The 288,358-nt window shown below is 38.5% G+C and overlaps 1 protein-coding gene across 1 annotated transcript; it reads left to right on the top strand.

Annotated features, from left to right (window-relative positions):
* Positions 1–10,764: 10,764 nt before the first annotated feature.
* Positions 10,765–141,619, top strand: LOC145997236 (uncharacterized). The gene is made up of 5 exons (XM_083134057.1): positions 10,765–10,860; positions 21,806–21,958; positions 41,942–42,116; positions 58,620–59,123; positions 140,270–141,619. The coding sequence occupies exons 3-5, from the start codon at positions 41,986–41,988 to the stop codon at positions 141,195–141,197; spliced, it is 1,563 nt and encodes a 520-aa protein (XP_082990183.1). The 5' UTR covers positions 10,765–10,860; positions 21,806–21,958; positions 41,942–41,985; the 3' UTR covers positions 141,198–141,619.
* Positions 141,620–288,358: the final 146,739 nt, after the last annotated feature.

Consider the following 288,358-nt stretch of genomic DNA (forward strand, 5'->3'; position numbering starts at 1 on the left):
CAAAAAAAAGTCACTTTCGTACTGTAAACAGGAGATATAACAAAATATAGTGCTAGTTGAGTTAAAAGCAAATCAAAGCGAGACGGATATCTGTATGTATTTTTAACATAATAGTGTACAATAATGACAAAAGGTGTTTGTGATTGTTTGGAAACATTTCAGCATATATCAGTCTAAAAAAAATCAACACAAGCGAAAACGTAGACATTTGAAGTGAACCATGAAATTCTTTATCACCTGTTAAATTTTAGTTTCGTACAGCAGAGAAATATTGTAATGGTGTAATGTGCAGAAAATAAAAACACGTTGTTAAGTACGAAGCAGTATTCTTGACGACTTTAATTTTATCCTTTACATATTTCTTTCGTCCTATTTTTACACTAAAATGCGTCTAAGTTTTGACCGTGTATAATAATTTGTATAGAAGGGTGGAAAATGCATTTAGATAGGTCGTGACTATTTTCACCAGGTGGTGAGAATAGTATATGAGGCTACTGTCATCAGGTTGTGAGGATGGCATGTGGAGCTATTTTCACCAGTTTCTGAGAATAACATATGGGACAGTGGAAAGTGCTGAATACCACAAATCACGTTATGATTATCAGGTATTGGAAGTATTTTTAACGTTAATAACTCTAAACCTGACCTGTCTAACCTAACAACAAAAGCATTTGGGAATGTGTTAAGTACACGTTCGTACCTACGTCAAGTGACATATTAGCAGTAGCAGTGAATGTCGGAACACCTTGTGGTAATTGTTCCAAACCCATGGTGTGCAGAAGTAGAAGTACTTGTCACCCAAACGAAAATAAATGCAAACTGACGTAAGCTTGATACATGCTAACAACTAGAGAGTGCCTGCATGCATATAACAGGCCAGGTTAGGTAGATTATGCACATGTGGAGTTTAGAAACCTGGTCACTTCATTTAGAATATTGGAAATGTGTGCAGAAGTAAGCTTCAAGTTTGGAAAAAGCAATTTGCTAATTTGTTCAGTATATGTCTGTTTAACTGATAGGCAGTTTTGGTAAAATCTGATATTCCCCGGACACCTATAACTTCTTCGTTTTGTCAATTTTTGACATTTGTACTTACCTATCTGCTTCGCGGAACATTCTTTAAGGTGTATATATGTTTTTCGTCCCGGAATCGGTGGGAAATTTAATCTAAAAAATTATTTTTGTTTGAAATTTTGGAGTCCAAATTTCCCACCGATTCCGGGCTCTGCCCCTGGGGTAATTGATGTACCGGCCCAACCACTAACGCGGCCCCGCCTCCGCTCCGGCTCCCTGGCTTTATCTATAGAGTCTCTGTTAAAGGCATGTTAGAAATTGGCCAGAGTCACCTACCCCCAAATGAGCCCCAAAACTTTTAAATTTGAAGAAATCCGTTACATCACACAAAACACCTTCCAGATGTTAGACAATGCTACAGGAACTTATTACCGTAAGTAGTTTCTTGTGTAAAAATGAAGAAATCTTTCCGGGGAATATCAGATTAGTACCATGGTTTTAGCTTCAGTTCATGCATGTGTGTGGGAAGCTTTGTTATTTAATTCTAAGTAAAAAAAAAATAAACATCACTGTTGTGTTTTGATGTGAAAAAATTGTACATGGAAAGTTCTGATACACAGTGTAGCTCACTATGTAGAAGTGTAGAATGGCTAGCCATTTGTTTGTGTTTATCTATTTTTGATGTAAGCTTGAAAACGTTCTGGGAAACCAGACGAAACATTTCAGGAAAAATAAAAACCACTAAAAAATTTATTTCTAAGTAAAACAAACATCACTGTTGTGTTTTGATGTGAAAACATTGCACATGGAAAGTTCTTCTGATACACAGTGTAGCACACTATGTAGAAGTTTAGAATGGCTAGCCATGTGTGTGTGTTTATTTAATTTTGATGTAAGCTTGAAAAAGTTCTGGGAAACCAGACGAAACATTGCAGGAAAAATGAAAACCACTAAAAAATGTTATTATATTATTATGCATAGACAATGCCCATTCATGTTGTGTGCATGTCTACAATGTGAAACACCATGAAATGGTGCAAAATAAGAGTTTTAAGTTTAATGGTGCACTACCAAATCCCATTAGGCGAGTTGTTTCTTCCACTGTGGGCTGTGAAGTCAGGAATTCTTCCTTACAATTCTCAACAAATATAAGGCATGATTGTTTCTTAATGTGTGTTCATTGCGTATTTCAGTATTTAACATTTATTGGTCACAGTCACAATACAGATAGGGAACATAAATGCATTGTAGTTTTATTTTTCTCACTTGATAATGATTTTCTGTCGCTTTTGGCTAATAGTGGTGATGAAGATGAAATGGTGATCACATGAAATAGATTAAGGAATACAAAGTAACTTCCATCTGCAGGCTAGATCTCGAGCAAGGGAAGTTTGGTAGCGAGGCTGTGATTTGACTGCTCACCATGCATAGCCACCTAGGTGGTAGGAAATATAAAGTACAAAGTATAAAATAGGATGAAGGTTTAAACAGCATTCCATTCATGTTACCATAGCCATTGCCAGATAAACTGCCACAAAGGATATATTTATTACACACATACAAGTTCTATCCATTATCTGTTTTAACAGTGTGGTATTCAAGTCTGGTTTCAATTTCTAAATTAGGCATGCTCTTAATTTTGAATATTATGGTTAAATATATCATACCAAACTAACATTAGAACAAGAATGGTATTTTGTTTACAAACGATGCCATAAATTGTGCAAATAAAAAAGCAGTCATACAATTTATTTTTAGCTAGTTACAAGATTATTATAAGTGTTACCATTGGAAAAACTAATTTATTTCCAAATATATTTATAAAAGAACTACATTTGACAGATCTCATTAAATGCAGTGAATATTTTTAAATTAACAAAGACAAGAACTTTAATAAATAAGTTCTGATTTGAACAGCAGTAGTGAACACTCCATATACCCAGGGTTAGTGTATGCTAACCTGGTGTAATGGTTTGGTGTTTAACACATTGAGTGTGAAAACAACGATAATGTGTCATAAGATGAATAGGCTTGCTCCCAGAACAGCTAGGAGTCTCTCCTGGTCTCCTTGACAAAATTTGTTATTTCTTAAAATGAGGAGATGTAGTATTATATTTTTTATTATATATTCATTATCATATTTTTAATTTCATTTAGTATGCATTTGCCGAGTGAAGAAATTTGTTATTGCAAACCAAACAATTAAACTTCACAATATGTGATAACAGGTATGAGTTTCCAGGAGTTTGTTTTTGTGTCATCCATATGTGTTTGTGATGATCCCTTCATCGCTCTCATCTTATCATCATTCATCTTCACCTTCATGATTAGCCAAAGTTGCGGATAAAAGTGACGTAAAATAAACAAAGTGAAACCAAATCAAGAAATAAAGATGAACTACAGGGGGTCATGTATGCGAAGTTCAATAAACCAGTTAAAGGGTTCCGTCTCATGTTCTTTGGGTGTGTTAATAAGGATGGTCATTTGTCAAGGGGTGGATAAAATGTTAACATTTCAGCTGCTTTGGTGATTGTGTCTATGTGTGTTAGAATTTTAGTATAAGTGTATATCTAACTTAAAATGCTTATTTTTGCCACCTTGAAATTTCTTACGTTCGCACTTTGATAAATATAACCCAATAAAATAAATAATTCCCCATACCCCTATTCCAATTCACACTACTAACAAAAATAAAAAAAAAACAACCAAAAATAAGTGCAACCTGAAGTGTGCTACTCTTGAGACTTTACTTATGCATAAAATGTACATCCACTCTTCTTAAACATTATAATATTTTTGGGGAAAAGTTTACTTGGTTCTACATCTTTTTGTTCTTTGCTTATATAGCATGTGGTCGCATCTGGTAGATTGTTACTAGCGATACATATACATTACATGTACAGTCAATGGCAAAGATAATGGTAGGCAAATTGTCCACTGCCATTTTCATTACTTCTTTATTCTACATCCTGTGTTGTTTTAAGGAATGGAACTATGTTGGTTTGAAGCAGGCATTGCTTATTGAAGTCATTATTTCAATTCATTGTCATTGTGTGTGTGTGTGTGTTCCATATAGGATGCCGAATTAGAAAATTGAATAACAATAGGGAAAATATCATGAAAATAGTTATATCTAACATATATGTAAGCAATAACATCTCCCATTTACGTATGAAAAACAACGTCAGGCATATGTCCACCCCTACTGAGTGCATATTCGCGGATCCCACTCAGTTCAGCATAGGAGGAACAATTCTTGCTTCTGATTGGTCGACATGGTGGAAGTGACCTAACACTTGTCTTCTGCTGGTATTTTGAAAGCAAGACACGTATTCTGCAGCCACACGATGTATTTGTTGAAAATGTAGCATAATGAGAATTGAAAAATGTCCGCTATTTTCTAAAAATTTAATGAAAATGCATATTTTACAAACCCTCATGAGAAGAAATCACAGGGTGTAAGATCACATGACCTTGCCGGCCATTCCTGGTCACCGTGCAAAGAGATCACTTGTTGCGGGAATTTTTCATGGAGTTCCATATCGTAACCACAACAAACGAGCCAAAACAATTGAGGCTACATTAATCTGCATAACAACAGATACCAACATTGGTAAGAACAGGTCTGCAAACCTCAAAACAAAACAATAGCACTCGATTCAAATTCGGCACTCTATACGGAACACTCTTTATTACCTTCAAATTATTGTTGTATTGTTATTTAATTTCTCTTCTTGTGTCATTTTGGCTAATCATGATGCGACTAAGTGATTATTGGATGAAATTGATGAAGACACACCCACGAAGAACATCTATGAACAGGTTGGGACTCAAACCTGGGAATTTCAGTAACACTTTTGAAATGTGATCACCTAATATATTCAGCAATCGAATCTACTATAAATTGCCGTTCATTCCCATTCATAATAATTGTAATTATAGAAACAAAGATTGATGGAAAATAAGATAGAAAATATCTTGCCACTAGTGGTCCTCCTGAGTCTCCCTATCATCAGTGCTTGAAGTGGAAATTAATAGCTGGGCTGGTGGAATGCTTGGGGATAGGAGGGTGCTTGTATGAACCAACATGGAAACAATGCAGTAGGTGGGAAGATGCCTGTGCAAATTATCCAAACTTGAGGGATGCTTTATGGAAATTTTTCCATGTTACCCGCCACTTTGAGCACTTGTAACAATTATAGACACAAGTGATCCTGGATTAAACACACCCATGCAACAGTCTTGTTAGGTTGTAAATGAAAGTAGTGCAAATGCTCATCTTTTGTATTGAGTTACAGAAACATGTGCTTTTCTTACTTAAGCATAAGGCTTCAAATTTGAAACCAATGATGGATGCGTACAAATCTAGAAAGTCCTTTACAATGCCATGTCATGAACAGGGCTTAAAGTGAGCTGGAACTCCATTCTGGTAAATCACTTTTGTGCCAGAACTCAGTTCCTGCCAGTCATCCATTTTATTTATTTACTACACTACAAAAGTCTGTCCATTGTTACATTATTTTTTGCAAGCAATAGATACTAAATTTGTCTCCCGTCAGTAAGCAGTGTGGAAATTTTGGAAAAAATATTATAAATGGGCAAGTGCTGTCTTTTATAATCCAAATGACAACTTATATTTTCTGAAATAACAGATGTGATAGTTTGTGTTTATATTTACTTTGTATGCAATAATAATAACAATACCAATCACCATTATTATTGTCATCATTAGTAGTAGTACTCATGTTGCTTCATTTGTGGTTGACATTCTGGCTATTGACTGAAACCACTTAAAGCACTGGTCATGAAGGTATGTCTACAAGCAGCACTAGAAATCAGTGCATTAAAAGAGCAAGCAGTTAAACAATACATAGGTTTGTAATTCCAGCAAATTGTATTTGGCATGCTGTTTCTTCTATTCTGCACTGTAAAACCAGGGATGCTGACTTTCAAACCTGGACAAGGCATGCATGTTTCTACTGGTTTGCAGGAGATGTAGAAAATAAATATAGATACCAACTTTCTGTGTGTGTGTGTCAACCTTGCGGGCGAGAATATTCATGACTGGGAGATGATGTGCTTTGAGATGGGCACTATGGGCTTTTAGATTACTGCCCTGTGGAAAATGGCATTCAGGATGGTGATTGTTCCTTGTGATTGAAGCTACGGACGGGTATGGGGAATTTATTTCAAAAAGGTTGTGTTTTACATCAAATATTAACACCATAAAAACAACCAACAACCAAGACAAAGTTGGTTGGGACTTTGCATTGCTTGTTTTTTTAGGGATATTTTTTACACTGAAGCAACATGTGTCCATTGAGGATGAGACAATCCAATGGTGGCTTGTGCAGTGGATCAGTGTGAATTGTTGCTATTCATTCCAAGTGACACATCATTTTAGCGTAAAGTCTCGCTTTAGTTTCCATATGTACCAATGTTTCAGAAACTGGTTCTGCTCCCGTTTTCTGGGTAGTGTACGGTATTTGCTTCCATCTTGTCCCATGTAAGAGTGAGACAGAACCAGTCTCTGAAACATAGGCACATACGAACACTAAAGTCAGTGGTTACATGTAGAAACAATTCAACATGCCACTCCTGACCACTTGACTGGAACGTTTGGTGGTGAGATCATGAGTCGACTTAACTTTGCTTCATGAAGAGGCTAAATTAAGTCATATGTAACTATATGAAGAATGTATTATGAAGTTTATTGGTCTGTACAGTTTGTTATCTTTTGAAGTTTCTTTATATAAAATCTTCTGTGCTCTCCATCCTCATGCCTTTTCTGCATGGCTTAGTATTTTCAAGATGTTCATCATTAACACACACATTATACCATCGAAAAAATGCAATTTCTTTACTATTATCTTTTTTAAACTTTAGGTGGGAGTTTTTCAGTTAATGAACAAGTGTAAAAAATAAAATATAGTGAAGACAGCAGAACCACTTGAAGTATCACATTAAAATCAATCATTTTTATCCAAGATAAGAATCATTTCTAAGTTCACATCTATGAAGCAGGATATTTGAATATTAACATTCGTTACCGTTAGCATGCTTCTTTCCATGGTATTATTTGTTCACCAAATAGATTCTGTATAAGACTCCAAATCAGTTTTTTTATTCACAAACAAAAATTTATGAAATGCGAAGGTAATAATACTCCAGTACTTGTGGACATTCTGAAATTATATAGTTGCAGTTGCAAAATAGAAATCAACAGTGGCATGTCAGACACTCTGGAGAAACCATTCTCAATCTTGGTATGTAAGGTAATGGTCACTGGTATGTTGAACAAGTAATAAAAATAAATAATTAACAAGCTATAACATGGATACATTTATACATCCACACAAATATATTAACAATACAAAGAGTCCCGTGTGATTCAAACTTATCCAACAAGTCTAATTCAATTAAATGGTTTATATCCATTTAAAATAATTTAAGGTACATAATTTACATTTGCTATTTCACATACTCAGACTTGAAATACATCTACAAACACAAGTCACAAATGTTACAAGATATAGTAACCTACCAGAAATTGTTAGTTGTATGAGAATTTCAAACTCAAATTACCTAATAAACTTAGATATCTTGCAATAATCTTTCGTCTGTCACATAGGTCATTCTGCAAAGGACACTAACAAAGTAAATGGATTGAGAGAATTCTGTTCTATTTTCTATGCATATTTTTTTCCCGCCTTCCTCGATAAAAATAAAAGATAAATGGTGAAACTTGCCCCAGGGCATTTATAAATTAGTATAAATTGAATGGGATTTGGATTAATAAAAATTACAATTTTTCACATCTGCGGTGGAAAATTCAATCAGAATTCACACATAATTTCCGGAATTCACGGAGAGTAGCCACCCTGATTTAATACATAAAGTGAGCTTATATATATATCAAGTTCTGTCTGTAACCTCTGCCACTTCTTGAACTTGCAATTTTACATATGCATAAATATATAAAGAAAAATTGAACTGTACTTTTATACCGGGACATGGTCTACTTTTAAAGGAAAAGCAGACTGAGTCCTCACATAACAATATTCAACGTAAAGAGGCAGAGATAATATTCAAGTTGTTGAAATATGACTGTTCTGTTTTAATCTATGATTTTGTGTTTTAAGTCCATTTATGCACAGTACGGCTAATTTGTACTTTAAACTACAGTTTAAAGTGGGATCCGAACCACTATGTGCCTCCATCAGGTATCAAACCCGGGATCCTTTGATTACAAGGCAACGTGGAGGCCCTGTTTTAATCAAGTTGAAATGTTAAATTTGTTTACAATTGTGTGGGAAATGCTATTTAATACATGTTTATTTATTTACTGAGAAAATTTTAGATACAGCATGGATAGCCATTTTACACTGAAATTGTGAACAATTTAAAGAACAAAATTAAGAATATCAGAAAAATTATTGACAAATTATCAAAAAATAAGTAACACTACTTGATTATTTACAAGCATGTCATGTGATGGAAGACTGAAAGGTATACCTAGTGTCGGTTTTTCTGTGTAAAATATATTTGTGATACGTCCTATGTGCATAACTTGATATTTCGGCAGGCTAAAAAGACTTTTCAAATCAATTCAATTCAATGTTGGAAACCATAATTATTTTTGTTTACATCTTCAAACAACTGATAACATGAAATAAATAATGTTTGTGTTTGCAAACATATTATGCTATGTCATACTTAGGACAAATAATACATATGTGTGGCCTCCCCGATGGCACGGTGGTAGCGTCGTTGCCTTGTAAGCAAGGGGTCCTATGTTTGATACCCGGTGGAGGCACAAGTGGTTTGGATCCCACTTTAAACTGTAGGTCCAGTCCCGATTAGGCTTACTGTGAATAAAGTGGACTTAAAACACCAAATCAATCAATCAATAAATACGTGTAGCAATCAAATGGTCTCAGGTAAGATTCCTGCCAGGTACAGGGCCTCCCTGATGGTGCAGTGGTAGGGTCGCCACCTAAAGGGGTCCCGATTTCGATACCCGGTGGAGGCACATAGTGGTTCGGATTCCACTTTAAACTGTTGGTCCAGTCCCGATCCGATTAGCCTTACTGTACATAAAGTGGACTTAAAACAACAATTCAATGTACTAGATACATTGGACACTAGTACTTAAAAGATCTAAAAAGGAATGGCAATTTCAGTGCCAATTAGCCTCTCTGAGAATAAAATCAACGTTTGAAAAGGACACTCGAGAGCTCTTAGGGCTGCTGCAAGTTTTTAATTAATACAAAGTAGTGAAAAAACACCAAATGGAAAGTGAAATCTTGAAAACATTTACGCTGAATTTTCGTATTTATTTATTTATTAGCGTTCAGCTCATATGTCTAAGAGGCTGATCTTTCTCATATATTACCAAGAAAAGATTTTAAATTAACTAGCATCTTTGAATTGCTCATTTTTTATTCATTTTGAATTTGTTGTTTTACATATATCACTTTCAAGGAGAAATATAAGTAGTCAGATGCATGTGTAAGATTTCTCCTACAAATGAAACATACAACTTATGAGTTATGCTCACATTTGCATTTGATAGTTTTTATCCATTGTGTACAAATTCTGAATAATTCACTAAATAAACTTCATTAAATTTTAGGAACATTTTTATACAAGGTTTCTATAAATATTTTGAAGCCGCTGATTTTTAAAAATGTACAAATAATTATGTACCATCTCACGATTTACATTGAAACTTGTAATCAGTTGATTTCATTTACAACGTAGGTGTCTTTGCATGGGAATTGTAAAATATTCAAATTTGCCAGAAGCAGGCATTATTCCAGTAATTTACCGTACTACTCATTGATAAAATATTCCAAGTATATTTTTGTTGCTTTCTCGCAGATAGAAAAATGAAACGCAAATGAAAGGACGTACAAGAATTATTTTGCTTACAAAGCTTCACTAAGTTGGAATATTTAAAGATTTATTTTACGATTTAAATGAATGGATTTTATTTTCTACTAGCTACAGTTACCTTCCGAGGAACGTACCATCAGAATAAAAATACGCATTTTCATTACATTTTTAGAAAACAGTCTACATTTTACAATTCTCATTACGCTACATTTTCAACAAATACATCGTGTGGCTGCAGAATACGTGTCTTGCTTTCAAAATACCAGCAGAAGACAAGTGTTAGGTCACTTCCGCCAAGTCGACCAATCAGAAGCTAGAATTGTTCCTCCTATGCTGAACTGAGTGGGATCCGCGAATATGCGCACAGCTGCCCCAAAAAGTTCGACAAGTCCGCAAGCGACCCTCCTGGACCTGCTTCAGCAATTAGCTCAACCGGACATCCTGACAGGGCTGATTACCCTCCTTCAAGGCCTGCAGCAGATTCGGCAAGCGCCGGACCGTTCGTCTCGACATCGGGTTATCTCCCAATTAGTCGACACTTTGGTGCCGTAAGGCTCCACGTATTGTCCTGTGACGTCCCTTATATGTCTGTTTGGGAACCTTTTGGGAACATTAGCACAGGTTACCTCTCGCGACAGTTGCAGAGGGAAAAATGAAAATTATGATTGTCACCCCCCTTATTGTTGTTAATAAAATACTAGCGTTACCTGTTAATGAGTCAAATGTACAAGATGCAGGTTATGTAAACTGCAGACTTTCTGGACCCACTTAGGGCCATAAAAAAAAAAAAAAAAAAAAAAAAAAAAAAAAAAAAAAAAAAGCTATGACAACGCTTTACGTTACGAAAGGGCCGTCGGTTTGGTATACGCACAGATTACAAAGGAGAGATAGGAAGTAAGCGGTCTTATTAATCTGTAACATGGTTTCCGATTCAATCAAGTAACAATGGTAAGTAATGTGATTTTTCAACTAGATATAGATAGACCTTTACATACACAATGTATCATTCATTTCACGGACCTAGGACGACATGTCATGTATAAAGGAGATGTGGCTATCTCACATTTTATGTATTCAGATGAATCTAAAAACCACCAAGGTGTAACGTCCGTTAAGTTAGCACCGAAGTGTAGGCTGTGCTTATATCATTCATAACCAAACAATTCTGTCTACCATCTGATACTTCTAATTTTACTACAGAAAGCTATGTAATATTTAGAGCTCTCACGTACGCTATCCATAGCAATTACACAAGTTTTTTTGGTAACCTTTTCGGTACTAGTTTACCATCCTTCGGACACATTTATTTATTATTACAGAAGAAACTACGGTAAATATGCGATATCGTCCGGACGGATTTCTTCAAATTTACTGGAGAAAGTACTTACTGAAATGAGTTTCTCTAGCATTCTAGACGTTCTTGGAGATATTTTCTTTCACGGAAAGTAAACACTTCGTTTCTGAATGCTACCGAACAAGAATTAATCACTTTTTACGTAAGAATTTGGCATTGCCTGCCACATTATGCCGTTGTGTCCATTGTGTGCGTGCAGATGGATAGAGCGTTGAAAGTCACGCGATCTCTGCAGTGTTTCCAAACGTGCCTTTTTCTTACGAGAATTATTTTTAACTATGCTTACCTAACCCAACCCAGCCTAACCTAACCCTGCCGGAAATGGTTTTTGGGGCCATCGTGAATGGTTTTTGGGGCTATCGTGAATGATTTTTGGGGCTATCCGTCAATGGTTTGTGGGGCTATCGTGAATGGTTTTCTGGGGCTATCCGTCAATGATTTGTGATGTCATAATAAACACGAAATTAGGTATTTTTCGGTGAAGAAGGTTGAAACACTGCATACCCACTCCAAATCGACAATACACAAGCAGGACGCGTGATGATCCGTGACAAGTGCACGCCATATTGTGTATTACAGAAGCGGAACAAGTAAGACAAATAATCAATCATAATATGAAAAGTTGACACTATTTTATGGAAAAAGGCATAACTTCACCTTAAAGGATGTCCCGCAAGGCAAAATAGGTAAGTACCAGTGGTAAAATTAAGGAAATAAATTAGTGAAAGGTGTCCGGGCGTTATCGCATGTTTACCGAAACTACTTACCGTAATAAGTTCCTGTAGCATTGTCGAACATCGGGAAAGTGTTTTGTGTGATGTGGGAATGTTTCGTAGCTGAAATTCATGTTGTTCGTTGAAAATTAATTCTCCGACGGAGAATAGCTAGCCCCACGAACCATTGGCACGTGGATAGGTTAGTTCTGTTAGGTTAGGAAACATAGTTAAAATTTGGTGTCGTGTTAGTATCAGGATCTAGAAATTGGAAATAATTGCGAACCATTGACGTTAGCCCCACGACACATTGGCGCTAGCCCCATGAACCATTGGCGCGTGGTTAGGTTAGTTCTGTTAGGTTAGGAAACAGTTCAAATTTCATCAAAACAACGTTGATACACCTTCAGGAATGTTCCGCGAAGCAGATACGTAAGTACGAATGTCAAAAATTGACGAAACGAAAAAATTAGAGGTGTCCGAAGGATAGTAAATTTTTACCACGTGGGCTACTGTTCATCATTTCTGATTATGAACTTGCGACAACATGACGTGCTCAATGTGAGGTTGATGGGGGTTATAACCCCTCCCCCTTTCGCCCAGTATCTCTAAGGCTATTTATGAATGGTTCGTGGGGATATTTATGAATGGTTCGTGGAGCTATCCGTGAATGGTTCGTGGGGCTATTTATGAATGGTTCGTGGGGCTATCCGTGAATGGTTCGTGGGGCTATTTATGAATGGTTCGTGGGGCTATCCGTGAATGGTTCCTGGGGCTATTTATGAATGGTTCGTGGGGCTATCCGTGAATGGTTCGTGGGGCTATTTATGAATGGTTCGTGGGGCTATCCGTGAATGGTTCGTGGGGCTATCCGTGAATGGTTCGTGCGGCTATCCGTGAATGGTTCGTGGGGCTATTTATGAATGGTTCATGGGGCTATCCGTGCATGGTTCGTGGGGCTATCCGTGCATGGTTCGTGGGGTTTTCGAACCCGAAAAAAATTTCTAATTTTGAAAAACAGATCTAACTATGTTTCCTAACCTAACAGAACCTAACCTAACCTTGCCGTGCATGGTTCGTGGGGCTATTTATGAATGGTTCGTGGGGCTATCCATGAATGGTTCATGGGGCTATTTATGAATGGTTCGTGTGGCTATCCGTGAATGGTTCGTGGGGCTATCCGTGAATGGTTTGTGGGGGCTATCCGTGAATGGTTTGTGGGGGCTATTTATGAATGGTTCGTGGGGCTATCCGTGAAAGGTTTGTGTGGCTATTTACGAATGGTTCGTGGGGTTTTCGAACCCGAAAAAAATTTCTAATTTTGAAAAACAAATTTAACTATGTTTTCTAACCTAACAGAACCTAACCTAACCTTGCCGTGCATGGTTCGTGGGGCTATTTATGAATGGTTCGTGGGTCTATCCGTGCATGGTTCGTGTAGTTTTCGAACCTGGAAGAAATACAAAATCAGTAACACGAAAGTAGGTATTTTTCTATGAAGAAGGGTGCAACACTGCATAACCACTGATCATAGACTACGCTAGTCAAGATTTCTCCACCATATCGCGTGTAACGCAAGCAAAAGCGAACAAAATAAAAATACTCGATATTTCGAAAATTGAGATTATTTTTCTGCAAAAAACGAAACGCGAAATAGAAGAATCCTTACGAATGCAGAACATGTAAGTATCAATGTGAAAAATACGAAAATAAGGGAATTAGAGACGTTTGGTGGTTACCGAAATGTTAATGTTGGTACCAGTTAGATAAGCCCGAGACACATTTAACTCGTTTATTTTCAAATAAAATTCATTTCTACTTACCTCATATGCATAGCGGAACATTTTTCAACTTTGGATAACTTTTTTTTTCCATGAAAAAAGCGTTATTTTTAATATTATAATTATTTATTGCTCGTTGCTAATTCGGCAGGCAAATCTTGACTCACGTTGTCTATCGTCAGCTAATATGCAGTATCGTCAGCTGATGTGAAGTGTTTCCAAACTTATGAACCGATAAATGCCACACAAACTATTCACAAAAGGTTTTTAATCGAAAATTGATCCACAAACCATTCATGGAAGGTTAGGTTAGGCAAACAGAAAATTGAATTGGAAAAAAAACGAACGCTCACACGTCATCTTGTAAAACTACCGCGTGGTTGTTACACTAACAGTTGTTAACCGAAAAATGATTGTTATTAATCCACAAACCATTCACGGAAGGTTAGGTTAGGCAAACATAGAAAATTAAATTGAAATAAAAAATCCCGCTCACACGTCATCTTGTAAAACTACCACGTGCTGGTTGCTGCACTGACAGGAGGTACGTAATCTAACGCACGGAACATTTGATTCACGTAGTCGACGGTAATGGTGGCACGAGCTATCGTGCAACAGAGATGAATGAATGACGAAAAATACCTTACTTACAGGCCAAATAAGTTGCACGATTCGAAAAAAGAATTTCAGCAGCTTCTGAAAGTCCACAAGAACTCAATTGCATAAGTACTTTCTCGTCTTTTCTCCTGTAAATTTCAAGAAATGTGTCTCCGTCTATCTAATCGTTACCATGGTTTCTCCTATCACAAAGACTAATTATCGTAGAATTTTGGAAATCATTGTCCTAATTTACTATAGTTCAGACAGAAATTATAGTTGTCCGAACTATAGTAAATTTTTACCTCGATTTGGAGTGTGCATGCAGTGTTGCAAGCTTGTTCAATTTAAAAAAAACAACATTAAAAACACTTCACAAACTTTTTTCACCAAAAAAAGTTCAATTTTTGACATAAAGAGTAAATATTAAACCATTGACGTTAGCCCCCAAAACCATCCACGGATAGCCAAAAAAAAACCATTGACGTTAGCCCAAAAATTCATGATATCCCCACGAACCATTACGGGGACAAGGTATGCCTACTAGGTTAGGTTAGGCCTGTTAGGTGGTTCCATTAGCACTTCTTTCGTTCAATTTAGCACATACGGACAACATCGGTTTTTCTCGATTAAAGAAAATACACGGAATTGTTTTAATTTTATCTTTCCATGTCCTGCATTCCACTTCTTTTTTCAAGATTCCGTGTTGAATTACAAATTCCATGGCATCTTCCATACCTGGCAACAACTTCACGACACATCATCTTATAGCGAAAACACGGCGTGGGTTGAAACACTGACTACAGTGTTTACGTATCTAACGCACGGAACATTGTACTCTCGTGCAGAAAGCAAATGGCGGCAGCAGCAATAGCACACCAGAAAGAGATTTTCGTAGAAAACCACATGCATTCACATTAAAGTGGTTCAAAACTACATTCCCAAACATCAACAACGCTACAGAAAATGATTCGCTTAAGTACTTTCTCCTCTAAATTTGAAGAAATCTGTCTCACATATAGTAAAGTGTTACCAAAAAGCGAAAAGAAAGAAGTACTCGTAATGTGAATAATTGAAATTACTTTCATGAAAAAAGTGTGAATACACCTTAAAGAATGTTCCGCGAAGCAGATAGGCAAGTACGAATGTTAAAAATGAACAAAGAAGTTACATGTGTTTGAGGAATAGTAAATTTTTACCCTTTCGGTATGCAGTGTTTCCAACCTTCTTAACCCAAAAAATACAAACATAGTTAAAATCTGTTGAACCATTGACAATAGCCCCAAGAAACATTATGTAAGGTTAGGTTAGGCAAACATAGTTAAAATTCGTGTAACTACGTAATGTTTCTTGGGGCTATCGTGAATGGTTCAATGGATTTTAACTATGTTTGTATTTTTGGTTGGAAACACTGCATACCCAATGAACATCGACAAAACACAAGCACGACACGCGATGATCTACGTAGGTGTACGTGCCAAAGGCTATTGTGCATTGGAGCATAAATTTTTAACAAAAACATGAATTTCCGCTATGATACATTCCCACGTGACAGAAAACACGTTCCAGATGTTTTACAATGCTAAAGGAACTTATTACCGTAAGTAGTTTCTTCTTTAAAAATGAAGAAATCTGTTTGTGTGATAGTAAATAGTATATTTAAATATTTACCGATAAATACATTAAGAGCAGACAGATTGAGCATCTATGCAAATTAACTTAGTACTGGTGATGCTTTATGACAATTCTCTTAACTGGGGGAAATCATAACTCTATGCTTCAACTTTCTGCCCTACGCCTGGGGGTTATATTTCCTCTACTTTAAACAATTCCCTCACCACACACACAAATCCTACGGGCAGCATTGAAAGAAAGGGTTACTGAATCCTCGACAAGAATGTTTTTCTGTTGTATAGGATCAAGTACCCTTTCTTTACTGAAATAAATCCCTTGAACAGTAAGAACCACTAACAGCAAAGCACTAAGAAAAAAAAGCAATTAAGTAATACTATGAATTCCCAATCAGTCTTCTGGTATGACGTTAGAAGATTCTCCACAAGTTGTTCAAAGTTCATTGCTCTCCTGTTCCCCAGAAAACTATGACACACTTGTCGAAATGTATTCCATGCAGTTCTCTCACCATCACCGAAAAATATCTTGCATTTTTTCTCAGGTTTTCTTAACGTCAACTACATGGAAAACTGAAATTGAAGTTAGAACATTACCATTATGCAGCAAAACTGCTTTAACCCTTTCAATTTTTTTTTTCTTTCAAAATTTGCCTAGCTCCCATCCGCTAGCGTCCATCGATCTGGGCAAACTGCCACTAGTCGCTGATTGCCCAATTAATATAAAGGCGAATACAATAGTACAAATAGTAAATTTTATAAAATAAAATAAATGGAAGAACTCAAAATGAATCCCATCTGCTAGCGCTTATCATTCTGGGCAAACCGTCGCTGATTGCCCCAAGTTATATAAAGGCAAATAAACAATAATACAAATAGTAAATTTTAAATAAAGGAAAAACTCATAATCAAGGAAAATTTTCATCACAACTGGCCGCAGAGACATCATCAGAAAGGTGCCCATTGATCAGGGGAACCCGCCAGTGGTCGCTGATTGTCCAAATTATATAAAGGCGAATACGACAGTACAACAATCAGCCTGGCGACATGACAATGACGTCAGAGTCTACCTGGCGATGAGGGGAGATGTGAGGTGGATGCTTGGAGGTTAAAGACAAAAGATTCAGTGTTTTTTTTTGTTTTTTTTTTTTACTCGGTTTCCTGTTTATTGAACATTTATTCCGAAGATATGTATTTGCCGAAATATTCATCATCCTTCCTTCGGCCACTTTTGTCATGTGGAGGCTCCGCCTCGAAAGGGTTAAGAAAGAACTTGGAGGAATCAATAAAAAGTCTCCAGTCCTCGGTGTTATGTGATATATTCATGGATGCAAAGAAGCCTTTGTCATGGCACACAGTCAGATCCCATGTTGTTTAAAAAATGGAAGGAATTCTTTCCCTGTAGGGGGTAGTACCTTCACATCATATCCTTTATTAAGTCATTTAATTTGGCCAGTGGATGGTAAGAGACCTGTAGGAAGGGCAAGAGAAAGATTCTGGCGGAGGGGGGGGGGGGGAGATGGACCTAACAGAAATTGGTAAGGATGGAAAACATTGGATTGATGTTGCCCAGGATAGGGACAGATGCAAGATTTGGCCCAAGTTCCTTTTGTTTTATTGCAATTTGTGGTGTTTGCTTATAGCGATTATCATTTTAAAAGCTCCACCACATTCTCCTTGTTGAATTCACGAGGAGTTTTGCATCAGAGTGTACCAGACGCTCGGGTCTCGTCATCGGTCAGGTAAAACTGGCAACGCTGCTTCCCCTAGCGGGAGATCATTGTAACTCAACGAGAAAGCCACGGCTGCGGGCGAGGTTTTCTTCCAAGAGAAAAAGCAGTGGCAGTTGTGGCATACATACGAAAGGAGCTCTCTTCTCCTTGTTTCGCACACTGGCGAAGGTGATCGGACGCGGGTCTACATGTGGATTTGACCGTGCCTTTTGACTGCTGGTTTCGACATGGAATATTAAGTATACTTATATAATTCATTTTGGTTTGAGTTAATGGCTGGTCTGTTTTAGTTTATTATGATTTTATGTAATAGTTTAAATAATTCATTTTCGTGCTTCGAGACTTAATTCCTATATTCCATGCAACCACAGTACAGTCTAAATTCAATAGCTTGATTTCTAGAATATCTCGGACAAAAGGATATAGGGTTTTTCGATCACCTAAACCAGTGCAAAATGCCAGAAATTTAGTTAAATATGTGCTTATCTTTGTACTGTTTTAAGGTTATGTATGGTAAATGAATTATTTATTATGCATGTGTGTTTTACTATTTTCTACGTACAGTTATATTTGTGAAGACGTATTCGTCAGTTGTTTGGGGACAGTTACGAATTGTACGGGGATTAGATTGTTATAATAAATTTGCCACAAAATTGAAGTTCTGACATTTTCTAAATGTTCTTATTTGTTGACCAATCATTCCATCTATCTGTTGTTTTGGGGGACATACGTAACTGAAGCAATAAAGAGGGAAAGGAGCTATGTTACGTACTTGATTAAGATAAAATTGTAATTATAAAGCTTCTTGTTTCTGCACATCAGCCAATGCTGATGTGAGGTGGTTGTGAGCTTAGTGGTTTAACAAAACATATTTTGTAATTTTTTTTTTTTGGCTTCCAAAATTTTACCACCTTGTTTGAAAGCCACGACCACGTCCCAGATTTCATCATGCCTGATTGCAGCGTTTTCTCAGGGTTCTATAATTTTCCAAGCTGGGTGTGCTAGGTCACCGTTCCTCACGTCATTTCTGTATTTGGTGCAAGCTCTGTTCTGCATGACCATAAGCCAACGTATGTCGTCAGTCAGGCAAGGGGGGTGGGGAGCGTGAGACTCATATCTTTATCGAATATGGTACATGAATTACATCGTTATGGGAAATCCCAGGTAGTGGAATTTGGCTGTGGCTCGTTACATGATTTTCGTTGGAGACCAGGATGATGTCAAGCCAGGAGTCTGAAGTGGCCATGTGGTGGGTTCGATTTAGGTGACAGATTGTGAGATTTAAGGCTGAGAACGTATCGCGAATTGTATAGCCTCCTCTCTGTTGGTACAAAGTTGACATTCATGTCTCTCAAAACAATTGCATGCAAATATTACGGTAGAAAAGTTGTGGTATAATTTTTGAAGTTTTCAAGGTGAGTGCTAGGTGGTCGATAGACTACGGCAAGGAGGAGTTTCTGTTGACAGACGGTGGTTTCCATAATTATATATTCGAATGATCGCTCATAGTCGCCAGGCAATTATGAAAGGATTTTCACAGGAATGTCCTCGCGTAGATAAATTGCCACTCCCCGCCCCTCTTCCTGATTCTATCTCTACTGAATAGACGTAAACCTGGAAGGTGCACCAGCTCACTCAAAATGCTCTCCTTCAGCCACGTTTCTGACACAAGCAGAGCATGCACGTGTTCGTTTATTTGACCAATGTTTTGGACATCTAGGAGATGGGCGAGAATGCTTTGTGCATTGATGTGGATGACATTCAGGCTGCCCCAGAGGAGGTCCAGCTGTGGCCCAGTAGGTGGGTCACCCGTTTGCAACACTAGGGTTGTCGTGTTTTTTATGAATTTTCAAATATATATACTAAATCAAGCCTTAACTTTGGAGATGAATATATTTCTGAAACCTCTTGTATGCAAGTATACACAATTTATAATTGGTTATTTTGCATCTGTTTTCTGCCATTCTAAGTTAAGGATATATGAGGAATCGGCAAAATACAAGAAGCAACAAGCCTTGAACTACAATCAGCATTCTAACCTAGAACGCCTGGCTTCAATGCTGCGAAGGAAGCTGCAAGAAAAACATGTTCACTCTTTCTCCACATGAGCTGATACCTTTAGATGGTCATAGTAGTCAGGATTCCTGTTTGGGACTATGTTATAATCATAGCACAAGGACAACAGGTTATAATGCATTCATAAATATAGTCCCTTCAGAGAAACATTGGTCATATTTCAGGTGGGATAAAACTGGCATGTTCCAGCAAACCTGAACAGTAACAGGGGCCCCTAAACAAGCATAATACCAGCCTTCTTAGCTCCAAACCCTTCCCTCTCTCTTGGCTTGGATTATTCTGCTTTACACCATCTCCTCTTGTTACGTCTTTAGGGTAGCTTAAACAGCCTCCTGCTTAGCTTCGCAGAAGAAATGTAAGTCTGCAATATCTACTCTATGACAACATTGTTAGTTAAAGTATTTAATAAAGTTATTTTGTTATTTTATTTGAACAACTTCTGAAATTCTTCATATTTTGCTGTTACCTGAGGTAACATCAGTTACATGTACTCTGCCTTGAAACTAAGAGATATTGATTTGTCATTTTATAATATATTTGCAAATTTAAAAGAAAAGAAAAAAATGTTAGTGCCATGCATAGTGCCAATGAGTCAGAGTGTCCACTCTATTTATTTATACATAATACATGGTGCAATGCCCATGAGGGCCAGGTCTTACCTACAAACTGTCAGCCTGACTCCAACCTATTAAGGTGCAAGATGGTCCAACCAGTTGCAGAGTGATATGTGGTGAACATGACAAATCCAGTTGTTGTTGTAGGTTTCCATGACCGAGTTATGCTACTCATTCGTAGCTCCCCAATTTCCTCATCATGGTGGGTGGCCACTGGTCCAATGCACTGGCCGAAATCTCAGGAGAGAAGTTGATATACTTCTCCCAGGAGACTTGAACCTGCGAGCGCCCCTTGACCAAAGCCCAAAACCTGATATGGCCACCGTTTGGGGCAGGCTATTAATTTAGTCCAGATTATTAAAATCCAGTCTGTTTAACTCTGAACTCCTGATTGAGATATACTTCCAGAATTTAATACCATGCTGTTGTTCCATCTTCCTTGAACCAGACTTGACTGGGCAGTCCTCCTGTTGAGGAAAAAACTAGTCACGTAATATGATTCACTGTATCTACAATTAAATATAGACTCATATTATCACATGTGGGTTATTTTTCCAGTTGTTCAAAGAAATGGTTGTTTCTCCAGAAATAAAAGTTTCTTTTCTTTACAATATGGTAAAGTGTTCATTCATCTGAAAAGAAAAAAGAAATCCATTGTTATGTGTAGGAATTGTTTAAAATAAAATTTTTGTATAATTTCTCCGTGCCATTATGACTCAAGTCATTGGTAACCGAATGTCTAAGTGGTAAAGAAGTACAGTGCTCCCCTGTGCTTTATACCGTGCCATGAAGGCATGTAGGGGATCATGGCTGAAGGTAGGGGTGATGTGATCAGCAGCATGCCCCTGGCCACCTTCACTCACCAGAGTTTTCTCCAGGTACCCACTTTTATATGATGCTTTGTGGGCACCGGAGCCGCTTGAACAGGTGGAAAATATCCTGGTTCTCCTCTGCTGAGGATCGAACCCGGGTTTCTCGTATCGTAGTCAGAAAAGTGAAAATTAAAATGTGTTATTTGAAATTCTGTGTTTCAATTAAAAAAACAAAATATGTATGTCTTTGTGTAAAACAATGGGTAGTTTTTTTATTACAGTTAAGATACCAATGTACTGCCAACTTTCAAATGCCACAATGCATGTATCCTTCTCGTCAGTTAAGAAATGTGATTTTTATGTTCACAAGCGATACGTAATGACTGGGCCTGCCTGAAGAGGTATGCTGTACCATAAAGCACAATAACAATAAATCATGTCAACATAGAAATAGTATCATGAGGTTCAGTCCTCAGAATAAAATTAGACTTAATTGGTTGTAAATGTTAATCTTGAGCGATGTCTTTTTAATCTTGGGAGTGTAAATCAAAATTTGTATGTTTTGATAATGAAGGTATTTTGCAGGTGAATGTTTAACAAATGCAGAAGTTTCAGCATAAGTTGCCTGTCCTAGTGATGGTCTTCCTGAGTGGTGCCTGTTCCTCATGTTTCAACATGACTGGGAGATGTTGCGTCAGCTCTATGGATGCGAGAGGTCGCAGACCATTTTAATATTTAGTAAGTACTTCTGTCATATATTAATTGTTTTATTTTTGAGAGCTATTTTGTGGGTTTATGTTAGTTCTTTTACTTATTTTTATGTTTTTGAATCCATCGTTTTTAAGCCTGCCCCCTTGGTGGAGTGGTTAGCTACGATGCCAGGGGTTCCAGGTTTAGAATCGCAGCCTGGGCATGGGTGTTTGTCAGTGTCCATTCATCATGTCATCACTCATCACCATCTTCACAATTAGCCAAAAGTAACAGAAAAGTGAAGTAAAATAAGCTAAATCAATCGAACATTGTTTTTAACTTCATTTTCTATATTTTATAGGCTATAGATGAAAGTCGTGCAGTACCAGACACCTTAAGTTCATTGACAATAATTAGAAAATGAGTAGGCGGAATATAAGTTGAAAATAAGAGTTTTGTACTTCAAGATCCTTTATTAAGAACAGGGAATGATTGTGTAAAAATGGAAACGAAAGTACAAATAAGATTGGAAAAAAAAGAAAGGAAAAAAGAGTAATATTTCAAGAAGAACAAAAATTGTCATCCAGTACTAGACAGGCTATGTGTTAGCATATAAATGAGTCGTAAACATAAAGTAATTATACCGAGAACCTAAAATGCAGTAGCAAGGCACTTACATACAGTTTAGCATGTTCTTGCAATGTTCACAAATAAAGTACAAAATGTTTTCCTCATGTGCACATCGGACGTACGCCCAACCATTGCTAGAGAAACATTGCACCCCATTCTTCATTGAATGCATTGCTACAAGTTATGAATTCTGTTGTTTTTTTCTGATCAAAAATGAAGTGCAGCTGTTTTGTGTTCTTCATAGGTGGTATGCAATCTTCATCCTCCTTTTCTGCCATTGTAGAAGTGCCTGATGTGTTTCCTTGTTTCGTCATTCCAACATCCTGCATGTCTTGTTCATTTCGTCTCTTCTGTGTTTTCATTTTCTTCTCTACACCCAGTTTCTATTTTGCCGCTAGTTCTTGCTTGTAAGGATTGCATGTCAAGACTTCACTTCGCTGTTTTCGTCGTCTTCTCCTTAAAACTCTCTTCTGTTGTAGGTTGGGAATGGTGTTACTGAAGTGATCATATGTGCAATCTGACTGTTCAGATGAAAGAGCTGGAGATGGAAAAGGAACAATTATGTTTTGGGGTCTTCAATCTACAAGGCACATTTCAAAAGATATGGCTGATTGATTATGTGAAACGAGAAAAGAAGTGTAGTAACACTGCTTTAGTGGTTACAAACACGTACATATCTACTTCATTTCTCAACATATTCACTATCATTTGCCGAGCACTTTTGTTACCGCAGAACAAACTTTTTACACCCTCTGTATAGAAGTTCACTACCTGGGAATTCAGCCAATCTAACATTGCCATTTTCAACACTTGAGTTTCTTCAAATCGTTGAGGTGCTGAAAGAAACGATAGTCACTAGGTACAAGGTCCTGATTATACGAGGAGTGATCAAAAAGTTCCCATTCGAATATCTCAATCGTCTGGATAGTGAGTGCAACGGTGTATGATCTAGGGTTGTCATGGATAAGAAGAGCTCCTGAGTGCAAAATTCCATGTCATTGGTTTTGTTTTGCACATCTTAGTTTTGCTTGAACTTTTTCTCATTTGCCATACTTTTCCTTCACTCATTACAACTCGGACTCTACACTTCAGACAGTTCTCGGTGAATTTCAGCAGCATTATGACCTTTTACGTTAAGAAATCGAATCACAGATGTACGTCTCAACTGGTGGAATTGTGTAATCACGCAGCAATTTTAACACTCTCTAACTCACAAGATAATCAACAATTGACAGCAAAAATATGATTGTTGGGTCACCAATGGACTAATTGATGTTACTTGGCAGGTGCGATGTAATCACTGTTGCCAGTCACTTTTTATAAATAATACCAATGTGCTTGCCTAAATCCTCCTGTATAATTGAAGGTGCTAGTTGAAAGAACACTAGCGGTAACCAATAATGTTCTCCAAGATGGTTGAATGTCCTCCTCCGTAGCCGAGCGGGTTAAGGCGTTCACTCGTCTTGAGATCGTTCGCTGCGGGACGGCGTAGGTTCGAATCCGGCTCTGGTCGGAATTTATTCGGCCTACGTATAGGACCGGTGGCAACCCACCATCGTGAGGAAATTGGGGAGCTCCGAGTGAGTGAGCGGTAATCCGGTCGAGAAGACCTACAACGGCCGGGGATACGTCGGGCTGACCCCCCGACTATTCCAATACTGGTCTAAGATCTCCACGCTACAACAGGTGATGGAGGAACAGTGTGGGAGGGAGACCGCCAGTCGGTAGGTAAGCCAAGGCCCTCACGGGCTGTAGCGCTGCGGGTTATTAAGATGGTTGAATAATGTCCAACCATGTACAATCGATCAATGGATATAAAAGTTTCTCCTGACAGAGAAAAACAGGTAAAGTATAATCCCTATTCTCTAAGTGTAGTTTGACAGATGCTTGTGCTGTAACACGTACGTATCCTTTGTTTACACCTCATAATCATAGGCTGGAATTTAGAAGCAGTATCTACTTCACATTTAACAGTACATTTATTGATTTGGAGAATTATACTGAATTGCTGCTCCAAAACATGTTGAGTAGAAGTAACCAGTGTGGAATGATGACTGAGAGTATCAGTGTTGAAATGGTTGAAGCTGAGCATAGGCAAGTCATGATCTAAACCATTATTGCAATTTGTGTTGTGTGAAGTTGAATTGGACGTTCTATTAACAGCTCTACCTTTCTGCTTCTTTCTACATCATATATTCCAATGGCCTTGTCGTTTGCAGTAGCTGCAAGTTGCGTTTCTTGCAGGACAAAGATCTTGTAGGTGATTCTTGGTGCAGTTGTTCCACTGGAAGTGAGAATTTTGCCTGGTATCTTTTGATTTCTTAGTTTCAGAGTTACTGTTCTGTCTGATTTTGCCAAAGCGTGAACTCGTCAAAGGGCCTGTGTGACGATCTGGATTGATCCGTGTCAAATTTCTTGAGTTGGTGGCAAAAGTCACAGAATCTGCATTGTACTTATTCGAGAATAATTTAGGGGTCCCGGGTTCGAATCCCAGCATGGGCATGGATGTTTGTGAGTGTGTATTCATCAATTTCATCATGTCATCACTCATCCCCATGTTCGCAAATTAGCCAAAAGTTGCACAGAAAGCGAAGTAAAACAAAGCAAATCAATCAATCAATCAAGAACAATTTAACTTCTCATTCTAATAACTCACAATGCAAAGCAATCTCTTGACATTTAGTAAACGAAAGATCACTTTCAGATAATAATCTTTTTCAAGTACTGCCTGAATGTACACCATCGAGGATTTGTTCAACAAGTGCCTCAACTAAATACTGCTTTTACACACATTTGGTTGCTTGTTGTTTGATTCTCACTGCGAATTGAGTAACTGATTCTCCTTGAGATTGAATGCATTTTTTGAAACTTGAACCTCTCTGTAAACTTGTTGGTTTTGGGCTTGAAGTGCTGAAGCATTTTGTTGAGAATGACAGCATATGATAGATTATGTGGCATTTCAGGAGCTGTAATATTGCGAAGTACTTGGAAATACTTAGGACCAATAACTGCTAATAGAATTGCAGCTTTTCTTTCATTTGCCACATTCTGGGTGAGGCAGAGTTGATCCAAATACATGAAATAATTCTCTATATCTTCATTTTCTTCAACAAATTCCCCGAATGTAATGTTGAGAGCCATGCTGTTGAAGCTTCAAATTACAGTAACTGATAGAAATTACTCAAATGTATGAAATTTACGATGTGTAACTGAAACTTGCTTTTGCTTAAGGATGAATAAAATTAGCAAACTTAAATGTTACCTGTCAGACACCATCTTGTTGATTTGCCACTTGCAATCTTACTTGTCACTATCACATGCGGATAAAGTCATAAAATCATCCTGACGATATGTTTAGAATCCTTCAAATCCTGTCCAAATTGATAGATTCGAGTGAAGGATATGGTAATGCAGGTTAGTGTAAGTTGCACAAGATAAAAACCAGACGGTGAACAAACAACATATTTAATTGAAACTGGACTTATGTCTGGAATATTCATGTACAATGAATCCTGATACAGAAAGATTATACGCAGTATGTATCTGTGTATGGTCATCGAGACGTGAAGACCAAACCTTGTAGTCATATGCTTAATACTTGGACCATATCACTGTTCTTTTGAAAAATGCTGGAAAAGTACCATATTCCATAAGCAAGGATAAAGTACATGATGACTTAACAAATCCAAGTAGCCTTCACCATTTAAGGATCCCTCGTTGAAAATGAACCAATCAATCCCATTCTACATGGACCATACCATACCATTACCAGCACCAGGAATTCGGCTGGGATCTGTATAATGTAGAATATTATAAATACGGAGAAACTAGTACTCACTTTTATCCGCGAAGCTGTTTTTCCTTCTTTTTCGATTAATTTTAGTGGCCACTGCCACCATCCTCGTTGGAACTTGCTGCGCTGTTGCTTGGTGTGCGTCTTTTGTTCGTACTTCTCTGGCTGCCGTCAGGTGCGCTGTTAGGTGCGCTGTCCGTCTTGGTGCGTCGTCTGCTATTTCCGGGCGATAACTGCTGCAGTAGTGGAATCCAAGTGTGGTGCGCTTGCCCGCTATCGATGTTTAGTTCGTGCGGGAAGTGCATTATGGCGTGCGTTTCCTTGATTTTGGTGTCTATGAGCGTGTGGACAGTGTGTTTGACTCGAACCTTTTGAATTTTATGGCTATTGTATTTGATATGTCTAGCAAGACCAGTAGTGGGTTGGGCTTTTTTCGCATCTGCTAGGTGCTGTTGGATTCTTTCATTGACAGATCTGATGGACCTGCCGATGTAATGAGCCTTGCATTCACACTCTGCATCATATACACCTGGGTTGTCAAGGGGGGAGAGGAAGTACCGTTTGTGCTTGTTCAGTTTATCAGTTAGTTTGGAGTTGGGTTTGTGCGCTACTTTGATGCCAAATGGGAGAAGGGCTTTGGCTATGCGGTTGGAAGTGGTGGGATGGTAGGGGAAGGCAAACCATTTATATTGGTTGCTGGGGGTTGGTTGTGGCTGGGCTGCTGGTGGATGGGTTGATTGTGGTAGGTTAGGGTGTCTGACCTGTATTTCCGCCTTACTGCACCAAGTGGAGAGTTGTGATTCAGTGTAGCCATGTTTCAGGGCTATTTCTGTGATGGTGGCTATCTCCTCTCGTAGATCCTCTTCTTTGCCACAGTAGGAGAAAGCTCTTCGATAAAAGTTTAGCCACACATTGGCTTTTTGCTTAGGGGGATGGCTAGAGAGAGCATGTATGTACTGGTTGCCTGCATCCGGTTTTCTGTACACAGTGGTTGTGAATTTGTTAAGTGCACGGCTGATGGTGATGTCCAGGAAGTTGATTTTACCAAGTTTTTCATGCTCTACGGTGAAGTTGAGCCTGGGGTGGATGCTATTTAGCTTGTTCACTAGGAGGTTGAGTTCTTCTGCCTTTTTGTATACAACTATTGTGTCGTCTGCATACCTTCCATATCGGATGTGTTGTAGTTCTGGAGTGTGAAGTATCTCTTTTTCAGCCAGGTGCATGACGATGTTGGCTAAAGGAGCTGATAGTGGGTTGCCCATCGCAAGGCCCTCGGATTGGTTGTAGAATTTATCTTCGAACTGAAAGTAATTGTGTTTTAGACAAACTTCCAATAGCCTGGTTATCTCTTGTACCTCTAGGGCCGGGATTCTGTTAGTTGTCAGCCATCTTTCAACTGAACGCACTGCTAGGTCTATGGGGATTGAACTGTACATATCTACTATATCAATGCTGGCTAATTTTGCACTGTCAGCTTGCACTATTGAAGTTACCAGATTTTTAGCTTCGGCACTGTTGCGGAACACGTATGTTAGTTTGTGGTTTAAATGAGATATTTTGTTTTTTAGCCAGTTTGTTAGGTGGACTGTGGGGTAATTGAAGCCAGCTATTATAAGTCGCATGGGGATTCCAGGTTTATGAGTTTTAGGAATGCCATAGGCAATGGCAGGTGAAGGCTGGGGATTGAGGAGGAATTTGTGGTCTTGTTCACTAAGTATGGCACTAGATTTCACTGCATTTTTACAATTCTATTGTACCTGTCTGTGGGGTCTTTTTTGATGACACTGTACGAGTCACTGTTTAGTTTGTCTATCACTTTCGTGGAGTAATCACCTTTGTGCATGATTACGAACTGGTTTGTTTTGTCAGACTTTAGACACCAAACATCATTGATGTTCAGCCATTTGCCAAAATCGGAGAGGACAGAAGAGATTTTTTGGTGCACTGGATTAGGTTTCCTGGTTTCACTGTTGGTCATCACTTTTTGAAAAATTCCGGCTGCTGACGTTCTGATGTTTTTCTCCATATTTATATACTACCGCGTCTCTCTTTTCCCAATTATGAATAGAATATTATGTCACATGTATTGCATATTATTCTCATTAATTTCAATGTGAACATAAAATTATCCTCGTCACTGTGAAGGACTTTTCATTTCAAACGAAGCAACCCATTGCAATTGTTTGAGACACCATTTACAATGTTCTTCTTTGTTGTTTTTTTAGTTGGTGTTTTAAGTCCACTTTTTGCAAGTGCGGCTAATCAGGACTGGACCTACAGTTGAAAGTGGGATCCGAACCACTATGAGCCTCCACCAGGTATTGATTACAAGGCGAAACATTCACAATATTAAACTCTTTGGAGAATGTGGCTCATTAAAATTGTTGCAATGGAATGTAAACTGCTCTCCCTAGATGCCAGTGTGATCTCAATGCGTTCCTAACACGTTAGAGGCATTCTAATGCTTTCTTTCAGAAAGAAGAATATGTATTCATTACTTTCTTTCTGGTAAAGATACGTTGGAGAAACCTTTGCTACTGCATTTCTCGTGAAATTCTAGCCTGATTTGATATATTACATCACCACCTTTCCATTGAAAATGCTTGAGTTGAATTCAATATAGCTGCCAACAATATGGCGGACCTCCGTTTGACATCCACAACTATGGTTCCCCCTTGGGCCAACATGTTTCTATTATAATCAGTTGTACCCAGCATAACTCCTTTACGTTTATAGGGGGTGTTAAGCGACTTTTGACTCACCCTAGTAGCTTTTAAAATTCACATAGTTTACAGCTTGATTTTTTATGTTTTAGAGTATAGCATAGTGTGCCAAATATATATTTTTTTCGCATTTTTTGGCGATGGCATGTTTTTAGATTTTCAAGGTCAAAGTCAAGGTCACGGGACAATATTTTATTCTTGTCTAATGGTAGGCTTGTTACATATGATTTGAAAGTTTCTTCCATTCCCTACACAATAAACTTTATTTGAGCTTCCTAGGCCACACAGAGTTACATCACATTTAGGATAGCTAAATGAGCTCAGAAAGTGCAATTTGTTCAAACTTTGACCTTAAATAATTTGACAAATACAAGATGCATGAGACTCAAAACTTTTCAGTTACTGAGTTCCATGCATAGTTTCAGTTCACCCAATTTCATGAAAATCTGAAATGGTTGGGTTCAAAATTGCACATATTTCTGTTGATTTCGCATGGAATGACTCTGAAGTCTTCTTTTGTTGCTAGGCGTGAATTCTTTTTCTGAAAGTGTTGAGGGAAATGAAAAGAAAAGTGACGATGAAAATTTGCATTCTGAACATGAAGAAAATACACGTGAAATAAAAGACCTTCTGAACCTTGGAAGGGTTCGGACGTGCATGAAGAGCTCTCTCTTTCAGCTTGAGTCGCCCGCTGTGAACCGCATGTAAGAGGGTCCGTCTAACCAACTCGAGCTTGCACTAAGGAGGGAATACTGCAGTCACAGTACTTACTTTCTCGTAAAAATTGTCAGTGTTAAGAGCAGTATTGCCTGGAAAATGGGAATCAGCAAAGCTGAGTGGCAGCGCATTGAAAACTCCATCTCCACAGCAATAGCGAAGGAACTGCACCAGCAGTTTGGAGACTTCGACAGACGCATCGCCCTGGCTTTTGCAAGTGATGCAGTGCTGAAAGAAATCAAACCAGTGCTGACCACCATCATCAAAACTGCCGTGGAGGATGCGATCCATGAAGTAAAAAGCGATCTCGACATGAAAATCTCCCGACTTAAACAGGTGAAGAAAGTGATGGAAAACCACGGCCGACATTGCATGCTTTGTCACCTACGCCCAGAGAGACTTGGTCTACAAAACAAAAAGAACCTCAAGGCTACAGGGACAGGCATCATCATCACTGAAAAACCTAACGAAAACAAATCTGAAATCTGGATCCTTTGCACAAGGTAAGGCTAAGTAAAATATTCGAAAGAGTGTGGACGACCGATGGGAATGTACTTGCCCTACACAACGGAAACATGGTTAGGATTAGTGACTCGGAGGACATTGCAAAGTTCAGCCGAAAATAACGCTGCCCTGCTTCGCCAAACTCCCCTCTTAACGGTGGTGTGTCTATTTTTGGAACCGCTTCCCCCATCAAGGACGTAGGGGCAGCTGTCTGTGGCTGGTCAAAGGTAGAGGGGAGGGGAGCGAAGGAGAATATTCCTTGCGGAATCTCACAAAGCAGGCAAGACTCTGCATTCCTCAACGGTGGCGAAAGAAGGGCAAGAACCTGTAACATAATAGACTGTAAAATGTAAACAACCTACAACCCTCAGCCCTCAGCTACTATTCCATTTCACGCCAGCATATATGCAAGCTCACCAATTTTTAGATCTCCCATTTTTAGTTATCAACAAATAATTTCATTTTTTTTCTTTTGTGCTAGTACTCTCATTTTATACTCTTTTTCCATTTTTATTATTTTTAATTTTTTTATTCTTTACATTTTATTTTAAATATTTTAATTTTTTTATTGTAGGTAATAAGTCACTATGAAAACTAGCACCTGTATTTTAAAATTAAGTGTTATACGTATGCACACTTCCATTGCTATTGCCTTATGTAATTCACACTCGGGACTATATATACTCCATGACCAACAGTGGAGGAAACAATAAATATAAATGATCCTACCAATGTAGTCAATGGTGCAGTAACGCCACTCCCAATCAAAATTCACTCCAGTTACTTTGAAGAGTCTCCCATTAATATCCACCACAGTAATTACAACATAAAGAAGCTGAAATAAATAAATCTGAAAATGGCTTTAAATTATGTCATCTATATATTCAAGTTTTATTAAATTCCATAGACGAATTTAGACAAATAATATCGGACTTAAACTTTCACCTGATAGCATATACAGAAAGCTGGTTAAAACCGAACATTAGTAATAATATGATAGAGATCGAAAATTACACATTAGTTCGACAAGATAGATTAAACAAATCTACAGGTGGTGTATGCCTATACATATCCAAATCGCTTAAATGGAAATTTTTAGACGGGTTTGTTAATAATGATATCGGAGTAGAGTCCCTTGTAATCGAATTAACTATCGATAGGAAAAGGTTGGAATTTTGGTAGCATATAAACCCACATATACTCACATCTGCCACGTAGCTGATATTCTCCAACACCTATACTTAAATTACGATTACTTCATTGTGTTAGGCGACTGGAATATCAACATGTTAAGAAATAACGAAAGCAGCACTCGACTCCTTCAGAAGAAATAACGAAAGCAGCACTCGACTCCTTCAGAGTATAATCAAGGAAGTTCACGGGAAGCAATTAATTACCAAACCAACCAGAGTGACAGCGAGGTCAAAGTCATTAATTGATATAATCGTTTGTTCACAAGATTTAATTGTAAAGCAAATTGGGCAGAGCGAGTTTCCTGGAATTACAGATCACCATATAACATACTCCATATTTGACATGTATGCACCAAAACAGTTTCAAAAATTTATGAAAATTAGAAATTTCAAAACCATCGACTTGGACAAGTTTCGAAAAGACGTGGAAAATGTGGAATGGTGTAAAATAAAAAAAAAAATACGACGTAGACGCAGCGGTGGAGGCCTTGAATGATAACGTTATCAGGTTAATAGGTAAGCATGCTCCCCAGCAAAAAAATCGTGTAACCAAACCTCCCGCCCCCTGGATTTCAAATCTAGTAAGGGAATTCTGGAAGTTGCGCGACTACTTTCATCTGAGGTACGTAAATACAGGATACCCAGACTCTTTCCTATCATACAATTTCTTCAGAAACAGAGCCAAAAAAGCAGTGAGAAACACAAAATTTAAGCACTATTACAAAACTGTAAATATGAATATAAAAAGTACTTAGAACTTATGGTCTAACCTCAGAAGCCAGGGACTTTTACCAAATAGAAAGATTAATGTGCTCTCCTCATATACATTTCAGCCTGATGCAGTGAACAAGTTTTTTGTTAACCCAAATGCACTCTCAGATAGCAATGCAGCAGTGATTGATGAAATTAACACTTATCTCCAGCAACCCAACAATGACCTGTTAATTTTTACCCCAGTAAGTAGCGAACAAGTATGTAAAATAATAAACAAAATTAAATCAAACGCATGCGGTTATGATGGCATAAACCTAACTGTTTTACAACATTGCATCCCCTTTTGCTTATTAATCTTTCCCTTTCCGAAGGTTGGTTCCTTCAAAAATGGAAAAATCCAACCCCACAGAAATTAAAGACCTAAGGCCCATTAGCATTCTATCTGCAATGTCCAAAATACTTGAAAAGATAATTTATGGACAAATACTTCCACATATTCAAGGTTTCCTACCACACTTTCAATCTGGTTTTAGAAAACTGCGTAGTACTTGCACTGCACTGGTAGATATCATAGACAATATAAGTAAAGGAATAGACGAAAATAAAGTTACACTGTTGGTCTTGTTGGACTATTCAAGAGCGTTCAACTCAATCAATCATGAATTGTTATTGGCCAAACTGTATCACTATGGTGTTACCGGAATCACGTTAAATTGGTTTCGTTCATGTTTAGGCAACAGAAAACAACGTGTGAAATATCAGGAACTGGAAGTTACGTACTCTAAATGGTCAGCTGTTCAACAAGGCGTCCCTCAAGGAAGTATATTAGGTCCACTACTATCTATGATTTACATAGCTGATTTCGACCGTGCTGTCCAAAATTGCCACTACCATCAGTGTGCTGACGATTCTCAAATCTATATTCAGTGTAATACAGAAAACTACGATAATGCCATGACCAAACTCCAATTCGACCTTGATGCTATAACAAATTGGTCACGGAGGAACTCCCTTCAATTAAATCCAATGAAATCTTGCTTCATGATCATAGGAACTCATGGTACACTTAAAAAACTTCACAAGAAAGCACCTTCTTCTCCAACTCTCGGCAGTATACCGCTAAGCGAAGTGGATACATGCAAAAACTTGGGGATTGTGTTCAATAGACACTTAAATTGGGAGGCACAAGTAGAATGTATTGTGAAAAGCTGTATGGGGAAACTTAAATCTTTGTATCATTTAAAACATACTCTGGACGCTAATATTAAAGATCACCTTATGCAAGCACTCATTCTATGTACACTAGACTATTGCGCTCCAGTGTACAGTAATATCTCTCAGGGCCTGAACTATAAACTTCAAAACATTCAGAACTGTTGTATACGTTTCATATTTAACCTAAAAAGAAAATAACATGTATCCCCCTACTTAAAGAAATTTTCTTGGCTAAACATTAACAATAGAAGAAAATACTTAACACTCGCCTTGATGCACAAAATACTTATTTGATATGATCTGCTCTCGTAGAACTTCGGCCGAACATAATATCCACAAGAAACACAATCTAAAAATCCCCAAACATAAAACTGCCACCTATAACAAGTCCTTCATTGTTACAGGGATAAGGGAATGGAACAAACTGCCTGCACCATTGACTAACATTATTTGCCATCAAAGTTTTAAGAAACAACTAAAGAACTTACTATTGTCCCAACAACTACGAGGGCAATTCGGAAAAAAACCTCCGTTTGCGCATGCGCGAGAAATGTCCGGGAAGAGCGACGTCAGTCCTGTGGCAGTATGTGCAGTAGTCCAGTAGACAGTGAGCAGTGGAAGGAGAAGGTTGTGTTGCAGTTCACTCGTCCGTTACAACAATTGAAAATGAACGTTCCAATAGCAAAGCCCGCCAAATGTGAAGTGCATGCCGTAATTCGATTTCTGTGTGCGAAAAATCTTTCGGCGGCTGCGATTCATCTGGACTCAACTGTGTGATGTTTACGGACCAAACGTGATGAGTGACAGTGTTGTACGTGAATGGTGTCGCATGTTTAAAGATGGACGAACTGACGTGCACGATGCAGCAAGAAGTGGTCACCCATCTGTAGTCAGCAACAAACTCATGGAGGAAATTGACAAAACTGTCTGTGAAACCCGTCGGTTCACGATATCGGAACTTTCTCTGCGCTTTCCCCAACTTTCTCGGACTGTTTTGTATGAGGTGGTGACAGAAAAGTTGGGGTACCACAAGTTCTGTGCTCGTTGGGTTCCAAAACTCCATTCGGAGGAGCACAAAAAAAAACAGAATTGGCTCTGCTTTGGACTTTCTGTTGCGTTATGCCGAAGAAGGAGAACAATTCCTTAACAGAATTGTGACTGGCGATGAGACCTGGGTGTCGTACGTGAACTCTGAAACCAAACAGCAATCAATGGAGTGGGGACATACGCACTCACCAAAGAAACCCAAAAAGGCTCGGCGAACATTGTCTGCCAGAAAGGTTATGGCAACAGTCTTCTGGGATGTGAAAGGTGTACTGTTAGTGAAGTTCATGGAGCGTGGATCGACCATCACTTCAGAAGTCTACTGTGAAACATTACGACAACTCAGACGAGCTATCCAGAACAAGCGTCGGGGCATGCTGACTTCCGGTGTGGTGTTGGTTCACGATAACGCTCGCCCGCACACTGCTGGACGTACTCAAGAACTTTTGGAGCAGTTCCACTGGGATGTTTTTGGTCATCCTCCCTATAGCCCAGATTTGGCACCGAGCGACTACCACCTCTTGAGGCACATGAAACAGTGGCTTGCATTGCACCGCTTCGACAATGACAATGTGCTTCACGATGCTGTTAGCAGGTGGCTTCATTCCCAGGCGGCAGATTTTTTTGCAGAAGGAATTTCAAACCTTGTAAAACGTTATGACAAGTGGTGATTATGTTGAAACGTAATGTCATGTTGTAAGTTTCAAATGTATATAATACAAGTTCTGTATCTACGAATGTATGTCATTGATAACCAAACGGAGGTTTTTTTCCGAATTGCCCTCATACATTAACCTTCATATGTAAACAATTGCACCTGCACTTACACATCACACAATGCATACCTAAACACCCCCCCCCCCCTGCACACACACAATGAACTACTGAAGACTTATTACTTATCTTTTATACTTATATTACTTATCTTTTATACTTATCAATTCAATGTATCATTTTATTATTGTCTAATCTTTATATTATCTTTATTGTATTATCATGAATTCATGATCAATGTGTTTTTTTCTGTTTTTGTTCATTTATTGTATCTTTGACAAGGGTTGGTTGTAAGAACGGCCCACGAGGCCGAAACATGCCTGCTTAAATAAAGACCATTCTCTTCTATTCTATTCTAAACAGTGCTGGCAAAATGCAAGGAGACGTCAAAATATGTAAGTGACTGGAAGTGGACATCCTCAAATAATGTGCCCAAAATATACTTTATAGCTGATAGTGGTGTTTCTCATGATTTGATTTGTTTTATTTTACTTTGCTTTTGTGCCACTTTTGGCTAAATGCAGAGATGGGAATGAGTGATGATATGATGAAATTAATGAATGGACACTCACAAACATCCATGCCCAGGCCGGGATTCAAACCTGGGACTCCTGGCATTGCAGCATGATGTGCTAACCACTTCACCACAAGAGCCGGCAGAAATTTCAAGATAGCGGCCCCAGTGAACTTGACATATTATTCGAATTCATGAACCCCCTCTCTTTGGCGTTTTCATGAAAGAAACAAACAGTTAAGCAACCAAGAATATAAGCAATGCAGCTTCAAAGGAACAGTGTGTCAAAATGGTTTAATGTGAATAAAGATGAAATAAAAACATTTTTTGCTATTTTACTTCATAAATACAACATTTTTACGTCAATGGAAGTATATTTATATATTTCAGTAAATGTATATATTAAAAAGAGTTCAAAAATGGCAAGCAGCGACCATTTAAATGTGGTTCCAGTGCAAATTTCAATTCCGAAAATTTGTAGGTGAATGGGTTAAGATGATCTGCATTCCTTCAGAAGTGAAAGCAAGCAGACACCGAATTGTACACTTCGCAACATCTTATTTGACCGCCCCGAAAGAATTCTAAGTCCCGAAATCGTAAACTTAGCAACATTGCACTTCAGCTCCAGGTGAGAGTAGCCAACTGTGAGTAGGTCCTTCCACTAGACGAAAATCGCTCCGGTGATAGGTTTTCAATTTAACACTTTCCATGAACTTAGAAACTATAAACCGCTATTGTAATATTCAATCAAACAGAAATAATAAATTGGAAAAAGAACCTTGAAGGATGTTTACGATTCTGCTTGATCGACTTGAAATTTGGGCCGTTTGAAACACTGAATAGAGTTTTTCTCCACATGGAGGAAATTGCCATCAAGTTTGTGCAGAAAGAAGCAAATTTGTGAGGAGTTTATGCGACATTTTATTTACAACACCTTGCATAATATCGAACAGTTCTCAAAAACATATATTTTACATGACTTGTCGAGAAAATGTGCTCGAAACACAGGAAGGTGGGAGTCTTCATATACGTCAACATGTTTTTAAGGGTATAGCGTCATTAAGTTAACTTAGAGCAGTTGGTTAGTTGCTGCTATCCTTATTTTTCATCAAGCGTGAAAGGTCGCTGGTTCAAATCCCACCCTCTCCTTTTTTTTTTTTTTTTGCTGAACAGATACCGTTGATATTAGAATATTTAAAAAAATGAATTAGATGCACACTTGAGGGATGTCCCTTCTGTGCATATTTCCCCCTAGAAGTTGAAGATTTCCAGGATTTAAAGTTAAAACTTATTTTTAGTTATTGTTCATATGTTGTGTTAACACACACATCATGATTAATTCATAAATCACATATATGTATTCAGGATGCAAAATGTAATGTTATTTAAGTTATGTATTGTTTGTTCTTCACTGACACCTAAATTATTGATTATTTGATTTTGATATACTAAAAAAAGATATACAGTTATGTTAAGTAGTGATGTAGTGCAGTGCTGTATCGAAGGAGAGCGTTTAATGAGTTCAAGTTTCTAAGATTGGTAACTTTATGTCTGTTCCTTCGTAATGACTATTATCAATCCCCTCACCACCATCTTACCATGTGTCTAAAAATAATAGTAAATCGCTAATTAACATAAATAAATTGTTATTGTAACGAAGGCCGATTCGATAAGAAACTACTAATAAGTATTTATATAGTGAGTGACAAACAAAAAATTCAAAACTTCGTAATGATCGTTAATTCCTGACTGCTTTGTATCTAAAATGTTTGTCTTCCTTGAACAGAAAGTACGAGTATCAGATATAACAAACTTTTCGCACTAACTTTGCAATATTCGATACCACCATTACTGACTTAGCTCTATGTAACTTGATTCTGTGCATTCCACGTGGCATGTGACTTCCTCCTATCATCGAAATAACTTTCTCTTACTATTTCCTTTCCTCTCGTGAAATACAGAGACCAATGTTAACTTCTTAGCACGGTGGATAAACTTTACACCCAACGATATACTCCTGTAAAAAATCCTGCTTAGGTGGAGAATCGAACCTATGACCTCCCTCGTACGAATCAAGCATGCTACCTCTTCTCCAGGTAGCTCATGTTAAAATTTGCTACCAGTTTGAAGAAACTAATTCCCCCTAATGTCATATCTATAATTGCCTCATGGCAATTTTCATGAGGAAACGAATTCAGATAAAATCGAGAAACGCCGAAAGGGAAAAATGATGAACATGTCTATTGGCATTTTGTCATATTTTGTAAATTGTGTAAAAGTTCCTTGTTTTGAACAAGCAATCCTTTAGTTTCGAAGTATTTTGTTGTTTGTTTAAAGTAGGGACAGGAGAGCGAAAAGGAGTCCCTGTTTGACAAGAAACTTCAGCTTTTTTCCAAAGACTGTATGAAAAGAGAGAGGAACGTATGAAATATAAAATATGTGTGAATTTAATACAATGGAAACCATGAAAGATAATACTAACGAACTTAAAACTATGAAAAACATATTTTCGTGGTGGAAAACTCCAAGTCATTTTCGAAATATGAACTTGATGTTTTTCTTTATTATGAAGTGGAGATATGGGACGTATTATCCCTCATCAAGAAAATTTTAAGTAAGCTACCTCCAAATTTTCAATGGCCATAATTACTAATTAGGATCTGGAAGTTGATGAAAAATGAACTTTTTTTCTGACCCTTAAAAACAATGCTATACCAGATATCATGTCCGTTTCCCTTCAGTTAGAGCCGGAAAACACTTCCTATTTTACATTTTTTTTTTTGCATTTTTCGGCCTTTTTTGACTTAGTTTATTTGTCAGTATTTTTAACAGTTTTTGTTACATTTTTACTTATTTTTGAAGTTTATTTTTCTCCTCCCCTGTTGTTTCCTGTTTCGTGCATTTTAAATGCATTTACTAGTAAAACTTACATATTTAGATTTCTTGACATGGTCCTTTTAGCAAATTCACCATGAATCGAAAATACGGTCAATGGACAAGCATAATATTATTCTTAACTGAAATGTTTGGCAATGGATTAAAATACTTTGTGTGAAGATCTACTTTGAGGTTCTTTTTCTGGACACTATTATCACTTTAATGTGTAGTTTTAAAGTAAAATTAGTTGCAATATTAAATTCAATTACACTCTGGTATACGTGAAGCAGAACTGTATTTTCGGATGCTGGCCGACTACAGTATCATAGAAGGCCCACTCTGAAAGGAGATGAATTTGGTTGATTTGGTGTTTTAAGTCAACTTTATGCATAGTAAGGCTAATCGGGACTGGACCTACAGTTTAAAGTGGGATCCGAACCGAGTGCATAAAATAACGTGAACCGTGTGGTGTAGGGGGATCGTTTGCTTATGGAATGGAAGGTCATCGGTTCAAACCTACTCCTTTGCAAAATCTTTTTCGGGAAGTAAACGGCTTTGGACGAGAATACGTATCTACGTTTCTTGGATATTTCTGTTGATATTTATGCGATTTATGTCCAGCATTTCCGGATGCAGAAAGTTGACATTCATTCATTCATTCATTGTTTTCTGCCTAATTGGCATGTTTTTCACTGCAATCTCCAGCTTTCCCTGTTCTCTGCCTTACGCTTCGTAATAGCATACGACCCATTTAATTTAATATCATCCATAAGCTGATATCTCTTTCTTCCACGGACTTTTCTTCCTTCAACCATTCCCTCCAAGGCATCTCTTAGCAGGCAGTTTCTTCTTAGACATTGTCCTAACCAGTTTCTTTTCCTCTTCTTGATGGTCTCCAGTATAGATCTTTTTTCACCAACTCTTTTCAGTACGGCTTCGTTTCTTACCTTGTCTGTCCATTTTACACGCTCCATTTTTCGCCATGTCCACATTTCAAAAGCTTCGAGTCGTTTCTCTTCATTTCTTCTCAACGTCCAGGTTTCTGCACCATATAGTGCTACACTCCACACAAAACATTTCACTAATCTCTTCCTTAGACCTATGTCCATGGGTCCACAAAAAACATTTTTTACGATTATGGAGTGTGGAGGGGCAGATGACCCAGCACTATGCTAAACATTATCTACCAAGGGAAAGAAACTGTCCTTGCCCTCCCCTCCCCCAACTTGCCCCATCAGTTTTGAAACCCAATCGCTGCCACTGAGCATGCATTGCATAAATATTTACAGTAATATCATATAATATTATATTACGTTATTAGAACACTTCGTACTCGGTAAATAAAAAGGAAAAAAATAACAAGGAAAGGTTGGGATTTGAACCTATGATGTTTCGATCTTGACGAAAACAGTAAAAAAACGAAAGTGCTGTTATCTAACCAACTACTCCAGGAGATTGCTAACAGAAAGCTCAGTAAAACATGTTAATCTCAGTTGAAGCAACATTGTGCCGGAGTTTCGAACCATTTTTCACTAAGAACCAAGGAAAAGACACACTTTGCAGAATCATTTGGTGTTGTGCAAGGTAGCTTTACTAAACATTTCGCATAAAATCATCATAAATTTGCTTTCTTGCATTCAAATGTGACCGCAATTATTTCCAGGTGGATGAGAACCTGTTCAGTGTTTCACAATGCACATACATTTTCCTATTTTCAAATTCAGAACGAAGAATCTTGAAATATTTTCAACATTCGTATTTCTACTTAACATTTTTTTGTCTACTCATATATTTGATTACTGCTTTAGGGTATCTTTACTTTATGAAATGTGAAAGAATGAAAAAACATCACGAGCGTTTTCATTCAGGAAGAGGAAATGTTTCAAAGTTGGCTACTCTTAGTTGGCTCTGAAGCGCTATGCTGCCAAATTTACGAATTCCGGACTTTGAAATTTTTCTGGGCGGTCAAATAAGATGTTGCGAAGTGCACATGTCATTCCTAGTAAAATTCAATGATGTTTAAGTTAAAATGTCCAATACTTTAATGCCAATTCAATCACATTACATACTTATTCACACAAATAAAAATCTTATTGTGTTGAATGCTGCCCACTCGTAGACAGTGATAAGTAGAGCCTGGATTTATAAGCACAATCAAACAGGAAAATAAGCAAGTTAATGAGCACAAAAAAATTAAAAAAGAAGCACCAAAATAAGCATAAACAAATACAGGAAAATCTGAAAAAATATTTGTTTATTAGATCTCTTACCTTATTCAAAGCTGTTAAAGTATGTAAGGAAGGTATGTCATCCTGAGATTTTCTTGTGTGAAGCTCCTGCATCTGTCAGTGAAGAATGGTTTGTACAGTGAAAATGTTCTTTCCACGTAGCATGACATCACAGGTGCATGTGAAAAACACCACAGTTCTTCTTCGGTGAATTCATCTTCAATATCTGTTTTTTCACCAGAAATCTTTTTATAAATTTGGCACAGTGTTTTGTAACCGGGATTTTTCAGTAATTCCTGACTCAGCTTGTCGGACACAATTTTACCAACACCGTGAGTTTCTGAAGACAACGTTACTGAAATTTCATCAATAAGAGAAAGTGAATGTTGCAATCTATTATTATTTCGAGCTTTCAACTGTGTTATTATATCAGGTAATTTGGAAAAATGATTATGGATGCACTGTATCTTTTGTAGGATGCCGTTTCTCTCGCATGGCTATTTAGAAGCATTGATCTCGTCATCCCAATGCCGTAGTGTGATTGAAATAGGATTGAAATATGACAGATTTAGTAAAATATGCTATTTTAAACCAAAATCATAAAATAAGCAAGCATAACCATTTCCTGCAGAAATAAGCATTTATAAGCACTTTCAACTTTAGTTAAATAGCTCATCAAGGTATGTAATATGAAGTATAACCTTTCTTCTTACCATTACAAGTCTGGAAAAGAATATGCATTTCACTTATAAATCCGGACTGTAGTGATAAGTAAATTATTTCACAACACAATACGCATGCCTCTACCAATGATGGCAAGACATCAAGTGCGAGGCATACAGATACGCAGATTGTTATTTTAACTAAATGGTACAAATTTGCATTCACCCAAATTCCAAATTCTTTGAGAAAAGAGAACAACTGGCTAGAGTAAATAATTTCGTTTTTTTTTTCTTATTTCTTTTTTCAGCACTGCTCATTCAAAACTTGGCTGTTAAGGGTTAAACCCTCTGATTAACTGAAATGAGACTAATAAGAAAATGTTGTATGAATAATACTTAAATCCATTTTTAATTTTATGCATTTATTTCTTTGTTCTTGACAGATATTTGCATGCATTGAAGATACAACTGTAAATTGTGAACAAAAATGGATGATTACCAGAATCTTACAGATGTGGAAATATTGGAGACATTTGAGAGTTTGAAAAAGGAGCTAATGGCAGAGCTTTCTAAATTGCCTGAATCAATTCAAAATGAAGCTGTTCATTCGAATATAAGGTGAGTTGCATTGCTAAATGTATTTGAAATTTCACACTGCAATTTTTAGTATATACTTCTTTGATCTCTTCCACTGCACTTATTACATTCTTAGAGTCTGATCATTGTAATTAGATTGTTGATGAAAGTGTTCTTACAAATTTATTCATGTCACCGTACAAGGCAAATATTATTAAATATTATTTTTCATTTGAATACTGTGTTTGTGTGCAGGCTCTCCTTTCAATACTGCTAGAATCTGAACCAGATCTAGTGAGCAAGACACATATGTAAATCATCTAAATGCACAGCCATGAAAAGAGGTTGCCTGGCAGAATTGCGCTGGTGCCACATGTGGGAAAAGCAATAAAAGAGTAGCACAAAACTCACTGGTTCGCACTCACTGTGTGGCAACATCCATGGGGCTGCATTGCCTAGTTTGAGTGTCAGACTGACCTCTGTTTTGGGCATACAGTCATCATCCCTGATGTTTCGAGCAAATACTGTCAGTTTGTATCACTAGGATTAAAAAAAACCTCTACCATGAGACCTTTCATTCTCTTAAACCTCCAAATACATGGGGTTGTGCTCTGCATGAACTTCTGTCACCTACCTAATTTCATGACCATGTGTTTAGGTGCCTTCATATATTGAATAATGTACTTATGATCTTTCATGTTTCGTTTGGGGTATAAATATTTAAATTTGAGGCCTGTTCTTTGTACACCCATGTCCTATAATTAAAATATGAGAAAACAGGTCATTTCTAAAAGGTCAGAATGGCACACACTTGAAAATCTCCTACTGCTATGGATTGAACCGTCTGATTAACTGAAGTGCCATTTCTGTAAAATTGAAACTGGTATACATCAAAGTATGAGTGCTTGGGCATAAATCATGACAACTGTTTTTTTTTTCAAGAATGCAGGACTGGCACAATTATTCCAAATAAAGCAGGACACTGTATAAACAATGCAAATCATTTGTACCAAGGGTTGGTGGAGATATGCCATAAAAAATAAGAGAAAATGTGTTTTACCCACAAGGTTACACAGGCAGTATAAAAGCAAATGTACACAAATTGCTCTATGAATGCTCAAATTAGTTACACTAGTTCCCCAGAGTGTTCACAACATGCTGCCAATGCTGTGGGAGGCATCAAATACCAATACCAGGCGCGGAGCGTCCATGTAAGCCGTGTAAGCCGGGCTTACACTTTATTAATTCTAGTAAAATGTATGTAATTATATGGCAAAATTCGTAAATTCATCTCGGCCTGATACCAGTCTTCGAGATCCTGTTTGTTAGATTGCAACACTTCACACCAGATGGCACATGAGAACTCCCGCCTTTTGCTTGGGGAAAGTTGTAAGCCGTCTGAATGTTGCCTTACAAATTTCTGACCGCGAAGGAGCAGTGCCTACCGTCGCCCACCGTATCTGGAAGGAGAAGAACAGGGAATATAGGGAGAAGAGCGCGTCGAAACCCTAGGTGTGTAAACCTACGGGCAGAGGCTTACAGCAGCGTTGCAAACCTCATGTTTAGAAAAAGTGTTGTTCATGGACGTCCGCAGTATTTCTTTCCACCAGGGAGGATTAAGCAAAGTATTTTTTTCAGGGGTTGGGGTAAACTAGGTATATTTCCCTTCTCAAAATATACTAATTCAATTTGAAGTTAACATTTTTCTGCAACGCCCTTACAATAATTAACAATTTGATGTGACTGAAATGAAATTATATGTGTGAAAATGGTTGACATTCATTTTTCAGGAAGTGCCTCCTCCCCTTGCCCCTTCTGGACATCCATGGTGTCGTTTAAACTCCGAAATTATGCTACATACTACTAAATTGTTCTGGGATTTTCATATTATAAATATTAATTTATAACAAAAACAAATATAAATTTGAATGGTTCAACCAACGACATGGGTTCCACGTTATGTGAAAAGTTTGAGAAAATTCAACCACAACGAAAAGCGGCCCTGTTGTTTTATTTATATCTCCAACTTACAAACGACTTTTTAAACTTGTGCGAGATTTAGCACCATTATGCTTGGGTTGGCTTCACTGAATACGCGGCAGCGAGACACAGGTCCTGCAAGAGGAGGGGCTCCAGCGTTGTCGGGTATGAATGGTTGACGGCAAAGGAAATTTGAGCCGGTGGTGCTTCAAGGAGTTTTTTTTTCCAGGAACAGGGAATTCTGAAGCAAAAAACTAACAGGAAGGGGAAAAAGGAGAAACCTAGAAATGAGCGGGATACGTAAAAACGAGATACACATTGATGTGTATTTTTTTTTTATTTACATTTTCCTTGTGCGAGCTGTACGCTGTACGCACTACATTAATTTTACATTACACACACTTTCTCTTCCCTCAAAGTCGTGTATTAATATTATACCTTCTTTACGTTAGTATACAAATAGCTCTTAGCCGTTGATCAGATACAAAAGAAAAAATTAAACATAATTAGTATATTTTAACAATCGAAATATTGCACATGCAAATAAAGTTGTGTGTCCGGTTCATTCGGCCTCCTGAATTTGAATTTCTTTGTTGAATAATGTGAAAAACAAAACAGAACAGAACAAAACAAAACACATATACATTGCACACTGCTAGACCCACAGTACACGTATTACACGCTCGGTTCACTTTGTGCGGTTTCTTCGTTCTTATCGCTGACCGCTAACGCCTTTCCTCGTCGCTCCCTCACTTCCCACAAATATCTCCCCACTCGTTGCACTATCTCACTTATGATTCCTCTTCTGTCTTCTACCACTTCCATTATTTCCCTCTCTGTTACGTTCTCAAGCCACTTGTCTCGTAAATCACGCGTAGAGGGGCAGGCAGAGAGCAGATGCTCGCCCGTCTCTCCCTCCCCGCACAAAGAGCATATAGTTTCCCCTGCTTCATTCTTAATTTTTACTTGTTTCCAACCCCCCAGTCTGAACCATGCTATCCCTCCCCTTTCTTTTTTGCCTACCAAGTTTATGTATCTTGCTTTCCCCCAATCCCTTGATTTCAAATGATCTCTTAGTGAAGTCTTCGTCTGACAGTCGGCTAGTATTTCTTGCCTGTCTATGTCCATAAGTCTCCCTCTAATTTGATTTTCAACTGATGTATCTACCCTCCCTCCTGCTTCCCAAACCCACCCCATCCCAATAGAGTTCAACGTGTTTTTTATATCCCTCGCCCAGTTCCGTGTATTTTCTTCTCTTACTTGCATTATCAGACATTGACCCTTAAGTGTCGTGTTACCCTCCCTTGCTAGCTGAAGCCAATACTTTAAAGTTCTCATCCTAGCTTGTACTGTCTCTTTGCTTAGACCTAATTCTTTAAGTACCCCACAATTGGCAGTACTTCTACTTACACACAACACTTTTTTGTAGTATTCTGTTTGAATGCTTGCGACTGTGCTCCCTCCTCTTGCCCCCCACAGTTCAACCCCATAGATCAAAGTTCCTGTTATTATTGACTTGTACAAACCCTGAATCACTGAGAACGGCATTTGCGGTACTTTACTTATGGTACGTATTACTTGGTCTATTGCGAGCTTTGCTTTGCTTTTTCGTGTCTGTATATGTTGCGTCCAACTTCCAGTCATAGATAATGTTACTCCTAAGTACGTGAAACGCTTGACAGGCTCAATTACTTCCCCCCCGTAATTCCATTTTTCTTGTTTGCTGAAAGTATACCCATTTTTGAAAGCCATGATTTTAGTTTTTTTTAATGTTAACTGTCATTTTGTATTTTTGGCACCCCTCGTATATGCTATTTACTAAATTCTTGTTGTTTCTGTTTTTCGCTTGTAGGAGAGCATAAACATTAGACATATTAAGACTCTGTTTTCCGTTTATGTATGAACTCAGCTGGTAATAATTGAGCTAAAAAGTGAAATAAATAAGTAAATAAATAAATAAATGTTAATGAAAACTGAAGATTGAACCAATTTTACAAATTTCATGTCAAATGTGAACCAAATATTATTAATTACATAGTCCGTGATTGAAACACTCTTCGAACAACGTACGAAAAGCCTGTTTCTGATCTTTTAGGTGCTAGATTTGCTTTTACACTATCCTAAGAAAACACTTACATGTCCTTTGATAGAAATTTCTGGATATATCCCTACAATTTGTGAGCATTTCTTTTATATTTTATATTGTATTTTTTTTTTTTTTACTAAATATAAGGAATTTTAAGGCAAGAGAGGGAATTTATTTATATCCGAAAGGGATATTCCCCTCACAGTCCGAAAGATCACTGCTTTGAGCAGTGACCGATTTTGGATCTGGTTTCTTTTTGTTTTCCCCTTCTTGCTGCGTGTTTGTTAAAGTCTCGAGATATTGCTTTTGCGAATTCCATCTATTGAAAAGCGGACTGTCGTCCCTGTGCTGTGGTGTAATACAGTAGTGAAGTGCATTATGGAATAAAATGAGTGTGATTGTGCGGTGGGGTGGAGAACTTGTTGAAGATGCCGTTGTCCAGCAAGGATTTTGCTGCCAAGAAGAAACTTGTGGATATAGGTAGGCCCACCCCTTCCTTCTCTAGCAGACATAGTAACAGAAACGAAAAATAAAGTGCGCCGATTTTGCGATTAATGATACGGAGCTGATACTTGGTTATGCGGTTGTGAAAAGTATTCAGCACTTTTCTGTTTCCTTCTGTTTTCGTTTTTTTATTATTATTATTATTATTATTAATTTTATCTAACTTTGCATATTTTTTATCGTTACGTTACTCATTGTGATAGGAATAACACTGACTTAATTATCAGATATCCAGAATTTTTAATTTGGTGAAAAATTCCAGGGAAGTGTTCTGAAAAATTGGGGGGGGGGGGGGGGGCGGGGGTCGATGTGTGTGGATAAATCACTAACCATGTCAGCCTAAAAATAAGCACAACGGGAAATAGCCTTCGTCATGCTAGGCTTACACTGTTGGAAAGGTCACGCTCCGCCACTGACCAATACCATCCTCATGTGAGTCAGGACATCTCACTTTTCATGTAGATGAGAATGTCATTTTGAATCCAAAGCAGTCTCCTGCATAGTTGTTACTTTGGGTAAAAAAAAGGTAAAGGTAAAGTGCTCCCCTGTGATTAGCACCACGCCATGAATGCGTATAGGGGGTGTGGGGGTAATGCCCCACACTTCCTTGATCGGGTCGTGAGTGGGGGTGATGTGATCAGCATCATGCCCCTGACTGCCTTTACCCCCCCGAGGGTTTCCCCCAGATACCCATGTCATTCGACGCTGGGTGGGCACCGGAGCCACTTCCAACGTTAGAAAAGTTCCCAGATTTGAACCGGCGAGGGATCGAACCCGAGACCTTGAGCATGGTAGTCAGATGCGTTACCGACTGAGCCACCGTGGCCACACTGTTCTTTGTGAGGAAAGGGACAGAGCTGCCTGCAGAACTTTTGAATTACCTCATAGAGACCATGCTATTAAAGTTTCAATTACTTTGGGTATGAGGTGGAAATCACCCAGGGACACATCTGGTGAGTGTGATCGGTACTCTGGTATCTCCCATCCCCATTGGTCAGATAGCTCCTGTGGATATGCTGCTTTATGTGGTGTTGAGTTGTCTTGATGAATGATGGCATGTTCCAGATGTTAATCTATAATGGCTTCCACCAACTCCTGTGGCTTTCTCTGACAGTTCGCTTGTGGAGAACGGCTATTTTCACATAAGAAAGCTGTTCACTCGGAGTAATTTCCATCCTGAATGAAAGTTGAATCAACACTTACGTTCTCATACCCTATGTGCGATAACCATACTTCACACTGTCATCTAGTGATGAAATGTTCTACTACAGGGGATGCAAGATCTTACTTGTATTGTAGTTACTTTCGTTTTTGTACTGTCTGTAGCCTTGTGTCTACTACACACATGTAGAACAATACTTTTTCTTCATGATTTTTGTGGCACTTCCCTTCCAACCTCTGGTAGATATGGCCTGCATTGTCCTTACAGTGTCCTCTTCCATTTGTTTATTTGAAAATTTTATGCTGTATACACAGTGAGCTTTACCTTTGCCATTACTTATACCCCAACCTTCATAAGGAAACAACTATATGTTTATGCCAAAGACACATTGAAGAAATGAACAAAGGCAGTGTGTGGGTTCCACAACAGGTCAGTTAATTTGGAGTGTGGTGACCCTAATGGCCACACATGCGTTGCAGCAACATGATATGCTCTCTACGAGGTAATTCAAAAGTTCTGCAGGCAGCTTGGTCCCTTTCCTCACAAAGAACAGTGTGGAGTTCTGGAAGTGCCTTTGGTGGCAGCTGATGGGCTGCAACTTGTCTTTCTAATGCTTATCAGGCATGCATAATAGGGTTCATTCATATTTGTTGACCTCGCTGGCCTGTCAAGAAAATCATCCACCAGGTTGGCTCAATCCGGACATGCATTGTTGTCTATGAATGTGAAGTCTGGACCAGCTACAATTCTGAAAAGTTGCAAATGCTGTTAGAGAACCTCACCTCAGTACTTGTGGACATTAAGGAAATCATCAGCATAAACATGCAGCTTAATCCCCCTCCCCTGAACAGCATGTTAGCCTCAACCAGCATGCAACCAAGCTGGTCTGATTTCACAATGTTCCTGAGATTGCACCGGCTGCATATTTTTTCCAAACCGTTGTCCTTAGGGAATCAGTTTATGAACTGAATCATGACTCATCTGTAACGAGCACAGCCCTCCTTTCATGCAGGGTTCAAATTTGATGGTGCTGGCTTCACTGTAAACGGGCCCATATTACCCTGGAGAGAGTGAGACACCCTCTACAGAACAGCCTCTGGTATAAAGTTTGCAGAGAAACCATAACTTTTGAGTTGGTTGCATCCTTGGCTCACAGTTGCCATGCAGGCTTCTTCTGTTGTCATACTGTAAAGGATTTGTAAGGAAATGTATTACATATTTATAACCATATAGGGTTCATTTAGTTAGTGTAAAGTTTGGATGAAGACTATAAATAACAACAAATTTGTGGGATATATATATTTTCGCCCCTCCATGTAGGACTGCCTTGACGAGGCAAGGGGGCTTAGTAGGGAGGCTATTATCATCTCATCATATCTCACATTTTCACCATTCCATCACATCATTCATCTCCATCCTGTTGACCTCCCTATAACTAAGGGTCCTTCTAGAAGAGACAACCTCGAAAGAAAAACCCTATCCCAAGGTGTTGGTTGCACATGCCGATGGGACAGTGTTGGCTGCAGGGGTAGTTGCAGTCGCGAACGTGGTCTCAGGGATTTATGCTTGGTCCTTGAGTAGCCTTCAGTTTTGTGCGTAGGCCTTCCTCGGCATAGAGGGCATGTCAAGGCGACAATTTATGGACCCTCCTTTAAAAATATTACTTTATAAGGGTAGAAAATTACCTTCAAAAACGTGCGAGGCCCCAGAGCCAGCCTAGTATGATGGAAAAGACAAGTAAGGTCACCTAATGTCCGTCCGTACATACCGTACCCTATGTGATGCTTTTACTTTGGTCACACACAAATATCTTGCAAGGCCACATCTGCTGTCTGTGGCAAATGCAGTTAGCCTAATCGTGGCCCAGAGCCATGTCCTTCAGGGCCAAAGTGCATTAATTGCAATGGAGATCATCCTGTTTGGCATCGAGACTGTCCCACCTACCAGGAGGAGAAAGAAGTACGAGAGTTGGTCGTGGCCGAAAAGATCTTCGTTGGAGAAGCTAAATGTCGCCTCCGAGATAGCATTCACACACCACTTACTGTGCCTTTCGCTGCTGCTGCTCTCACCCGTCGCAGTGTAGGTGTCCGAACCAACAACACTTCAACACAAACAATGCCGCTTCCCAAAGTGGCTTGCCCCGCTTCGAGGAAGCCAACAACCACTACTCGCTCCACAGATAAGAAGTTCAAACAGGTTTGTACCAAAGAATACTTTCTCAAGTCCACTATAAGTTTCAGGGTGGTGGATGCCACCCTAACTAGAGAGCTAGTGAAAGCCACCCAGCTGCCGCTGAAAGTGCCCGTCACCACTCCCCTAACCCCATCCCCTTTGCACTCTGTGTCCCTACCTGATGACATGATAGAGGACGATGCTGCGTATGAGGAATTTACCACGGTGACAGGGATATCAAATAGAGTACACCTTAGAAGGCCACGCTAGACCTTACACCATGGTATCTTGTCTCCAGTGGAACCTTAACGGTTTCCACATGGATCTCGAGGAACTGCAAATTTTAATATCCAAATTTGACCCTGCCATCATTTGTCTCCAAGAGAGACATTTTCGCCCAAATGAATCAGTCATTCTCAACGGATACAAACTTTACCGCACCGGCAAGCTTCCTGAGGGTCGTCATGTACGCGGTGTTGTAGAAATTGGTGTTCGAGATTCCATCCACTCGATGTCACTCTTTCTCACCACCCCCACCCCCACCCCCACCCCCCTCCTCCAAGCTATCGCCAGTTAAGTTCATCTACCACAGTCAATATCTGTGTGTTGTGTATGTATCACAAGGAAAGAGCGATTCTCTCTTGAGGACCTTCTTTATGTATTCAAACAACTTCCGTCTCCTGTAGTTCTTTGGGCGATTTTAATTCTTCCCACCTATTGTGGGGCTCCATTCGTACAGATCTCCAGGGTCAAATTGTAGATCAATTCCATGAGGCATCAGGTTTAACGTTGCTGAATGATGGAACTTCCACATATTTCAGTCCATCCTCAGGCACATCCTCTGCATTGGACTTGTCCTTTTGCACTCCCACCCTTGTTCCTACCACCTCTTGGTCCTCCCATTTGGTGCAGTGGTAGCATTGTCGCCTTGTAATCAAGAGGTCCTGGGTTCGATACCCAGTGGAGGCACATGACACAGTGGTTCGGATCCCACTTTAAATGTAGGTCCAGTCCTGATTAGCCTTACTGTGCATCAAGTGGACTTAAAACACCAACTCAAACCAAACCAAACCTGCCACCTCTTGGAGCTTTCAAACTGATCTCTGTGGTAGTGATCCCTTCCCACTCCTTCTCACTTTCAAACATCTTCAGCAGTCACGTAAAGAACCCCCTCACTGTCATCTCAGTCGGGCTGACTGGGGTTCGTTCGAGCATGCAATGGATTTTCAAATCAATCTTGCATTGACTTTGTCAGCAATCGATGCACTAAATATCTTTCTGTCACGAGTCCTTGATGCTGCACACGCCTCGATTCCACATCCCAGTGGACCTGCGTAGCGACGCCCAGTCCCATGGTGGACTTCGGAGATCATTGCAGCCATCAAGGACTGCAATCATCCAATAGATCGATTCAACAGCAACCACACTGCTGCAAACCTCGAGCAGTTCCACATTAAGTGTACTCGTGCCTGCCAGCTCATTCGAGCCAGTAAGAAGGTGTGCTGGGTCCAATATGTGTCTTCTCTGATGAAGCAGGCTTCGTCGAAAGCCGTTTGGACAAAAGTATGACACATTCAGGGGAATGTAGAGTGCAGTAGAGCGCTACTGGACATGGTACAGCAAATATCTTGGCTATGCAGTTTTCTGATGCTTCGAGCTAGGAAAATTACGAACAACATTTCCGCCACGAGAAGGACAGTCAGGAACGACTTCCTCTAGTTTTTTGAAGTCATGACACTGAGCCATACAACTCTCCATTCACCGAATAGGAGTTTGATCAGGCACTTTGAGATTCAAAGAATACAGCTCCTGGATTGGACAAGATCTGCTATGATATGCTTTGTCATTTGCCAGTTAGAGCTAAAATTTTCCTTATCACGGTGTTCAACAGGCTTTGAGTGGAGGACTCTTTCCCCTCCTCCTGGAAAGAGGCTATTATTGTTCCCATCCTAGAACCAGGTAAAGATTGCACCACAGCCTTGAGTTACAGGCGTATTGCCTTAACTAGCTGTGTGTGCAAGTTGATGGAGCACATGGTCAACAAGCATCACACCTGGTTTTTGGAGGAAAACTTTTTGGTAAGCAATTTTCAATGTGGTTTTCGCTCCAACTGTTCCATGGTGAACCATCTGGTTCAGCTGGAAACTGACATTCAGAATGCTTTGTTGAAGAAGGAACATTTAGTAGCAGTTTTCTTTGACCTCTAGGCCTATGACACAACGTGGCGCTCTGGTATAATCAAGAAGCTCCTGTGTCCTGTGTCCCACAGGACAGCATACTTAGTGTGACTCTGTTTGCCATAGGGGTGACCTTCCACATAGTACACCCAATTGTGAACCTCACTTCCACATAATACACCCTGGACTGCATTTTGCAGACTAACAAGGCTCTGGCAACTGCCCCTATGGTCAGTATAATTCTGTGTGTTGGCCTGTATTTTGGCGTTGCCCCATTACAGCCTCAGCTTTCAACCTAAGTCAGAAAATTTTAACATTTTAGTTATACTGCATTACCATTATGCCACTTGAGCTATGGTAAGGGGCTGGACCCCATATAGTGTGACAGGTGCAAAATAGCCTTAGTGCTGACGCACCCAAAATTTTAAATTCCAATTTAAATTCAAATCTGTTTGCCAAAGCATTGAACAGTGTTATGGCAAATGTAGAAGACCTCATGATCTTTTGTCGCTCACGGAATCTTGCGTCAGCTTCTCGTCAACTCAAACTGACGATAAACTGTTTCGTGGAGTTGTCCTCCCAAACTGGTTTCAGCTTTTCCTCTGAGAAATCCGTGTGTGTCCATTTCTGTCGACAACGTACATGCCACTTTGACCCTGACCTGTACATGGGGAAAGTGCCCCTACGTTTCGTGAATGAGGTCTGATTTCTCGGCCTCATTTTCGACAAGAAATTAACATGGCAACCTCACCTTCGTCAGTTAAAGTTATCTTGTCTGAGTGTCCTCAACCTTCTATGCGTTTTGTCTCATACTTCTTGGGATGCTGATAGGAACGTACTGCTATGCCTGTACCATTCACTTATCAGATCGAAGCTGGATTATGGGTGTGTTGTGTATTTGTCCGCCCGCTCTCAGGGCTACGCATCCTAGACACTGTCCACCATGCTGGTATTCTTGTGTGTTCTGGTGCTTTCCTTACCAGTTCGGTCGCCAGTTTGTGTGTAGAGGCATCTGAGCCGTCACTGTCTCTGCAAAGACAGCGATAGTGAACTATTTCATCCATATTACACTGTCTCAGACAATAGTATGCTGGCAAGGTACTGACTCCATAATAGTGTTACTAGACCATTTGGTGTTCGTGCAGACGAGATCCTGTCGTGTTGACAGTGATCTTCCTGGCATCTCTCCATTCATTCCTCTCCCGACCTGGAAGTTTCCTGCACATTCCATCGATTATTCTCTGACTGCCCTTCAAATGGCACAAACACCAGCAGCAGGTTTTAGAGCTTAGCACGTAGCACCCCAATTTTAATGTATTTTATATGTATGCTTCCAAGACATTCGAATCAGTGGGTTGCGCCTTCATCCTGGATTCTCAAAATTCCAGTTACTCTCTACATCCTGCCTGTTCCATCTATACGGCAGAGTTGTACGCCATTCTAAAGGCACTGGACTTTGCAGACGTCAATGGTCTGATGAAAGTCCTTGTGTGCAGTGATTCGACCAGCATGTTACAGACTCTGTATTCACCATATTCCTGGTATCCGGTAGAGCGACGCATTTTTAGATGGCTTGTGTCTTCAAGTGCTAGTGCCGATGTACGCTTCTGTTGGGCCCCTAGCCACGTGGGCAGGCATTCAGGGGAATGAAGCAGCTGAAGCTGCCGCTAAGTCTGCTGATGCCGATGGCAATGTTCTCGTCCACCTTTTGCCAGCTAGCGACCTGCAGGATTTGCTTTGTTGTTCCCTTCTTGTCACTTGGCAGGCCAAGTGGGATTCCTTGTCCTGTCCCTCTCGCCGAGAAGAAGTTCTTCTGACCAGAATGCATTTTGGACATAGCCATCCAACCCATGGTCATTTGCTGCAGGGGCAGGACCCTTTTTTGTGTTGTGTTTGTAAATTTTTTTGTAAGTATTTGGCATGTTCTCGTTGAATGTGCCGATCTTGCTTATCTCTGGCAGACTTTTAACCTTTCCAGCTGTTTGTCATCCCTGTTGGGTGATGACAATAGTACAGTAGCATGCAAATTAATCCGAACAAGATGCATACTTTTCCAGGTATACAATAATCTTAAAATACGTTGCAGTTTTAAGCTTTAGTTTCACTTTTTTTTTTTAAATAACTGCACATTCTCTCTCGATAATGCCCTGTGCTATGAACAACGATCCATTTTAACTCAATAGTTCATTGTTGAAGACCCGAAGTGGATTCTATTGTTGAAGTATTTTGTTATCTTCCACAGACGAAGGGTCAGTTGTGTTGCAAGTTATGTGCCAAGTAGAAGGTAAGTTTTTTGTGTGAGTGGTTCTCATTTCATTGCTATCCAAATGGATACAACATCATGCAAACTGTCAAAAATTGTTACGTTATCACAGTATACTTCAATGACACAGATACAAATTGCTACAGAATGTGGTGTCGAATGGGGTACGGTTAATTCAATTTTGAAACAATACCGAGAGACTGGATCCATCGAGCCTCAAAGAAAGGGAAAATGTGGTCACAAAGGGAAGACTTTGTTACAGGATGACCGAATTCTTATTAGAAAAAGCAAGCAGAACTCCAGACTAACTGCTGTTGATTTAACACGTGATTTATTGTCTAGTAGAGTGAATGTCCACGTTACAACAGTGCGTCGCAGACTGCTTAAATCTGGAGGAAAAGCTTGTAGGCCATTGAAAAACAGTTTCTTCCAAAAAGAATGTGTAAAAAGCATGTAAAGTGGGCAAAATGTCATTGGGACTGGACCATGAGTGACTGGAAGAAAATGCTTTTTTTGACGAATGCTATTTTGAAGTGCATGATCACAAGGTTTCTTTCGTTCGTAAAGGATAATGTCAAAAACTTTCACCAGAACACATGCATCAAACTCCAAAACACCCCCAAAAATAATGTTCTGGGGTTGTTTAACATCTGAAGTGCGTGATAAATATGTTGACATACTGCGACGAAAAGTCATACCTCATCTCAAGAAATCTTTTCCTGCTGGTGATGGTGTTTTCCAACAGAACCTAGCAAAATGTCATACACCTCGAAAAATCAATGAGTTCTTTGATAATAACAATGTACAAGTACTCTCCTGGCCAGGAAATTCACCTGATTTAAATCCAATTGAAAATTTATGGTCTATCTGAAAAAGAAGGATGTCAAAAGTGGATTGTTCAACCAAGGAGAAAAATGCTTTCTGCCCTTGTTAACGTGTGGTACCTGATGAAGAAATTAAAAACATTTGTGCAAATTTAGTGTCATCCATGCCTAAATGTGTCAATGATGTGATTACAAACAAGGGAGGTCACATAAAGTACTAAGGGTATTTCTAAATACATGTATATTGCAGCAATTTTATTAAATGACAAAATGTTTACCTTGTTCTGATTAATTTTCATGCTACTGTATGTTATCAAATGTTTTTTGTTTTTTGCAGAGAGCTGGACTCTTCCACCGTCTGTAAGGGGGCTTTTAGTTCTTTTCTGACTTTTTAATGTGTCGTGTTTGTCTTGTGCAGGTCTGTTTACAACCTTGCACTTTTAATTTTCTCAAGGGACTTTCTACACCCCTTGTTTTAATCACTCAAGTCAGAATTTTAGGTAAGGGGATATTTCCCCAAATATATTGAAGGGTGTAGAATTGCCAGAAGTGCTGATGCACCCAAAAATTTTAAATCATTCATTCATTCATTTGTGTGGGATATGCCTAGGTATTTTCACTGTGATGTCATCTATTTCACATTTTCTTGCATATATCCCTTTTTTGTTGCCACTGACATTCAGGAGGGAATGGTGGGTGTGGAAACCCTTTAATTTTACTAGACACCCTTTTTCAAAACCTATTATAAACTGAAAACACTTCTAACTATTATAGTATCACATTACATTGCAACTTGTGTTGAAGTGAGACTGCTGTTAGTGTATACAAGAGGCAAGCCATTGAATGAGAAGCCAACTTAGTTTCCTCTACTGGTGCCTCAAATATCCACTGTTGTCTTTATTTATTTTGCATTGTTGTTAAGAATTGTTTCTTCTTTTGTTTATTCAACTGCCCTGTTTGTGGATTTCGATAATTACCTACAGCTTAGTGTGAGTTGAATTTGATTCAATTTTAGTTATTTATCGTGACTTTTCTGCCACAATATGATGTAGGGACACTACCCAGAAACACCCAGGAATCAAACCTGCAACCCCTGGAGATGTTGCATGCTGTGCTAACCATTCTGACTTTTTAGTGTGCGTTGTTCTTTTCTTGAGAATTGCTGATAAATGCAAGGAGATATCTATCCATCTTTCTCCTTCTCTTTTCTCTATGCATTTCACTACATGGTTCAATGATAAATAAACAATAACCCATGGTGCAACAGCCTGTGAGGGCCAAGTCTATCTACCAACAGCTGGCCTCACTCCCAACTGTTCAGGTTGGAGATCATCCAACCATTTACCTGGTGACATGTGGTCAGCAGGTTTTCGTGACCGTGTTCCGCTACCCATTCGTAGCTCCCCAATTTCCTCATGATGCTGGGTGGCCACCTGTTCCCCCAGGATACTTGAAACTGCATGCGGCCCTTAGCTGGAGCCCAATGCATGAAGCTTTAAACTGCACGGCCATGGTGTGGGACACATGGTTGTAATTTATGGTATCAGGTTAATGTGGTTGAAATGTTGGATATTCCTAAATTCCACTAGATGGTGCCAGTGTATTGAAAGTGATGCATACGTATCCCTGCACATTAGCAAGGAAACAGTAGAGTGCTGCGTAATCATATTCCACAGTTTCTCTGACACTTGCAAGAACTTGGAGAAGGCAAGAAGCTGGGTAAGTGGGTCCCACTTACACACAACACAAAACATGTTGCTTGGAAATGTACCTTTCTCTGCTCTCCCAGAACCGAAACCTTCCGTTTTTGACACAGTAGTGACATGTGACATAAAATCGATATACAATAGTTAAATGCTGATGAGGCCCCAAAACACATGCCAAAATCGAGCCTTTATCCGAGGAAGTTAATTAATGCATAAATAAATTGTGAGTTAAGCAGTCTAGATTGGCCAACAGAAATGAAGTTTTAATAGTTCAGGACATGAGGGCCCATGTGGCAAAAACTACACAGAGCTTGCATTATGAGACTGTTACTATGAAACACTCCCACTTCCACCACATCAGATGTTTCACAAACCAACTATCACTTATTTAACCTGAAAAAGTTCCCCAATAAAGCAGCTGTCAAATATACCTTTGAGAAGTTTCTTCTGTCCAGACCATCAAATTTCTACAAAATTGGCTTTAATGGACTACTATCATTGAACAAATTGTTTGGCATCAAATTGTTCCTATGTTGATTAATAAAAGTTCCTTTCCGGCAAGTTACTGTTGTTTGAAGTTTCACTACCAAATCAGACTTTTCACATGCAACGACCTGATATTATGTTCACACTGTATGACCACATTCTTACGAGATAAGATACAGTATATATGTCATTTGCCTCTCTCAAACAAGCTTTGTTCATTTCAAATTACAAAAAATGTGGCTCTTGTTAAAGCAAGCAAAAATGAATCAAGTCACTAGTATTCTTCACTTTCATTGGCTTATTTTCATAGAAACCTGCCAAAAGTTGATTGGTATTTGATATAGTGACTAATGCATGCATCCATGTTTTGTGTTTTCTTTATTCTCAACATTGTATCCCCCTAAATTTCTTTCCACACCCACTTAACACCCCTAGATGATTATTCCTGGTACTGCCACTGCTGACATTCATTAATCTCTGTTAGTTTTAATGTAAAAATCTTTACATTTACTAACAAATGTAATTACTATCTAAACACTCACATTATTGATAATATTATAATTTCATCTATAAGTATTTATGATGAGCAAATATGTTCTTGAATATTCCTGTGTGTAATATTTTGCAGGATGATTCATGTAATAAATTAAATTTGATATTTACATGTTACAAATGGCATTAAATGTATGGTATATTGCCAAGGAATCATACATGAGCATAGCTTGAATATAACTTGTGTGCATGAATTGAAAATTTATTTTACTATGTCTGCTATGTTGCTTTGAAGATTTTGATCTGAAAAATGTTAACACTGAACAGATGTATTCAAATGGAAACTTTAAATTTAAAAATAGGAATAGAAAATTCTATATTTCCATTTTCATTAGCAAAGAGAGTTTGTGTTGTGTATGTGTGTGTGTGTGTGTGTGTGTGTGTGTGTGTGTGTGTGTGTTTGTGTGCATCATGAATAATGGCACATTTATTACTTGTGCAAACATAACTTGTCTTGTGATTCATTATTCTATATTGGCTCTTAATTTTTACTACCTAACCTCATTTTCTTGCTAACACAGACTTTCATTGCAACGTAATCTCAATAAGTTTGAGAGTAAAAGTTTGTTGTCTTTGTTTTATTGATATAATCACTATTTTTACTGTTTATATTCTTATGTCTGATGATTTCAGTGAAAATATATCATCCAGCTGCACAGAATTGGAATGTTACAAGGAAGTCAATTTTACCACTTCACAAAGAAAATGTATTAAAGAATGTCACTGTATATCAGAACTCCCAAATTCCAGCTCTCCCTTGAAAGCAGAAGATACAAACTATGAGAAAACATCAGTGCTTAAATATGGTACATGTGAAGTGGAGAATATCTGTGAGAATGAATTGGATAATGTTAGTCATGTGCCATTATCAGATACAAAACCTGTTAAAATTAAAAATGTAAATATTGCAGAGCAGTCAGTTGTCTGCAAATCAGAAATCAAGGAAGAGGAAAATACATTTGACATGAGTGCAGAAAACAAAATTTCATTTGTGAAAAGAGAATATGTAAAAAAGGAGGAAATTGTGAAATATAATGATGAAGAAATCCCAACTAGTGAAAGAGAAGAAAGAAACATAATAAATCAGAGAGATGTGGATATGGATTACCCAGTAAAGGATGAAGATACTAATTCCAGGTAATAACAATATCCAAGAATATCTACATTATATTTACTTAAGTAGTGTCAATAAACCTTTTACAATGTTAGTAAAAGAGGATCAGGAAAACCTCGTTAATATGAAGTTCAAGGGACCAAAAAAATGTCAACTTCGAGTTATCCAAATATTTCAAGATGATACCTGCTTTTCAGGTATAAATAAAATAGAGTATAAATTACCCCCACAATGGATGTTTTATACTTGGTAGTAGCTCGGATAATAAGCTTTATATGTACTATATAATAATATTGTAAGTTTTAAAGAAAGTGTAAAAATGTTACATAAAATGAGGACATGGAGCTTATGCAGACACAAAGATTGCAATGAGACGGTAACACCATTTATCTTGCATATCTTACAACCTGTTATGCACAGGATGCATGTTGTGGTAAGGAAAATAGAACATGAAATGGTTTTCACCAAAAAAGTCTTTTAAAAAACTGTATTTTCTTTCAATTGTATGGGTTACTCAGGAAAAAGTCCCCAAGCACTACCGTTAGGAGTTATGTAACTCAGAGACGTCTGGGCTTACAGCTGAAAGAGAATGCATTATTATCTAGGTAGAGTCTTAATACTAAATAGGAGAACCTGTAAGATTTAGACATACTTAAGCGCATAACAGTTGGGCTGAAAAGTTCATAGGCTGACTCATAGATGGCGTTACTAGAATTAAATCTATGTGATTTTTACTTAGTACTAACCTTCAAAAGATACGTGTATAAATTTCACAGCTGCCGGATAATTAGTTCGTGAGATATAGCTTTGTGAGTGAAGCAGCTTTTGTTATTGTGAAAAAATGGATAAAAAAGAATTTCGTGTGTTAATAAAGCATTGCTTTTTGGCGAAAAAAAATAGTGTTGAAGCCAAGGCTTGGCTTGATAAACATTATTCGGACTCTGCACCAGGAAAATCAACCGTTGAGAAGTGGTTTGCTAAATTTAAACGAGGCGAAATGAGCATCGAAGATGATGCACGCAGTGGACGCCCCAAAGAGGCTGTTACCGACGAAAACATCAAAAAAGTCCACAAAATAATTTTAAATGATCGTAAAGTAAAGTTGATCGAGATAGCTGAGACTTTAAAAATATCAAAGGAACGTGTTGGACATATTGTGCATGAATATTTTAACATGCGAAAGCTATGTGCAAAATGGGTGCCGCGCGTGCTCACAATCTATCAAAAGCAACAACGTTTTGATGATTCGGATCAATGTTTAGCGATATTCAACCGTAATAAACACGAATTTTTCCGTCGATATATTACAATGGATGAAACATGGCTCCATAACTACACTCCAGAGTCCAATCGACAGTCAGCCGAGTGCACTGCACGTGATGAACCGAATCCAAAGCGTGGAAAGACGCAACAGTCGGCTGGCAAGGTTATGGCATCAGTATTCTGGGATGCGCATGGTATTATATTAATCGATTACCTCAAAAGGACCAGACCATCAACAGCGATTATTACATAGTGTTGTTGGAGCGTTTAAAGGAGCGTTTAAAGAATGAAATCACGAAAAAACGTCCCCATTTGAAGAAGAAAAAAGTGCTGTTTCATCAAGACAATGCACCGTGTCACAAATCAATGAAAACGATGGCAAAATTATATGAATTAGACTACGAATTGCTTCCCCATCCACCATATTCTCCAGATCTGGCCCCCAGTGGCTTTTTCCTGTTTGCAGACCTTAAAAGAATGCTCGCTGGAAAGAAATTTAGCACTGATGAAGAGGTAATCGCCGAAACTGAGGCCTATTTTGAGGCTAAAGAGAAATCGTACTATAAAAATGGCATCGAAAAATTGTATGACCCCTATAATCGTTGTATCACCCTCGAAGGCAACTATATTGAATAATAAAATCGAATTTTGTCAAAAAAATATTTTTTACTATGTTAGCCTACGAACTTTTCAGCCCAACTGTTAAGTAGTGATTAACAATAACAAGGTTTATTATAGAGAAGTGTTAATGTTGATATATGTAGAATATCCCAACCTATGTGTTAAGGAAAGGGAGCTGCAATGAAAGAAGGGTAGATTAGCGATACTTAGTAATTTTGAATTGAAGATCCTTGTCCATCTTCTGAGTGCCTGAAGACAGCCTGGACTTGGCTGGGTGGATAGCCATCTTGGGTCGGAGACTGGACAGAGCCTCCGGCCGTACCTCAGATCTGTTGGTTGACTACCACACCTCTAGTCTTGTGACTAGGGCTTATATACTTTGGGTGTGGCCGAAACAACCTTAGGCAGGGTTATTTCTGTTGCCTCGTGTCATCGTTAGGAAGTGTAGAAGGTCAGGGAGGCATGGACAGAGGACTGACTGTCCTTGCATTGTGTTATCGGTCGTTCGCATGTGGTGTCCTCACATGTGGGGCTTTCTGCACGTGGAGTAGCTGATCGTATCTGGTTCTTAGTAACCTTCATGGTAACCACAACTTTCCTGTTGTTGCTGACCTTACTTCACTGAAGGGTAGCAAGTACATGTGGACTGAAGACAGGCGAAGATAAGATCCACAGCACCTTGAGTGAATCTGTTGTGAACCACACCCATTTCCAAGTTTAGAAGTCATGAACGTACAGAAATTTGCACGTTACACAATTATGCACAGTCGTTGCTCTTCCACGAAATTCTTACAATTCTAGTTCATAAGAAACCCGTTTGCACACAGACCTACGGAAAGAAAACAATTTCTCATTTATTGCAAGAAGCAAAACTCAGAAGAACCTTGACAGCGGTCACACTGGTGCGAGCAAGAGACTGGAGATAATTGGATAGAATGAATATTGGATTGTGTGTGGGTTCATTACAACATTGTCCGTTACAGGATTAACTGGTAAGATAAGATTCTCTTGGGAGATAACACAACCTTTCTCGGCACCAGAAAAAAAATCTGGGCTGTAAATTTTGTTCTGGTTTGTCTGTCTAAAACACATCGTAAAAAAAAGTGACGTTTTCTTTGCTTCAGTCAACTTCATATCCCCCCTTTCCCCCTTTCCAGGGAGCAGTCCAAACTCTTCAACTTGCAATGTAATCCACCCTGAAAATGGAAACACGAAACTTGCGATCTGTTTGCACCAAATGTGTATTCTAGGACACATTAAAAAGTGCTGCACTGGATAATCACTCTGGTTTGGATTCCACTTTAAACTGTATATTTAGTCACGATTAGCTCATCAGTATAAAATGAACTCAAAACAAGCTTTAGAAAACTTGCGTATTTTCAGATATCAAAATGGGGGACTGTTATTTACTCTCATGTTAAATGACAATTTATTGTTGGATTTAGGAGCATTGTGGACGTCAAACACTTGCTCCAGAACATTTACTCTTGTATAACTACTTTTTTTTTTTAATCAGGCTTCCATTCCTGTATTGAGCATTGCATTTTTTTTTTCAGTACGCAAATGGTTCTGAAGAAAGCGGCGATTATACGAACTTTATATGCATCATGAAGTTGTTTTAACTCTTGTTTTTCTTTCTGGGGATCAAATTTTGTTATCGTCAAATCAAAATAGCTTTGCGAGATTCAAAACAATGATGTTTTTTCCTTCATGCTGGATGAGTCATTGCCATTATCGACAAGCGACAGCTTTGATAGATGAAACACTGGCACCAGCTGGAGTGTAAACACAATGAGACCGGCTTGAAGTTAGAGCAGCAGGTGGCAGAAGGGAAATCCTCTGCATTTTAAAGATAATACAATTGTCGAAGACCGAACTTTTATCAGCTGTGTGAAAAAGAAAGAAATGATTCTTGCTTTATGTTTTACCATGCAACAGACAATAAAAGGGGCAATATTTCCTATCCAGACAGCTGCATTCAAACAAGAAAGAGGGACCTGAATTCTGAAATTATATGCACAGCAGTGGGCAGTGGCAGAGAATGAGCTGTTGTAGGAGAAGCGAGGGGGTCACTTTTTTTTTTTTCTTATACTAAAGTTTTTATTCATTTTGAAGAACACATTCAGAACTGGTTCAGGGTGTCTACTCACCAGGAATTCCTTGAATTCTGGGAATTATATGTGAAATTTTGGCTCCGGGAATTATGCGTGAATTCTGCTTGAATTTCCTCCGTAGATGTGAAAAATTGCAACTTTTATTATTAGAAATCCCATTGAGTTTATACATAGCCTATTTATAAATTCCCTGAGGCAAGTATTTCACAGTTCAGCTTGTATGTTTGTGAAGGAAGGAAAAGAAAGCTGCTTGGAAAATAAAACTGAATTCTCTCAATCTGTTTACTTTGTTAGATCCCTTTGCAAAACAATCTATCTGACAGACGGAAGTTTATTGAGATATCTTGAATTTTAATTAGGTAAATTAGAGTTTGAAATTCTTGTATAACTAACCATTTTTCGTAGATTAGTATATCCCGTAACATTTGTGACTTGTGTCTGTTGATGTATTTCGAGTCCCAGTATGTGAAATGGCAAATGTAAACTCTACACCTTAAATTAAATGGAATTGAATCAGAATTTATGGATACATTGGAATCACAAAGACCCTATATATTATTAATATACTATATTTATGTAGGGGGGGGGGGGGGCAGGTGGTGGTGAGAGGCGGTAAGGCTGAAGCAGTGAGAGCATCTTCTTGTAGCCTTGAATTTTGGAAAGTTGCCTTGAAAACCAGGAATTATACTTGAATTTTATAATGGTCCTGGAGTGGCCACCCTGTGGTTGCTTTTTTTTAGATGCCAAAGGAAAGGAGGAGGGAACCAACCTTGCCCGGAATCAGCCCATGTGCGCACATGAGCAAGAAAATCGTGGCTGAAACAATTAGCATTGACCCCCCCCCCCCCTCCCCTAATAGGAAAAGAGGAAGAAATCACTCAGCCAACAGTACACTCTTTTGGCAAATTTCATGACCGACACAGTTGGGAAACGTTTGAAGCAGGAAACGGGAGTTACAACATACGTAAGATTGAGGTAAACTTTTGCAGAAACCTAGATGACAACCCATTTAGTGGGTTGACGATCTTTAGTTGGCATATGTGGCTTTGATTATCTGTAACAGTTTCGCTTTTTTATGAAGTTCTTCAGGCCACAAAGAACACGTTTTTAATGAATGTGGTTACCGGAAGTTGTCAACTGCCAGGCCAAGAGTTGCTCGCTCGCGGGAAACTACTGAATCTCAAGCTCAAAGGTAGACAGATAGACGAGACTAGCAGGTGCCACACTTCTTGTATTTTGGAACATTCCTGCGATCTTATTTCGCATTTCTCATCTGGTACTGGTGAATATTTCCAAAGTGGCGCATTCAGTGGTGAAAGAGCTTAACGTGCCATGCACATTGACAAAGAATGCAAGTCCAGCAGGCATTTTGGGCTGCTTCCCTCGAGTTGTCAGCAGCTCTTAGGACAAGGTAACATGTCAAGGTCCAGTTAAAATAGCGTCCAAGCGCTCTCCACATTCCATCTTCTCTTGTCGAATTACACAAGTGTCTACTTTGAATTAAACAAAACCAGTTTTGCCGAAGGGTCTTGTAAACAACTTTCTATTAAAATTTATCTGTATTTCGATTTATCCATAGTGAAATACATTATAAATCCTATCTTTTTGTTTGAGAAATGGGAATAACTTCAGATTAGAGGGTACTTCGTATTAACCAATACCATATTAATGAGTTTTTCCTGTATTTGAGAATTCTCTGATACATTTAAGTCATAATGGCAGAAATAAATGTTGAAGAACAACTTTGGGTTGTTTTCATTGTAATTCAACATGGTCTCTTTTGTTTGCTCATGAGGTATCTAGTTGACATTGAAGTACCCTTAAATGTTTTTCATGGCCTGTCTTATGCTTCACTTCAGTTCTTCACTGTTAGAGTGCTGTCACCCTGGGATGCCACAGCTGCACCGGTGACATTTCTCCTGACATATGTTGTGTCTGCCAATGGTTCTGATAGAAATAGTTCATCATATCCATGATATGGACACTTTTCTCTCTCCATCACTGTTTGCCTCTTCGATTAATCATGATGAGGATGAATGAATGATGACAGATGCCTTAATCATGGTTCGAACATATAATTCCTGACTTTGTAGTACATTACGCTCAGCAAGAGGACATTTAACTACCAGAACTCACCTGGGAGAAGAAAGGAAATTAAGGCGATCTCCTACCCCGGCGAAAAGTTTGAGCATTTTCGATGCAAGCTTATAGGGGGAAACTTTGGTCACGATTATCTCAAGAACCAGTTGACAGAAAATTTTCAAATTTTAACTGAACATTGAGAAAGGATGTTTCTAGAAAACCACTGACTAATATTTTCATTTTCTGCATCAACGTCCCAAAAATCAATCCTTTTTTATCACATTTTTCCCCCAATTTTCTTGACAGGGCAACTCTGCTTCGGCTGGCACGGTCACTGCAAGTGCTCCCGGTTGCAGTGGCCTAATGACCTTGTAGAAAGAATAAAGAATATGGCGGGTAGTTTCGACCCAACATACAACAGATTAAGAAGACGAACAGAAAGCAACATGTCTTTTGAACTTCTAGCTGGGAACCTTTTAAATTTTAGACTGGAAATGGTGGAATGAAATTGGTAAAATGTGTTCTGATCCCACAAAAATATGAAGCTGGGATGTGGTGCAAGAGTATGAGTCAACTTATCACAAGGGTAAATTTTGTTTCTGAAGCAGTGGTGTTTCTGTAACAGGGCTGGTTGTCTCATTATTATTGTTGATGTTAAATACACTATTGCCGATTCTTCCATTCTGAATGTAGATACGGACCATTCTTTATATGTAAATAACACGTTGAGTTTGTTTGTTAATTCATTTTATGCACAGAAAGGCTAGCCAGCATACAGTTTAAAATGGGATCTGAACCACAATGTGTCTCCACCACGATTGACCTCGGGGCTCCTTGATTACAAGGCGACAATGTCACCACTATGTCATTGGGAAGGTCTGCGTATAAATACATGATTACGCACATATGAATGGCTTATTGCAGAAAGGGACCTGAGTCACATTTTTGAGGTATCGGAGTTACAACCTTTTCATCTCCACTGTCGCTAGCAGCGTACTGCAGGGGGGCGCATTGAGGGTTGCAAAATTAACTATTCATTATGCTGAAAATGTGAGCCAACAACGGCACATTTCTTTCTTACACTATCAATATTATACGATTTTTCTTGTTTTTTCTCAGAATTGTGCAAAAGTGACTCAGGTCCCTTTCTGCAATAAGCCATTCATATATACTAGGGATGGTCAACAATGTAAAGTTTGGGGTAACCAAAACCGGGTAACTGGATCTGTATCTTAGATCAGAGTATCCGTTGATTGACTGATTAATTTGGTTATTATTCATCCCTTTCTGCTACGTTTGGATAATTGCGGCAATGATAAAGAATGGGGATTAGATGAAATTGTTGAATGGCCACTCACAAGGAACTCCTATCTCTGGCCTGGTTTTGAACCAATGGCTCGCAGTGTTTTAGCACACTAAAATAACCACTTCGGATGCAGGTTGGCCCACGTTTCCAGATTTCGGGTTGTGGATGTATGCAATTTATACCAATTAACTATTATACCTATCATTTCGACAGCTATTATCACTATATGCATATGTTTATTATTTTTCTATATTTTAAATTTTCTACTGTGAAACTGATATTCAGAAAGTGTTGTGTAAAATATCAATTGCAATATGTATTTTACAAGGGTTTGTTGTAACATCAGCCCGTGAGGCCGAAACATGCCCTCTCTTTAAAGGCGATACTATTCTATTCTATTCACATATACTAATGCAATGAAACATTTCACTCACAAAATACAAGTGTTTATGCCAATATAATATTTCAGTTCCATTTCGAACACTATAAAAAGGTAAAATTCCCGTGCATGTAGCACCACCATGCCATGAAGGCACAGTTAGAGAACATGAGGGTAGGGCTCTACACATTCTTGATTTCGATTCTTTTGGAGGTGATATGATCAGTACCACACTCCAGCCATCTTTAGCCCCTAGGTGCCCATTGATTTGAGGCTGGGAGAACCCCTTTATGCGGGGACAAGGCCAGGAAAATTCCAACCTTAGATCACCCTCCACGCGAATTAAACCCAGGTCTCCTGCGTGGCAATCAGACACCCTGCTGACTTTTTTTTCTCCAAAGGGAATCTTTTAAGCAGCAGATTTCCCCACACAGACCTCATCTCAATTAATGTCAAATCTCGACTTGTTCATTGAGGACAGACAAATATCCATGTCTGAACTGGGATTCGAACCCGAGTTCCCTGGCATCATAATGTGCTGCACTCACCACTTGCCATGGGGTTCAACAAACTAGACCACGGCAGCTCTTGCGAACACTATAAAACATTAGAAATAAAGTTTCAATGCCATCCGTTTTCTGCAGCTATTATTCTTTATTCCTGACATTTTCCCTCCTGCCACTAGGCCCGTTTCCAACCGTGTAGGAAGAAACTGGAAGTGGTTTGGGTCTGCAGCTGTGATCAAATTCCAGTGGTCAGAAGTAGTGTGCTACTTGTAGCAACGCTACATTTTGAAAATTGTAGTTGTAGCTGTAGCTAAGCTACAAAGTTCTTGTAGTTGTAGCGAAAATTTCGCTACAGCTACATTTTCTCTCAGCATTTTGAGGTGAATTTTGAATGTGGCAACAGCATCAGAAAAAATCGACAATAACCTTTAATTTTGCAGGAGGTTCATAAAGACAAAGTCTATTACATGGAAATACAGATTATCTAGATTGTAGATTATAGATATCTGCATCTTATTTAATTAGTATCTGAATAATTCAGATATCCAGATAACTAACTGACATATATGAATATATTCCAGCTAACAGCTACTTTTTTTGAGCTGTATCACTATTTTGGGGAGAAACATGCCTCCTTTGCTGCACCGCTGAAAAAAAGAGCCTCGTTTCTATCACCCCCGGAACAAATCCTGTGGATATCCATGGTGTAAGAGACACCAAAATGTCATTAATTGCTGTGTAAGACACGACTTGCAGTGCAAAAACGAGCGATGGATTTTCCACTGCACTGACAAAGGAATAGTGCCAGCAATAAATGGTTCAGTACATTAACAGCATTGATCATTGTCAATATATAGGATCTCACCAGCAAGAAATTATTGTTACAAAAATGATAGAGTTTCTGGAATTACAATTATTTTCACGATAATATTTGTTCACAAATTTTAAAATTACAATATGTTTAGAACACTCGGGTTTACACTACAGTTTCCTCAATATATTGTATCATATTGTAAAAAGTATGTACGAGTTATTGACTTTCCTGCAGTTTTCTTTAGTTAATATACATAGTTTTCAAATTTATGTATTTTTCCTACCTTTGCATCACTTTTCTGTAACCATTGCTAATCATGACATCATCATCATTATCCTTCGCCATTTCCTGCCTCTGACTGGGTCGACATAGAAGTCCAGCCTCTCCATTATTTCCTGGTCTTCCACCACTCCTCTCTTTCCAAGGTGTTCCAATCTTGTCCTCTTCTCCTAACACTCTCCACTATCTGCTATTTCCACAGACATCTTGGTCTCCCCCTTGTCCTTATTCCCACTCCTTGTGCATTATAATTTCTTACTGGTAGTCTTTCTGCATCCATCCTCTTCATGTGCCCGATCCATCTCATCCGTGCCTGACCTATCCTGTCCTGAAGCTTCACCACACCCACTGTCTGTCGGATATCCTCATTCCTTATTCTATCCCTTCTAGTCTTCTCCCATAGCCTCCTTAAAAATTTCATCTCCACTGCCTGCATCTTTTTCTTGTCTCTCTATGTCATGTAATTATTGGCACATAGTATGTGTTATATATTACCTTCTTGCATTTCATAGGTACATCCCTGTTCCATATTAATTTTCGAACGCTTTGATATAGTCCACCACCCATGTGTCCTCTTCTGTTTACCTCCTCATCTATTCTTCAACTCTTCTCAATCATGACAATGAGAATGAATGGTTTATTTAATTATTCTCTTATCTATAGTCACTTTCTGCCACTTTTGGCTAATTGTGAGAATGAAGAAGAATGATGAATAATGAGCAATGTGGGGAATGGAGGAGCAGGAGGATCCCATCCTCCCAACTTGGCATCTTTCCTAGTTTTTGTTTTGAGTCCATTTTATCATAGATAAGCTGATCGAGACTGGATCCGAGCCACTATGTGCCTCTGCTGAGTATCGAACCTGGAGCCCTTTTGTAAACAAAGGACCCCAGGTACTTTTCATTCAAAATGTTGCCTTCATATCAGTCTATTAAAAAATGAAATATTTATTCTCAAGAAAAATATGTTGATGTGAACATAAATACGTAATCCTACCAACTTTCATTTGTGTATAGTTGTAATCATTAATTTGGGTAACACCCTAATTGCAATATTCATAAATCAAATTTGAATTGAAATGCCACTTGTATAAGTATGTTATTCTCAGAAACTATAGTAAAAATAAGTAACTGAAGTAACACTGCTATCAAAATTATCGAATGACGGGAATCGTGATAATAAATAACAGAATCTATTTACCAGTAGTAGGGAATTTTTTTTAATATCCACATGGTTACTTTAAGTTTTTTTATCCAGAAGTAGCGCAAAAAGTAGCAAAAAAGCGAGTAGCGAACAGGAGTAGCGTAGCTAGCTACTTTTTGGTAAATGTAGCTGAAGCTGTAGCGAAGCTACATTTTGGAAGAATAGCTGTAGCTGTAGCGAAGCTACTTTTAAAATGTAGCATTCTGATCACTGTCAAATTCCAAGAACCACCCTCCGAAATATCATGTTTCCCCGGGTCCTTTCCAAACATTTGGAATTCTGAGGGGGTAGTCTGGCATTCGGATAAATTCGTAACCATTCATGAACCTCGATGAGTGATGTTAGTCACTGGACATGTCGAAAATCAACAGGGAGAGAAAATAAATTCTTGTTTCTTCTCCATTTGGTGAACGAAACTTTTAAAAATAGCATGAATATTCTGGTGTGTGTGTGTGTGTGTGTGTGTGTGTGTGTGTGTGTGTGTGTGTGTGTGTGTGTGTGTGTGTGTGTGTGTGTGTGTGCGCGTGTGTGCGTGTGTGTGCGTGCGCACGTTGGTTTACCCGTGTAAACGAGGACTTCCATATGTTCACACATCAGCAATCCGAGGACATTTTTTGCCGACCGTAGATGCGAGGACGTCCTCGGATCGTCTCGACAATATATTCAAGCATCCCAATGCTTTCTCAGTCTGTGGTCCTTTTCCCAGGCGTGGCTCGGAACGTAGGTCTGGTGCCTGTAGCGATATACACACTCACACAAATGTCCCTATATTAACGGTCTGTAGGCATAAGTAACACATCTCGGATTTCACACTCCGCTCTCCTCAAGGTCACGAAAGCCCACCAAGGGTCCGGGGCGAGAGGGGGTCAAGTCCTCGGACTCACTGTCGCGTGCTCGTCACAGTACTTCTCTAACGCCCCCACCTACTTTCCACGCAGGGGACAAAGACCTCCCAGGGTGCACTGTGGACATGTGTTTACTATAATTCCCCCTTGCTTCTGGGAAGAAAGTTTCCACTGAGTCCATGCCCTTTCACGTTTGCCTTTTGGTCATGTCGACGAAACCACTAAGAATGAGAATTTTCAAGTTTTACTTCTCTTTGTAATCTGTACCATGATTTTTAAAATCATTTTCCCTTTTATACCCTTCTTTATTTTTCTTTGCTTTTCAATCAGATGCATATGAATTATTCAATTGGATGACACACCAAAGAGGACAAAAACATTCATAACTTACCAGTGGTTTCAACGCTTGATTCGTAGCTCATTAGGGGCGTAACTGCAGGCTGGATGGAATGACAAGAGTCAGGGCTCGTGATATGAAGTGAGCCAACCCGCTTTTCTCTCGCTATTTATGTTTCTTTCTTCCCTCCCTTCCTTCCAATAAACCATTTTTAACCATTCAATTAAATACATAGTGCATGAGTTCTAATATCTTACAGAGGAAAATCACTTTCCTTCATCCAGTTTTCCGGAAAATTGAAATTAATTAATATCATCTATTTTTGGATGTATTATATTTTCAGTAATGTATTTTTCATATGCGTGGCATAGAAATCAATTCAGAACATCTCTTGTGCACGTAAATTATGGTGTAGCAAATTCAACGATCTTTCAATTTGCAAACAAGACGCAAGGGCGGTAAATTGTACAAATCAATTGGGGACCTATCATGAAACATTGACAGGGGTCTCTACATTTGTAGTTAAGCCTCTGTAGCTCGTACACTGTACACTTCCATTCCCTCGTGTTCTATATCGCTTTCGTGTTTAGGATTTAATTGTTCTTACGATTCTGCCGACAAATAAGGAAGCCAATAGCATATATTTTTAGTAATTCTATAAATTACGCCCTTCTGTGACAGTAGAAGCTAAACAAGTTGCAGCAGCATTTACAAGGTAAACGCGATACTCCACAGGCCTTTATCAATCGGAAATATCAATATTTAACTCTCATTTCAGATAGACAGACGAGCAGGTCGATATATTATATCCTATTGTAGAAAGTGATACTATTTTTAGTTCATATAATTTCATCTCTGTATCTGTAATTGATTCCGTGATTTACCTGAAAGAAGGATCGGGCGTGCCAACGAGGACATCTTATCTAATGAAGATTATCAAGGGCCAATCGAGAATATATATATATATATATAATGCATCATGTTCGTGTTCAGGAGGTGTTTCAGTATTCTAAATTTCAAAATCAGAAACCGAATAGTTTCCGTGATATTCAAACGTTAAAAATAACAGCTTTTGATTTTTTTTGGGGGGGGGCTCATTGGCCTTGGTGAGCGGGTAGAGGAGCACCTACACGACTGCTACACGAAAGGTGAGAGAGAAATGTTATAGGAGAGTTAAGCTACATTGTGTTCTCCAAATACGCAACTATATCATACTAACTGAAATATTCATATTTGTTCGACACCATGTGTAAAGATCAGCGCTCGTACTGGAAACTGTTAGGTTAGAGAAGTAGTTCTAGCGTTGGGGGTATTCTTTGCATCAAATATTCTATTGAGGAGGAGAATACAACTCCCCGAATACCACACTTAGAGCATTGGTAAAGATATAATAGCAAACACATTTATATTTATATATGTATATGGATATACACAAACACAGGGTGTCGTTGTGAAACATAGACATCCTTCCACAGCATGTAAACAACGTCAATGTGAACAAATTTTTTTCGATAACATTTTGTTCGTTGAGGTCTCATTTTGACAGTACGAGCCCTCAAAATATACCACTTTTATCCTGTATGCTTACAGCCATGCCGATGCCACTAACATTTTTTCTATTGTAAAACGACAAAATGTTTAATACGCTACTGACAGACAAGGAAGGATAGCCTCCAGGATATGAATATCTCTTAATTAAACGTAAAGATATCAAACACGTTAAGCAACGTACGTGAATTGAACAAAATTTAAAATCAGGAATGTCGTTCTGTCAGATTCTCTGCTACCATGATAGGCCAGTCAACAAGGGGGTCCAATATGGATAAAAAACAGGGAAAGCTGGAACAAATTTTATTATCTTCATAAAATGGTTCTTAACAATATATTAATTTTGCACGCCTGTACCACCCCAGATTTGGCCGCCATCTTGGAAACTGGCCCCAAAAATAAGGTTTTTTCCAAATATCTAACTTAGAAATAATTTTACAGCAAAAGAGGTTATAACAAAAATTAATCTACATACAATTCTCTACAAAAAGGTTCTGTGAATTTTTCTTCTAGGATGCACCGTTTGGGTGCTAGATGAGCGAGAAATTTTAAGTCTTTTTTCCGCCCCGGTATGGAAGTGCGGAGCTCATGGAAACATGTTTTACATCAAGTTTTGTGGTAATTCTCTTCTATAAAACTAGATTTTTTTTTACATTTGTTCTTTCTCATAGAATGTCATTTATGGGTTCAATTGCTTTTATCACTGCATGCAGTACTTACAGGATATAGTTTAGCGTCCCTGAGGGCAGGAGATAATATATTTTGTCAAAAATAGAAGATAACTTCAAAGGAACATATTGACTTGGTCCAAAAAGGTTATTTCACAATAAAACGCCCTTGTAATCAAGGGGTCCTGGATTCAATGCCCGGTGGAGGCACATTTCTCAGTGGTTTTGGAGACCACTATAAACTGTAGGTCCAGTCCCGATTGTCTATCTGTGCATAAAGTAAACTTAAAACAACAATTCAAACCACAATAACAGGATCAGAAAAGGTTTGGTCTGGGATCTTGTCAGATATGACGATGGAGCCGTCCGTGATGCGCTCCAAGAAGAGTTGTGGGGATGGCAGAGGAGTGATCAACTCAATTTTAACCAAGTGGATTTTTGGCATGTCTACTAGTTCACAGATAGGCAATTGGGAAACTGTTTGGGAAACCTGATGGTAAGAGACCTGTAGGAAGGCCAAGAAGAAGATGGAGGGATAACGTTGCGATGGACCTAAAGGAAATCAGTAAGGATAGGAAATTTTGATCTTGCCCAGGATAGAAACAGATAGAATGCTTGTGTTGCTGCAGCCATAAACCTTTAGGTTTAAGAAGGCTAGAGAGTTAGTTAGTTAGTTACCAGTTCACAGATTAAATAGATGAGCTGCATGTCGATGCACGAAAGTCTCGTACATAAAGAGATAAACAAGACTCTCAGTTCTTTTGTCAGTGATTCTCATCTTAGCCACCATTCCCTGCTTTTGAGTGATTGTTTTGATTGCATTTGAGTTTTAAGTCCACTTTATACACAATATAGCTAATCGGGACTGGACCTACAGTTTTAAAGTGGGATTCGAACAACTATGTGCCTCCACTGGGTATTGAACCGGTGGCCCCTTGATTCCAAGGCGACAACATTACCACTACGCCATCCCTGCTTTTGATTGTATAAAGCCAATAGTTACAAGAGTAATAGGGAATAAGAAAACCAACCCTTCCAATGCTCATGATGTTGGAATGTCTTCTATGTTGAGCATTTGGCAAATGTCAAGTTTGAACAAAATAAGAGAGATTCACTGAAGTGATCACTCCTGAAGTAAAAATCAGAGATGCGTTGTATCCAGTTTTAATTTAAATAATATTTTACTAAAAAATCAACTCAGAGAAAACTTTAAGTAAAAATTTGCCCCTTACCCGTTATAGCTGATGAGGTAAGGGTGTGGAAAACCAAGAAGTCTTATCTCTATGATCTCTGTGTAGCACTCTGTGAAAGTATCACAACAGACAAGAAACTGCACAGTCTGAGCTTTTTCGCATTATAGCCTATTCTGTAAAAGCCTTAAAAGTTTCATAAGGGACCTTGTAGCTGTAGAAAAATTGGGCTAAAGTGTTCAATGATCTGTGAACATTGCAATATATTCATGTGTTCAAAATCTGACACTGTTCTATCCTCTGTCCTGGGAATCTCTGGAGCAAGGTCGTGTATTACAGTAAAGAAGGGAAGTAAGCGAGTGTGCGGAGCGAAGCAGTACACGCTCCTGTAAATGGCTAGCCCTTTCAGTTATTTCCCCCCGTTTCCTCTCACGTGTTCATTCGTCGAGCCCTCTCGAGTTACTACTTGCGCAGAGACTTGTTTTCATTCGCTGGCTCCATAGATTCCCGGGACAGAGTATAGAAGAGACGGAAGCTGCACGTGTCTCTTGAAAACTAATCTTAAGAGATAAATGCAACTTTTCGAAGCAAGCTGCACGTGTCGCTCCAACTGCACCGTGTTCTCAATACCGTGCATCGTAGCACGTCTGTTGTTCACGCTCGCACGGGGAATGTTTTACTATAGACTAAAGGGGGGCATGTGATCATCACATCGGTTTGAAATCCCTGGGTAGATTATGGTCTGTAACTTTTGCTTCCATCTGAAAGCTCACGACAACTGTGATCATATTTTTCATACGTATTACAAGAATTCTTGCTGGTAAAAGGCAAGGGATGGTTTGGTTTCTAACAGTAGCAAGAAATACAAATATTATATTCATTTGTTTTGTATTAAATACTGTAAAATTATTGTTTACGAGTGATTAATATACATACATTACCACTTGAAAATGCATTTTCAAGAAAGTCCTTAGAACATTTAGAATAGGTATTTTAGTACCTATGCAAGTTACAGTGCAAAAACGTTTCCTTGTCTTTCTCTCTTGCAAAGTGGAGTGAGGAGAAAAAAAGTAAAATTTCTCGCTCACCTAGCACCCAAAAGGCGCATCCTAGAAGAAAAATGCACAGAACCTTTTTGTAGAGAATTTTATGTAGATTAATTTTTCTCATAACCTCTTTTGCTATACAATGCTTTCCAAGTGAGATATTTGCAAAAAACCTATTTTGGGCGCGATTTTTCCAAGATGGCGGCCAAATCCAGGTTGTAGAGGCATGCAAAATTAATATGTTGTTAAGAACCCTTTCAGGAAACCAAAAAAATTTGTTCCAGTTTTCCCTGATTTCTTTCCTTATTGGACCCCAAAATCGTCCCTTGTTGACTGGCCTATGATCCCACTTCATGTCTTTAGTATGTTGGCAACGATGAATCTACAGTACATGGTTATATATACACAAGATAAGAATATTATGTTTTTCTAGGGCTGGTGCAACTGAAGTAGCAATAGTTATTCCGGAAAATTGTTGTCTTGATATCCTCTACACGCAGCCAAATTTCATTGATGGTTGAAGGAAAATTGAAAGGGCGTAATAATTATGCAATATTATAACTAGTGTGCAGATTTTTGCCCATTTGCCTTTTCTATTCTTCTATATCATAACGTAGGCTTCAATGTTTCATGGCGTTTCTAGTTCAAGAACGCATTTTCATCCTGCCTATAATTGCCTATTTTTTTTGGTTAGTGCCTATTTTGCTTGACCGTGCCTGAAATACCAATTCTGCAATTTCTGCTTACTTCGGCTTTTTCCCCCCTTTGACTTACTCTGCATTGAAGAAGGCAAGCCTTTGTTTAATTTGAACTGACTGAAATCTGATATTCGACAGAGATTCGAACACAGGACTCCCAGCATCGTAGCGCGCTGTGCTAACCACTCTGTCACCGATATCGGAATTGATGAATTTGAAAACAGGGTTCAAGGCTTCTAGGGGGAATTTTCTTATTTGCTAATTCCTTTTCCTTTGATGGTGTGTGTGCAAGTTCCGACCTTGAAATGGAACTTTTTTAAATACAACGCAACTCCGCACTGAGAGAGAAATATCATCACAAGGTTAACGTTTCTAGATTTTTCTTATATCTCCCAGAGCAGCATCCTCGAATAAGTCATTTTGATGCTGGAATTTTAGTGATGTTGGAAGCATTTTCCTTTGTGAACACCTGTTCTCCATTATGAAGATAAATGAAAGAGCCCAACGATCAACAATGACTAATACACATTTGTTGTCTGCATTAAGAATTTTCTGCTGACGAAAAAATAGTACGGACATTGGGACATTGAGAATCTGATGTCCAATCTGTGGGACATGAAACTAGAATTGCCCCCCCTTTTTTTATTTTTTATATTTTTTTATGTTTTCAGCAATTGTAACCGATGAACACTTGAAACAAACATATAAAATACTTTCACTTTCTGCCAAAATATACTTCAGTTTGATTTTATTTCAATAAAATATATAACCCCACACCTCCTATACGCCTTCATAGCATGGGGGAGCACTTTACTTTTTTACTTTTTATATAAGAACTAAAATTAAAATATTTTTCATTACAATTACATGCGTGCGTAATTATGGAGTCATTCAGTTCTAATCAGGGTTATTTGTGAAGGGGGATGAGGGGGAATTTTTCCTTCTGGTTGTTGCGTCCTCCTCCGGTTGCTAATTTTTTGGAACCTGAGGGTGGGGACTCTATATATTTTATATAACGATGCGGGAACAGTAATCACTAGAATCCTCCCACCTGGGCCAACCTCCAAGATATGCGGCCCTACTTACAAACTGAATTTGAGATGGTTGAATGTAAGTGAAAGCTTCTTTCCTCTTTTGTTCGTGGATTCGCCTCTGGCCTCACCCTCGCCATCCCTGTCGAAGCAAACAATGTGTTACCCTCGACAAGGGTGAAATCCGAAGAGCAACACACATTGGCCTGGCTTTACGATGGGGGCTCCGCACAACAATTGCGCTCAAGGTTACCAGAAGAGTATTCCAAATGAGCCTAGAATTCCAAGGTCTGTGGACCACCCATCCATGTTGATTCAAGAAGTATGTCACCCATGCCAACGGCCATATCACGCATAATGAACGGTCGGAAGAAGGCAAAAACATGACTGAATATGGATATGGTTTTGTTTTATTTTATTTTTACCTACAAAGGATGTTGCGAGGGAAGTTTTCCATTTTCTTCTTCTTCTTCTTGCACAAGTATAGATTTCGAATTGTTTCTCTAATCAGCATAAGTAGGAGAACTAAATAGGCAACAGTCATATCCGTCCTACTATCAACTAACAGGATCTCAGAAACAACCACACCTCAAAGATGAAATTTAGTATACTGATTTACTAACAAATTAATAGTTCGTTGGGATATAAAAGAATTGTAGCTTCCATCGTCTGTCCATAAGGGACAATAATATATCTTACATGATCTACTTGTAATGGCACGGAAATTTATTAAATTCAGAACTTGTATTTTTCCGAATATAAAAATGTCTGCCATTATTTCTCCTTGAAAGATCTCTCCTTGAAGCTCTGTTCTCCACACATCCTGTACGCCTTCATGGCATGGTGCAAAGCACAGGGGAGCAGTTTACTTTTTTTTTTACTTTTCCTCAAGATTTCCGATGAGAAGAAAATCCCTTCTTATGGACCATTGTAAATTAAGCCTTCATTTTACACTCTCATTCTGTCTTCTTGAAACTGGATTCCGCTAAGAGAAAGTAATTTCCTATTACCTATAGCCTTTACACATGGATTGTCCGCTATTCATCTCCAATGATACGACAATGTCAATTCTATTTTCCCAAGTTGTAGTAACTATTGCAAACACTGTGATGCTAGTTGCATCAGCTTACGAAGTCCCCCCCACTCGCTCCCCAATTCTTAAATCAATAACAGGACCGATGCCAGAAGGCATAATGTCATGTAATCAAATATTCGGAAGCATATTAAAATAATATGATGTAAGGTGTCTAAGACAATGTAACCATTTATTGTAATTCAAATAATACAAGGAAACAAGATACCTGTTTGAGTATCTGAGACTCAAAGGGTGATCGATATGAATATTATGGTTGGATTGTAACAAGCCACCAAGGTAATAAAAATGACTAAGAGAAAGGTTCAATTAAATTTTGGTAGTTAAACATTAAAATTGTAAAGACGACTAACAGGTTTCAAACCACATGAACCAGTGGCTAAGTCAGGAATAAATTACCAGAGCGGCCAAGAGAGGACCAGAACGGCAAGTGAAGGGGAGGGGGCACAAAAAATATAGTAAAAAGTCTATTTGTTTGGCTACCCTCATGCAGGACTGTGGGATATGTGTAAAAAAATCCCCGGTGCATTGCTACATGCCCCAGACGCACATGAGACAGAGGATAGGGCTCCACATATTCTCGGCTATAGCCACAGTGGACATTTTTGCTCCATAGAATTTATTATTTATTTGAATTTAATCTTTCCATATTTTCACAATTGTATTTAATACTTTCAAAGTAATAGGAGGTTCCCTCACAAAGGTTTGTATTGCGAGAGGAGTAAGCACAAGCAAATTTGCTGAATTTAGAGTACAATACTGATCTGCTATCATATCTACATCAAATACCGAGCTTCCAATCTATGGTAGCAATTACATCCACGGATTTCTTAAAGTTACTTTGATCTAAGCTGCAAGTTTTGAGTCAGGAAAAATGTGTGTGGGGGTGGGGAGAGGAGGTAGACGTGTGTCTGGTGGTTTGTGGCCAACCCTGGCCACCCCTTAGCGTTGCCACTGATATGAACACTACTCCACCCCTCCCAAACACACTTATCGCTCACCGAGAATGCACATACTTAACATGCTATCATTACGCATCGTTCATGCACCAGCAAAGTAGAAAATACAGTTAAGAAGTGCAATTTTACATCACAAATTGCACAAGGAACGTCTCTCCAAAAGTAAATAAAATACCAGAGCATTTCATCCAAAATTATCCATCACTGATTGGGAAGAAACAAGGTAAAAGAAAGGGACTTCGGTCCCGAGGTAACACCATTTGCGATGAGCGTCATACCAGGCTGCACAGCATAATTCTCGAACCCGGGACCCCTTGATTAAAAGGCGAGGATGCTACCACTGCGCCATTGGGAGGCCCTCTCGTCTTTAGTGATAGACAGTTAATTATCAGAAACCATTCACTCAATGAATAGTCTCGTCGGAGAGAGACAGTGCACTGTAGACAAACGAACACTGTCAGTAAGTAAACACCTTACATTATTTAGTTCCGCCTGGAACTCTCCTGGGTAGTCTCGTCGAGAGGAGTCTTCAAACTAGGGATGGCCAAAAAAATCCGGAATCCGGATTTGGAAAATATACTATCCGGATTTCGGAGCGAGAAGAATTACGGAGGCAAGACAGGTTCTGGAAGGATAACGGATTAGAGAGGGAAAGCGAATTTTGGAGGGAAATGATAAATTTCTTCTTAATTTAAAGGGATACAGTTACGGACACGGGTTATAACAAATCCATTAACTTGCAATGCAATTGTTACAACCCAGAAGTGTCCATGACTGTACAAAGCGAAGTACACAGTGAGCAATTGAAGGGCATCAGGGAAGGGACACATGAATGAGAGAAGTAGGGAGACCATATCAAGATTCACATAGGAACGATAGATTGATTGAGTTGGTGTTTTAAGTCCACTTTATGCACAGTAAGGCTAATCGGGACTGGACCTATAGTTTAAAGTGTGATTCAAAGATAGGAATGATAGCCAAGAAGCTTTACAACAGGTGACAACGTCGGTTACTTTCACTGTTTTATTTTCTAGACTGGAGGGGAGATAGAGATAATTTTAATCAGAAGATTTGGTGAACCGATTACCCATGCACGCAGATGTGTCTTTTAAAACACAGAGAGAGGAGGAGCGGGGTAATACAAGCAGAGAAAAATGGTGGAAGGGAAAAATAAGACGTACAATAGCAATGAGAAAAGGTGAAAGAAATACAAATGAATTCAGGAGAGGGCGAGGGAATATCTGTGTGTGAAATTTAAACTTTATATCTGTCAACCCTAATTTATGAGTATTTGGCTCCTGCCCAGCCGGTCAAAATTTTCTGGGGCCACGCACGAAAGAAGCCGACTGCGCTTAGTAATATAGTAGATTGCCCTTTATTTATGAAATGATTGCACTACTTTATGTTTTCATTTTTGACCATAAAATAATTGGTACAGGTTAACAAAAAGTCTGTACATGAGATCAGTTCGCAACAATCTGTAATCTGAAAATTTTTTTGTACTATGATAAGAGAGCAGCTGTAGGTGTGCTGAGGGGGCGCGGAATGAAATTTTGGGGGTGTGATGTTGAAAATATAGAAAACATGCATTCTTTAGCCATTACAACAAATACCAATGAACATTTAATAGGCTTTTATAAAAATATGCCAATGAAACTGAAGACTACTAGTGACTTGTATCAGTTTTGTTTGTGTTGGCCACTACAAGCCCATGTTTTTTTTATAATAAACGAACAAAGCTTGTTTATGCAGGACAATGACCATATACGGTGTCTTCAAAAAGAAAATTATTTTTTTAACAAAAAAAATAATAATAATGGTGGAAGAAAGCCAACAGCCACTAATAACTGTAGATACCCCTCCCCCCTAATAGAGTAAAGCAAATGCAGGTTCTCTTTCAGATTAGGATCAATGTATGTTGTCTACAATGATAGCGGTGTTACTCCAATGTGACGACAAAGTTTTAGTAAGTCATACATAACGTAACATGGCAGATGCGGACGAAAATTAAGGGGTGCTGACTGCTGAGAAAAACCCTATGCGCCTTCTTTCCCGCGCCACCCATGCATGAGAGCAAAAGAAGTTTGGTCGAAAGCGGGAAGAAATACATGCTCGAAGCATGTAATCTCAGGAAGCAGATGCAAATGATTATATTCTCTCGGCATCAGAAAGTGCTTGCGCATTAAACTGAAGCGCAAACTTATCCAATCTATCAAAATATCGCTCTTGTGCAACTGCCACGAGCAACGTGGGCATGTTTGACCAAAACAAAGAACTGTTGTACAATACTACTGCAACAACACTGATCACATTGCTTTTCAGTCAGCCAACTATTCCTCTTTCTCAGTTTGGGATTAGTAGAAACATATTCAGTAGACTTTGCTACGTGCTATTTAAATATTTAAAATAAGCGTGAGCCAGGATGGATCGAATTCGAAATCTGGATTCCATTCAAAATCCGGATTACCTCCGAAATCCGGATTTTATCCCAAATCCGGATTCTCAGTTTCTACTATCCTGATTCCGGATTTTGAAAAATCTGGATTGGGCCATTCCTACTTCAAACACGTTCCTCACATAATTCCACACAAACAAACTCAAAAGCCCTCTTAGAAGTTTTTATGTAGTACTTCATTGCTATATTGATGTTGGTGGCAGCTTCTATCTTGTTACTGTATCCTATTCTTAATGTACAAAACAGTCAAAACCCATCAAGCTTTATTCCTCGAACACTTGTGACAATAGAGTAAAGTTGATATGAAACCAAAGATCCTATTTGCCTTTGCTCGGTGCTCAGCTTGTCTACCACGGTATTTTCAAAGAAGCTAAACCGAAAAACACCTCACACGTAAATCCCACAAACTTATAAATTTCAAGATTTGAAGTAATCTAAAGTTGTAAGTCTGGTAATTTCCAGTTTAATGAGGTAATTTTTAGTCTACGTTTTTCTACTCGTAAATGGTGAAATATAACGAAAACCCGTTAATAGGTTATTTTTTTAGTAAATATAAAATTTCTTGAATTGAAAGAACTCTGTATTATCACATTCTTTGATTTACATATTTTCCTTTCTCCTGTCAATTTATTTTTTGTAGACAACAATCAGAATTAATTGCGATCATCGATCGTTACTCGAAGACTCGAACTGATTGATTCAGGCTATATTGATTACTCACAACTTCTAAAGGAGAAAACAAAAACTGTCTGATGAATGACCTATCAGATACTAGATTATTATGATAACAACTAACGTCATTGTTTATAAGATGGTTTCAGAACTAAGCCAAGCATCAGGTTAACCTTGCAGCAGGTTTTCGCATATGTAGATCCAAACGTGCGCGCAAGAATATAGTTCCACTGAGACGGGTTCTATTCCGACACAACTGCATACTTGCAAGAACACAGTTATTTGATTTGTAAAATACAGACAAAATAATACATCCATTAGCAGGTGTGGACTTGATCGGTTGCAATCACTGTGCAGACGAACTTGGATCCACAGATTCGCCAACTGGAGTTTGTATTGAGCTCAGGAATCCCTGAAGCCCAAGTGCGAGTCGAGCAAGACTGAATACGTTGCAGAGCGCGTCGAATCCGTGAAACCAGTGTTGCACATCCCACTATTTTAACCCTATGTTTATTGTGATTAATAATCGTGCTATACAGCGGCGAGAATAGCTGAATCAAGCAAGGTTTCCTGTTCAGCGAGTGTTATTGTGGGCTTCATCCGAAGGGAAAAGCTCTTCAAATCAAGCAAGTTGTTTAAAATGCATAATCCTCCTTACGGAAACAAGATCAAAGTAAAACAGGCCGTGAGGTGATTTGCCGTCAATGGGCGCACGAACTGTATCCCGGGTGTTGAATGATTTGCGGTTTGAGTTTAGGAAGAGGAAACGATTGTTTGTTGTTTGACTACAAAAGAATGTCCCCGGTATTAAAAGATATCACCGTGAGAAGAAACATGTTTATTATTTGGACCAGACGTGCTTTAACTCTGGGAGGGGCGTGGGCGTTATATTGATTTTTTTTATTATATATATATCACCATGCAAAACCACCGCCAGGGCTGAAGAAACCGACGAGAAAGGGAGAGGGGAAGGGGGAGGCTTATTGTTTCACCTACTGACGGCAATGACGTCTTTGTTGAAGGCGCATATATTTACTGTTCCGTGCAAGGAAAGGGATGGATGATTAGCAAGAAATGGACAGACCAAGATTTGAATCCTGGTTTAGTGAAGTGATTCATAAATTGTAACCAGAATAATAGCAGCAGACAATGCACCTGATTGTATATATCCACAATAACAAATCATACTTTTTTTTTGCTGGTATAACTTGAAGTGGGTGTGTCTTACAGTAACAAAGGTTTTCATAAACGTATTTTTTTATAAACCAAAAACAATAATTTGTCATTAAATTCAAGAGGGCCTGTCGTTGTTTACTTATATCTTTGTTTATTTTTTATTTTTGCGTGCTCGAAATATACACACATGCTCATGGGCGTCCGGAAGGAGGGGAAATGAAAGTCAACCAAAAATTATGTATTTCACACATATAATTTCATTTTAGCCACAATAATATGTTAATTATTGCATTAACACAATAAATTCAAATTTAAGCAATGTTATTAGGGAACTACACTCTTTAGGGGGAAATGTGACTTGTTTGCCCCCCTGGGAAAAATACTCTCATGTTTCGAAGATATTTCGCATTTATATTAAGTAATGACACATTTTTTAAAATAATTTATGCGCCGAAAGTACTTCTAAAATGTTATGTTTCAGGAGACAAAAAGAAACACAAATATATTCCGCTTGACATGCATGCGGGTTTTGATGTGTTGTGCGGTTGGCAATACTGTAGATTTTCTCAGTGTCTGCGATGTAAGCAGCTCGGCGGTTGAGGCAAGACTGGCACGGAAGATTCTGTGCTCAGTTCCCGCGCGGATTGATACATAAAACCTGCTGCAAGGTTAACCTGACGCTTGGCTTAAGTTACGACTTGTCACTTCTTCATCAGAATCTCAGACTATATTTTGCGGCGGTTACATGCGGAAACTTCAACTAGTTTCTTTACATTAAAGTATACCTCGAATCAGTTGATTAATATTGGGCAGTCAACAAGATTGTTTCTTTAAACCAGTTTGGTTTAAATTAGAGTTTAAACCAATGTTTGAATAAAGCTTTTTTTAACCAATGTTCCTTATTTTTTGTTTTTTCAATATAATTAAGAGAAAGGAAAATGATGGAAATAAATCTTCACAAATAATAATAAACTGAGACTAGACTGAGTGGGATAAATTCAAAAAATAATCTGATGAACAAAAGGGAGTAAGCGCAATGGTACTTACAGTCACTGCCATACGGAGAGGGGGCTGAAGGGGCTACATCCACCTTCTAAATTTTGAAAAATCAACAATTTCAAATAAAAGCACTAAAACAGGGTAGGGTGTCTACCAAAATAACAGATCATAAAGTCTTGTCATTTTCATGATTTTTTTCCTTTTTCTTAACATTTATTTAATCGCCCTCTACTTACGTACAGTTGGAAATATAGAAAATTTACATTGTTATGTACCTGTATTGTGATTTTATAAAATATTTGTACAAATATTCAATTTTATCAAATGCCAGTACAGGTATATGACAATGTCACTATACTGTAGAAAATAGCAAAAATTCTTGACTACAAGAATAATTTCTTCTTGACTTTCTTGACCTACTTGTCGATTTCTTGACTTTTTCTTGATTTTCTTGACATTATTGACAGGTAGGCACCCTGTAAAAACTCGGGAAAAGCCAGAGTGGTAAATGCAAGCCCCATAAAATGACCCCCAGTTGCCATTCTTTATAACATTGGGTTCTAAGTTAAGAAAATATCTCAAATCCTCCTTTCCATGTATTATGATATTAATGCATCATACTCACTATTTTCAATCTGTTATTTACTGATTTCAATACGCAAATACATAATAACAAATATAATAATAATAACACGACAAATTATTAGGTGTTCTTTGTTCCCACGGGCCCCTACAAGTTTGCGCCACTGAAAGCATCCAGTTATTCATTTCCAGCCCCTTTCGAAAAAAAATCCTGCGTACGCCAGTGCTTACAGTACATTTAAACCATTCCTTGTTACAAAATGGGGGTTTACCTCTCTCCCCTTCTAAACTACCCATTTTTGTCTCAAAGTTTGTTACTAATTTATATTCCAAGCAACATGCTAAACTTCGAATAAGAAAAAGTACTGTAGTTCCATTGCTTCACAAACGTCTGAAGTCTGTGTGTTATTTTTTAAAAAATAATTTGCATTGTTTCTAAATGATCAAAACAATATACAACATAAATTGAAAATTATATAAAATTTGTACAGGCTTGATTATTTTTTCGCCTCCGTTACGATGTCATGAGTGTAGCAGGCTTCGACGCCAGAGGTTCTCTGTCATGTTGGAATCCTGGGGAGGTATTGGATTTGTGTCTATTTAATGATGTTTTTCATCGCTTCATCATTCATCCACAGCTTGCGATTATCCCAGTCCTTTTTCGCTTGAAGCGGGCGACAAAGGCAGTGGAAGGACAGACGAGATGTCTTTCGGGGGGAATGGTTGGCAAAGGGACAAGGTTACTGATGACAGTTTTATGAGGGTCGCGTCAGCCCCAGGTTTCCATTGCCGAAATACTATATACAACACCTTTGCTGTTTCCTGCGTGCGCTTGCTGTCATGGTCATCAATCATGAACCTCATTTCCTTCATTTGCAATATATATCATAATATTATATTAAAAAAAAACAACTTGAAAGCTCATTCAGTACACAATTGAATCGTTTATTTAAGAAACCACCTATCGAACACTTTTGGCCAAAACGACATTTTTACAATTTCATTTAGCCCTTACCGAGATGCATCATTTGATGTAGATACCTCTCATATAACCGCATCCGTAACGAAGGTAAGTGGCCTTGAAATATCCGTTTACTGCAGAAACCCCTCAGGCGCCGCAACATAGAGGCTTTCTACAGTAAAGATGTAACTCAGTTAGTACGAACTGTTTCAATCGCACGTTCTGTACAGTTGGCAATACTACGTACATTGTATCCAAGAACAAGTGTTCTCCTGTGGAGTGGTGTGTTTAACATTGTCGTGAATTCAGTGGCGTGCCCAAGGGGAAGGGGGGGCTGTGGTGGAGGTCATGACCACCCCCTTTGGCCCAGCATTCAAGAATAAAGGAACATCAAAAGCAGGAAAAGATGGCAAAATGAAGGCTGGCGACTAAACAAATGTATACGTAAACCCCTCTCCCTTTAGAAAATCCTGAGCATGCCACTGCGTGAATTGTTGCCTGACAAAGTTCATCTTCAGCTAAATTCACCAAAAGCCAACAGGACAGGTTCCCATACTCAGGATGAAACTGGAGGATATTCGTAAGTTGCTGAATTACACACGAGAATATGACAACTTCTACGACAACATTCTGCTGTGGCCAACAACACATGCTGAATGCTTCAACTTGGTCTAGGACAGTGGCGTAGCAGCCGCCCCCGCAAAAGCCCCGCAATGCTGGGGGGGGGGGGGCGAGTTATAGGGGTACCACTATGTTATCTCTCTGTCATCCTGAAATTTTATATAATACCAGAAATTCAGCAGTTACTGTCGCTTATTTAAAAAATGGATTTACGAAACAGAAAGTTGGTTTCCAGTAACATATCATATGATGACGTCTGCGATAATAAGCAGAGGGGCCCGGGCAACTTGACATTATGGGTCTCTTCCGAAATTCAGAATTAAGTTACTTGCTCATAGATGGCAATGGATAGAAGATTCTCTCATCTCATACCTTTATACCTACGTGGTTTTCGTAATAGTAGTGTAGTGTAGTGTAGTACAGTTGTGAATCGAGTAGAAAGATTCAGTTGCTCAACCGGTTGATGTCTTATTGTTACACAATACCTAAACAAGCAAACTTGATAATTTATGACATTATTTATTACCAGTAATATTACGTGATATTTAAAACGTAACTTCCCACCAAATATTTTCAAGGCGCCCCCCCCCCCCCCCCCCAAGCCTCAGTATGAGATTGAAATAAGATCTGAGATAAATTTCCCACATTGTCCACACCTATTACGTTTTACTTCAAAGGGGCCCAAAAACTCAGGATGTTGAGCCCAGGGGCAATTTTCCCTTTGCCCTAAGGTCCAGTAGTCCCAATTCCGCCACGCAGGGTATACAACGTATACAGTAATCGAAGTGCTCCAATCGCTCCAATAGGCATTTCATTGAGTGACAAATTTTCAGTGAATAATGTCCAGTCGCTGCTTAATTCTCTATCTCTCAAGACTTGAGTCCGCATCTATTTCTTAGCAGCAGATTGCAATTGACCCTTTGATATTAGGTCACCATTGACAATGTAGAGGTCCAGTTCAATCCCCGTAACTGAAATTATAAGTTTGCTTGAGTATATAACTCAGTATTAGTATTAGAAGCGTAATGTGAGCGGCTCTTACGTTGAATCTTGACCTGGCATAGCCAGAGGATGGCTTTGTGGGCTGAAGGTACATCCACCTCTAAGTCCAAAAAATGAGTGTTTACTATCCTTTAAACAATTTACCCAAACAGTATTTTTTTTCAATATTTGTGTATTATATGTAACCTACATTAAAGAAAAAAAGCTTCTAACAAAAAATTCAAAGGATCATGAACAAAATAGTTGGCTATGTGAAGCCTCCACCCTCCTTAAAAAAGAATCCTGCCTTTGCCACCACGTTGAAGTAAGAGAAAATATTTCTAATTTCTTCATCCAGTTATTTATGAGAGATTCAGACAAGCCTAAGTCGATGTCAAAAAATTGGAAAGAAAGGTTAATTCATTTTACAACTTTGGAGAGGGGGGGGGGGGGCTAACTATTGTGCGTCTGTCCCAGGCCCGTAGCTAGAACTGACCTCCATGGGATGCTTATGGTGGTATCAGGTGGTGCTTTGTGAACCAAGTCCAGTTTTCAAAAGTTCAATAGTATTTAATGAAGGTAAATTATGTGTGTTGGGGGTCATTAAGTTAAATTAAAATATAAAATTTAGAAATATACAAATACTACAGATTTTTCTATATATCTTCTAAAACATCTCTTGAAGTGCTAATGACTGCCACTGACACCATCCCTTAACACACTCTCCATACTATTTTTCATGATACAAATATATTTATCATATGTTAAAATGTACAATATTCACTTCAATCATAGTGCCTACCGTACATTCCACCCCCGCCCAAAGCAATAAAACTTGGAATCTGTTGACATTTGACGTAGATGCGGAAGGAATGTGGATAATGACATCAAAGTCACAGATTTCTGTTAAACGAGAGGCTGCAACAGGGGCAAGGAAGGTACAGATAAAGAAGGCTCCTTATGAAAGAACTTTCTAAAGTCTAGAGAATCTTCTAAACACTTGCCGCTGCTTAGACTTCTGCTCATAAAGAAAATGCACGAACGAAGTTGTGAACAAAATAATATATTCTCTCTAAATTTTCGATCTTCACCTCAAATTAGAATACAAAATAGTTTTACCTAATGTCAAGGGGCTGGCGTCAGTGCCAGGGGGGAGGGGCTGGCTACCCTGTCAGGGTGGCTAAGCCCCCCTGGCCCCTGTCTGGCTACGGGCCTGGTCTGTCCCACTCTGGCATCATCTCAGTGTTTATTCTTTTCCACTGAGGGAGCCCCAATATTTTACTTGCAGGGGGGCCCCCAGAGAACTGCGCTACGCCACTGGTCTAGGAGATAGATTAGGTACGTTAGATTACTACCTATTTTGTTCTCTGAAAATGTGAATTTTTTATCTGTTTAAGTGGAAGATTTTCTTTCTTTTGTTCCCCTTAAGTTTAGCTCAAATAATTTGAATAGCTAATGATTATTATGAAGAAAACAATACATTTGTGTTTTCAACCTTTTTCATTTTCTTCACGCTCATCTATTTCATGAATAAAATAAAGTCTTATTTGTGATTCGTTGCGATTTTCTCCCTCCATAAACAAAAAATAATAATAAATGAGCATTATGAAATCGCGCTGATAATGGCGTAAAATAAATGTACAAAAGTGGTTCCCTGAAGAAAAAAAACCTGTGAAATTGGAAAAATAATTATTCCCCCACTACTAAATATCGGAAACATTCAAAAACCGTGTATATGTGTTTGGACAATGGGACTTAATTTTGACCAATTTGTTTTACTGCGCTCAAACATTATGTGGGACAATAGCATTTTTTTTGTTTTCTCACAAACTATATTTGTGGAGATAGGGGGTTTCTGAAATAAACTATTCAATTTCTGTCTAGGAACATAAACAAGATTTATTAGTTCCTCTTGACAGTAGTGTATTTGAAGGAAGGATGTCGGGATGGGATTTTTAGTGAAACGTTTGTAGTGCGAACTAGTAAAGAAAACTTTTATGACTTTCTTAATTAGCAAACCAACTGCAAAATTACTCAGGGATGTTTTTTTTAAAAGGGAGATAAAATACAATGAAAAGTGTAAGGGAGGGTGACCTAAGAGAATTATAGCTGAATGAAAGTGAGAATGCATAAATGCATTATCTATTTTTCTTTGATGTCTGCAATGTGTCAGTTGTCAAAGGGAAATAGGATAGAACATAACGTTTTTTTTTTAAATTTATTTAAGAGCCATTATTTTGAAATTCGAAACAAAAAGTTATATTTGGATAGTTGTATTTTTTGTTCTCCGTGATTTTTTTATATGTTGAAGTAGGTCATGAGAAATTAATTTTGTGCAATTTTCAGACACTGGAAAAATTTTCCCTACCCTGTAGAAAATGTCATACCGTCCACTTTTCATGAAAAGTGAAACATGAGTACGTTTGGAGTGCTGTATCTTTGGAAAGCAACAACACCCCAAACTTTTGTTTTGATATACTGTTAGTATAAGACTGCTTGTATACATTTAATTGTTTTGATGGGGTATTGTTGCTTTCCATTGTTATGCGGCAACGAAGAGGGTCCAAAATGCAGATTTTGCCTGTTTTCGGCCCTTAATATCTTGGTTAAGTAACACTACACCAAAATTTTGCTTACTGGGCATGGAAGCTCACTATTAGGGCAAGCTACCTGATATAGCACATTACTTGGATATTGATGCTGTTAGCAGATATAAACACTCAAAAATTGCGAAATCGGCAACTTTAGAATTAGGCTTATCTCAAAACAGCGGAAGGGTAGCAAAAAACGTGGTATGCCATCTTGTAGCTGAATACATGTACTAACACATGGAAATAAAAAAATCATTGGAGCCTCATCCCATTTTCGAGGAAAAAAAAATTCAAAATGTTAAGAAATGTCAATGTAAATTATCACGCTTCCTCTCCTATCAGAAAGTGGAACGGCCATTTCTCCTCCCTTTCTTTGTTCCAAATGGAACAGTCCATGTCTTGAAAAGTTGTGGGATAGTTTTATTTCTTTGATGGATAACGTAGTGGTAATGTCACCTTCTTGCAATCAAAGGGCGGAACCCTTTGCAAGGTGGAGGTACAAGTGGTTAGGATTCCACTTTAAACTCCAAATCCCCAGTCCCGATTAGCCATCTTGTGCATAAACTGGGTATAAAGACAAAACTCTACATACAGTGGCGTACCAAGGACTTACGAAATGGGGGCACTTATACATTTTTACAATAGTCAGCCATCATTTCGCCACCTTTTCCTGCATTTGACATTCTTTTTACCGGGCCAAAGGGGGATAATAATATACTCCAGCCCCATTTTTGGCACACCACTATATATTTTTTTGGAATCCATGCGATGACAGTATGTTTGTAAAAGATGCTGTATCATTGTACCAAAGAGAACAGAACTTTCTTGTAAAAGTCTGTACTTGTAACACCATACTGTGTGTGAGATTCCCAAAATAAACCAATATCAATTTAGGTAGGCATAGGAGCGGACTTCCTTGCGTAGTGGTTTTCAGAGCACGCTACGATGCCAGGGGTCCTGGTCGGATCCCTGCCTGGTGTTGATTGTTCTTTGTGAGTGTCCCTTCATCAATTTCATAAATCATCACTCATACACACCGCCTTGATTAGCCAAAAATGCCAGAAAAGCGACGCAAATAACCTAGTATCAAGCAGGGACCTGTAACATAACGCAATTCATTGGTATTTGTCACCGTTCCACGTTATTTCCGTACCGGGTACCGCATACCGGCCCAAGTGCCGTGGACCGTTCCAAGGAAAATACCAGAACCTCTTGGTAAGGCGAACAGTAACGCTTCTGCTATACCGGTCCGTTCGTACCCGAGAGTGCTTCGGGGACGACAGCTTTGGGTACACAGAGTGGAACGTTAAAATACCCGTCCCAGAAAGCATGGAACTTGATCCTTCTCTGAATGCCGGTTCCGTTACGGTACGTACCTCTCCTTAAGCTGCTCGTCAAGTCAACCTTGCAGCAGGTTTTCGCATATGTAGTTCCAAACGTGCGCGCAAGAACATAGTTCCACTGAGACGGGTTCTATTCCGACACAACTGCATACTTGCAAGAAAACAGTTATTTAATTTGTAATATACAGACAAAATAGTACATCCATTAGCAGGTATGGACTTAATTGGTTGCAATCACTGTGCAGACGAACTTAGAACCGTAGATTCGCCAACTGCAATGTGTAGTGCGTTGAAGAGACACTGAAACTTTAGAGCGAGTCGAGCGAGACTGAATGCGTTGCAGAACGCGTGGAATCGGCGATACCAGTGTTGCACATCCCACTCTTTTTACCCTATGTTTATTGTAGAGCGGCGAGAATGGCTGAATCTACTGTTCAGCGCGCGGTTTTACCCGAATGTTATTTTGGACTTCGTCTGAAGGGAAATTTTCTTCAAAGACAAGCAAGTTGTTTTGAATGCATAATCCTCCTTGCGGCAACAAGATCAAAGTAAAACAGGGCGTGAGGTGATTTGCCGTCAATGTGCGCACGAATTGTATCACGGGTGTTGAATGATTTGCTGTTTGAGTTTAGCAAGAGGAAACGATTGTTTGTTTTTTGACGACAAAAGAATCTCCGCGGTATTAAAAGATATCGCAGTGAGAAGAAACATGTTTATTATTTGGACGAGACGTCCTTCAACTCGGTGGGTGGGGGACGGGGGAATAAAACATGGAAGGATACCAGCATGCAAAACCACGCCAGGGCTGAAGAAACCAACGATGAGGGGAAGGGGGAGGCTTATTGTTTCACCCACTGGCGGCAATGAAAGCTTTGTTGAAGGTGCATATTTACTGTTCCGCGCAAAGAAAGGGAAGGGTGATTATCCGCAAGAAATGGACAGACCAAGATTTGAATCCTGGTTTAGTGAAGTGATTCATAAATTGAAACCAGAGTAATAGCGACAGACAATGCACCTGATTGTATATATCACCAATAACAAATCATGTTTTTTTGGTGGTATAACTTGAATTGCGTGTGTCTTACAGGAACGGATGTATTGCGGACGAAGCAACCACGTTTTTCATAAATGTATTTCTTTCTAAACCAAAAAAAAAAAAAATTGTCATTAAATTCAAGAGGGCCTATCGTTGTTTACTTTTATCTTTGTTCATTTTTATTTTTGCGTGCTCGAAATATACACACACGCTCTCATGTTTCGAAGATATTTCGCATTTATATTAAGTAATGACACATTTATTAAATAATCTATGCGCAGAAAGTACTTTTAAAATTTTATGTTTCAGGAGACAAAGAGAAGCAAAAATACATTCCACTTGACATGCATGCGGGTTTTGATGTGTTGTGCGGTTGGCAATACTGTGGATTTTCTCAGTGTCTGCGATGTAAGCAGCTCGGCGGTTGAGGAAAGACTGGCACGGAAGATTCTGAGCTCAGTTCTCGCGCGGATTGATACATAAAACCTGCTGCAAGGTTGACTTGACGAGCAGCTTAGAATCATACCGGTACAAATTCATGATGGGTATACCTGAAACTTTAGGATCGGGTACAATTGTAACAAAACCTATTTTCAACAAATCAAATGGGTATTGAATGGATCAGAAAATATATGTTATGTAACTATTCATTTTAAAACTTTCATTGTTGAATTCTTGAAAAATCGATAATAACTAATATTAATGGAGGTTGTAGGCAATTTATATATATAAAAATAAATATGGAATCGTGAGATTTGTTATTAATAATGTTACTTTTATATAACCAATACACGTAATATTAGGGTGCAAGGTGATGCCAACATATTAAAAAAAAATCTTTTCCAGCAAGATATTGAGAGTTCGACATGATGATAGTTTATGTAATTAGAATATTACCAACTAATACATGTGGAAAAAAGGGAAAGTTATTGTACGCCATATTGAGAAATGTTGCCATCTAAGTTACAGATCTTAAATTTGGGTTTACCTGGCATTGCAAATCAATATGATTTTGGTAAATCTGGAAATTAGACGCCATATTAAAAAATGTCACTTCTTAAGATAAAGAAGTAAAATTCGCTTTGACGGTAGCTTATGCTAATTAGAACATGGCAAATCAACATGATTGTGGAAAACCGGAACTTAATGGACGCCATATTGAAAAATGTTACCTCTTAAGATAGAGAAGTGAAATTCGGTTTGGTGGTAGATCTTGCTAATTATACTGTTTCCAGCTTTAAAACGAAGTAGGTGTGGCCAATAAGTTACCAAAATTTTTATTAATGCACGCGGTGCCCACTTTCTATTCGCCAGCACTTGCCCCTCCCTCCTAGCGCACGTGTTAGCTTCAGTGTCAGTATTTTTCACAACGTTTCGAAACAAAAATGGCTTTTAAAAATGTGCAAATATTAGTTTTTAAAATGAACACTGTTGTAAATACGAGAGATGAAGGAAATATAATAAAATAGAGGTAAACACTTACGATGTCAGTTCTCGTCAATGGTAATATACCATGTAAGAAGAATTCACGCAGCTGGCGGAGTGGTTATCACTGTGCGCTACGACGCCAGGAGTCCCGAGTTTGAATCTTGGCCTGGGCATGGATGTTCTTTGTGAGTGTTATTTCATCAATTTCACCATATAATCACTCATCCTCATCCTCGCGATTAATCAAGTGTGGCAGAAATGCGAAGTAATATAAACCAAATGAATCATGCAATAATTTAACCAGCGTAGACAAACTCATATCCATGAAAAACAAACATCCACTTTCCTGCTGACGGCAGCAAGTACAAAATCAGCTAAAATCTGCCATCCGCGTTTTTGTTCGGCTGAATTTCCTTGCGGACCGCATAAATCCTTGTTTTTAAGACACCTGTTCAGAAGTTAACGATTCAACACAATACTCTGGATTCCCCGCAATTTTGGTATCGCCACTTGCTCAAGGTTTCAAATGTAGATGTTTTGTAACACTTGCTATTGAAGCCACATCAACATTCAATGATACTTACAACCTATAAACACTACGCAAAATCTCGAGAACCACCACATGGCAAGGGAGAGGAGGACAGGTTTTGCAGGGTCGAGGGGAGGAAAGCTATAAATAGCCGTGTGCTTGAGGGTAACAGTGTTTCGGAAGATTCTTGGCCACCAGAAGTAGTGTCTCCAACTATGTTAGTTTTTCCCTTATGAATTAGATACAAGAAATGTGAATGTCTTATTACGTACACGCGTGTTGGAACATTAATAAAACTTTGTAGTTGCGAAGTTGGCTATGTAGCAATTAGATACGATAACAGCTTTGGAATATTACCGAATTGTAACGATGTTTCTATAAAGGTCGGGTAGCAACACTGAATGGCACAGTTTGCCCATCTGTAACGCCAAAAGCTTGTGTCCCCGCCCTCTACAAATTCCTTCCTGGAAGCAGTTGCCAGTGTATGCATCTGGCATTTTTCTTTGACAAGCTGGGGGAATTCAGGTTCCTGAAATCTGAGCATGTTTTATGTGGGAAGTAAGGAAAGGAAGCATAGGTGGATCATTTAATAAATGCTAAACTAATATTCCGTACGATTTTAAGCATCACTGGTTGTATTTGCACCAAGCAATTTGGCTTTCTCAAAGGTTTCGCTACAATCTTTTGCAGTGTGTTGATTTTACCATTCTAGATAAAACGCATGAAGTTGAAAGTAGTGTGTGCGTGTTTGTGGTATATACATCAACACATGTGTAATCTAGAGATTCCCATGTCAGTTACTGTCAGTGTAAATCATGTTTTCTGATTCTGTCTAGTCCTGTGTTTCAAGATTATAGACTGTACTTAATATTGCGAATTTGCAACATTGCACAACACGGAGTGACGGACAAGTAGCGGGAATTTCGTTAATTTAAATGAGTGAATGTCACCATAGGTGCTTTACTAAAGAATGGTTATGAATTCATAAACAAGGATAAGGCTAGTAAATGCTTTGAACAGCATACAATGCTGTATTACTCTAGTTTCAAGACGGCATTGAATGGACTATCTATCAGGGTGCAAAAGGTCTGCGGAGGGACTATTGCCAGAATCCACCAATAGGGCTGTACTGGCTTTCTCCAGAACACGTGCTTTTGTTTACATCCACTTCGTAGTGGAAAAAATGGACAATAGTGCATGTTAAATCAACATGATTGTGGAAAACCGGAAGTTGATGGACGCCATATTGAAAAATGTTACCCCTTAAGATAGAGAAGTGAAATTCGATTTGACGGTAGGTTATGCTAATTAGAACATAGCAAATTAACATGATTGTTGAAAACCGGAAGTTGATGGACGCCATATTGAATAATTTTACCTTTTAAGATACAGAAGTGAAATTCGATTTGGTGGTAGATCTTGCTAATTAGTGTATGTTAAATCAACATGATTGTGGAAAACCGGAAGTTGATGGACGCCATATTGAAAAGTGTCACTTTTTAAGATAGAGAAGTGAAATTCGGTTTGACGGTAGCTTGTGCTAATTAGAGCATGGCAAATCAACATGATTGTGGAAAACCGGAAGTTGATGGACGCCATATTGAAAAGTGTTACTTTTTAAGATAGAGAAGTGAAATTCGGTTTGACGGTAGCTTATGCTAATTAGAACATGGCAAATCAACATGATTGTGGAAAACCGGAAGTTGATGCATGCCATATTGAAAAATTTTACCTTTTAAGAAAGAGAATTGAAATTCGATTTGGTGGTAGATCTTGCTAATTAGTGCATGTTAAATCAACATGATTGTGGAAAACCGGAAGTTGATGGACGCCATATTGAAAAGTGTCACCTTTTTAAGATAGAGAAGTGAAATTCGGTTTGACGGTAGCTTATGCTTATTAGAGCATGGCAAATTAACATGATTGTGGAAAACCGGAAGTTGATGGACGCCATATTGAAAAGTGTCACTTTTTAAGATAGAGAAGTGAAATTCGGTTTGACGGTAGATCTTGCTAATTAGTGCATGGTAAATTAACATGACTCTGGAAAACCGGAAGTTGATGGACGCCATATTGAAAAATGTTACCTCTCAAGATAGAGAAGTGAAATTCGGTTTGACGGTAGCTTATGCTTATTAGAGCATGGCAAATCAACATGATTGTGGAAAACCTGAAGTTGATGGACGCCATATTGAAAAGTGTTACTTTTTAAGAAAGAGAAGTGAAATTCGGTTTGACGGTAGCTTATGCTAATTAGAACATGGCAAATCAACATGATTGTGGAAAACCGGAAGTTGATGGACGCCATATTGAAAAACTTTACCTTTTAAGAGAGAGAATTGAAATTCGATTTGGTGGTAGATCTTGCTAATTAGTGCATGTTAAATCAACATGATTGTGGAAAACCGGAAGTTGATGGACGCCATATTGAAAAGTGTCACTTTTTAAGATAGAGAAGTGAAATTCGGTTTGACGGTAGCTTATGCTTATTAGAGCATGGCAAATTAACATGATTGTGGAAAACCGGAAGTTGATGGACGCCATATTGAAAAATGTTACTTCTTAAGATAAAGAAGTAAAAATCGGCTTGATGGTAGCTTATGGGAATTAGAGCATGGTAAATCAACACGATTGTGGAAAACCGGAAGTTGGTGGACGCCATATTGAAAAATATTATTTCTTAATATAAGCGAGTGAAATTCCACTTGATGGTAGCTTATGGGAATTAGACCATGGCAAATCAACGTGATTCTTGAAAACCAGAGGTTGATGGATGTCATATTTAAAAATGTTATTTCTTCAGATAGAGGACTGAAATTCGTTTTGGTGATATTATGGATATTACTGCATTGAAAATCAACATAATTATGGAAAACCCGAAGTTAACGGAAAAATTTTACTGTAATATTCCTCTCTCCTTTGGTGATTGCTTATGTTAATTAGAACATGGTCAATTTATATGATATTATAAAACCGAAAGTCGATGAACGGCATAATGAAAAATGCATTTTATTAAGATGAAGAAGTAAATAATCGGTTAGATTATTGCGCATGGTAATTCGAATATGGACAATGCATATGCTGTTGTAAAACTGGAAGTTGATAGACGCCATGTTGAAAAAGAAATACTTTTTGTGTCGGTTTAATTTTTTTTTATTAAAAATTAAATATGAATTAGATCAACCTCAGGTTTTTCAGAATCATGTTGATTTGACATGCTCTAATTCCTATAAGCTACCATCAAACCGAATTTCACTCCTCTATTCTAAGAAATAACATTTTTCAATATGGCGTCCATCAACTTTTCGTTCTCCGAAATCATGTTGATTTGCCATGCTTTATTCTACCATCAAACCGAATCTCACTCCTATACCTTAGGAATCAACGTTTTTCAATATGACAACCATCAACCTTCGGTTTTCCACAATCATGTTGATTTTCCATGCTCTAATTCCCATAAACTACCAGCATGCCGAATTTCACTCGCTTATATTAAGAAATAATATTTTCCAATATGGCGTCCATCAAAATTCCCATAAGCTACCATCAAGCCGAATTTCACTCCTCTGTCTTAAGAAGTAACGTTTTTCAATATGGCGTCCACCAACTTCCGGTTTTCCACAATCATGTTAATTTGCAATGCTGTAATTCCCATAATCTACCATCAAACCTAATTTCACTCCTCTGTCTTAAGAAATAACATTTTTCAATATGGCGTCCACCAACTTCCGGTTTTCCACAACCATGTTGATTTGCCATGCTCTAATTACCATAAGTTACCATTAAACCGAATTTCACTCGTATATCTTAACAAATAACATTTTTTTCAATATGGCGTCTATCAACTTCCGGTTTTCCACAATCACGTTGATTTGCCATACTCTAATTAGCATAAGCTACCGTCAAACGGAGTTTCACTTCTCTATCTTAAAAAGTGACATTTTTCAATATGGCGTCCATCAACTTCCAGTTTTCCACAATCATGTTGGTTTGCCATGTTCTAATTGCCATAAGCTACCACCAAGCCAAGTTTCACTTCTCTTTCTTAAAAAGTAACATTTTTCAATATGGCATCCATCAACTTCCAGTTTTCCACTATCATGTTGATTTGCCATGTTCTAATTACCATAAGCTACCACCAAGCCAAGTTTCACTTCTCTATCTTAAAAAGTAATATTTTTCAATATGGCGTCCATCAACTTACGGTTTTCCAGAATCATGTTGATTTGTAATGCTCTAATTCCCATAAGCTACCATTAAACCAAATTTCACTTCTCTATCTTAAGAAGTAACATTTTTCAATATGGCGTACATCAAATTCCGGTTTTCCACAATCATGTTGATTTTTCATGCTCTAATTAGAATAAGCTACCATCAAACTGAATTTCACTTCTATATCTTAAAAGGTAAAAATTTTCAATATGGCGTCCATCAACTTCCGGTTTTTCACAATCATGTTGATTTGCTATGCTTTAATTAGCATAAGCTACCGTTGAACTGAGTTTCACTTCTCTATCTTAAAAAGTAACACTTTTCAATATGGCATCCATCAACTTCCGGTTTTCCACAATCATGTTGATTTATCGGGGTCTAATTAGCATAAGCTACCGTTGTACCTAGTTTCACTTCTCTATCTTAAAAAGCAATACTTTTCAATATGGCATCCATCAACTTCCGGTTTTCCATAATCATGTTGATTTGCCATGCTCTAATTAGCATAATCTACCGTCAAACTCAATTTCACTTCTCTACCTATTTTAAAAGTAATGGGGCCTACTGCACATGCCTCCTAGTAACAGGTTGCCTGAATGACGAATATCGACCTTCTGCGCAGGTCGTTGTAATTAGTATATTATACATGAGCTTGTTAAAAGAACGAACTGTTTCTATTGTTAATAGTTTGCGGGAGTGACGGTCTTCGAAATTTTTGCATAGCTGATACCATTATTAACAAATTATTGAAAGATAAACTAGATAGTATTTATACATATTTTTCGGATAAATAATATCCAGAAAGATCACGAATTACTTTTTTCTAAAGTTATTATAATAATTTTTAAACAAAGAAGTGTATATTTATCGGTATTCCATTTGCTGCTGTGGAATTTTGATTGACAGTAAACTGTTATGATACGTACTGTAAGTTCCTGTTACAAATGTTACCCGCTTCATCCATTTCTATCCATGTACCGGTATTTTAATAACAAGCACTGGTCATTGTGCTTCAGTACCGGTTACCAACTTGTGGTTCCATTTCGTACCCGGTAGCCACCGTTCAGGTACAGTATGTACCATTTCCATCCGAGACCCGTTTCACTCAGTACCTGAAGCGAATGGGTCGTTGAGTAACGGTACGCCTAATTTACCCAGGTTGTAGGTAGGTCCAATCTGTCCGGTACTGTGTGGAACGCCAATGCCATTGTAACGCATATCGATAGTTCCGTTCGTAACTTGACAGCGTTACAAGTTGGGTTACGTTACAGGTCCCTGGTATCAAGTAATCTTAAATAGGTCTAGGAAAAGCAGGTTTAGGATATTTCCATCATCTTAATATTGTTCCTGCAAAAATATCAATTTATTTTTGTCATAATCATGGCCATTGTTTCAAAGGAATTTAAAAATATCAGACAAAAATTTATATTTTCGGGAGCTTTACCTTGCAAGCATAATGGTGTACTCCAGATGCGCTTGGTTTTCTTTGGATTGTGGTGCGGTGACCAGTTTCTTTTTTTTTTAAAGAAAAAATAACGTGTAAGTAGGGAGGAATCCAGAATTTATCTAGCAACATGTTAATACAACCTCAACAACAACTGTTGCCTTTGCACACGGACATTATATTTCGATTTAGAAACCATTTGTTTGCGTAAATCCGTTTCACTTCTTTTGAGTTTTGATTGAGTGGGTGTCTTAAGTCCACTTTATTCAAAGTAAGGCTAATTGGGACTGGACCTACAGTTTATAGTGCGATCCGAACCACTATGAGCCTCCATCACGTATCGAACATGAGACCCCTTGATTACAAGGCGACGACGCTACCAGTGCGCCATCTTCCAAATAAAAGGTCAAGTAATACCCAAGATAGACAGAAATTAAGGTGTAAGAGTTGTAATGGTCGGGTTGACCATTACTGGTTTTGTAATTATTGTATTAATTAATTGCTGGCCAGCTACAAGCTGTATGGTTAAGTAATATGTTTCCATGAGTGTACTTTTATGTTATTATTGCATGTAAGTGTATATGCTTATTGGATTGTGCTTTGCTGGATATTAGATTCCCCTGTTTTTTAGCTTCTCGGTTTGGGGGGAGCTAGCTGTCTTTCAAAAGGCCGTTGCAGTGGAATTTTCCACTGCTACGGGGTTCACGTTCACTGACGTTTACCCCAACTATAAAAAAGAGCCAGTTGGGCTTTAGAAAAAGAACAGTTTTTTACTACCTTCACAACGGCGAAGACCCTTCGAAAGTCTTGTCCACTCAGGGTGGCTAGACTGAATGATTGAGAAGAAAATGTAATACTTGGCAAATGAACAGCTTCGAGAGTCTTAGTCCACTTATGGTAGCTAGACTGGTGACTGAAATTAATGTATCATTTGGTTAAGGAACCTACTTCGAAAGTTTAGTCCACTTATGGTGGCTAAACTAATAATGGAAAATATATGTAGCATTTGGTAAGGCCAACCCCTGTTTGAAATCCCCAAGATTCCCAATTAGCAAAAGATTTGCATTTGTACGATATTGCCGAATCGCATCATAATGCCTAGCGGGCTGAATGAGGATGCTGCGTAAGGAAACGCAAGACTAGTCGGAACATCAAGTAAGTCGAGGGTAGGCCACAGAGATAGTTAGGCTAACTCTGTGTTATTGAAAGTATCAATGGTTAGGCCATAGGTACGCCTTTGCTTGAATTAAGGAAATTGGTTGATTATGTAAATGCACATACGGAAACACTTTGTAAATATGTAAATAATAGCAACGTATAATAAATCTATATAATCCTACTAGAAATGTTATGATTTGCTGAAGTAACTCCAAGAACTACAGTACTATCAATTTTTAACCAAATATTTTTCACTTTCTGTACATGTGTAACGAACCAGGGACTAAAAATATAAATGTTATGTGAAACCCCCCTATCGTAATTCCGGCGAAAATATAATCTGCTCGCTTGGCACCCAGGGTGAGGTGGAAGGAGAGATTGAAAGGATAATACAAGGGAAGTAATCCCGAGGCCATGAGTGTCTCAGAAGCTATGGTTGACACGGAGGGACACGATGGATCTCAATGTTAATGTAGAACCTAACATTGTGACTTTTAAATGAAGGCTTATCGAGTTTGATCCCCGATGGATGAACGTTGCACAATGGTTCAGACCCCACTTTAAAATACAGATCCAATTATGGCGGTATCCAGGGGGAACGGGACATTACCTACTTTCTGAAATAAATATAATGGCTAAAGTTTTAATATTACTTCAAAACTTATCACTCTTCATTTCGTTCGTTCCCTCATTGACTTTCCAAATTTCTCCCCTAACAATCGAAAAGCAAGTAAATAAAATAGATGAAAATAGTCGCAATCTCGTACTACATGTTCTGCTGCTAGTGACCCGACAAAGGCCCTTAAAATCTCATGCCAGTCACGTTCCCTGTGCCGTCAAACAAATTCCGGCAATTGCACTTCCGTAATTTTTAACTTTATCTTTCTTTGCCATGGTCAAGCGAAACGAATAAACGTTGATGTAAAAATAGCCTGAAATATAAATAAATCATGCAATTCAACATTTAGATTTACTATTGTATCGTTAAAGATAATCACGTTGCACATAAATACCGTCAATATCAATATAATCTTTGTGACCCTTTGAAGATCGTTGAATATCTTAAAAGAAGCCCCACGAAGTGGTTCACCAAGAGGGTAAAGTCTGGTACCACCTTTGTTCATAGAGTGCTTACTCCAAGAAGGAAAAGTGTTAGAACTATAACAAGCGAAGTACAATAAATATGAAGAGAGTGACGGTTTTCACTATCTGAAGGGGGAGATCTCTTCACTTTCTCTTGTTGCACCCCAGCCTTCTAACTCCGCACGTGCCATTATGTAACCCCGTAACCATCTGAGGGATGTTTCTCTCATTGAAGCCAATTCTTAAAGGCAGGCTCCTTTTTATTGTGTTTTTGCCAGTTTATGTGCAACACCCATGTTGTTCCCCATCCCTCATCACGCTTTCTCTGCCGACCCTTCTCTCTTAAATGTTTTAAACTTCTTCATCAACATCACAGCCTCATCAATTTTACCATAAGGGTTGGACATTCTGGTTCGAAAGATCGGTAATTTATGACAGCTTTCCCCATCTTTGGTGAGTTTTCGAAAATTACTTGATTGACGCCTAACGCATTTCGTTTCAGAGTCGCTACCCTTTTTTCCCCCGTAGTTTCACGCTTTGCACTGAAAACAATATAAGGCTGAAAGGTCTGTCTTCAGTGTCCCTACACTGACCAATAGCATGACTCTAAACTGCCCTAGATTTTCTAAAGTTCTTGCCTGAATTTATTGAAACTGATCAGTATTTGCTCACAGATTGGAGTGTTCAGAGGACTGAAGAATCATACGTGCTGAAGGGTGAGTATTCTCTTGAACAACCACCACTGAAAATTTTCATGTTTTTATATACTCCAGTGCATATGTTATTTGTTCCAAATTGCTTAACGTTTATTGCTATTCTTACTTAGTTTTTTTTTTTTCAATTCGCAAGTTCAAAATATTTCCTTCTGATGTTTTTAAAGTATCGTGAAAGAGTTTTTGCAGACCAATATGAATATGCAAATGGAAATTGTGTCTTCGGTCGTGTTTATGGTAAAATAGATGCCAAACTCTGACAACACGCAGGCCTGTAGCTTGGAGTGATCTCTTGAGGAGGCATTCACGGGTTACTGGTGAGTGGGGGTGAGCTTGTTTCAAATGTAAAACATGATACTTTTACTTTCAATAGTTAAACAGAAATGAAACATGAACGGCAACTAGAGATTTTTTCCTTGTATTCATACATATAACCAAATTCTTGTATCAGAATTGTATTACTTTTGAGAAAAGTTGTTATGGTGGTTTCAAAAGAACTTTCATTGCGAGGAGAGTAAGTGAGAAGATTTTTACTCTTCTTTCTATTTTTTAAAATGGACAACAATATAAATTTTACTGTAATATAATTAAGCCTTGTTTCCATATTTAAAAACACTAAGTTGCTGACCAAGGCAATTTATTATTAAGATAAAAACACTTAACAGGTAACGTTTCGACCCTGTATCAGGGTCTTCCTCAGACGAAGAACTTAAAAAAAAAAAAAAAAAATCTAGTTTAGTTCTTCGTCAGAGGAAAACCCTGATACAGGGTCGAAACGTTACCTGTTAAGTATTTTTATCTTAATAATAAATTGCCTTGGTCAGCAACTTAGTGTTTTTAATTTTACCGGTGATAGGAGCTAGTTTTCATAGTAATAAGTTGGAAGTTGATATGACTAATATACAAATCAACGTGGTGCTAGCGTATTTTAAACTGAATTATTAGTTAAAATTTTGAAATTGAAGGGAATGCATTGTTCTATCTCATTTGGTCCTAGTAAATGTTCTCGTTTGCGATATGAGAGATGCAAATTTATTATAGATCAATAAACTCATAAATTCTTTCTGACATGCATGTGAAGAAGTAGTATGGTAGGACATTGTGAAATACGATGAAAGGGGTCTCGGTCCATGTTAGGCTAAGCCTCCCTCGTCCCTGCCTAGCTACGGGTCTGACAACACAATATTATAAAAGAAAAATGTGTAGAAACCCCAGTAAGTGGGTGGCGAGATACATATAATTTCATTTGGAATGGTTCCATATTCCATACTGTTTTTCTACTATTTGCTACCTATACCAAAGGGTCAACACCAGTATTAATTTTACCGCTTGCTGCTATCGTGCGATTGTAATAGTCAGTTTTAACTCGGCATATGCGTGTGCTAGCAGTGCAACTATTTTACCAAAGCGCTTCATTTCAATTTGGACTTGATCTTTTTTTACGCCGATTTTCTGCCACTTTTGACTAATCGCGACGATGAAGATGAATGATCATCAGGTGAACTGCATGAAGAGTCAGTAGCTTACGACTTTTGAGGCGAGTTTTTTGTCACAAATAGGAGTCCCCAAACACCGAGTTTCCACTTTCTAAGCAGGGGTGAGTTTTCTCACACTAGTCTAGGCTTTGTAATTATTCCTCTAGCAAATGTATGTGATGAATATGCTTACCCTGGCTAAGGGAGTGTATTTACACCATTTCATCTGCAAACAGTGCAAATGCACCCCCTAAGCTCGGGTGAGTATAACCACCCCTCATTTCGCGGGCGGATAAATGCGCTTCCCAAGTTCAGGAAGGAAAACTCACCTTTGTTTAGAACGAGGGAACTTGTCTTTTGTGGACGTCTATTTGTTACAAATCACAGTCACCCCTGTAAGGTGGATTTCCAGTGTCTTTTTATCAGTGTACTCAAAGCGCTCGGCTACCGGGACGTACTTAATTTCAATTGAATATCTGATACTACATATAATGTAATAATAATAATCATAATAATAATAATAATAATTAGAAATTCAATTGAACGTGTGTCGTGATTGCAGGGGTTTGGTGAAGGGTGTGGTCAGTGAAAAAAGCTTGAGAACTACTTCATGAATATATCCAAAAGCTTCGGAATCAGAATCATGTGTACATTCTGTGTCGTAATAATACAACTGGGATGGTGTTTTAAATAATACCATGAACTTTGGGGAAAAAAGACCCCTTGCCCTATCCTAAATACGTCCTTTGCAATGAAACCATTACTTTTATCTATTATTATTATTATAAACTTGGTGCATTTCTCTACTCGAAACAGCCGGCCCCTGTGGCAGAATGGTTAGCACATCGCGCTACGACGCCAGGGGTCCCGGGTTCGAATCCCAGCCTGGGCATGAATGTTCGCGTGTGTCCTTTGTGAGTGTCCATTCATCAATTTCATCATATCATCACTGATCCTCATCTTCGCAAATTAGCCAAAAGTGGCACTAAAGGTGAAGTAAAATAAAGCAAATCAATCAATCAATCCACTCGAAACACCTGATGAGCTAATATCTGGCATAGTTGTATTTTGTCAGATGTCAATGAAGGACAATTTTATTCATGAAATTTATGTTCTTTTATCTTTAACTTTATCGGATTTCGGTAATTTGATAAACCCTCTCATGTAACAATTTCATCATTCATCATCATCGTCGCGATTAAACAAAAAAGTAGAATGGCTACGTAAAATAAGAAAAATAAATAAAAATAAATATATTTTCCTCTGGCATGCACTACAATATATTTTCTGATGATTGTAAAGTCTCATACACATAAGTACCAAATAAAATATTCATACAGTGCAAATGAATGGAATACAAGTAGAAAGGAAGATTTCTACTTTCGCTAATATTTCTAAGGAAGTCCCCATGTAATATTCTTGGAAAAGTCATACATATGTAGAAAGTAGGGTTGGCCAAATCCGGATTTTTTTTTTAAAATCTGGATAGTAAAAACGGAGAATCCAAATTCTGGGTTTCGGAGGGAATCCGGATTTTGAATGGAATCCAGATTTCAAATTCGATCCATCCTGGCTCATGCTTATTTTAAATGTTTAAATAGTACGTAACTAAGTCTACTGAATATGTTTGCAGCTAATCCCAAACTGAGAAAGAGGAATAGTTGGCTAACTGAAAAGCAACGTGATCAGTGTTGTTGCAGTAGTATTGTACAACAGTTTTTTTGTTTCCGCCAAACATGCCCACATTGCTCAATGACTCCTTATCTGTCGTAGCAGTTGCACAAGGGCGATATTTTGATAGATTGCGAAAGTAACCGATGTCGTCCATCACCTGTTGTAAAGCCTCTTGGCTATCATTCCTATCTCTCCTATCGGATCACACTTTAAACTGTAGGTCTAGTCCCGATTGGCCTTACTGTGCATAAAGTGGACTTAAACCACCATATCAATCAATCTATCTTTCCTGTGTGAATCTTGATATGGCCTCCCTACTTCTCTCATTTATGTGTCCCTTCCCTGATGCCCTTCAATTGCTCAATTGAGGATGAATTGTGATAAGATGAAGCAGACCAAAGGACAATCACAAACTCATATGGGCAGATCACACAACCACAAAAAAGCTCCATGTAGGATTGTACTGGCTGTGAGTTCAGACGCCATAGTCTCGTTAGTCTGCTAAATGCAGTCCAGGGTGCACTACGTGGAAGACATTCTCACATTGGATTGGTAGATTAGAGTATATTGTTAAATTCATGAGACAATTATTGAAAATATGGGTCGAAATCAGTTTCCCTCCAATCTTCTCACTTTGATATCCGGATTCCCTTCGAAATCCGAATTCCCTCCGAAAACCAGATATTATATTTTCCGAATCCGGATTTCAAATTTTCCGGAATCTGGATTTTTTGGCCATCCTTAGAGAAAGGTTCCTGGTTGCAAGTACGATTAAAAGAGATATACAATTTATTACATAAGATGAATTATATTAAGTTAGATTATAATTAGAAACAGTATCACGTTATACATTCTGAGAAGGTTCAGTGAAACTACCTGGACAACTTTTTTTCTTGGATCAGAAATTCCATTTCTGGCATTGTTTCTAAAATGGAACCCAGACCCTCAGGAGTCTTTTTAAGTTATAAGTTTGCTAACCGCAACACGGTTTACTTCAAAGAAGGAAACACGTGGCTTTCATTTAGAACCAGGGTGGCGACAGACCTGGAAAACCTGGAAAACCGGGAAAAGTCAGGGAATTTGAGGTGTCAAAAAAAGTCAGGGAAATGTCAGGGAATTTCTTCTTCATTGACTTTTTTATTTATTTAAAGATATCGTTATGGAACTCTGCACTTGAACAGGAAATCTCGTTCGTAAGTTTCGGTCTCAACTTTTAGGCCCCTTTTATGCGCAACACAACCACGGCGCCAGAAACCAGTGATGGCAGGAGGAGAGAGAGAGAGAGAAATTTCTCTCGCCCGAGCTTCTCGGCGGGAATTTTAAATTCGAACACTCTTTGGAGGAAAATTGTTATAACTCGGGCACTATGGGATCAATCTACTTCGGGTAAGTTTTGTTTTTCAGCTAAAACATCATACCATGCAACCGTGTACAATTCAGAACGCCGAACCGAGAAAGGGAGGTTTGGGGGGCACGACCCCCGAATTTCAATGGGAAAAAAAAATTGGAGTTTGCCCCCCTCTTCTCCCACTATTTTGAGGAGAAGGCGCGAACTTTAGTATTCTTTTCCAAGAATGGACATTTCACAAGAGAATGAAACTTGTTTCATGTTCTTGGGTGCCATACAAGTTGAATAATAAGCCAAAATGTGTTTTTTTTTTTTTTTTTTTTTTTTTTACGAAAAATAGGTAATTTGCATTTTTGGAGGAAAATTGTTATAACTCTGGCACTATGGGAGAAATCTACTTCGGATAAGTTTTGTTTTGCAGCTAAAACATCAGAGCATGTAACCGTGTACAATAAAGAACGCCGGACCGAGGAATGGGGGGGCACGACCCCAGAATTTCAATGAGAATAAAACATAAAAATCTGGAATTTTGCCCCTCTTCGCCTGCTATTTTGGGGAGAAATTGCAAACCTTAGTATTCTTTTCAAAGAATGGACGTTTTCAAAGAGAATGAAACATGTTTTATGTTCTTGGGTGCCATACAAGTTGAATAATAAGCCAAAATGTGAAACTGTTTTTTACGAAAAAAGGTAATTTGCATATTGCTCAGAAAATAGTTATAAAACTGGTACAATGGGAGCAATCTACTTCGGATAAGTTTTGTTTTGCAGCTAAAATATCATACCATGCAACCGTGTACAATTCAGAACGCCGAACCGAGGAAGGGGGGTTTGGGGGGCGAAACCCCCAAATTTCAATTAAAAAACAAATAAAATCGGGAGTTTGCCTCCTCTTCTCCCGCTATTTGGGACGAAGGCGCGAAATTTAGTATTCTTTTCAAAGAATGGACATTTCTCAAGAGAATGAAACATGCGTCATGTTCTTGGGTGCCATACAAGTTGAATAATAAGCCAAAATTTGATTTTTGTATTTTTTTTTTTACGAAAAATAGGTAATTTGCATTTTTGGAGGGAAATTGTTATAACTCAGGCACTATGGAAGCAATCTACTTCGGATAAGTTTTGTTTTGCAGCTAGAACACCATAGCATGCAACCATGTACAACTCAGGACGCCGAACCGAGGAAGGGGGTTTGGGGGCGCAACCACCGAATTTCAATGAAAAAACAAACATAAAAATCTGGAGTTTGCCCCCCTCTTCTCCCGCTATTTTGGGGAGAAGGGGCAAACCTTAGCATTCTCTTCAAAGAATGGACGTTTCCAAAGAGATTGAAACATGTTTCATGTTCCTGGGTGCCATACAAGTTGAATAATGAGCCAAAATGTGAAACTCTGTTCGGAAATGTGGCATGGATATGTTGCGGAGAGGGGAGAGGTTGGTCATCAATATGAATTTCCCAGGCTTGCGCCAGACCTGTGTCAGATCCAAAAAGCACATTCATTTCGTAATCAGCACCATGATACCATATGGTATCATCGGGCCAGTACGACCTTACTCTGATGATACCATATGGTATCATCGGGGGAGTAAATGTTAAGCCTCTAAATATTATGTGGAAAATGCATTGAATTATAATTTTCTCTTGTCCGTATGGGAGTAGTAAGGGGACTTGTCAACAGATGGAGGGGATAAGAGCGGGTGGCGCCGTCCGATACCTGTCGGACGTCGTAGTAATGCATTTTGTTGGGCAAACTGAAAAAACATGGAAACAAATAGGTTCGATTGATACATACGATTTTTGTCGAATATTGCCACCCGACAAATTATCTCACTACAACATGAGACAGAAATTGCATGGACTGCAACATCCAACAAAAATCGCATGCTTAAACAAGAAGAGCTTTAGACTGCAAATATGCTGCTGATTTTATTACTCTTCTGGCTCACTTCATCTTATTTAATGTAGCAGTGCTTACTAAGGTTTTCTTTCATCATCCTGACGTATTACTGGTTTCGCACAAGTTAACATACGTTTACAATGACATTGCACTATTATTAGATATGAAGAAGAATCTAACCAAACGGGATATATGTATATTGAATACTATCATGAAAAAGTGAAACATAAATCTGCATTGATGAACGTTATAAAAATTGGAAAGTGCATGCTCCCAACCTCAAATTTACTGCAACAGTAGTATTGCAGTGAAATTAACGCCACTCTCTGTCCTGTCTGTTTAAACTCGTGAGAGATGGTCATTAATCTGTCACTGAGTAAGGTTACGAGGGTCACTATTTATATTTTGAGCCTAACAATGAAAAAACAGGAATTTGGCATTGAAAACTGCTTTGTTGTTTTCGAAGTATTCTCCTTTATGGTCAATACACTTTTGCATTCCTTCGAACCATTTGTCAAAGCAGTTTTTCCAATCTTCTTGAGACACCTCCATAATATGGTTTTTGAACGAATCAACGGCGTCTTCCGCCGACTAAAATCGTTGTCCACGCAATTTATTCTTGACATTCGGGAACAAGAAGAAGTCATTGGGTGCCAAATCAGGAGTGTACGGCGGATGACCCATCAATTCGATTTTTTGACTGTTCATAAAGTCGGTTGTTAGACGAGATGTGTGACAGCTGGCATTGTCTTGATGAAGAATGATCTGACGGCGTTTGTTTGCTTTCCGTATTTGACCGAAGACCTCTGGCAAACAAATTGTTGTGTACCATTCAGAGTTGACCGTTCTACGTTCCTCTAAAGGCACAGTTGCCACATGACCAGTTTTCCCTAAAAAAAAAAAAAAAAAAAAAAAAAAACACAGGCGACCATTTGTTTCAATGTGCTTCGAGCGCGAACAACTTTTGTTGGATTGGGTTCATCTTGAAACACCCATACTGTCGACTGCTGTCTACGTTCCGACTCATATGCATTTATCCATGATTCGTCACCTGTTACAATCTTATATACGTCTTTTGAAGCACCACTATTGTATTTATTGAGCATTTGTTTGCACCAATTGACGCGAGCGTCTTTTTGAGTTTTTGTCAAATTGTGTGGGATCCAACGAGAACATACCTTTCTCACAGCTAAATGATCATGTAATATTTTATATATGCTGGTGGAACTAATGCCTATGGTTGCCTCAATCTCAAAGTATGTCACATGACGATCTTGCAGTATTAGGTTTTGCACAGCATCAATGTTTTCTTGAACAACAACTGATTTTGGACGACCTTCGCGAATCTCGTCGGTGAGCGAATGGCGGCCACGATTAAATTCGTTATACCAGCGTTTCACAGTGGCAAAGGATGGGGCTTCATCGCCAAATGTGGAAGTAAGTTGATCGATGCACTCTTGTCTTGATAATCCACGTCGAAAATCGTAAAAAATCATCGCACGAAAATGTTCACGAGTTAATTCCATTTTATTGATGTCGCGCAATCTCCAAGGCAACATAAACAACACAAATGAAGCTATTGACAAAACATTTGAAGTACGTTATGGTCAATAATGCCACACGATTCGGTGCAAACGTCAAATCGCACCTAACTTCAATCAGTGTTGCCAAGGCTCAAAATATAAATAGTGACCCTCGTAATGTCCAATATTATGAAATAAAATACTAATAATAAATACGTAAATATTTTAATATCATATTTACTCGAATCATTCAATCATAAAAGCAAATCACTTTCTTCAAGAATTTACTTTTCTCTGCCACCCTGCAAAATTATCACTTTCCATCTACTGATTTATACGAGGGGTGGCCAGAAAGTAATTTCCAATTAGTAGGGACATTGATTTTTTGCAAACGCGAAAACCGTGAAAAATGGTAATTGCTGCGAAGCTATGTTTAGGAATGTGCAGTGATGTCTGGACACATTTTTCGCCCATTCGAAATATCGAAATAATGCGAATTTGGCATAAAATGCGAATTGTTGGCGTTTTTAGCGATTTTCTTTAAAGAAATGTTCTAAAACAACGAAAAATTCCATGAAATCCAACATTCTTGCCTTTTCTACACCCTGTTTGTGTACATAGAACATGCAAGTTTTTCAACATTTTACTCAATAGAACATGAAAGTTTTCCAACATTTTACTCAAGAGTAAACTATAGAGTTATACGTACATGGAATAATTCCAACAGCCACATTAACTTCTATCAAAACCATTTGCATCACAGAGCAAAGTGACAGGCTTCTAACAGGAGATCGAGTGCGTATCTACCGTCACACGGGAGCCACATCTTTGTATTTGTCGCACGGGATATGTTTTGAATTTCCAAGCTAAGTGCGCACCATCGGCATTTGTCGAGCGAGTAATAATGGAGCTCAGTCGTTAGGCGTCTGACTACTATGCGAGAGACCCGGTGTCGATCCCCTGCAGGGGAGAACCGGAATGTTTTCCACCTATTCAAACTGCTCTGGCGCCCACCCAGCATCATATGAAGCTGGTACATTGAGGAAACTTTGAGGGATAAAGGTAGCCAGGAGCGTGGTGCTGATCACATCACCCCCACCTTCAGCCTTGACCAAGAAAGTGTGGTGCCCTAAATCCACACCCCTATACACATTCATGGAAAAGTGCAGGGGAGCACTTTACTTTTACTTCCTCAAAAATCTGTTCCAACATAACAAACTGTCACGAAAATACGTAGACCATGTGACCTACAATTTAAAATAATAGTTTAAAAGCACAATGGCGTATTAAGTTTTGGTATATTTGTCAGATAAATGTTCTAAAACAAAAACGCGAATTTTGGGAAACTTAACACTAACAAGTCAAAATAAGATAATGCGAATTTTTGGTGTCATAATATATTGGTATCTGTCACGTGAGATTGATTGATTTTACTTTTTGAGTGCGTCGCCACTTATGGTCACTATGCACCCTTCAGTATATACGGGGAAAATTCCATTTTCTAAAATCCTTACCTTAAAATTAAAAAAGGGGTATGGAAAATAACTTTTCCAAAATAACTTTCAAGATATCAAACTCTCACGAAGAGGCGTAAGCCATGTGACTTACAATTTGAAACAGTAGTTAAAAACACCATGAAGGTATAATTTCAGATATTTGCCAGAAAATGCTCGAAAATGAAAATGTGAATTTTGGGAAAAATAACACCGTATAGTAAAAAATAAAAAAATAAGAAAATAAACCAATTTGAAAAAAAAATAAAATATCAAGGTCCCTATCGATTAGGCATAAATGAAACAAGAATATCAGTTGTAATTTATTGCATTATTAACAGTGAGTTCTAACCTAATTTTCGGCATAATCACCATCGTTGTTCTGGCATTTGTCGTAGCATGGCACTAAATTTTGTATGCCCATGGCATATGTGTCTGACAGCAAAGACTGGAACTATCTCTACCGCAGTGTAGCTGTCAAAATCTTGTCATGCCAGAAACCTCTTTAGTTAAACAAGGAAATGAAAGTCTTTACATGCAAGGCCAGGGCTGTACAGGGAGTGGTCCAAGATCTCTCACCTGAAGTAATGCAAAATGCCCGTGTGTACTCAGATGTATCTGGTTGTGCACATTCGATTGGCCTTCCGTGAATTTTCTGCACCATCGTCTGACCATACTATCACTCACGACGTGCGATCTGCACACCTCACACGATTGCTGGTGGCTCTGTGCCAAATCTGATTACTGCACGTAGGCTACATCGCAGTCGGTGGGAGACTGTATGAGAGCTGCAATCTTTAACCTAGAACTGTCCTAAAACGGCTGCATTGCAACTGTACCAGATTACAGCTACATGCCACTTCTTCCTGCCTGCATGTGTGTGTGTCGCTCTCCGACCACTAGTGCTGCGTATAGGCACCATTGGAGTTTTTTTTCAGGATGCCCCTCGTATATGAACTTTCAGAAGCTTTTATTATTAGAGTGTTCCTGTTTTAATGTGTGGTTAGCTAAATCAGGTACCTATACAATGCATTTCTATAAATTCCTTGCGTTAAATTTCTAATACCTACATACCCTTTTCGTCAGCATTAATGGTATAACTGCATGTTGCCAGTTTCACAGTACTTCACTTGGATATACTGTACTGAAGCAGAAATCCCATCGATAATGTAAGGAAATATGACACTTTATCTTGTTCGATTCAGTTGTTTCACTTATATGCAAGAGTTACGTTTTTTGCTTTACAGAGAAGAGAGAAGTAGCTTTATGCATTGAAAAATGAGTCTGCACTCGTGGTTCTTGCAAGCAGAGGGTTCCAAACCTCAGTGGAAATATCAACATATAATACCGAGAATGTATAAGGAGACTGATACATTACAAATTGTATTTCTTAATCAATCACTCTTATCTCATTTAGTCCTTTAAAAATAATCAAGTATTTTATTTTAAACTTACTGCATATGACAAAATTCCGTAATCCTTCCCTAGCTTGTGAATTGTAATAATTTTCCAAATTCACTATTTTGCTTTTTGAGTTCAAATCATAGAGAATAGAGAAATTAAGTCAATTTCATAGAAGATAATATAGGTACTTAACAAAACCATACGTGGATCTGTACGAGTTTATTATTTCCTTTTGCAAAAACATCGATTTAGTTTAGTTTGTAATTATCAGGGAAAAATGTAAATTTTGTCCTGGAAAACCTGGAAAAGTCAGGGAATTTCATTTCTGCTTGTTTGTAGCCACCCTGAGAACAGTTCCCTTCGCGATAGCCACATCCTTCCTTATCCGACCCTCTCCCTCCCCCCTGTGGTGCACCAGCTGCGGCAACATACATACACTCAGGTCCTCATTTCATTTGTTGCAGAATCTACAGTTCGAGGACATCAATGTCCTCGCATCGTTGATAGAATTATGTGCGATGCGAGGACCTGTGCACACAAAACACAGGTGTACATTTGGTTATACAGATGACCTACAGTTAGAGGACCGTCCTCGTAATGTCTGTTGCATGCCTGTAAGGAGAAAAGTTGTCATACCTTCGTTATTATTTAGCCATTGAGTATGCCGATGCGAGTGGTGTTTCATCTCAATAAAACGTCTTTCTTGAGTGCTACTAATTGCAGTTGAGCCATGTCCTCGTATTGTATGTGGTCTGCTCATGTCCTCGCATGGTAGGGTAGACAAATCTGTGTGTGTGTGGGGGGGGGGGGGTGTTTTTGTGTGTTTGTTTATACACACTGTAATTTCTAGCGTACTGTGTTACTGACGAGCATTATTGTCAGGTAGACCATCTATCGATATTAAATAAAAGAGAAAGAGATAGAGCTACCTATTAGTGTTTGAATTGAAGAAAATGAAGAACAGGGTGGGAAAGGCTGACAGGTTATTAGGGGAGCTTTATAAACCAAATCCATTTTCTAAAGTTTAACCGTAATGAATTTAAATTAAATTATGTGTGTGAGGGGAGGGATGTCATTAAGTTATTATAAAACATAACATTTAGAAATATCATACAAATACTACAAGTTTTTTCAATATATTCTAAGATATCTTTTGAAGTGTTAATTGACTGCTATTGGCACTGTCCCTTACTACACATTCCATACTACTTTTGATGATACAGATATTTTTATAATGCAAGCAAAATGCATAGTATTCAATAATAGTGCAGATGTGGAAGGAATGTGAATGATGATGTCAAAGTCACAGATGTTTGTGTAAATGGGAGGCCACACCAGTGGCACCTCAATTAGTACTCCAGCAGTTTGTTTCTTTATACAGCATCTTTGGAGAAGATACAATTCAAGTTACAAGTGCATCAATACATATATGCTGTATATAACACAACTTATTACTAACTTCATTGACCCTGTACAGATATAGAAGCTTCCCTGTGAAAGAACTTTAGAAAGTCTAGAAAATCTTCTAAATACTTGCATCTCCTTAGTTTCTGCAAATAAACAAGATGAACGAGTGTAACAGTGCTGTTGATGTTCTGTGTATTTATCCTTCACTTCTTCTTTCTTCTTCTATTGCACTACAGCCCTTGGTAGGCTCTGGCATCCCAAACAATCTTCGTCCACCTCATTCTGTCTTGAGCTTTATTCTTCCAATTAAGTACATTCGTCCTTTTTAAATCATTCTCAACCACATCCAACATCTTCCCATCGGTCTTCCTTTTGGTCTTGTTCCCCATAGTTTCTGGTTTAATACCAAGCGTAGTAACCTGTCCTCCATTCTCATCAGATGTCCTGCTCATCTTAAACGTGATTTGATGTATCTCCCCACATGTTTATGTTGGAACAGCTCTTCAAGCTCCATGTTATACCTACTTCTATAGGATCCATCTTCATTCTTAATGGTGCCAAAAATCTTTCGTAAGATTTCTCTTTCAAAGCACATTACCTTGCTTTCTGTTTGGATGCAAGTTTCTAGGATTCACCATAAGCTATCACCGGTCTGACGAGTGTCCTATATAGTCTTAATTTTGTCTTCTTGGAGAGGCTTTTGGACTTGAACAATTCTACATGTGCATAATATTGTCTGTTTTCAGCCTGGATCCTGTGGTTCACTCGCTCTTCTTCTATATTGCTATGTAGAAGGGCTTCAAGGTAGGTAAAATTGGAAACGCCTTCAGAACAGTATGTGTCTACGTTCAGAAGCATGGTATTTCATCTGGTTAGCGACTTGGACATTTTAATATATATATAATATATATAATATATATAATATATATATAATATATATAATATTATATAATATAATTATGTGACTAGAGGAAAGAGTAAGCATGACCTGCAGTGTTGCCAGATCCCGAAGAAAAAAAAATAAAAAAATAATTATGCAACGTCTCTCTACTCCTGAAGATGTGATATACCATCACGAAAATTTGAATTTTTTCTTTGTCCGGTGAGTGTTTCCTCTCTCCTCTTTCACTTTTTATTTAGCCCTTGTGGCTCTCCTTCCTTTTATCCAATTTTTCCAACTTTGGAATGAATCCTTTTGAGTACAACTCACTTCAACTGAACCGCCTTACAACCCTCATTGTTTCTCATGCCAAGGCCATGTCCCATGCACGCTTCCTGCATTCATGCTTGATATTAGGCCTAACACCTAAAAGCCTCACACCCAAACTGCCTTTTTCTGCTATGCACCCAAGTATTAAACCCATGATTTTCCCACTTGCGAGATACTTTGCTATTGAGCTAACCCACACCATGTACCAATCCCAGCTTAATCACACCCAGGAACTGTCCTTATCCATCCAATCCCTCACAAAAATCCTTTTGTTGACCCCAGGTGAATGCTACCAAAAAATTGAATCTTTCTGGCATGCAGCCCATTCTATCTCAAACGACCTTAGCAACAAACACCTACACAAACTGTCCAACCTCTGCCGCCAGGCTTTTCAGGCTGGCTGCACTCTCCCCCTTCCACTCCCACCACAATTCACTCCCAAATCCACATGCCCTCTACTGCCTGACCCTCCCTTGCCACTACCCCCTCCTCCAGCACCACTAATAGAACCGCACAAACACCAAAGCTGCACCCACAATTCTCGCACCTTGTTAAACAACCAGTCCACGGACAAACCCACCCACCCCCACCAGACCCATGATCACCAACGACCCTAACCTACCCCAACACAACCAAAGTGAACTAAATTTGTCCAACCACAATCTCACCTCTACCTAAATTGATATTCTATCCAAAGGCCTCACCTTCTCCCCCACAACTCCCCACAACCAATTCCGTCTCCTCTTCGATATCCACACCTTTGCCAGACACCTCAGATGGCAACACTTCTGGGCAAAAAACCCTTCCCCCAGACCACAACCAATGAAACCCACTCAAGCCTCCTCCAATTTTGCCCACCCTCCTCCCAAGACCCACCAACCACCCCCTGGAAAGATACATCACTGCCATAATCTCCACTATCACTGACAGCTCATTTCTTGACAACCTCCACAACAAACCCAACTTGAATCCCTCTCAAGATAAAGCCCTTCAAGATCTACGCCAGAACCACTACATCAAAATCCTCCCAGCTGACAAGGGATCCACCACGGTGGTCTTGAACTCTCAAGATTACCTGGCGGAAGCCACTCGCCAGCTGGCCGACTCCTCCAGCTACAAAACCACCACGGTCGACCTTTCAGCCACACACCTCAAGAGAATCCAGGACTTTATCCACACCTGAGGTCCCCCGGAGGGCCTGACAGCCTCCACCATATCCATGCTCATCCCAGACAACCCCCGCACTCCCACTTTTTACCTGCTGCCCAAGATCCATAAACCTGGCAACCCTGGCAGACCCATCGTGTCCAGTTACAATTCACCTTCTGAAAGAATCTCAGCCTTTGTCGACTCCCACCTCCAGCCTCTTGTTAAAGCTCTGCCCTCCTACCTCCGGGACACCAGCCACTTCCTTCAGAAAATTAACACTCTCCCACCATTACCTGCCAACACTATCCTTGCCACCATCGATGTTACTTCTCTCTATACCAACATACCTCACTCCCATGGCCTCTGCTCCATAGAATCCTTCCTCAACAACAGACCAAAACCCCACAACCCCAGCACTAATTTCCTGACCCATCTAGCTCACCTTGTCCTCACGTGCAACAACTTCACCTTCGAGGACAAGCACTATCTCCAAATCCGGGGCACAGCCATGGGTACCAGCATGGCCCCATCCTATGCCAACCTGTTCATGGGCAAATTTGAAAAAGAGTTCCTGGAGACCCAATCTCTCAAACCTCTCCTCTGGCTACGTTTCATCGATGACATCTTCATGCTTTGGACGCATGGAGAACCTTCCCTGACCATCTTCCTAGACAAACTTAACCACTTCAGCTCCATCAATTTCACCTGGACTCACTCCACCAACCAAATCACCTTCCTGGATGTTGATGTGCACATGAAGGAAGGACATTTGGAAACCTCCATCCACATCAAACCTACCAACCATATGCAATACCTACACTTCTCCAGCTCCCATCCGTTCCACACCAAGAAAGCCATCCCATTCTCCCTGGCCCTCAGAGGTCAACGCCTCAACACCTCAGCCACCTCCCGACAGAACTATAACCTCCGCTTACACCAAGCCTTGACCAACCGTGGATATCCTTCCACCCTGGTCACCAAACAAATATCCCGAGCTGCTTCATACACTCCCACCAAGAAACCTGCCACCAATCCCCCTGCACTTGTCACCCAATATCATCCCCACCTCAACAAAATCAGACACACTCTACGTTCCCTCCTTCCCATCCTGCACAGTGATCCTGACACCAGAAATATCTTCCCTGACAAGCCCAGAGTTGTCTTCAAACGCCCTCCCAATCTCCAAAACATCCTGGTCCACCACAATCCACCTACCCACAATCAACTCGCACCTGCCCACAAATGCAACCGCCCAAGGTGCAAAACCTGCCCCATATTTGTCACTTCCCACACCCTTCAGATCCACACTGCCACCGGCAAATTCACCTTCTACCCCAAAGGAACCTGCAACAGCTCTAACCTAATTTATATCCTCACGTGCAACATCTGTGGGAGCTTCTACCTGGGGGAAACATCCACAGCCCTGAACCTCCGCATCAACAACCACCGCTCCTCTACCCAAAACCTGGACTTTGCTGTTGCCATTCACACCAATCACCACAATATTCCTTTTAATGACTGCTTCCAGGTAGCGATCGTCCACTCCTTGCCCCAATCCACCAACACCTCAATATGTAGAATATGGGAGAGGGCCTACATATCGACCATGAATGCAACCACACCTCCAGGCCTGAACAAGGCCACCCAGTAACGCCCTTCATCCCCTATCCTCACCCTCACCACCACCTTTTCCCAACCCCCCCCCCACCACTCACAGTTTTCGACAAGCCAGGCGAAAGAACCATTTTTTTTATGTGGTACTGTCAACACTTCTTTTTTTTCTTTGGGACCTGGCAACACTGCAGGTCATGCTTACTCTTCCCTCTAGTCACTTAATTATACAACATCTCTCTACTCCTGAAGACGTGATATACCATCACGAAAATTTGAATTTTTTCTTTGTGCGGTGAGTGTTTCCTCTCTCCTCTTTCACTTTTTATATATATATATATATATACACACTAACGATGAAGGAGACAGTAAACACTTACCACACGAAGAGAAATTATTCTATATTTCGCGATCTATGTCACATTTTCAAGTTGAAGGAGAAAGATCGGCGTTACTAGGAGAAGAGTTTGGTTTGGTTTGAGTTGCTGTTTTAAGTCCACTTTATGCACAGTAAGGCTAATCGGGACTGGACCTACAGTTTAAAGTGGGATCCGAACCACTTGTGCCTCCACCGGGTATCGGACCCGGGACCCCTTGATTACAAGGCAAAGACTCTACCACTGCACCATGGCGGAGGCCCACTTGGAGAAGAGACACAGAATACTTCTGGCACCTTTTCTGATCCCATTCCTATATATATATATATATATATATATATATATATATATATATATATTGTTTTGGTTTCATTAATTACACTGGTCTACAAAAAAAATATTTGTGAATGTTACAAGAACAAAACAAGCTGTTTCTAGAAGTTGCTGAGCCCCTGAATGCAGATCTGATTTCAGAATTTCTCCATAGGGCTCAGATTTCCTGTAAATTTTTTTTTGTATTTTCCTACCTCAGCCTATGTTCTATATGTATTGGTCGAAAGGACTCGCTTTCACAAAAGTGCTACAAACATAAAAGGTAATAAATCTGTGTCAGTATACAAAGGAATGAAGTAAATGAGTAACATGAAAGTGTATAAACATACCTAAAAATGTCTCCTTCCCAATTTCCTACGAAACTTTGCCTCAGGAACATCTCTTCGTAAGGTCCAGCAGTAGTAGGACAGCATTGCTGCACTCCATTTGCCTTGATACCGCTTTTCCATTAGAGTAATGTCTTGGTGAAACCGTTCTACGTGTTCGTCACTAACGGCACCAAGGTTAGTTGGGAAGAAGTCCAGGTGATCATTCAAGAAATGTAATTTTAGAGACATGTTGCATCCCATACATTGGTATGATCTAATTAGTCCATGTACAATATCGCGATACTTCTCTGCTTTATGGTTGCCTAAAAAGTTTTTTCTTACACTTGTAAGAGACAAGCATGCCATTTTTTCAACATCTGTTAATTGTTGAATGAAATTCTCGTCATTCATCAATTCTCTTATTTGAGGCCCTATAAATAAATATTCCTTCTTTAATTTTGGCATCGCTGATTCTTGGAAATTTCTGTTGCAAGTACATGAATCCACGTGAAGTTCTGTTCATGGCTTTCACAAAGTTTTTAATTAGTCCCAATTTTATGTGCAGAGGAGGGAGATACACATTTTTGGGATCAACAAGAGGAGTGTTCGCCACATTCTTCTGTCCAGGCACTAATTCACTACGAAGAGGCCATTTTTTCCCACAATAGTGATTTTTTCTGTCTCTGCTGTCCCACTCGCCTAAGAAGCAGCAATGCTTTGTGTACCCAAGCTGCATGCCAAGCAGAATTGCAATTACCTTCAGATCTCCACATATATTCCGTTTGTATTTCTCATATTGGATATTTGTCAGAAGCTGTTTCAAGTTCTCATATGTCTCCTTCATGTTAACAGCATGAGCAATTGGTACTGATGGGAATTTGTTTCCATTATGGAGAAGTACAGCTTTCATACTAACTTTGCTGGAATCGATGAAAAGACGCCAATCGTGTGAACTGTATTCATGGCCAAGACAATCCATAACGGATGACATGTCATTACAAAAAACCATGTCTCCTTCGTGGGAGAAATATTCTGAGAAAATAGTATGGCGGTCACGAAAAAAGCACACTTTCATATCGCAAGCGAGGAGATTCCAATCTTTCAGTCGCGAAGCTAAAAGTTCAGACTGTTGCTTAGAGAAATTTAAACCCGCGTAAGATCGTTCAGATCCCCTTGTGACAATAAGTGTGGCTCCATTGATGAACCGGACACTTTAAATGTTGGATCGGCAGTTTCTTCACCTCTTGCACTTTCTTCCCCGTGTTGGGCATGACAATCATCTTCACTCACAGTCACATTCTCAGGAGGCTTTGGTACCGGCAATTCTTCATTGTGACATACAGGTCTCATGGCTGATAGTAAATTTGGGTACTGTACAGTGTTCCTTGTTTTCAACGTGATTCCAGCTATTTTGGTCAGGCAGATGTGTGATCTGATGGTTCCCTCCAAAATCATGGGAACAGCAAACAACATGTGACGTGATCCTTTTAACCAGCTTGTCAGAAGTGTAACACAGGTCAAACAGCATATGTGGGAGGCCCATGTTTTGTCCTGGTCCCCAACTTTACACCCAAAATAAAGTTCATAGCACTTCTTTATAAGAAGGGTAATTCGTCGCTTTTGTGACTTAAATGTCATCTCTCCACATATATAACAAACGAATTGGGGCTATTTACGCAGGTACGAGGCATTATCTTATGCACTAACACTACTTCTGAAACTTCGAATCACAACCTAATCAACCTAAGCAGTCACTTCCCACTCGGTCAGAACTCACAATGCTGAGATGCACTTGACAACAAACAACACTGCGATTCTACGTGTTCAGGCATGACTCATCGACAGTGTTGCCATCCCTCTATCTTATTCATTATTTGGTTTGTTGCAATTGGAGGAAGGTCCCTGGCCTTAGGAACGTGCTGGTCATTCTATAGTCATATAATGACTGTTATTCAACAATATCTATAGAGTAAATATAGGTTAAGCCACAGCCCAATAGGCAGAATTTTCATGAATTGCATTAGATACAGGTTAGTGTGTAACAAGAAAACTGAGCCCAATAGGAAAAAACTGATTTCATTTTCGAATTCAACATCATCGACTTACCTTAGAACACCATTCACATTCCTTGTAACAAATTTCATGTTGACCAGTGTTATTAGTCCATTTTCTCTGGATTTGCTATCTATCTTTAAGAATCTGCCTTCAAGTTTTTAAGGGATCTGTGATATTATCACAAAATCATCAGCATAAGCGAGTATCTGAATTATTTTTGTAGAATATACTCCCCCGTTTTTACAGTGGACCAATAATATCATGTAGCACAATAATAAAAATTAAAGTGGACAGCACATCCCCTTATCTCACCCCTGTTTCAATTTTAATGGTTTGTGAGTTTTCACCCTGCACCATAACTCCAGCTGTTGTAATAATTTTAATCAGTCTTATTAATTTCTCAGGGAATCCTACTTTCTTTAATACCTTAGTGATCCCTGTTCTGTGCAAGCTATCAAATGCCTGCTGGTAGTCTATAAATAGAAGGTGCAGATCAATATTATGTTCAGAGAACTTTTCCATAATTTTGATATGGTGAAGATGTGATCTATAGTAGATCTATGTATTTGAACGGAATCCACATTAATATTCCCCTAGCATTTCTTCTGCTATTTTAGATACTCTCATGTACAGAATATTGTAGAAGATTTTGTATCCAATATTTAGCAGGGTTATTCCTCTGTAATTACCACAATTCATTTTATCACCTTTTTTTATGTATGGCAAAGATAACTTCATATCTCCAGCTACTGGGTATTTTCTCTTGGTCCCATATCATGCAAACTAACTGGTGGACTTTCCTCCAGAGTGCATCTCCACCATTCTTAAATACCTCTGAGTGGTATTTAAGCAAGTCTTCTGCAGGTGCTTTATTTTTATTTAATTTCAATATTGCACCTTTCACTTTGTCAAACAATGTTCTTTCTAACTCACATTCTGTGACTTGGGGCTGGTCTTCATCCACAATATCTGTGAAGTTACATTTATAGAGCTCCTGAAAATATTCTGCCCATTTTTGCAGGCATTTACTTTGATCCGTAAGCAGCTTCCCATCTTTATTTTTACGTATGTGTAATCTTTGTTGATATCCAGTATTAAGATTTCTAACAGCCTTGTACATCTGTCTCATATTACCCTCTGTCTGATGTTCCTCAATTTTCCTTACTCTTTCCTCCATCCATTGCTTCTTTTTCTTCCTACAGAGTTTGGTGGCTTCTTTCCTAGCATTTTTGTATGGATCCATGGATGCTCTTGTTTCCCCTTTGTAGCAGCATTTTCCGTAACTCATTTATCTTCTCTACTATTGCCCTGCATTCATACCAATTTTTTCTATTGGATCTCTTCCTTTGTCCTAGTATCTCTTCCGATGTTTCAGATCCTGAAAGGTTCTCTTATATCTGTCCTTCTTTAACTTTTCTACATCCCATCCAAACCTCTGTTTTCTTTTGATTTTACCTACATTGGATAATCGTTGTCGAATAACAAATTTGACTAGGAAATGGTCACTTTTACAGTTAGCTGCTCTGCATATTTTAACATTCATTACTGATGTAGCATGACTGTTGTTCACCAGAACATGGTCTATCTGATTCGTATATGTTCCACAAGGAGCTTTTCAGGTGTCTCTGTGCATATCCTTTCTGGGGAAATGGGTTACTTCTCACAAGCATCTTATTTTGTATACAGTGCTGTGCAAATCTCCAGCCATTCTCGCTGGTGACTAAATGCAGAGTGTTCTTCCCTGTCAACTCTTTGACCTCTGCTTCTCTGCCAATTTTTGCATTAAGGGTTTGCCGGACAGTCTCCACGGGTCTCTTTCCCCCATGGCAATGTTGCCAATTTAGCTCTCTTGGAACCAGATCTGGCTCTTTCGTGCACTGTAAACTGGGACTGTAAATTGTAAACTGTTGACTGTAAACTGGGACACCTAGCCACATTAATTGTCGTATTGACAGAGGCACATTCTGAAGCAAATGAGGCAGAGTGTTCTGCAGGAAATCCAGGAGTCCGTTAAGGCGTTGTGGAAGAACATAGGGTCAAAGTAGGTGGTCGCCAATAAAACCTGCCCATACATTGATGCTGAACCATTGCTGATGAGACGATTCAACCATTTCCCAAGGATTGGCTGTAGCCCGCAGATGACGATGTAGGTTGACGATGCCATCTCTATCAAAAGTCGCTTCGTCGTTGAAGAGGACTGACGACAGAAATTCCAATATGGTGGTGGCCTGTTGCAAAAACCATTGACAAAACCGTTACCTTGGTGGAAAATCCGCTGGATAATCCCTGCACACGTTGCAGGTGATAGGGATAGTAGCGGTTTTCGTACAGGATACACAACACAACATCACTTGACTTACATCATGCATGCTGGTGGGTCTGTCGACCATTTCCATCTGCTTGACCGTATACGAAGATCATCTCGGCTTGTTCCTGGTATGAATAACAGACCATGGGGCTTCGACGTAACTCCAATCACACAATCTCCAACACAAAAAAGCACACTTGAGTGTTGTTATGAGAGGATGATGTCGTTCTTCAGTGTTCTGTTCTACCTTGTCAAATATGCGTTTCCGGACATACGTTGATACGAACTTTTTTGTTCCTTTACCTGTCAGGAATCACCTCCTGAAGTTTATCCCTATAGTTTCTCTTCACCCAGTATATAGTATATGGCTGATCTTTGTGCTTTGGGATCTTTAGTGTTTTGTCATTTATATTCATCTCTCGGTTTGTGTTGATCAAGTTTATAAAATATTTTTTGAATAAGTTACATATGATATTTGGGTTAATTACTTCAGTGTCATCCTTAATGACTTCTATGTTTGCTTTATCATTGTTTGTATTTGATACACGGTGATATTTTACAATTTTCCAAATTGATTTTTGTTTATTAACAGACTTATTTATTTGTTTACTGAAAATATTTGATTTTTGTTTCTTTATGGCTTTCTCTAATAGTATTTTTACATTTTTGTACTTTTCTTGGTGCTTAGTGTCTTGTAATTCTAAATTTTCCATATTCTATTTTCATATTACTTTTCAAAAGTATAATTTCTTCTTATAGGGTATGAGTCATACCATATGAAATCAACACAGCGCACAACCTGACCACCTCCGATTTTCATGAAATTTGGAGAGTTCAAACTATGCATGGAACTTAGTAACTACGAAAATTTTTAGTTTCGTTTGTCTTGTAATTGTTAAATTATTCAAGGTCAAAGTTCGCATAAATTGCCCTTTTTGAGTCTGTTTATCTGTACTAAATGTGCTGTAACTCTGCCCCTATTTCACCTAGGAAGCTCAAATAAAGCTTATTGTACAGGCAGTTGAACAAGCTTTCCAGTGATATAGGTATAACAAGCCTACCTTTGAAAAAAAATATAATTTTGTTATGTGACCTTGACTTTGACCCTGAATATCTTAAAACATGTCATCACCAAATATCGTGAATAAATATATTTGGTCCCTCGAGCCATACTCTAAAACATATCAAAAAATCATTCTGGGACTGCAATGGGATCAGAAGATACAAAACAATATGTGTAACTATGTGACTGATAAAAGCCTCATTACATGAACTATGACAAGTCAAAAGTCCCTTAACACCTACAAAATGTAATAGAGGTATCCTGGTCATGAGAGAAATAGGATAGGAACAAGGAGATCCCTAGCTGTGTGTGTGTCTAACGCAGGTCCGGCATATTGTTGACCGCCATATTGAATTCAACGTAAACATTTCAATGGAAAGGAGGTGATGTGATATATCAAATCAAGCTAGAATTTCATGAGAAATGAAGTGACGAAGGTTTTTCCAACGTATTTTTAGCCAGCAAAATGTTATACGCATATCTTTCACTTATGATATATGCACATTATAATGTTGTCAATATTCCTGTGAGTACACTCATTGACGTCTCTCACACTCACATAGAACATTTGGCAATGTACCAGGTGGAACATCATTGCAAGCAGCAATGGTCAATATCACGGACTTTTAGTGCATGCATCGTTCTCTTCAAATGTTTCTGAAGGTAAAAGTTCTCTTAAGATGTTAGATCTGGGGAATGTGCAGGCAGGCCGGTAACTAGAATTGATCTGCAGGAGGGGCTCACGGGTTATCAGGACAGGCTTCGTTAACCAAGTCCATTATTTGAAAGTTTAACAGTGTTAAATGATGGCAAATTATGTATGGAGGAAGGGGTCATTAAGTTACATACAGTTTAGAAATATCACAGAAATACTACATTTTTTCTATATCTGTTAAAATATGTTGAAGTGTTAGTTGGCTGCTACTGAAATCACACACTCCATACTCCGTTTTGATGAGACAGATATTTGATTGATTGATTGATTTGGTGTTTTAAGTCCAGTTTATGCACAGTAAGCAGGGTGGCGACAGACCTGGAAAACAGGGAAAAGTTAGAGAATTTGAGGTGTCAAAAAAAGTCAGGGAATTTTGTCTTCATTGACTTTTTTTTATTTATTTATTTAAATATATCGTTATGGAACTCTGCACGGGAACAGGGAATCTCGTTCGTAAGTTTCGGCCTCAACTTTTAGGCCCCTTTTATGTGCAACAGAACCAGTGATTGCAGGAGGAGAAAGAGAGAGAGAGAGAGAGAGAGAAATTTCTCTCATCCGGGCTTCTCGGTGGGAATTTTAAATTCGAACACTCTTTGGAGGAAAATTGTAATAACTCGGGCACTATGGGAGCAATCTACTTCTGATAACTTTTGTTTTGCAGCTAAAACATCAGCGCATGCAACCGTTTACAATTCAGAACACCAGACCAAGTAAGGGGGACACGTTCCCCGAATTTCAATGGAATAAACATAAAAATCTGGAGTTGGCCCCCCTTCTCCTGCTAATTTGGGGATAAAGCGCAAACTTTAGTATATTCTTTTCAAAGAATGGACATTTCTCAAGAGAATGAAACATGTTTCATGTTCTTGGATACCATACAAGTTGAATAATAAGCCAAAATGTGATTATTATTTTTTACGAAAAATAGGTAATTTTCATTTTTGTAGGAAAATTGTTATAACTTGGACACTATGGGAGCAATCTACTTCGGATAACTTTTGTTTTGCAGCTAAAACATCAGAGCATGCAACCGTGTACAATTCAGAATGCCGGACCTGGGAAGGGGGTTTGGGGGGCGCGACCCCCGAATTTCAATGAAAAAACATAAAAATCTGGAGTTTACCCCCTCTTCTCCCTCTATTTGGGAAGAAGGTGTGAACTTTAGGATTCTTTTCAAAGAATGGACGTTTCCAAAGAGATTGAAACATTTTTCATGTTCCTGGGTGCCACACAAGTTGAATAATGAGCCAAAATGTGAAACTCTGTTCGTAAATGTGGCATGGATATGGGGGTAGAGGGGGATGTTGGTCATCAATATGAATTTCCCAGGCTTGCTCCAGACTTCTGTCAAGAGTTTCCACCCAAACATAAAGTATGAAGGTCCAAAAAGCACATTAATTTCTAAATCAGCACCATGATACCATATGGTATCATCGGGGGAATATAGGTTAAAAGACTCTAAATATTACGTGGAAAATGCATTGAATTATCATTTTTCTTGTCCGTATGGGAGTAGTACGGGAACTTGTCAACAGATGGAGAGGATAAGAGCGGGTGGCGCCGTCCGATAGTTGTCGGATGTCATAGTAAGGCATTTTGTTGGGCAAACTGAAGGAACATGGAAACAAATAGGTTCCATTGCATACGATTTTTGTCGAATATCGCCACCCAACAAAGTATCTCACTACAACATGTGACAGAAACACAACCAATGTTGCATGGACTGAAACATCCAACAAAAATAGCATGCATAAACAAGAAGAGGTTTAAGCTGCAAATATGCTGCTAGAATTTTATTACTCTTCTGGCTCACTTATTTAATGTAGGAGTGCTTACGAAGGTTTTCTTTCATCATCCTGACGTATTACTGGTTTCGCACAAGTTAACATACGTTTACAATGACATTCCACTATTCTTAGATATCAAGAAGAATCCAACCAAACGGGATATATATTGAATACTATCACGAAAAAGTGAAACATAAATCTGCATTGGTGAATGTTATAAAAATTGGCAAGTGCATGCTTCCAACCTCAAATTTACTGCAACACTAGTATTGCAATGCAATTAACACCACTCTCTGTCCTGTCTGTTTAAACTCGTGATAGATGGTCATTAATCTCTCACTGAGTAAGGTTAATGTCCAATATTATGAAATGAATACTAATAATAAATCCGTAAATATTTTAATATCATATTTACTCGAATCATTCAATCATAAAAGCAAATCACTTTCTTCAAGAATTGACTTTTCTCTGCCACCCCTACTAAATTTTCACTTTCCATCTACTGATTTACACGAGGGGTGGCCAGAAAGTAATTTCCGATTAGTAGGGACATTGATTTTTCGCAAACGCCAAAACTGTGAAAAATATTAATTGCTGCGAAGTTATGTTTTGGAATGTGCAGTGATGTCTGGACACATTTTTCACCCGTTCGAAATATTGAAATAATGCGAATTTGGCATAAAATGCGAATTGTTGGCATTTTTAGCAATTTTTTTAAAGAAATGTTCTAAAACAATGAAAAATTTCATGAAATCCAACATTCTTGTTTTTTTCTAGGCCATGTTTGTGTACATAGAACATGCAAGTTTTCCAACATTTTACTCAAGAATAAACTATAGAGTTATACGTACATGGAATAATTCCGACAGCCACATTAAATCATGTATTTCCCACGATTTTTTCAACTTCTATCAAAACCATTTGCATCACAGAGCAAAGTGGCAGGGTTCTAACAGGAGATCGAGTGCGTATCTACCATCACACGGGAGCCACATCTTCGTATATGTCGTACGAGATATGTTTTGAATTACCAAGCTAAGTGCACACTATCGGCATTTGTCGAGCGAGTAATAATGGAGCTCAGTCGTTACGGCATTTGACTACTATGCGAGAGGCCCTGGGTCGATTCCCTGCAGGGGAGAACCGGGATGTTTTCTACCTATTCAAACTGCTCCAGCACCCACCCAGCATCATATGAAGCTGGTACTTTGAGGGATAAAGGTAGCCAGGAGCATGGTGCTGATCACATCACACCCACCTTCAGCCGTGATCAAGAAAGTGTGATGCCCTAACTCCACACCCCTATACACCTTCATGGAAAAGTACAGGGGAGCACTTTACTTTTACTTCCTCAAAAATCTGTTCCAACATATCAAACTGTCACGAAAATATGTAGACCATGTGACCTGCAATTTTAAAAGTTTAAAAGCACAATGGACTGTTAAGTTTTGGTATATTTGGCAGATAAATGTTCTAAAACAAAAACGCAAATTTTGGGAAACGTAACACGAACAAGTCAAAAAAAGATAATGCCAATTTTTGGTGCCACAATATATCGCTATCTGTCACGTGAGATTGATTGATTTTAATTTTTTTGGGTGCGTCGCCACTTATGGTCATTATGCAACCTTCATTATATACGGGGAAAATTCCATTATCTAAAAACCTTACCTTAAAATTAAAAAAGGGGTATGGAAAAATAACTTTCCCAAAATAACTTTCAAGATATCAAACTCTCACTAAGAGGCATAAGCCATTTGAAACAGTAGTTTAAAAAACCATGAAGGTATAATTTCAGATATTTGCCAGAAAATGCGCTAAAATGAAAATGTGAATTTTGGGAAAAATAACACCGTATAGTAAAAAATAGAAAATAAGAAAATACACCAATTTGGAAAAAAAAATAACAAAATATCAAGGTCCCTACTGATTAGGCATAAATAAAACAAGAATATCAGTTGTAATTTATTGCATTAGTAACAGTGAGTCCTAACCTAATTTTCGGCATAATCACCACCGTTGTTCTGGCATTTGTCGTAGCATGGCACTAAATTTTGTATTCCCATGGCATATGTGTCTGACAGCAAAGGCTGGAGCTATCTCTACTGCAGTGTAGCTGTCAAATCCTTGCCCTACCAGAAACCTCTTCAGTTAAACAAAGAGATGAAAGTTGGTACATTCAAGGCGAAGGTGGTACAGGAAGTGGTCCAAGATCTCTCACCTGAAGTAATGCAAAGGGCCCATGTGTACTCAGCTGTATGGGGTTGTGCACATTTGATTGGCCTTCCGTGAATTGTCTGCACCATCGTCTGATCATACTGTTCCTGTTTTGATGTGTGGTTAGCTAAATCAGGTACCTATACAATGAAATTCTATATAAATTCCTTGCGCTAAATTTCTAATACCTACATACCCTTTTCGTCAGCATTAATGGTATAACTGCATGTTGTCAGTTTCACAGTACTTCACTTGGATATACTGTACTGAAGCAGAAATCCCATTGAAAATGTAAGAGTTAAGTTGTTTGCTTTACAGAGAAGAGAGAAGTATCTTTATGCATTGAAAAATGAGTCCGCACTCATGGTTCTTGCAAGCAGAGGGTTCCAAACCTCAGTGGAAATATCAACATATAATACCGAGAATGTATAAGGAAACTGATAAATTACAAATTGTATTTCTTAATCAATCACTCTTCACTCTTATCTCATTTAGTTGTAACTTTAAAAATAACCAAGTATTTTATTTTAAATTTACTGCATATGACAAAATTCCGTAATCCTTCCCTAGCTTGTAAATTGTAATAATTTTCCAAATTCACTATTTTGCAGTTTGAATTCAAATGATCATAGAGAATAGAGAAATTAAGTCAATTTCATAGAAGATAATATTGGTACTTAACAAAACCATACGTGGATCTGTATGAGTATTTTATTTCAATTTGCAAAAACATCGATTTAGTTTATTTGTAATTGTCAGGGAAAAATGTAAATTTTGTCCTGGAAAACCTGGAAAAGTCAGGGAATTTCATTTGTGCTTGTTTGTAGCCACCCTGGTAAGGCTAATCGGGACTGTACCTACAGTTTAAAGTGGGATCCGAACAATTTGTGCCTCCACCGGGTATCGAACCCAGGACCCCTTGATTACAAGGTGATGACGCAACCACTGTGCCATCGATACAGATATTTATATCTCACAAGAAAACATGGACAATATTCAATCATACTGCCTAGCATACATTCCATCCCCCGTCCGAAGCAATGAAACTCCCCTTCGTTCCCAAAACTTGGGAGCTGTTGACCTTTGATGCAGATGCAAAGGGAATTTGAATAATGACGTCTAAGTCACAAATTTCTGTATAAATGGGAAGTCGCAACAAGGGCAATGAAGGTACAAATAAAGAAGCTCCTCTGTGAAGAAACTTTCTGAAGTCTAGAGAAGAGAATCTCCTAAATACATGCCGCTACTTAGACTTTTTATAAATAAGATGAACGAATGTAATAGCTGCTGTTCATCTTCTGTGAATTTATCCTTCACCAAAGTTGTGAGCAAAATAATATCTGCTGTCTATATTTTCACTCTTCACTGCAATCAAATTATACAGGGTGGATCAATAAGTCACTTAACACCCCCAGTACAAGGCCACTGCAGCGCGCAACATGGAAATGGTGATGACCAATCGTTATCAGGCCAAGGGGGAACCACATTGACGCCACCCACACGGTCGGCGGCCATCTTGATGTCCGCCATCTTGAATTCAACTTCAGAATTTTAAATGGGAAGGGGGTCGTGTGACATATCAAACTGGGCTACAATTTTACGAGAATTGCAATGGTGAAGGTTTTTTCGACGTATCTTTAACCAGTAAAAAGTTATGACTGAATTCTTGTACCAATTTGCTCCTTTTCGAGGTGTTAGAAAAAGCCTTAAAATTTGTTTAGCGCATCGGTAATGCATCGAGATCAAAGTGACGTCTAGGGAGAGATGTTCGCATGCCATTGCACACGATTTTAATCGGGTACATCCATGAAGAGCTGCGCATTATGAATGGTTGTCGCGAACAATTTACAGTGTGACGCTTCCATTGAATTAAAAGTCTTTCACAGTGACAAGGCTAATGTCGCCGGATATGGTTACGAGGGGAAGTTGAAGATACGTAAAGTGGAGAAAAACATAAAGGTGAATGCTGCCTACTTCCAGGAACCCATTATGGCCCCAATCTATCGGTCAAACATCCCTCGTTTGTACGGAGACAACAAGAACCAGGTGTGGATCCACATGGACAAAGGGTTCAGCTACACTGCTAGATCATCCCTCCGGTTTTATCAGGACATGGAGCAGGAAACAGGAATCCATGTTATTCCCTTTCATGAAATTTCTGTCAAAAGCCCTGATGCCAGTCCAATAGATTTCTGCGTATTTGGGCTGTTAAGACGATGTCTACAACATCGCCGCCCCCGCACGCTCACAGGCCTATGGACAACCTGTAAGGAGGAATGGCAAGCAATTCCTATGCCTGTACTCAAACGTAGTTTGTTGCAGTGGGAATTGCGATGTCTGGCAATAGTCCATAATGCTGGTGGTCCCATAGAACACAACCGGTGGTGGCGACATGGCTTTTAATACGGTATGTACACTTTACATGTCAGTCGGATATAACCCGATCAACCTCTGTAGTTATTTATTTGGAGATTAATCTGGGGATCTATAATGACTCCTAGATACTTTAAATGATTGCTCAAAGGTACTCTGGAATCATTAAGGGTAATATCTATCGTGTTAGCCAGGATTCCCTTACCGGTGTGAAGCAAAACCATAGCCTTCATCTTTGCAATGTTAATCTTCAGGTTGTTGATGTTGTACCAATTTAGTACTTTTGGAATAAGTTTTCCATTTTCTCCTTTTCTCATCTGCATACAGAGTAATCGACAAATCTGAATTTATTAGTGTGATATCGTCAATAAATAGGTTGAATAATTTTGGGCCAAATATAGAACCTTGTGGAATGCCTGAGGACACTGACTGCTCGGTGGAAAGTGAACATCCTACTTTCGTTGAGATTTTTCTATTAGCGAGAAAACTTTCCATCCAGAGATTTGTTTTGCTTTTGAAACCAAATCTGTTCTTTAATTTTTCTATTAGCAACTTGTGATCAACGGTATCGAAGGCTTTGCATACGTCCAGGGAAATTAATCCAACTAGGAAACTGGTTTTTTTGTCCAGTGTCTCGCGCCATTCATTAATTAGACTAAGTAATAATAATTCAGGGGATACATCCTTCCTGAATCCATACTGTCGATCAGACATCAGATTGTTGACTTCCAGGAAAGTTATCAGTTGGTTCTCTAAATCTTTTTCCATAACTCGGCTTAATGTTGGGGTTAAGGAAATCAGCCTGTAGTTACACGCTAGGGTAGGAGATCCAGATTTGTGAATTGGACTTATTATAGAGTGCTTCCATCTCCTACTCTGCTATAAGTGGGGCCAACACCACCAGAACGCTGTTGGGAATGCCATCCAAACCTCCTGCCTTTTTTACGTTTAATTTATTAAGAATTGCCAAAACTTCATCGACCTTAACAGATTTTAATGTGAATTCTTCAATTTGTTGGACAACAGCTGAATTGGGGTCTTCTCTTAGAATATTTATGTTCAAATTGCGAGGATTAACATGCCACGATGCTTTGCAGATATTAGAAAAATGAATATTTAAATAATAAGTTATGTTGGATGGGCTCGTTAGGAGGACATTGTTGACTAGTAAATGATCAATTGTAGTTTTTGATTCTTTACCCGTGATCTCATTGATAACCTTCCATTTGCAGTTGTTATTGCTAGTGGTCTGGTTCACCATATCTCTGTAGTAATTTACTTTTACCTGCCTAGTAATTGTTGTGCAATGATTTCTAAAAGATTTGTATTGCTCCCACGTATAGTCACAGGAAGGATCCACCGCTTTCTTGAACAAGCGGTTCTTCTGTGATATTAATTTAATAATTTGAGGTGTAATCCAGGGCTTCCTGCTTTCTCTCACCCCGAGAGTTTTCAAGGGAGCAAATTCATCGAGTGCAGTCGAAATGAGAGACTGCAGATGACTGAACTTGTTATCTACGGTTACGTCGGGAGAAGTAGTTGCGTAGAACGGAAGAGTGGATGTGAACGTGAAAAAATTTGGTTCATGTATTTTATTTTGCAGGTAGTAATTAGCTTCCTTGGCGTGTGCGTTACATTAATTTTGAGTGTGGTGTAAACGAGAAAATGGTCACTCATGTCCTCATAGACGGTTCATGTAACTGTGTGCAAGTGAGGGTTCGAGGAATATATGTGGTCGATTAACGATTCCGATGTCTACGTAATTCTTGTAGGCAGAGCAACGAGTTGTTTGTGTCCTAGGAGTGATAACGTTTCCAATAATGTATCTGAGTCTTTGTCATCTTTCAGCAAATTTACGTTCATATCTCCAAGGAATATTGATAGATGACTCGGTGGTAAGCTACTGATCATCCTTTGCAAGATTTTGCATGCTTTTCCAACCGATCTGCTAGGAGATCTATATACGCAACCTACGATAACACTTTTATTTGTTTTTGGACACGAGACTTGCACCCATAGTCCTTCAAGGTCACTTTCATTGACCGAAATTATGTTAGAGGCAAGAAGGTTGTTCTTAACGAAAATAGCGGTACCACCTCCCCGGGTGTGTCTGTCGTTTCTAAAGAGATGGAAATTAGGAATGCAGTATAGAGGGTCAGGAATAGATGACTGCAGCAACGTTTTGCTCAATGCGATAACATCGAATTTTGTGATTTCGGATGCGGAGAATTCCATGAATTTGTTGTCGAGGGACTGAACGTTCAGGTAGCAGACGTGAAAGTGGCTTTCCCCCACTGCGAGCTGGATGTCCGGCAGGGTAGGATACAACCTCAAAAGCACTTACTTCAATGCTGTCGGTCCCTTGAAATGTGGGTCAGCAGTCAGGGAGGGGGTGTCTTTGAGGCTAGCTACTTGGGGTGGAGAATCAGCCATTTGTTGCAAATGTGAATGACCTGGCTGTGACTGCACGTGTAGCAAACTCAGTATCAGCTATGGCGTCATTTGTAAACTGTCTTTGTGATATTTGTTCAGTGCATCTGGGAGGACCGGGGAAGATAAGTACGGACTTGTGGGGTGAGTTGGTAAAAGTAAGCAGTGTTAAAATTTTGAGAATCTGAGGGTGAAATTTAGACATTTCCATATATGAGGTAGATGATATGATAGAATAAATAGCTACTTAAAGACACTTCCAATTTTTACAATGAAAATTTAAATTTAAGAAAAAAATGAAAAGTGAAAAAAATAAAAAACACTTGAGAATGACACAAACTAAAAGGCGGTTGAATAGCAATGTTCCCAGCAAACGATCACTGTGATTTGTGTTAGAGGCGACCAAGTTCATCAAAAGTTGTGACGTAGTGCCTGACATTGTTTCTTTTAACCACAATGCGGCCATCGAATGTCCAAACACACTTCATACCAAATTTCTTGATTGCCTGCCTGTAGAGCTGCAATCTGGAGAAGCACAAGTCTTCTTTGATGGATATTCTACTACCTTTGAGCTTTTTCTTGGAGTTAAACACTCTTGACGCAGGAATGATAGTTTGTAAATTGAACAATGATTTGTCTGATCTTACCTTCAGATTCGGCCCCTATCCTGTGGCTCCTGCATATTTCCGATGGCTCCAATTTCACTGCTAGCTCTTCCTCAAAGCGGGAGAAAGCAACATTACGTGTGTTTTCATTCGGGGTCTCCGGAATCCCGAAGATCCTAATACTGTTCCTCCTCTGATACTGCTCGAGATCCACTACCTTTTCTTCTAATTTCACCAGCTGTTTCTTGACCTCTTGGCTTTCTCCATTCTTCCTCCTAAGCTCTTCCTCGAACTGGTGAACTTTCTCTTTGTTAAAGTCGAGGAGATCTTGTAGATGAACCACCCCTGCTTTGGTGATTGAGTCTATGAGGCAATCCTTGATCATCGATAAAATGTCAGGGATTTGCACCACTGACTTCACCTTTTCCGTCACTTGTTTCAGCAAGTTCGGGGGAAAGCATTCCTTGACGGCAAGGGACAGGCTGCCTGCCGATGCCTGCTTCTTTGGAGGTGCCATATTGAATGCACAACACTGCGTTCCAATTCACACGCACACGAAAGTTCAATAGAAGAGAGCACACTATGTAAAGATAAACTTATTTTCGTACACGATACTGCCCGACCCTGTGGCCGAGTGGTTAGCACATCACACTGCGACGCCAAGGGTCCCGGGTTCAAATCCCTGTCGGGCTTGGTTGTTTGTGAATGTCCATTCATCAATTTCATGACTCATCCCTATCTTCGCAAATTAGCCAAGAGGCACAATACGCGAAGTGAAATAAACTAACTCAATCAATCAATCAATGAATTGTACACGATACTGATCCTACAGATATTGTTTCACACCAGTAAGATCCTACAAACGACTGCAATTTTTTCCTTCTCCTTTATAGAAAGTGCTGGGACAGCATAATTTGCCCGTCTAGCTAGCTGCCGCCATTACTAACTATACATTACCCACTTACAACGAACAAAGAACTTCCTTTAGTTATTGCTCATTGTTCACACACACACACACACACACACACACACACACACACACACACACACACACACACACACACACACACACACACACACACACACACACACACACACACACAAAAAAATACATGTGCATTGAACATTTGATGCAGTTGAGATACAAAACAACTTATTTCTCTTTTAAATCAAAGGTGCCCTCATATTTTATTATCAGGAATTCATGTTTATTTTATTTTGAAGGCATTCACTCTGAATGACCCGTGTGTTTCAAATGCTGTGATTTTCTCCATGCTGAATGGAAATAACAATTCAAATTATTATTATTTTTATTATTATTATTATTGTTAGTAGTAGTAGTAGTAGTAGTAATATTGTCGCAGATCTTTGACTATGATCAATTGGAAACCCTGCATGCTCCAAGGAGCTTTGATAAGGCACCTGAATTGCCTCGAGTTGAACCAATCTGCAATACGAATGCCGTAAGAAGTTGGTGTGTTGATTTGGTCAGCATGAAATTGCTGGTTGATGATAAGTGAATGTTATTTTTGTTTTTTTGTTAGCTTTTGCTGCTTTTCTACCTCTGGATGTTGAATGGCAAATAGATTAATTTGGTGAACTGACAATCATGAAATGGCCAACCCGTGGCTAATTGGTTAGGGCACGCGCTTCGAAGTCTAGATGTAGATCCTGGACCAGAAAATATGGATGTGTCATTGTCTTCATTCCACTTCCATCTATCACATCTTTAACCTTTATCATGGCGATTAACCGAGAGTGGTAGAACAGTGACTTGAAATGACAGAAAAAGAACCCTTGGTGCTGGTTTCCGAGTTTGAAGCATTGTTGATTTTTCAGTCAATAGTGACAATAGACTGTGGCAGGGATATGAAATGCTTCTTATTTTATACGCAATAGCAACATGAAAAGGGCGACAGATATTCCTCGTATTTCCGATTTTCCCTGAAACTAATTTCCCGTCTGTGGTGATAATTAATTCTATTTAGTGTGTGAAATATGTTTGAAATCAATTTGTGCTAATCTATGCAGATGTAACTGATTAGAGAGCCTCCACGATGGTGCAGTCAAAACGTCGCCTCATTGCAATCAACGAGTTCATGGTTCGATGCCCGGTGGTGGCACATAATGGTTCAGATTCCACTTTAAAGTGTAGTTCTAATCTCGATTTACCTATGTATGCACAAAGTGGACTTGAAATAATTACTTCAGTTACTGATCGTAAGTTGCTTTGTTGCAGGATCTGCGGATAATAGATGTGTAATAGGAGCTTCGAATTTTGAAATACATTTTAATATTTGGTACTTATTGTCGTTTTTATGCCACTTTGAGCAATCACGACGATGAAGATGAGTGATGATATGATAGATGAACAAACAAAAAACAAAGCCCAGACTGGTATTCGAACCCGGAATCTCTGTCATCGTACTGCGCTGTGCTAACCATACCTCCATGGAGGTGGAAAATTTTCACATACAGTAGAAAATTACACATTTTCCTTACATATTTGGTTTACCTAATGCACCTCCTACCACTCTCTCTTATCATGAATATGAATATTACCTCTTCATTTCAAGTTTAGCTAATTTACAGCTGCCACAAGGTAGTGAATGAGTATTGTATATATATTTTTGTTTCCTGTTGAGGCACAAAATCCATCACCCAGATTTAATATTTAAAAAATGTAGATCCTGTTTGGTTTAATCATTATGAATTCGCGCAAACTCGTTGTTTCAAGATTATCAATTAGGATACAATTTAGATATAATGAGGAAAAGAAACTTGCATGTCACAATTGCCATATCCAACTCATCTCGGTAAGTATAATAAAAATAGTGTTTGCACATCACGCTTTGATTGTTTCTCTGTTATGAACAAGATGTGCCTCCCCCTAGTACCTGTCAAACAGAAAGAGGATTGTCCCCGAAGAACTAATTTTTGATCTAATACCACCCATAAATCAAGTATCCAGAAACAGCTATTACGCAGGAATATAAGATAAAATACTCCTTAGCAATTACATATAATTATAAGATATCTCGTATCCAAGAGTTAGAACAATGTGACTAAACGTCCTCGCTCTTGCTTCCGAGTTCGAGTCCTGGTCTCGGCATGGAGTTCTATCTCTGTAGTGTTTCTTTATCAATTTAATCTAATTATCATCCATCCTCATAGTTGCGATAAATTTTAATCGTGTCATGGTAAAAGCAAAGAATTTTTTTTAAAAAAATAATGTAAGATTACTGCAATGTCAGAACTTCGTTGTAAAGAGAAAACGTGAACACAAAATCGTTCTCAAGCAGGTATTTAAGGAGAACTGTGTAGACAGACAACATGCTCCCGAAAGTTGCCAATCAACATGTATCATGACCTTCTGTACTGAAGTTGTGCATTGTGAAAACTTTGCTTGATGTTCCTCATGCATCTTACCATGAATGCCTCAGAGCGCGCAGCATTTCCAACATATTTTTGGCGGCGCATTAACATCCTTACATTACATTTGCTGCCAGGTGTACTATATTTTGGGAAATGAAAAAAAAAGTTAAAAGTATTCCATTTTAATTATATCACAATTAACTTTATTCTCCTTTCACGATATTTCAATAAAATGTACTGGATTCTCCCTTATAATGTTTTGTATCAGTTGATCGTCACAGGTGAAACTATGATGTGTCACTATGATTTCCCCACATAGGAAGTAACTGATAACCAAAGTGCTACTACATTTCAAAATTATAAACTGTTCAACTATACTGCAACAATCAATGCAAACGTTTTATCCTTTCTTTTATGCTTCTTGGATATACTATGTTCTTTGAAAAAATCAACTGGCTTGTACTACATTAATTATTTTGAGTGTTTTAAACCCTGCTAAGCCTTTATTTTACAAGTTTTCTCAAACTATTGACTATTATAGAACCCCAGAAGAACTTCAAGCAATAATATTCAGTGTTCTCAAAAACCCAATTTTTTACTTCTTTTGTGGGTTTTTCTGAAGAAAAGAAAGTGGCGAAAACTAGGCTAAAACTTTGTTATACAGCTGAGTCGCTTCGGAAAGAGGCCTCTGAATGAAGATCCCAGAGAAGCAATATTCCCTGTTTTCTTTGACAAAGCAACCAGGGCTTCCTTGCCCTCGAGATGAGTCACAATATTGGAGAACATTTCTTTATCATTCATGTGCTGGAATAACTAAAAATCCTACTGGTTCACCTTAGATTACCTAGATGCCCCAGGACATACACTGTTGCTGGGGAATGGTAAAGTAAGTAAAGTGTGAAGCAGAATAGGATAGAAAACGTAATGTCTGTTGGTGTAAATTGTTTTACATGCTAATGTGAGATACATTTACACATGTTTGTGCAAACATAAAATTTAGGGTATAGCCTTTGTTACATGATATTTTCTTGTAATTAATTCAGCATATTACAACGTTTTGTTTCAGGAACAAAGAAGGAAATTTAATGTCATCTGATTTTATCAAAAATTGTGGGAAACCGTCAGATATCATGTGTATTGAAGATATTGAAAATCATCAAACCATTGAATCCAAATCAGTAAGATGTAATAAAAAATCAATCGAGAAATCAGTCGGAATTCATGAGTGCCCTCAGTGCAAGAAGAGGTTTACTAGTAGTGGAAACTTGAAATATCATTTGAGAATCCATGCTGGAATTCGTCCACATGAGTGCCCTCAGTGCAAGAAAAGATTTACTCTAAGTGGAGACTTGAAAAAGCACTTGAGAATCCATGATGGAATTCGTCCACATGAGTGCCCTCAGTGCAAGAAGAGATTTACTCAAAGTGGAAACTTGAAAATGCACTTGAGAATCCATGATGGAATTCGTCTACATGAGTGCCCTCTGTGCAAGAAGAGATTTACTCAAAGTAGATACTTGAAAACTCATTTTAGATTCCATGATGGAATTCGTCCACATGAGTGCCCTCAGTGCAAAAAGAATTTTACTGTAAGTGGAAGCTTGAAATCTCATTTGAGAATCCATGATGGAATTCGTCCACATGAGTGCCCTCAGTGCAAGAAGAGATTTACTGAAAGTGGAAACTTGAAAAGGCATTTGAGAATCCATGATGGAATTCGTCCACATGAGTGCCCTGAGTGCAAGAAGAGGTTTACTAGTAGTGAATACTTAAAAATTCATTTGAGAATCCATGCTGGAATTCGTCCACATGAGTGCCCTCAGTGCAAGAAGAATTTTACTGTAAGTGGAAACTTGAAAACGCATTTGAGAATCCATGATGGAATTCGTCCACATGAGTGCCCTCAGTGCAAGAAGAGGTTTACTCAAAGTGGAAGCTTGAAAAGGCATTTGAGAATCCATGATGGAATTCGTCCACATGAATGCCCTCAGTGAAAGAAGAGATTTACTGAAAGTGGAGACTTGAAAAAGCATTTGAGAATCCATGATGGAATTCGTCCACATGAGTGCCCTGAGTGCAAGAAGAGGTTTACTAGTAGTGGATACTTAAAAATTCATTTGAGAATCCATGCTGAAATTCGTCCACATGAGTGCCCTCAATGCAAGAGGAGGTTTACTCAAGCTGGAGAATTAAAAATGCATTTGAGAATCCATGATGGAATTCGTCCACATGAGTGCCCTCAGTGCAAGAAGAATTTTACTGGAAGTGGAAACTTGAAAACGCATTTGAAAATCTATGATGGAATTCGTCTACATGAGTGACCTCAGTGCAAGAAGAATTTTACTGGAAATGGAAACTTGAAAATGCATTTGAGAATCCATGATTGAATTCGTCCACATGAGTGCCCTCATTGCAAGAAGAGATTTACTCAAAGTTGAGACTTGAAATGGCATTTGAGAATCCATGATGGAATTCGTCTTCATGAGTGCCCTCAGTGCAACAAGAGATTTACTGAAAGTGGAGACTTGAAAAAGCATTTGAGAATCCATGATGGAATTCGTCCACATGAGTGCCCTGAGTGCAAGAAGAGGTTTACTAGTAGTGGATACTTAAGAATTCATTTGAGAATCCATGCTGGAATTCGTCCACATGAGTGCCCTCAGTGCAAGAAGAGGTTTACTCAAGCTGGAGAATTTAAAATGCATTTGAGAATCCATGATGGAATTCGTCCACATGAGTGCCCTCAGTGCAAGAAGAATTTTACTGGAAGTGGAAACTTGAAAACGAATTTGAGAATCCATGATGGAATTCGTCCACATGACTGCCCTCAGTGCAAGAAGAGATATACTCTAAGTAGACACTTGAAAATACGTTTGAGAATCAATGACAGAATTCGTCCACATCAACAGCCTCAATGTAAAAAGAGATTCACTTTAAATGGAAGCTTGAAAACGCATTTGAGAAACCATGATTGAATTCTTCCACATGAGTGCCCTCAGTGCAAGAAGACATATACTCTAAGTGGACACTTGAAAATACGTTTGATTATCAATGACAGAATTCGTCTACCTGAACGCCCTCAGTGCAAGAACAGATTTACTCTAAGTGGAGACTTGAAAACGCATTTGAGAATCCATGATGGAATTCGTCTACATGAGTGACCTCAGTGCAAGAAGAATTTTACTGGAAATGGAAACTTGAAAACGCATTTGAGAATCCATGATTGATTTCGTCCACATGAGTGCCCTCATTGCAAGAAGAGATTTACTCAAATTGGAAACTTAAAAACGCATTTGAGAATCCATGATGGAATTCGTCCACATGAGTGCCCTCATTGCAAGAAGAGATTTACTCAAAGTTGAGACTTGAAAACGCATTTGAGAATCCATGATTGAATTCGTCCACATGAGTGCCCTCATTGCAAGAAGAGATTTACTCAAAGTGGAAACTTGAAAACGCATTTGAGAATCCATGATGGAATTCGTCCACATGAGTGCCCTCATTGCAAGAAGAGATTTACTCAAATTGGAAACTTAAAAACGCATTTGAGAATCCATGATGGAATTCGTCCACATGAGTGTCCTCATGGCCACGTGCACCAACGCCGATTATTTCGAAGTTCAGAAGAACGAGATCAATTGTAATCCACTCTAAATGAACTTGGTTTAAAGATTTACATTGCAGCAACAAGAAACGACGTTCAGGAGATTCCGTTCAACTGATCCGAGATTAATTTGTAAGGCCATACCTGATTGGTTGGCTAAAACAAATGACAATCAAGAACCCAATAGAGTAATGTGATGTGTTAAAGTATCAACATGTAGGAGAAGAAAATAATTCGGGCTGCAAACTTCTATGAATTTGAGAGATGTACTAATCAACCTTGTCAATATGTACAAGGATGTAGTGGAGTGTAAAAAATAATAATATTAAAAATGAACTGACGGTACAGCACAAAAGAGAAGGAGAAAGCATGGAACCTCCTTCTACGGGACTTTAATGCCATACCAAATGCATTCGATTTTGAGAGAACAGCGAATGCTGAACCTCGCCCACTCAAATAAAGATATGTTATTATTCTTTCTATTATTACTGTACTGTGGTAAGTATTTGAATTTTTCATTTCTTAATTCTTATGTATTTATATTGTCGTGTCGTGTAAACTGGTGCAAAAAGCCAGTAACATGTATTTTCGTAAATTTATACAATCATATTTCCAACAGCATGTAGCAATATCGTAAACATTGCTGTGTTATAATTTACCTTGCACGTAATATATGACATTATATATATTTTCTGTTCTGGGATAGAAAGTACAGTATTTATAAACATTATGACTTGGCACCACAGAACCACAAATTATTATTATTATTTTGGCAGTTTTTAGTTTACATAGTTCTCGAATTATCAGCATTGTACATCCAACATCTCTAACGTTTGCACGCCCTCGATATCACTTCCCGCTCTTTTTATATTAAAAAACAACTGCCTGCAATCGAAGCATCAGTATCGTGAACCAGGATCAGACACCAAAACGGTCGCGAATGGCCGATCAGAAGATAAACTTGTTTTGATGTTCCTAGATCGCGATCAAGTGTTGAACAGTCTTCGTACAATGGAATTTTCCAGTGATCCTTTCCCGATCCGAGTTTAAAATTTGATCTTCGTTCGTGCACACGGCCATCAGTGCAAGAAGAATTTTACTGGAAGTGGAAACTTGAAAAGGCATTTGAGAATCCATGATGGAATTCGTCTACATGAGTGCCCTCAGTGAAAGAAGAGGTTTACTCAAAGTGGAGACTTGAAAACGAATTTGAGAATCCATGATGGAATTCGTCCACATGAGTGCCCTCAGTGCAAGAAGATTTTACCGGAAGTGGAAACTTGAAAAGGCATTTGAGAATCCATAATGGAATTCGTCCACATGAGTGCCTCAGTGCAAGAAGAGATTTACTCTAAGTGGACATTTGAAAATACGTTTGAGAATGAATGTCGGGATTCATCCATATGAACAGCCTCAATGTAAAAAGAGATTCACTTTAAGTGGAAGCTTGAAAATGCATTTGAGAAACCATGATTAATTCGTCCACATGAGTGCCCTCAGTGCAAGAAAAGATATACTCTAAGTGGACACTTGAAAATACGTTTGAGAATCAATGGCATTATTGGTCCATGTGAGTGCACTCAGTGCCAAAAGAGTTTCCCGAAGTAAAAACATGAAAATGCATTTGATAATCCATGATGGAATTCGTCCACATGAGTGGCCACAGTGCATAAAGAGATTTACTCGAATTGCAGATGGGAAAGGACATTTGAAAATCCATGATGTAATTTGTCCAAATTAGTTCCCTCGCTGCAAGATTATATTTATTCCATGTGGAAACTTGAAAAGGCATTTGAGAATCCACGATGGAATTCGTCAGTGTGGATGCCCTTAGTGCAAAAATATATTTTCACAAAGTGTAAAATTAAAATCCTATTTGAGAATTCAAGAGGGAATTTGTCCAGATGAATGCTCTCAATGCAAACAAATATTTACTCAAAGTAGATGCATGGAGAGCCATTGCAACAGCCATGGTGATATTCGTCCATGTGAGTGCCCTCAGTGCTAAAAGAGATTTATTTAAAGTGGAAACTTGAAAATCCATTTGAGAATCCATGAGGGAATTCTTCCACATTAATACCATCAGAAAGATTTACACAAAGTGAAACATTGAGGGAAGCTGGAAAATTAATTTGAGATTACAAAAGCAATTTGTTGTAAAATGTGAAAATATTTTAATAGTAACTTGAAAATATATATGCACATTTACTTTGATGTTCAACTTATAAATGCAGGCAGTTTAAAAAACTACTACTCCCTTATAGATGCACTTAATGAACCATTTAGTGTTTTCAGGAAATTTGCCATGCTAATTGATTTTTTTAAAAAAAATTGTATCTTCTAAGTCTAATCTCATTCTTGAAACATTCACCATGATATTCGTGAATACCAATATAGAGATAACAAGAATTGATGGTCCCGTGGAAAAATTATTTGAGTATTACTGTTTCACCCATAATAATAATTAATTATTGATTGTGAAACATTGAGAAAAAATTAAGAATTTCATGGAGGAATTTACTCATGTGATGGTACTCGATGTAAAGAATGATACATTTATTCAAAATTTTGGTGCAAATTCACATGGTAATCGTCTATATAAACTCTCTTCATACATAATGCTTTTACTGAAAAAAGAATGAAATGCTTTTGACCATTACATATCACACAGAAATGGATTCTTATAGAAATGTCTGCTGGCATTGAACTTCTGACCAGGCTAGAAATTATGGCTGCTAGACTGGATGTGGCAAATAGAGCATGTTCTGATTTCAACTTTGTTCTCTGCTAGATGTGTGGCATCAACCTGTCAGAGCAAACATTTGTTTATGTGAATATAATTTGTAAGTTTATTTTAGAGAAGAAGAGCGATTTTTGTCTTTGAATTTTTGAATATTGGTTTGGCTAATTTTTTTTTTTATTTGCTGTTACGACAAAATCATGGTGGTCTAGGGAACACCAAACATGTCTTATCGATGCGTACAAACAGGAACCTTCTTTGTATGCAATATTTAATAGAAATTACCAGAACAAACACTTCTGTGCAACAGCATTGCAACATGTGTTTGAAACACTCCAAACTCAAAGTTACCAAAGTCTACAAATCTTTCTCCCCTTATAGTGCATGATATTGGTGTCAAAATTTCACTTATTGGTACTCTCCTGTTCATAAAAAGTGTCACAATTGTTTGAGTTGAAGTTCAGCTTCGTAGACGATCGTGTCTGGCAGTAGAGCTGAAGTAAGTGTACGGAAAGTAGCAGTGTTGCTTGCTATCAAATATTTTAGAGAAATCAAGGGAATTGTGTGTATCTGAGACTCGAAGAAAAGGGTTAATGGAAAGATTTCAGCGTAAATATTAATTAACTGGACTGTCCACGTCTACTCTGAAAGTAATGTAAATGAGAAATATTCGTGAAAGATATATTTAAAAAAATGCATTTTTGACGTTCATAAAGAAGTGGTTATAACAATGCGTTAGAATGAGAAGTCCTCAGGTTCGAATTTGGCTTGAGCATAGGTGTTTTTTGAGTTTCTCTTCATCTTTGCGAGTAGCGGAAAATGGAAGAAATGCAACACTAAATAACAAAAAGAAACAAAAACGTAATAAGAATAATCAAGGTTGAAATAGTGCTGTTGTAATTCCTGAAAATGATGCAGAAAAGAAAATATTTTCTCTTTTGGAAAAAGTTTTATCCTATCCTAGGAGATGAATTGAAGTGTATATATAAACTCCTTCCCCATCCACTTTGGCAAACAGAATTGTAAAGTTGGACTGAATATGCGATGTGAAGAATAATAGAAATCCGAAAACAAGAAGTGTTTGTCACAGCCAGGGTGGCACATACGAGGAGATGACCCCCGCACACACACACACACATCAGTCATCAAGCCTATTAACAATAAGTCAGTGGTTTTGCCCTCATTTAACTTTAACACTAAACGGAATTTGTGTAAAATTCTTGGGCTTTCCTTTTTTTACACTTGCACGTTGGTTTCGTAATGGAGCACATAATTAGAATGTTCACTCTCGTATAATCCATACTGGCTAAATGAATGTCTCCATAGATTCCAGAATAATGACACTTATTTTTTAAATAAATAGTTTAAAAATAATACAATATATGTGCCATTGGTTAATAAGATTCGTCGTCACATAGCAGAATCTGCTATGTTGGCGGAAGTTAGATGACGACGATTATTTAGGGTTCGAAACACTAACTTTCACAAAAGCATGACTTCCAAACATCTTTATTCATTTTCAATCACAAGCTTGACTTGTATTCTGTCAGCAATGTGCACAGCATACAAACACTATCTGATGAAGCGTATTGCTATCAAATGAATGTAATTAACGAGAAGCGACATAAAAAGTTACGAGCTGGACAGGAAAAGATAATATCTTATGTAGAAACTACCTGAATAGCTCGGTTTCCTCACTGTGGTTTGTGGCCATGTCGGTTGAAGCTCAGCTTTGTAAGTGCTGAAATCCTAGTTTCGATTCTCCTAGTGGTTGCTTTTTTTTACCAACCTGTAACACATTTATTATTTCATTGTCTATGTATTTAAGTGTTTTAAAGTGTGATGCGATCCACTATGTGACTTGAACAAGTATCGGACATGGGACCTCCTGATTACAAGTCGTCACACCAATTGTAGCATTATATTTTGTTATTGTTCGTGTGGCAAGATGAAAATAAAGAAAAAATGAGAGAAAGCGAGAGGGAAAGAGAGGACACCCACAGATCTTCTGACAGTGTAGATATTTTTGAGTAAAGCACGTTTTCTTTTCTTCATTGTGTTGCAGATAAAACTAACTGCTTACAATAATCAAAACTAAAAATGCGTTTTGAAATGAAACTGAAGATGAAGCGTTCAATATTCCTTGAAGAAGAGTCACTGAAATTAACTGCAAAATTTTGAGTTAAATAGAAATATTGTTTCATCATACATATGCTGTTTGTTTGAATTTGGCGTTGAAGTCCACTTTATGCACAGCAAGGATAATCCATACTGGACCTACAGTTTGAAGTGAGAATCTAACCACTATGTCATGTGCCTCCACCGGGTATCGAACTACAATTCCTTAATTGCAGCCTTTGATACTGCTTCAAGAGATCCATTTTCTGATGACTGGTTTTACTTGTCTCAATATAATAAGCAGGAACAACATATTCCTCACTATAAAATGAATTTCCGTTATTTGCCAAGGCAACTTCTCTTTTTTTTCGGTGGGCATGCTATGACGAGTAACTAAAATGTGAACATCTTTTTTTATTTTTAAGAAACAGAAATGTTGACTTTTTGCTAGTTGTGGCTGACCTCTTTCTCTTGCCGTTTCTGTTGTGAATGCCATATTTTGCAGCTAGCTAGATAATATTTCATGATGTAGCAGATGGGGGAGAGATATTTTCTTTGCTTCTAATTAATAATTTTGATTTGCCTTGCAAACGTGTATATGCGTGCTTACCCAATGGCCTACTTGCAATGCCGTTGTCTGGTAATCAAGGGATTCCAGATTCAATGCACGTAGGTACGGATCCCATTCTAAACTTACGCCCAGTTACAATTACCCTATTCGAACACTAGTGACTTCATAAAAACTTTTTTTTTTGTAAAAATTGAATTTTACCCCCTTTGTAGGTGATATATGTTTTCTTCAGTTTCTGCCTCACTTTTAGTGTTACTTTGCTCCAGATTGTGAAGCCAAGTTTTATATCGCAACTATTCCCGGGACCGGGACAGCGTAGCAACTGATGTGCAATCACAGCGTAGAACGATTGTTGACATTCCTGTTTCCCTATTCGCAGCTTTGGGGAGGAAAATTTTTAACGTTGTCTCTTCTTGTCCAAACAGTAGGCCTAATTGGTAGACATGTGCATGGGCAGGCATGACTCACTGCAACAAGGAATGCCCACTTATCTGATGTGCCACATTTCGTTACCCAAGCTTTCGATGTATGGGCTGACGTCATCCCTGCTTGTTTCTTTGCTGGGCAAGATCAACGTGCTTCAAACTGTGGTCACGGAGTAATGACTCACACCCATGCTGGAGCGGGTATTCGCAGTTCATCCGGGACTTTAAGCTGGCAGACGGTATGGTTATTCTTGACAAAGCGCTAAGGCAATCATTTGATTATCACTGAGGAGACGGTTCAGAGTTCCCAATGAAACCTACATAAGTAGATTAATCGTTAAAAATCATGTGTTTGATTGAAGAACAACTGATTGGTTCTTCCCATTACGGCAGGCGGACCACAGGCAGCCAATAGATCACCATTTGCATACCTCTATTAATTGGCTATTAGACTGCCGATAAACACAAACCACGTGACGCATGTCCATCAGCGAGCCTCGCAAAGCAGGGACCGAACTGCGAGCAACATTGTCTCTATTTAGAGCTCATGTGTCGTTCTGCTTCACTTTTGTGAAAAGAACAGATAAACTCCCTTTCTAAGTTCTAACCCTGGTAGGATCAGGTTTTTTTTCATGCAGGAGAATGAAATGCCATAAACCGTATTAGAAGTTTCAATATGTGTGTGTAATTTGCGTTTGTCTGATTGCATTTCCAAACGTTTGCAGCAGATAGGAAATGACTTTCACTTTCACTATTTAAAATATAGGTAAAGTAATGCAGTTGATACAATATGCATATCATTGTGCCACACAACAGCCTCCCGCTAGTTGTTTAAAACCAAAAATGTGCAAATTTGTAATGGGATCTAACGATGTCACATTACATGAATAGTTTGAACACAGGGTAAATTTCGGATACTGAAGTCATTATATAGCAGGGACCTGTAACATAACGCATATTCATTGGTATTTGTCACCGTACAGGGTAATGCGTACCGGCCCAAGTGCCGTGGACCGTTCTATAGAAAATACCAGAACCACTTGGTAAGGCGAACAGTAACACTTCTGCTATACCGTTCCGTTCGTACCCGAAAGTGCTTCGGGGACGACAGCTTTGGGTACACAGAGTGGAACGTTAAAATACCCGTACCAGAAAGCATGGAACTTGTTCCTTCTCTGAATGCCGGTTCCGTTATGGTACGTACCTCTGCTTAGAATCTACCGGTACAAATTCATGATGGGTATACCTGAAACTTGGAATTAGAGCATGGCAAATCAACATGATTCTGGAAAACCGGAGGTTGATGGACGCCATATTGAAAAGTGTTATTTCTTAAGATATACAAGTGAAATTCGGTTTAATGGTAACTCATGGGAATTAGAGCATGACAAATCAACATGATTGTGGAAAACCGGAATTTGATGGACGCCATATTGAAAAGTGTTATTTCTTAAGAGCCCGTATCAGCGTCACTCGAAAAAAGCACCGGACAGATGTCAAATTTTCTTCCTAGTCTTACCAATATTGATTCTATTTCCCCCTTCGAACGCAAATCCATTGCATGGTAGACCGTTTGAGACTTTACTGGTGGGAGGCTTGCTTTGTCGAAAGAAACAGAAGACAAGGTTCCCTGTCCGCTACTCACTCCCCCCCCCCCCACCCCGCCTGGAAGGTCAGGCTCTGACCATAAAAGACCTTTCTTTTGAGCCCGCACGTATATAACTCCGAGCCGAGAGGGTTTCTGTGACAGGACAACACTTTTTCCGAGTGTCTGAAAGAAGAAAAACACACATTGACGAACTTCGCAATACAACTTACATGTAATAGAGCCAAGGAATGTTTAGGGGTGGCGGGGTGTCCAGGGAGTCCAAATCTTCCGCGAGAGACTTACGAAGTACTAAAATTAAATTATGTAAATATGCTTGTTTTGTTTAGCATCTGTCGTATAATCGAGAGAGGTGTATTTCCGTCAAACTTATTGTAAGGGAACGATTACATTGGGGTCATACAACTTTGGATGACTGTATCAAAGAAGATTTATACACACCACTACCTAAGTAATATGCTTAAATATTAAATTAAGAGCTTTACTTTTCGTCAAATGGATCTAACATCCTTTTTCGTTATTCAATAAATATTCAATTCCTTATCTGTTTCACAATCACCTTGCCAGGTCAGTTGTTTTTATACAAATTGAAGCGATCTTAACTATTCATGAGCTAGATAATGAATACGTGCTGTTATATTCCTATTCTTATGCCATCTTTTCCCATTCATGTGATAACAATATTAATTAATATTTTAATATTATTAATTTAATATTACTGTTATTTTAACTTGTTTTTATTATTAGAAGAAGGTACCAACATCATAGGCGTGCGCAGACCCTCTGATAAGGGGGGGGGGGGGGCAAAAACCTTGAAAATTAAGTCAGATCGGCAAAGAAAAACCTCATTTTATCTCACTGTTTTAGTTTTTTGCATTGATGTAATATATATATGTGTGTGTGTTCGCGCGCGCGTGTGTATATTATATATATATATATACCTAGGTATTAACATATTATTTAAATACATTACGTAATCTATTTATCCGCCCCTTAACAAACCAACAGCAAAAATTATATAGATTGTCTCTGAAATGTGAGCGCTCGTTTTCCTCCAAACCAAACTGTTGTAGCAGCAACTGTCTGAATTACTTATTCGTTCTTACTTTCTTTCTGGTAATTTACAATGTATTGGAGAAAAGAAACTGCGAGCAAGAAAATTTTTCGATCCAAATTTTTGAAAGTTGAAAACAGTATTGATTTAATAGGGCACAAAAAAATTCATGGGACGGCATGGCATTTTCTTTTACAATTTTTCTCAATCAGATTGTTCGGCGCCCAGGGCCAACTCCCGCTACTTCCTAGCTACGGCTCGGAAGTTGACAAGACTGCAAGAAAAGCAGGTACCCCGAGCGAAGCGAGAAAGAAAATTTTACGAAATGTATTTTTATTTGTATAAAATTTAAAGTCGAGGGGACAATTGTCCCTCTGTAACCCCCTGCAAGTGATCCTGACCGTCTGGAAGAAATAATGCAAGATGGACGTGAAAACTAATTCCGTCTTGAGTATACTTTTGTTCTGCTACTAGTAGATTCTGCTAGTCTTGCTTTCTTTTAATTCAATGATTTCCGTCCAACGTTGGAAACAGGCATAAGCAATGCCCCCCTGTCCCATTTTGGTTGCGTCATTTCCTTTTTAGAGTATAATATTGTTTAATAACAGCGACAATATTGCTCTCCACTAAATTTCTAGGTGAAAGTATAATAATATAGGGGCATGGAACATCTGGAAGGGGGCAAGGATGACCACACCTTGAAAACGAAGGTCAACCTAAAAGTATATATTTCACAAGTATAATTAGATTTCAGTCATAGTAATTTACATTAATTATTATGTAATGGGGACGCAGGAATACGATAATTTCAAATTCAAGTGGTGTTTTTTGAGGGGACAGCACTAGTATCGGGGTAATATGCCCCATGAAAAAAATACCTTTCTTGTCCCTTTGTGGAAAAATCTGGGAACGTCAGTGATTAGGGGGCAATCCTCCCCCCTCCCGTGCGCACGCCTATGACCAACATATATGGAATAGTTTATAACATCGAGTAGCAGGATATCTCTCCTGTATGGTGCTGTAAACTAGGGAAATAATGACGATGTTTTGTAGTAGTGCATAGCTATTCAGCCTGTTGCGACACATGTGCAGAACAGGCGGAAGACATTCTTTTGTGTTTTCTGCAGTTGGTGGATTATCCTAGGTGAGATGATTTTGATGTTCTTTCTTTTCTTAACGTAATAAAAACGTGTCTTGCAACCTAAGGCGTCGTGCTTTCTGCTCCGCTTGAGGATGAATTATATGATGAAACTGATGAACGGACACTCACAAAGGGCATCCATGCCTGGATTCGAACTCCCGGATGTGCTAACCACTTCATCTCAGAGGCCAGTGCTAATGCACATGAATATCAATCCAAGTTAGCCATTTGGAATCATTGGGAAAGTCGTGTAGTTAATAAAATGTGTACTTTTAGCATTTTTGATACAATTAAAACTATTTACAGCCAATGCATATTACTCGTATTGAACCGGAACGACGAATTTGTGAATTTACTACAGGACTTTTCAAACATCCGCAGATAAGGCTAATACAGTTTCTTGTTCATATCTATCATAGTTATCCTGAAATACACGTATGTCAGTTTTCACGCAGCTTACTAGTTTCCAGATATGCTTGATTCTGTTAACTGTACACTCCTCTTATTCATAGTTGCGAACTATCTCTCCGGATCCGAGCATGCATGTGAAAAAGAACTGAATCACTCCGCCACGGGGTGCAGCTTTTCTGATTGTAGTTTCTCATTCGAGTATTTGCAACGAACATAGTTGTCAGCGATGTTTTCTCAATCCTTTTATCCTTACATCGTTCTTGAAAACATCCAAGAGGCAAAAATACGACATTAAGGAATTAAAAGACTAAAGAAACTAACTAACTCTTAAATGTTAATAATTAGAAAGATTATAAGTGAACCTTCCCGCCTCGGTTAGCGGTAATAATGATGCTTTGTAATCGACGGGTCACGAGTTCGATCCACGGTTAGGGACATTTAATTAAGTGGCTCGGATTCCACTATAGGCTGTAGGTTTTGTCCCGATTAGCCTTTGTGCAACTAAACATTGCAATTTAGTGCAAAAATCAGCAAGCTTGGGCAGTTTTATTCCTTGTAAGCCTATGTCTTCATGTTAATAAATTATTATTTATGACGTTGGAAAATAATTTATGCCGAGTGGCCAATTTCTATTCCATGGAGAAGAATCAGATGTGAAACGTATAAAACTATTGGTAGTTATTTTCACTACTAATCAAATCTGCCCAGTGCGAGAGCTGCAACTGTATCCATTGATTTATGTCAATGATATTGATAGTCAATGCTTTTGTCTCCTAGTGTAGGTGAATTTGCACTGAAAATATGTTTGTTCTCTCAGTGTTACCTTCCCAATACAATTGGTAACATCCTCCAACTTATAAAAAATAATTTTTTACACTCGTTCCAAAAATAGTGACATGATTTACATAGGATAATAATTGTTATCATTTAACTTCGTAGGCATCGTATTGTCATCGTTTGACCCTCCAACAACCAAACAGCAATCCCACAGCCTCTGAACACATCCACCTACCAGATAGGCAGCAGAGTATCTGTAAATTTTTTTTGGCAAGTTTGGAGACTTGTGATTTAACAATTACTTAGTACGTATTAAATAATCAATGTCCGTTGTTGATCCATGCAGATCTGCAGCTGCCACCTCCAACCACGATTTTACGTACAACACGTTGTAATAATCTTGCGATCTTATAAAAGCAGGAAATGTACTTGAACATAGCAATGGCCTTGCCCTAAGGGAAGTTTTATAATGGAAAATATTACGTAAGATAGCTTCTACTTCTTTAATTTTCGATCGAAAGGCGTCTACCGTACTATAAAAATCTGGAGGCTACAGGGAGCTTAGATATGTTGTTGGGGTTTCATCCCCCCTGACCTCCTTGTAGCGCCGTCCCCGGCTGTATGTATTTCGTCCAATGAGTACAAGCCAGCAAAACTGTGAATTATAACAAGTTTGTAGATAATTCTGCAGCTGTTCATAAAAACAGACGTATATTATTAGTTTCTTGCTGTGGTTCATTTTCCCAAAAATGAAAAAAAAGTATTCACACTCTTTGCATCCTGTGAGTAAATGGGGGGGAAGGGAGAAGTTGCCCCTTAATAGCCTCACTTAGAAATTTAGTGCAGAAGAATCTAATAACTGTTCTTAAACAACATTATGCTTTTATAGAAATAAAAGCAAATACTATTTTCAAACCTACGAAAGTTCCAAGTAACTACGTAAGGAAAGGGTAGTGTATTACTTCCTATGTAATTGGACTCTCCCACTAGCAAATTTCTTATTAACACCTCCACATATTTTATTCTTTAGTTGTATTATCTGTATGTGTCTGCAGAATAAATTGCCCATATATTGCACATGAATAAATTATGTGTAGTTCTTTTGAATTTGCGGTACTAAACCACGTTTATACGTACAATAGTCTTTGAACGGCAGAGATGGAAAATAAAGCGCCAGCAGAGAACAATGGTGCCACTGAAGTTGAAATTCATCTAATAAAGTGATTTTAGGTGGGTCGGGACACACACAACCCTGTTTTGTTCCCATCAATGTAATAAAAACAGTGAGATGGAATGAAGGCTTTATTTCGTCAGCTGAACTCTTATCAAGGCCCTTGCTCCCCATAATCGGAGGATCTGAGCATGCCTAAAATTCCTTATACAGAAATAGTGTTATTTGTCGTATATCCAGAAAGTTGATTGATTTGCTTTATTTTACTTCGCTTTTTGTGCCACTTTTGGCCAATTTGCGAAGAAGGGAATAAGTGATGATATGATGAAATTGATGAATGGACACTCACAAACATCCGCGGCCAAGCCGGAATTCGAACCCGGGACCCCTGGCATCGTAGCGCGATGTGCTAACCACTCCCCCATGGTGGCCGGCCCCAGAAAGTTGAAAGTGAATGAAATTTCTATGGTGTGTTTTGTATGGTCATTATCAATAGTAAGTCTGTCATATTATTCAACTACATAATGTCTTTGGAAAAGAAAAAACAACATATAATTAATGTATTTTATTTTACATAAGACCTATGCCTAAAAGTATTTTTATATATGATGACACAGAACTATCTTATGTTGTGACTTCTTTGGGTCTGACTGTAATATATATATATATATATATACAAATAATGAAGGAGACAGTAAACACTTACCACACGAATAGAAATAATTCAATATTTCGCGATCTGAGTCACATTTTCAAGAAGGTAGATAAAAGATCGACGACACTGTGAGTAGAGGCACAGAATACTGACCGTAGCGTCTCTACGGTCAGTGTTGCCAGAAACAGTTGAAAGGAAACACGAAATACTTTAGCCAGTGTTTACTGTAAGGTGGGTGGGTAGTTTCGGGGAGGAGAGGAAAGAGTTACTGGTTGGCTAGGTTGAGTCCGGGGGGTATAGTGTCGTGCATGCCTGCTATATAGGCCCTTTCCCATCGCCTGCGGAAAGATGTGTCACAGCGGGGGGGGGGGGGGGGTAAAAGGTGGATGATGGCAACACGGAAGCAGTTATTGAAGGTGGTGTTATGGCTGTTGGTGTGGATGGCAACTGTGAAATCGGAGTTTTGGGTGGAGGAACGGTGATTATTTATCCTTAGATTCAAGGGGGTGGAGGTTTCGCCTAGGTAGAAGTTGCCGCAGACTTGACAGATGAGGGTGTAAATTAGATTGGATGAGTGGCAGGTGCCCTTAGGGTGAAGGGTGAACTCACCTGCCGCTGTAGGGATCAGGAGGGTGGGGGAGGTGATGAGTATGGGGCAGGTCTTTCATCTGGGTTTGTTGCACCTGTGGGCTGGGGGAAGGAGTGCGGAAGGGGTGGGGGTGTTTCGGACCAAGATGTTTTGGAGGTTGGAGGGGCGACGGAAGACGACCCTAGGTTTTTCCCGAAAGATGTCTCTGGTCTCGGGATCACTGTGCAGGATGGGGAGGAGGGAGTGGAGGGTATGTCTGATTTTCGTAATGTGAGGGTGGTATTGGGTGATCAGAGTTGGAGGGTTGGTTTTGGGTTGTTTGGTGCGGTTGTGGGAGTTAGCTCTAGTGATTTGTTTGTTGATGAGGGTGGAGGGGTAGCCACGGTTGGTTAGGGCTTGGTGCAGGCGTAGGTTGTAGTTTTGGCGGGATGAGGGGGATTAGTTGAGGCGCTGGCCTCTGAGGGCAAGGGAAAATGGGATGGCTTTTTTGGTGTGGTAGGGGTGTGAGCTGGAGTAGTGGAGATACTGGAGGTGGTTGGTTGGTTTGATATGTATGGATGTTTCCAAGTGGTCTCCCGCAATGTGGATGTCCACATCGAGGAAGGTCACTTGGTCTTTGGAGTGGAACCAGGTGAATTTGAGGGTGGTGAACTCATTTGGTCGGTTTAGGAATGTTGTGAGGGAGGGTTCGCCATGTGTCCAGAGGAGAAAAATGTCATCAATGAATCTTAGCCAGAGGAGTGGTTTCAGTTGCTGGGAGTCAAGGAATTCCTGTTCCAGCCTGCCCATGAACAGGTTGGCATAAGAGGGGGCCATGCGGGTACCCATAGCTGTGCCACGTATCTGCAGGTAATGTTGGTCACCGAAGCAGAAGTTGTTGCAGGTAAGTACAAGGTTGGCTAGTTGTATCAGGAAGTGAGTGCTGGGATTGTGGGGTTTGGGTCGGCTGTTAAGGAATGATTCCGTGGCACGGAGGCCATGGGCATGGGGAATATATGTGTAAAGGGATGTGACATCAACTGTTGTGAGGATGGTGTTGGGTGGTAGGGATGGTAAGTTTTGGATGATGTTGAGGAAGTGGTTGGTGTCACGGAGGTAGGAGGGCAGGGCTTGGGTCCTGTCCATTTCTCAGCTATGCCCCCCGATATTCAACCCAATATTCGCCCCCTAGCGAGAAATTTTGCTGCCGAACTAACCCTAACCATGTACAAATCACAGCTCCACCGGACTCGAGAACTCTCGATTTCCATCCAGTCCCTCACCAAAATCCTCCTACTGACCCCAGGCAACAACAACAACCAAATAAACACACTCTGGAACCTTTCCCAGTCCATTGCCCACAACCTGAACCAAAAACACCTGCAAAAACTTTCCATTCTCTGCAGACAAGCCCTGAATGCAGGATGCATCCTCCCCCTCCCCCTCCCACCACAACACCAACACAAAACCACATGTCCCTTACTTCCAGACCCACCCTTGCCGCTACCCACTCCACCCCAACCTACCATCTCTAACCCTGCTCCTCCCTCCCACCACACCACAGAAGAGCACCAGTCCTCGGACAAAAGATCCCCCCAGCATACTGACATTCCTCACCCCCAACCACCCACTGACTGCACCTCCATCTTGAACCTTTCCAACCACAACCTCGCAACCACCGAAATTGACGTACTTTCCAAAGGTCTTACCTTCTCCCCAGCCTCCACCCCTAACAATTTCCGGCTATTATTTGACATACAAACTTTCGCCCGCAGACTTAGGTGGACATACTTTTGGGCCAAGAATCCCCCCTCCAAAGCTAATCCGTCTGACATACATCCCAGTCTCCTCCAATTCTGCCCCCCTTCCCCCCATGATCCCCCTCCCTTCCCAACAACCACCCCCTCGAAAGATACATCACCTCTGTTGTCAACAATGTTTCCGACAGTACATAGCTCCAAAACCCCTCTTCCCACCACAATCTAACCCCAGCCCAGCACCAAGCCCTCCGGTCCCTCCGCAACAACCCAGACATCAAAATCCTCCCCGCTGATAAAGGGTCCACCACAGTAGTCATGAACTCCTCTGACTACGTGGCGGAAGCCTCCCGTCAACTCTCTGATTCATCGACCTACAAGCCCACCACGGTTGATTCATCTACCACACACCTAGACAAAATTCGGGATTTTGTCCTCTCCCGAGGACCCCCTGAAGGCCTATCCAATTCCACCATCTCCTCACTCATACCTGACAACCCCCGCACCCCCACTTTCTACCTCCTCCCGAAAATTCACAAACCTAAGAACCCCGGGAGACCCATTGTGTCCAGCTACAATTCACCCACTGAACGCATATCAGCCTTTCTTGACTCTCACCTCCAACCCCTCGTCCAAGCCCTGCCCTCCTACCTCCGTGACACCAACCACTTCCTCAACATCATCCAAAACTTACCATCCCTACCACCCAACACCATCCTCACAACAGTTGATGTCACATCCCTTTACACAAATATTCCCCATGCCCATGGCCTCCGTGCCACGGAATCATTCCTTAACAGCCGACCCAAACCCCACAATCCCAGCACTCACTTCCTGATACAACTAGCCAACCTTGTACTTACCTGCAACAACTTCTGCTTCGGTGACCAACATTACCTGCAGATACGTGGCACAGCTATGGGTACCCGCATGGCCCCCTCTTATGCCAACCTGTTCATGGGCAGGCTGGAACAGGAATTCCTTGACTCCCAGCAACTGAAACCACTCCTCTGGCTAAGATTCATTGATGACATTTTTCTCCTCTGGACACATGGCGAACCCTCCCTCACAACATTCCTAAACCGACCAAATGAGTTCACCACCCTCAAATTCACCTGGTTCCACTCCAAAGACCAAGTGACCTTCCTCGATGTGGACATCCACATTGCGGGAGACCACTTGGAAACATCCATACATATCAAACCAACCAACCACCTCCAGTATCTCCACTACTCCAGCTCACACCCCTACCACACCAAAAAAGCCATCCCATTTTCCCTTGCCCTCAGAGGCCAGCGCCTCAACTAATCCCCCTCATCCCGCCAAAACTACAACCTACGCCTGCACCAAGCCCTAACCAACCGTGGCTACCCCTCCACCCTCATCAACAAACAAATCACTAGAGCTAACTCCCACAACCGCACCAAACAACCCAAAACCAACCCTCCAACTCTGATCACCCAATACCACCCTCACATTACGAAAATCAGACATACCCTCCACTCCCTCCTCCCCATCCTGCACAGTGATCCCGAGACCAGAGACATCTTTCGGGAAAAACCTAGGGTCGTCTTCCGTCGCCCCTCCAACCTCCAAAACATCTTGGTCCGAAACACCCCCACCCCTTCCGCACTCCTTCCCCCAGCCCACAGGTGCAACAAACCCAGATGCAAGACCTGCCCCATACTCATCACCTCCCCCACCCTCCTGATCCCTACAGCGGCAGGTGAGTTCACCCTTCACCCTAAGGGCACCTGCCACTCATCCAATCTAATTTACACCCTCATCTGTCAAATCTGCGGCAACTTCTACCTAGGCGAAACCTCCACCCCCTTGAATCTAAGGATAAATAATCACCGTTCCTCCACCCAAAACTCCGATTTCACAGTTGCCATCCACACCAACAGCCATAACACCACCTTCAATAACTGCTTCCGTGTTGCCATCATCCACCTTTTACCCCCCCCCCCCCCCCGCTGTGACACATCTTTCCGCAGGCGATGGGAAAGGGCCTATATAGCAGGCATGCACGACACTATACCCCCCGGACTCAACCTAGCCAACCAGTAACTCTTTCCTCTCCTCCCCGAAACTACCCACCCACCTTACAGTAAACACTGGCTAAAGTATTTCGTGTTTCCTTTCAACTGTTTCTGGCAACACTGACCGTAGAGACGCTACGGTCAGTATTCTGTGCCTCTACTCACAGTGTCGTCGATCTTTTATCTACCTTCTTGAAAATGCGACTCGGATCGCGAAATATTGAATTATTTCTATTCGTGTGGTAAGTATTTACTGTCTCCTTCATTATTTGTATTTATCCGCTGTTCTGGCACCATTTCTAACCCTATTCCTGTGTGTGTATATATATATATATATATATATATATATATATATATATATAATCAAATAAGGTAAAAGGACACTGCCCTCCAGAAATTAAGCAACAAGAAGAAAATGTGAGGTACAAGAGAAAACAGTTGGAGAAAAGAGAAGAAGCGTGGTGAGCACGCTGAAAGAAAGCAACGAATGCGTTAGGGATCATATCCCTTATTAGTGTCAGACAATGGTCACTTTCGTTACAAATAAAATATGTACACCCTCCGGCCTTGTGTTTGATTCTATTGGATGTTCACCATTTGTTGCTTAATTTATGGAAAGCAGTCCCCCTACTTACAAATCATGAAAGGAGCCAAATTCGAAATTAAGTTGAACGGACGTTCAAAATGTTTAAAAATAGCACTATTTCCATAACAGATCATCAAGTATTTTTTTACCATTGACCCTCAGAAATATCTCAAACTGACAATGAACGTTCATTGAACTTATTTATGATCGACAGCTAAAAAGTCATTTATTTGCGTGGCTGGTTGATAATCCACCACCAGATAGAATTTACACAATATTTACCTAAAAACTTTGAGTAAAGTCACCTTCCCCCTAAAAAAAAAAATACCTTGGTAATGGACTTTCGTGTTCTCACAAAAAAAAAAGTTATAATTTGGCACAATTTTTCTTTTGCAGGCAAAGCTTTTGTAAAGCTGTACAATATACTGGGGAAATCCCCCGTTCTTCACTGTTGTCATTGCACTACAACCCCATCGTGATTTAGTATTAGGATATAGCGTAGTGAAGAACTGTTTACAAGCATCGCCCAAACCATTGATTCTCCCCCAAAACCTTTCCCTGCCTTCTTCTTTCTTTTCCTAGCTCTCAGCATGCGGTTTTCTTGGAAGACTAGCCGATTGTGAAAAAAAAGGGCCGTGGAGGATTGTGGAAGGGGGGGGGGGGGGTTGAGCGCGAGCGGTACAGAGGGGGAAACGGCTAGCGCGACCAGCTTAGAAACGTCGAAGTTAAAATTTGCATACATTGCTCTGTACGTCGACAAACTACAGACATTCTAAGGAAAATTATGTAAGATCAGTTTCATTTCTTTGCTGTAGAAGAACAGTTGAAGCTTTCTTGTGCTTTAAAATGTTGATTTAAGTTATTACATACAATTGGCGAGCAAGTGAATTTTACGAAATTGAGATCAGGAAAACTACGTAATAAGTAATATATTTAAAAAAAGGCTGCGCGACATAACTAACTTCATATTTGATCTTTAACTCAGTAAAATTTAAATGCCACACACTTGACTGTTCGAGCACAGAACGTCGACGCAAGAACCTATTTTTTAGGTATCGTCACCAGCAGTGATACGGGCTCTTAAGATATACGAGTGAAATTCGGTTTAATGGTAGCTTATGGGAATTAGAGCATGGCAAATCAACATGATTCTTGAAAACCGGTGGTTGATGGTCGCCATATTGAAAAACGTTACTTCTTAAGATAGAGAATTGAAACTCGGTTTGATGGTAGCATATGCTAATTAGAGTATGGCAAATCAACATGATTCTGGAGAACCAAAAATTTGATGGACGCCATATTGAAAAATGTTATTTCTTAAGGTAGAGAAGTGAAATTTGGCTTGATGGTAGTTTATGGGAATTAGAGCATGGCAAATCAACATGATTCTGGAAAACCGGAGGTTGATGGACGCCATATTGAAAAGTGTTATTTCTTAAGATATACGAGTGAAATTTGGTTCAATGGTAACTTATGGGAATTAGAGCATGACAAATCAACATGATTGTGGAAAACCGGAAGTTGGTGGACGCCATATTGAAAAACGTTACTTCTTAAGATAGACAAGTAAAATTCGGTTTGATGGTAGCTTATGGGAATTAGAGCATGGCAAATCAACATGATTCCGGAAAACCGGAAGTTGATGGACGCCATATTGAAACATGTTATTTCTTAAGATATACGAGTGAAATTCGGCTTGATGGTAGTTTTTTGGGAATTAGAGCATGGCATATCAATATGATTCCGGAAAACCGGAGGTTGATGGTCGCCATATATAAAAACGTTACTTCTTAAGATAGAGAATTGAAACTCGGTTTGATGATAGCATATGCTAATTAGAGTATGGCAAATCAACATGATTCTGGAGAACCAAAAATTTGATGGACGCCATATTGAAAAATGTTACTTCTTAAGGTAGAGAAGTGAAATTCGGCTTGATGGTAGTTTATGGGAAGTAGAGCATGGGAAATCAACATGATTGTGGAAAACCGGAAGTGGATTGACGCCATATTGAAAAATGTTACTTCTTAAGATAGAGATTTGAAATTCGGTTTGATGGTAACTTATGGGAATTAGAGCATGACAATTCAACATGATTGTGGAAAACCGGAAGTTGGTGGACGCCATATTGAAAAATGCTACTTCTTAAGATAGACAAGTAAAATTCGGTTTGATGGTAGCTTATGGGAATTCGAGCATGGCAAATCAACATGATTCCAGAAAACCGGAAGTTGGTGGACGCCATATTGAAAAGTGTTACTTTTTAAGATAGACAAGTAAAATTCGGTTTGACGGTAGCTTATGGGAATTAGAGCATGGTAAATCAACATGATTGTGGAAAACTGGAAGTTGGTGGACGTCATATTGAAAAACGTTACTTCTTAAGATAGACAAGTAAAATTCGGTTTGATGGTAGCTTATGGGAATTAGAGCATGGCAAATCAACGTGATTCCGGAAAACCGGAAGTTGATGGATGCCATATTGAAACATGTTATTTCTTAAGGTAGAGAAGTGAAATTCGGCTTGATGGTAGTTTATGGGAATTAGAGCATGGCAAATCAATATGATTCCGGAAAACCGGAAGTTGATGGTCGCCATATTGAAAAACGTTACTTATTAAGATAGAGAATTGAAACTCGGGTTGATGGTAGCATATGCTAATTAGAGCATGGCAAATCAACATGATTCTGGAGAACCAAAAATTTGATGGACGCCATATTGAAAAATGTTACTTCTTAAGGTAGAGAAGTGAAATTCGGCTTGATGGTAGTTTATGGGAATTAAATCATCACAAATCAACATGATTCCAGAAAACCGGAAGTCAATGGATGCCATATTGAAAAACGTCACCTCTTAAGATAGACAAATAAAATTCGGTTTGATGGTAGCTTATGGGAATTAGAGCATGGCAAATCAACATGATTGTTGAAAACCTGAGGTTGGTGGATGCCATAATTGAAAATTTATTTCGTCAGATAGAGGACTGAAATTCTGTTTGGTGATGTTATGGATATTACTGCATTGGAAATCAACATAATTTGTGGAAAATCGGACGTTATCGGAAAATTTTACTATAATATTCCTCTTTTCCTTTGGTCATTGCTTATGATAATTAGAACATGGTATAATTTATGATATTATAAAACCAGAAATCGATGGTGGGCATAATGAAAAATGCATTTTATTTAGATGAAGAAGTGAAATTCGGTTAAATTATTGAGCTTGGTAATTTGAACGTGGACAATGCATATGCTGTTGTAAAACTGGAAGTTGATGGACGCAATCTTGAAGAGGAAATACTTTTGAGTGTCGATTTAGTCTTTATTTATTAAAAATTAAATATGAATGAAATTAATTATACATTTCTGCAACTTTTAACAATTGCGTCAACGATGATGTGTGATGATTAGATGAAATTCATGAATGTGAATTGACACTCACATAGAACACCTATGTCAAACCTGGGACTCTAACCTGGCACTTCGTCATTATAGCACTTTTACATTGATTAATAATAGTAGCCCTACATGTACAAATGGACATTTATATTTTACATCTAATCTCACACTTTTACTCGTACCAATTGAGAAGTTCAAGTTACAATTCAATGCTTTGTGACATGTTAAAAATTTGGTGCTTACTTGGGTGTCACAAAGTGGGCATTATCATAAGTTAATTATTGGAGTTACAGCAAAAAATAAATAATTTTCTATACTACTGATGATATTTGTTCCAATGAATTAACGACACGAGTTTTGACTATTTGAAGTGCGAATATGTAAATCACTTGCAAGGACACATGACTGATTATTTTATGTAATAAGGAAGGCTGATGATTACATGAAATTGAAGAAGGGATATGTTAAGTGAGATCGTTATTCGGCGGCTTAACGAGCACTTTCTTTCACATTTATAAAGCATATGTTAGCATGATGCTTACGCTAATTGAAGACTTATTACAGAAAATAATGAATAAACTTAGATTTTTGCCCTTGCACATGCATTCCATATTTGCATATGTATGACTTGACGATCCACTTCTTACGGTTGTCTCCTTGCACACTCCGAGGTTTCTTTGTTTAAATCCGAACACTGCCGATATGGGACGTTAAGAACAAACCATACGTTCTGTACAGGACAGATAGCTTAACAGAGTTGTCACTTGTCTGAGGAATGTCAGTTGTGCTGCTGTAGTGAAAATGCAACAGCCTTATACTAACGAGGGGTACGCACATATGGATTTCATATATGGTAAGGCTAAAGGCAATGCACGGTAGGCTGCACGCTTGTACCAAGAAGCTTACCCTAATCGACCTTTTCATCTCTGTCAATAATTAAATAAGACGTTAAATCTTCTACCAGGGTTTAAATCTTTTAAAAAATATAAAGTTATTGCTCTTCTCGGTAGATGAGTTAGTAGATTAATGCTATGGTGTGTTTGAGACCTGGTGGAGCATGCGTTTCTCACTAAAATATCCACACAGTACACACACATATTATTGGAATGTTAAAGAAGACACAGAAGTAATAATTAAGATTCTTTCGTCAGGTGGGTTTATTCGAATGATGTATATATATTTTTTGACTAAAATTTGCATTCAAATATTTTAAAAATAACACATGTTCATTTTCAAAATAAAGAGCCACACATGAAGAGAAATGACATAGGTTTATTGCATTGGTTTGTATGTACACATGTGCATTTCACAAACATAAATAAACTTATATCTAAGATTAATGAATAATTCCGAATGGAGTTATGTGAAGTAAAAATAAATTACACAAATACATAGTATTCAAACACAACTATAGTTTAATATTGGAAATACCATTTTCAGACACTACAGATGCTACTTATGTTGTCCATATGGGAAGTTTAGCAGGAATCATCTGCTGACAGAATGGACAAACTCTCTGACATGGGCAGAAACAAATCATCTGGGGCAATTTCACACTTCTTAAGGTACTCTGCATTATTACGTATAACAAGCACATCGTCGACCATGTCTGGAGCCATATTATATCTTAATGGTGACAAAACATATCTTAGTGATGAAAACAGATGTTCCACACTAACCTGAGTGCCAGGGATTGCCAGAACGACAGTTGCCATGGCAGTCAACACAGGTTGTAGATAACGTTTTCTCTCCCAGTATTGCAGTACATTACATTTTCTACTCGTCCATTTCGTTTGATGATAATATTGTTGCAACAAGGACAATATCCTGTTGTTCTTAGGTTCAACAAGTCTCTCAGCATCTCTTGCTTTCAAATATTCCGACACTGCATCGTCATCATCATTGTCATCATTTTCATCAATGGTGTTTGTTTGATTTCCATCAATTGAACTCTGTAAAATTTCTTTGGGGTACATTCATAACTTTAATGCCTCCAGATGAGCCCACACCTTCACGAGGTATTCTTTGGCGCACTGCTGCTGCTTGGTTGAGAGAACTGAGAAATACCTAGGATCTAAATAAATAGCTCCAAGAAATCCAGGGTACTGAAGAAGGGGTGGTAGTTTCTCCTCACCTTTTCTATTGACGCGCCTATTTTCTCTTTCTTCCATATTCTCCTTTAGGTTCTTAACTAACTCTGAATCAAGTGAAGCAATTTTCAACTTACATTCAAGCCATATTCCATATATGTCGCTCAAAACCATTTTCTCTTCCTGGAGACATTTGGTGGCAACTTTAGCTGGCTCGAGAGCAGCAATTGTACTATCAAGAGCATCCCACTGCTCACTGGTCAGGGCTAGTTCTTTACGCCTACCAACCTCATTCTCCTTGTCGCTTCCCACCTGCTCATTCTCATTCTCGTAATCTACGATGAAATCCTTCAAGTGACGTATGGACTGAATCATATCATGTGTAGAACTCCATCGAGTAACTACATCAAGTACGGAAAGAGTTAAAGAATTTTTCTTTAATCTTCGATGGACACTTGGTGTTCTGAAGTTACGAGCCACCGTCCGTACCTCATCCAGTAGCTCTTTCAAGCCAGGTGTATTCTTAATTGCGTGATCAACTGCGAGCTGTAAGGTATGTGCTGCGCATCGAATACTTTGAAGCCTGATATCCCCACAATCAATTTCAAAATATGGAAACCACTCTTCAATTAGGTTTTCTGCAGCCACTTCCTGGACGTCCTGAAGTAATTCAGCAGCTCTAAGCATATTTGCTCCTGTTTCAGATGTAAGGGTTAGTACATTCTCCACATGGATGTTGTATTCTTGTAGGATATCCATAAGTTCTGTCTTTATATTTTTGCCCGTATGTCTTGTAGTCATCTCCTTCACAGCAACAAGAGTGCAAAGTTCTAACATACCCCTGTTGATATATTGAACATTTACACCAAGAAAAGTTTGGCTACCCTTCGTTGTGGCATCTATCTTCACAGAAATTAGCCTCCCTTGTAGATCTCTGGATATGGCACTCCGAACCTTTTTACCATATGAAGGTATTAAGTTGGTGATGCTGGCTGAGCTCACAACAAACCTGAAAGTATAAGGAAGTCATTATTCAATCTAATAAAGATGTTATAAGGAATTTTTTAACAATAATTTCACTTGACCATTATTACAAAATAAAGGGCTCGTTAGTAATATTTGAGGGTTAAATACGTAATCCGTTACACCCCAAGATTTATTAAATTGTTTCCTCATATACACTATAAAAAGTTGACTGGAAAAATTATGGTCTAAAACCGTCAACTTCTGCTACCAAATACCACACAAATAAACCTAACTATTTTTAAAGTAAACTTTTATTACAAAATTAATGCAAATAAGGGGATTTTAGTAGTACAGTTTTTAGAATATATATTGACACTGTACACAACGGCAATTTATAATCAATATCTATCTTTATGCAAGATCTAATGTTAAAACTTGAACTTGAAAGTGTTTGTTATATGTCTCAATGCTATATACAAAAAGTGTTTGTATGTTTAATATTCCAGGCGGTTACCGACACCGTCTATACTTCTCATTTTAGCCATAGTACAGAGAAGTGATAACACGAATGTGCATGCGCTTAAGAAAAACAAGTTGTGTTTTGTAAGTATTACGGTAACTTCCAACAGTGTATCCAAATATAATAGTCCGGAATTCAGATGTGAAATGAAGAATGAAAAGAAAATTAAACACAATGGTCACAATAGTACCATCAGAATAATTGTTTGTTGTTATATTATGTAATTGATGATATACTACATCTTTGTATCTTAAGGTAACTTGACATGCCATATTGAGTGGGCAGGATTTGATATTATATTATATTGAATATAGCAAGTTGAACATTTGATCAATACCTAATGGTGTTTTCACAGCTTCTTGAACACTATGGGCACTTAAAATTTGTGCATCTTTTGAAAATTTGGTAAATGCACAAGGTAAAGTTAGTCAATATTATAAGCGAATTATCTAACGAAGTCCCCTACACCATCTCTCTTATATGCTTACCCTGCTTACAAAGGTCTCTGATAGTTTCAGTGAGCTGTTGCTCTTAATTTATTGCAATCTCGTATGTAGTCCGAGATGAAACCTATAATATGTATACTTTTCGTCAAAGGTCTACAAATAATCAACTTTTAGTACTTCTATAATACGAAGATCAGTGCAGGTTCTTAGTATTCTCGCCTGTCTTTAGCCCCTTGCTTTCAGGCTACCATCTTCTATTCAAAAACCTTTTTTAAGTTTAGAGCATCTACAATAATCACCACTGGAAGTACAGTTTCACATGAGATTTTAATTACTAGACACTGTCAATTACAAGGCAGCTATTTTGATGTGCATTAAGTAGTCGGTTATAAACATTTTGAAATTACGAAACTTGAAGCTGGTCTCTGATTGCCTACAATTCTTTCCATGCATTTGTGCCATTTTCTAAAAAAGCCATCTGTACGTCAGCAAGTCTATTATACAAGTTGGCCGATACACAATAAATCGAACATCCAAATGATGTTAGCAGGGACGTAGCTAGGTTGATCAGTTGGGGGGGGGGGGGGGGACAAATCTGAAATTTGTTCCTATGTAAATATTTCCAGACAGTAAAGGTAAATAACTCTGTGTGTGTAATGTACACACACACACACACATACACACACAGATATATATATATAATATTATATTACATATATAGTGCATTGGTATATTAAACTACTAAGAAGTGTATATAATATATACGTATATGTGAATACTGGAGGTCAAATAAAAATTTGAGTTCAACAATTTTCAGGAAGCAAATCAATTTATGTAATTACTATTAAACTATTACTTTACAGTTTTCCTTAATGTATTTTACTTTCTGCTTGTCTCAATGACAACCTCTTCTTTTTTATCGAAACTATATCCCCTGTGTAGGATCTTTCCTATTCATTCTGGAGGATCAGTGGCGTACGCAAGGGGGGTTACGGGGTTTAAACCCCCCCTTGAGCTTGTGAAATATTATGAAAAATGCTGTGGAAAAAATTCAAAATGGCCAATTTATCACAGTCAAAGATCTGCGACAATACTATTACTATTACTACTGCTACTACTACTACTACTACTAATAATAATAAAAATAATAATAATTTGAATTATTATTTCCATGCAGCACGGAGAAAAGCACTGCATTCCAAACACACGCGTCTTTCAGAGTGAATGCCTTGAAAATAAAATATAAGGGTAACCATGATTTAAAAGAGAAAAAAATGTTTTGTTTCTCAGTTGCAACAATGTTCAATACACTGGCATATGGAGGATTTTTTTTTTTCGGGAGAGGCTGGAATAATAAATGTGGATAGCACATGGCTTCGTTTTGGAGGGCAGGATGCATAATAAAATATTTCGTATTTTTGGAGCTTTTCAGTCTATTAAAATTGTATTCAAAGACAAAAATGGTAATCGGGACTCATAAAATTTACACATTTTGATTCTTTAAAGTTCTTAACGGATTTTTATTTAAAAATTCTGATTTTCTCAAAATTTCGGTAGGGGCTATAATCCCATCAGTCACCCCTCTACGTATGCCAGTGTTCAATGAACACGTATTTTTTTTTTTGCGTGAACAATGAGAATTAACTAAAGAAAGTTCTTGGTTCGTTGTAAGTGGCTAATGTATAGACAGACTAGGCATACAAGAATACAGTCACCAGTCCCATTGTATTGTTTACCACAGCACGTTTGAATGTCTCTCTTTAAAATGTCTCACCTTCTTGACTAGACAATTATTCAAACGACAATAAGCTTAACTATTGTAAAATGTTTTGTTGGTAAAAACAGCGAGACAATACAGATGTGAATTATCGGGGACATTTGTGGGGGGAAGAAGCTGGAAAAATTCCAACCAATTCCGGGAATAGAACCCGTATCTCACACTTAAAATGTCTCACCTCGTTGACCAGACAATTATTTGGTAACAAAGAAACAAAAAATGCTCCCAGAATTTGATAAAAATCGAATGACTAGAAAGTAATTTCATTCTATTGCTTTCATAAATACTATATAATCTCTACTACTTAATAGTCGTAGTGGTATTAGTAGTATTATTAGTCGTAATTTAGTTAATTAATTAATTATAAATATTATTAATGAATTATGAGTATTATTATTTAATTAAAGTATAATAAAACAATGTTAGCGTGAATTTGGAGAAAGTTTTAGAACTTAACCCCCCCCTTGATAAAATCCTGTGTACGCTACTGTGGAGGATACCGGGATTTTTTTTTCACCTGTTCGAGTGACTCCGGTGCCCACCCAGTGTCGTACGTATAAAGTGGGTACATGGAGGAAACTCTGGCAGGTAAACGAGACCAGGGACGTGGTGCTGATTGATCACATCACCTCCACCTTCGGCCGTGATCAAGAAAGTGTGGAGCCCTAACTTCACACCCCTATACGCTTTCATGGCATAGTGAAAAGCACAGGGGAGCACATTACTTTTTTCATTATTTGGTATCCAGTACGTCATCATTAACAAATCATATTATATACACGCACACGCACACATATACACAGTTTTTTGGGGTAACAATTATAACTTGTTACTTATTAGAAACACTTATATTGAAAGCGAAGCGAACAAGAAAAATATTACTAATTTCATACCTTTCATTCTTTCAAACAGGCAATAACAAATACTTTCACGAGTCATCATGTAAATAAACTGCTACATTTTCTTTGTCCTCTTGCATCTGACCCTCCTCCCTCCCCAAGCCCTCCTACCTCCTCACTAAAGTTATTGCTTGCTCGAAGGCAGCGAGGTCATTGGACTGTTCTGGTACTTGGCATCCTGGATAGAAGCAAAATCTAGCAGAATGAACAAAATAAATCGAAAACAAAGGTTTACTGGGGAAGGGAAAATTTAACCGTATTTGCATATTGCCTTACAGAAACGGTGCACTGAAACAGCAGGGGTACAATAACTCAACCCAGGGATAAGTCTTCCCTGCCATTTGAATGCCATTTCCTTCCCTTAATCCCTTAAAGCAAGAAAGACCGCTCCCTTCAATTTGTCAGGTTCGACACAAAGGGGTCTAGTCATACAGTGACGACCACAGATTAGAAATAGGTCTCGCAGGAACATTTTATGACGGGCAGTTCAGAGAGTATTTGGGACGCAGTGCCGCCTTTGGTTGTCCGCAACCATCTCGCCAACATTTGTTGAACAAGCTTGTTGTATTGTCTCCATTCAAGCTTTGTGCTGGTCTTAGGGCCGCCTGTCAAGATGTTGCTTTCCTGAAGAAAGAAGATCGCGTTTTATTCTAATTTCTGGGCCTTCCCGATGGCGCAGTGGTACCGTCGTTCCCTTGTAATTAAGGGGGCCTGGGTTCGATACCCGGTGGAGGCACATAGTGGTTCGGACCCCACTTGAAACTGTAGGTCCAGTCCCGATTAACCTTACTGTGCACAAAGTGGACTTAAAATAACTCAATCAATCAATCAATCTTATTTCTGACTGTGAATTTAGGCAGGGACGTAATTATAACAATAATAGGACGTTATAAAAACATTAATAATAATAATAATGACGCTTTTAACATTGAAATTATTGTCAAATTTAAATTCTAGCACATTTAGTAGTATTCCAGCGCAAACAGCACTTTAAATTATGTGAGTGATTTGTAACTCTCCTCTAGACACTAACGTGTGCAGGTTTTTTTTTCAGAGGGGAGGCGGAGAGAGACAGTATAACATATTTCATAATTAACCACTTTTAAGCTTCCTTTTGAAAGTTATTCAAAGACAAAAATTTCGGGAGAGTTATAGCCGCATCAGCTCCCCCATGTGTACACCAGTGCCTCGAGATGTAGTAGGAAAAATAGATGCGTGCCACTTTTTTTGCGGCAATTTCGAAAATTGTGCACCTCTTAACTTGCAACCTGCATTCTCCCAAAACAACGTTGATGGTTTGTGCAAGTATCATGCACAAAGACACTGAAGTAGGTGTTTTCACACTTTGTTTATTTCTGTCTTGAGTTCGTGTTATCAGTAGGGAGCGGGTTTATAATAGTCACAAAGCATGCTAAATAGACAGGTAAATTGGCGCCAAAAATGACAAAATTTGACAACTTCAAAAAGCACAAAAAATAGGTAGTAAATATCAACTTGTTATTACCTTTCTTTTTCAGTTTCACGCCTATTTTTTTATTCTACGTATATTATATTTTTTTAAATGTTGTGCCGCTTTTCTGTTACTTTTAGTTAATCGCAATGTTGACGATCATGAATGGCAATTAATGAAGGAAAACTCACAAATCGCCATCACAATTATGATATGTAATATGCAGAATATTATTGGCAACTCAAATGTTCTGTTTCTTGTTGTTGTTGTTTTTTAACATTCTTAAGAATAAATTCATGTTTTTGCTTTATATTGCATATTTATTATAACGTCACGTTTACCACGGTGGACCTCCTCTGTGTGGTTTACCACGTTGCCTTGTAACCAAAGAGTGCCAGGTTCAAGTCCCGATGGAGACACATTGCACAATGGGTCGGAGTCAAATTTAAATTATAAATCCAGTTCCAATGAATCTATTTGAGCATAAAATGGACTTTAAACTATTTTTGATTACGACGACAATGGGATCAGTTTATGTAATAGTGAAAGAAAATAATATCTCCTTCAGGATTCAAACCTCGGACTCAGTTTTACAGAAATTGTAATCTCTAGACCAGTTTTTCCCAAAGTGTGCAACACGGCGCCCTGGGGCCACCGCGAGATGTTCCAATATTTTCACTGAAATTCAGTCATTGATATGATTGTTCCAAATACATGTTCTTATTTAGAACATTTTACATAAAAAATGTTTCTGAATTTGAAATATATGTTTATTTTTTAACTTAAGGAAAGCAACCTATGCACACTAACAGAGCGTTACAAGTGTTAGATAGGGCCTCCCCGGTGGCGTAGTGTTAGAGTCGCCACCTTGTACGGGTTCGTTACCCGGTGCAGGCACATAGTGGTTCGGATCCCACTTTAAACTGTAGGTCCAGTTCCGATTAGCCTTATTGTGCATGAAATGGACTTAAAACATCAATTCAATCAATCAATCAATCAAAGCAAGTATTAGATAGGCCTACATTCTGATTTGGACGCCGTGAAAAAATCTTGAAACACTAATGGCGCGGCGAAACGAAAAAGTTTGGAAATTCCTGCTCTAGACCATAAAGATTAGCTTTGTTCCTTCGTTCGTCAGTGCTATATATATTTTTTAAAACAATGCAAATATAGGTAAATATTATTTCTCCATTGTGTGAGGTATCGGTAGACCGTTAACATCTGCTAGCAATGCCAACAATGTATTAGTGTACATTGTTATTAGCTAGGCTTCCACTTTCCCCGACATCCATTCTAAACAATGGCATTACTTATTTCATTTATTCCAGTGTTCGTGGCGGAGGGGTAAGCGTAAAGGGCTAAGGAATCAGATATCCCATGTTCAAACCTCCACCAGCCATTGGTTACTCATTCTGTTTGTCTATGCTCCCATCACCTTTCCATCCGTCCATCATTCATCCATCCACATCGGCTTGTAAAAATTAACCTACGAGGTAGGAAAAAAGGTAAAATAGCCAAAATGAAAACCTATTGAATTCTTGGCGCCTCAGTGGCTGAGCACGTTGGCTATCGAATTACGATTTTGTCCCAAATTGATCTAAGCTCGAGTCCATGAGTTTTTGTATTAAGTCCTCTTCATGCACAGATAGGCCAATCGGGACTGGACGTACAGTTTAAAGTTGGATCCAAACCACTATGTGCGTCCACTAGATATCGAACCCAGGCCAGGACCTCTTAATTATATGGTGACGACATTACCGCTACGCGATGTCATCGCCTGGAGAGGCAGGCACTTTTTTTGTTACTGTCCATGCATTAATTTCTTGTATCACCTTGTATCATCTTTGACATTAGCCAGAAGTGTCAGTAAAGTAATGTAAAATCAGGAAACGAAAATCAAAGTACATCCAGTGTTCAAATTGAAATTTTTAATTTAACTCCTGTCCAGGTAAAGAATTTTCCTCTTAAATATTCTCGATCATATTTTGCTATTGCTAAGAATTTGACGTAATCATTTCTTTCAACTTCAAGTAAATATTACATTAATATCAGCATATAAATTGTCAGTTTCTGTACTGAATTTTACATTAAAATTAATACTGTTGTTGGTTTGCAAATTACAAGATGAATTTGATGAGAAAATATTTCCTGATTAATTTGCCTTCCTCTAAGAAAAATAATTCTGATATGAAATAAAAGTCCACTGAGACGAGATCAGTGATTACTGAACTCTTGTACATTAATTGGAAAATTTGTGTTATTTACTTTGAACCATCAGTCCGTATGTTTTAGGTACAAATCTCAAAATTTGAAAAGGGAAGCTGATATGACTTCTCTCCTCAGCATTTTTTCAATTTGAACACTCGATATACAGACATATACATATTTCATTATTTAAGTTAAACTACGAACACACACACACACACACACACACACATAATTGTTTTACAAAACTGATTGGTACTCACTTTGTAATTCGCCCACAGTTCCATGCATTTTAGATGATAGGACGTTCCTCCGTTTTCCTTAATTTTTTCACATGGTTTCTTCCAGTTGCGAATCCCTATTTTCCTGAAACTTGATTCTGCATATCCTGAATCTGTGCCAAATTTACGGCATGGAAAACAAAAGCATGCGTCAAGTTCCACACTATATTCTAGCCACGGCGCAGATGCAAACCAGTATTTTTGAAATAATCGCTTTCGCTTTCCGAACGTAGTATTTGGATAGTTTTGCAAAAGTGGTTGCCTAGGATTATCTACCCCAAGATCAGTAATTATTTTCACATTAGTACATTCACTTGTTTTGCCTAACTTTGGAACGTCAGAACTTGGATCAACATCATCTTCATTGTCGTCATGTTCCACATGTTTTGAGATAGTTTTAAAATATCCAGTTTTGATAAATTTATCCATTCAAAATGGAAATGCACAACAACGCTAGAACTCTTCCCACACACGAATACAAACACAGTGACCGTAGCAACCCAATAGCAGACCTTGCTCGCAAGCAAGAACACAAAGCTAATCTGTGGCTCTGAAGCTGAAGGAAGGGCAATTTTAAATCTCAGAACAATGTCAGTACTGGAGAACTCTCTCCATATGTCGCTCGACCCCCTACTGTTGACCGCTCGGCCTCGGCGGAGTCTTTGATTCCATCTGTAACGGAAGGGTCATTTGCAACAAAAGGCAAAGGTTTTCACAAACTTAGGGTAGGGCAAGGGTAATGACCTCAAAGCAGGCAGATTTTATGCCTTTGGTTATAAACTGGTAAGCAACGAAAGGGTGGAATTTTGCTGTCCTACATTTGCTTCCGAAGATTTTCTTCGGAATATCAGGTTTGTTCCCGCTCAGTGTTTCCAACTCTGCTACAAATTTACCAGAAAATAATACGTAGTATTAATTTAGGATAATTTTTAAGAGATCAAAATTTTGTTCGCGGGTGCCAGAGTTACAACTGCCGGGGCCAGAGCCCCCCCAGGCCCCCCCCTAACGATGTCCCTGGATGTTAGTAGAAATTTGCACAGAATATTTTCAAATAATTTGATGGTGACTTATCATTGAATCTACTTTTGTGCACATGTAAGATATATCAAAAATAATATTATGATATTAAACCACTAAAACAGTTATTAAAAAAATTAAATTGCTAAGATAAATCCCTGTCATGGCACTACGTATGTACTACAAGGATATTAAAGTAAGTTTCAATGGTCTTCCTTTTCTTCCCTTTCCAGTTATTTTGGGTCGCTTGTCTACCTCTTGGATCAATCTCGACGATGGGGATGGTACTGGACTGATGAAACGGACGATTTCAGAAACGCTATGTTATCCCTATACCTTACCAATGGTTCGAATCTGAGATCTGGTTTCTGGCTTCGTAGCATGCTACGTTGCTCGACCACTCCACCCCGGAAGATAGCAATAATAATCTGGCTGACATTCATATTCACTACATTTGTCATTTTTCTACTTCATTGTATTCATGTTAACTACTTTTTAACCAAATATATATGTAACATGATATAACAAAATTTAAATTTTAAATGGTCAATTACTTCTCAATGTTCCCCAGAGCCAAGTGCATTCATTATTCCACTGATCAAACAGAGCAAGGAATAAAATTCATGGAAATTAGACAGTAATTAGGTATAAAGTAATCGAATCTGAATTTTATGATAGAAATATAGGCAAATGTAATAAACAGCTGTCTGTCAGGAAACAAAATGTGAATTTTTACGATATCAAAAGACATGTGTGAAAATTTACTAACCTATCTCTTGCTGGCATGGCCTGGATGTAGGGATTAACAATTTCCTGAAATGCCTCATCATCCATCAAGGCAAAGGGTCTTCCATGTTCAGTCACCATTCGAACACAGAGCTTCTTTAGTTTATCTCCGGTCATCTGTACATCATTCAACCCAATTTTCCTTTTTCTCATCTTCTCGTATGTGTTGAATGTTTCCTTTTCCTTTTCAATTACATCTAGCTTATCTTTGTGGTGACGTTTAATGTGTTTCAGTAAGTTGCCACTGTGCTTTCCCTAAATCGATACATAAATTTACGGACAACTTAGTTTCAAAACAATTCGAGATTTTGCTTTAAATTATGGCATACATCAGGACATGTACAAGGGTTGATCAAATGAAAAGGTACAAAACGACACTGTCGGTGTAAATGAATACTTTATTCAAAGTATCCTCCATAGGCCTGAGCACATTGATCCCATTGATGAACGAGCCGAATGATTCCTTTTTCCCAGAATTCCTTTGGCCGTGACGTGACCCAGTCCTTCACAGTATCCTTGAGTTCATTGTCCGAGGTGAAGCGCTTTCCTTTGAGATGCTCTTTCAGTGGACCAAACACATTGAAGTCACAGGGGGATAAGTCCGGACTGTAGGGCGGATAGTCTAGCTGCTCCCACTTGAACCTGGCCAGTTCCGCGTGTGTGACCCTGGAGACGTGTGGACGTGCGTTATCATGGAGCAGAACCACACCCTCCGTGAGCAGCCCCGGTCGTTTGTTCTTGATGGACCTGCGTAGGCTGCGGAGTGTCTCACAGTACACATCAGAGTTCACCATCCGGCGATGAATATCGGCCGGTTTAACACCTTCCGCTGTCAGAAAACGGATAATGCCTCGCTGCTCCTCAACAGTCGAATTTGCCAATGTTAACGCCATCCTGTCTCAGCTCTCTCCTGCGCATGCGCGTTCCCCTGCATGCTCTGATGCCGCATGGCGACTCCAATCGCACCCCTACATATCACGCTACGTTCTCCCATCGCGGCATCAGTATTATATAAACGATTCCCTTGTTATGACGTTTCGTATCTTTTCATTTGATCAACCCTTGTATAAAATTGTATTTTCTTATTAGTCACTTATTACATTTCTTATTGTTCAAATTATCTCCTTAACTACTCGCTAAGGAAAAATCGCAGCTATTGCTGATGATATTAAAGGGGCTCAGGTCCGATTACTTCGAATCACGCTTTCATGTCCATGCTTGGTTTTGACTTATTCGGTAACATTGCACTTTCCACCGCAAGGGGTAGCTTTTGTGATTGTGACAGCGGTTATGAAACAAAATTAAAACGTGTATAGTACATTTATGTAAAGATGACACTTAGGAGAATAAGTCTATATATCATACATACCCTACAGAGAATGAGGTAAAGCATAACTGGAGTAAGAAAAACATGCATTTTCAAGGTAAATGTAGATATTCCAGTTCTGAGCACAGCTGAAACTGGTCAGAAGCTCAGCCAATCTCAATTGCAGTCACGCTGATGCTATGGATGATGGGAAACCATAAGCCTCGCGTGACTGCAGCTGTGATTCCGATTCCATGTAGGAAACGACCCAAAAACTGGTTTCAGAGGCGGATAACAAAATAAATGGCAGTGCAATCAGTGCGGCAACTAATTTTCTTATTGAAGTGAAGCAGCTTACTTAGTTTTTAGAATACATTGCGTAAAATTGTTTGTCTTCATAGGCAGTAGGTGAATTGATGGAAACAGTTATACGAATTTGTGGAGTGATTTTGTGACTGTTTTCAAATTGTAAAATGTATAATCACTCCTTGTGTAAAAGAAAAAGAAATAAATGTTATAGCATACTGTTTTGTTGCGTAGCAACCAGTTGTAAGAAACGCGTGAAAAGAGATAACAAGAAAGTTTGTGAGTAGTTCGAATCACTTCAAATCAAGCATAAACTAATGTATTCATTTAGTGCAAATAAGTTATTTGAAATAACAAGTATGTTCACCAGAGAATGGTGTTGTGATTTTGAACTATTTATATTACTCTTATTTCATAATTTGCAGTCACAAAATTGCATTAATTTGGAAAGAAAAGTTAAATAAATAAATAAATAACATGCATAACACAAGAAAAAACATCGCAATGTGATTCTGGACATCAATTGTTGAATTGTGTTCTAGAGTTTATTTTTCTATGTTATTAGAATATTAATAGTATCCTGAGAGATATTTCGTATCGTGGTGCCTGGAAGCGAGCAGTAGGTAATCAATGCAGCCTTTCGAACCGTAGTTACACAAGCTCGGACTGGACCGTTTTCTCAGGGATACTTTAGACACGAGACAAACGACACGGGATTTCACACCAAAGCAACAAGGATCCCTCAGCCCAAGGCAGCTTTCAGACCAAAGTGACATGCAACACATGTCACTTGGGAACGAGCCAATCAAGAGCAACCTTTCACACCATAGAGGCATGACACGCCGCACAGGCCAGCATTCGGTTGGTGAAATCATCAAGCGATAAGTGTCGCATGGCGCTTGTCGCTTCGGTGCTAAATCTCCCTAAAGCAAAACACTCATCGCGCATGCGCGAAAAACAAACCGCGGCAACACGTTGCAAGCTATTGAAGTAATGGCCCATTTTGAAGGACATGCAAGTGACAAAGCGACACGTGCAGCTTATTGTGTCGCCTAGATTCACACAATTAGCAGTAAACGCTTGCTAATAGACTGAAGACACCATGCCGCTTGTCACTTCGTTCTGAACTGCCCCTGTGGCGCTTTGCTTCTGAGTACCATTCCTTTAAGGAGCTTTACGACTGAAGTAACAAGCGGCATGAGAATGTGACACATTGAATGGGTACTGAACGTGTCGCTTGCTGAACGGTTTGCTGGACCGTCATGCTCAATGAATGATATTTTACAGTCTGGCAGTGTTACTAGTCACATCAGTCTGAACGTCCCGTGTAGCTTGTCTCATTGGCCTGTATGTTTCCTTACACTCATGTCGATGACACTAAGGGAGTTATCATAATAATAATAATAATAATGAACTTTTTTGTGTAATTCATACACAAATATTCAGAGTTACCAAGGGCATTCCACGCGTATATTTTCTCCCGTATTATTAATGAAATTCACGATAACTGATGTGGTTGACTGTCCAGAATATCTGCTAGTATCTTCACGACCACTGTACCAAATATTGTAGAAATTATCACAATCATAGAAATGCTCCAAGTAAAAGAATTAGACGTTGCACTGAAAACTCCATTTACTTACATTATAAGCTGACGAATTTCTCGTAGACGTGCAGACACCAACGCCTCTAGTGGATATCATAATGCACAGGAACAGCCAGAGAGCGCAGAACAATGCCGTTTTCCACACTACCTATTTAAGGCGCTGTACCAGGTGCATTCGCTCTACTCGGAGTGCGTCTAGAATCTGAGCGATGCTCGCCGAGTAAAATTTTTGCTCGTTCAGCAGATAGTTCATTTACTTGATGGTGTGTGCTCATTGATAAAAATATCACAATTGTAGACGTAAAGGTACAGTTGCGCACTAGACAAGAGAATGGTTCTAGTGTAGTGCGAATCTAATATAATTATTACTATTGCTTCTCAAAACAATATCCAGGCTCTTATGAATGAGAACTGAACCGATCATTTTTCACAAAACGTTATTCGAAAATTTATTTTTCACACACTTGCACAACTTTCCAAAACTATGGTGTATTTGGAATAAACAACACTTTCATTTTAAAGGAATCACAAACAGTGGGAAAATGTATTACCTTCTGTTACTTGTACCTTTTCTTACTTACACTATATCGCACCGTTGATCACAAACACTCGAGACAAAAAAACGATATATTCTATGGCTTAAATATCTATGATGAGCAAGGTTCAAGTTCGCTCAGCGAGCAAGTGAGCAGCGCTCGCCAAGCAACGATTATTTGGCCGTCAAGTAGCTGAGCGATCCCTTTGCTCGCTGAGGTTAAGATACTTCACGCGTCCTCGATTTCCTACTCTATGAATTCTTTACATACTCCTCTCTCCTCTGTAAGGTATGTGTCATATATAGGAACGTCAAGTTTTCGTTTAAACGATAACACCGAAAAGTTGAGGAAAGCAAAATTAAATGTATAAAATAGATTTGGGTAGGTAAAGGAGGAAAAATTTCGATCTTTCGATATCGCGAAATAACTGGAATTATGCCATTTTTCAGAAAAATGCAGAATTTTATACTTTAACGCAAAATATGCAATATTAACAGGCGATAACACTTCTTCTGTTCAAAAAGAACTATATATCTAAAGCGCAATTCTGTCATTTGTAGTCTAGCTGGTGATAGTCAGGGGCGTGCCGTGACCTTTCATGATAGGCAAGCGATGGGTGAATTTTTCGTTTCGGTTAATTATAACAACTTCAAATATAATATAGCCCTAGACACATCCCCATTTACAATAATGCGCGTAATGGTGACGTATCGGGCATGAGTGTGTGATGTGCATACATACTGTAAAATCAAATCTTCGCTGCACGGTTTTTAAAGAAGGAAAACAGCCTTTCGATATAACTTTGAAATTCCAACCATGAAGAAAATTATGATTTACCTGATATTTGAGGGCAACTATAAATTAAATTACGTTCTTCTTTAACCCTGAAAATAATAAACATCCTATTAGCATAAAGTTTTGATATTAAATAAACGGACGGGTTTCGGTTTCTTACTTGGCTAGAATTATGAATCATGACTTGTCTTCAGTTACTGAATGCAAGCGCAGATGTGATTCTGTGAACGTTCATGAATTGCTCAAGTCACTCACCGTAGCCTGTATAGTTCCATCAGTGGCGTGCTCAGGTTTTTCGAAAGGGAGGAGTTATGTTTACTTTTTCTTGGTAGTCAGCCTTTATTTTGTCATATTTTCCTAATTTTGACGTTCTTTTTTAGGAATACTTGGCGAAAGGGGGTTATAACCCACATCAACCCCCCCACACACCTTTGGGCACGCCACTGAGTTCCATGGTCCTACATTTGTATTGAATAAAACGCATGGTCAACAAAATAATTTATTAAGATCATTGCTGCCACATAACCAGATAATATTGTTGTACTGGATGTTTTAAACTGCCTAATGAAAACTTTCCCATCTTTCTTAGTTGGTTTGGTTATGAACAATTCAGGACATGGTCGCTCATGGTTCACAAGCTCCAACCTTTCACCTTATGTTCTCGAACTGAATGGTTTTGAAAGAAGGCCCCTAATAATCAAGTCCTTACCTGCAACACTGCAAATCAATGGCTCGTCTGGTATGTCAACCATGGCGAAATTTTCAATGTAGAATCATACTTTTACATCAGGTACAATAATATTACAAAAAAAACAGAAAAACACAGCACAATATCACAGTGAAAAACAACACGCATCCGCAGCACGCGTCTTCCGTTTCACCCTACCTGCAGTTGCAGTGTTACATACCCTCCATATTTCCGAGTAACTGACTACACGACGGATATGTTCAAGTACCGGCTGTGATTTTATTTCTTATAAATAGCACACGACTGGTGATCACTGGCTAGCTTCATAATGTAATTTGTTGATTACTATAGAGTTTCAAACATGAAAATCGTACTGCGTGAGATGGTGCTACGGACGCACAGAAAATTCTGGAAGTTAGCAACACTTGTGGCCCGTGTCGACGAATTCTTTCCAACACCCTTGCCAAAGACAGATGCAGTCTTGGGGTTGCTTGCCCTCGGTCTTTTTTCTTCGTGAACGGGGATCGACAGTGACCATGCAAGAACTGCATAAGTCACTCGAAAAGTGGGGAGAAAGGCGAGCAGTCCTCTTCTTCTAATGCGGTCAGTCGTGCTGCATCGCCCAGCGTCGTCAAAGGTGTAGCTGGTTTATGTTTCAAGCCAATAGAACAGGAAATAGGGGAAATGAAAATTCTGTAATGTAAATATCTTATAGTAAATAAATTCCATTCTAAGGTATTTAAAGGCATTGAAAAACACGGACTTAAGATATCAAAAGTGTTTTAAAAAAACAACGCAAGCAGCACCTGCCCTGCCTTTCCTTACCGCACGCTTCTGGTGATAGTTAGATTCAAAAAAGATTGTCACGCATTATTTATTGCAGTTTGGCACAGACATATTGACAGTATTTAACCTCGTCCTGAAATAGAATTTGCTCGGGGGGGGGGGGGGGGGCTCTACCCAGAAGGGAAATTTTGTAGGAACGGGAAAATTTCCAATAGAAGCACCTGTTGTGTTTCGGATGGGGAGGAGGAAGGCATGTATGTGTGTTTTCGGTTTTCCAGAATCATGTTGATTTGCCATGCTCTAATTCCCATAAGCTACCATCAAACCGAGTTTCAGTTCTCTATCTTAAAAAGTAACACTTTTCAATATGGTGACCAGCAACCTCCGGTTTTCAACAATCATGTTGATATGCCATGCTCTAATTAGCATAAGCTACCGTCACACCGAATTTCACTTCTCTATCTTAAGAAGTAACATTTTTCAATATGGCGTCCATCAACTTTCGGTTTTCCAGAATCACGTTGATTTGGCATGCTCTAATTCCCATAAACTACCATCAAACAGAGTTTCACTCGTATATCTTAAGAAATAACATTTTTCAATATGGCGTCCAGCAATCTCCGGTTTTCAACAATCATGTTGAATTGTCATACTCTAATTAGCATAAGCTACAGACAAGCTGATTTTCACTCGTATATCTTAAGAAATAACATTTTTCAATATGGCGTCCATCAACTTTCGGTTTTCCGGAATCATGTTGATTTGCCATGCTCTAATTCCCATAAACTATCATCAAACCGAGTTTCAGTTCTCTATCTTACGAATTACAGTTTCTCAATATATGGCGACCAGACACCTCCGGTTTTCAACAATCATGTTGAATTGTCATACTGTAATTAGAATATGCGGTACTATTATCGTATGGGCAAAACACCTACGAATCATATATTTCGGACTTCTTTACGTTGCTAACGTGTTGCGGAACATTTCTTAAGGCGAAATAATGCATTTCTAACTAAGGTAATGTTTATTTTCTCTATTTACGAGTACTTACTGTTACTTGTTGTTTCGAATCTGTAACACATTATGGCCGTGATAGCATACTGGTTTAGGGGGCGTTCTGAGAGTGTTTTGTCGATTTATGCAGTGGTGCAACCTCGTTCACCGGAAAATATCTACTTTCGTGCCCCTATTTGAAATTATGCTAATACGTCTCATTTACGTGTAGAACTTGTGAAATAACCTTGCGATTTACCACGTTCATTGTCCATAAACAGCAATTCGGAACCATCTTCCTTTCGCAATTCGGAACCATCTTTCTTTCGCAATTCGTTAATGCTCTTCCTTTACGCACAACACTCTTGCAACCTTGAACATTGACGTCAGACGAGGAATGCCTACGTGGTTAGGTTAGGCCCAGGCGCGTGCCCAGGATTTTCGTAAGGGGGGGGGGGTTATGAATCCAACACATTTTCCAGTTCACAGGTCAAATTTCTTGTAATAAATTAGATAATTAATATACTTGGATTTTACCCCAATGAACGCAATCAATGTATTTGCTATGGATGCTTCATGTTTTTATTGCATCATATAAAAGCACCTGCTTGAATATTTCCAAATTATTAATATTTTATATTTAATTCCTCAAATATAATTTTTAAACAAAAAATATGTACACTCAACATTGTAACAACATTAAAGAGATTAAGACTACTTGATGTCTTAAAGACAGTAATAAATAAGGTACCACAGTTCAACAATTTAAATTCTGAAATTTAGGCATCGAGATTTCTGTGCGAGTTCTGACAATACGTCGTCACAAGTAACTTTTATATCCCAGTGAATGTTCAGAGCAGCTAACTCATTTAATCTTTCTTCGCAAATGGTATTTCGAAGATAGGTCTTCAACCGCCTCAAAGTTGAGAATGATTTCTCATTTGATGTTGTTGTTACCGGGATTGTACATAATATGCGCAAACGTGTGTTTACCCAGGGAAATATTACTTCACTGCATATATCAATTGCTTCAAGAGCATTTACTGGACGTGTTTGCATTGCTGCAAGATGACGATACCACAGTTTCATTTCAGTGTGAGCGTCGTCGCCTTGTAATCAAGGTGTCCCGGGTTCAATACCCGGTGGAGGCTAATAGTGGTTCGGGTCTCACTTTAAACTTTAGGCCCAGTCCCGATTAGCCTTACTGTACATAAAGTGGATTTAAAACATCAATTCAATCAACATTGTACTTGTTGTGGAGATGGTTTTGCTAAATATTGTGTACCTTTTTGGCATTATATTATTATATTATTGGTCAAAACATTTGTTTGACATTCGACAAACAAATACGAACCTCTTCAGTAATTAACATTTTCTACTACAGTGTCATTAATGTGTCATATTCATTTTCATATTAGGTCTATGGAGAGGAATTTGTATAATGTTAACGTTATGGAACTGCGAAACCAACTGTTGAAGGGGCCACTCCCCCCTTCCCCTCCGAAGCCCAGTACCGCACCACAGAATCTGTCACTGAGCCCGACAAAATCTTGCCAGACAGTGCTCGAAATGCAAATTCGTAGCCGAAAAGGGAGGGGATGTTTGATCGATTTTGGAAATACGAGGGGGTACATCCTTGTATGGATCAACATGGAGACAATGCAGTAGGTGGAGGATGCTCAATATGAAAATTATTCTAATTGGGGGTATGATTTGTGAAACTTTCTTAACTGAAGGCAGCATCCCCTACTTCGACCACTGATGCCAGAAAAGATGCTTTCAGAAAATGAATTTATTACTGCACACGGATATTACTTATTGTATTTGTTGCATTTGTATAAGAGAAATATTCAGAAGATTTGTAAGGAATATTTACAGTTCATAGGATGCCTACCTAGTCTATCCCGTGTCGTAATACAAATTTTATCCCTTTCCTACAAAATAATAAAACTGTCCATGGCAACCGTGATTTTATAATGTGGTTGCATACATATACACTGTATAGTAGCACCAAGCTTTCTGGGACCTCGGAAAATACGTGAACCACAGGCTTCCCCGTGGCTTTAACTAGCGACACTACTGCCACTGCTTCGACGCTAGGGTTTCAAATGCCTTGGTGGATCTATAAGATAGGTAATATCGTTTTTCGAGGGTTCGTGAACAAAACAAAAAGTAAATGATTTTAAAGTCCATTTTATATTCACATACGTTAATCGGGACTAGTCTTAAAGTTTAAATCGGGATACGTACCACTGTGCAATGCACCTTCACAGGGGATCAAACCCAGGACCTCTTTGATTACACCACCATCGGTGAGACCCCTGAAATCATTGAGGAAACTTGTTCATCTTAATGTTCTCTCGCCCTGCGAAAGTTTATTGGTGATATAGGGTGACATCCTACACACGTCTTCCAGACATACACACGCGGGCACCCCCCTCCCCTGCACACACACGATTGTATGCTTACAGCACATGCTGTGCCCTCCCAGAAAAATAATTCTAAATCCACCTATGGATATATCTGCTATCAAATAATGAACGTCACTTACCTCCACAGTTCCTTGACATAATTTTGCAACAAGGTTTGCAATATCTTCTGTTATGCCTTCTTGTTGAATATCAAGAGTCTGAAAGTTCGCACGTTTCACGCTCGCAGTTCGGATGGAATTCCTCTGAACTTAAATCGATCTTTTCTGACGTTCTATTTGTGGAAGGTGAAGCTTCAACTTCCATTTTTTGTTTCTTTTGGAAATAATCTAATATGTATTTCTCCTCTTTTCTCTATCCATCTTTAGTTCCACGTCAAAATTCTATTACACACGCAGAAACGTAACACACAACACGACCACTTCGACTTGCTACCTTGCAGACTGCAACTCGCTACAACCCCAGTGAACACCATGACTTGGGACAAAGATACCGGGTGGTCGAATGTCTGAACCATGCATCCAGCTTGGTCCAGCTCAAATTACGTCACCAGTGTTGACAGCAACCAGTAGTGTCAGTGTCAGTAGTGTTGGCAACTGCTAAATTATTTACGCACAAATTCAAGTGAGATCTTTCACACATGTTACAAGAAAATTCAATAAACTGAAGGCTGGAAATTAGTGGCTACGGTGGCTCAGTCGGTAACGCGTCTGACTACCATGCTCAAGGTCCCGGGTTCGATCCCCGGCCGGTTCAAATCCGGGAACTTTTCTAACGGTGGAAGCGGCCCCGGCGCCTACCCAGCGTCGAATAACAAGGGTACCTGGGGGAAACCCTGGGGGGTAAAGGCGGTCAGGGGCGTGATGCTGATCACATCACCCCCACTCACGACCGGATCAAGAAAGTGTGGGGCGTTACCCCCACACCCCCTATATGCCTTCATGGCGTGGTGCTATGCACAGGGGAACACTTTACCTTTTTTTTTTACCTTTTGAAGGCTGGAAATTGATTGAGAAAAAAATATCTAATTTGTAAAGAGCACAAGAGTAAAACGTATAATATTTTGGCATATTAATTGCTTTTATTTTGTTTATGAAACTGACTGGGCCAGTTGGGCTATATAAAGCATCCTTTACCCCTCCCTTCCTCCCGGCATGCTATTGTACAAAACATCGCTTGCCTCCTTCGTAAAACCATGCTTCGCTACTTCCTGCAACAATTATTATTATTATTATAATTATTGATATTTTGAAATAAATATGCATCCAGGTGCGAAATAAGATTTTGACTTACTTTGCCTAGTAATTGTAGTGATTCAAATCTCACAGAACTTTGCTCTGCTGGTATAAATGGTATAAGAAGGGGAAAGAAAGAAAAGGGAAGTTAGCAGCACTGTCGTAACAGGAAAGGAAGGGACGTTCTCCTAAGAGGGTCATCGTGGGTGAAAGAAAGGGGAGGAGGGATTCCTTCAGTTCGCATTCCAAGGGTTACGGCTCTTTCCTTGACCATACTGAGAAGGAAATTCTCCTTCGTTTTCAGTGACTAAGGAATGCTGTGCATTGCTGTAACTCACCTCCAATATTATCAAAAGTAATTGAAGAAGCAAATACATTTCTCATTGCCAAATGTAAACATTTTACAATATTGGCAATTTATGAAATAAAATGTATTTCTGCTTTGAATTTTTTTAAATGACGAAACCAATGGGGGGGTTTAACCCCCACCAACCCCCCCTGGGCACGCCACTGGTTAGGCCTGTTAGGTTAGGTTCCATTAGCATAAATACAAAGAAAAAATAATATTTTCGCTAAGAGACGCGTTACCTTTGTATTGCCTAACATGAAAAAAAAACTTTCCTGTGACGTCAGAACACAATGTTGCTACAGTGATGTGCGATAAGTGACACCCATTCGGGTCGGAACCATCTTTCATTCGTAATTCTCTTCCTTCCAACCTTGAATATTGACGTCAGACGTGAGACGAGGAATGCCTACGTGGTTAGGTTAGGCCTGTTAGGTTAGGTTCCATTAGCATAATTACAAAGAAAAATTATAAAAAAAACCTCTCTCCTGTGACGTCGGAACACAATGTTGCTACAATGTTGTGCGATAAGTGACACCCATTCGGAAAAAATGGCCTGTTCCGAACTCGACAGGTGGTTCTAGTGAAAACACGGCGAGGCTGAAACACTGGCTACGGGGTTGCATCGTCTTAACACACGGAACATTGCACTCTCATGCAAAAAGCAAATGGCGTGAGGAGAAACAGCGTGTCGGACAGAGATTTTCGCAGAAAACAACACGCATTCACATTAAAATGGATCAAATCTACATTCAGGAACTTCCAAAACGCTCAAGAAAATGATTTCCGTAAGTACTTTCTCCTGTAAATTTGAAGGAAATTTCAAGGAATCCGTTTTGCCCATACGATAATGTTACCGCATATGCTACCCTCAAACACAGTTTCACTTCTCTATCTTAAAAAGTAACATTTTTCAATATGGCGTCCATCAAATTTCGGTTTTCCACAACGAGTTTCAATTCTCTATCTTACGAATTAATGTTTTCAATATGGCGACCAGCAACCTCCAGTTTTTAAGAATCTTATTATTTGCCATGCTCTAATTCCCCTAAACTACCATCAAACAGAGTTTCAATTCTCTATCTTAAGAAGTAACATTTTTCCAGATGTCGTCACCAACTTCCGGTTTTCCGGAATCACGTTGATTTGCCATGTTCTAATTACCATAAGCTACCACCAAGCCGACTTTCACTTCTCTATCTTAAAATGTAACACTTTTCAATATGGCGTCCATCAACTTCCGGTTTTCCAGAATCATGTTGATTTTTCATGCTCTAATTAGCATAAGCTTCTATATCTCAAAAGGTAAAATTTTTCAATATGGCGTCCATCAACTTCCGGTTTTCCAGAATCATGTTGATTTGCCATTCTCTAATTAGCATATGCTACCCTCAAACCGAATTTCACTTTTCTATCTTAAAAAGTAACACTTTTCAATATGTCATCCATCAACTTCCGGTTTTCCAAAATCATGTTGATTTATCGTGTTCTAATTAGCATATGCTACCCTCAAACCGAATTTCACGTCTCTATCTTAAGAAGTAACATTTTTCAATATGGCATCCATCAACTTCCGGTTTTCCACAATCATGTTGATTTGCCATGCTTTAATTAGCATAAGCTACCGTCACACCGAGTTTCAATTCTCTATCTTACGAATTAACGTTTTTCAATATGGCGACCAACAACCTCCGGTTTATAAGAATCTTATTATTTGCCATGCTCTAATTCCCCTAAACTACCATCAAACAGAGTTTCAATTCTCTATCTTACGAATTAAACTTTTTCAATATGGCGTCCATCAACTTCCGGTTTTCCACAATCATGTTGATTTGCCATACCCTAATTAGCATAAGCTACAGACAAGCTGAATTTCACTCGTATATCTTAAGAAATAACATTTTTCAATATGGCGTCCACCAACTTTCGGTTTTCCGGAATCATGTTGATTTGACATGCTCTAATTCCCATAAACTATCATCAAACCGAGTTTCAGTTCTCTATCTTACGAATTACAGTTTCTCAATATATGGCGACCAGCAACCTCCGGTTTTCAACAATCATGTTGAATTGTCATACTCTAATTAGCATATGCTACCCTCAAACACAGTTTCACTTCTCTATTTTAAAAAGTAACACTTTTCAATATGGCGTCCATCAAATACCGGTTTTCCACAACAAGTTTCAATTCTCTATCTTACGAATTAATGTTTTTCAATATGGCGACCAGCAACCTCCAGTTTTTAAGAATCTTATTATTTGCCATGCTCTAATTCCCCTAAACTACCATCAAACAGAGTTTCAATTCTCTATCTTAAGAAGTAACATTTTTCCAGATGTCGTCACCAACTTCCGGTTTTCCGGAATCACGTTGATTTGCCATGTTCTAATTACCATAAGCTACCACCAAGCCGACTTTCACTTCTCTATCTTAAAATGTAACACTTTTCAATATGGCGTCCATCAACTTCCGGTTTTCCAGAATCATGTTGATTTTTCATGCTCTAATTAGCATAAGCTTCTATATCTTAAAAGGTAAAGTTTTTCAATATGGCGTCCATCAACTTCCGGTTTTCCAGAATCATGTTGATTTGCCATACTCTAATTAGCATATGCTACCCTCAAACTGAATTTCACTTTTCTATCTTAAAAAGTAACACTTTTCAATATGTCATCCATCAACTTCCGGTTTTCCAAAATCATGTTGATTTATCGTGTTCTAATTAGCATATGCTACCCTCAAACCGAATTTCACGTCTCTATCTTAAGAAGTAACATTTTTCAATATGGCATCCATCAACTTACGGTTTTCCACAATCATGTTGATTTGCCATGCTTTAATTAGCATAAGCTACCGTCACACCGAGTTTCAATTCTCTATCTTACGAATTAACGTTTTTCAATATGGCGACCAGCAACCTCCGGTTTATAAGAATCTTATTATTTGCCATGCTCCAATTCCCCTAAACTACCATCAAACAGAGTTTCAATTCTCTATCTTACGATTTAAACTTTTTCAATATGGCGTCCATCAACTTCCGGTTTTTCATAATCATTTTGATTTGCCATGCTCTAATTCCCATAAGCTACCGTTGAAACGAGTTTCACTTCTCTATCTTAAAAATTAACACTTTTCAATATGGCGTCCATCAACTTCCAGTTTTTCACAATCATGTTGATTTGCCATGCTCTAATTCCCATAAGCTACCGTTGAACCAAGTTTCACTTCTATATTTAAAAGGTAAAATTTTTCAATATGGCATCCATCAACTTCCGGTTTTCCAGAATCATGTTGATTTGCCATGCTCTAATTAGCATATGCTACCCTCATACCGAATTTCACTTCTCTATCTTAAAAAGTAACACTTTTCAATATGGCATTCATCAACTTCCGGTTTTCCACAATCATGTTGATTTATCGTGCTCTAATTAGCATAAGCTACCGTCAAACCGAATTTCACGTCTCTATCTTAAGAAGTAACATATTTCAATATGGCATCCATCAACTTCCGGTTTTCCAGAATCATGTTGATTTGCCATGCTCTAATTAGCATATGCTACCCTCAAACCGAATTTCACGTCTCTATCTTAAGAAGTAACATTTTTCAAAATGGCATCCATCAACTTCTGGATTTCCACAATCATGTTGATTTGCCATGCTTTAATTAGCATAAGCTACCGTCACACCGAGTTTCAATTCTCTATCTTACGAATTAACGTTTTTCAATATGGCGACCATCAACCTCCGGTTTTTAAGAATCTTATTATTTGCCATGCTCTAATTCCCCTAAACTACCATCAAACAGAGTTTCAATTCTCTATCTTAAGAAGTAACATTTTTCCAGATGTCGTCACCAACTTCCGGTTTTCCGGAATCACGTTGATTTGCCATGTTCTAATTACCATAAGCTACCACCAAGCCGACTTTCACTTCTCTATCTTAAAATGTAACACTTTTCAATATGGCGTCCATCAACTTCCGGTTTTCCAGAATCATGTTGATTTTTCATGCTCTAATTAGCATAAGCTTCTATATCTTAAAAGGTAAAATTTTTCAATATGGCGTCCTTCAACTTCCGGTTTTCCAGAATCATGTTGATTTGCCATACTCTAATTAGCATATGCTACCCTCAAACTGAATTTCACTTTTCTATCTTAAAAAGTAACACTTTTCAATATGTCATCCATCAACTTCCGGTTTTCCAAAATCATGTTGATTTATCGTGTTCTAATTAGCATATGCTACCCTCAAACCGAATTTCACGTCTCTATCTTAAGAAGTAACATTTTTCAATATGGCATCCATCAACTTCCGGTTTTCCACAATCATGTTGATTTGCCATGATTTAATTAGCATAAGCTACCGTCACACCGAGTTTCAATTCTCTATCTTACGAATTAACGTTTTTCAATATGGCGACCAGCAACCTCCGGTTTATAAGAATCTTATTATTTGCCATGCTCTAATTCCCCTAAACTACCATCAAACAGAGTTTCAATTCTCTATCTTACGAATTAAACTTTTTCAATATGGCGTCCATCAACTTCCGGTTTTTCATAATCATTTTGATTTGCCATGCTCTAATTCCCATAGGCTACCGTTGAACCGAGTTTCACTTCTCTATCTTAAAAATTAACACTTTTCAATATGGCGTCCATCAACTTCCAGTTTTTCACAATCATGTTGATTTGCCATGCTCTAATTCCCATAAGCTACCGTTGAACCAAGTTTCACTTCTATATCTTAAAAGGTAAAAATTTTCAATATGGCATCCATCAACTTCCGGTTTTCCAGAATCATGTTGATTTGCCATGCTCTAATTAGCATATGCTACCCTCAAACCGAATTTCACTTCTCTACATTAAAAAGTAACACTTTTCAATATGCCATTCATCAACTTCCGGTTTTCCACAATCATGTTGATTTATCGTGCTCTAATTAGCATAAGCTACCGTCAAACCGAATTTCACGTCTCTATCTTAAGAAGTAACATTTTTCAATATGGCATCCATCAACTTCCGGTTTTCCAGAATCATGTTGATTTGCCATGCTCTAATTAGCATATGCTACCCTCAAACCGAATTTCACGTCTCTATCTTAAGAAGTAACATTTTTCAATATGGCATCCATCAACTTCTGGATTTCCACAATCATGTTGATTTGCCATGCTTTAATTAGCATAAGCTACCGTCACACCGAGTTTCAATTCTCTATCTTACGAATTAACGTTTTTCAATATGGCGACCATCAACCTCCGGTTTTTAAGAATCTTATTATTTGCCAAGCTCTAATTCCCCTAAACTACCATCAAACAGAGTTTCAATTCTCTATCTTAAGAAGTAACATTTTTCCAGATGTCGTCACCAACTTCCGGTTTTCCGGAATCACGTTGATTTGCCATGTTCTAATTACCATAAGCTACCACCAAGCCGACTTTCACTTCTCTATCTTAAAATGTAACACTTTTCAATATGGCGTCCATCAAATTCCGGTTTTCCACAACGAGTTTCAATTCTCTATCTTACGAATTAATGTTTTTCAATATGGCGACCAGCAACCTCCAGTTTTTAAGAATCTTATTATTTGCCATGCTCTAATTCCCCTAAACTACCATCAAACAGAGTTTCAATTCTCTATCTTAAGAAGTAACATTTTTCCAGATGTCGTCACCAACTTCCGGTTTTCCGGAATCACGTTGATTTGCCATGTTCTAATTACCATAAGCTACCACCAAGCCGAGTTTCACTTCTCTATCTTAAAATGTAACACTTTTCAATATGGCGTCCATCAACTTCCGGTTTTCCACAATCATGTTGATTTTTCATGCTCTAATTAGCATAAGCTTCTATATCTTAAAAGGTAAAATTTTTCAATATGGCGTCCATCAACTTCCGGTTTTCCAGAATCATGTTGATTTGCCATACTTTAATTAGCATATGCTACCCTCAAACCGAATTTCACTTTTCTATCTTAAAAAGTAACACTTTTCAATATGTCATCCATCAACTTCCGGTTTTCCAAAATCATGTTGATTTATCGTGTTCTAATTAGCATATGCTACCCTCAAACCGAATTTCACGTCTCTATCTTAAGAAGTAACATTTTTCAATATGGCATCCATCAACTTCCGGTTTTCCACAATCATGTTGATTTGCCATGCTTTAATTAGCATAAGCTACCGTCCAGGGGCGGCGCCAGAATTTTTCGACCGGGTGGGCAGAAGCTGCATATTGAAAAATTAGGGTGGGCAGTATAAACGTAAGGCATTAGGTTATCGATATTTCCCCCTTGCCTTGTGTAGAAAGCGATTTGGACACAAGCAATTCATCAATCCTAATCTTTGTATCTTTTTTACAAATCATTTGGGCTGTAAGTGTGACCTTTTGACCACACTCAAATGTCAACTTCCCTCCTGAATAGTACACCCTGGAAACTGTATTCTAGTAGGCAAATGAATCTCTGGCGCCTGTAACCGCTGTCAAGATAATCCTCTTAGTGTTTTGTGTCTCCTTGCGTGTTTGTGTTCGTCCCTTCATGACGTTCATCTAATTACCATTCAACCTCACCGTCACCATTGGTCAAAACTAGCAGAAAATAGACTTGAAAACAATGAGTCAAATCAGTCTTGATTACTTTCCACAGAGGATCAACAGTTCATAGCACTTCGGAAGTTGAGATAGTAATTTAAACTCCACAATGCTTATTTTTTTATCAAACAACGACGTGGGTTTTAGCCTCCCCCGATGGCGCAGTGGTAGCGTCGCCGCCTTGTAATCAAGAGGTCCTGCGTTCGACTCTCGGTGGTGGCACATAGTGGTTCGAATCCCACTTTAAACTCTAGGTGAAGTCCCGATTAGCCTTACTGTGCATAAAGTAGACTTAAAATAGCAATTCAATCAATCAATCAAACGACGTGGTTTTAGATAAGTCTCAAATATTTTTCTCCGTATGTGAAAGGAATAGTTTAAATCTCAGGCAATGCATGGGTGTCCGGTAGGAGGGGGTCCAAGAGAGGCACGCCCCCCTGGAAAATGGGGTCTTACCATAAACTTATACATTACAGATATATATATATATATATATATATATATATATATATATATATATATTTCATTTCATACACAGTAATTTATGCTAATTATTGAAAGGGTGCTGCAGGAACATGATAGCTTCCATTTTAATAAGTGTTTTCTTTTAGGGGACAGCACTATTATCGGGAGGAATATGTCTCATTTGCCTCTCCTGGAACAAGTTACCATGCTTGTTCCTCCCTGAAAAAAAATGCTGCGGACGTCCATGGGCCAATCATAATAATAGTGTAATGCACCTCTTAAATGAACGCATCTTATGTTATGATAAAATGATACGGTTGAAGGAGTTCTATCTGTATATCGTCTCTCCGATCGCATAACGCTCTCGTCTTATAATTAACGGTCCTGGGTTTAAAATGAAGATCTAGTGACAATTAGCCTATTTGAGCATGTGGACTTTAAAAAAAATCACTTCTGGATTATTGTCCTGATTATTTATTCTTTTATTTAAGTTGGTTGCCTTATTATAGGTCTCTGACACCCTCGAGTCAAGTTTTCTTTCCACCCCTTTCTTCATCTTCTTTGAAATTCATGCAAGGTAATCATAAGAACTACATAACTGATGGTGAAAATTTATATTGGAGGAGAACTTGTAAATAGTGCTAGCCAGCCACTAATTACATCAGTTCAGTAATACTATAAATTTTTTCCAAACCTACAAAACTGTTACATTAAAATTTGGCCACCTCGGTATGGTACTAATTGTGATTACTTGTTATTAATTATTAGAACAAATTAGAAATTGTAATTTTAGAAACATTGCATTAATTGAAGATTACAGTTATGTAAAATAAATTGTGTTAGAATAAAGAATGTGACACATCAAATTACCCGCGAAGTGGTTATGCCAGGGGTCCGGGTTTGAATCCCGGTCTGAGCATGGGTATTTTTGTGAGTGTCCATCATCATCATTCATACTCACCATTGCGATTAACGCAAAGATGTTATTTTTTGTTTATTGTTTATTACTTTGATCAGGCCGAGATTTATATGGAGGGCCGGTGCTGACAACATCAAAAACTCACTCCCATCTATGCACAGTTTCAGTTAGTCTATAACCTTTAGCCCAAGTCATATCAGATGGTTAGTTATACTTTTTATACTTCCACATTCCTAATATATTTTTTCTTCAATATATGGCTGATTTCAAAGCAATGTTTCCCCATTGAAAGCTGGGATCTGCAACCCTCCAAATCCTCCTAAACCCTGAGAACTCTTGATCATATACTTGTGAGTATCCCATAAAACTTACTAAGCCTGTTCATTGCTTCTAATCATAGCAGTGTTCATTACATTGTATTTTAAAAGAGTTCTGAGAGTTCGAAATTAATTTCATTCAACAAGATATTTGCTCTAATCTTCGTAAACTTACTTATTGGAGAAAATTTCCCCAAATGACAGCAAAGCTTGTTATGGGATGAAACTTGTGAACTTTCTAGAGTGCGCGTGAAATCTCCTGCATATGCCTATAGCCAATAGCAGCGCACTGCAGCGGTGCCATGTCGAAATCTCACACGGAAAAGATACAGCTTTCTTGAGCGAAATGCCTTGTCACGAAACTAGGCAACGTCGCACGTCTGTGATTCGCTGGTGCTGTTCAGCCCGTTCAAGGCCATATGCAGGAGATTTGACGCGCACTCTAGTATCGACAATATTCACAAGTAAAATATACGTACATGCAGTGAGGACCAGCCTATACTTACAGAACCATTTACATTTCCTAATTGTGCTATATGTATTGAATTTGATTGGGTGGGCAATCGGGTGGGCACAGGGATTTTTGGGTGGGCGCTTGCCCACCCGTGCCCACCCCTGTCGCCGTCCCTGCTACCGTCACACCGAGTTTCAATTCTCTATCTTACGAATTAATGTTTTTCAATATGGCGACCAGCAACCTCCGGTTTATAAGAATCTTATTATTTGCCATGCTCTAATTCCCCTAAACTACCATCAAACAGAGTTTCAATTCTCTATCTTACGAATTAAACTTTTTCAATATGGCGTCCATCAACTTCCGGTTTTCCGCAATCATGTTGATTTGCCATACCCTAATTAGCATAAGCTACAGACAAGCTGAATTTCACTCGTATATCTTAAGAAATAACATTTTTTAATATGGCGTCCATCAACTTTCGGTTTTCCGGAATCATGTTGATTATTTGCCATACTCTAATTAGCATATGCTACCCTCAAACACAGTTTCACTTCTCTATTTTAAAAAGTAACACTTTTCAATATGGCGTCCATCAAATACCGGTTTTCCACAACAAGTTTCAATTCTCTATCTTACGAATTAATGTTTTTCAATATGGCGACCAGCAACCTCCAGTTTTTAAGAATCTTATTATTTGCCATGCTCTAATTCCCCTAAACTACCATCAAACAGAGTTTCAATTCTCTATCTTAAGAAGTAACATTTTTCCAGATGTCGTCACCAACTTCCGGTTTTCCGGAATCACGTTGATTTGCCATGTTCTAACCCTTTACTGGAAGTATGTGTCTGACAGACACGCATGGTTTTTTTTCTCGTTGTGCTGGCAACACTGTATGTTTCTGTGAAGCGAGCTCCTCAATACCTTCATAAAATTTTTTTCTTAGTTTGGTGGTGAAATTCATTGTTGTCGGTCGCGCTTGTGTGTTAGCTGATAAGAGCTTTTTTGTAACCTACCGTGTCTGAGAGGCACATACTTCCAATAACGTAAGTTTTTTTGCGTGTCCCTTGGACACATACTTCCAGTAGTGCAGTTTTCTTGCACACAATTATTATTGATGTTGATGATTAGAACTTAGTTATAATGGAGGAAGGACCTTCTACATCTAGGAAAAGGAAACTAAGCGATGTAGCGAAAGTGGGTGAACCCAGTTTTTGCGCCAAGGTTTCAAAAATGTGGGAAGAAGTGGAAGAAGAAGACGGGCTAAAAGAGGAGATGGAAGATCTATTTTCTAATGATGATTCCGATGTGGACTCCATGTTCATTCCTGTGACATATGGTTCTTCCACTGATGATGAAGATTGTCGTAATATCGAAGCTAGTATTTCGTCTGTAAGTTGCAGGACAAATAAAGAGAATGACGTTCCAGCTTTCTTTCAAGGTAAGGAAGGATATTCTTGGGAATCTAAAGAACCAACAAAGACTAGACGTGTTCCTCGTCAAAATATAATACGAGGAATTCCAGGCTTGACAAAGATTGTTAGAAATGTAGGTGAAAATCCTCAAATGGAAGATATTTGGTCTCTAATTTTTGACAAATGTGGTCAAATGTGGACAAATGTAAAATTAGAGAAAACAAGAATTAAAGTCAAAGAGCATCAAAAAAGCAATTACAGACCAACTCATAAGTGTGTAATAAAGGCACTTTTAGCTCTTTTTATGCTTACATCAATTTGTAAGTCTGGATATGAGGATATGGTTTCCCTATTTTCTACTGATTCTATGGGTAGACCCATATTTAGATCAGCTATGTCAGTGAAGCGTTTCTAAATTTTGTTACTCTGCCTCTGGTTTGACGACTCTGAAACAAGAGAAACACGGAAGGAGACCAACAAAGTTGCATTTTCATAAAAAAAGAAAAGTTTTTCTCAATAATAGTTATTTTTTCTTACGTAGCACTTGCGTTGTGTATGTATTTTGAAATAAATTTTATAATATTAGATTATAAGAATAAATCTATGTAATACTTTGCCAAGGAAACAAAAGTTTCGGCGTTCCGTGTCTGTCAGACACATACTTCCAATTATGTAATAAAAAATCATACTTCCTGTTAAGGGCTAATTACCATAAGCTACCACCAAGCCGACTTTCACTTCTCTATCTTAAAATGTAACACTTTTCAATATGGCGTCCATCAACTTCCGGTTTTCCACAATCATGTTGATTTTTCATGCTCTAATTAGCATAAGCTTCTATATCTTAAAAGGTAAAATTTTTCAATATGGCGTCCATCAACTTCCGGTTTTCCAGAATCATGTTGATTTGCCATACTCTAATTAGCATATGCTACCCTCAAACCGAATTTCACTTTTCTATCTTAAAAAGTAACACTTTTCAATATGTCATCCATCAACTTCCGGTTTTCCAAAATCATGTTGATTTATCATGCTCTAATTAGCATATGCTACCCTCAAACCGAATTTCACGTCTCTATCTTAAGAAGTAACATTTTTCAATATGGCATCCATCAACTTCCGGTTTTCCACAATCATGTTGATTTGCCATGCTTTAATTAGCATAAGCTACCGTCACACCGAGTTTCAATTCTCTATCTTACGAATTAACGTTTTTCAATATGGCGACCAGCAACCTCCGGTTTATAAGAATCTTATTATTTGCCATGCTCTAATTCCCCTAAACTACCATCAAACAGAGTTTCAATTCTCTATCTTACGAATTAAACTTTTTCAATATGGCGTCCATCAACTTCCGGTTTTTCATAATCATTTTGATTTGCCATGCTCTAATTCCCATAAGCTACCGTTGAAACGAGTTTCACTTCTCTATCTTAAAAATTAACACTTTTCAATATGGCGTCCATCAACTTCCAGTTTTTCACAATCATGTTGATTTGCCATGCTCTAATTCCCATAAGCTACCGTTGAACCAAGTTTCACTTCTATATCTTAAAAGGTAAAAATTTTCAATATGGCATCCATCAACTTCCGGTTTTCCAGAATCATGTTGATTTGCCATGCTCTAATTAGCATATGCTACCCTCAAACCGAATTTCACTTCTCTATCTTAAAAAGTAACACTTTTCAATATGGCATCCATCAACTTCCGGTTTTCCACAATCATGTTGATTTATCGTGCTCTAATTAGCATAAGCTACCGTCAAACCGAATTTCACGTCTCTATCTTAAGAAGTAACATTTTTCAATATGGCATCCATCAACTTCCGGTTTTCCAGAATCATGTTGATTTGCCATGCTCTAATTAGCATATGCTACCCTCAAACCGAATTTCACGTCTCTATCTTAAGAAGTAACATTTTTCAATATGGCATCCATCAACTTCTGGATTTCCACAATCATGTTGATTTGCCATGCTTTAATTAGCATAAGCTACCGTCACACCGAGTTTCAATTCTCTATCTTACGAATTAACGTTTTTCAATATGGCGACCATCAACCTCCGGTTTTTAAGAATCTTATTATTTGCCATGCTCTAATTCCCCTAAACTACCATCAAACAGAGTTTCACTTCTCTATCTTAAAAAGTAACACTTTTCAATATGGCGTCCCATCAACTTCCGGTTTTTCACAATCATGTTGATTTGGCATGCTCTAATTCCCATAAGCTACCGTTGAACCGAGTTTCACTTCTCTATCTTAAAAAGTAACACTTTTCAATATGGCGTCCATCAACTTCCGGTTTTCCACAATCATGTTGATTTATCGTGCTCTAATTAGCATAAGCTACCGTCAAACCGAATTTCACGTCTCTATATTAAGAAGTAACATTTTTCAATATGGCATCCATCAACTTACGGTTTTCCACAATCATGTTGATTTGCCGTGCTCTAATTAGCATAATCTACATCAAACTCAATTTCACTTCTCTACTTGTTCTAAACGTAATGGTGCCAACTGCGCATGCCTCCTAGGAACAGGTTGCCTGAAGGATGAATATCGACCTTCTGTGCAGGTCGTTGTAATTAGTATACTCTATTAAACATGAGCTTGTTAAAACTAATTGTTTCTATTGTTAATAGTTTGCCAGAGTGACGGTCTTCGAAATTCTTGCATAGCTGATACCATTATTAACTAAATAATAAATAATAAACTAGATAGTATTTTTTCATATTTTTAGGATAAATAATTATCCAGAAAGATCACAAATTACTTTTTTCTAAAGTTATTATATATATTTTTTTTTTAACAAAGAAGTATAATTTTATCGGTATTCCATTTGCTGCTGTGGAATTTTGATTGACAGTAAACTTAGTTCGGATACGCTCAGTATGTTATGATAGGTACTGTAAGTTTTTGTTACAAATGTTACCTGCTTCACCCATTTCTATCCACGTACCTGTATTTTAATATCAAGCGCTAGTCATAGTGCTTCAGTACCGGTTACCAAATTCTGGTTCCATTTCGTACCCTGTAGCCACCGTTCAGGTACAGTATGTGCGGGTACGATTGTACCCGTTCCATCCGAGACCCGTTCCACTCAGTACCTGAAGCGAATGGGTTGTTGAGTAACGGTACGCCTAATTTACCCTGTAGGTAGGTCCAATCTGTCCGGTATTGTGTGGAACGCCAATGCCATTGTAACGCATATCGATAGTTCCGTTTGTAACTTGACAGCGTTACAAGTTGAGTTACGTTACAGGTCCCTGTTATATAGAAAGTTTGCATTTACAATCTTAGTTCATGAAATTAACATATTTTATTCTCGCCTCGCCTTCCTTTTTAACAGTAATAAAGGAAAGTCCCGTTTTAGTTTAAATACCTTAATTATAATGCAATAATTTTAGAGCTTGATATCTTTTTAATTATCAAATGCTCAAGGAGAATAATAAATATTTCAAGCACTTTTACATGCTGACCCCACGTCACCCCATTAGCAGTTGAAGAACTCCACACCTCTAGGTAAGATTATGGGAGGGAGACTGGCAGTCGGGAGATAGGACAAGGACTTTACAGGGCTGTCGTCCCAAGGAGTATTATTATTATGTGTGTGTGTACGTTTGGGTTCTATTGCTGGCAGAGGAAAATTTAATTCAGATCCCATTTTAAACTGTAGGTTCAGTTCCGATTATCTTTGCTGTGAATAAAGTGGACTTCAACGCCAAACTCAAAGAAACATGCATATGTATGACAAAATATTTCTATGTAACTAACAATTTTGCAGTTAATTTCAGTGACTCTTCTTTCAAAGATTATTGAATGCTTCATCTTCAGTTGTATTTCTGGGTATAAAGGGTACCTTCCACATAGGCACCCAAAAGACAACCTCACTTCCACATAGTACACCCTGGACTGAAGACTAACGAGGCTCTGGCGACTGGCACTATAACTAACTAACTCTCTAGCCTTCTTAAACCCGAAGGTTTATGGCTGCAGCAACACAGGCCTTCCATCTGTCCCTATCTTGAGCAAGATCAATATACTCTTTCCCATCCCTACCGATTTCCTTTAGGTCCATCTCAACGTTGTCCCTCCATCTTTGTCTTGGCCTTCCAACAGGTCTCTTACCATCTGGTTTCCCAACAAGAATCCTGTAAACTCCTCTTTCCTCTCCCATTCGTGCCACATGGCCTGCCCACCTAAGTCTTCTTGATTTAATTATTCTAATAATATCTGGACATGAATACAAATTATGTAGTTCTAAATTATGTAACCTTCTCCACTCACCTGTCTCCTCATCCCTTTTAGGTCCAAAGATTTTCCTAAGGATCTTATTTTCAAATACTCTCAATTTATGTTCCTCTTTCAATGTAAGGGACCAAGTTTCACACCCATATAATACTACAGGCAAAATTACTGTTTTGTATATTTTAACTTTTAGTTTCTTAGATATTAAACGAGAAGACAAAAGTTTATGAAGAGAGAAGTAACATGCATTTCCTGAATTAAGCCTACTTTTTATTTCCTCTTTAATATAATTTTCATTTGTTAATATTACTCCTAAGTATTTGAATTTGAAAACTGGTTCAAACGAGTTGTTATCAATAATTAGATTTTCATTATTACCTAACACTTGGTTTCAGCCTGTAAGCATATATTTAGTTTTCTCTTTGTTAACTTCCAAACCTATCTCTTTAGCAGTTTTGAAAAATATTTTAGCATTATTCTTAATTGTATTCACATCATCCCCCAGTAAGTCTACATCATCTGCATATGCTAACAACTGAGTCACACCATTTAATTTTAGTCCTTCTTTAGTTTCTCTTACCTTCCTTACAGCATATTCTAAGGCAAAATTAAAGAGCAATGGAGATAATGCATCTCCTTGTTTTAACCCATCATGAATTGTAAATTTCTCAGACATATTATTACCCACACGAATTTTACTTTCTGTATCACTGGTGCATATTTTTATCATACTAACAAGCTTCTTAGGTATTCCAAACTCTACTAATATATTATATAATTTATCTCTTTTGACCGAATCATATGCTTTTTTGAAATAAATGAATAGCTGATGGACATTTTGATTATATTCCCACTTTTCTTCAAGTGTCTGTCTGATGTGAAAAATTTGATCTGTAGTTGATCGGTTACGTTTAAATCCACATTGATAATCACCTATAATTTCATTAGCATATGGGGTTAGTCTTGTTAAAAGAATGTTAGAAAATATTTTGTATGTTGTTGAGAGTAGAGAAATTCCACGGTAATTATTGCAGTTCATTTTATCACCTTTTTTAAACACAGGAACAATTATGGATTCTTTCCACTGTTGAGGGATTTCTTCTTTATTCCATATTAAACAAATTAATTTATGAATTTGACATATTAATGAATTTCCACCATATTTAATTAACTCAGCTGGTATTAAATCAATGCCAGGTGCTTTGTTATTCTGTAGCCTTTTAATAGCATCTTTAACTTCAGTCAAGTTAGGTTCTGGAACTAAAGGTTCTGCTGTGTGTACTTCACTTACTTCTGATTTATCTCCTACATGAACATTTAAAAGGTCATTAAAGTAGTTCTTCCATCTATTTAGAATATCGTTTGGGTCAGCTAGAAAATCACCATCTTTATCTTTTATCAAGTTTACTTTAGGTTGCCACCCCTTTCTAAATTCATTTACACCTTTATATAAATCTCTGATATTTTTATTTTTGCTGTTTGTTTCAATTTCGTTAATTTTGATTTTCAAGTAATCTCTTTTTTTACTTCTAAACGCGCGGTTAACTTCTTGCTTTATTCTATTATAATTGCTTAGATTTGTATCATCCGAGTTATTTAACCACTTAAGTCTAGCCTGATTTCTTATTTCTATTAGATTATGACATTCATTATCAAACCATGGCTTACTTTTTCTTGGTTTATGGTATCCTATACTTTCTTTAGCTGCTGATTCTATTGCATTACGTATGTGCTCCCAATTCTTATTTACGTCTGTTTCATTTATATTTTCATCATCATTTAAATCCTGCAAAACATCAAATCTATTTGACAGTTTAATTTGGTAATCTTTCTTAATTCTTTCATCAGCAAACTTTCCTGTATCAAATTTTATAACTTTTAGATTTTGTTGCTTATGATTTATCACTGAGAGTCTTTCTCTTAATTTAGCAATTACTAAATAATGGTCACTGGCACAGTCAGCACCTCTATGTGTACGAACGTCAATTATACTAGTATGCCTTCTCTTATCAATGAGAATATGATCTATCTGATTATGAGTTTTACCATCTGGAGAAGACCAGGTATATTTATGGATATCTTTATGTTTAAAAGTGGTACTTTTCACAATTAAATTCTTTGAGGTTGCAAAAGTAATCAATCTTATACCATTATCATTACTTAATTCATGAAGACTTTCTTTACCAATCGTGGGTTTAAATGTCTCTTCTTTGCCAATCTGTGCATTACAGTCACCTAACAGAATTTTCATATCATACTGAGAAAATTTATCAAAGATCTGTTCTAACTCTGCATAAAAATCATCTTTAGTATTATCATCTTTATCTTCCGTTGGTGCATGTATGTTTATTAAAATAATTTTACACCACCTACCCTGTAAAACTGCATATGATATCCTATCATTAATAAATTCTACTGTTTTAAGAGCCGAGATAATTCTATTATTTATAAAAAAGCCTGTTCCAAAATTATGATTTTCAGTACCACCATAGAAAAAAGTATAATTTTTAGTTTTACAATTCCCTTCTCCTGTCCACCTAACTTCCTGGACAGCTACTACATCTAATTTATACTTAACTATCTCATTAACTGTACACTGAAATGCCCCAGGCCGGTAAAGGCTCAGAACATTCCAGGTGCCTAATTTAATATCCTTATTCCTAACGTAGATCTTATCCTTAGTCCAGGGACGTCCCAAAGTAGTCCCCACCCGGAGATCCGAACTGGGGACTATTTTACCTCCGGAATATTTTACCTTGGGAACATCCATGGCCTTATATTTCTGTTTCTTGACATGTCTTTTTACAGTGCAGAGTTGTCAGCTCTATTCCTAACCCCCAATATGAATGGAGGAACTACTACACAAGACAAACACAAACATTTTAGACAGCACAATTACTACACAAGACGAACACAAACATATTAGACAGCATAACTACTACACAAGACACACACAAACACATCACAACTATAACACAATATAAACACAAACACACCACAACTACTACACAATATAAACACCACACACACACACACACATACATAAATCATTATTAACACATAACACATAACATAATTAAAACAAATTATTGGTTTAATTATTAATTTAATATTACAGAAAACAATGAATGAATGAAATTGTATGAAACACACAACTTCTTAATTAGAAATTAATGCCACTGTTAAGGCATATTTTAGGAAATGTTTATGGACTGGCACTATGGCCAGTATAATTTTTTGTGTTGTCCTGTTTTTTGTCCTTGTGTGTGCTGAGTGCCCGTTTACAGCCTCAGCTTTTAACAGAAGTCAGAAAATTTTAAGATTTTTAGTTATGCAGCATTAGAGATGTAATTTGTAATGATAAGGGGCTGACCCCCGTATAATGTGACGGATTCAAAATAGCCTAAGTGCTGACACACCCAAAATTTTAGATACAAATTTAAATTCAAATTCAGTTGTATTTCGCAACACATTTTTAGTATTGATTATTATTGTAAGCAGGAAGTTTTAGCCGCAACACGATGAAGCAAATAAAACACACTTTACACTCGAAATTATCTAAACTGTCAAAAGATCTGTGGGTGTAATTTTTTTTTCATCTTGCCACACGAGCAATAACAAAATATAATGCTACAATTGGTGTGACGACTTGGAATCAGGAGGTACTGTGTTTGATATTCAGTCAAGGGACATAGTGGTTCTCATCCCACTCTAAAACACTAAAATACATAGACAATGAAATAATTAATGTGCTACAAGTTGGTAAAAAAAAGCGACCATGTGGGGAATCGAACCTATGATTTCAGCTTTCAAAGCCGAGCTTCAACCGACATAGCCACAAACCATGGTGAGGAAACCAACAGCATATATATTATATCATTTTTAAACTATTTATTTCAAAAGTAAGAGTCGTTGTTCTGGAATCTATGGAGATATTCATTCAGCCGGTATGGATTATACGAGAGTGAACATTCTATTTATGTACTCCATTAGAAAGCAACGTGCAAGTGTTTTTACAAAAATTCCGTTTAGTATTAAAGTTAAATGAGAGGAAAACCATTGACTTATTGTTAATAGCCTTGATGACTGATGTCTGTGTGTGGTGGGGTGGGGGGGGGGGTTACCTCCTCTCATGTGCCTCCCTCGCTGTGACATAAACTCTTCTCGCTTTTAGATTTCTATTATTTTTCCCATCGCATATTCAGTGCCGATGTTGTGATTCTGTTTGCCAAAGTGGATGGGGAAGTAGTTTATATATACTTCAAGCCATCTCTCGGGCTGGGATAAAACTTTTTCCAAAATAAGTTGGTTTTTTTCTTCACCATAATTTTCAGGAATTACAACCACTGTTTCCGCCTTGCTTATTCTAATTGCGTTTTTGTTCCTTTTCGTTATTTAGTGTTGCTTTTCTTCCATTTTCGGCTACTCGCAACGATTAAGAGAAACTCAAAAAGAACACCAAGAATTTCAAATTCGAACCAGGGGTCCTCGCATTCTTCACAAACTTTCATAGTAGATGTGGACAGTCCAGTTAATTAATATTTACGCTGCAGTCTTTCCATTAGTCGTTTTCTTTGAGTCTGAGAAACAAAAAGTTGCCTGCATGTGGTTAAAATGTTCGATTGTAAGCAACACTGCTACTTTCTGTACACTTATTTTGACTGTACTGCCAGACACGGTCACCTATGAAGCTGGACTTCATCTAACGAGTGTGCCACTTTTTGTGAACAGAAGTTTACAGAATAGCTAATAACACAGTTCAATTACTCGTCAGTGTTGGAAACAGCAACATACATGCAGGAGGTAAACTGATCCATCTTCTGAAAGACTTCATCACTGACTTAATCCTGACTGGCCAAGCTGACTACATCCATCTTCAGAGCTATGAGCTTCCCACAATGGCACTGTCCCTTTAAAGGCATTTAAGCCAATTAGACTGTCACACATGGTTTACGGATTGAATTTGCTAGCTTGTTGATGTGAACAAAATGTGTTCTATTCTGAGGACCACACATCTAGTAAATGAGACAGGAAACCCCAGACAATGAACCATGACATCGGTATCTTCAGCTGCAATCACGATTGACTATGACCCAGAATTTGCAGCATGGAGAAGGCATGTAGAAACAGTGTTGTGTAAGCTCCTCTTGTGTGGACTGCAACTCTCCCATTTCTTCCCACTTTCTATCCCTTATTTTGTAGCAGATGTTCTTGCAGGTCACGTACAGAACATTGTCATTCAGGGGCGCCGACTTGTCAAAATTATTGGGGGGGGGGGGGGCTCTGATCACAGAAAAAATAATGAATGACTCACTCCTTACCTTTTTTAAGTTTTGACCTCAGTGTTCGGAATCTCGTAAAAGCCCATGAATTCCTCAAAAATATTAAATTTTTTATTTACAGTTGGAATGCAAAATGTCAATTGTTCACGGATAGATATGTCACAAGTTTCGTCAACCATAATAGCAAAATATTCCTGACTTTTAATATCTGCTACCACGGAGCGCAAAACAGATATCTCTAATATATCATTTGTCTCGTCCTGAATGTTATGTGAGAGCCATTTGTAGTCCGAACGTCCCATCCACTCTCCTAGTTCATGCACATCTTCTTTTGAAACTCTTTTTAGTAAAAATGTTAACAATACTCATATACTTAGTATATAGTAATAAGTCATGTGTTTTGCTGTCTCTGGTCATAGCCCCCCCCCCCCCCAAAGTTGATGGTTAAGCGGTCTCAGCCCCCCAAAGTTGATGGTCTAGAACATTTCAAATGTGTATTTAAAGTTAAGTTCATGTGGCACAATTCAGAGTAAACTTTACAAGAGAAGCAAAATAATACATTAGATCCTCTTAAGCAAAATTATTTGGGGGGCTCTGCCCCCACATCGTTAACATTGGGGGGCTCGAGCCCCCCAAGCCCCATGGAGTCGGCACCTATGTTGTCATTCATCATCTTTCTGCATCACAGGGATTTCCATTCTTCTATGAGGAACCTAAAAAACCTGATTTTACCGAGAGAACTACACTATATACTTTTCCACTGCTGGATGTCATGTGCTCCTTCATTGATGCTATACTTGAGCATCGCGGCTTAACCCCTCTTCAATCTTTCAGCACCTTTGATTGAACGCTGGTGGTAGACATCAAAAATATCTGTCTTTCACTCTGTACTCCTGGTTATATGGAGGGTCCTGTTCAAAGCCAACAATGCCAGTTGTGCGAAGGTTTTGTTGTTTCCCATCATTTTTGCACAAGGTTCGTCCCATCAGTGATGTAGATTGAAGATGCTGGAATAGATGCAACTAAGGCACATTCTCTTCGAGCTCTCTGGCAGATCCAGCCTTGTTTGTCTTGCTAAGTGAAACATTTGCCAGAGTTCATGGTAATAGGCCCAGTGGGTCATAGAGGGCCTCTTTCATGTTCAGTCACTAGCATTCTATGAGTAAAGGTCTGCCTTTAGAACCACCTCTTCTCTTTTTGATCTTTAGGTTTTCTTTGTGCAGTCATTGGAGAAGGTGTTCACATTTTGTTTATTCATCTCATCGTCAAATTTCACGGAAGGTGGATCTTCACCTAACAGTGTTCGCTTAATGCTTGGTAGGCTTCCTTTCTGACCTCAAGAGTCCTCAGATGATCCTGGTCTACATCTGGTGGAGCCATGCTGCCAGTGGACAGACTAACCAAGTTAGTGTCATGAGGAGACACCGGATTCAGCCAGCTTTTCGTGAGATCGATGAGGGATTTCACGTCTGCTTTGCCTTTCCTGATCCTTGGACTTTCTAGATCTTGATGGGACAATTTGAACCTGTTTTCACCTATCATGTGTCTCAGTTCAAAGGTAGCACTACTTGGTCACTTCACAATCCTTCAAACTAAACCCCTTTGTCCCTCCTGATGTCTGGGTATCTTTCTTCATACTTTCCTCAATTGTTTGATCAACAGGAATTTGACCAAATGTGCTGGTAGGCTGAGTTGAACTCAAAAGCCTTTCATTATTTCTGAGTGTACACCACATAGGTGTGTAGTGGCCAGCTGATACATCTGTACAGTAACGCGTGCCGTCTGCCATATGCATGGTATCATTGCTCAAATGTATTATCAATGTAGCATCCTATGTCCCTCTTTAAATGCTTGGATGAGGCCTAGCAAGATCTCCCATCATGTCTAAGTAGGACATTCAAAAGGATGATTGGGTCCTCTTCCCATTTTCAAGGAACTGCAATTTTTGTCTTCACATCAGCATACAATTCCTAAAACTATATTAAAATTTTCAATTGTCCCGTGTTCGAATCCTGGTCGGACTTGGTTGTTTGTGAATGTCCATTCATCAATTTCATCACTCATCCCCATCTTCGCAAATTAGCCAAGAGGAAAACGCAAAGTATAATAAACTAACTCAATCAATCAATCATATATTAAAATTTTACTTGTGTTCTGTCGCTTGGTGTACTTTTATGTCAAAAATACACTCTTCATCATAAGCCCGGGAACCACATGGATATTGTAAAGCTGATTTCTCGAGTCTTTTTCAGGCGGTGGATCACTGGAGCTGGACTGCTCCTTTGCAATTGTAAGACAGATAATTTTGTCCTTAATAAACATACTGGGATACTTTTGGTGGTGCTGAATTTCCGGAATGTGTTCATTTGGGATATATTTTGCAAGTTCCAAAGATGGTGTGTGTTTTCGAATTTTGGCTGCCCTGAGCAAAGTTGTCCGTTAGAAGTTTTACTGTATCTTGAAAGAGGATTGGACACTTATTTACTTAGCCCTGTCCAGTTCGCTTCACTGTTTGACTCTCTCCGCAGTGACGCGACAAGTTGGTTACACGGTACAACACTGACTTCGTGTCGAGTAGTGTACTTGGTGTCTGTACCGTTTGCACTACGTTCTGGTGTATGGTCACGTGGTGCATGCCAGCTAATCAAATGAACGTTTAAAGCACCAGACAGGCATTTGTTGAATTTTCTGAACTTGAACACCGCTATTCGTCTACTTGGTTGAACATCATTTTGCACCAGTCTGACACCGGGATACTCCTGCAATACTGTGAGCAATGTTGTCTAATTCTAAAGAAATTCTAATTCTAATTCTAATCTAATCAGTTTCAGTCACTCGAAAGCATTGTTTTAATTTATTTCATTAAAGGTTTTAGCGGGCTGCTAAAGTAAAATAAAACTCGCATGCCAGAAACCACTACTTTATGCAAACTACATTTCACTATGAACTGTAGCGTCCAATAGTGCTCAGGTACATCGAAGATTACTCTTTATTGTTGTGTTAATTGAACAGTTAATTCCAGGTATTAAGTATCTCGTAATGTGGAAGGGCGATCGTCCCTTGACTACCTTAGATCTTGTTCTAACCATATCAGTTCAAAGGAACCGGCTTATCTCTCGAGCAGATTCTCAATGCTTTCCGAATCACACAGCCTTGACACCAGATCGCGAGGGAGAACTCAACTACTCATCCCGCTTCATAACTCAAATTTTTATTCAAAATCTTTCACCGTTTCTACTTCTCATCTTTGGAACTCACTGCCCCTCGAAATCCGAAACTCATCTTCAGCATATGTCTTTAAGACAAAATTAAAACATTTTTTATTGGGCACAAATAGTTAGCACATTATATTTTAGTGATAAATTGCATACAGTTAAGCGCAGATCAACACTGAAAATCCTTATTCACCTTAATATTTCAAATCCTTGACTACTGTCATGAATATCTGATTGTGTGTGTGTGTGTGTGTTTTGTTGTACGCTCGTGAGTATAGGTTAGGTTTTTTTCCCGTATGTATTTTTTTTCTGTAATTTTTTCTTTGTAATTTTCTATTTCTCTTTTTATATTTTAAAATTTACCTTTCTGTGTAATGGTTTAAATGTTGTTGTAAACATGGTTAAGTGGTAGAAAAGGCTACAAAGCCTTAACTTTGCCATGATAAACAAGATGCAATAAATAAATAAATAAACCACCACGGATTCACACTAGGGATGGGCAAAAATATCCGCAATCGGGATAATTTAAAATTCGAGATATGGAAATTTTACTGTCGGAATTTCCACATTTTTGGGTAGAATTTGATAGCAAAGCTCTTCACGTGTTTGCATTGTGTTCATTGTGTGTGCAGTCGCTGTGGTGTTATAGAGCACTTTGTCAATATAGTGGGACAATGATATAATGTAACAAATTCTTGGCGATATCATCTGATGTGTGTGTATATATATCTCTCTATCTATGGTTCGTGAATGCACAAGTTTGATTCAATATTTCATTTCAGTGTAACTACTGAAACTAAAACTAACGTACTCTCTACAGCTATGTTTGCGTGTAACAGTAATTAAAACATGAACACATTAACTGAAAACTGTTTTTATATTTTTAAATAATTTTCAAATCAGTAACAAAATCGGAGCTTACATGTGAGAAGTGCTATTATCTCTGGGAAAATCAGTCTGTCAAGTGCCTTTTCATTGTATAAGACGTGGCCAATGTATCGAGTCCTATTCTTGCTGTTGTGTAGGTATCAAGTGGAAACCACTACCATTGTATTTAAGTTATCCTAACGAATCTTGATCAACACCCATATTTTGAAAGGCTTACTAGGATAAATCCTAGAACCAATTGCCACAGAATATGTAAACACCTTCTTAGATGAGAACAAAGTTTAACCTGAAATGATATATTTACTTGTATCTGCTTTACTGCGGTTGGCGCTCAAGAATTGTTAGACCACAGGATTTATTAAGCTCGTATATTATTCTGGAAAAAATCAAGAGGTTTCTTCTCTGATATATGCAGCAACAACGCTAGTGAAATAAAAATCAAGTGCGGAGAAACAAGATGGAATATTCTTTTCTGGGTATTAAGTCGCATTAAAACAGTGAAATTCATTTAATTAGCATATTTTGTCATGCCTATTTGTGTTTTTGACAGCAGGGAATCTAAACATTTTCCATTGTTACTGCTGTTATGCCATGAATTGTGAACACTTTTCATGCAGATTATAAATGGATTGTCAATAATTCAGACATTTATATGCTAAAAAATGCATCTACGCAGCCTGTAAGTGTAATTCTTGTTTACAAAGAAAGTTGCTTCATCATTCTTTGAACAATTAATTTTTTTAAGTATTCATGATCGTAAATGAGTAATATTACACTTTTCTAAAGCTGATGCCAAAAAAATATAGTCCAGTCAAGGTCACGCACTTTCGAGGTTTCCCCTTGCCTCCTCCACACTGCTTGCAATCTAAGGTTGCCTCACTTGTTCTAAGCTGCTCATTTGACAGTTTGCACGTTGTACAGTCACGGACACTTCTGGGTTATAACAATACCATTCAACCAAGTAGTGTCTTTGACCGTACGTTTGCAGTTGATTAAGTTTTTGTTTTGTGAAAGGGCTATTTTATTTGGTCATCTATTTAGTATTAGTATTGAGGTTTGAGGAGAAGCGTCCTACGTGTGGTACATTAGCCGGTGGAAGTAATGCGCATGCCTCCCGATAGGACATCAGAAAGCAAATTAAAATAATCATTTCAAACGTTAACAAGATTTTCAAGAATCTTGCCGGCAACGAAAAAGCCAGAGAGCTACATTTACTTTAATGCAATAGTGACGGTCTCTACAGTGGTCTCAGCATTGTTGTTAAGAATTGTTTCTTCTTTTGTTTGTCGCTTTCGATAATTATCTGTAGCTTAGTGTGAGTATATTTTCTTTTTGAGCATTGTTGTTAAAGGCAACACTTCACAATAAAGTATACCATGGCCAGTCTTGAACAAGCTTTGATCGTTTTGAATTTCATAACATGCGCTTTTTGGCTTGCAAAAATGAAGTGCCGCCTCGGTGGCACAGTCCAATAAGTGGTGGACTTTTAATATTGTCACTGAAGATCACCGGTTAGAGCCCCGACCTTGAGTTCTTCGTGAGAATCCCTCCATCAATGTCATCTAATCATCATTCATCCTCATCTTCATGTTTGGTCTAAAGTGGCAGAAAAGCGATGCTAAATAACACATATATACAAAAATTAAGTTTGTTACTACAGTAGTGTTCACTTTCATTGACATATAAACATACTAAAAGTTGATTAGTATTTGATGTAGTGGCTAAAGCATTGGATGGAAGTTTCATGCTTTCTTTATTTTTAAAATTGTACTCCATACATTTCATTCTGTACCCCTTTGGCACTCCTAGATGATTAATCATCTGCCGCCATTGTTAGAGAGAGAGAGAGAGAGAGAGAGAGAGAGAGAGAGAGAATGATTCTTATTGTGGAAGAGACAAATATAATGTTTTGTAGAGTTATGGCAAATATTTGCATCCCCAGTAAGTAAATGAAGCCTGGCAAAAGCCACAGGTAGCGAGTGCACTCAGTTGAGCGCAAGATCAATGCGCAGCAAAATTAGTTCAAATGAAGCATGAAATATAGCTGACATCTTACGCTAAAAACATTTTGTTTGTTTTCAAAATTAATTTGAATATTTTATTACAAACTTTCTCACTGAAAGTGTATACGTGATCAAATAGAACACAAGTTATAGATCTTGTCTACTGTTAGGGTGGGCACTCTACATGCTTACGTTCTATTTGATCGCATATAATCTTTTAGTTTAAATAGTTGATTGTTTGAAAAGAACTGTATGTAGATGGTGTGACTGTGACTGGACTATTTTGGTGGCGTCAGCTTTAGGAGAATGTTTTACTTGTACTTTATTAAATGTAGCTTAGAGATTCAACGATGTACACTTCTTCTTCAACTTCCTGATAATGTACGTCTTTGAAGACAACGTTGCTTACTTGAACAAAGTTCATTGTCACGCTAAAATAAAGTACGAAGTTTGCGGTTGAGTGGTATATAAAAACGAAAGCAAATATACAAATGCAAATCAGCAATCTCTCATACTGTATCGAGACCAGCCAGCCCCCGTAGTGGGGTGGTTAGCACATCATGCTACGACGCCAGGGGTCCCTGGTTCGAATCCTGGCCTGGACATGGATGTTTGTGAGTCACCATTCACCAATTTCATCATATCAATATTCATCCCCATCTTCTCAAAAAAGCCAAAAGTAGCACAAAAAGCGAAGTAAAATAAAGCAAATCAATCAATCGATGTTTCGAAACCACCTCTCCATTGTTCGACAAGAGTTTGTGTTATCCCCAGACACGGGGCGATATATATTGTCTTGAACCCTTGAAAATATTGCTCACATGCACACTATCAGATTCACAACTTTCTTGACTCAAATCGCTCTAAGTGGCAGCTTACAAATGGTTAGTGGTTATGCAGGATATGAGAAATTCGAAATTAGGTTTCTGTCCGAAATCACGATTCTCCGGCACTGAGACCGAGTGAAACACCCTGTATTTCATATATACTTTCTTATCTGATCATCGTCTAGGTCAACGTGATGGTACAAATATTTTATGTTAAATAAATAAATATTATTAAATATCAACATGACTTAACAGTGTTCCAATGGAAGTTAAGAAAATTCCAACATGGCTTAAATGGCCAGAATTAAGATACATTTGAAAACAGTTTTATCTAGACATCCCATCTGACAATACTAACAGCGACCAGCCTCCAATGCATCACACTATCCATCGAAATAATATTATCTGATACCATGCGATGTTCCTGGTTGATGCACATTGCACGGTGATTCGGTTTTCACTTTATACTGTAGATCCAGTCCCGATTAGTCTTTCTGTACATAAAGCGGTGTTAATAAGTAACCCAAACAAGTAATAAGTCCGTCTGATAAAAATTCCAGTATATTCTTTTTATAAGAATACATTTTCATTCTACCACAATTTAGTCTATATCCCTAAGGTACAACTCCCCATTTATTTTTTTTCACCTTGCCTCGACGAATGGATAATATCAGCAAACAACTTCTCCCACAATTCATTGCTGAAAGCATGCCTGCAGTCATGATTTCGGCAAACGTTTCGCAGCACAGACTTGAAAACATGTTTGATAAGCATTGCGCTCACAGCTTTTGTGGCAGTGATTCAAGGTACAAATATAACGATTATAAACCAGATGTAGACTTTCACATTAGATTATATACCAAATGTAGACTTCAACAATGACCAGAGTATCTAAAAAGCAGCTATTTGCCACAAAACAATGTTGTATAAAGCTACGTAACATACGAAAAAAATACAGGACTACGGAACCTATTTCTCATGGAATCAATCGAACCTATCCAATAGTGCAGTGCCTAATGCTATCCCCTTGTAATCGAAGGATCCGAAATTCGATTCCCGCTGGAGGGAATTTTAAAGAAAATTTAAACTATATGTTTTAAAACGGTGAATTAAAACAAACTTTGTCTCGTGAAATAGATAATTTATAGAAATGTTCCGAAGTACAAAATTGTGTACTATATTTTTTAAGGCCGTAACATATAACTGTCACTTTTCGTATGTGTATTGAGAGTGAGACAGGCATAGAAGATATGCTGAAAAGTAAATACAAATATGCGCATACTTTGAATGCACCTGCTGATTGATAAGCAGTATTTCAAACTTTCTGTGAACATTATTAGAAATTGTACAACAACCACACGTGTTGCAAATCATGTGGATGTAAAGAGTAACATAAAAGTCATATAACGGTACCCATAAACACAGTACTTGCCTCTAAAATACGATTCATATTTCATCCCGGAAAAATCAAGCCATCTTAACCACCAACAAAACTGTATAAAGGTATGATGTTCTCTCACAATTAATACATAAACAATGGTACCCACACATACATAATACATTAATTCACCAAAAGGAAACTTCATTTGAAAATATACAATAATAGTAATACAGTTAAAAATGTTAAACACCAGGTCATTTTCATGCATGCAGCATTTGTTTCACTTCGTGCGTGCTCTGGCTTGCCGGACTGAGTGCCGGAGCACGTTCGTTTTGGCCAAATTTCCCATTATGCTCTCCGCCGCTGATGTCACATTAAATATCATCCATTGCGCGAGGCAGAAAATGGCCACCGTTCGTTCCTTGCTAGTGAAAGGGCATGCACAGTTATCAAACCATCCGAAACCAGCTTGTTCCACCCCTTTTGGCATGGAGACGCTCTTGCGCATTGTTGCAACATTTTTTCCCATATGTTTTGGTATGGATGGTGGTGCTTGGGTTATCGCGTGATCAACGGGAAATTACTGACAGCTAGCACAGCCAAAGGGGTCCAAGTTATGACCGTCAAACACCAACACGCACTTCGAAACACCCACCAGTCATCATGACTTCACAAGTGGTTTCTCTCTATTCATGTTTTACGAACACTATTGTGTTTCGTTGGTTCCTCGCTTCAGGTTTTGGTGCTTGTGAATTCCTCTTACATAATGTTTCATCAACGGGGTGTGTGACCTAAGAAAAAACAAATGAATAATGATTCCTCGCAATACTCTTAAGTTTGCACGTTCCTCTCTTTGGGGGTGCTGAGCTTGTCCTCCCATTCTTTGTCAATATCTCAACTTCCATGGAGTGTATAGCAGCCACACCCAGATTCCCGGCATCCTCAAGAGTAGCTCTATTACGTGTAAAAATCTCGGTCCAATCATATCACTTTTTAAACTTCCTCACTTTGGCATGAAAAGTACAGCTTCCTCTTAATGGGGAGTTGGAAAACAGGTGTGTGTGTCTCTATACACAATGTAATTTCTAGTGTACTGTGTTACTGGCAAGCATTATTGTCAGGTAGACCATCTATTGATATTAAATATAAAAGGAAAGTGGAAACAAGAGAGACAATATTCTACCAAGCCGTGTTTGAATTGAAGAAAATGTAGAACAGGATGGAGATGTCGCAGAGGGCTGACAGGTTATTAGGGGGCTTTGTAAACTAAATCCATTTTCAAAAGTTTAACCTTAATGATGACAAATTCAATTATGTGTGGGAGGGAGGTCATCAAGTTATTATAAAACATAACATTTAGAAATATCATACAAATACTACAGTTTTTTTTTTCTATATCTTCTAAAATGTATTTTAAAGTGTTAATTGACTTTTATTCACACTGTCCCGTACTACACATTCCATACTACTTTTGATGATACAGATATTTATATAATTCAAGCAAAATGCATAGTATTCAATAATAGTGCAGATGTGGAAGGAATGTGAATGATGATGTCAAAATCACAGATGTGTGTCTAAATGGAAGACCACACCAGTGGCACCTCAATTAGTACTCCAGCAGTTTGTTTCTTTATACAGCATATTTGGACAAGATACAATTCAAGTTACAAGTGCATCAATATATGCCGTATAAAACACAAGTTATTACTAACTTCATTGACCCTGTACAGATATAGAAACTTTCCTGTGAAAGAACTTTAGAAAGTCTAGAAAATCTTCTAAATACAGTAGAGCGTCGATTATCCGAACGTCGGTCAACCGAACGACCGCTTAACCGAACTGTGTACTCGCTCACTTTCAGATATCTGTAATGAAAAAAGTACGTGACTTAGCTGCTCGTAAGCATGTAGGCTTGCTTAGACAGACCAAAATAAAGGATTTTTTTAAACGTTAATTTTGTGTACTGTGTGTATTGTTCATGCAAAATGCGTATGTAATATGTACATATTTTTGTTTAATAAACTGTACCACATACTATATATTCCTACTAAAGTTGCCTTTGTACGTTACTTTGTAATACATACTTAAAGAGATGCCTGTTTTTATGAATAAATTTACTGTACAGTACTTCTTTTTGGCAAATAAACATGTACAGTTCGATTATCCGAACAAACCAGTTTTCCGAACACCCATGTCCCCCAATTACTTTGGATAATCGACGCTCTACTGTACTTGCAGCTACTTAGATTTCTGCAAATAAAAAAGATGAACGAGTGTAACAGTTGCTGTTCATGTTCTGTGTATTTATCCATCACTTCTTTCTTCTTCTTCTATTGCACTACAGCCCTTGGTAGGCTCTGGCATCCCAAATAATCTTCGTCCACCTCGTTCTGTCTTGAGCTTCATTCTTCCGAGTAAGTACATTCATCCTTTTTAAATCATTCTCAATAACATCCATCCATTTTCCCCTAGGTCTTCCTTTTGGTCTTGTTCCCCATAGTTTCTGGTTTAATACCAAGCGTGGTAACCTGTCCTCCATTCTCATCAGATGTCCTGCCCATCTTAAACATTGTGATTTAATGTATCACCCCACATGTTCATGTTGGATCAACTCTTCGAGCTCCATTTTATTCCTACTTCTATAGGATCCATCTTCATTCTTAATGGTGCCAAAAATATTTTGTAAGATTTTTCTTTCAAATCACATTACCTTGCTTTCTGCTTTGGATGCAAGTTTCCAGGATTCTTCACCATAAGCTATCACCGATCTGATGAGTGTCCTATATAATATATAGTCTTAATTTTGTTTTCTTGGAGAGGCTTTTGGACTTGAACAATTCTACATGTACATTTTATTATCTGTTTCCAGCCTGAATCCTGTGGATAACTCTTTTCTTCTTCTATATTGTTATGTAGAAGGGTTCCAAGCTAGGGAAAATTGGAAACACCTTCAAAACAGTATATGCCTACATTCAGAATTATGGGATTTAGTCTGGTTGGCGACCTGGACATTCTCATGTATCTTGTTTTTTTTCCCATTAATTATTAGTCCAGTTTCTCTGGATTTGCTATATATCTTTAAGAAAGGGCCTTTAAGATCTTCAAAGATCCATGACATTATCACAATATCATCAGCATAAGCAAGTATCTGAATTGTTTTGTAGAATATACTCCCCTCGTTTTTACAGTAGGCCAATAATATCATGGAGGACAATAATAAAAATTAAAGTGGACAGCGCATCTCCTTGTTTCACCTGTGTTTCAATTTTAATAGTTTGTGAGACTTCACCCTGCACCATAACTCCAGCTGTTGTATTTTGTAAAGTAATTTTAATCAGTCTTATTAATTTATCAGGGAATCCTACTTTCTTTAATACCTCAGTAATCCCTGTTCTGTGCAAGCTATCAAATGGCTGCTGGTAGTTTAAAATTGAATGTGCAGATCAATATTATGTTAATAGAACTTTTCCATAATTTTGTATATGGTGAAGATGTGATCTATAGCAGATCTATGTATTTGAACGGAATCCACATTAATATTCCCCTAGCATTTCTTCTGCTATTTTAGATGCTCTCATGTACAGAATATTGGAGAATATTTTGTATCCAATATTTAGCAGGGTTATTCCTTTGTAATTTCCACAATTCATTTTATCACCTTTTTTATGGATGGCAAAGATAACTCCATATCTCCAGCTACTGGGTATTTTCTCTTGGTCCCATATCATGCAAACTATCTGGTGGAATTTCCTCCAGAGTGCATCTCCACCATTCTTAAATACCTTTGCTTGCAGCAAGTCTTCTCCAGGTGCTTTATTATTATTTAATTTCAATATTGCACCTTTCACTAAGTCAAACAATGTTCTTTCTAACTCACACTCTTTGACTTGGGGCTGGTCTTCATCCACAATATCTGTGAAGTTACATTTATAGAGCTCCTGAAAATATTCTGCCCATTTCTTCAGGCATATACTTTGATCCGTAAGCAGCTTCCCATCTTTATTTTACATATGTGTAATCTCGGTTGATATCCAGTACTGAGATTTCTAATAGCCTTGTACATCTGTCTCATATTACCCTCTGTCTGATGTTCCTCAATTTCCCTTACTCTTTCCTCCATCCATTGCTTCTTTTCCTTCCTACAGATTTTGGTGGGTTTCCTAGCATTTTTGTATGGATCCATGAATGCTCTTGTTTCCCTTTGGAGCAGCTTTTTCCGTAACTCATTTTTCTTCTCTGCTATTGCTCTGAACTCATAATCATACCAATCTTTTCTATCGGATCTCTTCCTTTGTCCTAGTATCTCTTCTGATGTTTCAGATAGAATTGTCTTCATACCATTCCATATTTCCTCAATGTTGTTAGTATCATTCCCATCATGTAGCTGTTGATGTATGTCTTCCTGAAAGGTTCTCTTATAGCTGTTCTTCTTTAACTTTTCTACATCCCATCCAAACCTCTGCTTTCCTTTGATTTTACCTACATTGGATAATCGTTGTCGAATAACAAATTTGACTAGGAAATGGTCACTATTGCAGTTAGCTCCTCTGCATGTTTTAACATCGATTACTGATGTAGCATGTCTGTTGTTCACCAGAACATGGTCTATCTGATTCGTATATGTTCCACAAGGAGCTTTTTAGGTGCCTCTGTGGATATCCTTTCTGGGGAAATGGGCACTTCTCACAAGCATCTTATTTTGTATACAGTGCTGTACTAATCTCCAACCATTCTCGCTGGTGACTAAATGCAGAGAGTTCTTCCCTGCCACCTCTTTGACCTCTGCTTCTCTTCCAATTTTTGCATTCAGAGTGTAGTGATTTTCTTTAAATCGTTTATTTTTATCATAAATTACAATTGAAAATCAACTACAACTCTCATACTTCAAATTTATGCTGACACATTTGCAACTCAGAGTAAGCTGGTTGCACGTAGTTCAGTAAAGCCCCAATAGATGGCAGCAACCTTTGGTAATGCCATCTGTGGCAATCTTGGAAAGTTGACTTCTTCCTAGATTTTGCCTGCAATTTGGGTCTGGCAGTCAGTAACAAACTTTTATAGTGTCAACTATACGGCGTACGCTTTTAGAAGGAACATGAGTTCGGCCAATACCCAGACAGTGCTACTGCGCTGTTGCCAAACTAACTGCTAGCGCAAGGGTAGGACAGACAATTCGCGATGTGTCCATTATTTTGATAATGCGTGCACAGTATATATGACTATGAGTACAATGAAATATTATAGTGAATATTTCTACACAGGATTATAATATCATATCACTGTAGCATATACGAGAAACCCATACCTGAAAGAAGCTTGAAGGTATTTATTGTAGAGGAACTGCCAGGTCATCATCATCGCTCTCGTCGTCTTCCTCGGTCTCCGTGTCACTGATTTCACTCATTTCCGAGTCACTCTCCTGGAAGTTAATGATTAGATTTTGCACTATGCCACTTCCTTGTGAAAATCCTCTTCCTGAAGCTTTTCGATGTGCAAAGATTATCACCAGCTGCTCTCAGTTTGTGCATTGTTCTCAAAAATTTAATTCTCGCGCAACTATATCACCAATTTCGAACAGAAATTTACGCTCATCGTTGTTTTTTTTTTTATATTTGAAGCCCAACCATTTTAGTATTAACCCCTTAGAAGTAGAGGAACCAGTGTAATTAATTCTTTCCCCCTTGACGCACAATCATCTAAGCTATTAACACTTTTCTGTTTTCTGGCATGTTTCCCAGGAGATTTAAATAGGGGTTCACCGATTTCTGTGGTGTATGTTTTACCCTGTTTTACAATACGCAACACAGTATGAACACTTACACCACATGCTTTAGCCGTAAGTTCTCTACTATTTGAAAACACTGGTTCAGCATGCAATTCTTCCGACGCCAATTCCTTGAACTACGAATACACTTTAAAAATAATATTTCTCCCTTGTGAATGTATGATTGTACCCTTGGTACCTGTACTACTGGTGCCAGGTTTCGAGAGTGACATTATTTAAAATAAAAAGAACACACACTATTGCATGAAAGGGCTGTATTTAATCTTTTCACAAACTGTTCTTTGTGGCGCACGAGTGAACGATAAGCGAATAATTTTAAACCGGCCTTGCTACGAAAACGCTGAACTCAAAGTGACACAGACTTTCAATGTTCGAGAACGCCCAGAACAATGAAGGGACATTGTTTATATCGAGACGAATTTAACACCCACAGTTTTCTCTAGACACAACAACTCAGCTGCGTCAACACGGTGGAAACTAAAAAAAACAGGTGGAAGGAAATGAAAGGTGATGTTTCCCTTGTTTCTTCAAGGAACGATAACTCCGGCTGTAGGTGACGGAAATTCATGGGACTTGGACAGTCAGGTTCAAAATGTCTTTCCCCATCTTATGATGAACCTTAAAGTGGCGAGTTTTATGAAAACTTTTTGCACGTAAGAAAAATACAGAACACGGCTTTTAACTTCCGTGCCGCAGTCTCCTAACCGTACAACGTTGCACTCCTGCCATTGGCTGATCGCCACACACACCCTCTGCGTGGCCCCACCCGATATCGCTTCTAAAAGCGTGCGTCGTATACTTGATACGGACAATGGAGTGGTAAAGTATTTGAATGGTGGAAGTTCCCACTTGTTTTTGACGATAAGAGAGAAGTATAAAAAGATGTGGTTACTTGACTTTTAAGAATAACGTGATAAATCAAGGAATTTTGCAATTATTCAGAACTTAAATTTACGAGTTGGTTTGACTGTAACCATTGGCCTTGATTTGAGCACATGTTAAATTTGCTATCACGAACTGAGCATGTCCGTTAGATTGTAATGGAAGACAATTATGCATAAATCTTTAAAACTTCAAAATGAATAGTTGCATAATTGAATTGATTTGCAATTATTATTTTTTTCTACCACTCATTGCACCTGAACTCATCGACGAAAGGTATTAAACGGGAACAGTTAGAAAGTAAGAATGCAAATTGTGTTCAGAGTTACTAGTACGGCTGACGTATGCTAAAAATGGATATTCGTTGTGATGCGTAATATTGTCCAGGAACTGAAATCGGAGACTAAGTACATTGATGTCCAGTGGGTAATCAGTAACACTGCTATTGTCTTATGTTTTGATAACTTGAAATAATTACGATTGAAGCCAAGCCACATGTCGGACCTTGTGCAGGAATGCAAAAAAGCAAGAAAGGAAGTCACAGAATTCTTAATTGCATGTGTGGAAGTGCCAATTTGGGTGTTTGAATTGAATGGTGCAAGTCGCTGGTCGGCATTACATGCACGTCACAAATGTGTACCTTGGATAATCGTGAATTTCACACAATTGTTATTTCCATGACGTTTTTATGAAAGAGTATTATTAATTCAATTGTTATTGCATCGACTTTAAATATATGTAAAACAATTGGTGCTAGTGCACATTGAAGAATTCTTAAGTAGTTTGGTGTAATTATGCACGTGGCTGGCCAATATGTGTTTTAATTGGATTGTTATGGGTTGAGGATGGACCATAAGGTTGTTGAGGTCAAAATTCGTGAATGTAAATGGAATTAAATCGCTATTAATGAATTATTATGCCAAAAATTTACAGAAATAAATTACATGTTTTCAGTAGTTGATTAAAATTAAAATATGGTTTAATTCATGTTTAATGAAGCTGGTCATTGGATAATACCTTTTTTCTAACTGCCAGATTTTGAGCAACAAGTGGATTTGTAATCTAGTACTTACTTGTGCGAGCATGTTAGCGTTACGTTTATTCTACGAGGGTGGTTCAATAATTATTGTCCCTGACATATAAGCAGTATTATTTTTCCACAAAGTCCCCCTTCACAGTAATGCACTTCTTCCACCTATGCTGTAAAGCCACTATGCCAGCTTCAAAGAATGTCTGTGGCTGAGCCGTGAGCCATTCTTCCGCAGCGTCCATAACAGCAGCATTTGAGGGAAAATGCATCCCCTTGAGGTGCTCCTTCAACTTCGGGAACAAATGAAAGTCACTAGGGGCGAGGTCGGGTGAGTAGGGAGGGTGTTCCAACACATGGAAACCAGCAGCATGGATTGCGGCACCAGTAACATGGCTTCTGTGTGCTGGAGCATTATCGTGGTGAAACAGCACTATTCGCCGCAACATACCACGCCGTTTCTCCTTGATTGCTTCGCGTAATTTAGGGATTATGGCTGCATAATAGTCCCCAGTAACAGTGTGTCCCACCAGGTAGTCAATAAGCAGCACACCCTTCGCATCCCAAAAAATTGTGGCCATAACCTTGCGTGCTGATGCTTGCACCCTGAATTTGCGGGGGGGAGGTGAATTGCTGCACCACCACTCCATACTCTGTCGTTTAGACTCGGGATCATAGTGGTGGAACCATGTCTCATCCACTGTCACAAATCTATCACAGAACTGCTTCAGGTCTGCCCCCATCAGCTCCAAACCAGCCCTTGAACATTGAACTCTGTCTTTCTGTTGTTCACGGGATAACATTTTGGGGACCCATCGCGCTGACTCCTTTCTGAATCCCAAGTGTTCATGCACAATGGTTTCCACTGAGCCTACAGAGATGTGCATGATGTCTGCTAACTGTTGCACCGTGATTCTTCTGTCAGCCATAATCATGTCATGCACAGCATCAATGTTTTCTGGGGTGGATGCTGTTGTTGGAGGACCAGCACCAGGGGCCTGTTGACAGGTTTCCCTGCCGCAACGGAAATCGCGGCACCAGTTTTTTACCACCTGGTAGGTAGGAGCCCCATCACCCAACACACTGACCATGTCCTCATGAATCTCCTTTGGGCTTAGCCCCTTTTCTTGGAGGTACTTGATGACAGCTCGTTGTTCGGTTGTCTCCATTTTTCAAACTAAGTGCCACCTCTCACACCAAAAACAAGAAAAACAAATTTACTATAGCACCTACGGTTCTGAAATTTGGCATATAGGCATCTAAGACATTAGGCTACAATATCCCCATCATTCATTGCAATTCATATACTTTAAGTATGCCAGGGACAATAATTATTGAATCGCCCTCGTATATGCACGTCAAACCAAGGGTAAGTTACGTATGCTAGATATCCTTATTGAACAAATGTTTGTCCTCATTCTTCGCTTGCCATGTATCCATGCAGGAGCCCAGCTGCATTGAGGTTCCTAGGAGAACCTTGAGGTGTTCCAACAAACAGAACAATAACCTCCACCACAATAATTGTATCGTTCTACTACTTTAGTGAATGGACAACCAGGCCTCTGATGAAATACACACGTTCCTCCCCTTTAATCTTTAAATTATAAGGGCTAGCAAGTAGGACATTACAAGAGCATGCGGGACAGTCTCCATGGGTCTCTTTCCCCCATGGCAGTGTAGCCAACTTAGCTCTCTTGGAACTAGATCTGTCTCTTTCGTGCACTCATTTGACTGTAAACTGGGGCAACTGCCCCCGTGCCCCACTATGATGCCATCACTGGTTCCGGCCCACATAGACCAACTTTTGCCATGATTATACATTTTGACGTGACATGATATTGTTATATTGGCTGTGTCGCCCCACCCCCTCTTATATTCCCAGCTACTTTTTTAATAGCGCTGTGTTGACGTGAAATTGCCATAATATTGTTATCACGGAATCCTTTATTTTCGATTTCATACGACCATGAGATTGGTAATGCTGACGGATCTAGATGGTGAAAACTAAGAATAAATTGTCATCAATTTAGAGTTAATGGTAATAACAGCACCCCACCCCTTTGACAACTAACATTAGTCTAGGAAGCACTAGAGGACCGTGAGACAGGCAAGGAGAAATGCATGTGGCTTATGGGAGTACTTTTTGTTTGTTCTCTTGGGAATATTAAACTTCCAATGGAATAGAAAATAATATCAATGGAAAGAGGGCTGTTTGAAGATGTGTTTGACAAGCAGAAATGTCGAAACTTCCATTTGATTAGCCGTAACGTGATGTTGAAGATGATTCGCCATAAGGAATACATGGGATTCTGAAAATTCTTATACATCATATTTTTCAAATATCGTGTTCAGCTTAAAAGTCAACATAAGAAAATGCTTCCACTTGCAACATGGAGAGAAATTCATTCTCTTGATACACCCAGGTTTTTTTAAGTAGCAGTTCCCATTCAGGCAATATTTAAATGCATTCCCAATTGGTGCGTAATTGTACCTCCTCCCCTTAAAGTCACCCATAACAAGTAGCATATCATGTCTATTTGTGCTTTCATTTAATGAGTCTAACTCATCATAGAATTTTTCCTTGACCAGCTCTTCTGCATCCTCGTTAGGTTCATAAGCAGAAATGATGGAGATGTTGTAAAACTTACCTTTAAGTCTGATTTTACTCATTCAATCATTTACTGGTGTAAAATCCATCTATGATTGCCTAACTTCTTTACTTATTATAAAGACTGTACCTCTGTGCCCTCTAGTTTTCTCACCACTAAACAAAACTGTGCAGTTTTTCTTGTCTGTCTCACCACTCCCAGGTCATCTTTTTCTTGCAGTACCATAACATGCAATTTATACTTAATGAATTCATCAACAATTTCTGCAAATTTGCCAGCCTGTTGCATTGTTTGCACATTCCATGTCACATCCTGAGATCATTTGCCTTAATTTGTAGCTGTGTTCGTCGTGTAGTTTCATACCTTAACCGAGGCTTATTGTTGGGTTTGTGGACATCAGGGAATTTTCCAAGAATTGAGTTGTCAGCCCAATTCCTCAACCCCCAACCTGGAGGACAAGGATTTGTGTTGGGTTTACTCCTCTAGAGGTATTGGCTTCACCACACTTTACAGAGTTCTCTCTACCCATGTTTTTCTATCAGTGTTTTCCTTCCCTTAGCCTTTGGGCAAATCCCTACCCGCAACACAGCGGGGGCAGCACTTATTTACTGGCGGTGCTTATTTGCCATGTCACCAGGTAATTGACAAGCATTGTGGTATTTGATGAGTGTAGTTCTGCCATGAACCACACTCCCACACTCTGATGACCTAGCCATCTCGGTTTAGAGTGACTCTGGTCTTGCCATCATTGTCCCTAGTCTGCATATCTAGAGACCATTCTGTTATCCACCACCTTGTGGACCCACCCAGTGGCTGAGGCCTGCCCTGGTTTATATGAGGCTCAGTCAATAAATAATGAAGCAGAGGATATTTTACAGTACTTACGTAACGAATTGTTTGCCACTGTTTAAACATTTATCCCATTGTGACCCCAGTTGCAAAATGGCATCCTCGTAGAACTCCATTAGCTGCTGTTGGAATCAATTGCTCACTTACTCCTTGACGTCATCATCCTATTGAAACTGTCACATGGGGAGAGATCTGGACTATAGGGGATGGCTCATGATTTTCCACATTCTTTTGTTGCATTGGCTGTGTGTGGCTTAGTGTTGTCGTGCAATAGGATGACACAACGAGAAAAGTGAATGGGACATTGTGATTTGATTGCCTTCCTGAACTTTGTTAATGTTTCACAATACCGCTCGGCACTGACACCACACTCCAGGAAGTCGACGAGGAGCAGTCCCTTGGGATCAAAGAAGAACGAAAGCATGACCTTGCCGGCACTAGTGTGGAGGGTCTTAAATTTTTTGATGTAGTGGAATTAGCAGGCTTCCACTGAGGAATTTGCCATTTTGACTCTGGCTCAAAGTGGTGGCACCAACTTTCGTTGCCTGTAACAATTGCTGAGAGGAACGCTGCAATGATTGAAGAGACATAATCATGCGACAGGCCTCTTGTTCCGGTGTCAACCGATGCGGGACCCACTTTACGGAACTTCAACATGTGATTGTGTGGACCATACCATGACTAAGCCCCACTGATGCCGAAATGTCGTCCACTGTTACATGATGGTCTTTCTTGATGAGCTCATCTACCTGCACATCATGCTGGTCTGTGACACGCTTCGGTGCTCCACTCTGTGTGTCATCTCCAAGCAACATGTATACTTCGCGAAAGCATTTGTTCCACTCCTGCACTCTTGCGTGGGACATACAGGGCCCCCTATATATCCTTTTGGGGGAGATTTTCTTACAAACGCTGAGGGAAATGTACAAGGAGAGAGAAGAAAATTTCACCTATGTGAGTATGGAAGGCATTCAGAAAACAGCTACAGCTGTGCAACAGACTGCTTCACAACCACATGTTCCTAAAAGCCAAGAGAGAGACAAGTAACATTGCCCATCAGGTGCATAGGTTTACCGTAGCCTAAAGACTATAGAGAGGTGCTCCCCACAAACGTCTATTAAGATGCCCCCAATATGTGTTCATGTTCGATAATGCTTGGCCACACCATACTGTAGCTGTTGACGTGTTATTGGAAAGCATTTCCAGATCGAGTGGCCCCCTACATCAAAAATCGAAGCATATCTGAAAATATGCAGGACCTGAAGATGGCGCTGAAAGAGGAATGAAGACAGTTATCACCTGTATGTCTACAGTATAGGGCAACACTTCACTTCTTTCATAGCTGTCAGATGTAATGTACATAAGCATTCCCTTTACATTGTCAACAGTTCTGTTTTGTGTGGTTTCCACAAATACATGCTTTCTATACTGAACTATGGTCATATTCTAAGTCTCTCATATCCTTGGATCTTGCATGTAATATAGCAGATTTCCAGGTAGATATAGGGGCAGAGTCAACATGCCCCTACCCTCCTTTCTGGACTCTGTGCTTATGAAGGTTTCAATCATTATGTTGTAAGGATACAGCAGCTCGCAATGGTTCTCTGTGATTTTTAACAGACAGAATGTCAGAAATATTTAAATTACTGTCACAGCAGGGATTCACTTCTTTTCTATTAAAAAATATTAGTGTGTAAAGCATAGATTGTAGTGGTGGTAGAGTCCACAATAACATATACATCAAAGGTGAATGGGAGGGGATATGTACGAACATCATGTACGTGTGACAGTACATCACGACTAGCAAAAAAATGGCAGACATCTCTAAATTACTGGTGCATTTTGTGATCTCATTTGCTCATTACTTCTGATATACTTGATATATTTTTTCTTTGCTCTCATTGGCTAATCGTGAAGATAAGGATAGCTTATGGGAAAATATAACATCCATGTCTTGGCCGGGATTTGAATCGATGGACTCTACCCTTTGCTCTCTTATCAAAATATGTGCATCCAAGTGGTTCAAAAAAACCTTAATCATTGACATATCAGCTGCCGGCTTCATCTTATTTCTCATACCAGTCTTAGTTCACAACATTAGGCTGTTTAATTGCAGTTCTTCATTTCATTCCCGACAGTGCAAGGAAGCTCGAATGCTAGGGGCCTCCCAAATCATCATATTGTCAGGGGGACTCGATACATGATGAAAGACAGAAGTGGTTCATGTTGTAGGCCCAGACCCCATTAACCTTGCCATGCAATGAAAGCATACTTGAGGCCAAAATTCTTACACTAATGCATAACTTTTGAGGGGCACATGATAACTTAAAATACTTCAGTATGCTGAAAAAACACAGCCTTTATGAAACAATCAAGCATTTCAACTCGTCAATGCTTCTAATTGCAATTCATATGAATAGCACAAAAAAGAAATGCAAAAACATTTCTATTTAATTGCCCTATCAAAAATTGCACCATCCACATCACGAAACAACTGCATGCATGACAAATTGTTTAAACATATGTTAAATGATTTCATTGCACATATAAATAAATATTCACAGGGCAAAAATAAAGTTTTCTCCCCCGTAGCTTTAGCAAAAAGGCATTCTCCCCACTCTCTTTTTAGTAGATTTCGCTGCATCTTTAACACTTGACTGAAACTGCCCTGTGTGTACCCCTCACGCTCTGTATAAAGTGAGTGAGTGAAAATGACATTGGCAGTATGCTTACTAATAGTGTATTTCCCTTGCGTCTAGATCACTTCAGATTTCTCTATAACTGAGCAAATTCCATGTAATTTGAATTTGAATTTTCTTTTCTTCTGTTGACCCTTGTTTAAAAGGGCATGGAAAACGTCAAGATACAAAATAGAATAATATTTAGTTTACTACATCATAACAAAATGAAGAAACATTACATCACTACATCAAAGTAAAAATTGAAGAATACACTTCATTACACTACAATAAAAATAAAAACACATTAACATTGTATCATTGAAATAAGAATACAATTAAAATACATATTGTTAATTACATTGGCCTTGCATTATTAAAATGAGAATAAAAATTAAATACATATGTTTTAGTATGTTGTCTTTGCATCAAAATAAGAATAAGATTTTTTTTTAAAAAAAATTATTATCATTATGCTAGAATATCAGGCAGGGGGCTGTATCAAATACAAACAATGATAAAGCAAACATAGAGGTCATTAAGAATGACACTAAAGTAATTGACCCAAATATCATATGTAACTTATTCAACCAATATTTTTTTAACTTGTTGAACACAAACCAAGAGATGAATATAAATCGACAAAACATTAAAGATCCCAAAGCACAAAGATTGGCCAAACCATATATATACAGTATATGGCTGTATATTCCAGAAGTAAGTGCTGATGAACTAAAAAAATGTCATACAAGGTTCAAAAAACAAAAAAACTCATGGACTTGACGAATGGTCAGCTGAACTTATTAAATCCTGTTCAGAATATATTATAGAACCCCTGCTGTATGCAGTCAACAATTCAATAAAAAATTGTGCATTCCCCAAAGTTCTAAAGAATAGCAGTAATACCCATATTCAAAAAAGGAGCTGAAACAGACATTGAAAACTACAGTCCTATCTCCCTAACATCTATTTTTTCCAAGATGCTGGAAAATATTGTATCAAATTATATTATAAACTTTTGTAACAAATATAACATTATAAACAGAAACAAGCATGGATTCCAGGAAGTGAAATCAATATACACAGCTCTAGCACAGTTAATAGATTATATAACAAACATTAGAGAAGCTGCATACACTATATATCTAGATCTTTCCAAGGCATTCGACAGGTCAAACTAAGCAACATAGGAATAAGAGGGACAGCTTATGAACTTATCCAATCTTATCTACAGGACAGAATGCAAATTACCAAAATAAGCTACAATATACATGGTATAGTCACTAACTTTAAATCACAAAGTAGGAAAGTGTTAATGGGAATACACCAAGGATGAATCCTGGGGCCCTTGCTCTTTATTCTGTACATAAACAATGTACCAGAAAAACAAACACAAAAATTATCACCTATGCAGATGACAAAACAATACTTGCCAGTCGACCTTACAAAGCTTGAAACAAGCACTTTTATCACCATAAACCAACTGGCACAAAACATAACTTCACACGGATTAATAATAAACAAAAAACAAAATTTATGATATTCAATACAATCCGAAACATGGATTTTGAGTCATAAACACTATGCATAGACAAAGTGCTCATAGAAACTGTATCTTCAGTAAAGTTTTTGGGAATAACACTAGATCAAAAATTAATGTGGGAAGAACAAATTAACAACATCTGCAGTAAACTATCATCTAATCTATACCTGCTAAAACAAATGGCTGAATATAATGTAACAGAAATTAACAAATGCATATATTATGGACTAATTTAGCCCAATGTTGAATATGGCATAATAGCGTCGGCTGATTCATCCTATAATAATACTGTCAGAATACTGAGACTTCAAAAGAGAGCACTTAGAATAATGTACAAACTAAGCTGTAGGGAATCTTGCAAAGAGTTAGTTATTCAGGGAGATACAAATAATGACAATATACTCCCTATACATCTGTAAGGCTATAAAGTTTGTTGTAAATACTAGAAGCATGACTAAAACTAAGCAATTACACAACCACAATACAAGAAGGAAAGATAATTATTACCAGAACCAACACAGACTCAATATCTTAAAACAATCAGCAATGAATGCCGGGAAGATATTATACAACCAGCTGCCTCATGAAATAAAACTTATATCTTCAAAAAATGAACAAATACAAAAATAAAAAAAAATGACAGAGCTCTCTACAGTCTCACAGAATTCATGGAACAAGACAATATAACTTAGAAAAATTTTCAATGTGTACACTTCACAAGCAAACCTCATGATCGTTTACATTTTTCCATATTGCTTTTTGTTTATTAACAGACTTTTTTATTTGTTTACTGAAAATATTTTATTTTTCTTTCTTTATGGTTTTCTCTAATAGTATTTTTACATTTTTGTAATTTTCCTGGTACTTAGTGTCTTTTGTAATTCTAGATTTTTCATATTCTATTTTCATATTACTTTTCAAAAGTATAATTTCTTCTTATTAGGGTATGAGTCCTTCCATATGAAATCAACACAGCCCACAACCTGACCATCTCCGATCTTCATGAAATTTTGGGAGTTGAAACTATGCATGGAACTTAGTAAGAATGAAAATTTTTAGTTTCGTTTGTCTTGTAATTGTTAAATTATTCAATGTCAAATTTCGCATAAATTGCCCTTTTTGAGCCCGCTTAGCTGTACTAAATGTGGTATAACTCCGCCCCTATTTCACCTAGGAAGCTCAAATAAAGCTTATTGTACAGGGAATTTAACAAGCTTTCCAGTGATAAAAAGAAGCCTACCTTTAGATAAGAATATAATTTGGTCACTTGACATTGACTTTGACCTTGAATATATTAAAACATGTCATCACCAAAAATCGTGAAAGAAATATATTTTGTCCCTCGAGCCATACTCTAAAACATATCAAAATATCATTTTGTCACTGCAATGTGATCAGAAGATAGAAAATAAATGCGTAACTATGTGACTGAAAAAAGCCTCATTACATGAACTATGACGATTCAAAAGTCCCTTAACACCTCCTACAAAATGTAAAGGAGATATCCTGGTCATGAGAGAAATAGGATAGGCACAAGGAGATCCCTAGCTGTATGTGTGTCTAATGCAGGTCTGGCATACTGTTGACTGCCATATTGAATTCAACGTAAAAATTTCAAAGGAAAGGAGGATATGTGATATATCAAATCAGGCTAGAATTTCACAAGAAACGAAGTGACAAAGGTTTTTCCAATGTATCTTTAGCCAGCAAAAAGTTATACGCATATGTTTCACTTACGATATATGCACATTATAATGTTGTCAATGTTCCTGTGAGTACACTCGTTGATGTCTCTCACACTCACATAGAACATTTGGCAATGTACCAGGTGCAACATCATCACAAGCAGCAATGATCAATATCACGGACTTTTAGTGCATGCACCATTCTCTTCAAATGTTTCTGAAAGTTAAAGTTCTCTTAACATGTTATATCTGGGGAATGTGCAGGCAGGCCCGTAGCTAGAATTGATCTCCAGAAGGGGCTCATGGGTTATCAGGACAGGCTTCATTAACCAAGTCCATTGTTCGAAAGTTTAACAGTGTTAAATGAAGGTAAATTATGTATGGGTGAATGGGTCATTAAGTTACATACGGTTTAGAAATATCACACAAATACTACATTTTTCTATATCTTTTAAAATATGTTGAAGTGTTAATTGGCTGCTATTGAAATCACACACTCCATACTCCGTTTTGATGATACAGATATTTGATTGATTGACTGATTGATTTGGTGTTTTAAGTCCAGTTTATGCACAGTAAGGCTAATCGGGACTGGACCTACAGTTTAAAGTGGGATCCGAACAACTTGTGCCTCCACCGGGTATCGAACCCAGGACTCCTTGATTACAAGGTGACGACGCAACCACTGTGCAATCGATACAGATATTTATATCACATAAGAAAACATGGACAATATTCAATCATACTGCCTAGCGTACATTCCATCCCCCGGCCAAAGCAATGAAACCCCCCCTCATTCCCAAAACTTTGGAGCTGTTGACCTTTGATGCAGATGCGAAGGCAATTTGAATAATGACGTCTAAGTCACAAATTTCTGTATAAATGGGAAGTTGCAACAGGGGTAACAAAGGTAAAGATAAAGAAGCTGCTCTGTGAAGGAACTTTCTGAAGTCTAGAGAAGAGAATCTTTTAAATACTTGCTGCTACTTATACTTCTTCTTATAAATAAGATGAATGACTGTAATAGCAGCTGTTCATGTTCTGTGAATTTATCCTTCGCCAAAGTTGTGAGCAAAATAGTATCTGCTGTCTATATTTTCACTCTTCACTGCAATCTAATTATACAGTACAAAATAGTTTTATCTAATGTCAAGGGAGCTTACGGCAGTTCCAAGGGGTGCTCCTGGCTCCTGGCTGGCTACGAGCCTGTGTGCAGTTCTTTTAATAAACCCCTGTCTGCCTATCGATCTACCTAGAAATTTACCATGAAGAGATTGCCACAATGTCCACACAGTGTGGTCACACTCGATACTGTCTAAAAACTCTGGAAAAGTGCCATATCCCATAAGCAAGGATGAAAACCCTGTTCACTTAACAAATCCAATAAGCCCTCACAATTCAAGTTTCCGTTGTTGAATATGGTCAACTATTCCCATTCTTCATACACTATACCACATCATTAGCTTAACAGCAACAACCATTCGGCTGGGATCTTTCTACTGTTGATTATCAAATCACAGGTATTGCATATTATTTTTATTACCTTCACCGTGAACATAAAAATTAGCCTTGTCGCTGAAGAATTTTTCATTTCAAAGGAAGTGTCACTTAATTGTTTGATACTTTTCCCAATATTCTTTTCAACTCTTTGGTGAATGTCGCTGATTAAAATCATATGCAATGGTGCATATACTTCTTTCTCGCCTTAGATGTAAGCATGATCTCGATGAGTTCCTAACACATTAGGAGCACTAATGCTTTGTTTTTAACACCTTGAAAAGGAGAAAATGGTTACAAGCATGCAGTAATAACTTTTTGCTGTCTAACGATACGTTGGAAACACTTTCGTCACTTCATTTCTCGTGAAATTCTAGCCTGATTTCAGATATCACATCACCTCATTTTGTTTAAAATTTTTTCGTTGGATTCAATATGGCGGTAAACAATATGCCAGACCTGTGCTAGACACACATACAGCTAGGGATCTCCTTGTGCCTATCCTATTTCTCTCATGACCAGGATATCTCCTTTACATTTTGTAGGTGGTGTTAAGGGACTTTTGAATCGTCATAGTTCATGTAATGAGGCTTTTTTCAGTCACATAGTCGTGTCACTTAGTTGGTAAAGGTCCCCAACTTTTCTGATGTAAGTTGTATTTAAGATAATCTATATTTTGCTCACATGTATCCCTACATTGTATTATGTAACTTTTTGAATATTCTAACCTTTTTCCTTGTATTGTAATTATTTGAGAGAGAGATGGTCAGAGTTAAGCATATGTACGACTTCAAGCTTTAATGTGATTTGATTGTATGGTCAATTAGGGTTTCTGTACTTTCTGTTATTCGAGTTGGTTCTTGGATTATTTGAGTTAGGTTGTTTGACTTCAAGGTATCGAAGTAATAAGTTGTTTGACTTCAAGGTATCGAAGTAATGAGCACTGTTTGTGTCTTGTTTTAGAAGATCTATGTTTATATTTCCAACTATTAATATATATATTTTTTTTTTGTCAGCTAAATTAGCATGTTGTCCAAAGCATTTACAAATAGATTTATGTCACTGTTTGGTGATGTGTATACTGCTATAATCTTAAATGTATCTAATGTGTGTCAACAATAAGAAGAGGAAACACATCATGTCAGTTTTAGCCTTCGCACAATCTAATGCAAGCTAAGTTAAACATTTGCATTCTTATTGAATAAATAGATTATGGTGGGGGTGGGGGGTTCAGAAGGACTTCACCCCTTCAGTTATTTCGATATGCCTCGTGTTCAGGCCAATTAACTCTAAGACTCTGGCAAATAGCCTTCTCTCTGCTAAGGATTACCATTTCGAGCTTGGGAGCTAAGGTTAGCATATGCCATCAAAGATGATTATCAAAAGAAACCCTTTCTTGCTACCGAGTTGAAGAGGGGTTAAAACAAAACATCCCTATCTATGATATACCCCAGCGATTTGTTTACTTGGGTTTGGCCATCTTTGCAACCAAAAATAGTGCCGATTTTTCGCATAAAATGCATTGCCTTACTTGTAATAATGTAGGCAAAAGCAATCAAAAATCAAGCAGCATTCTAGAAGGGAGCAAACCACAATGTTTTGGTTGTAAAAAACTACGAACCTCATCTTGAGGGGTAGGATGAGTTGAGTGGCTCTGAAAATCAGACTGATTGACTGGAATTAGCCTTGGTTTTGGAAGAAAAATACTACACGGCACGCGATGGGAAGTGGGTGTGGAATAGAACTAAAATCACATGATTCGAGGAAGCAAATTTGGCAAGTAGCCTTAAAAATTGACTCAACATGTACTCATGAATTACGTGGTTTTAGAGCTCCTAACCATAAATAATATTTTTCCTACATAGGCAAACAAGCCATTACATTGAATCAATGAAAATGAATCTTCCATGGGAATGGAGTAGAGAGAGGTAGGGTCACTGTCTCAGTTCATGCCAATTGGAGAGAAAACAGAACAGGAAAGCATTTACATATGTACACCGCCGCAAATGTAATGGTAGAGAAAGAATTTGCACAGCCGAAAATAAGTTTGCAATGCTGCTCACACCAAGACATTCCTGATAAGATGCTTGAGGAGCCTCAAGCAAAGTTTTCTCAATGCACAACTTCAGTACCGAAGGTCATGCCACACATCGATTGGCAACTTTCGGGAGCATGTTGTCTGTCTACACAGTTCTTTCCAAATGCCTGTTTGAAAATGAATCTTGTGTTCACGTTTCCTCTCTCCAACGTAGATTTGACATTGCAGTAATCTTACAATATTGTTTTGGTTCTTATTTTGTTTTGCTTTTATCATGACACGTTTACAATTTATCGCAACTATGAGGATGGATGATAATTAGATTTAATTCATAAAGAATCACTACAGAGATAGAACTCCCATGCCGAGACCAGGACTCGAACTTTGAAGCAAGCAGTAGCCTACCCAGGATTTCATCAAGGTGGGTGTTATTTCCAAAGCTTTCTCCAAATTCACATTGTTTTATTAATTGTAATTAAATAATAATAATCATAATTAATTAATACTTATAATTAACTAAATAGTTGAATAACTACAAATAATACTACTAATACCACTACTACTATTAAGTAGTGGAGATCTACATAAATATAGTATTTATGAATGCAATAGAACAAAATTACTTTCTAGTCATTGGATTTTTACAAATTCTAGGAGCACGTTTGTTTCTTTGATAAAAATAATTGTCTAGTCAACGAGGTGAGACATTGTAAGTGTGATGAAAATCCATAAAAACAAGAAAATATATTAAAATAAATTGAAATAATCAAAGTATAGAACTCATCCAAGGAGATGCGATGGTCTGGTTGGTAGGGCATCTGACAACCATGCGGGCGATCAGGGTTCGATTCCCGGAATTTGTTGGAATTTTTTAGCTTTTGTCCCCGCATAAATAGGGTTACCAGATCACTATAAGGGAAATGTAGGACATAATGTCCTAAAATGTAGGACATTGAGTCAAAATGTAGGACACAAAACATTAGCAATAAATAATACATATTTCTATAAAACACGTTAGAGAGTAATTTAAAATTGACACTTTGCAGTTAAAGAAAAGATTTCTTAACTAATTCTTTAATACAAAACTTCCAAACTTGTAATCATACTAAACAATGCACCTCTTACTAGATGTTTTAACTGGTAAGATGAGTCAATTTTTCTCAAAATTTCAGGTTGAGCAAAATATATTTATGAAAGATTGGACAGTCAAACGCTTTGAAATTATGTGGACCAGTACCAAACCTTTTACAGACTTTATTAAAAAAAATATTTCTCTCGTGAATACGTTGTGCTGATGGTAATGAAAGTATAGTGTCTCAACATTTGCATTATGTCCTGAAATGGCTAACAAATATTCAGCAATTACAGTAATTGAAATGGTTCCCGAAGTTTCATATTGCGTAGCTTTTAGTTGAATAACAAAAATTCTTGAGTTTTTCAGGCCTTTTTCTTTACTTTCTTTCGTTTTTCTTAACCTTTATTTATTCAATCCCTACTTAGGTAAAGTTGAAAATTAGCAATTAAGAAAGTAAATATTTATTTAATGAAAAAAAGGCCAGTTAAAATGAAAACTGAAGCTGTATAAGAGATTTAGACCCATTTTATGTATTAATAAATACTAGACTGCATTTGGCAGACTAGCGAGGCTCTGGTGTCTGTACTCACAGCCAGTATAATCTTATGTGGGGTTCGTGTTGTCTCTATATGTTTGTGATTGTCCCTCCACCCTCATCTTCGCGATTACCCAAAGCTGCAGAAAAGTTAAGTAAAATAAACTAAATCGACTAATCAGTCATTGTGATAGCAAAAGTTGTTGACCACAAGTAAAATTTCTTGACTATTTATTTACTTCTGGACCTACTTGTTGATTTATTTACTTTTTCTTGACTTTCATGACTTTCTTGACTGGTAGACACCCTAAATAACTTTGTTTTCTATACCCAACTTTACAATCCAAATAATGAATAAGAATAAGAAACATCTTGTTCGATCACTATCAACCCCAAGGCAAGAAATTACCCTCATGCATTGAACAGTTACATCATCAATATGGGGCCTCAAAACTTGGATCATTAATTTCTTCCGTTGTTCTTCTAGCATAAACTTTCATTCTCTTTTTGGGCAATGATTGAATCAAAATAACTTTCACTAGTGAGTATGGGAGGGCAGTCCATGGACTTGTAACATGCATGATTTCTTTTTGTTCAACTGAAACACATATTGTCCTAATTAATACTATGTGACGCTCAAAATGTAGGACATTTATGATATTTTCCAAATTCCTCCCGGACGCCGAACATAATGCTAAAATGTAGGACATGTCCGGGAAAAACCAGACGTCTGGTAACCCTACGCATAAATGTCCCCGATAATTCACATCTGGAATGTCTCGCTGTTCTTACCAACAAAATATTTTACAATAGTTAATGTTATTGTCGATTGAAATCAGAAATTTAAACGTGCCAGTGTAAACAATGGGAAGGTGGACTGGTGGCTGTGTATTCTTGTTATTATTATTATTATTTATAATCTCAATAGGATTACAATTAAGCCATACAACATTTCATGTAGAACAATATTAATACAAATAATGACTTGATGCCCTATGTGGTAAAAAATATACAAAAGTTACATCTAAGGAAAATGAGATGAATTTACATGAGTATACAGTATAAAGTGTTCTATAGAAATGAAATAAAGAAAGTTTGAGAGTTATACACATGTAGAAGAAAGGAAAATGTAAGTGTGTGTGGGTTTGGGTATGAGTGTGTATGAAATTAATGTTCGAAGTACATGGATGAAAATTTTAAAACATATGTGTGTGGTGGAAATGGTGTGGGGGGGATGAAGCACTGAAAATAATGTTAATGGAGTTAGAATTTATAGGCATGTGAACGTAGAAGACGACAGAACTGCGCTTTGCTGGTACTAAGTTTGACCTTCATCAGGAGTGAATTCCAGGTTACCGCTGCTAGGTACGAGAAGGACTTCTGGCCAAATCTGGTTTTGTTAGGTTTGGGGATTACTAGGTCTCTATGTAAGGACAATCTGGTGTTTCGGGTACTGAACTCAGAGCGGAGAATAATCCTATTATGCAATGGAGATGATTTGTTATGTATACTATGGAATACCCGCGGTGGCTCAGTCGGTAACGCGTCTGACTACCATGCTCAAGGTCCCGGGTTTGATCCCCGGCCGGTTCAAATCCAGGAACTTTTCTAATGTTGGAAGCGGGTCCGGCGCCCACCCAGCGTCGAGTAACATTGGTACCTGGGGGAAACCCTGGGGGGTAAAGGCGGTCAAGGGCATGATGCTGATCACATCACCCCCACTCATGACCGGATCAAGAAAGTGTAGGGCGTTACCTCCACTCCCTACACGCCTTCATGGCATGGTGCTAAGCACAGGGGAACATTTTACCTTTTACCTTTTTTACTATGGATTACCTTATTCAGGTAGATGTAATATATTCTTGAAGTGACTGTGGGTATGTTGGAAATCTTGCCCAATTGTTGTGAATTATTTTCTTGGGTTTGCATGTGAATAGTTCTTAAGCAATTGTTTTGGATTGTTTCAAGTTTCTTCAGATGATTTAAGTTACCGCCATAAATAAGACTAGCACCATACTCGAATACGGGACGGATGAAGGAAAGATAGAAATGTCTACTAAGATTTCTATTGAGATATTTACGAATTTTTCGAAATATGTAAACATGGTGATAGATTTTACGAATATACAGAGGCTGATCGGGCTATATCCGACCGATTTGGCAACGCTGCTGCTACGTGTGTAGTTGCGCCAGAAACTTGAAATCGGCCATGAAACAAGTGTTGTGTCTGAGGTCACAGTTGCCAGAGCATCGTGTTTGTGCTAGTGAAATGCTGCCGAAAATTAACCATAATTGGGAAGAGTACATCATGGCTCTTTTCCATGCACATTTTTCGTACAATCGAATAGTGAAACAGTGTCGGGAAAATGGTTTAACCATCGGAGTGACCACAGCTAAAGATATTGTGGCCAGGCAAACACAAATGGTGCTCATGGAGAAACATTCGCCAAGAAAAGGAATCCGTTGGAAGTTACCAGCGAAAGTGTCCACAGAAGTGCTTCATGGAATTCGGGGAATTGCAGTCCAGGAGAATCCACCACCCCAACGTTACATGGCCCAGAGGTACAATATGGCTCAGTCCACTGTCAGCGACGTCATCGCCTTGGCCTGCGGTGCATATGTAAGGGCTGGGTTCACAACCTCTTCCCACACCACATTGCAGAACAAAAGACCAACTGCCGCAAACTGTACGAAAGGCACTCGGCAAGGTCAAAATGGAAGACAGTTGTCATGTTGGATGAGGCCTACATTTATCTCATGCGTAATGGTAACATTAGGACAATTACGTACTGTGACACCTCTGGAAAGGGACGTACTAAGTTTTACCGCCAGTGCCGAGAAAGTTTTCCACAGGTAATCATGATTGTCGTCGGATATGGTTAAAAGGGGAAGTTGAAGATACGTAAAGTGGCAAACATAAAGGTGAATGCTGCCTACTTCCAGGAATCCATTATGGCCCCAATCTATCAGACAGACATCCCTCCTTTGTACGGAGACAACAAGAACCAGGTGCGGATCCACATGGACAAAGCGTCCAGCCACACCGCTAGATCATCCCTCCGGTTTTATCAGGACATGGAGCAGGAAAAAGGAATCCATGTTATTTCCTTTCATGACATTTCTGTGAAAAGCCCTGATGCCAGTCCAAGAGATTTCTGCGTATTTGGGCTGTTAAGACGATGTCTACAACATTGCCACCCCCGCACACTCACAGGCCTATGGAAAACCTGTAAGGAGGAATGGCAAGCAATTCCTATGCCTGTGCTCAAACGTAGTTTGTTGCAGTGGAAATTGCGATGTCTGGCAATAGTGCATAATGCTGGTGGTCCCATGGAACACAACCGGTGGTGGCGACATGGCTTTTAATAGGGTATGTACACTTTACATATCGGTCGGATATAACCCGATCAACCTCTGTAGTTATTTATTTGGAGATTAAAATTTAGCTGGGCATCTATAATGACTCCTAGATGCTTTAAATGAGTGCTCAAAGGTACTCTGGAATCATTAAGGGTAATATCTATCATGTTAGCCAGGACTCCCTTACCGGTGTGAAGCAAAACCATAGGCTTCATCTTTGCAATGTTAAGCTTCAGGTTGTTGATGTTGTACCAATTTAGTACTTTGGGGAATGAGTTTTCCATTTTCTCCTTTACATCCTGGTACGTTTCTCCAACATGGATGATAAGGCAGTCATCTGCATACAGAGTAATTGACAAATCTGAATTTATTAGTGTGATATCGTCAATAAATAAGTTGAATAATTGTGGGCCAAGTATAGAACCTTGTGGAATGCTTGAGGACACTGACTGCTCGGTGGAAAGTGAACATCCTACTTTCGTTGAGATTTTTCTATTAGCGAGAAAACTTTCCATCCAGAGATTTGTTTTGCTAGGAAACTAGCAAACTAGCAAACTGTTTTTTTGTTTTTTTTGTCCAATGTGTCGTGCCATTCATTAATTAGACTAAGTAATAATAATTCTGAGGATACATCCTTCCTGAATCCATACTGTCGATCAGACATCAGATTGTTGACTTCCAGGAAAGTTGTCAGTTGTTTCTATAATACTTTTTCCATAACTCGGCTTAATGTTGGGAGTTAAGGAAATCTGCCTGTAGTTACACGCTAGGGTAGGAGATCCAGATTTGTGAATTGGAGTTATTATAGAGTGCTTCCAGCTCCTACTCTGCTATAAGTGGGGCCAACACCACCAGAATGCTGTTGGGAATGCCCGAACCTCCTGCCTTTTTTACGTTTAATTTATTAAGAATTGCCAAAACTTCATTGACCTTAACTGATTTTGATGTGAATTCTTCAATTTGTTGGACAACAGCTGAATTGGGGTCTTTTCTTGGAATATTTATGTTCGAATTGTGAGGATTAATGTGCCCCGATGCTTTGCAGATATTAGAAAAATTAATATTTAAATAATAAGCTATGTCGGATGGGCTCGTTAGGAGGACATTGTTGACTAGTAAATGATTAATTGTAGTTTTTGATTCTCTACCCGTGATCTCATTGATAATCTTCCATTTGCAGTTGTTATTGCTAGTGGTCTGGTTCACCATATCTCTGTAGTAATTTACTTTTGCCTGCCTAGTAATTGTTGTGCAATAATTTCTAAAAGATTTGTATTGCTCCCTTCACAGGAAGGATCCACCACTTTCTTGAGCAAGCGGTTCTTCTGTGATATTAATTTAATAATTGAGGGGCAATCCAGGGCTTCCTGCTTTCTCTCACCCTGATAGTTTTCAAGCGAGCAAATTCGTCGAGTGCAGTTGATATGAGAGACTGCAGATGACTGACCTTGTCATCTATGGTTAAGTTGTGAGATGTACTTGCGTAGAACGAAAGAGAGGACGTGAACGTGAAAAAATTTCGTTCGCGTATTTTATATAATGGGTAGTAATTAGCTTCCTTGGCGTGCACGTTACATTAATTTTGAGTGTGGTGTAAATGAGAAAATGGCCACTCATGTCCTCATAGACGGTTCATGTAACTTTGTGCAAGTGAAGGTTCGAGGAATATATGTGGTCGATTAACAATTCCGATGTCCACGTAATTCTTGTTGGCAGAGCAACGAGTTGTTTGTGTCCTAGGAGTGATAACGTTTCCAATAATGTATCTGAGTCTTTGTCATCTTTCAGCAAATTTATGTTCAAATCTCCAAGGAATATTGATAGATGGCTCGGTGATATGCTACTGATCATCCTTTGCAAGATTTTGCATGCTTTTCCAACCGATCCGCTAGGAGATCTATATACGCAACCTACGATAACACTTTTATTTGTTTTTGGACACGAGACTCGCACCCATAGTCCTTCAAGGTCACTCTCATTGACCGAAATTATGTTAGAGGCAAGAAGGTTGTTCTTAACGAAAATAGCAGTACCACCTCTCCGGGTGTCTCAGTCGTTTCTAAAGAGATGGAAATTAGGAATCCTGTATAGAGGATCAGGAATAGATGAATGCAGCCACGTTTTGCTGAATGCGATAACATCGAATTTTGTTATTTCGAATGCGGAGAATTCCATGAATTTGTTGTCGAGGGACTGAACGTTCAGCTAGCAGAATTGAATGTGGCCTTCCCCCTCTGCGAGCTGGACATCCGGCAGGATAGGATACAACCTCAAAAGCACTTGCTTCAAAGCTGTCGGCCCCTTGAAATGTGGGTCAGCTGTCAGGGAGGGGGTGTCTTCGAGGCTAGCTACTTGGGGTGGAGAATCAGCCATTTGTTGCAGATTTGAATGACCTGGCTGTGATTGCAAGTGTTGCAAACTCAGTACCATCTGTGCCGTCATTTGTAAACTGTCTTCGTGATATTTGTTCAGTGCATCTGGGGGGACCGGGGAAGATAAGTACGGACTTGTGGGGTGAGTTGGTAAAAGTAAGCGGTGTTAAAAATTTGAGAATCTGAGGGTGAAATTTAAACATTTCCATATATGAGGTAGATGATATGATAGAATAAATAGCTAATTAAAGACACTTCCAATTTTTACAATGAAAATTTAAATTTAAGAAAAAATCACACACACACACACTCAAAAAAAAATATATGCATTGAACATTTGATGCAGTTGAGATACAAAACAACTTTTTTCTCTTTTAAATCAAAGGTGCCCTAATATTTTATTATTAGGAATTCATGTTTATTTTGAAGGCATTCACTGAATGACGCGTGTGTTTGGAATGCTGTGCTTTTCTCCATGCTGAATGGAAATAACAATTCAAATTATTATTATTATTATTATTATTATTATTAGTAGTAGTAGTAGTAGTAGTAGTAGTAATAATATTGTCGCAGATCTTTGACTATGATCAATTGGAAACCCTGCATCCTGCAAGGAGCTTTGATAAGACACCTGAATTGCCTCGAGTTGAACCAATCTGTAATACGAATGCCATAAGAAGTTGGTGTGTTGATTTGGTCAGCTTGAAATTGCTGGTTGATGATAAGTGAATGTTTTTTTTTTATCCTCCGCTGCTTTTCTATGTCTGGATGTTGAATATCAAAGAGATTAATTTGGTGAACTGACAATCATGAAATGGCCAACCCCATGGCTAATTGGTTAGGGCACTCACTTCGAAGTTGAGAGGTAGATCCTGGACCAGAAAATATGGATGTGTCATTGTCTTCATTCCACTTCCATCTATCACATCTTTAACCTTTATCATGGCGATTAACCGAGAGTGGTAGAACAGTGACTTGAAATGACAGAAAAAGAACCTTCGGTGTTGGTTTCCGAGTTTGAAGCATTGTTGTTTTTTCAGTCAATAGAGACAATAGACTGTCGCAGGGATATGAAATGCTTCTTATTTTATAAGCAATAGCAACACGAAAAGGTCGACAGATAATCCTCGTATTTCCGATTTTCCCTGAAACTAATTTCCCGTCTGTGGTGATAATTAATTCTATTTAGTGTGTGAAATATGTTTGAAATCAATTTGTGCTAATCTATGCAGATGTAACTGATTAGAGAGCCTCCACAATGGTGCAGTCAAAACGTCGCCTCATTGCAATGAATGTGTTCATGGTTCGATGCCCGGTGGTGACACATAATGGTTCAGATTCCACTTTAAACTGTAGTTCTAATCCCGAATTACCTATGTATGCACAAAGTGGACTTGAAATAATTATTTCTTCACAATTTGTGGTAGTTAGTTACTGATTGTAAGTTGCATTGTTGCACGATCTCCGGATAATAGATGTGTAATAGGAGCTTCTAATTTTAAAATCCATTTTAATTTTTGTATTTAGTGTCGTTTTTATGCCACTTTGAGAAATCACGACGATGAAGATGAGTGACGATATGATAGATGGACAAACAGAAAACAATGCCCAGACCGGTATTCAAACCCGGAATCTCTGTTGTCGTCCTGCGCTGTGCTAACCATACCTCCATGGAGGTGGAAAATTTTCACATACAGTAGAAAATTACACATTTTCCTTACATATTTGGTTTACCTAATGCACCTCCTACCACTCTCTCTTATCATGAATATGAATATTACCTCTTCATTTCAAGTTTAGCTAATTTACAGCTGCCACAAGGTAGTGAATGAGTATTGTATATATATATTTTTGTTTCCTGTTGAGGCACAAAATCCATTACTCAGATTTAATATTTAAAAAATGTAGGTCCTGTCTAGTTTAATCATTATGAATTCGCACAAATTCGTTGTTTCGAGATTATCAATTAGGATACAATTTATATATAATGAGAAAGAGAAACTTGCATGTCACAATTGCCATATCCAACTCATCTCAGTAAGTAAAATAAAAATAGTGTTTTGCACGTCAGACTTCGATTGTATGGTATGATTTATGTTTCTCTGTTATGAATGAAATGTGCCTCCCCCTAGCGCCTGTCAAACAGAAAGAGGATTGTCCCCGAAGAACTAATTTTCGATCTAATACCACCCATAAATCAAGTGTCCGGAAACAGCTATTACGCATGAATATAAGATAAAATACTCCTTAGCAATTACAAATAATTATAAGCTATCTCGTATTCGAGAGTTAGAACAATGTGACTAAACTTCCCCGCTCTTGCTTCCGAGTTCGAGTCCTGGTCTCAGCATGGAGTTCTATCTCTGTAGTGTTTCTTTATCAATTTAATCTAATTATCATCCATCCTCATAGTGCGATAAATTTTAATCGTGTCATGGTAAAAGCAAAGAAAATTAAGAAAAAAATAATGTAAGATTACTGCAATGTCAGAACTATGTTGTAAAGAGAACACAAAATCATTCTCAAGCAGGTAATTGAGGAGAACTGTGTAGACAGACAACATGCTCCCGTAAGTTGCCAATCGACATGTAGCGTGACCCTCGGTACTGAAGTTGTGCATTGAGAAAACTTTGCTTGATGTTCCTCATGCGTTTTACCATGAATGCCTCGGTGTGCGCAGCATTGCCAATATATTTTCGGCTGTGCAAATTTTTTTCCTACCATTACATTTGCTGCCAGGTGTACTATATTTGGGGAAATGAAAAAAATAATTTAAAAAGTATTCCATTTTAATTATATCACAATTAACTTTATTCTCCTTTCATGATATTTCAATAAAATGTACTGGATTCTCCCTTATAATGTTTTGTATCAGTTGATCGTCACAGGTGAACCTATTATGTATCACTATGATTTCCCCTCGTAGGAAGTAACTGATAACCAAAGTGCTACTACATTTCAAAATTATAAATTGTTCAACTATACTGCAACAATGAATGCAAACGTTTTATCCTTTCTTTTATTCTTCTTGGATATACTATGTTCTTTGAAAAAATCAACTGGCTTGTACTAAATTAATTATTTTGAGTATTTTATACCCTGCTAAATCTTTATTTTACAAGTTTTCTCAAACTATTGACTATTATAGAACCCCAGAAGAACTTGAAGCAATAATATTAAGTGTTCTCAAAAACCAATATTCCCTGTTTTCTGTGACAAAAACAACCAGGGCTTCCTTGCCCTCGAGATGAGTCACAATATTGGAGAACATTTCTTTATCATGCATGTGCTGGAATAACTAAAAATCCTACTGGTTCACCTAAGATTACCTAGATGGCCCAGAGTATACACTGTTGCTGGGGAATGGTAAAGTAAGTAATTGGTGTGAAGCAGAATAGGATTGAAAAAGTAATGTCTGTTGGTGTAAATTGTTTTACATGTTAATGTGAGATACATTTACACATGTTTGTGCAAACATAAAATTTAGGGTGTAGCCTTTGTTACATGATATTTTCTTGTAATTAATTCAGCATATTACAACGTTTTGTTTCAGGAACAAAGAAGGAAATTTAATGCCATCTGATTTTATCAAAAATTGTGGGAAACCGTCAGGTAACAAGTGTATTGAAGATATTGAAAATCATCAAACCATTGAATCCAAATCAGTAAGATGTAATAAAAAATCAATCGAGAAATCAGTCGTAAATCGCCCACATGAGTACCCTCAGTGCAAAAAGCGATTTGCTCAAAGCAAACACTTGAAAAACCATTTAAGTATCCATGATGGAATTCGTCCACATGAGTGCCCTCAGTGTAAGAAGAGGTTTTCAAGAAGTGGACTCTTAAACAAGCATTTGAGAATCCATGCTGGAATTCGTCCACATGAGTGCCCTCAGTGCAAAAAGATGTTTACTAGAAGTGATCACTTAACAACGCATTCGAGAATCCATGATGGAATTCGTCCACATGAGTGCCCTCAGTGCAAGAAGAGGTTTACTCAAAGTGGAGACTTGAAAATTCATCTGAGAATCCATGCTGGAATTCGTCCACATGAATGCCCTCAGTGCAAGAAGAGATTTACTAGAAGTGGAAACTTGAAAAGGCATTTGAGAATCCATGATGGAATTCGTCCACATTAGTGCCCTCAGTGCAATAAGAATTTTACTGATAGTGGAAGCTTGAAAACTCATTTGAGAATCCATAATGGAATTCGTCCACATGAGTGCCCTCAGTGCAAGAAGAGGTTTACTAAAAGTGGAGACTTGAAAATTCATGTGAGAATCCATAATGGAATTCGTCCACATGAGTGCCCTCAGTGCAAGAAGAGATTTTCTAGTAGTGGAAACTTGAAAATGCATTTGAGAATCCATGATAGATTTCGTCCACATGAGTGCCCTCAGTGTAAGAAGAGGTTTACCAAAAGTGGACACTTAAAAACGCATTTGAGTATCCATGATGGAATTCGTCCACATGAGTGCCCTCAGTGCAAGAAGAGGTTTACTCAAAGTGGAGACTTGAAAATTCATCTGAGAATCCACGCTGGAATTCGTCCACATAAATGCCCTCAGTGCAAGAAGAGATTTACTAGAAGTGGAGACATGAAAATTCATCTGAGAATCCATGCTGGAATTCGTCCACATGAAAGCCCTCAGTGCAAGAAGAGATTTACTGGAAGTTGAAACTTGAAAATGCATTTGAAAATCCATGATGGAATTCGTGCACATGAGTGCCCTCAGTGCAATAAGAATTTTACTGATAGTGAAAGCTTGAAAACTCATTTGAGAATCCATGATGGGATTCGTCCACATGAGTGCCCTCAGTGCAAGAAGAGGTTTACTCAAAGTGGAGACTTGAAAAGGCATTTGAGAATCCATGATGGAATTCGTCCACATGAGTGCCCTCAAAGCAAGAAGAGATTTACTAGTAGTGGAAACCTGAAAATGCACTTGAGAATCCATGATGGAATTCGTCCACATGAGTGCCCTCAGTGCAAGAAGAGATTTACTAGGAGTGGAAACTTGAAAATGCAATTGAGAATCCATGATGGAATTCGTCCACATGAGTGCCCTCAGTGCAAGAAGAGGTTTACTCAAAGTGGAGACTTGAAAATTCATCTGAGAATCCACGCTGGAATTCGTCCACATGAATGCCCTCAGTGCAAGAAGAGATTTACTAGAAGTGGAGACATGAAAATTCATCTGAGAATCCATGCTGGAATTCGTCCACATGAAAGCCCTCAGTGCAAGAAGAGATTTACTGGAAGTTGAAACTTGAAAATGCATTTGAAAATCCATGATGGAATTCGTCCACATGAATGCCCTCAGTGCAAGAAGAGATTTACTAGAAGTGGAGACATGAAAATTCATCTGAGAATCCATGCTGGAATTCGTCCACATGAAAGCCCTCAGTGCAAGAAGAGATTTACTGGAAGTTGAAACTTGAAAATGCATTTGAAAATCCATGATGGAATTCGTCCACATGATTTCCCTCAGTGCAATAAGAATTTTACTGATAGTGGAAGCTTGAAAACTCATTTGAGAATCCATGATGGGATTCGTCCACATGAGTGCCCTCAGTGCAAGAAGAGGTTTACTCAAAGTGGAGACTTGAAAAGGCATTTGAGAATCCATGATGGAATTCGTCCACATGAGTGCCCTCAAAGCAAGAAGAGATTTACTAGTAGTGGAAACCTGAAAATGCACTTGAGAATCCATGATGGAATTCGTCCACATGAGTGCCCTCAGTGCAAGAAGAGATTTACTAGGAGTGGAAACTTGAAAATGCACTTGAGAATCCATGATGGAATTCGTCCACATGAGTGCCCTCAGTGCAAGAAGAGGTTTATTCAAAGTGGAGACTTGAAAAGGCATTTGAGAATCCATGATAGAATTCGTCCACATGAGTGCCCTCAATGCAAGAACAGATTTACTAGTAGTGGAAACTTGAAAATGCACTGGAGAATCCATGATGGAATTCATCCACATGAGTGCCCTCAGTGCAAGAAGAGATGTACTAGTAGTGGAGACTTGAAGAAGCATTTGACAATCCATGATGGAATTCGTCCACATTAGTGCCCTTGGTGCAAGAAGAGGTTTATTCAAAGTGGAGACTTGAAAATACATTTGAGAATCAATGGCAGAATTCGTCCACGTGAACAGCCTCAATGTAAAAAGAGATTCACTTTAAGTGGAAGCTTGAAAACGCATTTGAGAATCCATGATTGAATTCGTCCACATGAGTGCCCTGAGTGCAAGAAGAGATATACTCTAAGTGGAGACTTGAAAATACGTTTAAGAATCAATGACAGAATGCGTCCACATGAACGCCCTCAGTGCAAAAAGAGATTAACTTTAAGTGGACTCTTAAGAGGCATTTGAGATTCCATGATTGAATTCGTCCACACGAGTGGCCACAGTGCATGAAGAGATTTACTCGAATTGCAGACGGGAAAGGACATTTGAAAATCCATGATGTAATTTGTCCAAATTAGTTCCTTCGCTGCAAGGTGATATTTATTGCATGTGGAATCTTGAAAAGGCATTTGAGAATCCAGGAGGGAATTTGTCCAGATGAATGCTCTCAATGCAAACAAATATTTACTCAAAGTAGATACATGGAGAGCCATTGCAAAAGCCATGATGATATTCGTCCATGTAAGTGCCCTCAGTGCTAAAAGAGATTTATTTAATGTGGAAACTTGAAAATCCATTTGAGAATCCATGAGGGAATCTTCCACATTAATGCCATCAATTCAAGAAAAGATTTACACAAAGTGAAACATTGAGGGAAGCTGGAAAATTCATTTGAGATTACAAAAGCAATTTGTAGTAAAATGTGAATTTTTTTTAATAGAAACTTGAAAATATATATGCATATTTACTTTGATGTTCAACTTATAAATGCAGGCAGTTTAAAAAACTACTACTCCCTTATAAATGCAATTAATGAACCATTTAATGTTTTCAGGAAATTCGCCATGCTAATAGTTTTTTTTAAAAAAATTGTATCTTCTAAGTCTAATCTCATTCTTGAAACATTCACCATGATATTCGTGAATACCAATATAGAGATAACAAGAATTGATGGTCCCGTGGAAAAATTATTTGAGTATTACTGTTTCACACATAATAATAATATATTATTGATTGTGAAACATTTAGAAAATATTAAGAATTTCATGGAGGAATTTACTCATGTGATGGTACTCGATGTAAAGAATGATACATTTGGTGCAAATTTACATGGTAATCGTCTATATAAATTCTCTTCATACATAATGCTTTTACTGAAAAAAGAATGAAATGCTTTTGAGCATTACATATCACACAGAAATGGATTCTTATAGAAATGTCTGCTGGCATTGAACTTCTGACCAGGCTAGAACTTATGGCTGCTAGACTGGATGTGACAAATAGAGCATGTTCTGATTTCAACTTTGTTCTCTGCTAGATGTGTGGCATCAACCTGTCAGAGCAAACATTTGTTTATGTGAATATAATTTGTAAGTTTAGTTTAGAGAAGAAAAGCGATTTTTGTCTTTGAATTTTTGAATGTTGGTTTGGCTATTTTTTTTGTTTGCTGTTACAGCAAAATCATGGTGGTCTTGGGAACACGTAACATGTCTTATCGATGCGTACAAACAGGAACATTCTTTGTATGCAATATGTAATAGAAATTACCAGAACAAACACTTATGTGCAGCAGCATTGCAAAATGTGTTTGAAACACTCCAAACTCAAAGTTGCCAAACTCTGCAAATCTTTCTCCCCTTATAGTGCATGATATGGGGGTCAAAATTTCACTTATTGGTACTCTTCTGTTCATAAAAAGTGTCACAATTGTTTGGGTTGAAGTTCAGCTTCGTATGCGATCGTGTCTGGCAGTACAGCCGAAGTAAGTGTACGGAAAGCAGCAGGGTTGCTTACTATCAAATATTTTAGCCAAATCAAAATAATTGTGTGTATCTGAGACTCAAAGAAAAGGGCTGATGGAAAGATTGCAGCGTAAATATTAATTAACTGGACTGTCCACATCTACTATGAATGTAATGTAAATGAGAAATATTCGTGAAAAATATATTTAAAAAAACGCATTTTTGACATTCATAAAGAAGTGGTTATAACAATGCGTTAGAATGAGACGTCTCCAGGTTCGAATTTGGCCTGAGCATGGGTGTTTTATGAGTTTCTCTTCATCGTTGCGAGTAGCGGAAAATGGAAGAAATGCAACACTAAATAATGAAAAGAAACAAGCACGTAATTAGAATAATCAAGGTGGAAACAGTGCTGTTGTAATTCCTGAAAATGATGCAGAAAAGAAAATATTTTCTATTTTGGAAAAAGTTTTATCCTAGCCTAGGAGATGAATTGAAGTGTATATATAAACTCCTTCCCCATCCACTTTGGCAAACAGAATTGTAAAGTTGGACTAAATATGCGATGTGAAGAATAATAGAAATCTGAAAACAAGAAGTGTTCGTCACAGCCAGGGAGGCACATGAGAGAAGATAACCCCCCTCCCCACACACACACACATCAGTCATCAAGGCTATTAAAAATAAGTCAGTGGTTTTCCTCTAATTTAACTTTAACACTAAACGGAATTTTTGTAAAATTCTTGGGCTTTCCTTTTTTTTACACTTGCACGTTGGTTTCGTAATGGAGCACAAAAATAGAATGTTCACTCTCGTATAATCCATACTGGCTAAATGAATGTCTCCGTAGATTCCAGAATAATGACACTTATTTTCGAAATAAATAGTTTAAAAATAATACAATATAATAAGATTCTTCGTCACATAGCAGAATCTGCTATGTTGGTGGAAGTTAGATGACGATGATTATTTAGGGTTCGAAACACTAACTTTCACAAAAGCATGACTTCCCAACATCTTTATTCATTTTCATGCACAAGCTTGACTTGTATTCTGTCAGCAATGTGCACAGCATACAAACACTATCTGATGAAGCGTATTGCTATCAAATGAATGTAATTAACGAGAAGCGACATAAAAAGTTTCAAGCTGGACAGGAAAAGATCATATCTTATGTAGAAACTACCTGAATAGCTCGGTTTCCTCACAGTAGTTTGTGGCCCTGTCGGTTGAAGCTCAGCTTTGTAAGTGCTGAAATCCTAGTTTCGATTCTCGTAGTGGTCGCTTTTTTTTTTTACCAACCTGTAACACATTTATTATTTCATTGTCTATGTATTTCAGTGTTTTAAAGTGTTATGCGATCCACTATGTGACTTGAACAAGTATCGGACATGGGACCTCCTGATTACAAGTCGTCACACCAATTGTAGCATTATATTTTGTTATTGTTCGTGTGGCAAGATGAAAATAAAGAAAAAAATGAGAGAAAGTGAGAGGGAAAGAGAGGACACCCACAGATCTTCTGACAGTGTAGATATTTTTGAGTTTAAAGCACGTTTTATTTTCTTCATTGTGTTGCAGCTAAAACTTGCTGCTTATAATAATCAAAACTAAAAATGCGTTTTGAAATGCAACTGAAGATGAAGTGTTCAATATTCCTTTGAAGAAGAGTCACTGAAATTAACTGCAAAATTTTGAGTTAAATAGAAATATTGTTTCATCATACATATGCTGTTTGTTTGAATTTGGCATTGAAGTCCACTTTATGCACAGCAAGGATAATCCGTACTGGACCTACAGTTTGAAGTGAGATCCCAACCAGTATGTCATGTGCCTCCACCGGCTATCGAACTACAATTCCTTAATTGCAGCCTTTGATACTGCTTCAAGAGATCCATTTTCTGATGACTGGTTTTACTTGTCTCAATATAATAAGTAAGAACAACATATTCCTTACTATCAAATGAATTCCCATTATTTGCCAAGGCAACTTCTCCTTTTTTCAGTGGGCATTCTATGACAAGTAACTAAAATGTGAACATCTTTCTTTATTTTTAAGAAAGAGAAATGTTGACTTTTTGCTAGTTGTGGCTGGCCTCTTTCTCTTGCCGTTTCTGTTGTGAATGCCATATTTTGCAGCTAGCTAGATAATATTTTATGATGTAGCAGACGGGGGAGAGATATTGGCTTTGCTTCTAATTACTAATTTTGATTTGCCTTGCAAACATGTATATCCATGCTTACCCAATGGCCTACTGCCAATGCCGTTGTCTGGTAATCAAGGGATTCCAGATTCAATGCCCCTAGGTACGGATCCCATTTTAAACATTACACCCAGTTACAATTACCCTATTCGAACACTAGTGACTTCATAAAAACTTTTTTTTTTTTGTAAAATTTGAAATTTACCCCCTTTGTAGCTGATGTATGTTTTCTTCAGTTTCTGCCTCACTTTTAGTGTTACTTTGCTCCAGATTATGAAGCCAAGTTTTATATCTCAACTATGCCCGCCACCGGGACACCATAGCAACCGGTGTGCAATCACAGCGTAGAACGATTGTTGACATTCCTGTTTCCCTATTCGCGGCTTTGGGGAGGAAAATTTTTAACGTTGTCGCTTCTTGTCCAAACAGTAGGCCTAATTGGTAGACATGTGCATGGGCAGGCATGACTCACTGCGACAAGGAATGCCGACTTATCTGACCTGCCACATATCGTTACCCAAACTTTCGATGTACGGGCTGACGTCATCCCTGCTTGTTTCTTTGCTGGGCAAGATTCACGTGCTTCCAACTACGGTCACGGACTAATGACTCACACCCACGCTGGAGCGGGTATTCGCAGTTCATCCCGGACTTTAAGCTGGCAGACAGTATGGTTATTCTTGACACAGCGCTAAGGCAATCATTTGATTATCACTGAGGAGACGGTTCAGAGTTCCCAATGAAACCTACATAAGTAGATTCATCATTAAAAATCATGTGTTTGATTGAAGAAGAACTGATTGGTTCTTCCCATTACGGCGGGCGGACCACAGGCAGCCAATAGATCACCATTTGCATACCTCTATTAATTGGCTATTAGACCGCCGATAAACACAAACCACATGACGCATGTCCATCAGCGAGCCTCGCAAAGCAGGGACCGAACTGCGAGCAACGTTGTCTCTATATAGAGCGCATGTGTCGTGCTGCTTCACTTTTGTGAAAGGAACAGATAATCTCCATTTCTAAGTTCTAACCATGGTAGGATCAGTTTTTTTTTTCATGCAGGAGAATGAAATGCCATAAACCGGATTAGAAGTTTCAATATGTGTGTGTAATTTACGTTTTTCTGATTGCATTTCCAAACGTTTGCAGCAGATAGGAAATGACTTTCACTTTCACTATTTAAAATAGAGTTAAAGTAATGCAGTTGATACAATATGCATATCATTGTGCCACACAACAGCCTCCCGCTAGTTGTTTAAAATGAAAAATGTGCAAATTCGTAACGGGATCTAACGATGTCACATTACATGAATAGTTTTGAACACAGGATAAATTTCTGATACTGAAGTCATTATATAGAAAGTTTGCATTTACAATCTTAGTTCATGAAATTAACATACTTTATTCAATACTCGCCTTCCTTTTTAACAGTAATAAAGGAAAGTCCCATTTTAGTTTAAATACCTTAATTATAATGCAATAATTTTAGAGCTTGATATACTTTTAATTATCAAATGCTCAAAGAGAATAAATATTTCAAGCACTTTTACATGCTGACCCCACGTCACCCCATTACCAGTTGAAAAACTCCACACCTCTAGGTAAGATTATGGGAGGGAGACTGGCAGTTGGGAGATAGGACAAGGACTTTACAGGGCTGTCGTCCCAAGGAGTATTATTATTATTTTTGTGTGTACGTTTGGGTTCTATTGCTGGCAAAGAAAATGTAATTCAGATCCCATTTTAAACTGTAGGTTCAGTTCCGATTATCTTTGCTGTGAATAAAGTGGACTTCAATGCCAAACTCAAAGAAACATTCATATGTATGATAAAATATTTCTCTGTAACTAACAATTTTGCAGTTAATTTCAGTGACTCTTCTTTCAAAGATTATTGAACGCTTCATCTTCAGTTGTATTTCTGGGTGTAAGGGGTACCTTCCACATAGGCGCCCAAAAGTCAACCTCACTTCCATGTAGTACACCCTGGACTGAAGACTAACGAGGCTCTGGCGACTGGCACAATGGCCAGTATAATTTTTTGTGTTGTCCTGTTTTTTGTCCTTGTGTGTGCTGAGTGCCCGTTTACAGCCTCAGCTTTTAACAGAAGTCAGAAAATTTTAAGATTTTTAGTTATGCAGCATTAGAGATGTCATTTGTAGTGATAAGGGGCTGACCCCGTATAATGTGACGGGTGCAAAATAGCCTAAGTGCTGACACACCCAAAATTTTAGATTCAAATTCAAATTCAGTTGTATTTTGCAACACGTTTTTAGTATTGATTACACTGGGGAACAAAAAAAAAGATTTTATTTAGCGGCATAAAATTTAATAACAGTTTCAGCACACAAAACAGCTGTGATTCCCAATTGTATGATTGGTTCAGTTGAATTGACTCCAGTTATAAAAATAAACAGACCATGGAAAATGTAGGAGGTAAAATTACTCTACGCTTTTCTCTGTAATATCAAAATTTCATAATGGGCTGAAATTCCCATTAAGAAACTTATTTATTTATTTGTACATTGTTGCTAGGCAACTTATGAAGCATTGCTAGGCAATATATCGGACACTCAACAAAGCTTAAGGAAGAATACCAAAACATAAAAATGGTTTTAGAAAAAAAAATGAATATGCTGAACATAAGTGGCTCGTGTGTGTGGATTTGAAGATGGTGAATTTTTTACTAGGACAGCAAAGTGGGTACACAAAGTATCCCTGTTTCCTGTGTTTGTGTGATAGTCGTGCTAGAGAAAAGCATTGGACGATAAAAGTTTGGCCCCCAAGGGAAAATATTAGTGGGAAAAGCTAATATCATTCATGAACCGCTGATAGATAGGGACAAAATCATCCTTCTGCCACTGCATATTAAACTTGGGTTGATAAAACAGTTTGTCAAGGCCTTACATACAAGTGGTGATTGTTTCAAATATATATGCCACACTTTTCCAGGACTAAGTATTGTAAAATTGAATGCAGGAATCTTTGACGGACCACCACAAATTCGTACACTTATACAACTTGTAAATGATGCCAATTTTACAACTTACATGTCTTACATCGAATCTGAGGCCTGGCTGAGCTTTGTGTCCGTCGTCAAAAACTTTTTGGGAAATCACAGAGCAGAAAAGTACTCCGATATAGTTGGAAATATGTTGAAAAATTTTGAGAAATTGGGAGCTAATATGAGTGTGAAGATACATTTTCTACATAGCCACATTGACAGATTCCCTGAGAACCTTGGTGATTTTAGTGAAGAACGGGGAGAAAGGTTCCATCAGAATATAAGGATAATGGAAGAAAGGTACCAGGGACGGTGGGATCGCCACATGATGGCCGACCACTGTTGGAGCTTACGGAGGGATTGTCCTAAAAAGCAATACAGCAGGAAATCGTATAGAAAACGTTTCACATAGTTTGTTACTTCATTGTGTACGTATTTTCTTAATTATTATGATCATAGGCTGATATAAATTTATTTTTATAATAATGATTGTAATCACAAAAAGAAATATTAAATTGTTGTTGGAAGTTCATTTATATGTATGTCTTATGTTTCCGCCATTTTGATTTAGTTGCATTTAATTCATAAATTAGAGCCAATTCAGGAAATATATTATTATATCATTATTCAGCAGCATGAAATTGCCCTAAATTAGCTCTCAAACACTGTGCCGCAATTTCACTGTTCCCCAGTGTTATTATTGTAAGCAGGAAGTTTTAGCCGAAATACGATGAAGAAAATAAAACACACTTTACACTCAAAATTATCTAAACTGTCAAAAGATCTGTGGGTGTAATTTTTTTTTCATCTTGCCACACAAGCAATAACAAAATATAATGCTACAATTGGTGTGACGACTTGGAATCAGGAGGTACTGTGTTTGATATTCAGTCAAGGGACATAGTGGTTCTCATCCCACTCTAAAACACTAAAATACATAGACAATGAAATAATTAATGTGCTACAAGTTGGTAAAAAAAAAAGCGACCATGTGGGGAATCGAACCTATGATTTCAGCTTTCAAAGCTGAGCTTCAACCGACATAGCCACAAACCATGGTGAGGAAACCAACGGCATTATATTATATTATTTTTAAACTATTTATTTCAAAAGTAAGAGTCATTATTCTGGAATCTACGGAGACATTCATTCAGCCAGTATGGATTATATGAGAGTGAACATTCTATTTATGTACTCCATTACAAACCAACGTGCAAGTGTTTTTACAAAAATTCCGTTTAGTATTAAAGTTAAATGAGAGCAAAACCATTGACTTATTGTTAATAGCCTTGATGACTGATGTGTGTGTGTAGTGGTGGTGGTGGTGGGGGGTTACATCCTCTCATGTGCCTCCCTCGCTGTGACATAAACTCTTCTTGCTTTCAGATTTCTATTATTTTTCCCATCGCATATTCAGTGCCGATGTTGTGATTCTGTTTGCCAAAGTGGATGGGGAAGGAGTATATATATACTTCAAGTCATCTCCCGGGCTGGGATAAAACTTTTTCCAAAATAAGTTGTTTTTTTTTCCCCATAATTTTCAGGAATTACAACCACTGTTTCCGCCTTGTTTATTCTAATTGCGTTTTTGTTTCTTTTCGTTATTTAGTGTTGCTTTTCTTCCCTTTTCGGCTACTCGCAACGATTAAGAGAAACTCAAAAAGAACACCCATGCTCAGGCCAAATTCGAACCAGGGGTCCTCGCATTCTTCACGAACGTCAAAAATGTGTTTTTTTAAATATATTTTTCATGATTTTTTCTCATTTACATAACTTTCATAGTAGACGTGGACAGTCCTGTTAATTAATATTTACGCTGCAATCTTTCCATTAGCCCTTTTCTTTGAAACTGAGAAACAAAAAGTTCCCTGCATGTGGTTAAAATGTTCGATTGTAAGCAACACTGCTGCTTTTGGTACACTTATTTTGGCTGTACTGCCAGACACTTTCGCCTACGAAGCTGGACTTCATCTAACGAGTGTGCCACTTTTTGTGAACAGAAGTGTACAGAATAGCTAATAACAGAGTTCAATTACTCGTCAATGTTGGAAACAGCAACATACATGCAGGAGGTAAACTGCTCCATCTTCTGAAAGACTTCATCACTGACTTCATCCTGACTGGCCAAGCTGACTACATCCATCTTCAGAGCTATGAGCTTCCCACAACCGGCAATGGCACTGTCCCTTTAAAGGCATTTAAGCCAATTAGACTGTCACACATGGTTTACCGATTGAATGTGCTAGCTTGTTGATGTGAACAAAATGTGTTCTATTCTGAGGACCACACATCTAGTAAATGAGACAGGAAACCCAAGACAATGAACCATGACATCGGTATCTTCAAGTGCAATCACGATTGAGTATGACCCAGAATTTGCAGCATGGAAGGCATGTAGAAACAGTGTAGTGGTAGTGTAAGCTCCTCTTGTGTGGATCGCAACTGTCCCATTTCTTCCCAATTACTCTCCCTTATTTTGTAGCAGATGTCCTTGCAGTCACATACAGAAGATTGTCATTAATCATCTTTCTGTATCACAGGGATTTCCATTCTTCTATTAGGAACCTAAAAAACCTGATTTTACGAGAGAACTACACTATATACTTTTCCACTGCTGGATGTCATGTGCTCCTTCATTGATGCTTAACCCCTCTTCAATCTTTCAGGACCTTTGATTGAACGCTGGCGGTAGACATCAAAAATATCTGTCTTTTACTCTGTACTCATGGTTATATGGAGTATCCGGTTCAAAGCCAACAATGCCAGTTGTGTGAAGGTTTTGTTGTTTCCCATCATTTTTGCACAAGGTTCGTCCCATCAGTGATGTAGATTGAAGATGCTGGAATAGATGCAACTAAGGCAACATTCTCTTCGAGCTCTCTGGCAGATCCAGCCTTGTTTGTCTTGCTAAGTGAAACATTTGCCAGAGCTCATGGTAATAGGCCCAGTGGGTCGTAGAGGGCCTCTTTCATGTTCAGTCACTAGCATTCTATGAGTAAAGGTCTGCCTTTAGAACCACCTCTTCTCTTTTTGATCTTTAGGTTTTCTTTGTGCAGTCATTGGAGAAGGTGTTCACGTTTTGTTTATTAATCTAGTCATAAAATTTCATGGAAGGTGGATCTTCACCTAACAGTGTTCGCTTAATGCTTGGTAGGCTTCCTTTCTGACCTCAAGAGTCCTCAGATGATCCTGGTCTACATCTGGTGGAGCCATGCTGCCAGTGGACAGACTAACCAAATTAGTGTCATGAGGAGACACCGGATTCAGCCAGCTTTTCGTGAGATCGATGAGGGATTTCACGTCTGCTTTGCCTTTCCTGATCCTTGGACTTTCTAGATCTTGATGGGACAATTTGAACCTGTTTTCACCTATCATGTGTCTCAGTTCAAAGGTAGCACTACTTGGTCACTTCACAATCCTTCAAACTAAACCCCTTTGTCCCTCCTGATGTCTGGGTATCTTTCTTCATACTTTCCTCAATTGTTTGATCAACAGGAATTTGACCAAATGTGCTGGTAGGCTGAGTTGAACTCAAAAGCCTTGCATTATTTCTGAGTGTACATCATATAGGTGTGTAGTGGCCAGCTGATACATCTGTACAGTAATGCGTGCCGTCTGCCTTATGCATGGTATCATTGCTCAAATGTATGATAAATGCTTGGATGAGGCCTAGCAAGATCTCCCATCATGTCTAAGTAGGACATTCAAAAGGATGATTGGGTCCTCTTCCCATTTACAAGGAACTGCAATTTTTGTCTTCACATCAGCATACAATTCCTAACACTGTATTAAAATTTTACTTGTGTTCTGTCGCTTGGTGTACTTTTATGTCAAAAGATACACTCTACATCATAAGCCCGGGAACCACATGGATATTGTAAAGCTGATTTCTCGAGTCTTTTTCAGGCGGTGGATCACTGGAACTGGACTGCTCCTTTGCAATGCATACTGGTAATGTGCTGATTGCTCACAATTAAATTCAAACTAAAGGTTAAAAGAATAAAAATCAGTAACTTACGTGTGTGAGCATGAGGTTTATCAAACTACGTTTCGAAGGTTATACTACCTCCTTCTTCAGGTTGAAATGATGTTTTCAGACACCCGACATGGTGCCTCATCGAGAAAGTGATAGTTGAGGATTTAGGTTAAAATGGTATAGGAAAGACACTTTCTAAAAAAAGAATGTAAAATACACATACTAAAACTGCGCAATACTCTAAAAAAAAACAAAAGAACGTTCAAAGCTGATGATGGCGAACTGCCGATCGGTGCTCGGGGTGGGCGAATGCATGGTGTCAGCTCATACCTGGAGAAGGAAAACTCCTCCCCCCCTCCCGGTTTTTCCTCAAGCGGGGCTCATCAGTCACCAATCCAAGGAGAATTCAACTTCCACCTTGGCGTCTTTCCTAACCTCAGGGGTAACATGGAAGTTTATCCAGCCGTCTTCCAAATTCCCATCATCCCTATTGAGTTTATTCCTATTATCTGCGCATATATAGGCTGCCTCATACACATTCCTGTCCAATTTATTGTTAATCTTCCTAATGACTTCTCTTTTGGCGATCTTTTGCTGGTTGACTAATACGTGTTCAGATAATCCTGTCTTGGGTATACCCTCCTTTACATCTTTATCGTGCTCGCCCCACCTAATTTGCATACTCCTCCCGGTCTGTCCCACGTATTCCTTTCCGCATTCACATACTATCCTGTACACTCCCTTTTGCTCTTCAGGGTTATCGCGCCTATCTCCCCTCCCTTTCTTATAAGACGTGAAGTGTTTTTCAATGCTCCGAGGTGCTCTCACCCCACATTTTATCCCGTATCCCCTTACGGATTTTTCAATTTTCTCGGAAACACCCTTAAAATATGGAATCCCGACAAAATATGTGTTCTTTTCACCGTTTCCTACCTCTGTTTTATCTTCATCTTTATCATTTTGTGATACTTCTTGTCTAACAATCTTTTTTGCTTTCCTAGCTACTTTTTCCATGTCGCAGATAGTATACCCATTCTTTATACCCACCTTCTTTATCCATTCTTCTTCTTTTTCTTTCTCTTTTTCGTCATTACACAGCCTTTCGGCGCAAATGGAAAAGTTAAGAAAAACATTAAACTTAGTTCTATTGGAATGTTGGGATCTCTTATGGAGATACAGCTCGCCAGCCAACGGTTTATGAAAGACCCCGGTTACAATCCGTTGTCCGGTTTTAGTAAGGCACAAGTCTAGAAAGTGAATCTTTCCGTTGGCCAGATCTTCTCTGGTAAAACCAATTCTGGGATCTTGCTTGCCCAATTGGTTGAAAATGCTATCAAGTTTGGTTTCATTCCCTATGATGAGGATGTCATCTACGTATCTCCCATAGTATTTTACCCCTCCCCCACATGCTCCATGGCGGCTTTTTCGACATAGTGCATGAAGATGTTGGCCACGAGGCCAGAAATGGGGTTACCAATGGCCAACCCTTCTTTTTGTTGGAAGATTTTATCGTTAACGTAGAAGTAATTGTACCCCGTAATGAGAAAAAACCATCGGACATATTCCCAGGCGACCAAAATTTCAACATTTTGGTCTATTAGCCATCTATACAAGCAATCCCCGCCTTTGTCCCGGGGGACACTGGGATACAGATTAATAACATCGAAACTACAGATTGCGTCTCGTTCTTCTATGGTAAGCTTCTCAATGGTTTCTTTGACCATAACGGAGTTTTTGATACTAAACTGAGTGTCCATATTAATTTTCCCCATCCTCTTAATCATTTCTTTAGCTAGACCATAACCCCGATGTGCATACATGGGGATGATGGGTCTGAGGGGAATCCCTTCCTTATGGGTATTTGGTATCCCAATGGCCGTGGGAATATTCCCTTCTTTAACACTCTTAAGTAGTTTCTTTTTTTCTGCGCTTCCCAAAGTAAAACTGGTTTCAATGTCTTTTTTTAAGTTCTCGTTTGATTTTATTGATGGGGTTAACTTTGGTTTCTTCGTAGTCATTACTTCTAAAGCTATCTTCCAACTTGCTATGGTATTCCTCTTTCCCGATGATAACCATTTTGTTTTCTTTTTCAGATCTAATCAAATACACATCATTATCCTTAACCCATTTTTTCACATTGTGAAGACTCCCCCTAAGCTTACTTTCCATTTTGCCTCTTGGTGTCCTATGGTTGGTTGCAGGTGGGCCTGCCTTGTTCCCTTATGCTTAGGTGCATTTGTTCGTCAATGATGTCACGTATTTTTACCCTGACGCTAGATTTATCCTCTTTTTCGTCTAATTTTCCTGCTATTTTTTCCGCCGCAATGACGAATTCTTCTTTTTCGAAGTTTTCATCTCTTATGGCAAACTTATGCCCCATTTTCATAATTTCCGCTAAGGCTTTAGGGGGTTGAAGTTTTGTTAAATTTAAAATGTTGGCTTTATTTTCATCCCCTTTTCTATGCCTATTCTCTCCCTCCTTAACTATCTCGTTAATTCCCAATTTAATTGATTTCTTCCTAATTATTTCAATGTCTCTAACTTTCATCTGTTCAGCACATTACCAGTATGTTACCGATCTCCGATACAGGGAGAAAAGTGCGCAACTTTGAAATGTTGAGGATTAAGCTCAATAAAACCATAATTAGGATAGGTTTCCTCAAGCAATGTAGGAAGAAGTGTATTTTACAGAGTTTTTTAAAGTGGGGGTACCAACCCCTTAGTTTTAAAGGGCTAGATCGAAAGAGGGAAATACAGTTTAAAATGCTGGGGAAATGCATACGGGAGGCATATGCACAGGTGGATAGGCTCAATTCTGAGTGTTACATGTTACATTTAGAAATAGGAAGATGATTAGACCGGGTGACATGAGGGCGCATCGAGGAGCGACATTCTTGAACAGTCGAACAGGCGAAAGTTAGAGACATTGAAATAATTAGGAAGAAATCAATTAAATTGGGAATTAACGAGATAGTTAAGGAGGGAGAGAATAGGCATAGGAAAGGGGATGAAAATAAAGCCAACATTTTAAATTTAACAAAACTTCAACCCCCTAAAGCCTTAGCGGAAATTATGAAAATGAGGCATAAGTTTGCCATAAGAGATGAAAACTTCGAAAAAGAAGAATTCGTCATTGCGGCGGAAAAAATAGCAGGAAAATTAGACGAAAAAGAGGATAAATCTAGCGTCAGGGTAAAAATACGTGACATCATTGACGAACAAATGCACCTAAGCATAAGGGAACAAGGCAGGCCCACCTGCAACCAACCATAGGACACCAAGAGGCAAAATGGAAAGTAAGCTTAGGGGGAGTCTTCACAATGTGAAAAAATGGGTTAAGGATAATGATGTGTATTTGATTAGATCTGAAAAAGAAAACAAAATGGTTATCATCGGGAAAGAGGAATACCATAGCAAGTTGGAAGATAGCTTTAGAAGTAATGACTACGAAGAAACCAAAGTTAACCCCATCAATAAAATCAAACGAGAACTTAAAAAAAGACATTGAAACCAGTTTTACTTTGGGAAGCGCAGAAAAAAAGAAACTACTTAAGAGTGTTAAAGAAGGGAATATTCCCACGGCCATTGGGATACCAAATACCCATAAGGAAGGGATTCCCCTCAGACCCATCATCCCCATGTATGCACATCGGGGTTATGGTCTAGCTAAAGAAATGATTAAGAGGATGGGGAAAATTAATATGGACACTCAGTTTAGTATCAAAAACTCCGTTATGGTCAAAGAAACCATTGAGAAGCTTACCATAGAAGAACGAGACGCAATCTGTAGTTTCGATGTTATTAATCTGTATCCCAGTGTCCCCCGGGACAAAGGCGGGGATTGCTTGTATAGATGGCTAATAGACCAAAATGTTGAAATCTTGGTCGCCTGGGAATATGTCCGATGGTTTTTTCTCATTACGGGGTACAATTACTTCTACGTTAACAATAAAATCTTCCAACAAAAAGAAGGGTTGGCCATTGGTAACCCCATTTCTGGCCTCGTGGCCAACATCTTCATGCACTATGTCGAAAAAGCCGCCATGGAGCATGTGGGGGAGGGGTAAAATACTATGGGAGATACGTAGATGACATCCTCATCATAGGGAATGAAACCAAACTTGATAGCATTTTCAACCAATTGGGCAAGCAAGATCCCAGAATTGGTTTTACCAGAGAAGATCTGGCCAACGGAAAGATTCACTTTCTAGACTTGTGCCTTACTAAAACCGGACAATGGATTGTAACCGGGGTCTTTCATAAACCGTTGGCTGGCGAGCTGTATCTCCATAAGAGATTCCAACATTTCAATAGAACTAAGTTTAATGTTTTTCTTAACTTTTCCATTTGCGCCGAAAGGCTGTGTAATGACGAAAAAGAGAAAGAAAAAGAAGAAGAATGGATAAAGAAGGTGGGTATAAAGAATGGGTATACTATCTGCGACATGGAAAAGCAGCCAAGGTGGAAGTTGAATTCTCCTTGGATTGGTGACTGATGAGCCCCGCTTGAGGAAAAACCGGGAGGGGGGAGGGAGGAGTTTTCCTTCTCCAGGTATGAGCTGACACCGTGCATTTGCCTACCCCGAGCACTGATCGGCAGTTCGCCATCATCAGCTTTGAACATTCTTTTGTTTTTTTTAGTTTTTTTTAGAGTATTGCGCAGTTTTAGTATGTGTATTTAACATTCTATTTTTAGAAAGTGTCTTTCCTATACCATTTTAACCTAAATCCTCAACTATCACTTTCTCGACGAGGCACCATGTCGGGTGTCTGAAAACATTGTCAGGAACTGATGAAGGAGGTAGTATAACCTTCGGAACGTAGTTTGATAAACCTCATGCTCACACACGTAAGTTACTGATTTTTAATCTTTTAACCTTTAGTTTGTCCTTTGCAATGGTAAGACAGATAATTTTGTTCTTAATAAAAAGATACTGGGATACTTTTGGTGGTGCTGAATTTCCGGAATGTGTTCATTTGGGATATATTTGCAAGTTCCAAAGGTGGTGTGTGTTTTCGAAATTTGGCTGCCCTCAGCAAAGGTGTCCGTTAGAAGTTTTACTGTATCTTGAAAGAGGATTGGACACTTATTTACTTAGCCCTGTCCAGTTCGCTTCACTGTTTGACTCTCTCTGCAGTAATGCGACAAGTTGGTTACACGGTACAACACTGACTTCGTGTCGAGTAGTGTACTTGGTGTCTGTACCGTTTGCACTATGTTCTGGTGTATGGTCACGTGGTCCATGCCAGCTAATCAAATGAACGTTTAAAGCACCAGACAGCCATTTGTTGAATCTTCTGAACTTGAACACCGCTATTCGTCTACTTGGTTGAACATCATTTTGCACCAGTCTGACACCGGGATTCTGCTGCAATACTGCGAGCAACGTTGTCTCTATAGTCACATCTAATCAGTTTCAGTCACTCGATAGCATTGTTTTAATTTATTTCATTAAAGGTTTTAGCGGGCTGCTAAAGTAAAATAAAACCCGCATGCCAGAAACCACTACTTTATGCAAACTACATTTCACTATGAACTGTAGCGTCCAATAGTGCTCAGGTACATCGAAGATTACTCTTTATTGTTGTGTTAATTGAACAGTTAATGCCAGGTATTAAGTATCTCGTAATGTGGAAGGGCGATCGTCCCTTGACTACCTTAGATCTTGTTCTAACCACCACGGGTTCACACTTGGGATGGGCAAAAATATCCGCAATCGGGATAATTTTACATTCGAGATCTGGAAATTTTACTGTCAGTATTTCCACATTTTAGGGTAGAATTTGATAGCAAAGCTCTTCACGTGTTTGCATTGTGTTCATTGTGTGTGCAGTCACTGTGTTATAGAGCACTCTAAGTCAAGATAGTGAGGCAATGATATAACGTAATGAATTCTTGGCGATATCATCTGGCGTATATAGCTCTACCTATGGTTCGTGAATGCACAAGTTTGATTCAATATTTCATTTCAGTGTAACTACTGAATCTAAAACTAACGTACTCTCTACAGTTATGTTTGCGTGTAACAATAATTTAAACATGAACACATTAACGGAAAACTGTTTTTATATATTTAAATAATTTTCAAATCAGTAACAAAATCGGAGCTTACATGTGAGAAGTGCTATTATCTCTGGGAAAATCAGTCTGTCAAGTGCCTTTTCATTGTATAAGACGTGGCCAATGTATCGAGTCCTATTCTTGCTGTTGTGTAGGTATCAAGTGGAAACCACTACCATTGTATTTAAGTTATCCTAACGAATCTTGATCAACACCCATATTTTGAAAGGCTTACTAGGATAAATCCTAGAACCAATTGCCACAGAATATGTAAACACCTTCTTAGATGAGAACAAAGTTTAACCTGAAATGATATATTTACTTGTATCTGCTTTACTGCGGTTGGCGCTCAAGAATTGTTAGACCACAGGATTTATTAAGCTCGTATATTATTCTGGAAAAAATCAAGAGGTTTCTTCTCTGATATATGCAGCAACAACGCTAGTGAAATAAAAATCAAGTGCGGAGAAACAAGATGGAATATTTTTTTCTGGGTATTAAGTCGCATTAAAACAGTGAAATTCATTTAATTAGCATATTTTGTCATGCCTATTTGTGTTTTTGACAGCAGGGAATCTAAACATTTTCCATTGTTAATGCTGTTATGCCATGAATTGTGAACACTTTTTATGCAGATTATAAATGGATTGTCAATAATTCAGACATTTATATGCTAAAAAATGCATCTACGCAGCCTGTAAGTGTAATTCTTGTTTACAAAGAAAGTTGCTTCATCATTCTTTGAACAATTAATTTTTTTAAGTATTCATGATTGTAAGTGATTGATATTACGCTTTTCTAAAGCTGATGCCAAAAAAATATAGTCCAGTCAAGGTCACGCACTTTCGAGGTTTCCCCTTGCCTCCTCCACACTGCTTGCAATCTAAGGTTGCCTCACTTGTTCTAAGCTGCTCATTTGACAGTTTGCACGTTGTACAGTCACGGACACTTCTTGGTTATAACAATACCATTCAACCGAGAAGTGTCTGTGACCGTACGTTTGCAGTTGATTAAGTTTTTGTTTTGTGAAAGGGCTATTTTATTTGGTCATCTATTTAGTATTAGTATTGAGGATTGAGGAGCAGCGTCCTACGTGTGGTACATTAGCCGGTGGAAGTAATCCGCATGCCTCCCGATAAGACATCAGAAAGCAAATTAAAATAATCATTTCAAACGTTAACAAGATTTTCAAGAATCTTGCCGACAACGAAAAAGCCAGAGAGCTACATTTACTTTAATGCAATAGTGATGGTCTCAACAGTGGTCTCAGCATTGTTGTTAAGAATTGTTTCTTCTTTTGTTTGTCGCTTTCGATAATTATCTGTAGCTTAGTGTGAGTGTATTTTCTTTTTGAGCATTGTTGTTAAAGGCAACACTTCACAATAAAGTATACCATGGCCAGTCTTGAACAAGCTTTGATCGTTTTGAATTTCATAACATGCGCTTTTTGGCTTGCAAAAATGAAGTGCCGCCTCGGTGGCACAGTCCAATAAGTGGTGGACTTTTAATATTGTCACTGAAGATCACCGGTTAGAGCCCCGACCTTGAGTTCTTCGTGAGAGTCCCTCCATCAATGTCATCTAATCATCATTCATCCTCATCTTCATGTTTGGTCTAAAGTGGCAGAAAAGCGATGCTAAATAACACATATATACAAAAATTAAGTTTGTTACTACAGTAGTGTTCACTTTCATTGACATATAAACATACTAAAAGTTGATTAGTATTTGATGTAGTGGCTAAAACATTGGATGGAAGTTTCATGCTTTCTTTATTTTTAAAATTGTACTCCATTCATTTCATTCTGTACCCCTTTAGCACTCCTAGATGATTAATCATCTGCAGCCATTGTTTGAGAGAGAGAGAGAATGATTCTTATTGTAGAAAAGACAAATATAATGTTTTGTAGAGTTATTGTAGAGACATTGTGATTTGATTGCCTTCCTGAACTTTGTTAATGTTTCACAATACCGCTGGGCACTGACCACCACACTCCAGGAAGTCGACAAGGAGCAGTCCCTTGGGATCAAAGAAGAACGAAAGCATGACCTTGCCGGCACTAGTGTGGAGGATCTTAAATTTTTTGATGTAGTGGAATTAGCAGGCTTCCACTGAGGAATTTGCCATTTTGACTCTGGCTCAAAGTGGTTGCACCAACTTTCGTTGCCGGTAACAATTGCTGAGAGGAACGCTGCAATGATTGAAGAAACATAATCATGCAACAGGCCTCTTGTTCCGGTTTGGACCATACCATGACTAAGCCCCACTGATGCCGAAATGTCGTCCACTGTTACACGGTAGTCTGTCTTGGCCCACTGTTACATGATGGTCTCTCTTGATGAGCTCATCTACCTGCACATCATGCTGGTCTGTGGCATGCTTCGGTGCTCCACTCAGTGTGTCATCTCCGAGCAACATGTATACTTCGCGAAAGCATTTGTTCCACTCCTGCACTCTTGCCTGGGACATACAGGGCCCCCTATATATCCTTTCCATTCGTTGATGGATTTCATGATCCCCTACACCTTCCGCTGTCAAGAAGTGCAAAGCACCCCACTGCTCTTCTTTGGATGCCTCCATTATGCATCACAGTCAAACACGGAGTGACTGGACACCACGGCCGCTGCTCGGTTAACAGACCTGGCACATACCTTGCCAGACACGTAAGGCCATCTAGCGGGAAAATGTGCGCAAATCAATTTCGTCACCCCTGCACCTCATTTCGGGCCTGTCAATCCATTTCTAACTACCATAGTTTTGGTGTAATATCCTCTGCCTCGTTATTTCTTGACAGCCTAATACTTCACTAAGTTGTGAATATCAAGGGATCAAGGGGGCTGACGGCAGTGCCAAGGGGCTCAGCCTCCCTGATCCCTGCCTGGCTACAAACCTAGCTCAAAGTAAAGGATATCGAAATGCAAATATTCAAATAACGTCCATCATCATCATCATCATATTATTATTATTATTATTATTATTACATGCAAACGTATAAAATGCATTATTTTTAGCTTCAAATAGAACATTGAATAGATGGAAATACTTGACAGCAAAATCCTTTCCATTTCGATATAATTTAATTGGGCAAATCTACTAACTATGAATTAAAAACTTCACGTAAATTGTACAGTAACGTTAGATTTTAGAGGAAGAAAATTTTGCCAAATTTCCTTGCAAACCACCAATTTAATTAAAATTCTATTTATTAAGAAATCAGACGATTCAGACCAACTTACTAGTGTGGAATTAACTATAAAATTTGATTAATAAGCACAAAAATTACAGGAAACATGGAAGGGGAAATTTTCTTCCCTGGTATGGAATTTAAGATGTAGAGGTAAAGTAAAAAAGTAAAGTGCTCCCCTGTGCTTAGCACCACGACATGAAGGTATATAGGGGCAGATCCGGTTGTGAGTGGGGGTGATGTGATCAGCATCATGCCCTTGACAGCTTTTACCCCCCAGGGTTTCCCCCAGGTACACATGTCATTCGATGCTGGGTGAGTGCCGGGGCTGCTTCCAATGTTAGAAAAGTTCCCGGATTTGAACCGGCTGGGGATCGATCGCGGGACCTTTAGCATGGTAGTCAGACGCGTTACCGACTGAGCCACAATGGCCATTAGATGTAGAGGTTGGGGAAGAAAATGTAATGTTAGCTTCCCCTTCAAATCTGTCATTGCTACAAGCCACAATACGAAAATGAAAGTAAAAAATATAACTTGACATGTCCAGCAGAAGAGTACGGAACAAGACACCGTGTTATAGCTACACAAAATGCACGCCAGGCACATGCAATGGACATAAAGAGATCACTCAAAATAGTTGTTCATTTCACTTCACACCTTAAGCCGCTTCATTTGAGAACAAAGATGAATAGACTTTTGCATCTTATTGAGCATCAATCTGGACCAGGGGTGCCTACAGGGGGATAATGACGGAAGACCGCACCATCAAAATTCTTGGGAGGGACATTTTTTACCTTTCAATATCATAAAATTCAACATATTTTTCTAAAATATCTGTATAAGAAGGACATCGTGCTCCCATGTGTGTGAATAGGTGGAGAGGAACATAATTTGATTTGTAATTAATTCACTTTAATTGGTGCCAAGTCTCTTTTGCTCCTAGATGCACCGGAATAATTTGGAGAAGGGGCAGATCAAGTAAATTGTTCATTAAAGCTAACAAAAATACTTCCAGTAATAGGACAGTATTAGACATGCAGTCATAATAAAATACTTTATGGGAATTATGGCATGGTCTGGGGGAATGCACCGTTGGCCATGGGGGGTGGGTATCTGGACAATTGTTAGAAATTCATTATTCAGATATTCATGAACTATTTAACATTTTTTTTTTCTTAAAATTTTGGGAGGGACTTTAGCCGTTCAGTTCCCCCTGCATATGCCGTTGATAAGACAGATGTTTTACTTTCTTGTCACCACAGAATATCAATATTTTAATTCATTGCCGAAATATTTTTTTTGAAATGGACATTATGTAATTCATCTCTCTTCTTGACATCTGAGATACTGGGGAATATGTCACCTTCAACCCCTCCTTGAGAACAGCGATGCTTTACAGCATATTTTCCCCATCGCGGTACTTCGAGAAATTTCATACTCCAGTCTAAGTGAATATATATATATATCTGTGCTAATTCTATTTGCATTCCTGAACACTTTCTTCTGCCCATTTTTAATCTAGCCCTATAATTTATAAAAATACCAGTTCAATCTTCACAGAGCTTTCCTCCTTGGATATGTATACCCAAAATCAATTTATGAAGCTCGAAAACATCTGGTGAGCTCTCCTCGGTTCTTCCTCCCTCTCCTCCCAGCTCATTAGTCATGAACGAGGTTCCGTGAAGAGCCGACTGGGCTCTGCAGGGTTGCCGTGTCAAGAAAAGTGAAAAAAGAGTAAAATCAATGAATTAATTCTCAGGACGTTGAAACAGCAAATGAAAATATTAATAAGTGGTTGTCTAGAAACATACTTTCTCAATGTTCAGTTAAAATTTTAATATTTTTTGTCGACTGGTTCTCGAAATAATCGTGACCAAAGTTAACCCCATAAGCTTACATGGAAAATGCTCAAACCTTTGCTGGTGTAGGAGATCGCCTTAAGGGCAAGAGTCATAATGGGGTGGAATGTAATTTTGTGGAAAGGAAAATGTTTTCAGACAATTTTAGGGTATACTAGAAATCTTTAGATATCAGAGGACTTGGGAGGGGGAGGGGTTTAGGGCTATCCCAGTCTTTCAGAAACAAAAAAAGTGAAACGTTCTGTATTAGGTGTAGTAAAAAGTACACTTTCCCATTCGTATAGCTCCATGCCATGCAGGCAAATTTAGGAGATGCGGAGTAGGAGCTCAACCAAATATTCTTAATCTGTGCTATTTTGGAGATAATTTGATCACACCAAACTTGCCCGTTTCTATCTTATTGCTACCGGTATTCAAACACCGTCCCTCTAGCTCTATGGAGAACATGCATGTGCTGAATTATTCATTTTCTGTGAAGGGAGATGTGCCATATGGCTGCTTTTTCTCTCTTTGTATTTATCTCACTCATGTGGCGCTGAAGTTGGTGTTGCATCTTATTCAAGAGCCGGTGAAAAATGAAACTTGTGATGTGCCTACCTTTTAACTTTGATGAAGGGATGGAGGTGAGGGTCTTCTTGCAACACTCGAGAGGGAAGAGGGTAAGCATGAAGGTGGTTGATGTATGTTCAGCAGCAACCTTGGCTGCTAGGAAACGGACCTAGTCGTGCATGTTAATACGATTCTCAGTGATCGTTCATATGTCATGGGAAAGAGTGAAGCATATTGGCTCATGGTCAGAGTTCAGAACACCCATCTGCCTTGCCACATTTGGAGAAGTGTGGAGCTTTGACCTCTGTAAGTTAGTAAAGAGCTGTCCCGGCACTGGACTCAAGGCTAATGGGATTATTGCCCTTGAGCAAAACTGAACAAAACATTTCAAGATGGTGGATGAGAAATAGATTTCTTGTTTCAAAACATATAATTTTACACAGGAGGGACTGAAATTATGTTTCATCACAATATGCAATCAATCGATGAGGTTTAAATACAAAGATGAAAACTATTTTTTCAATTTCTCATAGTTTTTTTACATGAGGTGAAAGAGAGTAATTTCAGTGTGAGAACATGTGCAGTGATATTGTTGGAGGGAACGGAAAAGGAGGGAAGGGAATTTGTTGCAGTGAGTGGTTGCATATCACCAGACAGGTGTGAGAGGGGGTGGGGGAGATTCTCTTACAAACGCTGAGGGAAATGTACAAGGAGAGAGAAGAAAATTACACCTATGTGAGTATGGAAGGCATTCAGAAAACAGCTACAGCTGTGCAACAGACTGCTTCACAACCACATGCTCCTAAAAGCCAAGAGAGAGACAAGTAACATTGCCTATCAGGTGCATAGGTTTACCGTAGCCTAAAGACTATAGAGAGGTGCTCCCCACAAACGTCTATTAAGATGCCCCCAATATGTGTTTATGTTCGATAATGCTTAGCCACACCATACTGTAGCTGTTGACGTGTTATTGGAAAGCATTTCCAGATCGAGTGGCCCCCTACATCAAAAATCGAAGCATATCTGAAAATATGCAGGACCTGAAGATGGCGCTGAAAGAGGAATGAAGACAGTTATCACCTGTATGTCTACAGTATAGGGCGACACTTCACTTCTTTCATAGCTGTCAGATGTAATGTACGTAAGCATTCCCTTTACATTGTCAACAGTTCTGTTTTGTGTGGTTTCCACAAATACATGCTTTCTATACTGAACTATGGTCATATTCTAAGTCTCTCATATCCTTGGATCTTGCATGTAATATAGCAGATTTCCAGGTAGATATAGGAGCAGAGTCAACATGCCCCGTCCGCTCCTTTCTGCCCTCTGTGGTTATGAAGGTTTCAATCATTATGCTGTAAGGATACAGCAGCTCGCAATGGTTCTCTGTGATTTTTAACAGACAGAATGTCAGAAATATTTAAATTACTGTCACAGCAGGGATTCACTTCTATTCTATTCAAAAATATTAGTGTGTAATGGATAGATTGTAGTGGTGGTAAAGCCCACAATAACATAAACAGCACAGGTGAATGGGAGGGGATATGTACGAACATCATGTACTTGTGGCAGTACATCGTGACTAGCAAAAAATGACGGACATCACTAAACTACTCGTGCATTTTGTGATCCCGTTTACTCGTTACTTCTGATATACTTGATATATTTTTACTTTGCTGTCATTGGCTAATCGTGAAGATAAGGATAGCTTATGGGAAAATATAACATCCATGTCTTGGCCAGGATTTGAATCGATGGACCCTACCCTTTGCTCTCTTATCAAAATATGTGCTTCGAAGTGGTTGAAAAAGCCTTAATCATTGACATATCAGCTGCCGGCTTCATCTTATTTCTCATACCAGTCTTAGTTCACAACATTAGGTTATTTAATTGCAGTTCTTCATTTCATTCCTGACAGTGCAAGGAAGCTCGAATGCTAGGAGCCTCCCAAATCATCATATTGTCAGGGAGACTCGATACATGATGAAAGGCAGAAGTGGTTCATGCTGTAGGCCCAGACCCCATTATCCTTGCCAAGCAGTGAAAGCATACTTGAGGCCAAAACTCTTACACTAATGCATAACCTTTGAGGGGCACGTGATAACTTAAAATACTTCAGTATGCTGAAAAAACATAGCCTTTATGAATCACTCAAGCATTTCAACTCGTCAATGCTTCTAATTGCAATTCATGTGAATAGCACAGAAAAAACAATGCAAAAACATATCTATTCAATTGCCCTATCAGAAATTGCGACATCCACATCACGAAATGACTGCATGCATGATAAATTGTTTAAACATATGTTGTTAAATGATTTCATTGCACATATAAATAAATATTCACAGGGCAAAAATAAAGTTTCCTCCCCCGTAGCTTTAGCAAAAAGACATTCTCCCCACTCTCTTTTTAGTAGATATCGCTGCATCTTTAACACTTGACTGAAACTGCCTTGCGTGCACCCCTCACGCTCTGTATAAAGTGAATGAGTGAAAAGGACATTGGCAGTATGCTTACTAATAGTGTATTTCCCTTGCGTCTAGATCACTTCAGATTTCTCTATAACTGAGCAAATTCCATGTAATTTGAATTTGAATTTTCTTTTCTTCTCTTCTGTTGACCCTTGATTAAAAGGGCATGGAAAGCGTCAAGATACAAAATAGAATAATATTTAGTTTAGTACATCATAACAAAAATGAAGAAACATTACATCACTACATCAAAGTAAAGAATACACTTCATTACACTACAATAAAAATAAAAACATATTAGCACTGAATCAGTGAAATAGGAATACAATTAAAATACATATATTTTAGTACATTTGCCTTGCATAATTAAAATAAGAATAAAAATAAAATACATATTGTTCAGTATATTGGCTTTGCATCAAAATAAGAACAAATTATTATTTTTAAACATTTATTATTATTATGCTGGAATATCAAGCAGGGGCCTGTTTAGTTCAGCTATCATGAGGTTTGCTTGTGAAGTGTGTACACATTGAACATGTTTCTAAGTTATATTGTCTTGTTCCATGAATTCTGTGAGACTGTAGAGAGCTCTGTCATTTTTTTTTATTGTTTGTATTTGTTCATTTTTTGGAGATATAAGTTTTATTTCATGAGGCAGCTGGTTGTATAATATCTTCCTGACATTCATTGCTGATTGTTTTAAGATATTGAGATATTGAGTGTGTGTTGGTTCTGGTAATAATTATCTTTCCTTCTTGTATTGTGGTTGTGTAATTGCTTAGTTTTAGTTATGCTTCTAGTATTTAGAACAAATTTTATAGCCTTACAGATGTATAGGGAGTATATTGTCATTATTTGTTTCTCTCTGAATAACTAACTATTTGCAAGATTCCCTACAGCTTAGTTTGTACAGTATTCTGAGTGCTCTCTTTTGAAGTCTCAGTATTCTGACAGTATTATTATAAGATGAATCACTCGACTCTATTATGCCATATTCAACATTTGGGTAAATTAGTCCATAATATATGCATTTGTTAATTTCTGTTAAATTATATTCAGCCACTTGTTTTAGCAGGTATAGATTAGATGATAGTTTACTGCAGATGTTGTTAATTTGTTCTTCCCACATTAATTTTTGATCTAGTGCTATTCCCAAAAATTTTACTGAAGATAGAGTTTCTATGAGCACTTTGTCTATGCATAGTGTTTATGACTCAAAATCCATGTTTCGGATTTTATTGAATATCATAAATTTTGTTTTGTTGTTTATTATTAATGCTTGTGAACTTATGTATTGTGCCAGTTGGTTTATGGTGATAAAAGTGCTTGTAAGCTTTGTAAGGTCGACTGGCAAGTATTGTTGTGTCATCTGCATAGGTGATCATTTTTGTGTTTGTTTATCTGGTACACGGTTTATGTACAGAATAAAGAGCAAGGGCCCCAGGATTCATCCTTGGTGTATCCCCATTAACACTTTCCTACTTTGTGATTTAAAGTTAGTGACTATACCATGTATATTGTAGCTTATTTTGGTAATTTGAATTCTGTCCTGTAGATAAAATTGGATAAGTTCATAAGCTGTCCCTTTTATTCCTATGTTGCTTAGTTTGACCTGTCGAATGCCTTGGAAAGATCTAGATATATAGTGTATGCAGCTTCGTGTTTCTCTAGTGTTTCTGTTATATAATCTATTAATTGTGCTAGAGCTGTGTATATGGATTTCACTTCCTGGAATCCATGCTGGTTTCTGTTTATTATGTTATATTTGTTAAAAAATTTTATAATATAATTTGATACAATATTTTCCAGTATCTTGAAAAAAAAATAGATGTTAGGGAGATAGGTCTGTAGTTTTCAATGTCTGTTTCAGCTCCTTTTTTGAATATGGGTATCACTGTGCTATTTTTTAGAACTTTGGGGAATGCTCCATTATTGATTGAATTGTTGACTTCATACAGCAGAGGTTCTATAATATATTCTGAACAGGATTTAATAAGTTCAGCTGACCATTCATCAAGTCCATGAGATTTTTTTGTTTTTTGAACCTTGTATGACTTTTTTTTTAGTTCATCAGCACTTACTTCTGGAACATACAGCCATTACTGTATATATACTGTTTGGCCGATCTTTGTGCTTTCGGATCTTTAGTGTTTTGTCGATTTATATTCATCTCTTGGTTTGTGTTGGTCAAGTTAAAAAAATATTGGTTAAATAAGTTACATATGATATTTGGGTCAATTACTTTAGTGTCATCCTTAATGACCTCTGTGTTTGCTTTATCATTGTTTGTATTTGATACACGGTGATCGTTTACAATTTTCCAAATTGCTTTTTGTTTATTAACAGATTTTTTCATTTGTTTACTGAAAATATTTTATTTTATTTATTTATTTATTTATTTGTTTATTTGAGAAAATTTCAGATACAGCACAGTTGGCAATTTACACTGAAATTGTCAACAATGAGAAAGCAATAATTATAATAAGCATAAAGATAAAAAATAAAATAAAATAAATAAATAAAAATAAATAAGAAATAATTAAGAGTAACAAAACAACATAAAAATGAATAGCAAATGAACAAACAAATAAGTAAGAGATGGAACTATGTGATATTAATTACAAGTATTTCTTCTGATAGAAGACCGAAAGGCAAACTCGGAGGAAAATATATCAATATTTGAGGGCAGATCATTGTATTGTGTGGCAAGTCTATAAAAGAGAGATCTTTTTTGAATTTCCAGTCTAGGTTTTTTTGTATAAAATAACCTTGTATTGCGAGTTGTGCGCATAGGTACTCTAAAGTGGAATTCCTCAAGGAGTGTGTTGCAGCGGATTTTGCCATTCACAATTTTGTATAAGTAACTTAAATCATTCTGCAAACGTCGCTGATAAGCAGTTTGTAAGTTTAGAAAAGACAAGAGATGCGGAGAACGACAGAGAGGACAGGAAGAAAGTTAGAAACAGTTCCAGGAAGAACGACACGTTGTTGGCGATCGCTAAGGTAATCTGTGAGAAGGGTGAGAAATTTGCCATGAATGTTGAATCTATTGCATAATTTGTGAATCAGAAGACGATGACTAACAGTATTAAAGGCTTTGGCCAGATCAAAGTATATTACATCTAATTGTGAATTATTTGAAATGCATTTCATAGCATGTGAGAGTAAAACAGACAGGTTTGTAAGACAGGAGCTACCAGGAAGAAAACCATGTTGCTTAGAGCTTAAGTACGGAGAAACAAATTTGTACAGTCTGTCTTTGATTACTTTTTCACAGATGATGGACAGATTAGAGAGTAAGGAGATTGGTCTGTAAGATGAAACAAAATTTTTGTTACCACTTTTGTGAATCGGTGTGATGTTAGCTTGTTTCCAAGCGTGAGGAAAGATGCCTTCCGAAAAACATCTGTTCAAGAGAATGGAGAGGGGATAGCACAGGGATTGCACAGTTTTCCTGAGGAACATGGTGTTGATATCGTCCGGTCCTAGGGCACGGTGAACTGAAAGAGACGACAATAGATCCTTCACCTCATCAGGTGTAGTGACAAGCGTTGTTAGGGAGGAGGAACAGACTGGTCTTACATTTGGCAACGCTGCATGGGAAGACGGGGGGCAGAAGTTACCATGAAAATAAGCGTTGAAGAGTTCTGCCCTTCGGTCCCCTATCGCACTTTCACTATCATGCGTAATTTCAGCTGGAATCCTACTGTTATTTTTCCTTGAGTTTATTAGATTAAAAAAGTTTTTTGGTTTTTCCGGGATTGTTGCAGTGATATTGTCTATATGTTCCTTATATTTTTTTCGAAGGAGATACTTTGAGTGTCGTCGCAGAGCAGCAAAGGTATTGTGCGTGTGTTCATTCGGGAAGCCCTTCCAAAGTTGCCATGCTCGTGTCTTGTTGGCCAGTACATCCCGCACTTCGGAGTCGAACCAACACGGAAATCTACGAGAAGATATTTTCCCTGTAGGCACGTGGTCCGTCACTGTTGCTTGAATGACACCTGTAAATAGGTCAGCTGCCTCGTCGACCGTCCCGTCTTCCAAGATGCTCCAGGGGAAGAAGTCGAGGGAAAGTCTTATCTCCTCCCACGGCACTCGGTTCCACAGGTAGCGTTTGTTCTGGATAGAGGGGCGATGACCTCTTCTAGGGGGTGGGGGGATGAGAATAGAAACATCCAAACTGTCGTGGTCGGAGGTCAGGAGGTTCTTACATGGCGTGATACTAATATCGTTTAGGGTGGACAGAACATAATCCAGGTTGCTGTCCTTCCTGGTGTTGAACAAATTATGTTGTTTCAGGTTTAAACCACAAATGAAAGTTTCAATAAACCATGCGTCGTTCGTACATTTTGCTGTTCCATTCACAGGGTCTTGCCAGTCAATTGAGAGGTTGAAGTCGCCGAAAAGCGCAACGTCTCCCAGGGCAACTGCCGCAAGCAAAGAATCTCGACATTCTTCGAGGAGGAACAAAGGACTATGTGGCCTATAGTAAGAGCCAAGGAGAAGCTTCTTGGCACCGGTCACTGAAACTTCCACCCACAGTATTTCACAGTTCCGTTTTAAGTCGTGGCGTACTTTGCTTGGCCATTTTGAGTTAACACAGATCATAACGCCCCCACCACGAGTCGCACGATCGTTCCGATATATGGTGAAATGGCTTGCGAATGGTAGCTCACTATCACAAACGTTTTTTGTCAACCACGTTTCAGTAAAAATTAGGCAGTCATATGCCATGAGTTCACATGCAAAAATTGCACAGTCGCCAAGCTTATTCTTAATGCTCTGTGTATTTTGGTAATACACAGAGAATTTTGCCACCGTTTTCACAGGTCCCGGATTCACATGTATGTCCCCGCAGATCAAGGCCATGCACAGGAGGTGAAAGTACCGGACCGGGGTCCCCTTACCTGCCGAGCGTTGTTCCCTGCTGCTGGGCGAAGCCATGGCGGACACACGCACACGTGTCGCTGCGAGTGCCGGAAAAGAAAATCTTCTCTGAGCACATCTCCACCGCAATAGTTCATTAGAATCCTTTGACACAGCGGAAGGAATGCTACACTGAAGCCACGAGTACACTATGATTAAACACAGGCTGAGAAAAACCACTGAAAACTCTCGAAACACAGGACGACGATCAGCACCACTACTACAACTTGCCGCCATCTTGCCGTTTCTTTATGGTTTTCTCTAATAGTATTTTTACATTTTTGTAATTTTCCTGGTGCTTAGTGTATTTTGTAATTCTAAATTTTTCATATTCTATTTTCATATTACTTTTCAAAAGTATAATTTCTTCTTATTATGGTATGAGTCCTTCCATATGAAATCAACACAGCCCACAACCTGACAATCTTCGATCTTCATGAAATTTTGGGAGTTGAAACTATGCATGGAACTTAGTAAGAATGAAAATTTTTAGTTTCGTTTGTCTTGTAATTGTTAAATAATTCAAGTTCAAATTTCGCATAAATTGCCCTTTTTGAGCCCGCTTAGCTGTACTAAATGTGTATAACTCCGCCCCTATTTCACCTAGGAAGCTCAAATCAAGCTTATTGTACAGGGAATTTAACAAGCTTTCCAGTGATATATAACAAACCTACCTTTAGATAAGAATATAATTTTGTCACTTGACCTTGACCTTGAATATATTAAAACATGTCATCACCAAAAATCGTGAAAGAAATATATTTTGTCCCTCGAGCCATACTCTAAAACATATCAAAAAATCATTCTGGGACTGCAATGTGATCAGAAGATCAAGTTGGTTCTTGGATTATTTGAGTTAGGTTGTTTGAATTCAAGCTATCGAAGTAATAAGTTGTTTGAATTCAAGGTATCCAAGTAATGAGCACTGTTTGTGTCTTGTTTTAGAAGATCTATGTTTATATCTCCAACTATTAATAGTTTGTTATTTTTTTTGTCAGATAAATTAGCATGTTGTCCAAAGCATTTACAAATATATTTATGTCACTGTTTGGTGATCTGTATACTGCTATAATCTTAAATGTATCTAATGTGTGTCAACAATAAGAAGATGAAACACGTCATGACAGTTTTAGCCTTCGCACAATCTAATGCAAATGAAATTGAACATTTGCATTTCTTATTGAATAAATAGATTATGGTGGGGTGGGGGTTCAGAAGGACTTCACCCCTTCAGTTCAGGCCAATTAACTATAAGACTCAGGCAAATAGCCTTCTCTCTGCTAAGCATTACCATTTCGAGCTTGGGAGCTAAGGTTAGCATAGGCCATCGAAGACGATTATCAAAAGAAACCCTTTCTTGCTACCGAGTTGAAGAGGGGTTGAAACAAAACATCCCTATCTAATATTTACCCCAGCGATTTGTTTACTTGGGTTTGGCCATCTTCGCAACCAAAAATAGTGCCGATTTTTCGCATAAAATGCATTGCCTTATTTGTAATAATGTAGGCAAAAGCAATCAAACATCAAGCAGCATCGTAGAAGAGAGCAAACCACAATTTTTTTGTTGTAAAAGACTACGAACCTCATCTTGAGGGGTAGAATGAGTTGAGTGGCTCTGAAAATCAGACTGATTGATTGGAATTAGCCTTGGTTTTGCAAGAAAAATACGGCATGGCACGCGATGGGAAGTGGGTGTGGATTCGAACTAAAATCACAAGATTCGAGGAAGCAAATTTGGCAGGTAGCCTTAAAAATTGACTCAACATGTACTCATGAATTACGTGGTTTTAGAGCTCCTAACCATAAGTAATATTTTTCCTACATAGGCAAACAACCCATTACATTGAATGAATGAAAATGAATCTTCCATGGGAATGGAGTAGAGAGAGGTAGGGTCACTGTCTCAGTCCATGCCAATTGGAAAGAAAACAGAACATGAAAGCATTTACACATGTACACCCAGCCGCAAATGTAATGGTAGAGAAAGAATTTGCACAGCCAAAAATAAGTTGGCAATGCTGCACACACCGAGACATTCCTGATAAGACCCTTGAGGAGCCTCAAGCTAAGTTTTCTCAATGCACAACTTCAGTACCGACGGTCATGCCACACATCGATTGTCAACTTTCGGGAGCATGTTGTCTGTCTACACAGTTCTTTCCAAATGCCTGTTTAAAAATGAATCTTGTGTTCACGTTTTCTCTCTCCAACATAGATCTGACATTGCAGTAATCTTACAATATTGTTTTGGTTCTTATTTTGTTTTGCTTTTATCATGACACGTTTACAATTTATCGCAACTATGAGGATGGATGATAATTAGATTTAATTGATGAAGAAACACTACAGAGATAGAACTCCATGTCGAGACCAGGACTTAAAGTCAGAAGCAAGCAGTAGTGTACCCAGGATTTCATCAAGGTGGGTGTTATTTCTAAAGCTTTCTCCAAATTCACGTTGGTTTATTAACTGTAATTAAATAATAATAATCATAATTAATTAATACTTATAATTAACCAAATAGTTGAATTATACAAATAACACTACTAATACCACTACTACTATTAAGTAGTGGAGATCTACATAAATATAGTATTTATGGATGCAATAGAACGAAATTACTTTCTCGTCATTGGATTTTTACAAATTCTAGGAGCACGTTTGTTTCTTTGATAAAAATAATTGTCTAGTCAAAGAGGTGAGACATTTTAAGTATGAAGAAAATCCATAAAAGCAAGAAAATATATTAAAATAAATTGAAATAATCAAAGTATAGAACTCATCCAAGGAGATGCGATGGTCTGGTTGGTAGGGCATCTGACAACCATGCGGGCGATCAGGGTTCGATTCCTGGAATTCGTTGGAATTTTTTAGCTCTTGTCCTTGTATAAATGTCCCCGATAATTCACATCTGGAATGTCTCGCTGTTCTTACCAACAAAATATTTTACAATAGTAATGTTATTGTCGATTGAAATCAGAAATTTAAACGTGCCAGTGTAAACAATGGGAAGGTGGACTGGTGGCTGTGTATTCTTGTTATTATTATTATTTAAAATCTCAATAGGGTTACAATTAAGCCATACATCATTTCATTTAGAACAATATTAATACAAATAATGACTTGATGCCCTATGTGGTAAAAAATATACAAAGTTACATCTAAGGAAAATGAGATGAATTTACATGAGTATACAGTATAAAGTGTTCTATAGTAGCAATGAAATAAAGAAATTTTGAGAGTTATACACATTTAGAAGAAAGGAAAATGTAAGTGTGTGTGGGTTTGGGTATGAGTGTGTATGAAATTAATGTTCGAAGTACATGGATGAAAATTTTAAAACATATGTGTGTGGTGGGAATGGTGGGGGGGATGAAGCACTGAAAATAATATTAATGGAGTTAGAATTTATAGGCATGTGAACGTAGAAGACGACAGAACTGCCTTTGTTGGTACTGAGTTTGACCTTCATCGGGAGTGAATTCCAGGTTACCGCTACTAGGTAGGAGAAGGACTTCTGGCCAAATCTGGTTTTGTTAGGTTTGGGGATTACTAGGTCTCTATGTAAGGATGATCTTGTGTTTTGGGTACTGAACTCAGAGCGGAGCATAATCCAATTATGCAATGGAGATGATTTGTTACATATACTATGGAATACCTTATTCAGGTAGATGTAATGTATTCTCGAAGTGACTGTGGGTATGTTGTAAATCTTGCCCAATTGTTGTGAATTATTTTCTTGGGGGTGCATGTGAATAGTTCTGAAGCAATTGTTTTGGATTGTTTCAAGTTTCTTCAGATGAGTTAAGTTACCGCCATAAATAAGTCTAGCACCATACTTGAATACGGGATGGATGAAGGAAAGATAGAAATGTCTACTAAGATTTCTATTGAGATATTTACGAATTTTTCGAAATATGTAAACATGGTGATAGATTTTACGAATATACAATGCCGGATCGGGCTATATCCAACCAATTTGGCAATGCTGCTGCCACGTGTGTAGTTGTGCCAGAAATTTGAAATCTGCCGTGAAACAAGTGTTGTGTCTGAGGTCGCAGTTGCCGGAGCATTGTGTTCGTTCTAGTGGAATGCTGCCGAAAATTAACCATTATTGGGAAGGGTACATCATGGCTCTTTTCCATGCACATTTTTCATACAATCGAATAGTGAAACAGTGTCAGGGAAATGGTTTAACCATTGGAGTGACCACAGCTAAAGATATTGTGGCCAGGCAAACACAAATGGTGCTCATGGAGAAACATTCGCCAAGAAAAGGAACCCGTTGGAAGTTACCAGCGAAAGTGTCCACAGAAGTGCTTCATGGAATTCGGGGAATTGCAGTCCAGGAGAATCCACCACCCCAACGTTACATGGCCCAGAGGTTCAATATGGCCCAGTCCACTGTCAGCGACGTCATCGCCTTGGCCTGCGGTGCATATGTAAGGGCTGGGTTCACAACCTCTTCCCACACCACATTGCAGAACAAAAGACCAACTGCCGCAAACTGTACGAAAGGCACTCGGCAAGGTCAAAATGGAAGACAGTTGTCATGTTGGATGAGGCCTACATTTATCTCATGCGTAATGGTAACATTAGGACAATTACGTACTGTGACACCTCTGGCAAGGGACGTACCAAGTTTTACCGCCAGTGCCGAGAAAGTTTTCCACAGGTAATCATGATTGTCGCCGGATACGGTTATGAGGGGAAGTTGAAGATACGTAAAGTGGAGAAAACCATAAAGGTGAATGCTGCCTACTTCCAGGAATCCATTATGGCCCCAATCTATCAGATAGACATCCCTCGTTTGTACGGAGACAACAAGAACCAGGTGCGGATCCACATGGACAAAGCGTCCAGCCACACCGCTAGATCATCCCTCCGGTTTTATCAGGACATGGAGCAGGAAAAAGGAATCCATGTTATTTCCTTTCATGACATTTCTGTGAAAAGCCCTGTTGCCAGTCCAATCAATTTCTGCTCATTTGGGCTGTTAAGACGATGTCTACAACATCGCCGCCCCCACACACTATGGAAAACCTGTAAGGAGGAATGGCAAGCAATTCCTATGCCTGTGCTCAAACGTAGTTTGTTGCAGTGGAAATTGCGATGTCTGGCAATAGTCCATAATGCTGGTGGTCCCATAGAACACAACCGGTGATGGCAACATGGCTTTTAATACGGTAAGTACACTTTATATATCGGTCGGATATAACCCGATCAACCTCTGTAGTTATTTATTCGGAGATTAAAATTTAGCTGGGCATCTATAATGACTCCTAGATGCTTTAAATGATTGTTCAAAGGTACTCTGGAATCATTAAGGGTAATATCTATCATGTTAGCCAGGATTCCCTTACCGGTGTGAAGCACCATAGCCTTCATCTTTGCAATGTTAAGCTTCAGGTTGTTGATGTTGTACCAATTTAGTACTTTTGGAATGAGTTTTCCATTTTCTCCTTTACATCATGGTACGTTTCTCCAACATGGATGAGAAGGCAGTCATCTGCATACAGAGTAATCGACAAATCTGAATTTATTAGTGTGATATCGTCAATAAATAGGTTGAATAATTTTGGGCCAAGTATAGAACCTTGTGGAATGCCTGACGACACTGACTGCTCGGTGGAAAGTGAACATCATACTTTCGTTGAAACCAAACCTGTTCTTTAATTTTTCTGTTAGCAACTTGTGATCAACGGTATCGAAGGCTTTGCATATGTCCAGGGAAATTAATCCAATTAGGAAACTGCTTTTTTTGTCCAGTGTCTCGCGCCATTCATTAATTAGACAAAGTAATAATAATTCTGAGGATACATCCTTCCTGAATCCATACTGTCGATCAGACATCAGATTGTTGACTTCCAGGAAAGTTGTCAGTTGCTTCTCTAATACTTTTTCTATAATTCAGCTTAATGTTGGGGTTAAGGAAATCAGCCTGTAGTTAGGAGATCCAGATTTGCGAATTGGAGTTATTATGGAGTTCTTCCATCTCATTGAAAATTGGCCACGCTTGAAGGATGTGTTTATTATGTTGGCGAGGGGCTCTACTATAAGTGGGGCCAACACCACCAGAACGCTGTTGAGAATGCCACCAGAACCTCCTGCCTTTTTTACGTTTAATTTATTAAGAATTGCCAAAACTTCATTGACCTAACAGATTTTAATGTGAATTCTTCAATTTGTTGGACAACAGCTGAATTTGGGTCTTCTCTTACAATATTTATGTTCGAATTGCGTGGATTAACATGCGCCGATGCTTTGCAGATATTAGAAAAATGAATATTTAAATAATAAGCTATGTTGGATGGGCTCGTTAGGAGGACATTGTCGACTAGTAAATGATTAATTGTAGTTTTTGATTCTCTACACATGATCTCATTGATAACCTTCCATTTGCAGTTGTTATTGCTAGTGGTCTGGTTCACCATATCTCTGTAGTAATTTACTTTTGCCTGCCTAGTAATTGTGCAATGATTTCTAGAAGATTTGTATTGCTCCCTTCACAGGAAGGATCCACCGCTTTCATGAACAAGCGGTTCTTCTGTGATATTAATTTAATAATTTGAGGGGTAATCCAGAGCTTCCTGCTTTCTCTCACCCCGAGAGTTTTCAAGGGAGCAAATTCATCGAGTGCCGTCGAAATGAGAGACTGCAGATGACTGACCTTGTCATCTATGGTTAAGTCGGGAAATGTACTTGCGTAGAACGGAAGAGAGGACGTGAAGGTGAAAAAATTTGGTTCGTATATTTTATTAATTTTATGGGTAGTAATTAGCTTCCTTGGCGTGCACGTTACATTAATTTTGAGTATGGTGTAAAGAAGAAAATGGTCACTCATGTCCTCACAGATTGTTCGTTTAACTGTGTGCAAGTGAGGGTTCGAGAAATATATGTGGTCGATTAACGATGTCCACATAATTCTTGTAGGCAGAGCATCGAGTTGTTTGTGTCCTAGGAGTGATAACGTTTCCAATAATGTATCTGAGTCTTTGTCATCTTTCAGCAAATTTACGTTCATATCTCCAAGGAATATTGATAGATGGCTCGGTGGTAAGCTACTGATCATCCTTTGTAAGATTTTGCATGCTTTTCCAACCGATCCGCTAGGAGATCTATATACGCAACCTATGATAACATTTCTATATGTTTTTGGACACGGGACTCGCACACATAGTCCTTCAAGGTCACTTTCATTGACCGAAATTATGTTAGAAGCAAGAAGGTTGTTCTTAACGAAAATAGCGGTACCACCTCCCCGGGTGTCTCAGTCGTTTCTAAAGAGATGAAAATTAGGAATCCTGTATAGAGGATCAGGAATAGATGACTGCAGCCACGTTTTGCTCAATGCGATAACATCGAATTTTGTTATTTCGGATGCGGAGAATTCCATGAATTTGTTGTCGAGGGACTGAACGTTCAGGTGGTAGACGTAAAGGTGGCCTTCCCCCTCCGTGAGCTGGACGTTCGGCAGGGTAGGATACAACCTCAAAAGCACTTGCTTCAAAGCTGTCGGGCCCTTCGAGGCTAGCTAGGGGTGGAGAATCAGCCATTTGTTGCAGATGTGAATGACCTGGCTGTGACTGCAAGTGTTGCAAACTCAGTATCAGCTATGGCGCCATTCGTAAACTGTCTTCGTGATATTTGTTCAGTGCATCTGGGGGGACCGAGGAAGATAAGTACGGACTTGTGGGGTGAGTTGGTAAAAGTAAGCGGTGTTAAAAATTTGAGAATCTGAGGGTGAAATTTAGACATTTCCATATATGAGGTAGATGATATGATAGAATAAATAGCTACTTAAAGACACTTCCAATTTTACAATGAAAATTTAAATTTAAGAAAAAGTGAAAAAAAATAAAAAACACTCGAGAATGACACAAACTAAAAGGCAATTGAATTGCAATGTTCCCAGCAAACGATCACTGTAATTTGTGTTAGAGGCGACCAAGTTCATCAAAAGTTGTGACGTAGTGCCTGACATTGTTTCTTTTAACCACAATGCGGCCATCGAATGTCCAAACACACTTCATACCAAATTTCTCGATTGCCTGCCTGTAGAGCTGCAAACTGGAGAAGCACAAGTTGTGTTTGATGGATATTCTACTACCTTTGAGCTTCTCTTGGAGATAAAAACTCTGGCCCAGGAATGATAGTTTGTAAATTTAACAATGATTGGTCTGATCTTTCCTTCAGATTCGGCCCCTATCCTGTGGCTCCTGCATATTTCCAATGGCTCCAATTTCACTGCTAGCTGTTCCTCAAAGAGGGAGAAAGCAACATTATCTGTGTTTTCATTCGGGTTCTCCGGAATCCCGAAGATCCGGACGGATACTGTTCCTCCTCTGATATGCTTGAGATCCACTACCATTTCTTCTCATTTCACCAGCTGTTTTTTGACCTCTTGGCTTTCTTCATTCTTCCTCCTAAACTCTTCCTCGAACTGGTGAACTTTCTGTTTGTTGAAGTCGAGGAGATCTTGTAGACGAACCACCACTGCTTTGGTGATTGAGTCAATGAGGCAATCCTTGATCATCCATAAAATGTCAGGCGATTGCACCACTGACTTCACCTCTTCCGTCACTTGTTTCAGCAAGTTTGGGGGAAAGCATTTCTTGATGGCAAGGGGCAGGCTACCTGCCGATACCTGCTTCTTTGGAGGTGCCATATTGAATGCACAACACTGCGTTCCAATTCACATGCACACGAAAGTTCAATAGAAGAGAGCACACTATATAAAGATAATCTTATTTTCGTACATGATACTGATCCTACAGCTATTCTTTCACGCCAGTAAGATGCTACAAACCACTGCAATTTTTTCCTTCTCCTTCTTTATAGAAAGTGCTGGGACAGCGTAATTTGCCCGTCTAGCTAGCTGCCGCCATTACTAATTATACATTACCCACTTACAACGAACAAAGAACTTCCTTTAGTTATTGCTCATTATTCACACACACACACACACACACACACACACAAAAATACATGTGCATTGAACATTTAATG

This window comes from Lepisma saccharinum, chromosome 13, assembly GCF_977018435.1.
Source record: "Lepisma saccharinum chromosome 13, izLepSacc3.1, whole genome shotgun sequence".
Classification (NCBI taxonomy): domain Eukaryota; kingdom Metazoa; phylum Arthropoda; class Insecta; order Zygentoma; family Lepismatidae; genus Lepisma; species Lepisma saccharinum.

Coding starts and splice junctions, on each gene's coding strand:
- LOC145997236 (XM_083134057.1), top strand. CDS start 41,986: ATGGATGATTACCAGAATCTTACAGATGTGGAAATATTGGAGACATTT. Junction 42,117..58,619: donor GCTGTTCATTCGAATATAAG/GTGAGTTGCATT, acceptor TGATGATTTCAG/TGAAAATATATCATCCAGCT. Junction 59,124..140,269: donor GATGAAGATACTAATTCCAG/GTAATAACAATA, acceptor GTTTTGTTTCAG/GAACAAAGAAGGAAATTTAA.